The 288,358-nt window shown below is 41.8% G+C and overlaps 2 protein-coding genes and 2 long non-coding RNA genes across 14 annotated transcripts; 2 read left to right on the top strand and 2 right to left on the bottom strand.

The window, feature by feature from the left end:
• Positions 1 to 19,560: 19,560 nt before the first annotated feature.
• SERP2 (stress associated endoplasmic reticulum protein family member 2) lies at positions 19,561 to 42,520 on the top strand. Of its 2 annotated transcripts, XM_025185301.2 has the most exons (3): positions 19,561 to 20,062; positions 33,132 to 33,204; positions 42,076 to 42,520. In XM_025185301.2, exons 1-3 carry the CDS (start codon positions 19,979 to 19,981, stop codon positions 42,114 to 42,116), a joined length of 198 nt encoding a protein of 65 aa, XP_025041086.1. In that variant the 5' UTR covers positions 19,561 to 19,978; the 3' UTR covers positions 42,117 to 42,520. The 2 variants fall into 2 exon arrangements, 1 of the variants encoding a protein (XP_025041086.1); XR_012900647.1 differs by lacking the exon at positions 33,132 to 33,204.
• Positions 42,521 to 50,365: 7,845 nt separating this feature from the next.
• Positions 50,366 to 56,614, bottom strand: LOC142826483 (uncharacterized). Its single transcript, XR_012900648.1, has 2 exons — positions 54,503 to 56,614; positions 50,366 to 54,012 (listed from the first exon to the last, which is right to left on the bottom strand). It is a non-coding gene; the product is annotated as an uncharacterized LOC142826483 (long non-coding RNA).
• An 11,084-nt stretch (positions 56,615 to 67,698) lies between these two features.
• TSC22D1 (TSC22 domain family member 1) lies at positions 67,699 to 199,715 on the bottom strand. Of its 9 annotated transcripts, none has more exons than XM_075918985.1 (4): positions 199,219 to 199,713; positions 195,813 to 198,450; positions 70,619 to 70,670; positions 67,699 to 69,031 (listed from the first exon to the last, which is right to left on the bottom strand). In XM_075918985.1, exons 1-4 carry the CDS (start codon positions 199,268 to 199,270, stop codon positions 68,777 to 68,779), a joined length of 2,997 nt encoding a protein of 998 aa, XP_075775100.1. In that variant the 5' UTR covers positions 199,271 to 199,713; the 3' UTR covers positions 67,699 to 68,776. The 9 variants fall into 9 exon arrangements, with proteins under 9 accessions (XP_075775100.1, XP_075775102.1, XP_006124462.2 ...); XM_075918987.1 differs by lacking the exons at positions 195,813 to 198,450; positions 199,219 to 199,713 and adding exons at positions 167,995 to 168,103; positions 169,682 to 180,737; XM_006124400.4 differs by having other exon boundaries at positions 195,813 to 199,715.
• A 34-nt stretch (positions 199,716 to 199,749) lies between these two features.
• LOC102447927 (uncharacterized) lies at positions 199,750 to 218,035 on the top strand. Of its 2 annotated transcripts, XR_003089621.2 has the most exons (4): positions 199,750 to 201,178; positions 206,289 to 206,390; positions 211,269 to 211,349; positions 215,243 to 218,035. It is a non-coding gene; the product is annotated as an uncharacterized LOC102447927 (long non-coding RNA). The 2 variants fall into 2 exon arrangements; XR_332162.4 differs by lacking the exon at positions 206,289 to 206,390 and having other exon boundaries at positions 215,243 to 218,034.
• The last annotated feature ends 70,323 nt before the right edge of the window (positions 218,036 to 288,358 follow it).

Raw genomic sequence — 288,358 nt, forward strand, 5'->3', positions numbered from 1 at the left:
ATTGTCAGTGTTCTTGCGGAAATACTATGCTGCTCCCGTTCGGGCAAAAGTCCTTTTGAGCAAAACTTTTGTGCAAAAAGGCTAGTGTAGACAGCTCAGATTTGTTTTCCGCAAAAAATCCCTGATCGCGAAAATGGCCATCGGGGCTTTTTTGCAGAAAAGCGTCCGTGCCAATCTAGACGCTCTTTTCCAAAAATGCTTTTAACGGAAAACTTTTCTGTTAAAAGCATTTCTGGAAAATCATGCCAGTCTAGACGTAGCCCTAGGGACTATAACCTCAACAGTTCAGACAACTTCTTAGTACACACACATGAACTGAAATGGGCAAAACTTTCAATTTAAAATTGATGCTGGGGGAGTCAGCAAGGCAATTCCAATAAAATAGTGCAATTGATCCTAAGAAAGAGATCTCCACAGGCCAAATAACATTGTGTATGGGGCTAGTAACACCATATTGGGTATTTGTGGGCAGTTCCTTGATAAATTAGAGAAAGGATGGAATGTTCTTCATCAAATAATATATGTAATTCAAGGGCTGGGAACATACAAAAGTAGGGAAACCGGAATGGCAAAAAGCAAACTACATGAGAGATGTGTCCACATGTCTTCACAGGGATTTGTAAGGGGAGTACGTAAGAGAATTGGTGCCATTGGCAATTCTCTTTGTTCTGACAGCCTCGTGCCACATCCCTGTATGTTTGCTTGGAAAAAAGTCAAAGAACTAAAGGAAATGGAAGATAAACGGTTGTTTCCCATTCAGAAGAAACTGCTGACTAGTGTCCAAGCATGGTTGTAGTCTAAAAGCCAAATGGCAAAATCCAAATGTGTGTGGGCTTTATAAAAGTATGTGCAGAGAAAGACATATACTTCCTGCAATTGACTAGACATCAGCTCACTTATCAGAAGCCAAAGTCTTCTACAGCTAGCTTCTGGCAAGTTCCCCTTGCTAAAATCCATCCCGCTAACTGTGTGTGTTACCTCATTTCGAAAATACGCTTATTGTCTTTTATTCAGTATATTTACCAAAAGAAAATCTCCCCTTGTGACAGGTTTGCCTGAGATTTGTTGCCTCACAGATAATGTATTGGTATATGGCAGAGACAAATATGAACATGGTGAGCCACTACCATGCAGTTTTGAAATGCTTCCAACAAAGTGGTTTCTCTCTGAATGTGAATTTGGAAAGGAGCAGCTAAAATTTGTCAGACACAATTATCAAACAGGGAATTTAGCTGCATTCAGACAAAGTGAAGGCATTACTTGCCTTACTCAAACCCAAAGTTGTTTCTACTGTAAGAAGGTTTCTGGGCATAACAACTCATTTGGGGAAATTCTCACCAAGTTTAGTTCTTCTAACAAAACCCTCAAGAATGCCTCATGATGATTAGTGATAGAAATGTAGCCGTGTTAGTCTGGGGTAGCTGAAGCAAAATGCAGGACAATGTAGCACTTTAAAGACTAACAAGATGGTTTATTAGATGATGAGCTTTCGTGGGCCAGACCCACTTCCTCAGATCAAATAGTGGAAGAAGGTAGTCACAACCATATATACCAAAGGATACAATTAAAAAAATGAACACATATGAAAAGGACAAATCACATTGCAGAACAGGAGGGGGATGAAACTGTAGTTCTGGTACAGCCTACAACAAAATGCATTTAATAAAATAAAAGAACTACTCAGCTCTCCACCAGTTTTGGCACAATACTAGGTAAACTATTCAACAATAGATGCAGTGGCTACATCAGCTAAAGGCAGCTAGAAGGAGACTAGAAACCTGCTGCATTTGTATCAAGATGCCTCAAAGAAACCAAACAGTGTCATGCTCGAGTGGAAAAGGAAGCTCTAGCAGTCACGTAGACCTGTCCATAGTAGGGTTGTCAAACGATTAAAAAATGTAATCGTGATTAATCGCATGATTAATTGTGTGCACCTCCCTTTTGAAATGCTGTGGCCGGAGTAGCACTTCAAAGGGGCTTTGCAACGTGGAGCCAGGGAACAGCTGGGCATGCCAAAGTGCTGGAACGGCACTTCAAAGGGGCAGCACAGCATTAACACCTGTGATTAACGCGTTAAAAAATTAACGCGTTAATCCTGTCCTGCGTTAATGGTTAATCGCAGGTGTTAATGCATGTCAATTGTCAGCCCTAGTCAATAGTTCAGTGTATATCTGTTTGGCTTGGATTTCAACACAGAAACAGATCAAAAGCCCCTACTAGTGCTACTAGGTGCAAAACCACTGGATGACCTTCCTTCTAGTATTGAAAGATTTCTATGAGGGCTAATGTGATTTGCTTTTAACATAGAGCAAATACCGGGGAAAGCCCTCATAATAGCAGACACTCTGATTAAAGCCTAATTGAACAGCCACCAAAAGAAGAAGAAAAGACCTTAGAGACAGATTTCAAAATCCATATTGACCTTGTTCTGGCAGTAATTTCAGCATCTGCCAGATGACTTCTGCACACTCGGACTGAACTAAAGGATAAAACTTGCCACAAACTGAATGAACTGTACCAAATAGGGTGGAGTTGAAGGACACAACTTCTAAGAGACCTACTACCATATTTCTTACAGTATTGTAGCTGTATCGGATCCAGGATATTAGAAACGAGGTGGGTGAGATCATATCGTTTACTAGACCAACTTCTGTAGGGGAAAGACATGATTTGTGAAAACTCAGCTGATAGGAAGAATCCACTTGCATGACTCCCCTTCACAGAGGGAGGGCAAAATAACAAATGTCTTTTGTCCTCTTTATCATCCCACAATAGTTCATCTGGTGTTGATGGACCTTTTCTGTTGTAGATCAGCACTTCACACCAGTTAATGTCTGGGATACAGATGTTAAGAGCAAAATAAATGCATATAACACCTCACAAACATTCAATAAAATCTAAACACTAAATATATTATGATAGTTCTAATATCTATTTTAACACTACTAACTCACAGGTGAGCCAGACTAATTTCAGCTATGTATCTGTTAGGGTTCTCCTGATGCATGGGGACCTTGGCATGATTTGGTACCTGGTCTGCCAGTATCACACAAAGTTTGGCTCAAATGCTTGCAAACACTTCAAACTGTTCTGAACTTGTCAAAAACACCCAGATCCTATCAGTAGCGGTGCCAAAAGGAGTTATCCTGAGGAATTGGGTTCATCTTCAATATTTCTGAGCACAACAAAAAGAGGATCTACAGTACTCTCTATCAGGGAGTGAGTCCCCTCCACAGGGAACTCCATACTCTCACACTCAGCAGATGTGAAAACATGAATGGAAAACTGATCAGAGCTCCTCAAAACCTTGCTTTAGAATATTGCTCAAGATTATTGAAATGTAATTGATAAGGGGACATACCAATGTAAATAATTTTACAGATTCACTCTGCTTGCCAAGCCCCTTCTCTCTGGGGTAGGTGTCTGGCGAGTGGGAGAGTGCAGAAGAAGGCTGAGGGTACAGGGTGTCAGTGGAAGGGGTGAATAAGGGGGCTGGGGTGTGAGGTCTAAGTAGTGTGGTGAGTGAGGGGGCTGGGATGCTGGGTCTTGGCTGAGGGGGGGTGATGGGGTTGGGGGTGCAGGGAGGGGAAGGTTGTATGGCTCCTGCCCCCTCCCCCCAGGCACTGGGAAGGGGGGAGGCCTCATGGCTCTAGCCTCCCTGGGACAGGGGAGGGTGCATAGCTCCTGGCCCCCCTGCGAGGGGGGAGAGCATGCGGCTCCCAGGGCATGCAGCTCTGGCCTCTGGGGGATGCCGTGTGGCTCCCGCCCTGCTAGAGTACTGGGGAGGGAGCAGAGAGGGAGGAAGGAGGTAGGGTAGCTGATGGTGAAGGAAGGGGCCCCGGGACACAGAGTGACATGATGATGTCACTCAATTGTCCCTCAGGAAAAGCTTTTTTTACATATAGAGAGAGATATTCCTAGGCCAACATGAACCACTGAGACCATCTAGTCTGACCTGTATAATCTAGCCCATAGACCATATAGAATCATAGACTACTAGAACTGAAAGACACCTTGAGAGGTCATCAAGTCTAGTCCCCTGCCCTGATGGCAGGACCAAGCACCATCTAGATCATCCCTGATAGATGTTTATCTAACCTGCTCTTAAATAGCTTCAATACTAAAGATTCCACAACCTTGCTAGGCAATTTATTCCAGTGTTTAACCACCCTGACAGTTAGGAAGTTTTTCCTAATGTCCAGCCTAAACCTCCTGGCTACGTCTACACTGGCCCCTTTTCCGGAAGGGGCATGTAAATTTCACTAGTCGTCGTAGGGAAATCCGCGGGGGATTTAAATATCCCCCGCGGCATTTAAATAAAAATGTCCGCCGCTTTTTTCCGGCTTTTAAAAAAGCCGGAAAAGAGCGTCTAGACTGGCCCCGATCCTCCGGAAAAAGTGCCCTTTGAAGTAGGAATAAGAGCCTCCGGAAAAGGGCACTTTTTCCGGAGGATCGGGGCCAGTCTAGACGCTCTTTTCCGGCTTTTTTAAAAGCCGGAAAAAAGCGGCGGACATTTTTATTTAAAAAATAAAACGACGACTAGTGAAATTTACATGCCCCTTCCGGAAAAGGGGCCAGTGTAGACGTAGCCCCTGTGTTGCAATTTAAGCCCATTGATTCTTGTCCTATCATCACAGGTCAAGGAGAAGAATTTTTCTCCCTCCTGTTTGTAACACTCTTTCGGGTACTTAAAAACTGCTATCATTGGTCTTTTCAGTTTTCTCTCTTCTAAACTAAACAACCCCAATTCTTTCAGTCTTCCCTCACAGGTCATGTTTTCCCTAATGTGATTCCTAGATCATGTGTTTTATTTTAAAGAATCTGAAATATATTTTGAATTATTGCATATGCTGGTTTATCATTTAAGTTCTAACCTTTTATTGTAAAGTGAGTGAGTCATGGAGAGGTTACAGAGTTCCTGGTACTCCACATTACCAGATAGGATCAGGATGTGTTGCAGCAGGGAGTTTAAAAAAAGATAGGAATTTCTGGGTTGAGATCTCTAGTGCTGCTAATCACATATGTCCTCCATCCAAAGAAGTCTCAGTGAAATATTGGAGAGAGAGAAAAAAAAACCCTGGTGGCTCTTGAGGCTTCCAGCTAGGGTTCAAGGTAACAACATGTAATATAGTTCTCTTTAAAACAGTTTGTTTCCTTTATTAAAATGCTACATTGTGGCATAAAACAGATGGGTTTAGTATATTTAATTAAATACCATCCTTTCATAGGAAAAGTCTATGGCAGGGGTAGACTTCAGAAGTCTATGGCAGGGGTAGCATTCTCTATTAAATGCTGCAAGATGGGTAAAGAAAATATTAAAATGTGATTATTTTCTATTAAACTCTATGGCTGTGTCTACACTGGCATGAATTTCCGGAAATGCTTAAAACAGAATAGTTTTCATTATAAATATTTCCGGAAAAAGAGCGTCTACATTGGCAGGCTGCTTTTCCGGAAAAGCCCTTTTTCCGGAAAAGCATCTGTGGCCAATGTAGACGCGCTTTTCCAGAAAAGAGCCCCGATCGTCATTTTCGCGATCAGGGCTTTTTTCCGGAAAAAACTACTGGGCTGTCTACACTGGCCCTTTTCCGGAACAGTGTTCCGGAATAAGGACTTATGCCCGAGCAGGAGCAGCATAGCTTTTCCGGAATAGCGGCTGATTTTGTACAGTAGAGCGTCGTTGCTTTTCCAGAAATTTAAGGGCCAGTGTAGACAGCTCGCAGCTTATTCCGGAAAAGCGGCTGATTTTCCGGAATAAGTGGCCCAGTGTAGACACAACCTATGAGATTTTTTTCCAACAGAGGCATTTTAAAATCATTAGTCTTTTAGATTCTGAATTTATTGTGTGTTTCATTATAGCATTTTAAGCAGTGGTTTAGACTCACTTGAACAATGCTTATTGGGAATATTTGTCCACCAGAAATAACACTAGTAACACAGAAGAACTAATATGAATTCTGCACTAACTGGAGAATGGAGCTTTGCATGTACTAGACTAAGTGGCTTGCTTTCAAAGTGCTATTATCACTGTTGTAGATGGCATTTGGTTGCTTAGTAACCATCTTTATCGATGATTCAAGTTTTCTCCAGATAGCACTGTAAATGGATAGCACATTTATTGTTCTCTCAGCGGTGTGTCAGGGGAAATTATTTTGTAAAATCACTCCAAAAGGAAACATCCTTCTGTGTCTAGGAAATAATTTTATTGGAGTGCTAGCCAAGGCAGCAGATGCAAATTCTTTTGAAATAAAAATCTGATGTTACAAAGCCATACTGAGCAGTACAGTATTCACAGCCCTATTGTTTGGCTGGTATTCACTGGAAGAAGAAAAATGAATTTCTATGCAAGTGGGAAAGCATATCTGCTATAGTGTCAATAAGCAACAAATGGTAAAAAGAAGGTCTATGTAATGTTTCATTAAAACCACAGACATTACCATGTGGACAATAGGCTGCAACTCATTAATAAATGAATTCTATCTGTGATAGTCTTCCAATCCCAGACTTTGATGATTCCATTTGGCTTTTAGGCAGTAATCCCAACGGAAAGTGATTTATATCAGTACTCGATGAGTTACTCCATAGATGGTAGTGATGAAGACGTTATGTTGACATCAGTTAATAGTTGCAGACCTTATGGAATAAGTCAGTTTTCAAGGGGGATTTAAATAAAGACAGGAAGGGGAGCCTAAGTACAATGGGATGATGATAGTTAAAGCTTACAAAGCACGTTCCAACCATAATACTAAAGCATTTTACAAAACCGGGTAAGAATTATTAGACACCTTTTACAGATAGGAAAACTGAGGAATATGTAAGTCAGATGACTTCACCAAGGGCACACAGTGAGTCAGTGGTAGAGTTGGAATAGAAACTAGTTGTGTGCCCTATCCACCATGCCATGCGACTTCCCATAGATAGGGAGATCATTCAGGAATAAGGAATGATAGGGAAAAGGACATAATGAGAGTAGGAGAAGGAAATGAAGGTGGGATTTGGGAGTGGGGAGGTGTTGATGGGAATGGGAAGTGATAAGATATAGGAGAAGAGATCATAATGGAGTTGAGGAGATATCTGAATTCCAGGGCTGAGGGAACTAAAGAACAAGAATATTTGCATTTAAAAGTACAAACAAATTCAGATTTAATCAACGTCATCGTCAGGCAATGTTACCATGATGGTCCATACAATTAATTTATTTTTTAACTTCCAGTCCAAAAATACACCACATAAATTTCCTAACAGTAAAAAAGAGACCACACCTATCCTTCAAGATATCCCTGACATCTGTCCCTCAGCCATGGCCCCCTCACTAGGTTGGGGATCTGACTCTGCAGCCTGATCCAGGGATGGATCCTTACATACTGAAATCCATAGGTGCTCACACAGATACAAGGGTCTTCTTCGTGTTAAACTTTCACCTCTGCAGGTGGGCAATCACTTTTACATTCTGACATTAATTCTTCCAGAAATGCATCGTTTCCCTGTCACAGTTCCCTTCAATAACACCAATTAATTGCTTCTTCTGAACACAGTTTCCAGGTAGTCCCTATCTTACAAAGTAAAGCAGATTGCTTTGATCAATACGAACTGAAAGCTTTTTAATGACATCCAAATTAGCTGAGCTAGTGCATGACCATCTATGCATGCTGGGAAGCAGCATCCCAGCTAGGGTGTAGAAACAGGACATCACAACTGAAAAACGCATTTCAGGCTTCCCTTCATGATCCTCCTGCTTCACCATCCTTGGTTCACAAGTATCTAGGCCCCAGTCCAATTCTCACTGAAATCAATTACAGGCAGTCCCCGGGTTACATGGATCCGACTTACATCGGATCCCTACTTACAAACGGGGTGAGGCAAGCCTGCACTAGCTGCTTCCCCCCAGCAGACCAGGGAGACGCGAAGCTAGCGCCCCCCCCCCCAACAGACCAGGGAGACGCGGAGCGGCTTTTCTCAGCAGACACCTCAGCTTGAGAATAAAGGACTGAGGGAAGTGAGGTGTGGGAGAATAAAACTGAGCACTGGAGAAATGTTTGGCTAGAGTTTCCCCTACAATATGTACCAGTTCCGACTTACATACAAATTCAACTTAAGAACAAATCTACAGTCCCTATCTTGTACGTAACCTGGGGACTGCCTGTAATGCCTCTCTATTGACTTCCATAGGAATCAACTCCAATTTAGTATCAAATCTCTGCTCCTTAGGTCTGGTAGCATTTAATAATGAACTTTAATTTCAGAGGTAGAGCCAAGCTTTGCTGGAGCAGGAGTTACAGGGATTTCAGAAAGCTGCCTTGTGAAAACTCCCACAGGAAACTTCCTCCCTAGCCCAGACATTAAAACAGGTTCCAGTGGTGAAGTCTGCTGGCAGTTTCTCCCCATGACATTCCTTTTGTGGAACTGTAAAACTCATGAAACATGATAAATCAACAGACAGAAAAAAACGATCATAAGCCTAAAGCCAACCACAGTGAAACCAAACCCATACTACCTCATCCTCTTCCTCCTCAAAATTCCTGTAGCACTCAATCTTCCAAGAATTCTAAGGTAAGCAATGTAGATTGAGTTGAAGTGGTGGCAACTCACAGCTGGAACTGTGCAGGGGTGGATCTTAAAGAGCTTTTCCACCCAAAAATAATATTGGGGCCACAAGGGGCACATCTGGAGATTACACAGCAGCTGGGAACAGGAGGAGGTGTTGGAAGCGAGCTTTGTCCCCAAAAAAAACATTCTGGGTCGGAAGCAAGGCTGCTGATGGAGCAAGTGTCCAAAATGCCTCTTTTACTATTAATCTTGTTCTTGCTCTGATGAGAAGAGGAGAAATCAAACTGTAGTCCAGTGAGAATAAGTAACCTTCTAACAAGTTTAAATCATGTATAAAACATTTTCACGGCAAGCAAGCAGCTTGGTATTCCCAGCTATCGCATGCATGGGTGTTGCAAAATGTACAGTAAGCCAGCCTGGAAATCTATTGATTTCAGTGGACAAACCATTTAAAATGCCCTGCCAGAGAGGTTAAGTTCACAACTTTTCTACACACATAGAAACAGTAGGCTAGAGATTCTACCTTACAGCTATAAGTTAAATATGGCAAATACTCACTTTGTAGTTGCAGAATCTGCAAACCTCATGCAAACTCAGGAGAGTATTTTATGTCTGTAGAAAATATTGAGTCCATTTTCTTTGAGAATAAGGGCATGTCTATAAAGCAGATAAAAGGGAGCTTCCCATTGTTGGTAGAGAGATATAGGTTGAACCTCTCTAGTCCAGAACTCTCTGGACATCATCATCCAGAATTATTTTACTTAGTCGGATGTTCACTTTTCCTGGGTGTGGCCAAGTTGCCCGCGGTCCCATAAAGTTTATTTATAGCCAACAGTCCTAGCTCTCAGTGTTCTGTGCTGTTATGTAGCTCTAATTTACCCCTAAATGTCCTCTAACAGCCCAGTAAGCAGTGGATGTGTTGGCAATGCTGCTAGACAATATTGGCCTGCCGTGGTCTGGAAAATTCTCTGGTTCAGAACCGGTCAGGTCACAACAGTGCCAGACTAGCGAGGTTAAACCTGCATGTGTTTGCTCTGCCCACGCTAGTGTGCTAAAAATAGCAGTGTGACCATGGCAGCACGGAGGCTGCTCAGGCTAGTGACTGAAGCACAATCCCCCCAGTACCTGAGCATACACTCTGGTGGGCTACCTCAAGCGGCTGCCTATGCTGCTGCATCTGCAAAAACATTTGTTACTGCACCAGCTCAATCAGAGCTTGACCATCTACCCACTCTGGGAAGCTGCATCCCTGCTGGAGTGCAGACATACCCAGAGTCTCTCCAGTCTTACTTAAGGCTCTGGAATATAGCAAATAGTCATGTATGTACAGCACAACAATGAGACAGTCAAAGCAAAAGGGTCTATTTCAGTATCTATAAGATCCATACCTACTTGCAAGTGCTACTAAACCAGAACTAATGTTAGCGTTTACTATTTTCCATTCCAGTCACCTATGCCAAGCAGGAAAGTTCAGCCGCTATGAATCAGAAATGTTATGACTGCACACTATGTTGATAGCTTTTGCTCAGTGATAGTATTTGCCCTTTGATACATGAAGCAGCATTGAATCTGTGGTCTTGGCAATGATGCCTGCCGACCTGAGGACTTTCTGTCACTGAATTACAGATGAGAAGTTACCAGAGCTGGGAGAAAAGTGTCTGCTCCTGATCTCATTTATTCACAGACACAGGAGCAGTGTTATATGATTACATCATCCTTCTGGGAAATGTTAAACAGAATGAGAAGGTTAACTCTTGCAGTGGAACCCAGAGCAGAGAGATAGGCTTCTATTGATTGAATGATTCAAAAAAAAATTTTTTTTTTTTTTTGCAAATCTAAATAAGTACAAAAGTCAGAGTCAAAAGGGAAAAAAGATAAATTCTGGAGAAACCAGGGAAGGAAAATTGACCTCTCTTTTAAGCATCTTGTACTCGCCACTGTCAGACAAGATCTTGAGTAAGATGAACCGCAACTCTGATCTGGCATGTTGCCATGTAACCCCAATGTTCCCACATAAGTTGTCTGGTGAAAGGCTTCTATTTTCCAGCTTTTGATGGGCTCACGAAGTGACTTGAAGCATTGTGTAAACCTAGAATGATAAACGATGATAATGCGTCATAAAATAGAAATATTATACATTTCATCTTCACAGATACTGGTGGATCTGAAAATAAAATAGCACAAAGTTGATAGCAATTTTGTACTTCTGGGTTATTCCAAATACCCAGTCTACATTGGTGATAATTTTTAAAAATATTTAATTGTCATTTTATAGCATTCAGCAATTATCTGTGTGCTTCCTAGAAGACAATGAAAGGCATAGGTCCAGATTCTGAAGCGCCATTAAATGGTTTATTCTCATTGACTTTCATAGAGCTATTTTGACATAAAACAGCAGGGACTCTACTAGGGGTGTCTCCTACTGTCCATCTGCCTCTCCCCAGGATTTCTGTGCCTCCCCCCAGCCAAATAATTCCAAGTTCATAAGCCCAGTCAAAGAGTTCACAGGGCCCAAGGCAGCACAGTGTGTTTGGCTGAGTCACGTGGCTCCCAGTCAGAGCAGAAAGTGAGCGGCCAGGTAGGCAGGGCCAGGAGCTAGCCAAGGCAAGGTCCTGAATGCGCGGGACCCAAGGTAACTACATCACCCGCTTTGCCCAAAGGCTGAGCCTGCAAGTTTGGGCCCCTTCTGTGGTAAGAAGAAGGTCCAGTTGAAAATCCAAGCTAAACATCAAAATAATAATTCTACTGCCTTTGGGCTCTGTGGAAGTGTTTTTACTGACCCCGCTTGAGAGTTTCCCTCACAGAAGCCTAACCTGCTCCTGTAGCATTCGTCCTTTGTTGCTTCTTGTCTTTTCCTTCATTGCTTCCCTTCTGCAAGGACTCAGGCAGCTCTCCTTGCTCTTTATCAGCCTGCTGCTCCCTGTGGGACTGCTTATCTGACATCCTGACAGTTTCAACCCTGTCTCAGGGCTCTCACCCATACAACTCTGACCGAACTTTCTGTGGGTGTTTGGTACCTCCATCCCCAATTGCTCTTTCCACTCCTCTTGTATAGCAGGGGTGAGCAAAAGGGCCCCCGTGGGCCAGATCTGGCCCACCAAGTGAGTTGATCCAGCCCTCAGAGGCCCTGCCGCTCCCTTGCCCCCAGGCCAATCAGGGTTTGGGGATAGGGAGAGCGTGTGAAGTCTCCTTCCGCTGTGCAAGGGGCTCAGCTTTTAAAGTCAAGAGTCAACGGCTGCTCAGTTGGCGGTTGACTCTAAGCATAGTGCTCCCTTGCAGAGCAGAGAGTGAGAGACTTCATGTGCTTCCCCTTCCCAGGCCTTGACTGACCTTTGGGAAGCAGGCAGGAGCACGCAAAGTCTCCTCCCACTGTCAGGGGCATGGGTACCTAGAGGGAACCACCAGCTGTTCAGAACAGCTGGCGGTTCTCTCAGAGGGGGCAAAGACTTTGCACGGTGTCATGACCATGAGGAATGGGCAGCATCCTGGGAATTAAGGGGTTAATTTTACCAAGCCAGGTATCTGCTCAGCCAATAGAAATGCAGATAGGGATTTCAAACTGGGACAGAGGAATTTTTGGGTTCTTCCTTCCTTTGTCTTTGAGCAGTTTCTCTCCAGCTACTCAGAGGGACAGACATCATGTCTGTCTCCAAGAAAAGACTCTTCACTATCTGTAAGTAGGATAAAGTTTAGATAAATCTGTTAGGTTTTATCGTTTTATGGTTTGGGAATGGGAATCTGATGTCTGTGCATTTAAAAATGGGGTTTTCTCTCCTTTGTAACTAAGTTTTGGCCCATGGTGGAATTCCCCACGAGTTGGTGACTTTTCACTATGCTTGTAATGGGAGTATTGTGATGATAATAAAAGTTCTTTCTCTCTTTTTTTTTTATTAACACTGGTATTGGTTAATTTTTGTGTCCTGGGTTTTACTTTAGGGCTGAGATTTCCCAAGTGATCTCTTCCCTGGTTTCTTATTATTACTTGAGTGGTGGCAGCAGATTTTTATCCAAAATCTAGGTTTTTAAGATTTTGGGGGAAGTTTTATACCAAAGCCTGGAAATATAAGGTTTTGGGCTACTTTTGCGGGCCCCCACTTCTGCATTTATTGTGCCAGAGTGGGGAAGGAGACTTGACACACGATCCCCCACTTCCCAGACCAATCAGGGTCTGTGGGTGGGGAAGCGTGGAAGTGTCCTGCCTCTGCCCCTTCTGCCTGAGCCCCCCCCCATTCTGGGGCAGCCCCTGGTCAAAAATTATTGCCCACCACTGTTTTACAGTCTGCATCCCTCTCACAGCTGGAATCACTACTCTATTACCATCAGCTGGGCGTTAGCTGCTAGATTGCAAGCTGACTGGATTTGATGTGCTTCACACAGCCTGCGGCCCAAAGAGGTTACAATCTAAATGTTTTATGACTGAAGGAGTATTGGTATCACAGCAATACAAACACGTGGTTACTCAGGTAAGCCAGATTCTCTCTTGGTTATAACGATGCATTCGCACTGAAGCGGACATAGAAGCACCAATGCAACAAAGAGAATTTTTCCTGTAACAAAATGTGTTGACTTTGCCCTGACTGTTGTCAGGTGATGCGCCGGAGTCTAGAAATCCACTTTTTGCAGAATGATTGAAAAGGCTGTGAACAACCACTACAGCCGGGTTATGTTTTCAGTACCAGCCACTATGGACAGCACAAAGCAAAGCAAACTCAAGCCTTGCAGATGAGTTTCTAGTACCAATGCATCAGCCACGTAAATGCTGGACGTTTGTGCCAAAAAATGGCTTGTTGATACTGTTAGTGATTCTTCCTATTCTTTAGGCATCTGCACCCTCCTATTATTGTTTTAAAAGAAGGATTCAATTTGGGGTGGAGAAAGTTAGTTATACTGCCATCATCAGCTGATATTGGTTCTTAAGTTGATATACCCAAACATGAAAGAATCACTCACACATAGATGAATCTTCCTTATGCCTTCTCCATTGTAGCTACTGTGGTAGGATGACAAACAGATACTTTCTAGACACTTCTGGTTGCCAGCTGAAACACTGATTCCCCTCACAACTCTTGGTAGATGGCATAAGATAGAGCAGATTCTAGGAAATCAGAGCAGTGCTCAGTCAGCCTAGGATGGAAAAAATCTTATGTTCTTAGGTTCACTTTCTATTGTACCTCAGAATCAAATGGCAGCCAGCTCAGATCATGCAGCACTGGTGTGACATGCTGCCCTTGGAAAATGGAGCTCACTAAGGCTATGTCTACATTAAGAAGTTGTTTTGAAATAAATTATTTTGAAATAAGATCTCCTAAAATAATTATTTAGAAATAAGCTATTCCTCTTCACAAGCTGGAGTTATTCTTTCAAAATAACAAGCCCTTTATTTCAAAATAACGGGCTTGGCAGTGTGGACCCTCCCGTTATTTTGAAATAAGGGGAGTTCTTTTGAAATAGCTGCCCAATGGAGACATGCCCTAAGTGAGCCAGAAAGTTCTGCACTAACTCCAATTTGCCATGTGTTTATAAGCAGAATCTTTGAATAGACCATACTATAACAATCCAATCTTGAGGGGAGATTGGCCTGGGTAATGCAGCAAGGTCCCCATCCATAGGACTAGGCTATAATCTTCTTCCCAAGCATAAATGATGTAAAGTGCTCTTGGCAACTGCTTCTCCCCATGGATCCAGAAGCAGTTGGGACTTCAACAAGCCCCTCAGATGTTGAGCCTTAGCAAGCTAGAGATTTCTCCCTCACCCAGCTTTTGCAACTATCCATAGGATAGAACACTTATCCTCCCTCAGAATCAGTTATTCTTAATTCACCCATTGTATGCTCATTGATTACCCTGATACCATGGTGATGGGTATATAAACCTGATTAGAATAGAACAGGAGAGAGAATCCATTGGCATAACCCTGCACAAGTCTGCAGAGGCTGGTGTTGAATTCCTGCCCCTGCTGAAGTCAGGGGAAGTCTGGCCATTGATTCTAAGGGAGAGCTGGAGTTCAGCCCAGATTTTTTTTCTGAATGGTACTTGTGAACTTTGTTAAAATGGGGGGTGGGTTAATCAGAGAAAAAAGCATGGCTGTGTTTATTTATTTGTACTTGTGCACTGAACAGTGAATACACATAAACTCAGGGGGCCACAACAGGTGGCATGTTTGCAAGGCTATAGTACCAAGTTCATGTTGTGACTGATAGGCACTGGACTGACGTGAGTGTGGAACAACTGATTAGCAATGGTGACTTTGCTAATCAGCCAACAGTGCCTGATGACCAATGGCTGATTAGCAAAGTCAGCCCACTCAGCTAATTTTGTAATCCCACCTCAGTGTTTTTATTGACTAACTGATGAGCTCTGTCTTTCTTATTCACACATAAACCAATTCTCTAAAACACATTTAAAATTATGTATAGACTCTCCCTCTCGTGATGCTTAAGTTTGTAGAATCCTGTCTCTTCACATGGAGACCTGCCAATGCATCTCAGTTTCTCTCTGTAAAATAGCTATTAATGTCACAGGACATTCCCTTACATCTGTGAATAGATTACACTACTTCATTAATTTTGTCAATGCGCCTCTGAAGGCTCTAATTCTAAGACTCCATCTTCTTTTCTCCTTAATTCTGTAATAACAATCTGTGAGAAAAAATATCAGACTGGTCAGTGTTTCTTGAAGGCATTGTTAAGAAAAACATTGGTATACCACAGAGCTAGGATTTGTTTATTATTGATGCAGAAATGACAAGACCAGGACTTGAGACATTAGTGCACAATGGCCTAGTTTCTGCCACCAGTTACATCAGTATATATACACAGAATTGAGTCTACTGACCAATGATTTCAGATTTACACCTGTGTAAAAAAACCAGATCTTTGGCTCATTCACTCTTTGTTACTATAGGTCAAACTCTCTACTCTGGCACTCTCGGGTCCAGCAATGTACATGGTCCAGCATGATTTTAGTGAGCTGGATGTTCACGTATCATGGGTGAGGCCAAATTTCCTGTGGCTCCATAAAGTTTATTTACAACCACCAATCCTGACTGGCTCTCAGTGTTCTGTGCTGTTATTTCGCTCTAATTTACCCTTGAATGTCTTCCAAGAGCCCAGTTAGCAGTGGAAATGTTGGTAATGCCGCTAGACAATATTGACTTCCCATGGTCCATCAAATTATCTGGTTTGGCACTGGTCAGGTCCCAGGGGTGCTGGACCAGAGAGGTTCAACCTGTATATACCAGCTGAGGGTCTGGACCTCCAATTTCATTTTCACTCCTCCAACTTTGGTGGTGTTACTCCACATTAATACCAGTTTAACTGATGTCAAAATCTGCCTTATAGTGCTGTCATGGAGTGTGTGAGTGTTACCTGGGCCCTGTACCCCCATCCATAATCACACGTGGCTCTCAGCCAACAGGTAGAACAGAAGGTTTATTGGTTCACAGGGACACAGCATAGCCCAGATTTCTTGTTACAGGAATCAGGAACATTCAGTACAATCCATCTTGGGCCCAGCTGTGGGCCCCTGTCCCAACCCCCAGACAGCTAGGCTCCCTTCTCCCTCAGCCAGCCGAAAACTCCCTCACACACCTCGCAGCTGCTCACGGCCCTCCAGGCTGCCACGCCTCCTCCTTTGTTCAGATTCCCAGGCAAAGTATCACCTGACTGAATCCTCCATCTAGCTCAGGTGACAGGCCAGCCTGGGCCATTCCCTACATGTCTCCCTTTAGGACATTGATTCCCAAACTGGGAGGCGTGAAGAAATTCCAGGAGGGGTCACGAGGTGACCCAGACCCCCCCTCCCCCCTCCAACAAGTTTTGCTGCCCTGCTCAGTTCCTTTTTTTGGGGGGGGGAGGCATGAGGGTTTTTCAAAAATCAGAAAGGGGGGCATGATGCTGAAAAGTCTGGGAATCACTGCTTTAGGAGTTCCACTCCAGAGATCCCATCCCCCGCTGGGCAACTTTCCCCACTCCCCTCCCAGCCCTTACAATATGACCAGTCAAAAGACCACAGGGCAAATCTGCCAGGGTGCAGTGGAGCAACAGGAAGCTCCAAATCCAGCAAAAGCAGTGTGGTCCCACACAGGGGCGGATATAGGGAAGGGCGAACGGGGTGGCCGCCCCAAGCTCCGCGCTTAAAAAAGCCCCGTGCATGCGCCGTGGCGCCACCGCGCATGCACATGGTGTCACGGCGCATGCGCCGTGGCAAAGGGGGGGCTCCGCGGAGTTATGCTGCCCGGGGCCCCGCAAAACAGTCATCTGCCCCTGGTCCCACAGCATGAGAAGGAGCTGGATCCTGAGAGGCAAAGCTATAGAGCCATGAGCAGGATTATTTCATTCCTCTCAGTCTCTGACCTAGTGCTACCCTGTGGACAGGCAATTTACTTGGCCTCTTCATATGGCCCAAATTGTTCAGTCCTTGTGCAACTTGGTCATCACTAGAAATGCCACTCAGTCAATGGGATTCCGAGAAAGCACAGTGTGGCCCAAGAACATACTAACAGCAAGACAACTGTGGACAAACACTGACTGTTGTGTCACTTGACTAACAAACCAGAAAGCCACAAGCAGCAGGTGGCTTAATATATTTGCCTTCCCTCTTTATGATCCCAGCACTGATATGCTTTCCCCATCACACCAATAACCTTTATTTACATGCCTGTCCTTGCAGCATATGCAAATGCTGGATGCAGGCAGAAAACTGTACACATCTGAGTCTGTTTTCCTGTGACACCAAGTACATTTGCTCAAGGCAATTTTCTATTAATAAAAGATCTGCATCAGCCCTTCTCATACCAGCTCAAGAAAATGTTGAAATACACTTCTGAAAAGAAATTCTGATTAAGCTAATCTAAATCAAACAACTGTATCAGCTCCTGATTATCCAAAATGCAAGGGTGAACTCCACATTAATTATTATTAATAATAATAATTAATAATAACCTGAGGCACACATTTACACTTAGCCATATTAAAGCTTGTAATTAAGCATCTCAGAAAAGTTTTTATTTTTTCCACACATGGCATTTGTTTGGCAGCATTTAAGCAGTGATTTTCTCTTGTTTTCTTCTTTTACTGGAAACACAGCATCCTGGATCAGCAGGATATATGGCAGAGCAGGAGCTGGGGAACGGGACAGCAGAGCAAAGACCACAATGTGATTAAGCGAGTGCAGTCAACGATGAAAATAAGTGTTGTGGCAATAATTTTTTCCCCACTCTTTCTGTGCGAGAAAGGCAAATTGTTTGCTGGGAGAGGTCATAAGAGGTAGATTAGATGACAAAGGACAAGGCAGAGAGGACAAGAAGGAAAGCTTTCAAGTCCCTTTTTTAAAGCTATCACATGAAAGCTGAGCCTCCAATAACAACTGGCCAATTAGAATTGGTGCACATTTGCTGGCAAAACTAACAAAACACTCCCCCACCCACCCGTCTCACATACACAACCCACAAAGATATAGAGAGAGGGAAATGAAAGAAATAAATTACAAACAAATGATAAAAGGATTGCTACCACTTTCCTTACCCTTCATGAGCTGTACTCTTGCAGCATGCCTTACTACATCACTGTACCAGTCACCATCAGGACTCCTTCGGGACTGCTCAGTCTTTTCATGGGCCATTTGGTGTGAGTGCGATTTATACTTCTGGAGTGTCTAGTGACAGGCAGTTCAAGGGCTCAGCCTGATAACATCAAAGTCAATGGTAGTTTCAGGTCCAAGTTGACAAAGCACTGACATGTGTGTTTATCTTTAAACATGTGCTCTAACTCCATCCCCAATCAGCCAAGTGGTCAAGCGTGTGCATAAGTCCTGTTCACGTCTATGAGATTTGTGCACATGTTTACAGTTAAAAGTGCTTTGCCAAGGGAAGTCCTCTCTTCTTGCCTTTAATGGGAACTGCATGAGACCCTTTGAAGAGCAATTCAGAGATACTGGTGGTGATAATTGTCATGTTAGGTGGGGAACTGAGTTTGGCAATCCCAAATTTATAGACCAGTCAGAATTAACTGTCTAATCACACTACAGCCAGCTACCAGTGGAAGCTCTCAGAACTGCTATATACCACACAAGCTTGGGTTGCGCTCCTCTCCTCCTCAGCCCTGTGCCATGGGGTCCACGCCTGGTGGAGTCAAGAGGCAGGACCCTGCCACCCAGTGGGGTCCAGAGGCAGGAATGCCCTGTCCTGTTGCCTGGTGGGGTCTGGGTTACCACCTGGAGGGGTCAGGGTTAGGTTAGCACTAAGGCCTTGGCTACATTACAAAATGAAGTTGAACTAAGATTGGGCTACATACAGCCACCATATCCATACTGTCCACCTTCTCCTGGCAAAGCTTGTTCTCACCAAGAGTGCTTATGTGGCCAGTGTATGGGGCTCACAGTGGAAGTCCCACGGCTGGGGGCAGACAGCCTGAGCTCTCAGCCCCATGTTGCCCTTGTAGCAGGAGCTCCAAGCTGTCAGCCCTAAAAAACTGAGTGACTAAGCAACAAAATGGCAGATGGGATTCAATGTTGGTAAATGGAAAGTAATGCACACTGGAAATCATAATCCCCACTATACATGGCTAGTTATACGCTAGGTACACCACAGCCTTGCCTCATGCACACCCATAAGATGAAATAGGAGAGTAAGTGCTTGCGAGTAGAAGCATTTTGCCCGGTTCTCCTCTCCCCATATTTTTGCCCTTTTGACTTTGTTCCCCATCCCTTCCCCCATGATTTTGCTCCTGCTGCCCCATTCTCTCCACCAATGTTTAGTTCCATGTTGGCCAGGTAATACATTATGGTTACAAGGGGGGGGGGGGATGAGGGCACCAATTGCCAGGGTGTTAGCTGAAGGGGAAGAGAGATCTGACCCTATAGTGCGCTCCAACATCCCTCAGACCCCTCCACGCCCCGGGCCGCAGGACACGCCCACGCAAGGCTACAAGCTAGAACGCTTGCTCCACCCCGCCTTCGTAAACCACCAATCAGAGCTCGAGAGATCCTCCCTCTTCCCCCCCCCCCCCCCCACGTTGTCTGTTGCAGCGTTCCATGGATGGAACGCTGAGAGAGAACGCTCGTCCGATTCACTACACGAGCCTTGGCAGCTCCCAGCTCTGCACAATGCAAACGGGATGCGTGCTCGCAGCCAGGCGAAAGCGGAGCCTGCAGGCAGCCTTAGCACTTGCCGCCTGTGCTTAGGCAGCAGGGGGACCGGAAGGGTAGGAGGAAGCTGGAGAGGGTTTCCTGAGATGAGAGATTACTTCCGTCCATCCATCCTGCCAGCAGCCCTCTCCTCGCTTTGCAGCTTGCTGGGGGTACTTGGACTCGGGGCAGTTGCAGCCACACTTGCTCCACTCAGGGGGCTGTTCTTCTGGCGCGCCACAAACCAGCCCCAGAAGCCTTTTGGCCTTCGGAATTTCTGAGCTCTCTACATCTCCATCCCCACAGCCATGGTGGCCAAACAGCGGATTCGGATGGCTAACGAAAAGCACAGCAAAAACATCACACAGAGAGGGAACGTAGCCAAAACCCTGGTAAGGTGACATGGGAGCAGGGGATTGCGAGGAGGCTACGCTACTCTCTGCCCGTTCCTCGGCTCCGCACGTGGGGAGGTGTGGGAATCGTGAGCTATCGGGTTAACAGGTTACAGGAGGCTCAGGGTGGGGAGTAGAGAATGATCCTTCTTGTGTTATTGACTGGAGTAAGCGCTCCTGCCTCGCTAAGGGTGTAGAACAATCCCATGGTAAAATCAGGGGCTCCTGCCCCAAACTGCTGCAGGATGGAGGAAATGTCATACCAGGATGATTGACAGCATCAGTGCCTTATGGAAAATCCACAGCCAAATCGTTCATTGGGAGACGAGGAGACTGACTTTTGCACACCTTCCACCTACACACCCAGAAAGGGGAGAGTCTGTAACACAGAGAAAAGTACACACACACCCCCAGCCACTTGAGAAGAGAAAATGCAGCACATACACCATCCCTTCTCCTCCCCATGAAGGGGGACTACCATCAGGTCTGGCTGCTGCAACATCATAGCTGCTGGAAGTGCACAGGCATAGAGGTGTCCTCGCAAAGGACTCTAGCTCTCTAAGGGCAGTCTACATAGAAGGGCTAAAGCCGAAATAAGCTACGCAACTTGAGCTACATCGATTGCGTAGCTTATGTCAAAATAGTTTATTTTGGCTTTTGGTGCTGTCTACACTGCAGGAAATCCGAGGAAGAGCACTCTTCCTCCAATTTCCCTTACTCCTTGTAAAATGAGGGTTATAGGAATCAGAGTAGGAAGTCCTCCAGCTGGACATTATTTTGACTTTATGTTGAAAACTGCTTGTAGTGTAGATGCGGACTATGTTATTCCGAAATAACACTGCTGTGTAGATGCACTAACAGACAGCACCAGCAGGGATTATTGTGTTTTATTTCCTTTGGCATCTGCTTTTAAGAGATTAAACACAGCAGTTTATTTGACTCTACTCAGTGCAAAAAGTGTGTTTTTGTAGGTGAAAATCTTTTAGGCTTCTGAATCTGTTTTCTTTGCTATTTTATTTGTAGGTGCTGTTTGACTGGTTGGTCTTGATGAGGAAAACTAGTTAACACTAAAGTCAGCTTAATACGGGTTAGCTAAATGCATTGTAAACTTGACCACCCTCCTAGTCAATACAAAGTCTATGTCAATAAGAAAGAGAGAAAACTTGGATGTGAACTCATTTCATCTTTTAAGATCACTTCTGCTCTTAGGTACAGTGGAATAAAATTGAGCCCTTACTGAACTCGCAGTTCAGCTGGGACAGAAGTCCTCTGACTTGATGAGGCAATAACCTTCCAGCCAATGAAACCTTGCTTATTACTTTAAATAAAGGTCACACACATGCTCTGGTTGTGTACTCTGAGACAGAAAATTGAAGAGTTTAACTATGTTCAGATTCTTGCATTTGGTTCTCAGCAGTGCACTGAGCTGATTCACTGACATTTCAGCTGCGTGCATTCAGTGTTCAAAAGTGCTCTTAGAAAGCTGGTTCATGGGAGAGATTTTCCTTTTGGGTTCTAGTTTCCCTTTTCTCTAAGTTGTTTAGAGCTCTTGCTGCTCTAATTCCATCCATAAAACTTTGAGTGTTTATTAACAGCTCACTATTCCCTCAGTGAAACAGTTTACTCATTGTGCGGGGAGCAAAGAGAACCCTGTTCCTGTAATATCAGAGAATGGCTGGGAATTCGTAGTTGGGATTTTTGCATTACTTATTTTAAAAGCTTTTAACACATAGGGCTTATCTACACCTGAAAGTATAAGCTGTAAGGCTGCAACGGCACCACTGTAGTGCTAAGTGAAGATTCTGCCTATGCTGACAGCAGATCTTCTCTCATTGGTGTAGGTACTTCATCTCCCTAGGGGCTGTGTCCAGACTCAGGGTTTTTTTCGAAAAAACTTCACCTGCGTCTAGACTGCAGCCGCGTTCTTTCGAAATTAAATCGAAAGAATGTGGCTTTTCTTTCGACGGTGGTAAACCTCATTTCACGAGGAAGAACGCCTTCTTTCGAAAGTGCTCTTTCGAAAGAAGGCGTTCTTGAATGTAAATAGGGCTTCTTCGAAAGAGAGCATCCAGACTCACTGGGTGCTTTCTTTCTAAAAAGCGGCTTGCTCTTTCGAAAGTTCCGCGTGCAGTCTAGACGCTCTCTTTCGAAAGAGCCTCTTTCGAAAGAGGCTTGCAGTCTAGACATAGCCCCTGAGAAAATAGCTATGCTCATAGGAACGTCTCTTAGGGTATGTCTGCACAGTCATGCGTACCTCGAAATAAGCTATGCAATTTGAGCTACGCAAATAGCATAGCTTATTGAGAAATAGTGTATTTAGAAATTTGGCACTGTCAACATAGGTCTAATTTCTAAATAAATTGCTATTCTGGAGTCTTCCTTACTCCTCATACAACAAGGTTTACAGGAAGCCGGAATAAGATGCTCATTATTTTGAATCTTCACAGAGTAGCTGAGTTAGTCTGTACAGGATAAACTTAAACAACAACAGATAGTCTGGTAGCACTTTAAAGACTAACAAAACATGTAGATGGTATCATGAGCTTTTGTGGGCACAGCCCACATCTTCGTATGACCAGAGTGTTGGATGTCCAGAAAGCTCATGATACCATCTACATCTTTTGTTAGTCTTTAAAGTGCTACCAGACTATTTGTTGTTTTTTAAGTTTATTATTTTGAATGTATTTTGAAATAACGGGTTTGCTGTTAAGATGTGCAGAATGCTATTTCAGAATAACAGACAATTTCCCAAAATAGCGCCGCTGTGTAGACTTACCCTTGGGGATGTTGACTAACTGGTAAGCATATCAGTAAGCATAAGGCTTATTGGAAAACTGGTCTTTGCCAAGTCTCAGGGGGGTGGTTGTGTTAATCTATAATTAAAAAAACTTAAAAAAAAGTGGTCCTGTAGCACCTTAGAGACTAACCAAAAAATATGGATGGTATCATGAGCTTTCGTGGGCAAAACCCCTCTTCTTCTTTCATCTTAAGAAGTGGGTTGTGCCCATGAAAACTCATGATACTATCTATATTTTTTTGTTAGTCTCTAGGGGTATGTCTGCACTTGCACCCTAGTTCGAACTAGGGATGCAAATGTAGGCGACCGAAGTAGTAAATGAAGCGGGGATTTAAATATCCTGCGCTTCATTAGCATAATCTCACCCGTGTGCTGTTTTGGAACTCAGCTGTTTCGAACCAGGAAGTGCGCTCCAGGCCGTGTTAGTTCGAATCAAACCCCTTGGTTCGAACTAATGTTCGAGGAGTAATGTTAGTTCGAACCAAGGGGTTTGAATCGAACTAATGTGGACCAAAGCTATTTCAGTCACCTACATTTGCATCCCTAGTTCGAACGAGGGTGCAAGTGTTGATGTACCCTAAGGTGCTACTTATTGGACAATAAGGACCACTTATTGTTTTTTAAGGTGTTTTGTGGTTTTGTTTTTTTGGTCCTTGCCAGTTAACTCTAGCAGCAACTAGCTGCACACAGCCAGAGCAGCTCTGGTTGTGGTGGGGTCAGGTGGCAGGACCCCTGCCTGGAGCATCAGTTAAAACAGTTAACTGGTTAAGTGCTATTGTTTAACCAGCTAACCATTTTAACATCCCTAGTAACCCTTCCATCAACAAGCAATTGCTGGCTATACCGGGAGCTAGGTTGGCATAACTGTATTGCTTAGGAGTGTGGATTTTCTACACCTTTGAGCAATATAGTACTATTGAAATAACTTTGTGATTTAGGCTTAGTCTATAGTATACCCATGGCCACCAACCCGTCGATCGCGAGGTGTTCCGGGCTCCCCTCTTGCTTCCCATCACCCCTAAGAAGGAGCCCGCGCTACAACCTCCTGGGAAAATGGAGGTATTGCCGGCTTCCTGCAGCGTGGAGGGAAAGTCCTGAGGCTGCATGCTAGATCCCGAGTCTTGGGAAACATGTGCGCTGCTCCTCCCTTCCCCAAAACTGCTGGTGCGCTTCCTGAGAAGCGGGGGCTCTTGTACATTTCAAAGTGGAAGCGCCCTCATGGATCCCGAGGCTAGGGTTGCCAGGTGTCCGGTATTGTACCGGACAGTCCGGTATTTGCCCACTTTGTCTGGTAAAAAAAATCAGAAAATACGGGATATGTGCAATGTCCAGTATTTTCTGATTTTTCCAGCTGCGCACCGGACGGAAGCCTGGCGTGGGTGGGGGAGCGGCTGGGAGTCCCAGCTGGGAGGCGGGGCCATGCTTGCTGCTGGGAGCCCTCAGTTGGTTGAGTGTGAGGAGGGGGGGAAGCCTCCTTCTCACTCGTGTGTCGCCGGGAGCCTGCGTGGGACAGGCAGCAAGTGCCCAGGTCAGTCCTGCTCCCCACTGGCCAATTTGCTCAACACCCCCATTCCCGGCCGGCCAGTTCTCCCGCACTTCCCCTCCAGATCGTCCCCGACCAGCCCCCCTGCACACACACACTCCCCCAGCTCTGCTTCCCGCCGGCCCGTTCCTCTTCCTGATCTCCCCTGGCCAGCAGCGCTGCACCTCTCCCCACCCCCACCAGCTCTGCTTCTCGCCCTCCCTTCCTCCTGGCCATCGCCGCTGCACCCTCCCACCCGCCAGCTGTGCTTCCCGCTCCCCGTTCCTCTTGGCCAGCCCTGCGGCCCCCGACTCCCCCCACCCAGCTCTGCTTCCCAGCTGGCCTGTTCCTCTTCCCGATATCCCCAGCCAGCGTCGCTGCACACACACACCCCGCCAGCTCTGCTTCTCGCCCCCCCCTTCCTCCTGGCCCCCGATTCCCCCCCAGCTGTGCTTCCCATCTCCCCTTACTCCTGGCCAGCCCTGCCCCCCTCCCGGCCGGTCTCCCTCCCCCCCCCCCCGATATCCCGCGGCCAGACCTATTCCGCCCGACACCCCCCCCCCATTACCTGCTTCCCATTGGCCCCCCCATCTTCCCTGGCCAGCCCCATTTCCCCCCCCCCCATTAGCTGTTCCAGGGCCCCCCCCTCCTTTCTGGCCAGCACCGCTCCCTTCCTGACTGCCTCCCCCCACATGAAGCATGTCCGGGTTTTTAGTTTTTTTTAAATGACTACCTGGTAACCCCTAGCAGTGATCCAGGTCCTTGGAATTTTTTTTTTTTTTTTTTTTTTTTTTTTGCTCAACAAGGGTATGTCTACACTACAAAGTTAATTCGAACTAACAGCCGTAAGTTCGAATTAACTTTGATAGGCGCTACACTGGCGCTCTGCTAGTTCAAACTTAATTCAAACTAGCGGAGCGCTTAATTCAAACTAGGTAAACCTCATTCTACGAGGAGTAATGCCTAGTTCGAATTAAGCAGTTCGAATTAAGGGCTGTGTAGCCACTTAATTCGAACTGGTGGGAGGCTTTCCCTAGTGGGAGGCTTTCCCTCCCCAGCTTTCCCTGGTGGCCACTCTGGCCAACACCAGGGAAACTCTTCTGCCCCACTCCCGGCCCCGGAACCCTTAAAGGGGCATGGGCTGGCTACAGTGCCCATGCCAGGTGCAAGCCTGCCAGCACCCAGCCAGCAGACCCTGCACCTGTCACAGCTCGAGCCAGCCACCCGCTGCCACCCAGCCCTCCCCCTCTTCCTGGGACCAGGCTGGTGGCTCCCGGGAGCCCGGATCCGCAAGAGGCGAGCATCCGCCTGGTCTAGTGCGGACATCGTGGACCTCATCCACGACCTCCGCACTAGGCACAGGAAAGTGGCCATCTAGGGCAGGATAGCTGCTAGCCTGGTCACCCAGGAGCAGGTGTGCATGAAAATCAAGGTGGTCCACTGAGACCCCCGACCCTGAGCCCTGAGCTTAGAATGGCCATCCTGGGTCAGACTAAAGGTCCATATAGCCCAGTAGCCTGTCTGTCGACAGCAGCCAACACTAGGTACCCTGGAGGGGATGGACCGAAGACAATGACCAAGCCATTTGTCTCGTGCCATCCATCTCCACCCTTCCACAAACAGAGGCCAGGGACACCATTTCTACCCCCTGGCTGATAGCACTCCATGGACCCAACCTCCATGAATTTATCTAACTTGTCTTTAAACTCTGTTAAAGTTCTAGCCTTCACAGCCTCCTGCAGCAAGGAGTTCCACAGGTTGACTATTTGCTTTGTGAAGAAGAACTTTCTGTTGTTAGTTTGAAGCCTGCTACCCATTCATTTCATTTGGTGCCCTCTAGTCCTTCTATTATGGGAACTAATGAAGAACTTTTCTTTATGCACCCTCTCTACACCACTCATGCTTTTATAGACCTCTATCATATCCCCCCTCCGTCTCCTCTTTTCTAAGCTGAAAAGTCCCAGTCTCTTTAGCCTCTCTTCATATGGGACCTGTTCCAAACCCCTGATCATTTTAGTTGCCCTCCCCTCTCCCACCCTCTCTCTTCCCCTCTCCCACCTCCTTTTCCCAGTCTCCCCGAGTTTTGTTCAATAAAGAGAGTTTCTATTTTTGAACACACATGTCCTTTATTTTGTACATCAGGAAGGGGGCTAGGGAGGGGTAAGTGGAAGGGAGTGAGGGAGGAATGGGGTACGAGCCCCCAATGGGGAGGACTGGGGTGGCTCTGCGGGCTCCTCGGGGTGGAAGCTCTCCTGCAGCCCCCCGATTGACCCCCCCCCCCCCGGATGGCAGCCTGCGGCAATTGCAGCCAGGCTGATGGCCGAGTGCTGTGATGTGCCGAGTGTGGGCACTCAGGGCACTCCAAGCCAGGACTGCTTTGCAAGCGGGGCACCCCTGAGAACTGTCTGTCCAAGGTGGGGGTCGGGTCCCTTTAAAGCACAGCCCTCGGCTAGCCTGAGACAGCAGCTCCACGCTCTAAGTCCTAATCTGATGCCCTCCTGGCACTGCTTCTGGCCATCCTTAACCCCGCTTCAGAGTCCACTCAATGTGGACATGCTAGTTCGAATTAGCAAAATGCTAATTCGAACTAGTTTTTAGGTCTAGATGCACTAATTCGAATTAGCTTAATTCGAATTAACTAATTCGAATTAAGTTAGTTCGAATTTAGTGCTGTAGTGTAGACATACCCCAACTTTGGTCCCCCCCCCCCCCCCCCCCCACACACACACTTTTTTTTTCCTTCAACAAAATTTTTTCCTGGTGTTTTTTTTTGGGCGGGGAGGTGTTCAGTATTTTTGTTTCAGCCATCTGGCAACCCTACCCGGGGCCAGTGGGGGACTCAGAGTCCCCCACTGATCCCAGGCTCCATGTTGAGTTGCCGATTTGAAATGCCACGTGGCGCCTCCTCAGCTGATGCCATGTGGGACTCCCAGTTGATCCCGGATTCTGTGGAAATGCTGCATGGAGCCTGGAATGCCCAGCTGACCCCGGGCTTCACACAGCTCTGCCACTTTGAAACGCCAAGGTGGCGGTTGCTTATAGTCGACTAGTCCTTAACATCCTTGTCCTGTGCTCTATTTTCCACCCAGATTCTTCACTCCCATCCTCATCCCTATCCCACTTAGTGGCAGCCCTGTCCTGCACACTGGGTCTCTCATTTTTGGTCCCACCTGAGAGCGTAGAGGGGCCCACAAATTCTACTAACCCTGGAACTCAGACGAGTTAATCTGGCGTGAGGCCTTGAACCTCAGTCCTACCTACCCTCTTCCTCCTCCCCCCCATGAGGCTGTAATGCTTGGGAAGTGAGGTGTCTCAGTTGGGGCCACATCGTGGGGGAGAAGGGGTTTGGAGAGGGTTTTTTTTGCATCTCACTTGTGTGGTCCCCAACTGATTTTTCTGTGGGTTGGTGACCGCTGACCCAAAACAGGTTCCCCGCCCCTCTCATAAATAAAGATGTTGAAACATTTTGTGTTTGACATATTTTATTTAAAAATGAAGCCTGGCTAACAAGCCCCCAGTTGGGGCCAAGCCCCTATCTAGCCGCAGCATCATAACACTCCTGCACCCCCAAATACCCCAACCCTGAGCCCATCATACACCTGAGCCCCTCACATCCCCAGACTCCTGCATCTCCAGTCTTCTGCCACAACACTCCTGTACCATCCAGACACTGCAAATCTGTGTCCTGAGCCCATCATACTCCCAACCTCTCTGCCCTGAGCCCCTCAAACACTCCAACCCAAACTGCTGCACCCTCACATCCACAAGCGTGTGGCTTGCTCAGCACCCTAATCCTCTACCTGAACCCAACAATCCCCAGCCTGGAGCCCCCTCCCTGAGCCAGCATCCCCTCCTCCACTTCCTCCTGCATCCAAATTCCCTCCAGAGCTTGCACCTCTCACCCCTTCCCACACCCAAATCCCTCACTCCTACCCCAGAACCCACACCTCCTGTCTCAACTCAAACAAAAAACAGGACTATGTAGCACTTTAAAGACTAACAAGATGGTTTATTAGGTGATGAGCTTTCGTGGGCCAGACCCTAATTAGCTCATCACCTAATAAACCATCTTGTTAGTCTTTAAAGTGCTACATAGTCCTGTCTTTTGTTTCAGCTACACCAGACTAACACGGCTACATTTCTATCACTGTCTCAACTCAGTGAGTGTGAGTAAGGGCTGGGGCAACAAATGATGGAGAGAAGGGGAACAGAGAGTGTGGGGCCTCAAGAAAGGGGTGGGGCTATGTCTAGGCTACAGAGTTTTTTCGAAAAAAGTGGCCTTTTTTCAACTTCACCTGCATCGAGACAGCCGTCGTGTTCTTAAATCGAAATTAAATCGAAAGAACGCGACAGTTTTTTTTTATTGTGGTAAACCTGCTTTTACGAGGAAGAACACCTTTTTTTGAAAGAGTTCTTTTGAAAAAAGGCTTTGTTGACTGCAAACAGGGCTTTTCTGAAAGAGAGTGTCCAGATTGCCTGGGTGCGCGCTTTCAAAGAAGCGGATTGTTTTTCGAAAGTTTCATGTCTGTCTAGACGATCTCTTTCGAAAGAGGCTTGTAGTCTAGACGTACCCTATGGCTGCGTCTAGATTGGCATGATTTTCCGCAAATGCTTTTAACAGAAAAGTTTTCCATTAAAAGCATTTTCGGAACAGAGCGTCTAGATTGGCACGGATGCTTTTCCGCGAAAGCACTTTTTGCGGAAAAGCATCCATGCCAATCTAGACACGCTTTTCCGCAAAAAAGACCCAATCACCATTTTCGCGATCGTGGCTTTTTTGCGGAAAACAAATCTGAGCTGTCTACACTGGCCCTTTTGCGCAAAAGCTTTGCGCAAAAGGGACTTTTGCCTGAACGGGAGCAGAATAGTATTTCCGCAGGAAGCACTGATTTCTTACAGTAGGAAGTCAGTGCTTTTGCGGAAATTCAAGCGGCCAGTGTAGACAACTGGCAAGTTTTTCCAGAAAAGCAGCTGATTTTCCGGAAAAACTGGCCAGTCTAGACACAGCCTGTGTGACTGAGCTAGCCTAGACAATGGGATGTCTGTTCAGTTAGATTTGGCTGTAATCTAGCCTGAACCTAGGTGAACTTAAAGGTGACCTGAAATGTTCTTTTAAAAATACATTAAAACTGCTGAAGTTTTCAAATCCTTAACACAATAGGTAGAGCTATTTTTTTAAAAAACCAAATGTGTTTTAAATTAAAATATTTCAAGGTTGTTTTGAAATGCCAGGCTGAAGGACAGTGCCCTGCAAATGGCCAAAAATAAGGGATATGCCTTTTTAAATTTACTATACATCATGTGACTGCTTTTCTCTATTGTTTCTACCACTCACTGATGCATGAAGCAGTTTCTCTGGAGGAAATGTCTGCAGCGAACAGACCTTCTCTCTGGCCAAGTAAATTGTATATGGGTGTCTTGTATTATTTTGATGCCTCTCCTGTTTCTGATAATACTGAGCATTTAGGATTTGCTTCTGCTCTCCATTCAAGTCAATGGCAAAAATCCCATGGCTGAATGATGGAAAACCAAGCCTTTATGTCATACTTTTCATCCAGAGATCTCGGTGTGCTATAAAAGCTGGGCCAGCATTATTAGCCCGGTTTCAGTAGATGGGGGAAGCAGAGACATATAAAGGTGGTACAACACACTCACGGTAAGAGGGCAGGTCAGTGGAAGAACCCAGGTCTCCTGACATTCAGTCTAGTCCCTAACCACTGGACAATGCTGCCTTCCTCTTTTCTGTCATCCACTTGGTTTTTCTTCTCTCAGGCTATGGCTATGCTGCCATTTTTTTTCAGAAGAGGATATGCAAATTGTGCTTGCATTTGCATATCTTCTTCCCATTCTTTTTGCAGAAGAGGTTTTGCCGATAAAAAGCCCCGTGTAGATGGGGTTATTTGTTGGAAAAATCCTCTCTTTTGCAAGATCCTGTACACTTTAATTTTTGAGGAATAAGGGATCTTACGAAAGAGAGTTTTTTCCCCAACAAATGGCCCTGTTTACATGGGGCTTTTTAATCGGCAAAACCACTTCCGCAAGAAGAACTGGAAAAAGATATGCAAATGCGAGTGTGATTTGCATATCCTCTTCTGCAAAAAAACGGAAGGGTAGCCATAGCCTCACTCTTCTTTGTTTCTGATCTTTTTGCTACCTTCCCCCTCCTTCTCTTCTTCTCCCTTCTTCTTCCAGTCTCCTCACCTGCGACTATCCTCTCATCTCCTTCCACTGACCACTTTTCTGCCTGCAGCCTCCATTCATTTTGGCACTTCTTCCATGCAGCACTTTGAGAATTAGATAGTAGCAGCAGCTCTAGCTTTCTGGAAATCAAGTAGGTTTGGATCAGGACTGCAGACCCATAATTATTCATATTTGTAGCATAGTATCTCCCTAGAGCAGTGGTCCCCAATGTGTTGCCCGCGGGTGCCAGGGCATTTATGTGCACCCGCCTAGTGACAAGGGCTGGCCCAAGCCATTCTTGCACCTCGGGCCCCGGGCGCCCAGCGCATGCACAGCCCCCACCCTGGGCGCGTGGCACCTGCACGGCCCCGCCCCCGGGTACCTGGCAGCCCCAAAAGGTTGGGGACCACTGCCCTAGAGCCTCGACCAAGACTAGGGCCCCTTTGAGCTAAGCACTGTAGAAACACAAGGGCTACGTCTACACTGGCCCCTTTTCCGAAAGGGGCATGTTAATTTCACAGGTCGTAATAGGGAAATCCGCGGGGGATTTAAATATCCCCCGCGGCATTTAAATAAAAATGTCCGCCGCTTTTTTCCGGCTTTTAGAAAAGCCGGAAAAGAGCGTCTACACTGGCCCCGATCCTCCGGAAAAAAAGCCCTTTTCCGGAGGATCTTATTCCTACTTCGAAGTACTTATTCGAAGTAGGAATAAGATCCTCCGGAAAAGGGCTTTTTTTCCGGAGGATCGGGGCCAGTGTAGACGCTCTTTTCCGGCTTTTCTAAAAGCCGGAAAAAAGCGGCGGACATTTTTATTTAAATGCCGCGGGGGATATTTAAATCCCCCGTGGATTTCCCTATTACGACCTGTGAAATTAACATGCCCCTTTCGGAAAAGGGGCCAGTGTAGACGTAGCCTTAGGGTACATCTACACAGCAACATTATTTTGAAATAACTAGTGTTATGTTGAAATAACTTAGTCTTCATCTACACAGCAGGCAGTTATTTCAAAATAATGTTGAAATATTGCCAAGCTAGAAGACTTCTTACTCTGACTCTGGTAACCCTCATTGTACGAGGAATAAGGGAAGTCGGAAGAAGAGTGCTCTATTTCAAAGTAAGTGCTGTGTAGATGCTTCCTATTTTGAAATAAGATACACAATTGACATAGCTCAATTTGCGTAGCTTATTTCGAGTTAAGCCCTGCTGTGTAGATGCTCCCATAGTAAGAGACAATCTTTGTGCCAAAATGCTTACATGCTAAACAGGCAAGACAGACAAAGATTGGGAGAAAGCAAGTATTATTATCCCCTTTTTGCAGATAGTGAAATTAAGTGATTTACCCAAAGTCACATGAGACCTCTCTGTCAGAACTTGGAACTGAACCAAATCTTCACAGACCGAGAGCACCACAAAACCATTCTTCCTCTATGCACAATTCCACAAGTTAAACCCAAATATATGATTATCAATTCCTCCTTTCCTTCCCTGCCCAGTCCTGATCTTAGTGCTGTGTGAATCCTCTGCTTCCATTAATTATGTCCCTAGTATCTCATGCCATCATATAAACCTCAGCTTGTGTCTTGGTTGCTAAGAAGCTTCTAAGTTCAATTATCCACTTCTTCATTCTGTGTGGTCTTTGAAATCTTACAGTAAACATGTGTGCATTTATTCTTAGTTACCAAAGCCTCTGCGTAGTGCTGTATTCTCCAAATAATAATCATACATCAAAACAAAGGTCAGTAGTTCAAAATGACCATAAAAGATCATGAACTTCTTCCTCCCTTCCTGTCCCATTCAAAATACCATGTTAGAACATTCAGCCATGCTTCCTTAAACAGTCCGAACTTTAGTCAGTTTATTTTATCAAATTTATATTTAACTTTGGAATATTTTGGCACATGCTGACCAAACTAAAAAAGTGTTCTTTGATTTTGTTTTTAACAATTTCCTCTCCCCGGTGGAAGGGAGTTGGCTGTAGGATATATATTTTGTTCTAACGTGACAACCCAGTCATTAGATTATTTTTCAAGCATCCCACATCTGTTAGTATGTATGAAAATACATAACCTGTTTTCTGTCCCAAAGAACTTAAAATATAGATACAACAACGGAGATTAGTAAACCAACCAACTGTGGGAAGGGAGATTACAGGAATTGATAAACAAACATTGAGGAATAAAACTCACTTTATCTTTCTCTGGAGAAATTCAAGACGACTGATCTGTAGAAAATCTATGAGAGGCATTATTCTATTTAAAGGGGGAAAATGGGAAATTTCAATATTATTAAATTAAGCTGGCTGAGCTACTGTAAATACAATTATCCTTTATTACTCTTCTGTTAGCATACTGTGCTTCAGCTTTTCCTTTAATTTGCTTAGCATTCCTGTGAAGTAGCTATGACAATGGCGTAAACTGTTCGACAATTTTCTGTGTACGTTCACTGTTTGAGGTTTGAAGCTGAAACCATGTCAGTTGTTTATTTTCTGCATCTATTTTTAAATGAGCTACCAAGACAAAATGGCTAAACTGGTAACAAACTGAAATCTTCTTTTCCCCCTACATTTTAGAGGCCCCAAGAGGAGAAATATCCTGTAGGACCCTGGCTACTGGCACTGTTTGTTTTTGTTGTCTGTGGATCAGGTATGAACACACCACTGAGACTAGATAAAGAAGGGTGGGGAGGGAGTTGAGCTGGCAGCAGAAAAGCATTGAAGAGCCTGATCCAGCTCCCACTGAAGTCAGTGGCATGGTTCCCATTTACTTCAGTAGGAGTGAGATCGGATGCTACAAGTTTGTGGACAAAATTCTGACCCAGGTTGCATGCACACAACTGCCACTGGAGCCAATGGCAACAGCTGTGTGTGTATTTATGAGGAAAATTTGATCCTTGGCATTCAGGGTGGCTCCGGGTCTGTTCTGGAGACGCTTGCATGAGCGCTTAGGAAAAGTTTCTGGAGACTGCAAGTGGTTTAATGTATTCTTCCTCTCAGATCTGTATCGTTAATTACTTACCATGTTGTCTTGCTTAGCGCATCCTAAGAGGAAACTTTTTTCCAGGTTCAGTTGAAAACTGGAGTTTCAATTCTATGTAGGACTGGATGGCTCAGGTTCCATGTCCCATTCATTTTCTTCCATGTGGAGGTTGCAGGTTTGAACTTGGGCTGGGATGGTACTAGTGTTACCATGGGAACATGGATGTACTTCGGGGCTGGGAGCATTTCCCCTCCCAAACTGCAAACCTCAGGTAGGAATGGAATTTGTTCTCTTCCCAGCTTGTGACCGCATTGGTCTGACTGGAGCTACTCCCTCCAATATAGAAATCAAACCACGCCGGAGAGAGTTAGCTGACTTCCAAGTGATCCCTCCAGAGCATTGCTAAGGCTCAGTAGTGTGCCTTTTGTGGTTTTCCCCAAGGTGGTCAGTCTAGGGTCTCTTGCAAGAACTGATGTGTGTCTTAGAATCATTTTTTGAGGCGCTGTGTAGAGAGAGTCATTTGTAGACCCACTGTGGAGTAATATTTTTCTATTAAGATTAGGCCATTGGTATTCTGTTCATAGAGCTACCCATGGACCTTGTGTTGCTTTCAGAAATGCAATACAGTGACCTTTGTGTTTATCTGACCCTCATGAATGCCACTTTTGAGAACATTATGTTCCTATTTTTTTATTTTATACCTCATCTTAAAGCATGATTTCTACTCTCCCTCCCCACCAAAAAAATAGTAGCTATGGTAAATCCACTCCCCTCAGCTCAGTGCATCTAGATGTGTTCTCCAACAGGGCTAAAGGAAGGCCTTATGCACTGCATTCCTTATGCACACAAATCTATCCCACGCATCAGTGTGAGTTTTTGGTGTAGGGCTGTTATCCCTGTGGTTTTGTGTGCTAAAGCTAACAAATATGTAGAACACAGCATCAGACTGCTGCCAGATCTCAGGGCTTCAGCTACCCTGCAGTTCCCAACTCCATTACATGTCTTTGGTGTCCTGTGAACTTTCATGTTTACTTATTCCCTTATGTGGCCTCTTAACAAAGAATAAAGACATCAGTGCTCTTTAGACACATCCGATGTGTTGTCAGGGTCTCAAGAGATAATACAGATTGAACCTCTCTAGTCCGACACCCTTTGGTCCGGTAACATCCACGGTCCAGCATGATTTTAGTTAGCCGGATTTCCGCTTATCATGAGTATGACCAAGTTTCCAGAAGTCCCATAAAGTTTATTTATAGCCACCAGTCCTGGCTCTTAGTGTTCTGTGCTGGTTTTTAGCTCTAATTTATCACTAAATGTCTTCTAAGAGCCCAGTAAGGAGTAGAAATGTAGGTAATGCTGCTAGACAATATTGACCTCCTGTCGTTCGGTAAATTTTCTGGTTAGACACCTGTCAGGTCCCAAGGGCTCCGGACTAGAGAGGTTAAGCATGTAGTTTCTTCCCATGGCAAGACATCAAGTAGTTTCAAACATGCTCTGTCAGAAGGAGAAGGGTCAAAGTGCTGCTCCCTATTTAGTTATTATTTTCCAGGGGGGAGGGGCACAGAGGGATCCCAGTCAAGATTTCACTGTATTGGGTCACAATGTCCAAAGAGCAGACAGGCAGCCCCAAAGAGCACATAACAACAACAATTCTAAGAAAAGTAACAAGAAACAATAAGAAATAGAAAATAAGCCCAATAAAACAAACCCAAAATGTTTGTTTTATTTTCTAAAATTAACCAGCTGGACACGGGAGATGCAGAGAAGATAAAATAAATATGCTGGTGATAAATGACAGACATCCAGTTGATTGCCAAGTAAGAACATTCTGTAATATGGAACCCATCCCTGCATTCTTTACTCGCCCTAGCCAGTGACCGAAATGGGAGTTTTCCCTGAGTGAGAACCACTGAATTGGTTTCATTATCTGAAAAGACATCATCATCATGTGGCCTAGGTATTTAGCTGTCATTTTTAAATGCTTAGTCAGACATTCAGACTTCAGTTTTCAGGAACTTATCTGCATTGGTGATGTTTGTTCTTTCAGTAGTGGATCCATTAGAAAAATACCTCCCTTTTCTACATTCTCAGGGCTGTTCTTCTGGGCTATTGCCATCACATACAGCTCTCCCTTTATTTGTATTGTGCAGTGCCTGCCACCTGGGGGATGGGCCGCAACCGTATAACAAAGACATGGTACCTGCCCCCATTGCGCATTGTTTTGCACCATGCAAATTGAAGGCCAGATTGTGCTATTGGATGAAGTACATGCAGTGCTCCCAGTCAATTTGAAATGTGAACCTGAGGGTTGAGATGCTGCCATTTTGGATTTTTTTAAGGGTTATTGCTGCATGAGGGAGGGAATTCCTAACTTATGTAGCTAAGGTTTACAGCAATTAAAGCCAGAGAAGACCACCTGGATCATGTAATGTGATCTTTATATTTTGCACGACTGGTCTCTTAATTCCTGCAAATGTCTTATCCACTTAGCTCTGTTGGTAGCCTCTACCCAGCTGCTCTTATTGTTGAGAACTTTTTCTTAATGTCTAACCTGAACTTTTTTCCTTCCTTAGCTTCAGGCCATTGCTCCTTATCTACCATCTTCTGAGAATGGAATAATTCCCTTTCTTCATTTCTGTTATTACCTTGAAGGTATTTATGAACTGTGATCATGTTTATCCCCAACCCTCCCCAAGTCTTCTCTTTTCTAGAACATGCCCATTTAGTCCTTTCTCTCTCCCTCTTTTTGTAGGTTATATACCAGATCCCTGTGTCCTTTGTGTTGCCCTTCTATGTATTTGCACTAGTGTGTATATATATATAGACTTCCTAAATGTTGAGGTCTGGAAAGAAACATAAGAGTTCAGGTCTGCCATGTAATCTGGCCCTATTGCCTTTCTAGTTTGTACATGTCAAGCCTATTTATATATCTGAGACCAGCAATGGTTTCTGTTCCATTTGCTTGTTTTGCAGTTGAACCTAATATTTCACTTGCTATCTTATTATCACCCGTTGGTCTCTGGCAGACATCCTGTTTCCCAGATCGCTCTCCTCCAGTCTGTATCAGCGCTGCTGCTTACTTCCTCTTCCTACGTGTATGGCTTTAATATTTGCATGCAGTGCATACAGCCCACTCTACAAAATCATTCTTATCCTTCCGTGTAACGGGCTAATCCTGCAAGGTTGAGATAGTTGAATTTACATCTTCCTCTAGATTGCTAATTAAAGTATTAAATAATATGGGTCCTACTACATGCCTGTAATACCCCAAATAGAAAATTTGCCATTTACAAGATCTCTCATCCTCAGATTGTCAGTTAATTTCTAAGCCACTATTTGGTATTTGTATCTTTTTGGTATTAATCACTAACACAGAATTAAAATACATTGGTATAAGAAAAGTCTTATTAAGATGAAGGTCCCAGACGTCCAAAACCTGAAGTACTGTTTTCAGCTCTGCCACTGATTCACTATCTGAACTTCAGCAACTCACTTAACCTTACTATGCCTGTGCTCACCCATCAGTATAAAGGGTATAATGCTCACCACTCCAAGACGATGGGAGGTAACATTAAGTAAGGATTGCAAAATGTTTTGAGGTCCTAGAATGAAAGTAACCTTGTGAGCATGAAGTATTGTGAAAGTTGGTAGGTTTGCAAGAACAGCTGAGATTCTTACCCAGTGATACAGGATCCATACAACACTGGGGGGATGTCAGTGGATTTTCCTGAACTGGAGTTGTTTGGTAAACCCATCCTTTTATTAGTAGGTCTGTAAAGAGAGAAAAGGACAATAACAGTATGTCTACACTTCATTCATCTTGAGAGAGAGGAATGCAAATGCAGACACCCGAAATTGCAAATGAAGTGGGGATTTAAATATCCATTTCATTTGCATAATTGCATTATGGCGCTATTTCGAAGTAGCGCTATTTCGAAATAGCGCCATAATGCAATTATGCAAATGAAGCAAATGAATATTTAAATCTCCGCTTCATTTGCAATTTCAGGTGTCTGCATTTGCATTCCTCTCAAAAGAGAGGAATGAAATGTAGACATACCCTAAATGTGTGGAGTGATCTATTTTAACAAACCCATGTTTGTTTTAGAGATGTCTTTCTCCCAAATGTTTACATTAACTTTTAGTTTTGTATGTTCAGAGAGATTGCCCAGAACAATTGTTGGGCTAATTGGCCAGTGCATATTCTTGTTACTTCCTATTCACTTGGCCCTTTTTACTGATCATTGGGCACCTTGCCTGACCTGCAGCATTTGCTTGAAGAGACTCAGTGCTTGCCAGATTGCCTTTGCATATTCTTTTAGGAACTTCAGGTGCATTGCACCCACAGTTATAGACACTTTGCTCTGTCTGACATTCTCGCACCCACTCTTTGTTATGTTCTGCTTCTGGCATCTCCAGCAATTGTCTCTAATAAGCTCCTTGAATCCTACAGGAGCTTGTCCCGTTATCATTATAGCGAGATGAAAACTGAGTGCCAATAGTTATTTATTCCAATACAAAATAAATGAAGTTTTCAGAGTAGGCTGGGGAGCTGACTTTTCTGCTCATGTTTGTTTGCAGTGATCCTTCTCCTTGCTCTTTTCTGATTGTATTTCTAGAGTCCTTATTCCTTGTGACAAATTCTCTTCTTCCCTAGAGGTAACACGATTTCATTTTGCAGCTTTTCTCCTTTTATGCCTCTCTACAGCTAGCTTGGGCTTACTCAACTTGTCCTTTTCATTTCCTAGACACATCTCCTTCAGTTTCAGGTCTTGCTGTATCCAGCTCTTCAGTTTAGATAGGTTTTTCAATTTGTCTTTACCTTCTTGCCAGTGCAGACTGCAACTCCTTTGCTTCTGCCTGCCTGCTTTATTTCTGTAAGTATGACCATGTAGTCGTGACCTTGTAGTGAAAGGATGCGGCTTTTTAGAGTTGGGGGTGGAATCCAGCAAGGTACTGAGAGTCCTTAATGCCTTTTAAAGGTCCTTCGCTAGTCACACACAGATGCCATCCTTGGTCTCCCAATGCAAAACAGTTGCGCTGTTACAATGTCAGAGCACCCAAGACATCAGACCATTTATAACACCGCTGCTGCATGCTTGCTAAGCTATCCTTTATTTTTAATTCTTGAGATGCTGCGGTACAACTAATCGAACTTCCTCTGCTTATTAATAACCCTTTGGATCTGTTAGTTACTAATAGGCCTCCTTTAGCTCGAGCATCCCTGGTGTATGTTGTCCCCTTCTAGTGCCTGCCTTTCTCCCTGTTTTTTCTCACTCAGCCATACACGCACTGGTGCTGCTTTCTCTCAGCTGTGTTCACCCCCCTCCCATTGAGTTATTCGCGTCTCAGAGTCTAGACTCCCCACTTCCTGTTTCTCTCTCTCTTTGAACTTCCTCAGCAACTCCACCGTCTTCCTGTTCCTTGCTGCACTTTGGAGTCAGCTGTTATGAAACAGATTCACTCGCTGGGTTACACAGGCAGAGCTGGATTCTCCATAGAGTTTGGTCTTACAGAACCTGTTGTACCAATGGTAGCTTTCTACAGTCCAATGGATCAGGCACACTGGGGCTGACAGGGTGACAGAAGCAGATTATTTTCACTAGTTTTACTGCTTCATAGCCTAATCGACTTGTGATTCAATTTAGTATAATACCTGTATTGCAGGAGGCTTAACTGTATGGACTGCAGGGCAAATCCCATGTGATTCGGGAATCCTGTTTATTTAAGAAAGAAAAATAACCTGCAGAGAAGTGAATTATAAAAGCACATACAGAATAAAATATGAAACATACCAACCCAAAACAAAATCCTGTATTAAAAACAGCTACAAAATCAAAACCACATATCCTACCCCAAGCTGTTTCTACACAAAAGAACCACCGGAGACTTCAAGAAATCCATTATCGACTTCCTGATTCTACAGATTTTACATTGAAGGTGACCAGATATTACAATGATGAGTAGCAGTATAAAACTCTGTGATAGACGGTCCAGATGCTCATCAGCTATAATCTGGCACCACTTCATTGAGTTACATACAATAGCAGAACATCTCATCTATCCTCTCTATCACTTTAAAGTATTACCTTAAGAAACATGGTGCAGGAAGGTAGCACTTAGGGCATGTCTAGACTATGTTTTATTGTCAAAAGAGGATATGCAGATTCCTCAGGAATTTGCATCTCTTCTTCTGATCACTTTTTCGAAAGCGGGTCTTTCGAAAATGAAAGTAATCTGGACATGGTTTTTTGGGGGGAAAAAACCCTTTTCCAAAAAACCGCTCTTCCTTTAAAAAGGAGGTGTAGGCGGTTTTTCGAAAAAGGAGTGGGTTTTTTTGAAAAAAATGCATCCAGACTACTTTCCCTTTCAAAAGACCCGCTTTCGAAAATGCAATCGGAAGAAGATATACAAATTCCTGTGGAATTTGCATATTCTCTTTCAAAAATAAAGCGTAGTCTAGACATGCCCTCAGTGTCCGAAATGAAGGCTTGACTCTGCAAACCCTTACAAAGGGAATCCTTAGCCGCACAGTAAGTCTATAAACTGACTGGAAATGTGTCGCTCCGCCCTTCCCAGGTAGATTGACACCTGCTAGATCAGCTCAAGCTAGTGTGCTAAAAATAGCAGCATGATAGCCATGACACAGGTAGCCTTCTATGGGCAGTCAGTCTGGGCCGCTGTGGCCACACTGCTATTTATAGCTGGCTAGCTCAGGCAGAGCTTTGTGCTTTTCTGGCTAGCCATGCTGGGAAGCACCGTCCCACCTACTGTATCAGGCCTATATACAGGGGAAGAGGGAGGACGAAACGTGCAAGCACCTCCCCCCCCCCCCACGGTTCTTCGTGGTCTGCCGTGGGGCCAATTCTGGCCAGCTTGGGAAAGGCAGAGGTGGCACGTTTCCTCAGCCTCCCTCCCCCATGCTCCGGCTAGCTGGGTGAAGACTGAGGTGATTCCGCTCCCTCCCCCAGGAGTGAGACTCGGGGCAGGGCTGGGCCATGGGGGCGGGGCAGCTACCAGCCCCTCCCACAGCTCAGACCCTCCCACAGAAATTCCTGTGTACAGGCCTGTGCATAGGCAGCACCTCCTTGACTTCAGTGGAAGTTCTCGAGTGCCTGCAGAATGAAGGCTCAGAGTTGGCGCAAATTACCACAGCTCAGCAATTAAAGTGATGCTTCCCGATCCGGCACATTTCACCTTCTTGGTTTAAAAGTCAGTGAGTTTCTCTCAAAATTACAGACACCACCATAAAGCTTTGAAAGGGCATCAAGCGAGGGAGGTGTGAAAATACATGTGCAGGGCACATTGCCCAGTGAAAAGAGAGGTTTACACGCTCGGTATTTGCAGCTATGCCAGCTCATCCTGTGGCGCTCACTGGTTCCCACAGGAAGCACCCTAAGGAATGCCACTACAGAACTGGGGCCTTAGGAGGCAGCGATGGTACAGATTAAGAAAACACATGTAATGTTGGTATAATTAAGGACCAAGGCTCAATCCTGCAGCCTTTCAACATATGTAACATCTCTTAAAATCAGTGGGAGTTTTGCTTGCAAGGGGTCTGCAGAATCAAGCCCTTACTAAATTAGTGTATTAGTTATACTAAGGGACTGGAAATACAGCAACTCAATGTGTGAGTCCTTTTCTCTATGGAGGTCTAGCACTAGTTTGTACCATCAGTTTTCATACCAAAAGGGATTTCTGTTTCAAATGTGATGGCACGGTGTGCCTCATTTCTATTTCATCAGCTCTGGTGACCTGTCACATCTGGCAGATTATCTTCTTTTTTAAGAGTTGCATGCCAACTGGCTAGTAAACAGGAATCACCACTGCTCTTATCTGTGGGCTGCAAACATAGGCCACAATCCTGCAAGTGGATTGGCAGGGGCGGACACATGTACACTGAGGCTCTGCATGGGTCCGCTGAAACAGATCTGTTTGCAGGATAGCGCTGTTATTGTCCCAGCCTGCAAAGCCAAACATCATCCCATCAGTTTCCATGTAGCTACTCACATGAGTGCATTTTGGCCGGCTTCAGCCCTCACTATGGAACGATCCATGAGGTTAGATGACCCAACCCACAAATCAGCTTAAGCAATTATTAAAGTAGGCCAGATTTGTCTTACTGGACTATCTACTTATAAGGAGCTGTTTATAAACAGCCCCGTAACAAGAAGTGATTGTTCCCATGAAAGAAACCCACCAACTTTTTAAGTGTACGCAGCTGTGCCTGGCAGCACTGCTGCACGCACACTCGTCTAAGGGGGTCTAATTCCCCATCAGTGCCAAGGGATTTACACTCGGGACTTCCATTAGTGTTCCACCTACATGGTATCTGCATAATCCTTTTTGCATCAATGGAAAGGACTGGTCCCTACTTGAAAGAAGTCCCCTGATCTAAGTACTTGCTAGATAACATCTGATCATGCATGTGAGAACATGAGCCATTCCGCTGTTTAAAGCAGCAGTATCAGAGTACAGGGTTGAATTTCAGGAATGTTAAACAGCATTTGAACAGCCTCTCTCTTTGTCTTGTTTCAGCTATCTTTCAGATCATTCAGAGTATAAGAATGGGCATGTGAGGAGCTGCATAAATTTGACATTGCCTTTATCATCCAACATGGTAGACCAGATACAACTTTAGCCTGACATGAATGCGAAGAGCTCTTATTTGAGAGTATCTGTGTGTTTCCTCTTGAATGGAGCAGGTCAAATTTCCTTTTGACCTGTCATATTGGTGGCGTACGTGTTTTAACTGCCACAGGAGATGAGGACATTTTGCTTTTCTATTGACTTAATGAGTTAACCACATTGGTTAGCTGTCCCAGTGCTGTTCAGTTGATTTATTTTTTTCTTTTACCTAATGTATTTATATGTGATCATGTGAGTGCTTGTTGATCTATTCTGTACTTTGTGTGTATATATTATAATTGTTTTATGCTGGAAATTTGTTTTTATTACAAATAAATATTCATGTTCAACTTGACTACATTTGTTCCATTATTCTATACACTAGTGGCCAAGTCCTTTAGCCCTTGCCTAGGGAAGTTGTGGAATCTCCATCACTGGAGATATTTGAGAGCAGGTTGGATAGACATCTATCAGAGATGAGCTGGATGATGCTTAGTCCTGCCATGAGGGCAGGGGACTGGACTCAATTACCTCTCAAGATCCCTTCCAGTTCTAGTGTTCTATTATTCTACTCAGGTGAATCTCTCAGTACATCTGTTTTTCTTCCACATAGGTGTCTATCAAGTGTTACTAGATTTAAATTCTTTGGAGTTACGCCAGTTAAAAACTGTTGTGAGATGAGAAATCAGGCTGACTGGAAGGTTTGCCTGAGTAAGAACTAATTAAAAACTCAGGACCCAAGGAAAAGTTGTCACGTTGTAGCCATTTAGGAAATATATTTTCACAGCAGGATGGTTCCAGGATTTTCCTTTGATTAGCAATCTTCCGGAAGCTGCTTGAAAAGAAAATTCTTCTCTTCCCAAAGCAATAGGAGTGACTCAAGAGCAGATTTAGATTGGCATCACGAGGTTCTTCACATCCCTTTGTCAGAAAATCCTTTCTGAACCCCCAAACATATTTAATGAAGTGAGGATTGTTCTGTAAGTGCTAAACGTCCACCTTGAAGAACCATAGTCCTAGTGTTGCCCACTAGGACAGCAGAAGATCATTTTCATATGGGGGAAAGAGGGAGGTGGAAGAGGGAGGCTTTGCATATGCACAAATGGCAGTTAGGTGACTAACCACAAGTGACTTGGGCAGTTAACTACCCATTTGTGCCTTTGAAAATCCTCCCCCCTCCAAAAAAATGCTAAGCTGGCATTTCAAAGAGGCCTAAAGCAGGTAGCATCCATCTCCCTTAAACCACTTTCCAAATCTGAGCCCCCTAATTATGGTCTCAAAATGCAGTTTTTAAGAAAGACCATAGGAGAAAAGCCAAGATGTTGATCAAGGGGCTGAACCATCATTTTGTTCTTCTTTTCATTACAGTTTCAAACATGGGCTATGTCTACACTCGCAGCTTCTTGCGCAAGTAATATGCAAATGAGTCTAAGTGTGGAATATTGCCGAGCCTCATTTGCATACCTAATGCGCCACCAATGTTTTCAGAAGAGGCTCTTGCACAAGAAGGAGCATCTACACTGCCCCTTCTTGTGCAAGAAAAACCCTCTTGCGCAATGCCGTTACACCTATTACTTTTCAGGAAGAACGGCATTGCGCAAGAGGGTTTTTCTTGTGCAAGAAGGGGCAGTGTAGACAGCTCCTTCTTGCGCAAGAGCCTCTTCTGCAAAAATGGCGGCTCATTAGATATGCAAATGAGGCTCAGCGATCTTCCCCGCTTAGCCTCATTTGCATAGCTCTGGCACAAGATCTCGCCAGTGTAGACATAGCCATGGTTGGAGACTGCAAGTAAATTATCTTTGCCTGGACATATGGATGGAATAATACTAGGAGTATATTTCTTTTTGCTGTCTTTCCTAGACCCTTTATATTCCTATCCAGAGCAGTGCTGCTACACTCGCTACAGCTATGTCTACACTATGAGATTATTTCAAAATAAGTTATTTGGAAATAATAACTCCCAAAGTAACTATTTCAAAGTAAGCTTATTCCCCAAGGAAAGCAGTTGTTGTTATTTCAAAATAACAAGCGTGGTAGTTGGACGCTCTGCCTGTTATTTCAAAATAACTCCCCAGTGTAGACAAGCCCTACCTGTGCTCTGTCAATGTACAGTGTTATCCAGTAAGCAACAGATTTTCAAAGGCACAAGGGAGAGTGAGGTGTTCAGCTACTACAGAAAGTCAGTGGCCATTTGCATGCCTTTGAAAAATCTGCTATCCAAAAAACCAACAACCCCCAGCTATTTTAATAGGTTAGGGACAATTTTCAGCTCCTACATCTACTATTAGCCACTACATAAAAGTGGCCTGATTTTTCAAAGCTGCTAAGCACATCATGTGACTGTTACTTGTATTACACAGAGTAGCACCTAGAGCTCAGGGCCCCATTGTGCACTGACTATACAAACAAATGTGAAGGGAAAGTACCTGCCAAGAGGAGGTTACACTCCAAACAGGCAAGACAGATAATTAGCAGGAGGAGGAACAGAGGTACAGCAAAGTGAAGGTGACTTGCTTAGCCTCACACAGCTGATAATGCTTGTCTCTACCAATAATAGCACCTCGCTCTTACATAACATGGATGACTTGTAGATTCTAAAACACTTTACAAAGGAGGTCACAGTATCACTGCTCCCATTTTACAGCTGAGGAAACTGAGGCACAGAGCAGCAAAGAGATTTCCCCAAGGTCTCCCAGCAGGACAGTGGCAGAGTCCAGGTCTCCCACATATCAGTCCAGGACCCTCTCCACTAAGTCACACTGTTGCTTGCATTGACTTCCACGAATGTTAAACTATTTGTAATCAGTGGCCTAAAAATGGATAAGGGCCTCTTACCTTAGGAACCCAGCGTTGAAAGTTTTGTCCTATTTTTTTGCCTCACAAAATTTTTCTTCGGGGCATTTTCAAATCAGTTTCCTGTCCTTGATCAGAGACCAAAAGTCCCTTGCCTCTTTCCTCACCTGTCCCATTCCTAAATAAATCGATTCCTGTACGTTATATAAGATGAGCTGGTCAAGATTTGAATTACATGTGCACATATGTTTTTCCCTGTTTGCCTTAATACAAAATTAACACATGTCGTAAAGCTTTCAGCTGCATGAGAGTACACACAGCACAATTATTATATGCAAAGAACAATGTGTGCCTTACCAATCTCCCAATTTGGGGTCAGCGATGCTGTGCAAAAGGAAGCAGGTAGCTTCATGTACGGCAGCTAGAGCTGTCAATTACTGGCACAGGGATGTTTTCAAGGCCCATGCATCTACCTCCTGTTCCAGAATGTTGTGCTGTCTACAAAGGCAGATGGAAAATCATACCCTTTCAAAGTTTCATCTTCTTTTTTTCTAATTGTGAACTATCCCCTTTTTGCCTGATTCAGCCTTGCTGTCTATCCTGCATGTAGCACAGTGCTTTGACTCGACCTGAGCGCTGTAAGTCAGGTGGCTGGGCTCAGTCTCATGGAGCAGAAGAAACAAAAGGCCTGTTCCTTCTCCTAAGCAAAACAAGGTTGGCCTCCTAGCTAAAAGGCAGAATTGCCATTCCTAATCCCAAGGAGGAACAGCTCAAGCAGGAAAGATGGATTATCTACAATGGCCACAGCATCTGGGATGTGGAATGTTTCCACTCCAGGCTGCTCAGGGCTCTTAGGTTCCAGCTTTGTACAGATACTAAATGAAGGTTTTCAGAAAGCATCAGCAAGTTGGAGGAAACGAACAGATTAATGTGTGCGGCTCAATGTTTGATTCTGGTCCTGCAGTCACTTGTCAAGACTTGCTGTCACTGCAGTTGGGATCTAGGAAAAGAGGTACTGAAAAACTGCACATGACTGGACTTCAAATTAGTGACAGTGGAGGAGCAATACTACACCCATCCAAAGAAACTGTGTTATCTGAACACATGACAGACAGTGGTTCTTGGCTCACTGAGTTGCACTGTAATTGGTGTTTGCATAGATCTCAGGACAAGGATTCACATCATACTGGCCAAAGTAACAAAAGAAAGAAAATGGTAGCATAATCTTAAGGCTGGCCTGTGCTGAAAGTTCTGTGTAATCCACACGGTTGCTGGGAGTAGTGTACTGTTCCATGTTGTGGCACTTAAGAGAGAAGGAGAATAAGTTGCCCTATGGTAGAAGAATAGGGTTGCCAGATGGTTTCAGAGAAAATACTGAACAAAAACACTCCCCAAACCCACCACCACCGTGGCTCCTTTAATAATCGTGGGGTGAGGCTTTTTGGCCCTAACAGGCTGCCGGCAGCCACCCGCCATCTTGCCTCCTGCCCCGGGCCCCACAGCTCCCCGGAAAGTACTAAGGTTGCCAGGCTGTCTCCATATTAAGCTGGCCAGTCCAGGATTTTTGCCTCCTGGCTGGGAAAAAATCAGAAAGTACCGGACATATTAGGTGTCCAGTATTTTCTGAATTTTTTACCGGACAGGAGGTGAAAATAACAGACTGTCCAGTTCAATACCTGATCCCTGGCAACCCTGTAGGAGAGCCTCAGGCCCGGGGGCTGGATGCGGCCTCTGGCTCATTTGGATCTGGCACCAGAGGTTCAGGGCTCCCTTTCGGCATTGGGGAGCCCATGCTGGCACTCCAACCAGTGTACCCTCTAAGCTGCGCAGCAGCACAGCTTCACAGCCCCGCCCAGTCAGTCAACTCAGAGCAAGGAACCCTGAGCCTCAGACTTGACAGGGCTGGTTAATCACCTGTGAAGCTGTGCTGCTGCCCAGCTTAGAGGGAACATTGGCTCCAGCCCCCGCCTGCCACCATGGGGCTAGAGCCCACAAAATCAACTAGTCTGAGCCGCCCTATGGGAAAATGGGAAGTGTCTTTTCTCTTTCTCGGTGAAGGTTGTGAGGTTAGGTTTTCTGGGGGGGATTTTTTTGTGGCTTCACTTGTATGCGGTCCCTGACTGACTTTTCTGTGGGTCGGCTGCCCTCAATCCTAAAAAGGTTCCCCGCCCCTGCTCTATGGACTTAGCTGAGAGCTATTTGGCTTTTAGCTCAAGTTGGAGAGGCTTATGCACTAAGCTCCAGAAGTCCCAGGTTTGGTTCTGCCTGTCGGCATTACATTTGTGCCAGTATTGAGACACATCTGCACCCTCTCCCCCCAGTGCAGCTGCACTGCCATGGATTAGCTCAGCCTGATTTCAAACCACATCAGTGCAAGCTCCAGGTACCTCACTTCTAGGATGGAGTGCAATGTCGATTTTGATACTAATTCACCCAGTGAAAACAGGTTCTCAATCTCAGCTATGAAGAGCCGCAAAGCTGGCTGCAGTCACAAGGCATTTTAAACTGGACCCACTAGCCTCCATGTGCAGCAGCATCCTTAGACAATAGACTCACCACACAGAGGGTGAGTCTAGACTATACCTCTCTGTCGACAGAGAGATGTAGATTAGGCACATTGAAATTGCTAATGAAGCAGGGATTTAAAAAACCCGTGCTTCATTAGCATAAACATGGCTGCCACTTTTTTTCGAAATGGACTTTAAAAACAAACAGGCAGTCTAGATGTGGATCTGTCGAAAATAAAGCCTTTTTTGACAGATCCTGTAAACTTGGATCTGGAAAGGCTTTATTTTTGACAGATCCGCGTCTAGACTGCCGGTTTTTGGGGGGGGTTCCGAAAAAAAATCCATTTTGAAAAAAGCGGCGACCATGTTTATGCTAATAAGGCACAGGATATTTAAATCCCTGCTTCATTAGCAATTTCATTGTGCTTGATTTGCATCCCTCTGTCGACAGAGGGATGCAGTCTAAACATAGCCTGAGGTAACCTCATAATTCTAGTTCTCTGTCTTCTGACATTCTTCACTTAACTCCTGCCCACTTCCCAGCTGTTAGGAATGATTGGACCCAGATGCAAGAAAGAGGTCACTTACCTGTTACTGTCTTTTCTATAAACTTTTGTGACAGCTGATCCTTTAGCCCCTACAGGAATGACTTCCCAGTCTCCATGCCATTATGAACCATTGTCTGTTTAAGAGAGGATTCAGTCTGTGGTGAACTTGTGCTGTTTAGATATAACATGAAAAATTTAGGAATTTGAAGGTGCAGCCATATTTATGCCATATAAGTAATTTCAGCCACTGCAGTAAATATTTTAATATATTCTAAGAAGTCATTACTGAGTGGGGAGGTCAAAATGTGCAGTGATTGAAGTAGGATTTTAGCAGGTTCAAAAGTACATTAGTTTTAGGGTGCATCAAAAGTTTTTCATCAAAACTTTTTTAAATGGGAAATTGGGTTTCCAATTAATTTTTTTGAAAAGTGAAATGAACAATGTCAGTTTTCTGCAGAACATTTCAAATATTTATTTAAAAACATGAAAATTTTTCATTTTGGTTATGCTGCTGCACACCTCATGAGAGTTGCAGTTCAGGTGCCTCATTCCCCCCAACATCATGTGTGCCTGGGGATCATGGCCCAGACTGCCTCTTCCTTGATGAACAATGGCCCAGGATTTCTATGACGGATGGTGGGAGACCATGGTGCCCCATGGGAGATGCAGTCCAGTTAGAGAGTCTGGCCTATTGAGGAGAATGGGCGAATTAGATGCCCAAACTATAATTCGATGTAGGGTTGCCAAGTGTCCGGTATTGACCTGGACGGTCTGGTATTTTCACCTCCTGTCTGGTAAAAAAAATTCAGAAAATACCGGACACCTAAAATGTCCGGTATTTTCTAATTTTTTTCCCTTCCAGGAAGTGAAAATACTGGACACCTGGCAACCCTACGACAGACTCAGCAACCGGGCTCAGGCCTCACCCCTCCCGGTCCCCTGCCAGTTCCCCCGGTCGCCCTCCCACCTGCTTACCTGGTTCCGCAGGGGTTTGTCTTATGGCTGGATCAGAAAAACAAAATGGCCACTGGCAAAAAAGCCTATTCTTAAAGGGGCCATGCTGTTTGTTTATTTTTTATTTTATTTATTGCTTAATAACTGCTCTCTGGGTCTCCCCCTTTTTTTCCTCAACAGAATTTTTTTCCCAATGGTTCTTTTTTTTGGGGGGGAGGGGAGGGAGAGAATGTTCGGTATTTTTGGTTAAACCATCTGGCAACTCTATTCCCATGAGGCACTCAGGAGCCTTTCCAAATAAAATATTTTTAGTTTTGACTGAAATATTTAGCTTTTTGAAATGTAATGAAAAGTCAGAATTTTCTGAGGAAACCATCCCCTCCAATCATCTCTCCCCACCCCCACTACTATTTTCTGATCAAGACTACATTATCTCACCAGTGAAATGAGTTTACAGGTGACCTGTAAGAGATTAACATTTCTTTGAACCACAGTAGATATGTCAGAGTCTGGTGAGGAAAAGCCATGGACTGAGATAACTGAGGAAATGCAGGGATGGATGAAGGTGTTGCAGATCTGTGTGGGAAAGACTGCACAGAACAGCACCTTTCTGAAGTATATTGGTATGTACAGCAGGATCAACAGAATATACAAGCAGAGCAAAGGCACTCAGGGAAGTACAGCAATGCATCATGCTGTGAAACATCACTGATGAATAGGATAGAGTACATGAAGTAGGGCATTTTATAGGGACAGTCCTGATATTTAGAACTTTTCCTTATAGAGGCACCTATGATAATCCTATTCTGATTTTTCACACTTTGGTCACCCTAAGGTTATGTTTACACTACAAGCCAGGGATGTGATTCCTCTGCTCATGAACTCATACGAACACTAGTTTGATGTGTGCCAGCATGAGTATAAATAGCCGTCCGCAAAAGTGGCACTGATAGTGCCAGTGCAGGAACCGCTGAGCCGTGTTAAGTAACAACTTGCCTGAAACAAATGGGTACGTCCTCAGTACAGTTCAGTTGTGCCCCCACTGCCACTGCACTGCCCTACAGTGGCTACACTGCTCTTTATACTTGGGCTAGCAGGAGTACGCCCCTCACTTATAGTGTAGCCAAAGACAGAAAATTATCTGAATGTTACAGGTCCCTTGATCAGTTAGCTAGCTGGGTTCGCAGAGTCAGATACTTTAATATTTCCTATTTAGGCACAGGTTAATGCTACTATAAGATACAGTGTATTGCTCTTACATTGGGTGACAGTGTCCCTTTAAGCCAGGGGTGTCCAAACTTTTTTCAAAGAGGGCCAGATTTGATGAAGTGAACATGCGTGAGGGCCGACCATTTTGCCTGACATTCTTTGAACCATTAAAATTAAATGCAAATTAACTATTTTATGCAAAGTTTATTGCAAACGGCATACTTTTCATTTCGTCACATGGATGACAAATTTAAACAGGTGTTAAATCACTGCCTTTCATATCTGAAGGCCAGATGAAAAAAAGATCCAGGAAGCTGAAATATATGTCAGGAACATTGTAAAGTACATTACATATTATTGGTAATAAAGGTTGTCTGTCAACTTTTAAGTTCAAAAAATATGAACAGGAACATAACACCAAGTATACATGTTGTGTCCAAATATATTTATAACTGATTTAGACCAACTGACATTAACTGAGATTTTACAATGTATTCATCTCAATACATATGGATTCGTTGGGGGCCATAAAAGATAGATATTGCCAAATTACCTGTGGGGCCGTATTAAACCGGAACACGGGCCGCAATTGGCCCGCGGGCCGGACTTTGGACATGCCTGCTTTAAGCTCATTGAATGTAAAACATCATGTAAGTGCAAAGCTTTATACACTAGCATTTAACATGAAAAATGGAGCTCTTGGTATCTCTTTCTGTGATACATTTTCAAAAGATGGTCATTCCTTTCTCTCCTCTAAAGACTGTTTTTCAAAAAGAATGATGTAAGACTTCACATTTATATAGCACTTTCCTTCTTCACAGGGCCTTCCTAACTAATTAATGTTGAGTGTTCATCCATCACAGAAAAGCCCTTTGTTTTAGTGCTGCTTCTAGATGGTTTGTTGCATCTACCACAGCACTAACTTATATTCTTTATTTCCTTTTTCTTGGTCAGCAGAAACAGGAGGCTTCCAGGACTCCAGCTGGACTAGTACCATATAAATAAAAACCTTAGCTTAAAGTTATCTAGAAAAATGCCAGCCTGTAAGTGAATTTAAGCCAAATGGCCATTGTCCCACAAATAGACCATTTAGATTTGATCTGTTCGGTCATTTTTCTGATGGCAAAATGTGCTAGTCTGTTGAATAATTCCCTAGCACTTGCTACATTTAAAATCAAGGTGAACACACTAGAAAACACACTGTAGGGAGCAGCCTGATACTGGTGAGGAGAGGGACAGACTGGGTGACCTAATGAATCTTACTAATTTCCAACTTCTATGTTTTCTGTAAAAGACAGTCTTTTCTATTGATTTCACAGACTTATTTAGTTCTGCAACTTAAAACACACTTCAGAGGCAGTTCAAGGATTTTGTGGTCACGTTTTGTTTTGCTGGTTTTCAAGTCTGCTTGATGTAACAGATAGTTTGGAAGAGCAAAATGTGTAATTCTTCTTGGCCCTTTCTTGCACACTACCTGGAAGTTAGAAAGCACATTTCTAGAAATTTCTCACAAGTTGGCTCTGCCCTCAGCTGATGCTCTGACTGTGAGAAAGCAGCAAGGATTGTAAGGATACTATTCCATTAGTCACTGAATAATACCTGGTCTTACAGCTTATTACTTTCCTAGTCAAAGGGCTTTTACAGTACTAGCTATATAATACAGAGCAGAAGCTGCCGTACAATGGTTAGGTTGTAGGCAGTATAATAAAAGCACTGCAGTGAGCCTTTTTCAGTGAAAGAGTAAATGCCACTGCATCCGAAATGAAAGCAAAGTGTATCTTGTTGAGGTTATATTCAGTTACAGCACCATGGGATACCAGTTAGGAAAGCTACAGCCCTTTACCTGTTTGCGAAGTTAATGCAAGTGACCATTTGTCTTTTTGTTACTTCAAAAATCACTGAGGACTCTCTTGGCCCTTAATGAACAGACTATATTATTGACACAGGTAGTCTGTAGAAAATGGAAAAATCAAAAGGATTCTTTAATTGCTTTTTAAAATGTGGAGTTTGAGGTTTTTATTATGATTTAACTTGCCACAGCACAGGAAGAAATTTTACATCTTCCTTATGAACATGGAACCAGTTCCTTGTATTTCTTTTCCATCCAAACTCCTCTTTACTTCAGTGCAGGATCAGGGCATCAAAGCAAGACAGAGCATGCTGCTGCATGAGAATCCATATACACAATACAATCACTGCATTGGAAGTTGGGGTCTGGAAGTGAGCACAGCACTCTGCACCATGGAACTGGAGCTGCCCCTGGGCACTCTGGTGCTTCTTTTGAATGTGTTGCTACAAGCCTGGCAGCACTTTCTGAAGGCTGCCTTTCACCATCTGCTCCAGCCCAACCCCCAGGCCCTCATTTGGACCCTCCTGGGGTACGTGGAGGAGCAGCTGCAGCTCCTGGACGCAAGCATGCCCTGCCACATCTGGCGTCTGGACACGGGACCACATCGTCCTGGAGTGCTCGAGAGATCAACAATGGACCCAAAACTTTAGGATGAAGAAGGACACCTTCCTCGAGCTCTGTGTGGGGCTCGCCCCTGCTCTGCAGCAATGAGACACACACATGAGACCCGCCATTCCCCTCCAGAAGTGTATGGCCACCGCCCTCAGGAAACTCTCCACACCAAATAGCTACCGACCCATGGGTGTACTGCAACTCCTCAATATGCCAATGGCTGCACACTGGGACTTTCTGCCCCAATCGCCACATCAGGGTCGGGGACGTGGACAGATGTGCCTGGTGGGGGATGTGGCCTGTCTCCTACAATCCTGGCTCATGAAGCCCTATACCGGACATCTCAGCCCCTCCCAACAGGCCTTTAATGCCAAGCTTGGCAGGGCCCGCATTGTAGTGGAGAGTGCCTTCGGCCAGCTGAAGGCCCGTTTTAGATGCCTCCTCACCCGCCTGGATCTCTCTGAGCGGAATATTCCACATGTGGTGACGGCATTCTGCGTGCTGCACAATTTGTGTGAGAGGAAGAGGGAGGCTTTCCTGCCAGGCTGGATGACAGAGGCCAACCACTTAGCCAGCCTGTACACTCAGCCCTGCTCAGCTGCCAGCCAGGAGGTCCATCGGGGGGCTGTCCGTATCTGGGAGGCCCTGCGGGAGAGCTTCCACCCAGAGGAGGACTAAGTCTCCCTGGTGTGCCCCACTGGGGGCTTGTGCCTCATTCCTCCCTCAACATCCTTCCACTTACCCCTCCCTAACCCCCCTTCCTGATGTACAATAAAGGACATGTATGATCATGAAAACAAACTCTCTTTATTGAACAAAATTGGGGTGGGGTGGGGAATGAAACTCAGTTGACACTGGGGAAAGAAGGCAGGAGAGGAGAGGTAAGCGGGTAGGAGAGGGGAGGGAGAAACCTTGGAGGAGGAAGCTGGAAGGGGGAGGAAAGAAGAGGGAGAGGGAGGAGAAGCTCAGGGTTGGGGATTTTGCCGGGTCAACTGTCTCCCAGCACAGTGGGTGAGGGGGCCTTGGCATCCTCAGGGGGGTGGGGAGGAAGAGGCAGGAGGGGGAGAAGGAGTGGGAGGAGGAGTGGTAGCTGGGCAGGCAGCAGGGGCTGGAGCAGAAGGAGGCAGCCTGCTCTGCACCAGGGTCTGCAGGTGGTCACAGATGGCACGGCCCTGGGCAAGCAGCTCCCGCCAGCTCTCTCACTGGGGCTGCAGGTCTTCATGCACCCAGTAGTCCCGGGTGTGGTGCAGGGCTCCCAGTGCCCCCAGGTGCTGCTGCTAGTACTCCTCCTGGTTACGGCTCAGGCTGCTGAGTGCCCGGGTGCGGGAGGATGTCCCAGGCGGGGTGGTGCCCCCTGCACTTGCAGCTGCTGCGGCTGTGGAGAAACAAGAGAAGTGGTCAGTTAACCCTAGGGACACAGCCGATGAAGCCCAGCCCCCCTCTGCAAGGTGAGGACAGCAGGTCTCCGCACCATCAGAGCCGATGTGCTTGCACACAGGCCATGTTCGGGATGTACTGCTATCCCCGGGACTGCACCCATGCCCCTGTATTGTATATAGCGTGGGTGTGGGGGGGGGGGATGTGTCCTGCCTCTGTGTAGAGGGGGCTTGTGAAGGGAGGACATCCTGCTGTGTCCCACCCCGGGGTCAGGCGCATGTCATATGTCTTCACACACGCGTGTGGATAACAGGCCAAGGCCCCTGTGTGGCAGCCAGCTGGGGCCATGTGCCCCGGGGTGGAACAGCATGTGCTCATGCGTGCACAGGTTGCTGTGTGATCTGTGGTTAACAAGGCCCACGCACGCACTCCCTGGTCTTCCTCCGCCCTTCCCCTCCCCTGCATAAGTGGACAGTGACGGCACTCACATGTTATTGCCTCCCCGGCCTCAGACAACACCAGCAACAGGCCCACTGGGACGGCTCGGGGGTCCTGGGTGCACGGCACGCTCCCTCCGGTCTCCTGCAGCTTCCAGTCCTCCTCCTCCTTTTCCTCCGTGCCTTGATCAGGGCTTCTGAGCCAGGGTTGATGACCACCTGGGGGGCACGGACCATCCCGCCCCCCCAGGATGCGGTCCAGGGCATCAAAATAGGGGCAGAGGTCTGGGTCTGCCCCTGTTTGGGAGCTGCCCCCTGTGGCCCTGGCATACGCCTGCTGCAGCTCCTTGATTTTCATCTGAACCTGCTCCTGTGCTCAGATGTGGCCTTTGGTGGCCAGGCTGGCAGCCATCCGGCTGTAGACAGCCGCGTTCCTCTGTCTAGTGAGGAGATCCTGGACGTTGGAGGATTCCCCCCAAACCTCAATGAGGTCCATGATCTCCACCCTGGACCAGGAAGGCACCCACCTTTTCCAGCCCCTGGCAGGCTCCTGGGAGCTGGGGGACTGGGCCTGAGGAGCAGTGGAGGGCTGACTGCCAGAGGCTTGCTGGCTCATATTGGGACAAGTCAGGGGCAGCGAAGACTGTCTCTGGGCTGGCAGGCCTGGAGCTGGCACAGAGACTGCGGCCAGAGTCTACCCCTTTAAGAGCTCCAGGGAGGGGATGGAAGAGAGAAGTTTCCTGGTTGGGGCCAGAGTGGCCAGCAGGGCACCCTGAGAAGGGCTGGAGGCCCCCTATTTCGAAATAAGCATCTACATAGTGCTTATTTTGAAATAGCAATTTCAGAATTGGTGTTATTCCTCGTGGAATGAGATTTACCAATTTCGAAATAAACCCTCCGCTATTTCGAATTAATTTTGAAATAGCAGTTAGCTTGTGTAGATGGCTGTTATTTCAAAATAACTTTGCTGTGTAGACATACCCTTAGCCTTTAAGGTGCCACAGGCCTGCTTGTTGTTTTTGCGGATACAGACTAACATGGCTACTCCTCTGAGACTTGTCACCATTCAGTTCACGTTTTCAAGCTTCTTTCCACAATCAAGAGGGCTGTAAATGTATTTCATTTTTTCAACAAGAGCTCATATTCTCATGAAATAACAGGACACCAAGAGAGCTCAGACTTTGAGAAAACCACCGTCATAAAAGGCATGCTGAAATTGTAAGAGTTGGCAATACTGCAACAGCTATAAACACAACTGTAAACAATTTCATTTTATGGTGTAGGCTGAACCTAACCGTACATTAGCAGTATCTTTGCAACACGGATGACAATTGTTTTTCATCTGTATCTAATCGTCAAGTGTCCCAATTTGTGATAGCAGAATGTTTTCAAAAAGTGATACAGTCTGGTAGTTGAGAGCAAAAATATAAATATGGGTTGTTGCTGTTCTTTTATATCTAACCTCATTTTTTAAAATGTAAATATGGGTTGTTTGACTTGAAATAGCCCCATGGTGTCTACAAACCAACAGATCTGTGTTGTTTTACAATAGGAGAATCAGAAAGTGAAACTTAGAAATGAAACTGTCAAGATGATTTGCAGTGTCTACACTGAACTAAAGCAAACAAACAATACAAATGGTGATAAAGCAATTTAGATTGTTTTTCAAAATTCTTGGAGTTTAAATAAATTGTAGGTGTTGTTAGTAACATAGGTAATTTATATATTAAAATAAATATACCCATATAAAGGTGCTTATATCAATTAACATCTGGATATAATCAGCTTTATACTGCTAAAACTGCATTGACATGAGCTATATAAGTTCCTCAAATGATTTTAGTTAAAATGGAATACAGTAATTCCTCATTTAACACGTGCCCGCTTAACACGTTTTTGCGATAGCATGATTTTTTTGGGGGGGGGGAACTTTTTTGAATTACACAACCGCCCCCGGAATAACACAATTTCCCCAGCTGGCCCGTCGCCAGTGGCTGCACGGGGCTTCCCTCGCCTCCCTGCAAAGCGGCGGAGGGTTCGCCGCTTGCTGCGCCATTCCCCAGCGACGCCCCCTCGCCGGACGCAGTGCGGGTCCCAGCAGACCCATCACAGGGGCATACTCCCAACCCAGTCCCAATCCCCCTTCCCTTCCCTTCCCCAGAGCCAAACACCTCCCCTCCCTGCTGTAACCCAGTCCCCTTTCTCCCCCAAGCTTATGTCCCGGTCCCAACAGACACCACTGCTTGAAACGCAACCCCCACCTTTTCCATTATTTTCAATGGGAAAATTGACCCCGCATAACACGTTTTCACTTAACACGATCATTTTCTGAAACATATCTATAGTGTTAAATGAGGAAATACTGTAAAAAAAAATGTGTGCAAACCAACCCGTTGGAATGGTTTACTTGGGATCAGTATTCACATCCCTGGTAACATTTACAAAGGGATACAGGTTCAGAAACAATGCCCCAGCACTGCTGCATCAGTGCCATGATTTATTATTTTATGTCAGGCACTTTATTATGCATTATGTATTCAAGTGGTGGCCCTTTCTGCTCAAGAACACTTTGTATCATGTAGCAGCTGGAATTCTAGCTGGTTTATGTATACTGATGAGCTGTTATATTTGAAGTTGTTTTTTCTTCTCACAGTGCCAAATCTGAGCACGATTTTAATGAGCAGAGCCACCAGCAATGCTTGTGTGGAATTTGTATTCTCACTAAGCCTCTTGGTTCTCCTGCAGATCTTTAACATTCCTCCTTCTAACTACGCCATTTAAGCTTTAATTAAAAAGAAAGTGTCTAACCTTTCTAGTTGTGAGAATAAACTGTGGAATGTAAACAGAAGCACTAATACCTGAAGGCTTTCCTACACTCCAGTTTTTATTTCAAGTTAACCGACAACCTAAGGCTTTTATCATCACTAAAAACAAAAACACAAGATGTGTTTTAACATCAAGCTTGTTATTGGAAGTAAAACAGGTAGTTTTTACTTTGCTGTACTTGATCAAGGTTATCCCCCACCTGGGATTGACCTACCCAACTACACTGAGGGAAACAGCAGCTTCTAGTCTCCACTACAATTTTCTAGTGAGTTAGCTGTAAACACATTTGAATTTTGGCAGAGAAGCCAAAGATAAACACAAAATATCAGCACTTTGAAACAAATTCCAGTTCTGGGGTTTTATTTTTTATTTTATGCTGGGAGGGGCAGGGTGTCGAGACCAGCCTTTAGAAACTTGTTACCACCTGGAGCTCAATGACTAATCAGCTACCTCAAAATAAAGACTCTCTAGTGTAATCAAGCCCCAAGACAATAGCACTGCAGTGTGAACTGCCCCATCCATCTCAATAGGGTGTCAACACAGAAGCCTAATTGTGGCAATTTAAATGTATGAAGTGTGTCATTGAGGCAGAGGAAGGCCTTTTAAAAAAAATCAGAAACAGCCTTAGATAACCTGCTTATCTAGGGAAGAGCTGTTAGAAAAGCCACTCATTTTAAAGGCATTCCACAGCACTACAAGACATAAGACTTCTCCTCAGCCCTAGATGATGATCTCCCACACAACTAACTTTTCAGTGTTACAGGCAGAGGTCAACCATCCAGGCTGGCACTGTTACTCCTCCTGTAGCTCACAAGGTTCACTCATATGCTGGAGTGACTGGGCTGGTGGTGGGGTTTGCTTAGAGCAAGCTGCCTGTGTGGATGATCCCTTTTGGTGCTTTATTCAATTGCATCCCTGACTGGAGGGAAAACTCCCCCTTAAGAGGAGGAAGGAAGGGGGTATCCATAATACTCTGGATAAGCCAGTTAACCCTGTTATGGCCACTTTACTACAACCCCTTTGTATCCTTTTCCCACATCCAATTCTGTACCTGCTTTCATGGGGATCCATGTGCCTAGGATCCCCTTGCTGATAGGGTTGCCAGGTGTTCAGTATTGAACTGGACAGTCCGGTATTTGGACTTTGTGTCCAGTAAACAAATTGAGAAAATACCAGCCATATAAATGTCCAGTATTTTCTAATTCAGGAAGTTTTTCTGCTTTTCCCAGGCCTGGCTTGGCACCCAACAGAAGCCTGCTCGGGACACATGGCAATTAAAGGGGCCACAACTGCATTTCTGTCCCCCCCTCCCCCAGGTCTCCCTGGTTATTCCCCAGTGGGTTTTTTCAGTCAACACATTTTCCCCAGTGTTTTGGGTGTTTTTGCTTGACAAATTTGTATCAATTTTTTGTCCGGTATTCTTTTGAAACCATCTGGCAACCCTACTTGTTTTCATGAAGTAGGGTCAGTCCCTGCAAGAATTCTGTGTCCTCTTTGTCAGTTTTCCCCAATTTCAGCCATTGGTGACCAGCACCGTGCATCAGTTCAATCCTCTAGTATAGGCAATGAAAGATGAAACTTTCACTTCCTTTCCTCCATGTCTGTTTCCCAATCTTACAGGTTCCAGGAGAATTATAGGATACAGCCTTTCACTGTGAAAAAAAAGCAACTAATACATTTTAAACATCCAGTACTCATTTGATACTCTCTCAACATTGCATTTGCCTCCCCAAAGACCACACTGTTGTACTGACCTCTGCTGCATCCTTTCCTCTTCCTATACTTCCCTGCATGGTCAGCTCCTACCCCATTTTCATCTTAACGTAGACTGCTGGCATCTCAGCATCTCTACATACAGTGGAAATACAGGAATTATACCATACCTTGTAATGGCCACGTGCCTCTATAGCCCTAAGTAATTAAATAACAGACAAAGTGGTGCAACAAGCCATATGCCGGCTAGCAGTGTACCGGCACCTTCAGACAGAGCTGAACAATTTCTCCCCTGGAGTACAGGCACTTTTTTTTTAAACACAAAAAAAGACATGCCAGCTAGCATGCATTAGGAATGGAATTAGGGGACCTCCAGAACAGAAAACTTAAGTCTGTTCAGATTAAACTAAAGAGACTGGAACAGACTCATCCGTTGTATGTCAGGCAGAGAGAGGGATGCAAACATGTTGACCAGTGGGTTCCTCTAGCACAGTGGTCTCCAACCTTTTAAAGCACAAAATCACTTTTTGAATTTAAGTCAGTCCAGGATCTACTTCAAACCCAAATACCCCTGCCCCACTCCTTTGCCGAGGTCCCACCCTCCTCACTCTGTGAAGACAGCGTACCGGGGAGGGAGACATCAATACCCCCCTGCCTGTTTCCCTCATTGCACAACAAGCAGGAGGCTCCCAGGGGCAGCTCTGAGCTGCAGCAGCAAGGCAGTGGTGGAGGGGCAGCTGAAGTGCTGGCACTTGATAGCCTCCCAGCCAAACCAGTCAGGATCTCCTGGCAGAGGCTCCAAGATCTACCGGTTGATCTTAATCTACTGGTTGGTGACCACTGCTCTAGCATCACTCTCTTCTCTCAATAGATTTCAGAGAGATTGATGGACAGCTACTTCTCCTTACCAAGAGCTCTCCTGGGGATTCTCTCCCTCGGGACTTACTCCCATCATCTCTCTAATTCAGCATACAGTAGATGTGAGGCCACTGGGGGAGATGTACCACACCACCAACGTGCTGTTGACACTCAGCATGAAGATCCTCCGAAAGGATACATGTGCATGGCGGCTGGGACGCTGCTGCCTCTTTTTAGCAATTTGGAATCTGGCAGCCAGGAGCAGGAGACATCTGACTATGCCACAAACAGTACAGACTTTAATACAGGCTCTTACTCACTTCTCCTTTGCTTTTGTTTATAGATTCTGGCTATTTTTAACCCCTCCCCCACTAGCTGCCGTTTGTGGTCGAGTGAGCTTCCAGAGCCTGCTCTAACCAAATGCTTCAGGCTCCACTTTTAAAATTCTTTATTTAGTCAGTTTAAGAAGCCTATAAAAAAGTCTCTGGTATGGCTTGGCTCTGGGTAGCGCAAGGGGCTGGTAACGGGAAGTCTTTTACTGCTACATCACAAGTCTCTATGTGGTTTAGGGAGGTAGTTGCTGCCCGTTACAACCTGATGCTTATCTGAAATGCGTTCGGTGGGCTCAGACAGCGCTTTGGGTAGCTGCCACATCACAAGATCACCACAATTGAGAATGCAATCTTTGCCAGCAACCCGAGCAAGGCGACACACATTTACATGTGCAGGAAAACGGGACTATCCGTCTCACTTCCAGAAGTTGGTCCTTTAAGTGCCAGTTGAGGCAAATTAGTGGGACAGTGTGGGGAAGGCTTGTGAAGTCACCAATGTGCAATTTGGATAAACAGGCCACTTGAGTCTTTAGCACCATCAGTACATTCTCTTCTGCCACCAGTAAGAAGATTTCAGTAAGTTAATACAAACAAATCTTTGCTGCCACCCCACCAGGATATCAATGTGTCGGAATTACCACATTAATACTGATCTGTAGAAAGGTAAAAAGTCAAATTACTTACTACCATTAATGGTCAAGATGTGTCCTGACTTCTTCTGGAGCATGAGGATGCTGGACAGGATGGGCCAATGGTCTAATGTAGAACAGCAAACCACATTCCTAGCTGGCATTTTTTTGTAGCTCATCCATATCTGCCTCACAAGACAAAAGCCTTGATTTTACACTGGGAGGTGTCTGATTTCACTCACTAGCGGCCAGCTATTGCTGTAACTGCACAAAGATGGACCCATAGCATAGACTAGGAAAGCTGCGACTTACACTGGAGGACTTCACCCGTGTTTCAAGCAGGAATAATCAGCACCAGTCCAAGTTTCACCTTTCATTGCCTATACTAGAGGATTGAACTGATGCATGGTGCTGGTCACCAACGGCTGAAATTGGGGAAAACTGACAAAGAGGACACAGAATTCTTGCAGGGACTGATTTTACTTCATGAAAGCCTTGCCAAAGTTAGAAAATATGTTGTGATCTTAGATATGTACAACACGCCTGATCAAATTGCAACTGTCCTTTCTGATGGAGGTTGAGTGGCTAAGCAGCAATCAAATCAGCAGCTGAAACACAAGCTCCTCCCCCCCCCCCCCCACACACACAGATAAAACAAATGGTGGAAGAGAACAAATATTGTTCACAATGGGATCCTATGCTGAATGAGGTTACATTTAAGAACAGGAGTTTGTGAAGACATTATGTCTACACTGCATTGTAAAACCAGGTATAAATGTATGTCTACACTGAAAAACTCTGAACCAAACCAAAACATGACAGACACACACATCACAGGGCCTGGGTCAACAGACTTGTGCTCATGGAGCTCATGCTATGGCTCTAAATATAGCAGTGTAGGCATTCCCGCTTAGGTATGAGGCCCACGCACCTTGCCAGGTTTCAGAGTCCTAGCGGGACAATGGATTTATGATGAGATGCTCAACGTAGAAAAACTGGAGAATGCAAACTTGCCTGCTTAAGCAAAATGCAGGACAATGTAGCACTTTAAAGACTAACAAGATGGTTTATTAGATGATGAGCTTTCGTGGGCCAGACCCACTTCCTCAGATCAAATAGTGGAAGAAAGTAGTCACAACCATATATACCAAAGGATGCAATTAAAAAAAATGAACAAATATGAAAAGGACAAATCACATTGCAGAACAGGAGGGGGATGCGGGGGGGGGGGAGGAAGGAAGGTAAGTGTCTGACACTTACCTTCCTTCCTCCCCCCCCCCCCCCCACATCTCCCTCCTGTTCTGCAATGTGATTTGTCCTTTTCATATTTGTTCATTTTTTTTAATTGTATCCTTTGGTATATATGGTTGTGACTACTTTCTTCCACTATTTGATCTGAGGAAGTGGGTCTGGCCCACGAAAGCTCATCATCTAATAAACCATCTTGTTAGTCTTTAAAGTGTTACATTGTCTTGCATTTTGCTTCAGCTACCCCAGACTAACACGGCTACATCTCTATCACTTGCCTGCTTACTTATGCGTTTACTTCTTGTTGTCTTTAGCCTCATCTGCATTATTGCCTGAACCATATGCAGAGTTGCTCCTGGAGAGCTCCTACAGATAACCTACTTATACCACCCAGAGTAGACAGCACAAAACCAAATAAATAAAAATCTGAAAAAAAAGTATATCCTCTTCAAAACCAGCCTAGGCTCAAGAATAGTTGTAGACACCTTTAAAAAAAAACTGTTTTGACGTATCTTTAGTGGCCAGGACAAATTCATCACTTGTCAAGATTGGTATGGAAAAGCTGCAGCATAACTAGGGCCTTTCCATATCTCTCACCCTTCCCCACAATACTCAAACAAGGTAATGGGACTGCACCATGCTCTTTGTTGACTTTTGTTTTTTTAATGGTTTCCCTTTATCTGTGTATTTACAATGTAAGGAAATGTGCTCCTTAGCATTGTTTTTACTTTCATTGTTGTTGTTGTTTGCCTCTCCTCTTATGGGAATTAGACCATCCTCCAGCAGACACTGGCCTGCAACTGATACAAAGCCCTCATGGACAGGGAGGATTTTTAAAAGCACCCAGTTCTAACCTCCCTCTTTGCCTAATGAAGTGAAGGGTAAAATATCCCATTGATTTCTAAGGGAGGAGAGTTGGGCTAATGCCTCCAAATTCCCACCTTTAAAACAGAGAAAAGGAAACCAGCCATTTGCTGGATGCAAACAAGGGTAAGGTCCCTCAGTGCATCTCATGACTTTCCTTGTTTATGTTAAGGGGTTTGCATCAGTGCAGCTACACAAGTTACCAGCTGCCAGGGACCCAAACTGGAATAGTTTTCAATATAGAGAAGGCCTTAGATTTAAAAGTTGCTGAGAGTCCACGCTACCAGAATGTATTCAAAGAGAATGTATAAAATATTGAATTCTAATACAATTCTTCCAGTTGTTTTTATACATTATTTGGAAGTCAACTAGTTGCTGCTCAAATATAAATTAAGGAATTAAAGACAATTAAAAAAATACTACCTAGAAATTTTTTGAGAGTGTTGAAAGTAAAATGTATCTTCACCATCCTCAGATACTGTGTGAAGCTATTTTCCCTACATATACATATGGATGTTTACACTGTGGGCATCAATGATTTCCCCAGTGAACTTCCTATGTAACTTTAAAACGTCACTAGCTGTTTTTCACCAGTAAGACTTACAAGGTTGCCTTTCAGGCTATCCAATTACTCTATATAGAATTAAGGAGAGGCACTCATAAGATACTGCACAATGCCTTCCATTGCCGATTAAAAGATACGTTCAGATAAAGACTGTAATCTTTAAATACCCTATTAGGTAGGTGTAACTTCTAGCTGCGTATTTATAATCCATTCAGAATGGTGGCACATAGGCAAATAGATGAATTTGTCCTTGCTTGTGTGTTCCAGTAAGAAAAATTATAAACCACTTACAGAAAGAGGGGACAGGCTATGAAGCTACTTGCCTAGATGGCTCAATTTTTCTATTGTAGCACACCTCATCTCTCTGCATATTTGCTTTATTTAAAAAAAGCAAATGAATTCCAATGAGAAGGTAAAATGATAAACTAAAGGCTTACCTATATGATACCAAAAGCTGGACTGCTGGGGGATAGACTAGAATGCTAGAACTGGAAGGGAGCTGGAGAAGTCCAGTCCAGTCCCCTGCACTCACAGTGGAACCAAGCATCATCTAGATCATCCCAATGGGTGTTCATCTATCCTGCTCTTAAATATCTCCAATGACAGAGATTGGACAACCTCCCAAGGCAATTTATTCCAGCGCTTACCCACCCTGACAATTAGGAAGTTTTTCCTAATGGCTGATCTAAACCTCCCTTGCTACAATTTAAGCTCATTGCTTCTTGTCCTATCAGAGGAGTTTAAAGGAGAATAATTTTTCTTCTTCCTCCTTATAACACCTTTTTTTGGTACTTGAAAGCTGCTATCATATCCTCTCTCAATTATCTTTTTTCCAGACCAAATCAACCTAATTCATTCAATCTTCCCTCATCGGTCATGTTTTCTAGACCTTTAATCATTTTTGTTGCTCTTCCCTGGAGCTTCTCCAATTTCTTCACATCTTTCCTGAAACGTAGTGCCCAAAACTGGACACAATACTCCAATTGAGGCCTAATAAGCACAGAGTAGAGGGGAAGAATTACTTCTTGTGTCTTACAACACTCCTGTTAATGCATCTCAGAATGAGGTTTGTTTTTTCGCAAGTGTCACACTGTCTCATATTTAGCTTGTAGTCCATTATGACCTCTAATACCCCTTTCTACAGTACTACTTCCTAGACAGTCAGTTCCCATTCTGTATGTGTGAAACTGATTGTTCCTTCCTAAGTGGAGTACTTTGCATTTGTCCTTATTGAACCTGAGCCTATTTACCTCCGACCATTTCTCCAGTCTGTCCAGATCATTTTGAATTATGACGCTATCCTCCAAAGCTTAGTAGCATCCTCAGACTTTATAAGTGTACACTCTCTATGCCATTATCTTAATTATTCAAGATATTAAAAAGAACCAGTCCCAAATCTTCTCTGTGGAACCCCACTTGCTCTACCTATCCAGCATGACTGTGAACCATTGCTAACTACTCCCTGAGAACAGTTATCCAACCAGTTATGCACTTACATTACAGTAACCCCATCAAGGTTGTTTTTCCCTAGTTTATCTATAAGGTGGTCATGGAAGACTATAAAATGCTTTATAAAAAAATCTAGGTATACCACGACTACTGCTTCCCCCTTATTGACAAAGCTAGTTATGCTATCAAAGAAAGCTATAAGGTTGGTTTGACATTTGTACTTTACAAATCCATATTGACTGTTACTTGTCACCCTCATCTTCCACATGTTTGCAGATGGATTTCTTAATTATTTTCTCCATTATCTTTCTGGCACAGAAATTAAGCTGACTCATTTGTAGTTTCTTGGTACAGTATGAACTATAGCATGTTGTAATGTGTTACACTACCTTCCTCTCCCATAGATCCTGCTGATGTGAACTAAAAGAACTGTAGAGCCATTTCAAACACAATCCAGCTACCTTTTAGTTTGCCCCAGCAGAATCTATAAAGGACAGTTCAAGCACTATTGTATACAGTTCACACTACAGGTGTGAAAGTGTAACTGTGTACACTGTTAACTGATGAGCTCGAGCTCACCAGTTAACATGCATGGTTACACACAGCCCCATTCCTCCCCTCACCGCCTCCCTATCAGAGGCAGCAATGTGGAGGGCAGGCAGGAGCCAGTGTATGCGGGGAGCAAGACTGCAGCACTGTGTAGACAAGGATTTCATAACAAAGCTATACAGATGATCAAAATTCTATTTCATACATTTTGCGATTTCAACCTGGCTTAGTTCAGAAGTGGAGCAAAAACTGAAAAGTTCAGTTATCCACAAAGGAAATTTAAAAAAAAGTTTTGAATGGTTTGAAAATAATCTTGATTTTTACTCTTATTTTGTAATACATTATCTTAGATAAACAAATTCAAAATCGTTGTTTCAATACAAAAATGGGAAAGCTTCATCACAAAACTATCAAAACACTATTGGAATTTTTTCCTAAATGAAATTCTGGTGAATTTCTGTGACTTCCAGAAGCAGTTTGATTTCAGTGGGACAACATATTTTCATTAAATATAGTTATCAACTTTCTCCAGACAGTTCTAATACCTAGTAAGAAGATTCAGAGAGACAGACTGCAGTGTTGAAAAACAACTCTTCACAGTCAAGCAAGTCCAAATCTTTATTTGTTCTCATTTTTCTATTCATTTTGTCAAGTGAATTCTGGAGTGCTCCCCTTAAATTAAAACAGTCAGCTTTTTTAATGCTAGCCATAATCTCAAATGCTAAAAGAAAGTATATTATTCACTAACATAGGTAAAAAGTGTAAATCTAATGTTTAAACATGGTCACAACATACTCAAGTTTGCACAGAAATGAGCCATCTTTACACCAGTGAAATACACGGAAATTGTGTATTTAAATTACACAAATATTTCAAATTTTGATTTTTTTTTCTCTCAACTTAATCCAATAAAAAAAGCATCTAGTACCTTCAAACTGGCTGTATTTAAAACATACATTGTTCAAATGAGCCCACTTTACTAGATTTTTTAAAAGTATATTTTAAAAGTAATAAAAATTGAGACCCCGAATCATACTAAAATCAAGACCCTGACCCTGCAAAAGGTTTACTGATGTGTTTAATTTACCACAGTGATTAATCTCCTGGAAGACAATGGGAGTACTCAGTGTGTAGTTATACATATACCTCAGTACTTGCACCAATTTAAATATTTTACTATTAAAGAATTGACCACGTCATCTTTAATTCTCGGCTGGAAACTGTAAATATGTAGAACTACCCTCCTTAGTTCATTATGGACCTAGCTAGTAAATTACATTCTGATTATGGCATAGCAAAATCTTCAGCATCTCTCAAGTCCAGGCATCATCATCATCTTCTTCTAATATATGCATTTGATAACAGAGACCTAATTCCAAGTTTACACCAACTTTTTAATTCAAGTGAAAAATAATTTTAGTCAACAATAGTGCTGAATAGCAAGCAAGTAAATTTTGGACCTAGGCTAATCATTTTTCATGACAATTTTACAAGGCTGAATTGTTGCTGTGTTCCAAGTTTGCATCATCCTATTTCACAAGTAGAAATCAGCAAAGTAGGAAGTGAACTGCTGAGAAGAATGAGGAATTTTTAGACTTTACAGCACATTCTAAAAATCACTTAAAGTGCTAGCCAGTATGTAGAGCTAAGAGTGATATATTCCGGAAGCTACATTTGCTACTTCATTTGTAACATGGTCTTGGATGGTTCTGAGCTGTTGCCTTGCATTGGAATGCCTAGTTCCACATGAGGCGGTGCAATTTGTTGCTATGAAACCACTGTTGTCTGAGGTTTATAGGTTCATTGCTATTCTCAAGGCAGAAGTCCATACTATAGCATTAACTAGTATAGAAGGAGCAGAAGGCACCCTGCACTTCCTAAGACATGTCAGCATCTCTCAGGATTGGACCAAAAGAGAGAGACAACATTTCTCTGATACTCAGGCCCCTTTTGTACACAGTATTGTTTACTTTGTTTTAGGATTCCCACCCTCAAAAAACAGTAATATTTTCCCCTCCCTCTTTAAAGTCATTTTATATTACAACTATGTTTATAATAGTATCAGTTTTTAAAAGTGAACATTAAAAGTAAAAAAACCCCACAAACAGAAGTTAGCACAGAAATCTTTGTCTGAAAAACAACTTAATTAAGGTTACACTGGAAGACTGCATGAAGTTTGTAAAAATTATGGTTAACCTTACAATATAGAAGCTGTTATTTATCAACATCTTATGCTTTATTGAAGGTTGACAAGTTAAATACATTGACGTGTTACAACTGTTTAGATAACATGCACAAAAACATATGCATACTACTATACAGACGATATGCAAAAATCCATACTGGGAAACTCATTTTTAACTCTTTTGTTAGCAGGAATTTGTAATTTTCTGAAGTGTTTTTTCTTGTTTTAAACCAAACTACAGTGAACAAAGATTTACTTCAAATATTCAGCCGCCAGAGAAATTCAGAAATTATATAAACTGCATAAATCTGCCAAATTCTGATCCACTGCGTAGGTGTATTCTTATTTATGTAGCATTAAAAAAAAAACTATTCAAACTTCATCAGATCAGCCAATGAAACAACTAAATTTCAATCTGTACAACCTAAATAGTAGTTACAGTTTTCTATTTTACAAAGTAATTACACTAAATACACAAATATACATTAGGCAAATAACCTTCATTGTAATTATCCTACATCCCAACTCTGTCACCTACCTTCTCTCTCTAATACACCTTTATGCACCTGTCCACGGCTTCAAAAAATTGTGCAAATATATTTGCACTTAAGGTGTCAGGTGACAGTTTAGTGTTGAACACTGAATTTACCTTTCCCCTTTTCCTCTTAGATCCTATAAAGTCTTTACTTTGGATCTCAATTTGGTGAGGGGTACTGATCCACTACTTTACTCCAGTCTATTTCTTCATGTTTTCATGCTTGTATCAGTAACGGATGGATGAAAGATTTAAAAACAAAAATCAAGCATGCAACTCCATTTCTTAGTCATTTGCAGAAGCTGCTCAAGTCCCCAGTGCATTTGCGCTAATTCTCTGGGGGGAAAGTGTTTAGTTCACCAACCTAAAAATAAGAACTCCTTTTGTCAAAAAGAAAGGACAGAAGAGTGCTTAATACTGGAAAAAAATGTGTGATGGTGCTTACAGTGCCCAGAGTCCTTCAGTCTGGACTGCCGCATGCAATGAAATGAATGAAGGGGTAGCTGTGGCAGATTTCCACTTGTCCTCTTTTCTCTGGGTAGTCCAGAGCATATTGGCCAGAGCATTGGAAACTATGCTGAAGGTCCTGAGCCCTGTGTTGCTGGCTGGGAAGGTTGTTGTGTTGTCCCTTGTGTCTGGGAAGAAGGCGGGGAACCAGTCTGCAGCTGTGCTTGGAACTGGGCGAGTTGCTCTGGGCTGGCCAGCGTTTTCAGCAGAGTGTTTTCCTGTTCCAGCTGGGAATTCTTCTCAATCAGCTCTTTGATTTGCTCTTTGAGGACCTCCACTTCCTCCCTCACAGCGTACATCAAATGGCTCTTCACCAGATCCTGAAACAAAAACACCACACGGATCAGGCACGAAATCCTGCCTTAGGACTGGGATCCTACTCTGCTCAGAACCAGTCACCCAACCCAACTAAGGCAAGTAGCAGATGTGGATCCAGCTCTGAGAAAAGCATCAGTAGAGGGCACGAGAAATCTGCCCTCCATTTACCAGTGCTTTGAGATTAACATGCAGAGCCTCAATTTCCTCTACACCCAACTGTAATACTGGACGCCCAAACGCTGTATTAGGCCATTACAAACCTAAACAACAGCCTGGTCACTAAGTCTCTCTAGTGCACCTCCCTTCCCTTCCCTTCCCGGCTCACCTAATTAACTGAGCTGAATAAAAAAATACCATCTAATCGATTCTGACGGGAGGGGGGGGGCGGTTGTTTCTACATCAGGCCGGCCTGGGCCGCTAAATTCCCAGCCGCGTGTTGCAGCCTCCCGCTTCAAACGATGCACAATCACCAGCCGGCACTTCAGGAACGTGCCTCCGACGGGCTCTGGGATCGGCGCCGGTCGCGAAGAGGGGTCGGGGGGTAGGGGAGGGTGGTTCACGGAGGCGAGGTGCGGATCTAAGCACCAGCCCTGCTCTGCTCTCGCGGCCCGGCGCCGTGTGTTTGAGGCAGGAGCCTCCTCCCCCTGCAACGCTGTTTGTCGCCACCCCCCCGCGCCCAGCCTCCGCGGAGCTGGCTGCAGCTAGTTCTTACAGTGCAGGTTGCCGCATTTCCCTCCCTGCCTCCCTCCAGCGTTCTGTGACCGGGGGTGACGTCAAGGGGACCTGGGCCGACCACCCCCACGCGCCTCAGCCAATGAGCTGCCGAGTTATTTATAGCCGGGAGTTAAAGGTTCGGAGTTTGCCTAGCAACAGTAGGCAGAGAATCCCGTGAGAACAGCTACAGGCACCGCTCCAACAACAAAGAGCAGCCTGAGCCAAGGCGGAAATAAAAAAAAAAATAAAAAAAAAAAACCCAGGAAAAATTAGGCACAGACACAGGGTTTGTGGGTTTCTCTTTTTTGGAGGGTTTTTTTACCGGCTCTCCCCCCCATGCTGCAACACAGCCCATTATTTCCACTGCACTTCAGCCCCAGTGTGCGAGATCCCAGCTCCAAGGCACTTTAATTCCCGTGCTTGCTGGCAACGGAAGGGAAAGCAGCTTATGATGCCCCTATTGGATCCATCAGCACACTGTGGCTGGTCCCATTTTCTAGGGATAATCCAGCTGTGGTGTTTGGAGGATTTTTTTTTATTTTTTAGAAAAATAAAGTCGAAATATTTCATTGCCCCCCCCCCCTTCCAGGAAATCAGGATCGATATTTTTAAAAGGCAGAGAGCCCAGAATGCGATGCCGTCAGTCATCTAAGGCATTTATAGGGAAACATCGGCATTCCTCGCATATGAAAGCCTTAGATCAGCAGTGTATTTAAAACAAATAACCAAAACAACAAGCAGCTTCGCCCATGCACCCACGCCCATGCAGCGGTTCAGTATTACCCAGAGAACCTCTATACACCGTGCACACTTCTATCCCCATCTCGCGCTTTAAAAATTAATTGCTTTTTTTAAATTTAGCAATCGGTACATACCATCGCCTGCTCGATTTTGTTGTCTATAGCTACCACGCTTGCACCCGAGGAGCTGAAAAAAGGGAAAAATATATATCAGCAGCTGAATTACTGACACGACCAGACGCTGAATGCTGATAACTAGCTGGCTGAGAAATATATCCCGCACTGACTTAACACCGCTGTTTATGTCATCGGGATGCTTCAATGCAGTAAAACCAACCTGGTAAAGCCACCTCGTACCGCACGCTACAGCAGGATCAAAGATCCGGACATTTTCCTTAATAACCCACAAAGATGGAGTTTAATTACATAATGCGGTATAGCGATCCGTGTCCCGGGGATTCAATCCCTCACCAGATAAATGTAAAACACACCGCCCGTGTCACTGCAGCTTCCCAGTGCTGCCCAGTCCGGTGGACAAAGGAATCAGCCCCCTGGCATTCACCTGCATCACTGCAAATATTCCAGCCAGGCAAACAAGCACATTAGATACCATAGTTATTTACCTACTGTCGAGTCTCAAAGAAGAATTGTCGGTGCCCAGCAAGGATGACAAGAAAGAAATTGAAAAATGTCTTAGTTGATAAACTCCTAGATCCATTGCCACTGGTCTACACCATTGGGCATTCATGCAATTCCCAGCCAGAAACACCCACCAAAAAGAAAAAAAAACAATAATGCAGAGCTCCTCTGTTGATTTACATTAATCTTAGTTTAGTCTCCGCCACCGGGAAGTGGTAGAAGGCTGGCTAGATAGATATAATTTTAAGAAGCCACCCGTTTGTGACGGTATGATCCTGGAAGATGCTGATCCCAGAGCTGCGCAAAGAAATCTCCGAGGTCAGCTCTTCTGTACTCAGCAGAAAACCTGAGGTTCCAGTCCTATTGCATAATATATGCAGGAGAGTCAATGCCTATTGGCTGGCCGGTCATTCGGAACCGCCCCTGCCAGAAAAGCTCCTTTGCATCACTTTAGTAGCAATGAGCCATCACCAAAATCCAGTTACCACAAGCAGGACACCCCTGATTTGGAGACAACCCTTCTCTTCTCCCCAGTTAAAATACTACCATTTGCAAGGAACCGCGTGAGCACCTAGCAAATCTCTCAGTGCAATCTTCAGAGTCGGAGAGTTTGGGTGGCAACAGCAACGCAGAAACAAAGTGATCCAGTGCCCAATTTAAGCCTTTCCAAGCCATAAAACGATTCGCTCACAACACACAGGCTGATTTTTGCCTGCAGAAAAACTACACATGCAAAGTTTAGCCTCGGTAGAAACGATCGGATATAGCTGATGGTGGAATTCAATAACAATGTCGCTAGACTTACATTTAGCTAATGCCGCCACCTATTGGTTCAACGCTATACCTTTAGACTGGAATAGATAAACAGAACATGCACGATGGAAGGAGTCTCAGGAAATTTACAGTCTGAGTTAATTAAACCCGAGGACTCAAGTTCCCTTCCTCATAGGATGCCTTATAATTTGCTTAGTGGAACTAATTCCAATAATACAGTGCTTTATTTCTGCATCATCCCTTTGCAGTTGACTGTCACCACACGAGAGGACTAAAAGACTACTGTAGGTGGTTTTTGAAAATGAAAAATCCGTTTTTCATATGAAACAACAACACGAGTTTTATGATGGTGTAGGTTAGGCACAAAATTCACGGATCCTGGGCTACCAAAGGAGTTATACCTTAAAAATACAATTCTTACACAATTTTAAGATGTTCATATGTCTGCCACTAGAGTACTTCAGCATATGTTGGCACAGGAACATTTTAAAAAACCCCTATTTTTATAGACATATCTTCTTGAATACATTTGTGAAAATATGTGCAGCAGCAAGTAAACTATAAATGAAAAATGTTCTGGCAAACTCCTAATACTGGTCTATTCTTCATTCTCATTAAATGACATCTATGCCATTTTTATAGCCCCTAAGCCATTCATTTTAAGATATTCTACCATCAGACAATTCAGAAAACACACACAGCATTAATCTGTAAAATTCTAGACAGATATTTTCAATGTTACTATTTAAGAATGTGAAAGCGTCTATCCACCTTTTTCCAGATAAGGCAATACAACAGTTACTTTTTAAACTATGTTATATACAAAATAAGGGGGGGGTTCTTAAATTATCTCAATTAACCACAACATATTTCAAAATGAGAGTTACATTTCCAGTACTTTCTTACAAAGTGTCACATTAACATCAGAATTATTTTAAATGGAGGCCTTTCTCCACTTAGCTATTTAACAAGCTCAAATTATGAATGAGAAAAAGACAAAGCAAAGCACTTGTCCTTAAAGAAGACTGAGGACACCCTATAATGCACAACTTATGAAGCATCAACACTCATGTGATTTAAACCCACAAAACAGAAAAGCCAAAACCCTTTACAGGCAGTCCCCGACTTACGCGGATCCGACTTATGTCGGATCCGCACTTACAAACAGGGCTTTCTCGCCCCGGAGGTCGAGGTGGCAGATTGCTACCTGCGAGCTCCGGGGCGAGAAAGCCCCGTTCGTAAGCTGCTCCGGTGCCCCTGGTCCGCTGGAGACCGTCCCCAGCAGACCACAGGCACCGGGACTGAAGCTGCAGCCACGGCGGGGTCCCGCGCCTCTGAGACTTTGCCAGAGCAAAGCCTCAGAGGCGCGGCACCCCGCTGCGGCTCTGCTCCCCGTGTTTCTGGTCTGCTGGGGGGGGGGGGCGCAGCTAGTGTGCCCCCCTCCCCCAGCAGACCAGGCTTTTGTTTTGGACTCTGGGGCAGAGCAGCTGGGGCGCTGCCGATTGGTCCTCTGGGCACTACTGGACCAACCCGGCAGCACCCCAGCTGCTCTGCCCCAGGTCCTGATTCAGCCGCTGCTGGTCAGTTTCAGCAGCGGCTGAATCAGGACGCCTGGGGCAGAGCAGATGGGGTGCTGCTGGGTTGGTCCAGTAGCACTGAGGAGCGGCGCTACTGGAGCAACCCAGCAGCACCCCAGCTGCTCTGCCCCAGGCGTCCTCAAGTCAGCTTCTGCTGAAACTGACCAGCGCTGACTACAGGAAGCCCGAGGCAGAGTTACTCTGCCCCGGGCTTCCTGGAATCAGCTGCTGATCAGTTTCAGCAGCAGCTGACTTGGGGACGCCTGGGGTTCTTAAGTTGATTCTGTATGTAAGTCAGAACTGGCGGTCAGTTTCAGCAGTGGCTGAATCTGGACACCAGTTCCGACTTACATACAGATTCAACTTAAGAACAAACCTACAGTCCCTATCTTGTACGTAACCCGGGGACTTCCTGTACTCTTCTGTAGTGTAGAGCAAACATTTTGAATATGTGTGTCACTCTCAAACAGGAAAGCTAGTAAGGCAAGGAATAAGAGTCTTAAATTTAACTTTAGCATTAGCATGTCATCATCATCCTTCTTAAAGAGATTATTTTAGCCTTCTCAGTCTACTGTTCTTTCATTCATTAATGCTGTACCAGCAGAGTGGTGCAAACAAGATAATCCTACTTTGGGGAGGGGGAGGGGATTACATTTAAGAATACTGAACTTGCATATGTGTTTTTCTGCAACATCAATTCATATGCATTTCCTGGAATATAGAATTCCCACTTTACTTGTGTTATTTGAAAAACAGTCACATTTCCCATGACTTTACAATGTTCCCCATCTTAAATTACCTGCACCTGTCGACTATATAATCCATTCCAGTTTACTTAATATTAAACACAACCATTAGGGCATATGTTTGGAGCGCCTTCTGCAGTCCTGGACAAGTAAATTACATCCTTTTCCTTAATTTGCTTTAACACTCTTTGGCTGTTCCAATAGTTACCCCTCATATCAGTTACAGACCAAGCCAAGGTGAACTACATGTTTGTCACCTCTAAACTCAACTAAAGCAACATGCTAAATCTCAGGCTGAAAGTGAAAGCTCTAGCACATACTCCAGGCAGCCCCTCTTTTTACATAATGACTCAGAGACTATACCACCCTGGCCAGCTTTCTGTAATGGGTTACACTTCAATACTTGATCCAACTTAAAACCATGATCGTCAAAGTCCTTAGTTGTTGCACCCCACAACTCTCAGATGGCCTCTCACAATGCCAGTTAAGATTCAAGGATACTAGTGGTGACTGTGTAGAGGGAAACTTACAAGTCCAAGAGATCTGAGTCTCTTGGCAAATTTTTTTTTGAGAGTGGTTAAAATCTTTTCACATGGGGTTTTCCTACAATGACCCACCTCAAAATGGACAGTAATAAAAACAAAATACACACTTGCCATGCTCTCCCTTGGTGTGATAAGGCAAGAGGCAGGCAGCAGTCTCAGGCTGATTGTGCTATTTGTAACTTTGGTTATGCTCCTAGTGTAGATGTGCCCTGATTCAAAGGTCATAAGCACATTTTAGTTATATCCGTGTTTCTATATAATAATCTGTAATGATACCCTAAAATTATGTTTAGGGGTTTGCAAGTCTAGTAGAATCAGCTAGCTGTATCTAGGTTTCAACATTTTGTCAATGTGGATGGAACAACACAAGCATGCTGTCCTAACCACTTTATAGAAAAAAGCAAATGTTAGAATACAGATGTACCTAGGTGTCAGACAACTATGCTCTGATATGATTAGTTTTATAACATCTGATCCACATATAATGTAGAAAAATAGAAAAATAGCCAGCAAGACCTCAGTCCTTAGAATCTGAGTTTTTTCCATTGTTGTCACTTTTTTTGTCCCTGTTTATCAGGTAATTTCAGGAGAGAGCTATAATTCTTTTCACAGTCAGCACATAGCAGCTGTATTAGGTCAGACTAAAAGCTCCATCTAGCCCAGTACCCTGTCTTCTGCATTGGCCAGTGCCAGATACTTCAGAAGGGATGAACAGAAAAGGAAAATTAAGTGATCCATTCCCAGCAGTCCAGTCCCAGCTTTTGGCATTTGAAGGTGTGGGGATACTCAAAGTATGGAATTGCACCATTGACCATATTCGCTAATAGCTATTGATGGCCCTATTCTCCATGAAAATATTTTTTTTAACTCAGTTATACTTTCAGCCTTCACAAGATCCCCAGGTAATGAGTTCCACAGGCTGACTGTGCATTTTGATAAGTACTTAGGTTTGTTAAATTTGCTGTCTATTAATTTAATTAGGTGGCCCTCTTGTTCTTGTGTTAATGTGAAGGGGTAAATAGCACTTCCCTATTTACGATTTTATAGACCTTTATCGTTCTCCTTTAGTTTTCTTTTCCAGGTGTAGTGTCTCAGGCTTTTTAACCTTTCCTTGTACGGAAGCTGTTTCTGTTGCCCTTCTATGTTCCCCACCCTCCCAATTCTAATGTATCTTTTTTCCTCTGATGGAGTGACCATAATCGAATGCTGTATTGAAGTGTGAATTATATAGTGATATATTTTTCTGTCTTAGCTGGTCCTTTCCTAATGATTTCTAAGATACTGTTAGCTTTTTTTACGTCGTCTCTAGAAACTGAGTAGATGTTTTCAGTTTTCAATCCATGATGACTCCAGGATCCTTGTTGTATAAAGACAGTTGGGATTATAATTTTCCAACATACTTTTTTTGCATCTGTCAAACAGAATTTCATCTGTTTTGTTGCCCAGTCACTTAGGGTGTGTCTAGACTACACCTCTCTGCCGACAGAGAGAGATGTAGATTAGGCACTGAAATTGCTAATGAAGCAGGGATTTAAATATCTTGCACCTCATTAGCATAAACATGGCCGCTGCTTTACATGAGGTTTACAGGATCTGTCGAAAAAGGCTTTGACAGATCCGTGTCTAGATTGCCTTTTTTTGAAAAACTCCATTTTGAAAAAAGCAGCAGCCATATGTATGCTAATGAGGGGCGGGATATTTAAATCCCTGCTTCATTAGCAATTTCGATGTGCTTGATTTGCATCCCTTTGTCGACAGAGGGATACAGTCTAGACAGTCTTAGTTTCGTAAGATCCCTTCATTACTCTTCACTATCAGATGTGGTCTCAACTATCTTGAGTAATTTTGTATCACCTGCAAATTTGTTACGTGACTGTGTACACTTTTCCAGGTCATTTATAAATATGCTGAATGTCACTGGTCCCAGTACAGATCCTCAAAGAATCTTCTTGCTAATTACCTCTCCATGTTGAAAACTGACAGCTTACATCTAACACTGGTTTCTTGTCTTTTAACCAGTTCCAGATCAATGAAAGGACTTTCCCTCTTATCCTGGGACTACTTAGAAGTCTTTGATAAGGAAGACTGTCCGAGTAGCTCTGAAACCCCAATACACTGTATCTACTGCAAAAGTGACAAGGAGTCTTATAGCACCCTATAGACTAACAGATGTACTGAAAATAAGCTTTCGTGGGCAAAGACCCACTTCGTCAGATGCATCTGACAAAGTGGGTCTTTGCCCACTAATGCTTATGCTCCAGTACATCTGTTAGTCTATAAGATGCTACAGGATTCCTTGTTGCTTTTACAGATCCAGACTAACATGGCTATCCCTCTGATATATCTACTGCATCACCTTTGTCCACATGCTTGTTGACATCCTCAAAGAATTCTAATTAATTGATGGAGAATGATTTCATTAAATGGCCCATGTTGACTCTTCCTCCAACATATTTGCTATATCTAAACTCACGGCTTCTTGTGTGAGTAATATGCAAATGAGGCTAAAAGTGGAATATCACCGAGCCTCATTTGCATACCTAATGAGCCACCATTTTTTTCAGAAGAGGCTCTTGCGCAAGAAGGAGCATCTACACTGCCCCTTCTTGCACAAGAAAAACCCTCTTGCACAATGCCGTTCTTCCTGAAAAGTAATAGGTGTAACGGCATTGCGCAAGAGGGTTTTTCTTGTGCAAGAAGGGGCAGTGTAGACGCTCCTTCTTGCGCAAGAGCCTCTTCTGAAAAAGATGGTGGCTCATTAGGTATGCAAATGAGGCTCAGCGATATTCCATGCTTAGCCTCATTTGCATATTACTCGCGCAAGCAGCCGCGAGTGTAGACATAGCCATTGTGTTTATCGTGTCTGATGTAGGGAAATTAGACAATGTATATTTAAATAGTCATAACTGCATCAAATTTTAGTACTTCAGGGAGGTCGCAAAGTTAGTTTGTAACAAAAAAAAAATCTTAAAAACAACAAATAGTCTAGTAGCACTTTAAAGACTAACAAAACATGTAGATGGAATCATGAACTTTCATGGGCACAACCCACTTCAAGTTTAAGTGGTTACACAACTATTCAAGAACCTCCAGAACTGGGGTTAGCAGCCAGTGCGCTCTTGCCGGGGAGTCCCCTGCCCCCCCGTGAGGGGAGCTGGGTTAAAAACTAGTTCCTGTGCAGAGTGGCTTCCACCTGCCTCTCCGGGGGATGGCAGCAGCCTCTGTACATGATGGGTCCGAGCCCTGTCTGCAGGGAACTTGGACTCCCCCTGGATGAGGCTGCAGCCATGGAGCAGCCCGTCTACAGGGAGCTTGGACCCCCTGTGGACAGAGGCTGCTCCATGGCAGCCTCCCTAGCCAGGTGGCTCCACAGAGACGGAACTGGGGAAGCACCGACTTCTGCCTCCCCCGCACAACTGCCTCTGTAGGAGGCAGCAAAGGGGGCAGGTAGGTCTGTGGAGCCAGCTCCCCACTCGTATCATCTCCCAGCTTCCCCCCTCACCCTGCACTGCTGGCTCTCTACCAGAGGCAGCAGCGTGGCAGGGGGGCCACCAGCTCCTGCCTCCCACCATCCTTGCTGCCTCTGTATGAATGAATGCGTGTAGTCGACAGGATTAACCAATAAGTCTAAGCTTATTGGTTGACATCCTATGTCTGACAATTCTGTTATTTCCTATGGTTTTAACCAATCTTCCTGCTTCTGAATTTAGGCTTACTAGCCTGTGATTGAGAGGATCGCATCTGGAGCCTTTTTTAAAAGTCAGTGTTATATTAGATATCCTCCAACTATCTGGAACATAGCTGATTTAAGTGACAGAAACATACTGTAGTTACTGGTTTTGCCATTTCATATCCAGTTCTTACAAAACTCTTGGGTGACTTATTACTGTTTAAAAACAATGAGCAACCCTGTGGCACCTTAGATACAAATATATACATAGTATCATGAACTTCTGTGGGGAAAACCCGCTTCTGCAGATGAGCGCATGAGTCAGTGGGTTTTGCCCACAAAAGCTCATCTTACTATACCTATAAACAAGATTTTCCTGTGGGATGACAGAGTGACATCACCACATCACTCTGTGTCCCGCAGCCCCTCCTCCCTCAGCCACCCAGCGTCCTCCCTCTTTCCTCCCTGCTGCTAACCCCATAATGGTGTCGGAAAGCTATGGCTGGCGAGAGATCTAAAAATGGCTCTGACAACAGTAGCACTTACCTTCCTTGTATCTTGAAGGTAACCTGTCGCTAAGCTAGTGGGGGAAGGATGGAGGAGGGCAGGACTGCAAGGCGAGTGGGCAGGCAGTGGTGAGGCCTGTGGGAGGCGGTTGGGACTGGGGTACACCCTGGCCCCGAGCCACTTCACAGCAGTTGGCTGAAGCTCCGACAATCACCACATGGCAGGCGGCTGCCAGTGTTTTAAAAACAGCTGTTCCATTGTGCCGGGACCCATGAGGTCAGGCGTGGAGAGGGAGAGAAGTACCAGACTGGCAGAAGGGGGGAAGGAGGGAGAAGGGGCCCTGGGCTGAAGGAAGGGAGAAAGGGCCCCAGGCTGGCACGGCCGCAGCCCAGACCTCCCCAGTGCCTGCGGGGGAGAGCTGTGGTTCCCTACTCTCTGTGGGGAAGGGGGTTGTGAGCACAGCAAGCAGGGGGCACAGCCCCCTAGTGATACTATACATATAAATGTTAGTCTAAGGTGCCACAGGACTACTAGTTTTTAAAATTACACATTAACACGACTATCTCTCTGAGACTCATTGCTGTTTAGTTTATCAGTTTATTCTAAAACCTCTTCTGTTGACACCTAAATCTGTGGCAATTCCTTAGATTTGTCTCCTAAAAAAATTCTCAGTAGATGCTCACAGGGGCACTCAAACAATTTTTCTAGTGTGGATTCTGAGTCATTGAACCCAACTGTAAACTCTATTTATAATGGAAATAATTTCAAGCCTGGGGATGCAGCAAGCACCCCATATAAATATCTACTAGAAATGAGCTATCCTGTGACACTGCAGAGGTTTAACTTGGTTGCTTTGTTCTCTAAGTTTAATTTTTCTTCTTCCTTTAAGTCTTTTTTTAAAAAAGGAAAGATTCATTTTAGTTCATTTTCCCACTACTCATCTTGATTGGGGTTCTCCCCTTACTACTTCTGTGTCTGGCAGACTGAACAACACAGCATTTTCTATATTAAAAGATATATATTAACATTAGTAAAATCCAGTCAAAGGAGAGCAACAAACATTCTCTCCCAAACTAATTTTTTCCTTTCACTTTGTTTGGTTATCCCATCTGCCTCCAAACATTTATTTTTATTATTTATAGTTTGCAGTGTGGTGATACACAAAGTCCCCAAATACGAGGTTTAATCCCCCTATACTAGGCATTGTGCATTAGACATAACCCTTCCCCACAAAATTTACAATGCTGAGCCCGCATTTCAAGAAATCCACATACAACATTAAAAATTTTACACTCACAAATTGACCAGCACTACTCAAACATGTCATACATTCTTATGTATAAGAATTTGCTGTATCAAGGACTAATTTCTGTCCTGCTTAAACTCTGAACTTTTGAAAAGATTCTCAGATGCAGTGTCCATCCACTTAGAGCGCATTGTTAGAGCATATCATTCAGAAGATGATGTTTGCAAAGCACTATAGACATGATATAAATAAAGCACTGAATAAATGAAGTAACACATAATGCTGAGATGTATTTGATGGGTAAAGAAAGCATACAAGTACAATGCTAACCAAGTACAGGCAGTCCCCGGGTTACGTACAAGATAGGGACTGTAGGTTTGTTCTTAAGTTGAATCTGTATGTAAGTCGGAACTGGCATCCAGATTCAGCCGCTGCTGAAACTGATCAGTTTCAGCAGCGTCTGAATCTCGACGCCAATTCTGACTTACATACAGATTCAACTTAAGAACCCCAGGCATCCCCAAGTCAGCTGCTGCTGAAACTGATCAGCGGCTGATTCCAGGAAGCCCGGGGCAGGGGCTTCCTGTAGTCAGCCACTGATCTGTTTCAGCAGCGGCTGACTTGGGGACGCCTGGGGCAGAGCAGCTGGGGTGCTGCTGGGTTGGTCCAGTAGCGCCGCCGCTCCTCGGCGCTACTGGACCAACCCAGCAGCACCCAAACTGCTCTGCCCTAGGCGCCCTGATTCAGCCGCTGCTGAAACTGACCAGCAGTGGCTGAATCAGGACGCCTGGGACAGAGCAGCTGGGGTGCTGCCGGGTTGGTCCAGTAGCGCCCAGAGCGGCGCTACGGAACCAACCGGCAGCGCCCCAGCTGCTGTACCACAGGCGTCCGGAGCAAAGCCGCAGAGCACGGGGGCAGCGGGATAGCCCAAATGCGCCGTGGCTGTCCTGCTGCCCTCGAGCTCCACGGCTTTGCTCTGCTTTGCTCCCCGTCTCCCTGGTCTGCAGACAGGGAGCAAAGCAGAGCAAAGCCAAGAAGCATGCAGGCAGCGGACAGCCCAGATGCATCTGGGCTGTCCACTGCCCGCATGTTCCGCCGCTTTGCTCCCCGTCCCCTGGTCTGCAGACCAGGGAGACGGGGAGCAAAGCAGAGCAAAGCGGCGGAGCACGCGGGCAGCGGACAGCCCAGACACATCTGGGCTGTCCGCTGCCCGCGTGCTCCGCCGCTTTGCTTCCTCTCCCTGGTCTGCTGGAGACCAGGGAGATGGGCCCCATTCGTAACTGCGGATCCGATGTAAGTCAGATCTGTGTAACTCGGGGACTGCCTGTAGCTGCTTTGCATGTTCTTATCTTTACATACAAAGATCAATTAACTGCCTTAACGGCAAATTGGTCAATAGCGGAAAAGATTATTTGGCAAACTACTTTTTGCAGGGATGCCAATATTTTAGGGTTTTTTATTACAGTTTATCTTGACTCAATAATACTGAATCCTTTAAGAACTTTTCATCTTCAGCATTTCAGATAAATACTTGCACAGACTCATTTAGACCCTGTATGCTCTGCGAGTTTTAGCTGGTTCCTATGTGCTTCTCAAAGAAACTCCTCACAGTTTTCCACTTTGCTTGGGTTTTTTATTTACTTATTTCAAGTATAGACATGTCTTCTGTCTTTAGAAACATATTTAAAATAAAAAACAAGTATTTACCAAAATTGAGACAAATCTTAAGTTGTGTCTACACGATAAAACACTAGAAAAAATGAATCATTCCAGGGCCTTTGTTAAAACTCGGTAGCCCCTGTCATGGTGTAATGGGGTGGTACTCCCCTCCTGCAAGCACCCCCTGTTCTGCTGAGTGTGAGTTCCTGCACTGCTTAGGTTAGCATGAGCCTTTAAAAAGCCTTGCGGGTACTCAGCCTAATTGCCAAGTCACACAGCCTCATGTGCCTTCACAGTCCCCCTTCCAGGGTACAACTCTAATAGAGGCACATCCCAGCATGCTCTGAGTCCAATCCAGTCTCTTTCCCTACTCCAGAAGAGAGTGCTGCCTCCAGGGCTTCTCCTCCTGGATACAATGTGCTGACCAGCTCACACTCTGAGCTGTCCCTGGTTCTGCCAGCTAGCCAGCCCTTTTAACCTTCTTCCTTCAAGTCTGGGCTGCAATTGAGCTGCCTTTGATCGTGCAGTTTCTCTTAGGGTACATCTACGCAGCACCATTATTTCAGACTAACTGATGTTATTTTGAAATAAAGTCTGCATCTGCACGCGAACAGTTATTTCAACATAATGTCAAAATAATGTCCAGCCAGAGGACTTCTTACTCCACCAATTCCTGTAACCTTCATTGTACGAGGAGTAAGGGAAGTCAGAGGAAGAGTGCTCTAACTTGGACTTCCTGCTGTAGACAGCGTCAAAAGCCGAAATAAGCTATTTTGACTTAAGCTACACAATTAACATAGCACAAGTTGCGTAGTCTATTTTGAGTTTAGCCCTGCTGTGCAGACGTTCCCGTATCATCCTCCCCTGCTCCTGACTGGCCGGTTACTCCAGGGCCTCTCCATGGATAACACAATTTTAAACTATATTTTCCAGCTGTTAAATACTGCAATATCATCAAAATTTTGTTCAGTCCCAAGCACATTAAGAACCAACTGCATTTTCACCACATTAGTGGTGAACTGGAAACAAGATTGTGCAGAAATTGGATCCTGCAAAACATTTGCCTTTATTACTTCAAAGGAGTAATAAGAATTTCCCTTAAAAATTCTGAATTTTAAACCATATGTATGGGGGAGGGGGGAGGGAGAGGAGAGAGAAGGAAACAGTGTAATGATTCTGACAGTAATCCACAAAACTCTAGGCTGGGATCTTGGCTCCATATAACTGCCATTGATTTAATGAGGACAGGCTTTCCAGCCAGTTTTACTCAGATTCAATTTGGTCAAATTAAAGGGGTTGTCTTTTGAATAGTTTCTTCTGACTGAACTGTGAATTTCATAGATGTTAAGGACAGAGAAGACTATTATGATCATCTAATCTGACACAGGTCATAAACTTTCAGCAGGCAATTACCATATCTAGCCCAATAGCTTGTGGTTGAACTAAAACATCTTTTAGAAAGCCATGTGATCTTGATTTAAAGACTCCAAGCCACTGAAAATTACCACATCCCTTGGCAATCTGTTCCAAAAGGTTAAACTATCTTATTTAGAGTTTGAACTTGGCTAACTTCAACCTTCAGCCAATGGATCTTGTTATGTCTGTCCATCAAATTAAGAGCCCCCGAGTACCAGATATTTCTATAGTATTCGTGGCTTTTTTTCCCCTCTAGAAACTCAAACCTATGGTTTGATTGCATGTGAATTTTTTTAGCTTTTTTTGTGATTTCCAAAATAAGTGTTAAGGGCAATTAGAATTTAACACCTCAAACTAAAAAAGAGGGACGAAGGTGCTATGTACCATGTTTATAATTTTTACCATCAGCAGAGTATATACAAAGATTAATGAACTATGAAGTGGAAACAACATGCATTCCATCCTACATACAATCTAGTTGGCTGGCAAGAATATAACACCAGTATCTGGAATTACATAAAACACAGAAGGATGCATTTAAAAACAAGGTGACAAAAATCAAAGGACAAAAAAGTCTAACTTCTCTGGGAATACAATACTGATCATAGATATTTCAATTTCTGTAGGAAAACACAATAGCTAATTAAACCCCATTTATTTTAATGAGGATGTCATCACATCACAGATTTTAAATGATGCAATAAACCTTGATTTTTGAAAAAGTCTTTCCTTGCTGAGACTCCTTAATTGGAAAGATATGCAGACACACAGGTTACAACCTGCAAGGAACATCTAGACATCTTCAAAAGACCTCCTGGATACGGATGTTTCAATGAATTTATTTAGGTAAACGTGTAACCACTGAAAATTTCAGCAGTTACACATTTACATGTAGTGGGGGGGAGGGTAGGCAGCTCCCATGGAGCCGCCTGCCTGCGCCTCTCCCCGTGCTGCTGCTGCCTTTATATCAAAGGCTGCAGCATGGTGAGGAGTGGTGCATGTAACTGTGCACCTTAACCTATGAGCCAGTTAACTGTGTACACAGGTACACGTTCACATCCCTACTCCTGGGTGGGAAGAACTAAAATATTCTGAGGTTATCAAAGAATTCTTCCAGAGACAGGCAACTATGCCTAGCAATACAATTTGAATGACAGAACAGAATCTGAGGTGTGTATGGCACCATGGGCTAAATCTCTTAGAGATTTAACATCAATAGTTATTTTCTACCATGGAATTAGCAACCAGGACACTATCTACCCAACTGAAGGGCTGAGTAGATCTGAAGTACCCCAAACTAGGAATGTTAAATATCAGTTAATTAAACAGTCGAGTAACCTCTTGAATTCCTATTGATTAGTTGACTTTTCTATAGTCCTGGGGGCAGGGCCGGCAGCCAGTGCACTCTGGCCCCACTCCCAAGGAGCCCCCTGCCACTGTATCAGAGGCAGCAGTGTGGGGTGCCAGGTGGGAGCTGGTCCACAAGGGGGGGCCAATTTAAAAACCAGCTCCCATCGTGGACCGGCTGCCTGTCGCCCTGTGCTACTGTCTCTGATAAAGAGGCAGCAGCAGCTCCTATCTGGTGAGGGGTCTAAGCTCCTAGACCCAGTGCAAACCAGAACTGAGCCAGGCTGCCTGCCTGACTCCTAATACACTTTAAATGCAGACCTGCAGCGGGGGTAGGTCCTGGACCAGTCGCAAGTGAGAATTGAGTTGGGCTGCTGGCCAGCCTGCTAAAAAAATTTACTGGCTAAGGGAGGGGAGGGAAATGTTTATAGTCTATAGCATTAGCCAATAAGCAAAAGCTTATAGGTTAATCGACTACACTATTATTTCCCTAAACCAAACGCTCTGAAGCTTTATAAGACTGAACTTTAATTTGTCAGAAAACTAAAAAGTTATTCATAAAGTTTTCATTTGATTCCATGTTTTCATCTGGTTTCCTTAACGCCAAAGGAAATACCTCTGAGCAGAAACCACTCATGTTCCTGAGTTTTGAGGGCATCTATAATACATTATGTACTTTCTGAAATGCACTTCAATGTTAAATGAAAGGAAATTACAGGAGTATTTCTAGCTGTACCTGCCGTGACAAAAGAAACAAAAATCAGATGGTCACTTGGCAGCGGTAAGATCACATGCATTTGAAAAGCACAAATTATTTTATATTAGAACGTAGTTCCCCACAGTAGTCTGTTCTGACAGACCTTCTGGGCCTTGGAAGTGGTCACAGCCACAACTAGCTCCCAACAGTGCATGGCTGGCACCTCATCACCCAGCTAAAAACAAGGAATCCCTATGTACTTGAGCAACAGAGGATACATTATATGTTCTCATCAATCATCTTTCACCCATCTCTAGATCTTCTACTGCTTACCCCTTTATTCTCTCTTTCCTTCCCATATGATTTTTCTTTTTACTGCTCCCTATAAAGTTGCATTGGGAGTCTTGAACTGGCTCCTAACTTATAGTAAATTCATTTCAAAGGAGCCATTTTTTTTAAGCAGAGCAGTTGCATTAGGTTTCTAGATGGACAGAGGTTTCTCTTTGATGGTCACTTCCCTCTTCAGACTCACACTTTTAAAGTTAAGCCTATACTTAAGAAACTGCATTACAAGCCAAGTTAAGGCTCCTAGGCATTGACTCAAAACCCATCAAAGTCAATCAGAATCCTCCCACTGAGTTAAGTAAGCTTTGAGGTTCAGGCCATTATTATATTTTTCTTAGGGAACAGTAAAAGTTCATAGGATCCTGAGAAAGGAGATGAAAATATAGGTGAACAAAGTAGGGACAAGGGAAATTGCCATCGTCCCTTGTCCTAATTAAGCCAACTGTCTGTGCACTAACATTTTGTATCATATATCCCTGTACTCTGAAGTGGTTTCATTAGGAAATGCTATGTCACACAAGACCCTCTACTATTTTTTTAACTTAAACCCACACATTGAAATTGAGGATGCCCTCTCTAATAGCATTAAGTCATGCCAGTCTGTGCATCAGCAAATGTGTGCACACTTCTCAACAGTAATGCAATGTTAAGGTTTTCCAGAAGTTAAGAGATGCCAAAGTTCAGACTATAGGTCTGCCTACAATAGAATTAGCAAATTCCAAAGCTTTTTAGCTTTTGGCAGAAACATTTGCTGTGAAAGGTGGGGTTTTTAAAATTTATTTCCATTTTTCATTTGGTTCTAGTGCATGTGCTTTATATATAATACAGTGTTTGACGCAATCACACCATTAACTGAGTGCTTAATCATACAACCTTAATGTTGAATCTTATTTTTACATTTAATGTTCTAGAATGTTTTTAAGAGAACAAATAAAAATTCAGTGCCAAAGATTCAGTCTCCATTCCAGCCGAGTAGCACTGGTGGTGTGATTTTAAATCAAGACAATTAAAAGAATAAGATCATTGATTGGTTGAGACTGAAAATTTGAGCTACTGCAATTTTAGATTAAAATGTAACTACATTATAAGTTCTATTTTTAAAATGTCACTAATGGTACAGTAACTTATTTGTATTTATAGGTAAAAAGTATATTAGGAACAAATACATCCTGACATTTTATTGGTCCACTACTAGATAGAAATGGCAGAACTATCCATGATAAAGACACTTGGCAGAATTAGATTTTTTATTGTTTTCATGAATACTGTTTATTTTTAATATATTTTCATCTGTTTACATTTTAAGTTGTAGGGAATTATGCAGAGAGTCAGGACAATTTTTTAATGACCTTATATGTTGAAATTAAAAACGTTAAAGCTTTATAACCATTTAAACAACAATTGTTAACTTCATATGTCAATTTACAAAATAAATATCCTTAAATCAAACCAAGATCACAAGCAGTATTTTGCTTAGTTTGCCTATCTGTAAAATTGCAATAAACTGTTTTTTAAAAATTTGTGTGTATAGTGAAAAAGTGCTCACTAAATATTTGTTTTTTGGGGGCGAAAACATATGCAGTCTCATATGACAACATTTTCTCCACTAATACTTCAGGACAACATTAAACAGCAGAGTCTACTGCGATGTGTTTTTAAATAAAACAGACCAGATAATTTGCATCTATGAGTTTTAAAAGAATATGCTCACAAATTACTGCATTGTTAATGTTACTTTTCAGTAAGTCTTGGAACTATTCCAGAAAAACACAAGTACTAGAACAATTTTTAGAGAGAGCCAGTGGAATTCCTGCACCAAATGGAAACTAATTTAAGCCGGAGGGAAGGGTGGGAGAGGGGGTGTACTGCAGCATCCCCCACATTCCTAGTTTCAGCAGCTATCGACTGGAAGAAAGCTAACATGCCAGTATTTAAAAAGAATAACCAAGATGACCTGTGTAATAATAGGCCTGTCAGACTGATATGAAACTCATGCAAAGTAATAAAGCATCTTGTATGGCAGTGGTTCTCAAGCATGGGTACACATACTCCTGGAGGTAGGCAGAGGTCTTCTAGAGGATACATCAACTTATTTAAATGTGATTATATTTACAATGGGCAACTTAAAAAGCACTAGCAAAGTCAGTGCAAACTAAAATTTCACACAATTTGTTTCTACTGCGCTATGTAATATACACTGAAATGTAAGTAGAATATTTTGTATTCCAACGCCTTTATTTTAAAATATGATAAAAATGAGAAGGTAACCCATTTGTCAGTAACAGTGTGGGATGCATTAATAGGATTGGCCTGAGAGCAAGACATGAGAAGTAATTCTTCCTCTCTACTCTCCGCTGATAAGGCCTCAAGTGGAATCGTGCATCAAGTTCTGGGTACCACATATCAGGAAAGATGTGGAGAATTTGGAGAAGTTCCAGAGAAGAACAAAATGATTACTGTTCAATATCTTCATCAATGATGTAGATATTGGGATAGAGAGTACGCTTATTAAGTTTATAGATGACACCAAACTGGGTGGGGTTGCAACTTCTTTGGAGGATAGGGACATAATTCAAAATGACCTTAGCAAGTTAGAGAAATGGTCAGAGGTAAACAGGATGAGGTTTAATAAAGAGAAATGCAAAGTGCTCCACTTAGGAAGGAACAATCAGTTCCATACATACAAGATGGGAAGCGACTGTCTAGGAAGGAGCATGGCGGAAAGGGATCTAGGGGTCATAGTGGACCACAAGTTGAATATGAGTCAACAGTGTGATGCTGTTGCAAAAAAAGCAAATATGATTCCAGGTTGTATCAACAGGTGTGTTGTAAGCAAAACTCGTGAAGTCATTCTGCCGCTCTACTCTGTACTAGTTAGGCCTCAGCTGGAGTACTGTGTCCAGTTCTGGGCGCCACATTTCAAGAAAGATGTGGAGAAATTGGAAAGGGTGCAGAGAAGAGCGACAAGAATGATTAAAGGTCTAGAGAACATGACCTATGAAGCCAGGCTTCATGAACTGGGCTTGTTTAGTTTGGAAAAAAGAAGATTAAGGGGGCACATGATAGCGGTTTTCAAATATCTAAAAGGGTGTCACAAGGAGGAAGGCGAAAATTTGTTCCTCTTGGTTTCTGAGGACAGGACAAGGAGTAATGGGCTTAAAGTGCAGCAGGGGAGGTTTAGATTGGACATTAGGGAAAAATTCCTAACTGTCAGGGTGGTCAAATATTGGAATAAATTGCCAAGGGAGGTGGTGGAATCTCCCTCTCTGGAGATATTTAAGAACAGGTTAGATAGACATCTGTCAGGGATGGTGTAGATGGAGCTTGGTCCTGCCTTGAGGGCGGGGGGCTGGACTCGATGACCTCTCGAGGTCCCTTCCAGTCCTATGATTCTATGATTCTATGATTAAAGGTCTAGAAAACATGACCAATGAGGGAAGACTGAAATAATTGAATTTGTTTAGTTTGGAAAAGAGAAGAGTGATATGGGATATGACAGCAGGTTTTAAATACCTAAAAGGGTGTTTACAGGGAGGAGGGAGAAAAAATCTCATTAATCTCTGATAAGAAGCAATGAATTTAAATTGCAGCAAGGGAGGTTTAGGTTGGACAGTAGGAAAAACTTCCCAACTGTTAAGGTGGTTAAGTTCTAGGAAAGTTGTGGAATCTCCATAATTGGAAATATGTAAGAGCAGGTTAGACAGACATCTGTCAAGGATGCTCTAGATGGTGCTTGGTCCTCCTGTAGGGGCAGAAGACTAGACTTGATGACCTCTTGAGGTCCCTTACAGTTGTAGTAGTCTATGATTCTATATTTTTAGGTCTGATTTTGTATGCAACTTATCCCTAAGTGAGGTGAAACTTGGGTTACACAAAACAAATCAGACTCATTTAAGAGGTACAATCATCTGGAAGGTTTAGAACTACTGTTAGATGAGTCTCACAAAAGTAAAAGAGGACAATATAAGTAATGCAAATAACATCAGTTTGTGATGATATTTGTGATGAGATCATATATTTGATTGATCAAGTAATAGTGTTGATATAACAGACTTCTGTAAAGTGTTTGACTTGGTGCCACACAACATTTTCTTTTAAAAACTAGAATATTAAAATGGCGCACATTTAATAGATTAAAAGTTGGCTAACTTATACATGTCAAAATGTAATTATAAACAGGGTATAATCATTGAGTGGCATGTTACTCATGAGATCATACAGTGATTGTTCTTGCCCTATGCTATTTAATATTTTTATTAATAAACCTGGAAGAAACATAAAATCATCACTGAAAGATTGCATAGCACGCAAAAATTGGAGTAATACATGGAGGGGACAGGTCACTGATTTAATTATGCAGTAACCCGGATATAAGCAAACCATACGTATTCTAATACAGCTAAATGTAAATATACAGATCTTAAAACAAAGAATGTCAGCGATACTTACAGGATGGGGGACTCTATGCTGGAAAGCAGAGACTGAAAAAGATTTGGGAGTTGTAGAGGACAATCAGCTGAACTTGTGCTCCCACTTGGTGGAAAGAGCTAATGAAATTCTTGAATGCATATACAGGGGACTTGTGAATAGGAGCAGGAAAGATATTTTACATCAGCATTTGGCACTAGTACAACCACTGCTGGAATACTGTCCAGAGTAGGTGTCCACAATTCAAGAAGGATGTTAAAACATTGAAGAGGATTCAGAGAAGAGCCATGAGAAGGATTAAAAGGGCATTGGCTGGGCAGGAGGAATTTGGGGGGGATTAAGCAAGTCACTGTGAAAATTAAATTTGTTGTGCATACACATGCAGTGCATCATTCCTTCACAGCACATTTAATGAGCTTAACAAAAAAACTACTGCTCTTCATGCTCAATAGGTAATTTGAAAACCACCATTGCAATCAAATCAACACCAATTTGTTTGTTTTTTAATTGTTCCTCAATAATATTATTTCCAAGCCAAATCGCAACATTAAATTAACCACTTCAGCTACAGGGCTGTTCCAAACTATCACAAGACACCAAACATGGAACATTTTAGGCAAAAAGATGGTTGCACTTAGTCATAAGAATTTGAAAACAAGCTTTATAATATAATGTGGAATTTCCATCATTGGAGATATTTAAGAGTGTTTTACAATCTGACCCTTTAATTACAGTGGTCATTACCAGGAGTTCACAGTAATATAAACAGATCTCTTGTATTAAAAAGGCTCAGTGTATAGAAAGACAAGCTTCATGTACATTAGTACTTACACACTACTTATATCTATGCTACATGTGGTCTCCAACAGTCATTGTTTTGCAGAAGTGAAGAAATTGGAGAAGGTCCAGAGAAGAGCAACAAGAACGATTAAAGGGCTAGAAAACATGACCTATAAGAGATGACTGAAAGAACTGGGTTTGTTTAGTTTGGAAAAGTGAAGACTGAGATGGGGCATAACAGCTTTCAAGTACCTAAAAGAGTGTTATAAGGAGGAAGGTTGCCAGATGGTTTCAACAAAAATACCGGACACGCTTGCCATTACATCACAACCTACATTACATCTTATTTAGAAAATACCAAACATTTATATTTTCTCAGTTTGCTTCCTGAACAGAAAGCTCAAATACTGGACTATTCGGCTCAAAACCAGCCACCTGGCAACCCTAGGAGGAAGGAGAAAAATTATTCTCCTTTATTCTCTCATGATAGGACAAGAAGCAATGGGCTTAAATTGCAGCAAGTGAGGTTAAGAATGGACATGAGGAAAAACAACTGTCAGGGTGGTTTAACACTAGAATAAATCACTTAAGGAGGTTGTGGAATTTCCATCATTGGAGATATTTAAGAGCATGTTAGATAAATACCTGTCAGGATGATCTACATCAGTGTTTCTCAACCAGTGGTACAGTGAGAGAAGTCTGGAGGAGTATTTTTCCCAACTGAAATTTGGAGAAAACTGAATTTTTGTTTTAAGATTTACAGTGCTTTATTATTTTTGTACTTTTTACACCCAAAAATATCATTGTCCTCCCAGCTGCAATAAAAGTTGTTTAAACAAATGTGTTGCATTGGTAGAAAAAAAAAGTGTGTGTCTAAAAACTGTAGGTACTGAGGGTACTTTTTTTTTTTTTTTTTTTTTTAAAGGGGGTACTTCATAAAAAAGGTTGAGAAACACTGTTCTACATGGTACTTGGTAATGACAATGTGCTTCTAAGTTATATATGATATTTCAGTGGCATCAAATGCAGAAATAAAACCATCTCTTCCAGCCAGAAAACAACAATGCAGTGGCAGCAACAAATAAAAGCTAAGGAAGACAAACGGTTTTGCAACTGGTGGATAATATGTCTATCATCCAATCCTAGTTACTAGAATAACATCCCACGTGTAAGGATCAACATGCTTTTATGGGACACTAAGCAACATGCTGCCGTTTATTGCCTCAGACAGAAGCATAAGTTGAGTCAGGGCGCATGCACAGACCAACGGATGTGTATTTTCAAATTCTGACTCCTTACACATGGTTTCTGTGCATAACCCTCAGGGGAATACAACAGGGAGCAACACTTTTAAAAGCATTAAAATAATTTAGTAAATAAAGTGGTAGGCTGTTGACACAAGGACCACAAAGTACATTCAAATCCTGCTTATACAATAGCTGCTGACAGTGATTTTAATAAGCTGAGGTACTAGATCTAATAGAACATTATGTAAGACTGAATATCACTTATAACAAAGCTTCATGTTGCAGGGTAGAAAGGTCAGAAAATCCTTTTTCTCCATGATTAGCATACTTGCTGGGGTTTTTTCCTCCAGAGCTATGATTGATTGGGCCAAACAGAAATATTTTCTTAGTTTGGAATTACACAGTAACAAAGGTTGCTGCAATACTCACGTATATTGTTTATGAGTAGAGAAGCTTTTGTAACCTGTTGGCATGAGCTACACTTGACATATGTTATTAATACTGATTGTTGGCCTTAAGTGCTACGATACCAGTTTAGTGTAATAGTTTATTTACTGTTAACATTAAGTCAAACGTTTTTAAACAGTTGCCTGCTGAATGAATCTCAATATTATAGCCACTAATTTTATAGCCACTTTCCAAAATATAAATTGAGGAAAGACGGTGTTTATTTTTTAAAAAGGCTCCATTCACTTTATGAAGAAAAAGTTACTCTCTCCCTAAAGACGTTATTAAAGGCAATGGCATCAAAATACCTTCAAATGGAATGTGTCAAGATATTTTAGTGTTTCTGAATATAAAAAGAACCACAAAGTACATTACACCAGATTTTCTAGGCAAAACAAAACAGTAGCTCAAAGCTTTGAAATTTTCATAGCAAAAAAGCTATTATATCCTCTATTCACACAGCGACTAATACCAAGACTAGGATCCTAAACAAAGGGTAGGAAAACTGCTCTCATATGTTTGGTGGGAGTGCAGAGTAGGGCAGAAATCTATTCTCCAATTTACTCTATCCTGAAAATCCTACATGTCATCATGGGATCTGTTAAAAATAACGCTCTGTGTTGGAAAATGTAAAATGTTATGTTATTGCCTTTCTTCCCACAAAGATAAAGGTATTCATTTGCACTAGAGAAATAGCAATTATGCAACATGATGGAACTAAGACTTTTCTATTTTCATAAACAATATTACATGTACCTTAACTCAGCTCTATGACATTCTCTGACGTAATACCTGATTTTTTTTTATCAGAAATCAGATAAAAATCAAAACTCGTAAAAGAAATTAATACCAAGTACTTCATGTAGTACTGCTCAGGTGCCAAAGGAGGATAATAAACATTATGTGACTTGCTGAAGATGAAACCCCAATTCAAGATCATTTCAATTTGTTATACTGAATGATGAAACTGATGCATTCAGCTTTAATTTGTGCTTCTAAAGATGGCAGAAAACAAGCAGCATGCAACTCTGCATAATGTTTATTAAAAGTAATGTTAAAAGGTACAAAAATTAGTGATGTAAAATCCCAGTTAACTTTTAACTGGTTAACTAAGCAGGATCCAGGCTGCAGACCACTCCAGCCTGGCTAGAGCAGTCCTCAACCTGCAGGGCTCCTATCCCCCAACCCCATATGGCTCTGCCAGCTTTCAGCCCCTGCCTGTGGGGTGCCTGGGCTCCCTGCGGACAGAGACTGCTCCAGATGAAAGAAGCCCCTGTCCCACAGGGGGCCCCCTGTGGGGACAGAGAGCCCCCAGCCTATGGCAAGCGGGAGATGCTCCAGCCCCCTCTGGTTCCCAGTTAACTGGAACTAGTAATCATTACCCATTTAGGGTGATGCTTGCTAGTTAACTGAATAGTCTTTCATACCTCTAACAAGAATATTTTGTGTTTTAAAAAGTTAATCCAGTTAAACAGGATTATTCTATTTAAAATGTTATGCACTTCAGCAGGGAATCTCACTATGTATCTGCAATTAACACACAAAGCACACAGCTTTTTAAAAGAAAATAGCTTCTAAATATCTTGACTGCCAACAATTTTTTGATGAAAGCTCAATGTTAAATTTCAATCTAGCTCGTCTTGAAGAGCGGTTTTGATAAGTAAATCACTTAGCAAAGCATTTCTCTCAATTAGCATCATGCTTAAGTTTGAGACAGCTTTAATAAAAGGACAAATACCTTGATTTAAGAATAGCAATATTTTTAAATATTGATCAATAAGTTTATGAACTGCTTAAAAAAGAACCAAGAATCTTAATGAAAAATTAAAGCTTTACAAATACCTCTTTAGATGCTGTTCCAATTCCAAGAACAATACTTTCATGGCTATTCCGTCACAGTTTTGTCACTTTCATTGATATAACTATTTAGAACCTGTGGATTATTTCTCATAGAATGATACACTGATGAAGCACCTGTCAGTCCTTAGCATCAATAAGATTAGCATTAGCATTCCACTATAAATGCATATCCTGAACTCAACAGCACTTTCAAGAGTTAAAAAGCCTTGCTGTTGAAGATTATTCCCTTGCTTTGATTCAAACTTTACAGTGCTTAACAGTAGTTAGTTATGGTCTTCTTGTTTGTTGGACAAATGATGACATCACAGAGCTTGAGATCACATGGTTTGCTGTTACATAAAGCATCAAGACAGATTAGTATCTTGAGATGTGAAATCCTCAACAACAGCCACAGGCTGTGTATCTTCTTTCAACAGAGCACACTTCTACAGTTCTGAAAGTAACTCACCATGTGCTCACAATTTTTGGAGTAGTGTATGATAATTGTTATATATTCTCATTGTTCTATTTAAAGAAAACCAGTGCCTCATGGTGAGCTCTCATGCTAAACTCTAGTAGTTAAATGACAGCAGTAATTAAGCACAAGGACAAGTGCTAGCATATGATTAGCTAAAAAACGTCAATAAGCATTTTCCCCATACGTTATGTTATAGTGATAACTAGTAACTACAGTCTTAAAAGTAAGCTCTCAATGATGTTCTTGCACTTATTAGAAGTAAAACTACATAATGACTGCAACACTCCCCCAACCAATCTGTTCAAATAACACGTGGCAATTGAAATTTCAAGCTCAAATTCTACATACTTCCTAACACAAATAGATTTCTCTTTGCTATTTCTAATATGCTTATAGTACCACGGTATTGTTTTCAATAAACAGAAAAATCCAAGATCACAAGCGTCATTAAGGATCTTAGTTTTCCCATGACAACACCCAACCCCAAATTCTCTGAAACAAAAAACCCACAACCCATGTTGGTGATTGAAATGAAACACCAACCTGCCCTTTGATATACCCAGCCAGTGCCATCTCTAGGAGAGTGTGGGGCCCAGGCTCCACTCCTTCCCCCTCAAGCTCCAGCCCCACTCCTCCCTCCCTCTTCTCACCTGTCCCCCAAAGCTCTCAGCCCCTCCTCTCCTGAACAATGCTAGGAGCCAGCGAGGTGCAGGTAAACAGAGCTGGTGGTGCTGTCATTGGCCTCCATGCCACCCAGACCCCATGAAGCCAGGGGCAGTGGTGGAGCAGAATGTGGCCAGTTGCAATGCCCCAGCTCCTAAACCACCCAAGCCCCACATTTCCTTGAAGTGCAGGGCCCCCCAAAATGACTGCCCCAAACCATCCAATGGACAGGATGACTCTCCCTGAGCCACAATATATATAGGTTTCAGTTGAACAGAAAATTGTATTGATATACAGTAGACCCCTGTTTATCTGCACTGCTATAATCCAGCTCTTCATACTAATCAAATGACTAGCTGCCCAGTGCTGACAGTGTCTGGGACTCAGGCACTTAGGCAGAGTCTCCCCCGACATGATTTAAAATAAGGAATAGAAGGCTCTTTGCTAATTCTCCTGATTATCCACATTTTTGATAATTCAGTTTGGCTCCAATCCCAGTTAGATTGGATAACAGGGTTCCTGTAAAATTAAAGCACATTCAAAAATCAACCAGAAGACAGGGATGTTGTGTGCATTGAGTAAGAGACATTGATACTTTCAGCAAAGTTTCATTAATATATTTTTCCACAATTTGTAGAAACTAAAAACTCTCCGTAAAAATGCAAATACTGCATTTTTTTATGGCAAATGAATTTCTAGGATCCCTGATCATCATCCTGCAATGGTGGCACATCAGATACATTTTGTGATACTTTGTATGGATATGCATAATACTTGTAGTGGAAACATAGTACAGTATTAGAGTTTGTTACAAAAAAACTGAATGAATGATGGGCTAAATCACTGTTTCAACTTTTTTTTTTTAATAAACTATCCCTTTAAAAAAAACCACAACAATTACGCCCAGTACCTACAGTTTTCAGACCCACAATTTTTTTTCTACCATTCTACCAATCTTCCCCTTCCTTGTTTGGAAACCACTCCTAGGGTGTCTGAGTCTGCTCTGTTGTCCCTACATTAGATTTTGCATCATGCTCCAATTCTGGTGCTGGCCATGCTGGGGGAGGCTTGTTCAACGTGATCAGGGAGAAATGATGGGATTATGGGACTTGCACAACAGATACGCCCCCACAGGTTCCTCTACTGTCACTAAGGGTGTCATTCTTGCTGCTGCCATGGTGCCTCCGCACGAGTCATGCTGGTCTCACGAGGTGAACACCCCTCTAACCTGCAACACGGAACTGCTCTACAATGGTATCTATTCTTTGATCAGAGTCCACACCTGGGAAACGGGCCGTACACAACTTCACATGATGTCAAATTAGCCTTCCTTCCATCCATACCACCTTTATATCTTTCTTTTCCTTTCTCTATGCTATCTGTTCTACTTTTTCCTCTTTATTTCTCCTCTTTCCGCTTCCACTGCTCCAACACTGGATTACACTTTTCTGATTCGTCCCGTGAATCGTCTCTCATACTTCTCAAAATACCATGTATAGGGGACAGAAATTTGCCAGGACACCTGTGGGTAGGGGAGAGTGACTGCAGATGTCTGTGTGAGAACCCAATTTTCTGTTTCCTCTGTCCAGCAGCTTAGTGAGTGCTAGGATTCCTGTCAGCATACAATCCTTGCATCCATTTTAGGGGCTTCATTTTATTTATCAGCCTTCAGGAAATAGGTCTCCAATATATACAAAGCCACTTCCCTCCATCACATCCTCCGTGACTGCCTGGAAGAGAAGAAGTTTCTCTGCTACTTAATTTTCACCTTACACGCTCCAGGTTGCAACAAGGATCCCAGCAGTATGAGCAAGGATGAGTGTTGTCTTTTCTTTTCTACCCCTCCCCTCAGTGTCTTATCTAAGGGTCCTATACTCTAGCTACTAGTGAGCTGGAGGGGGCACTTGTTACATGGGCAGCCTATAACTTTTACAGAGGATTGATGAGAGAATTCTTTGGGCAACACTTTACAAGCTTTCAACTTGCCCTGGTGAACAATTTTTTACAAGTCGTATTTAACATGGATAAGTTGGCAGCCTTTTTATTGCATCCCTTTTGCTTTCCATCCCTTCAGATAGAGATAAATAAGGTGGTCAGTTAGATCTACCATCTCATTTTGCCTGATATGCAGCATTGCACTGGATCAAAACCATTGCTCTTTACAGCCAAGAGGCTAAAACTGTCATAAATGCAAACTTAATTTTTGCTGGAGACACTAAAGACTCTGGAGACATCCTAAATCTGTTCTATAAACATGCAATTTCTGTTCTTGCAGTCTGTCTTGTTAATTTTCACTGCTCATGTCAACCAGATCCACATCAAAGTTAACTTGGGAAAACACATAGGCAATGAGATATAGGGAGATTTATTGCACAGAATGCCTCTTGCACCACCCTTCTTCTTGTCTAGTACGCAACACAAATAGCCACCCTCTACCCCATATTATCTACTCGTCTTCCCCCATCCTCACTTCCAATCACCTCTTCATTGTAATAAAGCCAAACATTTCACATGATGCTAATTCTCAGCTGTTCTTGAGCAATTCATTCTCTACATGTTGTCAGTGCACAATGTGCATTGTTAATTCTGATCCATTACTTTTAAATTTCTGGAATCTTTCTATGCTCCAATGGAGTCCATTTTCTTTCTCCTATATGCCAACTTTGTAAAAGTAAAGAGAAATTAAAAACTGAGGATTCATTAGTTTTCATGTTGAGACAGACTTTAATTTTAAACACTCTTTACTGGGCAAGAGGACTGCTCTGGGAACAGACTATCAAATTTTTCTTCTGAACATTCCCATAACATTCCTAATTTCAGTTGAAGTATAAGTTCAAGAAATAATAGTATTGCTCAGTGCTGGAGTTCCCTATACTCAGTTCCCTATACTCAGTTTTGTATACAATTTAGAAATAATAGAAACCAAGAAGAAATTGTAAATCAGATGGGTTAGCTAAGTGATGGAACATTTTTTACTGCTTTGAAAAATAGTCTTTAGTTATAACTGAAAATGCCTCGAGTAGAAGGATCTTCTTTCTTCCCCTGTCAGATTCAAAAATTCAGCATCAAGCTAGGATTCTCCTCTTTTGTCCTGAGCCATTCTGGCTGTTATATAAAGTGACAGATTGCACACAGATGAATTACCACTGTGGGTACACCAAGATGCCTGATATAGGCAAGATAGCTTTGAATGATACAAAAACAAGATTTATGGTATGGTAACGTCAAAGTACCTATTTCTAATTTATTTTCCTCCCCAGATATCAGATCCCAAGAACAGATATGATGGTTCAAGATGCTACACCCTTGTACACAAGAGTTTTGCTTTTTGCAAAAATTGGCATTCAACTCAAGAAGTTTACTGCTTGCGTCAATCTCAGCAAAATTAACAATTCAAGCATGAATTCCTGAGTGTGTTACACATCACTGAGCTAGCAGCAGAATCCATGTGCAGTAAACACTTTTAGATAGCAATCACTGGCAGGTTTCATTTCTATGTACTACATACAAATACTGATTTTTGTAAAAATTTCTAAAAGAATAAGATTGATGTTTTATTAGACTGCTTCAGTTTTGATGTGTAGCAACCAATTAATTTAAAATTCTGGTGTGAATTTTAGCACTTTAAGAGACAAAGAACATTAAAAACAAACCACTTGAGCCCATTTCATCCATGTTATGTCAACATTTTAGATGTCCTTGATATTTTAGTTTACACTTTATTGCAATGTGAAATCTGCAAGATGGACTTGAAAAGAATGTTTCAGAGTGCTGATATTCAGATACAGCAAGTTTTTTTAAAAAAATGCAGAGACTGGACATGAAAAAGCATCTGACTACCTAAGACATTCATTTCAACCATGCTGTGAAATCATGTATGCTCTGAGGATTGAAGCAAACAAATCAAAGGAGAAAGGAAGGAAGAAACAAAGACAAATAGAAAAATCAAGATGAATCTTGCCCATAACAGTTTTGTACAATACAACCAGGATATTGTAATGAAAACCAACATGGAGATGCCAAATCAAGAAGCATGTGTGAAATACAAACCTCATTCCCAGATATTTGTTAGTACTCTGTAAAAACACAAAACCAAAAAACCCACACACTATCTTTTGCTACGCTCACAATTTCAGTCAATATTAGAGATTCTCCTGTTACAGAAGATGTGTCAATCCAGCATTAGAATGAACAAAATGAAATCTCTAGGTATTCACTTCTGCTCATTTCCTTCACTTCTCCATCCTTCCCCATCTCTAAGAACGTGGATAGCCAAGATAAGAAACTTTCATCTAAATCATTAAAAATGTACATAGCATCCTATTTAATTTTAATGTCTTTCTTGGCTGCTGTTGATTATAGGTACAGGCAGTCCCCGGGTTACATGGATCCGACTTACATCGGATCCCTACTTACAAACGGGGTGAGGCAACCCCGCACTAGCTGCTTCCCCCCAGCAGACCAGGAAGACGCGAAACTAGCGCCCCCCCAGCAGACCAGGGAGACGCGAAGCTAGTGCCCCCCCTCCCCCCAGCAGACCAGGGAGACACAGAGCGGCTTTTCTCAGCAGACACCTCAGCTTGAGAATAAAGGACTGAGGGAAGTGAGGTGCGGGAGAATAAAACTGAGCTCTGGAGAAATGTTTGGCTAGAGTTTCCCCTACAATATGTACCAGTTCCGACTTACATACAAATTCAACTTAACAACAAACCTACAGTCCCTATCTTGTACGTAACCCGGGGACTGCCTGTATCTGCAAAATGTGAAATGAGTCTCGAATCTGAAAGTCAGTACAGGTTGAAGCTCTCTAGTTCAGCATTCTCTGGCCTGGCAAGATCTATGGTCCAGCATTATTTTAACTAGTCAGATATCCACTTATCATGGATGTGGTCAAGTTTCTACCGTCCCATACAGCTTGTTTACAGCCACCAGCTCTGGCTCTCAGTGCTCTGTGCTGTTATTCAGCTCTAATTAGCTTTAATTTACCCCTAAAAATCTTTTAACAGCCCAGTAAGCAGAGGAAGTGTTGGTAATGCCACTAAACAATATTTACTTCCTGTGGTTCGGCAAATACTCTGGTTCAACAGCAGTCAGGTCTTGAGGGTGCCAAACTAGAGAGGTTCAACCCGTGGACCAAATCATACTGAACCTGTCAAAAGTCTGGACAGCTATTTGGAATGAACTGGATACTGTCCATTTCCTTTGTGGTTAAACCACCAAATAATGAATTAAGCAAGCCTTGCCATTAGCAGACATTAATCAGAATTCCTAGGTCAGATCTGAAATAGCCCTCACTTTGCAATCTTGCAAAACAATTAACAAAAACATCTATAAACAACACTAATCAAGAACACTAAATCCCACTGAGAGACCACAGTTCAGATTTCGTGGATGCTTAAATTCCATCAGTGTAACTAGCAGAAACTGTACCACAACTCTGGTGAGTGCAAATTAAGACAGGCAGGCATCAATGAAATTGCAAACAAAAAAAATCTATTCAGCGGTTTGAGGTTAAATAGCATAAACTAAAATTCACTCCCCTATAATCTGCCTCCTCACACCCCCAAAAATTAAGGAAATTTTAAAACAAAAGAAATTAAGATAAATTCCCAACCATTAAACATTCCTGGATGTTTATATCTATACCTATAGATATAAAAGCAACAGTGGGACTATTCTGTCAACCTTCCACCTATCGGTAAGACCTCATTGTCCTACCTGCCTAGTCCAAAAAGTTAGCTCTCTTCCTTGATCACAGAAGCTGTGAAATATGGAGCAATGGAACTAATTAACCCAGACTAACACAGCACAATAATACAGTGAGACTTTTCTTCCTATAAGGGACTGCCAATTTTCTTTCACAAAGTCAGTTGGATTTGAGCCAATTTGAGCATCTGTAATTATATCAGAAAGGGGGAGGGGAGAGATCAATTTTATCCCCTTATTCACAACAGTTGTCCCCAGATTAGGGGGTTAGGACCAATATATGAGATGGACCTCTGTTAGGGTATGTCTAAACTATATCCTTCTTTCGAAAGAGGGATGTAAATTAGACATATTGAAATTGCAAATGAAGCCGGGATTTTAATTTCCTGCGCTTCATTTGCATAATCACCTCGCAGGTTTTTGTTGTTGTTGAAAAACGCTATTTTGAAAGTGAAATCATGATCTAGACGTGGTTCTTTTGAAAAGAAAAGCCTTTTTCAAAAGATCCTGTCAACCTCATTTTTTGAGTACAGGATCTTTCTAAAAAAAGGTTTTCCTTTTTGAAAGAACTGCGTCTAGACTGCGGTTTCAATTTCGAAATAGCGTTTCTCAAAAAACCATTTTGATGAGATTATGCAAATGAAGCATGGGAAATTAAAATTAAAATCCCAGCTTCATTTGCAATTTCAATATGTCTAATTTACATCCCTCTTTCGAAAGAAGGATGTAGTTTAGATGTACCCTAACATAGGTCCATCTCATATACTGGTCCCAACCCCCTAATCTGGGGACAACTGTTGTGAATAAGGGGAGAAAATTGATCTTTTCCCCCCCTTTCTGATATTCAAATCCTGGCTTCATTTGCAATTTCGATACGTCTAATTTATATCCATCTTTCAAAAGAGGGATGGAGTCTAGACATAGCCTTACACGTTGACTAAAGAAAAAAGAAACACACTAAGCTCCATTATGACAAGATTTAAAAATATCTCCCTTTGGAGGAGCTAGCTGCACCACACACACAAACAGTGACTACAGTTCTTATTCAGGAAACTTCCTTTGATGTTAGCCCTCAACCTAAGCCTTGTCAGCTGGCATGGGACAGCCATGCAGTGTTTAAATGTAATGTAGATATACTCATAATACACAGATAAAGTTTTTGTTTTTAATGTAAAGAAATTACCATTTTAACTGTTGAAAAGGGGTAATTGAATATTTTTAAATGTTGTTTAATTCCCCTCAATTGGGTTTGTTTCTTGATTGACTTCCTCCTTTGCTCAACAAGAGACTTGGGAGTGAGATTCAGGCATTGAACTAGCAATGCACTGATGTCAAGCCGAGTGCCTAGCAAGGGCTAACGGTAAGTCAGTGGAGCTAGGGATGTGGTCCAAGGTATTCAGGCTGATAGAACTACAAATGAGGAGCAATTCACCAGAAGATATTTTCTCACTTGAAGGATCATGTGGCATGGATGAAGTGAATGTTACCTAATTTTGGCACCACAGATTCAGAAAAGCAAACCTCCTTTTCTCTCTCTCAGATTAATATATTTCTATTTAGTTAGCTTGCTTTTAGATTTTGATTTTATATACATTTAAGATTTGATTTTTTACATCACAAAAACTCTTACAAGCAATTGCAATGCTGTATGCACGTGTAATATAGCCACATTTAATCAACATGTATATATCCCTAAGCATGCAAGTCAGTTTTTCAGGTCAAGCAGAATTTAGTTTCCTTACCACATCTATAAATTAATTTTTCCTAGTGCAAGTGAGTTTCCTTGCATACAAGGAAAAATGCCAAAATCCCTTCTCCCCTTAAACTGAGGAACTGACAAGATCATTCTGTCTGCATGTTGCATCTCTTTCCTACTCCAACCCTGGTTTCCCCCAATCTTGTTCACTCCATTTGTAAGTTCGTAGGACAGAATCATTCTATATGTTTGGATGACATCAAGCACTTTGGAGCCCCAGTTTGGTATTTTTGATCTGATGCACAAAACACAGATTCAGGACACTGAAGGCACTATTAACAAAATATAACGATTTGTTTAGTCTTTCAGAACATGAATTAAGATTATATGGAACAGCTAGATAAGAAAACAGAAATAATGTGACAGTCATATCAATACTGATAAAATAAAGCATGTGGACATCAAAAGGATTTTAATCATTCACAAACATAGTTTGAGCCTTTTCTACATCAATGTTTCAGCATGAATCTTTCAGCCACATTTTCTGATATGCACTGATTGTAAAGCTCTATTACCCTTTTAAGGGTCATTGCTACATTCAGTACAGGTTGTGCTTACTTAACAACAGGTAGCCAATATAAATGTATAATATGTTACAATTGACTTTCCTATTTCTATTATACCCAGGTGTGAATTCCTACCTCCTTACGGATGCAGAATTTATCTTTCTATTGGCCTACACTGAGTGTGGTCACACACATTTTAAGAAAATGAAACATTCACATTCTTCCATTTTTCTATTTGCTTACCCTAACAACAGGGGGAAAGTTTTTCAAGTAAATATTTCCTGTCAAAGTGTTCTCTGTGAAGGACCTTAACTCTGACATTCACTTTCCCTTTATTTAAAGGAGCTCATATTTGTTTTCCTTCCAGAAAAGGCCTTGCAACCCTTCTTCATGTGGCCAGATCTGTTGAAGCTAATGGAACTATGCATGTAATTAGGGGCTACAGGATCAGGTTTCAGGGCAGAATTGTGGGAAGACTGCAAGCTATTGTTGTATTTTATAGAAGCAATATTCTTTATTTTGTGAGCAGGTGATTATTAAGCATGTTTTGTTGTATTTACCGTGCAAGTTATTATGGAAGAGCATCCACAGCAAACACACCCAGCTACACTTGTTCAAATTGAAAGAGCAGGAAGAAGAGCTGTGTAGCTGGAGATGGGAAAGAAAGGAAGGAAGGAGAAAATGTAAAAAGGGAAGAATGAGGACAAGTGACTCAAGAGTGGCAGAAAGGGGAAGAAATGAGAGGAGGAAACAAGGGGGAATGGGAGGGAGAAGGGGACAGAGGCAGAGAACTAAGGGAGAAAAATGCACAAAGATAGGTAAAAACAGAGAAAGGTGGTAGGGGGAAAAATGAAAAGTGGAAAGCAAATTCTGTGGACACAAAGCAGGGCTGGGGAACAAGAGAGGCTGGGAAGGGATATAGCTATCAAGTAGGGGAAGATTCAGCTGCAGTGCTGTCAGAGGCTAAACGCAGGGGAACTCCTGGCAAGCAGTATGCCCCATTCTTCCCCAGTTAAATGCTCCCCTTCCTGCCTCCATGTATTTCACTCACTGACTGCTGAATGTTGCATGACATGGGGAAGGGATTCAAATACAACCCAAATGGAAACTCCTTCCCATAAGGTTGGAAACTATTTGGACAGGGACTGTGATCAAAGGGACATTAAGCAGCTCTAGAGGAAGCAACATGCATTCACCTGCAGCAACGGAGATTTGCCTATGGAAAGGTCAGATGTTGCTGCTTGAGGAATGTCCTTTGCCAGACTGAAGCTATTGCTGTTTGGGAAAGAGGAAGGAGAAGGAAGAGAAACAAAGTTCTCAGTATGACTGACTGGCCAAGTCCACAAATCCCGTTGGCTGGTCAGACATTTTGACTCAGTTGAGTGCGGTGACAGTGCAAGAGCTCACGTGTACAGGCAGTCCCTGGGTTACGTACAAGATAGGGACTGTAGGTATGTTCTTAAGTTGAATTTGTATGTAAGTCGGAACTGGTACATATTATAGGGGAAACTCTAGCCAAACATTTCTCCAGAGCTCAGTTTTATTCTCCCACACCTCACTTCCCTCAGTCCTTTATTCTCAAGCTGAGGTGTCTGCTGAGGAAAGCCGCTCTGCGTCTCCCTGGTCTGCTGGGGGTGGGGGGCGCTAGCTTCACATCTCCCTGGTCTGCTGGGGGGAAGCAGCTAGTGCGGGGTTGCCGCACCCCGTTTGTAAGTAGGGATCCGATGTAAGTCGGATCCATGTAACCCGGGGACTGCCTGTATATAAGAACTAATCTATACACAAATTCCCTTTTCTGAAAAGTAAAATAGACTGTATATTATAGAATCAAAATTGAATGCTGATTATAAAAATATCCCAGTAGGTAAATTAGTAACTCATACCTTTTTATAGCACTAAAGAAGCAGCTGTTGCAAATAAAACCAATGAAGCCGTACCTACATTAGACTTTTTTCTCAGAACCCTTTCCTACAAGTGCAGCTCCTCCCTTGTAGCAACAATGAGAGCACTGCAGCTGACAGTCACTAGTGGCTGCTGCTGCAGCAGCCATCAGGTGACTTAGCCCAGTTTGGAGCAGCATTAAACCTCCCAGCGGTCAATAAGCAGTCTACGCTACCTTACCACGGTTGCAACTCAATCAGTGGTAGCAATGGTGGGAAATTCTAAGGCAATGAGTATAGTACAGACAGCCTATAAGTACAGCAGTATTTTAAGTCCTCTTTAAAATACATATGGCTCATTTTAGATTAAGCTAGTTTTACTCACGGCTGTTCTTTTGTTAACCAATAGTAGGAACATTTAATAATAACACTGCAGAACAGCTTGCTGCAAAATGCATCATGCTACAGGAAGATTTCAGGTTCTATACGCCTTTAAAAGTCTCTGCATTTTAAGGTTCAATGGATTATGAATATTAGTTTGTAAAAGAATACATTCTCTCTTAAGGTGCCTGAATATCAAAGAGTATTACTTTCTACTTCAGTGTACAGTTCAATATATCCCATTGTAAATGTCATGATCACTACTGGACAGGTACTGATGGAAGCTGAACATTCCATGTTTTATTATCAAGCCATAAACCAACCTGTAATGCAAATTGAATGATCATTTTTTTCTAGGAAGATGGCAAAGGTGTATTCATTTTATGCATATATTGATATTTTTCTGGCTTATTAAATATATGTAGGCTCAGTTAGACATTTGGCAATTGATTTTTATCATTTAGACTATTTGTCTAAATTAGAAGCATGTAAGAAACAGATCAGTCAGTTACAGTAAATATTTTAATGTGGGTTTGTGGTAAAGCTCATACTTGCTCATTGCTAATAACATCAAATTCAAAATTTTATTTAAAGAATGTATTGCAAAAGGGTCTACTTTCCTAATTTAATAACACACCAGCAAAACGAAAGTATAGTACTACTTTGGCCCTCATTACTGTACTATTGTATATGAATTTCACTGAATTAGAGAAGTGCTACAATTCCATTTTCCAGGCAGTGGCTTGAGGTAAGGAGAGAGTAAGTAACTTGCCAAAGGTCACATAGGAAATGTGTGGTAAAAGCCAGGACAGGTGACCTAAACATTGTCTAGTTTTTTTACTGCCTCCAATTAAACACTAAGGGCCCGGTCTATACAAAAAACTAAAGTCAACCCAGCCATGTTACTTCACGCCCCTGAGGGTACGTCTACACTTTTTTTTTCCTAAAAAAGGAATGCAAATTGTGCTTGCATTTGCATATCTTCTTCCGTTTTTTTTCCCCAGAAGAGGATTTTCTGATATTTGGCCCATCTACACAGGGCCTAATGTCAGACAAAAACGCTTTTGGAAGCCCCCTGTACACATCATTTTACGAGAAATGAGGGGGATTCTGAAAGAGGGTTTTCCCCCCCGACAGTTAGCCCCATGTGGATGGGCGAAATATCAGAAGATATTCAAATGCAAGCGCAATTTGCATACCTTCTTTGAACCCCTCCTCCCCCCGCACAACATAGCTGTACCCTGAGTGATGTCATTAAATCAACTTAATTCCCAGTGCAGACAGCAGTAGGTCACTAGAAGAATTCTGAGGACAGATGCACTACAATGACATGGAACCCCTCCTGACACTGTAGAGTGTGTTTACAATAAAGCACTGTAGCTGTGATGCTGTAGCAGTTTAAGTATAGACAGTTTAAGTTTTTAATGAAGATTCATTTTCATGAAATGCAAAAATGAACACCCCAGAATTAGTTTCTCTACATTACTTGCTAAGTCCCAAACCTGAAGTTGGACATTTCTTCTGCAAAAGATACCACAAACCTCTTAAGCAATATACAAATTCAGTCTTTTAAAATGTGTTTGTGATATGTTGCTATGACCGTTATACAAAAACCTTGGGATCAACTGACTTAAGAAGGTGACCTGCAAATTGACTTGGCAAAAATTCATTAACTTTGGAATTATACACTGAATGCCCCAAATAGCAAAGACAAATAGGGACATTTAACATGTAACAAATTTTAAAAGTCCCCCCCCCTTTATATATATTGTCATTAATATTGCTTTCTGTAATGGGCAACAGTGACAATTTAATTTACAGCTGAAGGATTTAAAGGCCATTTACAAATGTGCACTCCCCTTCCTTTCACCCCAAAAATCCCTTTCATAATTATGTTACGAATGCCCCCTTCTGAGAGAAGCAATCTATAGGTTTATAATTTTAAAACCTTTTTTTTGTTTTTCCATAGCCAAAGTCCACATTGCCATGGATCAGTATCTTAAATTCTCTCTCCTGATGCATCCTGCTAATGATGGAACATCTGCCACTGAATGCCATGGGTAAGAGATATTGTCACTAATGACTTAATATTTAGGTCCTTTAGGTTGTCTATTTAGCACTCTGTTGGAAAAATCTGTACAGATATTTAAAGGTTTTCAAAACTAACCCTTTACCTAAACATTTAAGAAAACAGTACCTGTGTCATGGGTGGCCTGTGGGCCCCCATTCCTGTCCACCAGAAATGATGAGAAGCAGTGCAGGACCAAACAGTATAGGAGTTGTATTGAAAAATATTTCCCCCCCAATTAAATCCTGAAAATAGAGATAAACTGTATATTCAATTTTTTTGTGGGGGGGAATGGGAGGGAGAGAGTAATTTCCTTAACAACTCTGCCTTCATTGTAGTCAGCATCCTTGCATATATACAGGCAGTCCCCGAGTTACACGGATCCGACTTATGTCGGGGCCGTTCCTCTCCCTGGTCTCCGCTGCCCACGTGCTCCGAGGCTTGGCTCTGCTTTGCCCCCCCCCCCGTCCCCCTGGTCTGCATAATCATCTGTAAGATATGCAGGATACAAGTAGACAGGTTGTGCAATACAAAACAGTTTTAATGTTGTGGGCAAGAGCCCACAAGAGCCTGGTCTGCAGACCAGGGGGACGGGGGGCAAAGCAGAGCCAAGCCGCGGAGCGTGCGGTCAGCTGACAGCTGTCAGCTGGCCGCGTCCTCCGCGGCTTGGCTCTGCTCTGCTTTGCCCCCCCCCCCATCCCCCTGGTCTGCAGACCAGGGGGACGGGGAGGGGGGGGGCAAAGCAGAGCCAAGCCGCGGAGCACATGGGCAGCGGACAGCCCAGACGCTTTTGCTCCGGACACCTGTGGTACAGCAGCTGGGGCGCTGCCAGTTGGTCCCGTAGCACCGCTCTGGGCGCTACTGGACCAACCGGGCAGCACCCCAGCTGTTCTGCCCCAGGCATCCTGATTCAGCCACTGATGGTCAGATTCAGCAGCGGCTGAATCAGGACGCCTGGGGCAGAGCAGCTTGGGTGCTGCTGGGTTGGTCCAGTAGCGCCGAGGAGCGGCGGCGCTACTGGACCAACCCAGCAGCACCCCAGCTGCTCTGCCCCAGGCGTCCCCAAGTCAGCCGCTGCTGAAACTGACCAGTGGCTGACTACAGGAAGCCCCTGCCCCGGGCTTCCTGGAATCAGCCGCTGATCAGTTTCAGCAGCAGCTGACTTGGGGATGCCTGGGGTTCTTAAGTTGAATCTGTATGTAAGTCAGAACTGGCGTCCAGATTCAGCCGCTGTTGAAACTGATCAGTTTCAGCAGCGGCTGAATCTGGACGCCAGTTCCGACTTACATACAGATTCAACTTAAGAACAAACCTACAGTCCCTATCTTGTACGTAACCTGGGGACTGCCTGTACATACAAAAAAGCCATCAATACTGAAGACAAATTAAGCCTACAAGCATCACAAAATTCCAAAAGTTAATCTCTTGCCCACAACATTAAAACTGTTTTGTATTGCACAACCTGTCTACTTGTATCCTGCATATCTTACAGATGATTATGCATTAAATAAGTAAAGCAGGAGAAGGTACACAAGTGCCCCATGCCTGACCTAATGTATTGAATCCTTAGCTCCTGCTCAAATCCATTTTCCTATGGGGACTATTACAGGACTTCTTCTGCTGTGTAATATTTTCTGATTTGTTTTTGAGGAAAGTGTTCATAGAGAGAATGAAGGAAGAATGTATAGGACTCCTTCCATACCTGCCCTCAAAAAAAGTGGAGAACTGTTTGTCATAACACTAGCTTTCCTTTGGACAGCACAGAAATCCTTGCTAAAACAGAGTAAACTGCTCTCTCAAACTTTTCCCAGCTCATGAAAAATTTGACTCACTACCCACTGACCCTGACACTATTTGCCAGTGTTTATTACTCACTGACTCAGTCTGTCTATAACTGGACTTTCTTTCCTGTCAAAGGGCCATACAAATGTCTTAGGAGACACCGCTCTGTCCTGCCACTTATATGCTGCCTTGGGCTTTTAAAGGAAGGAAGACTTTCAACTAAGCTGTGTCTAGAAGGAATCCTCTGTAGGACAGCTACTTCCAAATAAGGAAGCTGGAATTCAGGTACCCTAATACATTAATAGTGCTTCACGAACACAGGGAGCAACACACAGACTCACATGAATCTCTTCCAAACAAAACTGTCTTTTGTGAAGTCTACTAATAAGTCAAGTATTAGGAGAAAGCTCTTTCAAATCCCCCTTTTTCCCCTGGACGTAGACACTTTCTTAGATTTAAGCACAAAAATCTACTGGTTCTCAAGAGTAAAAAATACAGCCTTGAGTGTTTATCATTTTAGATTCTACACCAACACAGAGAATTGATGATTTAGAGTGGGCCTGTTAGAGAACACAGTGTCCAAGTTATCAAGGTATTAACTTATAAACAAATACTTTTGCCTCTGGGAAGCACGCCCTTCAGAACCAAACAGGACAGATCAAAATGGTGACTTTCATCCTAGATTCTTCTGGTTATCCAGTCAGTTTGGGGGAAGAGCTATTTATACTCTCCTTTATTCTACTCCACTTGGGCGGCCTCTTACCAAACAACCATCCCACTGTCACTTTGTTCAAAACATTTTCCTTTTAACTTAACCACCTCATCACTTCTAGCCAGCATGTGGGCACCCTTTATACCATCCTCCTGTTTCTTTTTCACATTGTCCAATAAGTTAGCAAATGACTGGACTGCATAGCAGTGAGACTTATTTTAAAAATATACACCATGATTCAGAACCATCACATTGGGCATGCAACTCACCTAGGTAACAGAGTGATGTTATTACTGCTCTACATTTTCCAACCCACTAGCCTTCATAGTTACTCACATCTTATTTCAAACTAGACTAGTTTATTTGGGGAAGGGACTGTTTTTCCACACATTCTAAACAGATTAAGAGCAATGTGACCCTGATTACTATTGAGGCAGTTGGACTCCACTGCAGCATAAAATAATAGTCCTCTTTTAAACCCCATAGTCTATTCTAAAAGCTCCATCCATCTATCTACCCTAAAATCTCTATTTCTGGACTTGGCTCTCTTCCCTTCACATCTCTTAACCTAATCTCTTGTCAATATCCTCTTGGGTTCTTCCCCCTCTGTATTATTCATGGTGTTAGTGGTACTTGGTATTTCTCACCTAATTCCATTAAAATCACACCTTTGCTGAAGTTGGATATAAGCTAAAACAAGGGGAGAGGCACAAAGACTGAAATAGACATTCAACAAAAGGGTGAGTATTGCAAGACTGGGTTAAAATGGGAAAAATTACATTGTCATTTCCTGTGATTTACACATTCTGTAGACGGAAAATGCTAGCAGTCCAGAAGTTTAATCTGGAACCTTTCAAATTCTTTTAAGGGGAACAAGTTAAGAAAAATGTACACAAAATATAGGCAATTATAAAAATAATTTTTAGCACCACATTTTTGTGCACACTCAGCATCCATTTAGGCAGCTAGATAAATGCTTAGTAGCTTCTATTGATATCAACAGCAGGTATGATATGCTGAGATCTTTACACCATTAACGTAGTAGCTAGTTTCTTAAATAAAAAGGGTTTTGAAAAATCTGGCCATGAAAGTCTAGTTTGTTTTAAAGTCTCAGAGAGATAGCTGTGTTAGTCTAACTTTAAAAACAAGTATGGGCAACCCCTGACTTACGATCCCCCACATTTATGACCGCCCTGCTCCAGCCCAGGAAGGCCTCTCAAGCCCATCTGCACAGCGAGCCACAGGGTCATCCAGTTGCCTGCAGCCCTGGCCGACTCTGGGTGTAGCTTGTGCTGCACCGCTGGGTCTGGGACACGTGGAGCCACCTCCACCCAGCATAGCCCCCAGCTGGCTCTGGGCTTAGCTCGTGCCGCACCGCTGGCTCCGGGACGTGTGGAACCGCCTTCACCTGGCGTAGCTCCCGGCCGGCTCTGGGCCCAGCGCGCTGGGGACTACAACTCCCAGGAGGTAAAGCGGGCCAGGAACGGAACCCCCATTTATATCATTGTGCCTATGGGAAATAAGAGTTTGACTTACAACAGCTCGACTTACGACGGTTCTCCAGGAACCAGTTAGGTCGTAAGTGCAGGGGGGGCCTGTAGTCTTGTGGCACCTTAGAGACTAACAAATATATAAGATCATGAGTTTTCATTGCTAAAACTCACTTCATCTGATGAGTTGGAGTGGAAATGAAAGAATTTATCTATCAATTGTAGGATCAGTGCTAATGAAGTTAATTAAATAGGATGGAGGTGTCCCAGTCATAGCTTTTGATGTGAAAAAGCGAATATCAAAGGCAGAGGAAATTGGCTTTGTAGTATGCTAGCCAGTTCAGATCTTTATTCAGTGTCAGATTTGCAAGTGAATTCCTGTTCAGCAATCTGTAATTGAGTAGTAAAATTCCTTTGAAGAAGACTGGTTACTTTTAAATCCATTATAGACGGTCCAGGTAGTTTAAAATGTTCCCCTACAGGTTTGTGTGTGTTACCATTTCTAAAATCTAATTTGTGTCCATTTATCCTTTGTCACAGAGACATTCCGGTTTGGCCAATGTAAGTGGCCAAGGGGCATTGCTGGCACTTAATGGCATATCGTGTCAGTGGATCCTCAATGAGTCCCTGATGCTGTGGCTTATAAAGATTAGATCCTGTGATGTTGTCACTTGCAGATATGTGGACAGAGTTGATAATGGGGTTTCTTGTGGGGGAAAGTTCCTGGGTAAGCATCTGAAGTGTGGTGTGTGCCTGCTGGTAAACATTTGCTTCACTTTGTGGGAGTTGTCTGTAGAAGACTGGCCTGTCTCCTGAGGTCTGTGAAAGTGAGGGGTCATTTTCCAGAATAGGTTGTAGATTATCAATGATGTGGTGAAGAGGTTTAAGCTGGGGGCTGCAAGTGATGACCAGTGGTGTTTTGTAATTTTTTTTGTTGATCCAGTCTTGAAATATGTACCCACAGGTCACCTACATCAAGATAGACCTGTTGTTTTCCTTTTTGGGTCTGTCTTGATGTAGGTGACTTGGGGGTACCTACTTCAAGACTGGCTCAACAAAAAAAATAAACAGAACACCACTGGTTGTTTTTATAGTTTGTTTTACCATTTTTGCCTTTCAGTTATTTTATATCCCAGTCCTCTTGGACAAACTGCTTAGTGTCTAGACAATTTTACTTTGGTTCTCTCACAGTGCTGTGTTATGTTCACGGTGCAGCAGGGGAATTAAAAAGGTATGCCATAAAAGTCACTTTTATTTTATTTTGTGTTTTTAAAGCAACTGGCTACTGAGTTATAGCATGTGTTTATACCCAAAACTTCCTTCATTCACCACATCTCTCTTTAGAATATACTTTTTATATTGTATAACAGTTCCGTTGCCAATAAAATATTCACATCTGTTTATATAACATAAAATCCATGCATGCAACTTAGCCATGTTGAAGAAATGAACATTTCTCTACAGATCCAAAAATGAAAACAGTTTTGGAATTTTTATTCCTCCATTCTGCATTAATTTGACTTAACAAGGTAAAACTGCCATTGCTATCAGAGGAACACACACACAAACAGGGAAGGTAAAAGAGCACTGCAGTATTTTAAGACCAATTATGACTATGTGCATATGTCTGAAAGAGAAGCAACTGAGAAGTAACCCACACATTTTAAAAAGCACTCTTTAGAGCATAATGGGGGAAAAAGTGTCCCAGAAGCTGTCACAATGCTCTGTGAGGATTATGTAACACCTGGATAATCAACCAATCAGATTCCCAGGCAGGCTGAACACTTCTGAAGACCCACAATTCTGATTTCTTACTGTGGAACTGATTCTTCAGATTACATTGGGGTAGAAGCCTCTTAATTTAAAATAACTGAAGCTATGAGTTTCACAGTGTATATTTCAGGGCATTACAAGATTACCTGTGTTTGTATCATGGTGTGTCTCATTCACAGTAAGTTCAGGACAGAAATACTCAGCTTTGATTATCTTACTAAAGCAGACCTGCTCACAGTACACGCTGGTACAGATCTTTACCCAATCTTCCTCATAGCAGTCTGTCATTTTGGAATGTAGCTTTAAATAGGTTAATATTCCACAGCAACAATAATTAAGGCAACATTATATTCATTAAAAAAGTACAACTAACCTCTCAGGAGCAAAAAGGTATTAACTGTTGAGTTCTGCTATCCTACATTAGTGATACACTGGGATCAGCCATCAGCCAGAGATCCAAGCACAGATGGTTATTTCAACAACTCCTTCCTTTCCTCTGAAGCAGACCTCTACATTTCCTTCCAGACTCACATAGTTTCTTTCTGCAGCATGCCACAAACATACATGAAAGAGCTACTACTCATGTTTCCGATTTGTCTGGGTCCGATAGGGCCAAATTCGTGGTGACTCACTGATTTAGTACTTGTTTTCCCTAGTTGCTGCTCCTTGTGTTCCAGAATACTAGTTTCAGTTCCTCCTAAGCTCAACCATTATGAAGAAAGTCTTCAAACTAAGGTGAACAAACCAAGGCAAAAACATCTGCCTGAGTCTGCAGAAACTGCTCTTCCATGAATGTCAAATACACAACCCTAGATCTGACAATTTGAATGTCACCATTGCTAGATATTTCACTACTGTGCAAAGGACACAAGTATATAAATTATGTTTGAAGAGCTGCACAAGCTACTGTGTATAGTTCATCTCATTGCGGGGTCACAAATGGGGCACTTGGAAGAGTACCACTGTTTATCCCTCTGGCCCCATCTCCAATGTCTGACTCCCAGTACTCAGGGACCAATTTGAACATAGGTTCACCCTTTAATCCTAGTACAGCTGAAACATCAGTTATTCCAAGTAAGAAAGCTGCATTTGTAGTCTCAGTTCCAAAGCAGTTTTAAGATTTTTCCTAATTAATGGGCACAATCATAGGGCAGAGATCCTGCTCTTATTAAATGCCAATAGCCTGCAGAATCAGGCCCTTGAAGAACCTCTCATAGCTCATGACAAATTATATACAAATAAATGTTGCTTATTTATCATATTTATTTTGAATTTCTCTTGCCTTGCCTTTTATTACTAAGGTCATCACCATAGAAACTGTTTCTTAGGGAATCAGTGGATGCAGTTCATTCCACATCAGCAAGCATACAACTGTCCCCACATTTGGTTGCTGCAAATGAAACCCATGCACTTAATAGGGAGCTCTCTCTTTAAAAGACCCCTGTGAGGAAGATAGGAGTTAGTTGAGTGTTACGGTTGCTGGGCAGATTCAACACTCCACCCAGAAGCTTTTGGAGTTGGGTCCAGTAGTCTGGGGTCAGACTTCATGAGCAACCACACAGGGCAGATGCTTTTCTAAGGCCTGTGTAAGCTGGAAGAAGCTAAGCCAGGAGAAGAGAACTGGCTGCTGTTCCTCACTCTGCAGCCCTTTACAGCAGGTAGTGATGTAGTTAGCCCTCCACTAGGGATCATGGGCAATGCTACTTAAGAACAGCGCTTCTTAAACCATGTTCCGTGGAACACTGGTGTTCCATGAACTTACAGGTGTGCCACGACATCATCTTTGTTTTTGTTACGTCTTTGTTTTTGTCTTTTTTTGTCTGCCGACAATTTTTTTTTTTGGAAGAAAATTGTCATAGGTGTTCCGCATTTAAAAAAAAAACACTATTGTTTGGTGTTCCGTGGTCTCAAAAAGTTTAAGAAACACTGACTCACAGCAAAGAGAACCTGGGAGGGAAAATAACTTGTGTTAATTGTCTGCTTTAAATGCTGTTTTGATTTTAGCCAAACCGTTTTAGTTCACTTTCTCAGTCTGTGTGATTTTTCAGCTCCTCTGTAAATGTAGCCATGGGGAAGAGTCATTTCTGTTTTGTTATTCTCAGCTTTTGTATTTTCTTGTAACAGGGTTTTCTTTAAGTCTGTTCACTTGTGAGCTAACTGGCCTGTTAATCAGTGAGCTGGCTGCCTAACAGTGACCACAGTAGAGGAAGAGTCTGCCTGGACTCTCAACTGAGGATTCTCTACAACCAAGTGGAGAGAGAATTCAGACTCAGCATATGGTGCAAATTTCATGATCAGAGGCACAAACAGATTTCGGTGAACTAAATCTAAGCTTTTGGGTCCTCTCAGTCTTTTGTTACTGTGTTTGTGTGGACTGAACTGTTCACATTTTAGTTTACTTATGTTTACTGTAATTATGGACATTATCTGTGGGTTATAAAATAGCTGTGTTCTGTTGTAAGAACTAGATGATTTGTTTCTTCATAAGATTTTATAAAGTTATTTAATTAAATTCGTTTCTTTAGATTCTTTTGGAACTTGAATATAGGGAGGCTGATACTGGGCAATCCTTGCTGAAATTCCTTACAGACTGAACTTGGTCTCCGGTACTGTTGAGGGAATGGGTCTTTCTAGACACTGGAGAAGGGCTGTAAAGTCTAGCCCACCCAAGGTTACACAGAGACTGAGAGATCAAATAATCAGAAAATCGTGAGAGAGAAAACAGTTGCATCTGATCAACTCTTAATATGTTCTTTTCACGCATAAATCATTTATACTCAAGGATGGAGAAAGAAAATAATAAATATACATCAGTTGTCTGACAGTTTCTTCTTGTAGAAAAAACATTCTAATACTGTAGAAGATTTAGCACTCTTCAAGGACAGGTTAAAATACATTTGGTTTATTAGATATTTATAAGTTCATAGATTCCAAGGACAGAAGAGAATTAGGATTGTCAAGTCTTACTGCATACACAGTCCACATAACTTAGAATTATTAGAGCATACCTTTTAGAAAAACACCCTATCTTCATTTAAAAATTAAACAGTGATGAAGAATTATCCAAACACACCTTTGTAAATTGTTTCAGTGGTTAATTACACTCCTTGTCAAAATTTAATGCCTTATTTCCAGTCTGAAACAGTAATACATGCCTATAAATGAGCTATAAAGATTTATAACTGCAAAAGATTCAGGATGCAGATATATTCATACCATAATACAATTCTGCCACCTTGTGGTGCACTCACAAAAAGACAAAATTATGCTGTGAAATCTTCCTTTATAAATAAGAATTTCTTGTCTAAAAATTGCATATTTGAGACTGCATTTCTCATTCATATATTGGCCAGTTCCCTGTCAACAGTCCAATAAGTTAATCTTCAATATGTATAGTAGTTATAGATACTACTGCTCAGAAAAAAAATCTACTTCAAAGCTCATTTACAATTTCATCTAGTTCAGTCAACTGTCAGAAGCAGATTGTATTTACAATGTAGTACTCTCCTGACCCCTACGAACCCAGACAACTTGCACCAACTTACATTGATTAAACTATTCTTACCTTTTTTGGGTTAAACCTAATTGCAAACATTTCTCTGGCCACTAGGCAGCACTACTTGATAAGTTTAAACAGACATGTCATGGAAAATAACTGCATTATTACATTTCAGTTTAGAGGTGAGTCTTTAAAAATGTTTCTTAACCCTCAAAATCATCACATTCTAACTACATATAACTGGAACATCTCTCTAATCTCAAACTTTACACAGTCCCCTCTGCTCCTTCAAACACTTTTCTTTTTCACATTGTTTCTCTTCAACCACCACTTGTCTAAACTATTTTTTCTATACTAAAAATAAAAACCATATAAAGAATACCAGCATATGTATGGCTTAAGTTTATGTTTGCTATCTGTTTCACTTGCCTGTCCTCTCCGTAGCTTATTGTGGAGTCTGACTGTGAATCCCTGAGAAATTAGTTTTAACTTTGATCTTAGGGGTCAATTCTGCTCGGCCCTTACACAGGCAAGCAAAAAAAGGAAGGCTGCAAAATAAACCTCTTCTCCCCTTCACGTCCCACAGAAGGGACACACAAATTCACATAATTTGACCAGTCGATAGTTTGCACACTTTCAAATGCAAGTAGCAAAAAAAATATACTTGCAATAAAAAAACATTGGAACACAATTGATGGCACTCTGGAGGACAGACTGCAACTCACTACCTTTTTGACTTGGCTATTATCAGCAAGGCAGTCTTGTTTGTCTACCAGGCCTACAGCACTGAACTATGTATTTCCTCTTCCCTACTCTTACCTCTCTGTATTTATTCAGAATTTTAGAGTAATCCAAACAAAAAACTTCCCAAGTAGCAATTCTCCAAATGAAAAGTAACAACAACAAAAGGATAAAAGTGGATTGCGTAGAAAAAGCAAAAAAGGATTTTAGCAGAGCAATGTAAACTTTTAGCAATCTCTCTTCAATAATCAGTCTGAGATAGGTGGTTACTCCAAGTAAGGATACAATAATGTTCCCATAAAATAGAAATTACCTTAGATAACAATTAGCAATAGGTCACTATGCATTAACTCTGGGGTGCAGAGAAACTGCTTTTGAGCCAGAATTCTTAGGTCTCTCGTATGAACAAACATACAAAACCCGTGCGCTCACAACACAGATCTGATTAAATTCCCACTGAGAAGCTGAGGAATCAATTATTGCTTTACTTGTTAGAAGTCTGCTTTGAAAATCTACTTTTGTTTTTGAATGGAGACAGAGAGACTAAGACTCAGAACACACAACTTCTTGCTGTATAGAATTAATCACTCAAACCATTAGTGGGATACGTTAAACTCTAAACAACTAAATCAGTTTAAAAAAGCATTTTATCAGAAGGTAATTAGAGCAACTTACGAGAATAAGAGGAATGTGTCACCCAATGAAACAGGAACCACATTTCAAGCTAGTGGTGTATCTCACCACAATAAAGGGTTACACTGTCACTTCAGAAGACTTAAATGGCAGAAGGACTACGTATCAAAATCATTCTCACTTTTCTTATTTCCATGCATTGAGTAGGCTCTCACTTTAATTGGATTACTAGTTTCGTACCACTACATTCAAGACAAATCATCCACAATGGCTGATAAAGTTTACCTTTTCCAAGACTCAAGCCCCAGGAGACCATTAGCTTATTCTAATGCAAACATGATCACATATACCCATGATTTTGCCGTTTTCTCTAATAAGTGTTTACTAGTTGACAAGATCTTCCCATCCTTCTCTGTTAGGTCTCATGAGGCACCACAAATAGTATGAACCTTTGATCTGTTAGTCTATTTAACAGAATCTCTCCCCCACTGAATTATCCCAATGGCTAATTACAATTTATCTTTGAACACGTTATTAAGGGAGTCAAACACTTCAGATTTGAATCTCAAACAATGGCTGTTTGTGGGACTAGAAATGCTTAAATACAAAGGGAGAGAATGATTCACTGGAGAATAAGGGTAAAAAAACTGTTAGTGCAGTATTTCTAAAGAGCCTATTTTGGTAAATGGAAATTTAATACGGTAAATTTAGCAAAATACTATTTCTGTACAAGTAATTCACAGTATTTAAAAACCACTTTTTTTTTTTTTTTTACTTTTCCAATTTTCATGAAGAAATCACATTAGAAGTATGAAAATGTAATTGCTTTCTCTAATGTTTTAGCAGTTTCACTTTTCCCATTGGGCAGTTTTTCTCCCCTTCTCACATACTTACATGGCACACACAGACTGCTTTCCTGCCCCACTCAGAGCAGCTCTCCTCCTCCTAGAGCACCAGTCAACTTGGCAAAAGAGAACTCCTTGCTTGCCAAAAGCATCACTAATAAAAACGGTACCAGCATACGTTTGTTCATAAATCTGTGCTCCTTCTGCAGAGGCAGGGCAAACATATTGCCAGGTCAAGCATTAATGGAAACTACTGTTTTGCTCAGCCAAGCAATAGGAAAGCTTACAAGACGAACCAATTACATCATGAAGAAACAAAAGAATGATTCCTCACCCCTAGACTTAGTTTCTCTAACTATATTGCCTCTGCAGACTCCATATCCTTAGGAGGCCACAACACACAAATGCCCAAGGAATGGGGCACACAGCAGAAGCAATCTCAGGAAAATACATACTTCAGAGATGGCAGCTGAAAAAAACTAAACTCAGCTCCAGAATGAGACATCTTGATGAAAACTGATGTCATCTGTGACAGAGACTCAAGGGGCAAGACAGTAAACCATACTACAAATCTGATTTAATATTAGTTTAACCATCATAAGATCTAAAACTAGAGAATTTTCATCTTTTGCTATTCATAGTTATAGATTTTTTTTCTGCTAGTGTATTTAATGTAGCACACATGCTGAGAGCTTCCTGATAGGAATGGTTTTATAAATCAAAACAAAGCTATATTTGATTACTTCAGCTAGTGATTACTTCCCTGGTTACTTCCACAATAGTAATCAAGTGCTTGCTAATCACTATTCATTTAGAAAATCCAAGGGAACTAGTCTGATAAAGAACTTTGATTAGGAGGATATGGAATTGTAAGTGTTCCTGAAGGGAAGCAATATTAAAGCACAGATTTTTTATTATTATTATTATTTTGGGGGCAGTGGGGAAATAAAACAGTTCAATCCATTTGAAAGACTGCCTGAGTAGATTAGAAGCCTTTGAAATAATATGCAACATGACGACCAAGCAGCTCAGTGCACAATAACCTCTATTTCCAATCGAACAGTTGCACAGAAAGAGAGCAGATAGCATTTTTATGAACATGGAACATTTCATCTAAGTATGATAAAGCATGTATTACACAAATCAGCAAAAAAGCTACATGCCACAATTTTAAACACACTGGATAGGAGTACATACATAAATGATGTAATGTTTATTTAAAATCTGTAATCCAGAACAGAAGAACAGAAAAATCTTTGTTTAGTGACTCATTACAAACTGTGGAACAGAAAGCTAGCATATCCTTATGCATTACTATACTAATGTGACCGTTTAGAATACATCCATGGTTATTGGTTAGATCATCCTGGAACACAGAAATATGTTCACCTTCTGCGCTTACATTATACAAATACTTCTGTCAACATCAGGCATTAGCCTTAAATTGCCCAGTTTTAAACTGCAATCTCTAAAGAGGGATATCAGTTTGTGACAGTACTATCCAAACATTTAGGAGCTTTTTGAATCAGTTCTAAGTTTATAAAACTTTAAGCAAAAGATGAACAAGAAATCCAGGAAGGAAACAATGTATCATTTCTTACTAAGACCCTGCCTGCAGTATGAAACAGACCAAGTAGATGGAGCTTTGTTTCATGGTTGTCCTGGTCAGTTGCAACACTGTTCCATCTTGCAGTATAAACTGAACTAAATCCCCTCCTCAAATCACCCTAAACACAGCCTGCTCTGAATCTTATTCCAGGCTGCAAAATGATCTGGAGATACAACTACAGTATAATATGACCCCACCCCTATACCATCTGTTTAGAACAGTGTTGGAAACACCTGTGTTATCACTGGGGGCACGTCTAGACTGTTTTACTTTCAAAAGAAGATATGCAAATTTTGCGGGAATTTGCATATCTTCCCATTGCTTTTTCGAAAGTTTTTTTTAGAAAAAGCAAGCAGTCTAGATGCGGTTCTTTTGGAAAAAGCCCTTTTTTCAAAAGAACTTTTATCCTCAAAAATTGAGGTATATGGATTCTTTTGGGAAAGAAAAACCCTTTTTTTTTGAAAGAACCCGTATACCTCAATTTTTGAGGATTAAGGTTCTTTTGAAAAAAAGGGCTTTTTCCAAAAGAACCGCATCTAGACTGCTTGCTTTTTCGAAAAAAAAAATTTTTTTAAGTGATCAGAAGAAGATATGCAAATTCCTGCTGAATTTGCATATCTTCTTTCAAAAGTAAAACAGTCTAGACATGCCCTGGGCCTGTTGAAACTGGATTTTTAAGTTTTTCCTGTCAGTACTAACAAAAAAATAGTCTAACAAAACATGTAGATGGTATCATGAGCTTTCGTGGACACAACCCATTTCTTCAGATGACTGGAGTATTAGAAGTCCAGATCCAAGAATAAATAAGGGGGAGGGAGGAAAAAGAGAGAAAAGGAGGGGAGGAAAAAAAGAGACAGTAAGTAGATAGCTCAAATAGTTACAAGAGGCTGATAAGAACAATTAACACCTCCATTGTTTGGTTGGCTGGTTAAGTCATTAGGCTTTCATGTGGACTGATCCAGGTTGAGGTTGATGGTGGGGTGGAAGTTGTTGAAATCCCTGTGAAATTCTTCAAGGCTCTCTTTCCCATGGGTCCATATGATGAAGATGGCATCAACATAGTATAAGTAGAGTAAGAGTATTAGGGGGCAAGAGTTGAGGAAACGTTCAAGGTCAGCCATAAAGACCTTGGCATATTGTGGTGCCACATGGGTGCTCATGGCTGTGCCGCTGACTTGAATTGTCAGCGAATCGGAAGTAGTTGTGGGTGAGGACAAAGTCAGAGCTCTGTAACCGGATGTGCAGTGCTGCCATCAACCTCAGCCTGGATCAGTTCACATGAGAGATCCATTTCCTTGACACTACAGTACAATTACATGATGGACACATTTCCACCATCCTACACTGGAAACATACCAACTGCTACACTTATCTTCATGCCTCTACCTTCCATCCCAGACACATTTTTCAATCTATTGTATACAGCCAAGCCCTAAAATACAACTGGATTTGCTCCAATACCACAGAGAGACACAAACACCTACGGGATCTACACAGAGCATTCTTAAAACCAAAATACCCACCTGGAGAAGTGAAAAAAAACAGATCGACAGAGACAAAAGAGTACCCAGACATGAACTACTTCAAGACAAGAGAAAACAACATAATTCCACTTATCTACAGTCCACAACTTAAACCCCTCCAATGCATTATCCACAATCTACAGCCTATCTTGAAAAATGATCCCTCACTCGGAGGCCTTGGGGAGAAAAGGCCAATTCTCGCCTACAGACAACCCATAACCCCAAACAAATTCTTTCCAGTAACACGCAACACACCTCCCTCAATCATCCATGAACTCACCCCTGCAATGAGCCCCGGTGCCAACTCTGCCCAAACATCTACACTAGCGATCTCATCACTGGACCCAACCACATCAGCCACCCTATCAGTGGCTCATTTTAGCACATCCACTAATGCCATCAAATTCCAGTAATACCCGACTGCAATGTATATTGGTCAAACTGGACAATCTCTATGGGAAAGAATTAATGGATACAAATCAGATATCTGAAAAGGCAATACACAAAAACCTGTTGGAGAACTTTAATTTACCTGGACACTCATTTATGGATCTCCATGTCACTGTTTTATTTCAACCAAATTCCACAAGCAAATACACAGAGAAGGGTTGGAACAACTTCATTCACAAGTTTAATTCTTATGCAAATGGTATGAACAGGGACATCAACTGCCTTGCACACTACCTTCCACATCCTAATGACGTAACCAACCAAACAATGGACCTCTTGAAACTATTTGAACCATCTACTCAATGTCTCTCTTTTTTCTCCCCTCCTTTTTTCTCTTTACTCTCCCCCCCTTCCCTTATTAATTCTTGCATCTGGACTTCCAACACTCCTGTCATCTGAAGACGTGGGTTATGCCCATGAAAGCTCACGATACCATCTACATGTTTTGTTAGTCTTTAAGGTGCTACTAGACTATTTGTTGTTCAAGTTTTTCCTGTTACAGACTAACTTAGCTACCCCTCTTAAGATAGTGTTGACAGTATATGAAAATATTTGCTCAAACTGGAAGGATTTTATCTACTTCCCAGGGAAACTAAGTGATTCAGAACATTCTTTAAACATTCCTACAACATTGCACATACATTTTCAATACTGTTTTTCAGATTCATGTAGCCCAAACATATATCCATTTTATAAACAGTTTTTTAAAAGTGCTCTGTACTAAGTCTGTGCAACAGATGGCTTTAGAGGATGTTAACAAGAATACTGCTCAAATTCAAATTAGGACCATAATGTTCTAAGCAAAAATCTGCTTGTGTTTTTTGCTATAAACAGAAAAATGCATATCTAAAGGTTCTACATCTTGATGTTTAAGACTGGTCAACTGACCATTTATATTTTGATGTAGTTTAGTCTCTCCAATTGCTTCCTTGAAATTACTGGATAATATTTCATTCAAAAGGCTCAGATTGTGGCTACTTAATCGCAGTTAATAACATAATTCACTATAGAGGAAAATAGTTAAAGAAAATTTTAGGTTTAAAGGATGATTAAATAAATCTAGAACAGGAGACTTAACATCTACAAAAAATATCTAGGGGGAAAAAAAGACTTGGAGCATCACACAAAGAAATTGGATAATAGAATACTGCACAAAGTTTAAAAGAAGGCCACAAATTATTCAGTTTAAGATGGTCTGTGAGGCAGCAATAATGTCCTGAAATTAAGGAAGGAAATATTTATTGCAGGTTATTAGGAAATATTTACATTACCGAAAGCAACTAGGCAGAGAGCCTGAATGTTCAAGTTCAGAGGTACCCACACTGCTGATATGCCACAACAAGCTACGGGTAATGATTCAAACTGGATGACCCAGAGGGTCTTTTCTAGTTTATGATTTATGGGGCACAGTAGCATGATTTATTAGCATGAAGTGAACAAATGGTATGTGGACCAAGAAAACAGCTGTTATTCTCCAATCTTTTGTTAATGTTGTTTTACAGATTTTGCATCATTCGAATTTTGATTAGGTAAAGGTCATGAGCTAATTTTATTGCACCCCTCCCCCAGCCCTTACTCATAAGAACATAGGAATCACCATATGAGATCAGACCATGATCCATCTGATGCAGTAGGACCATGGCCAAAAGCAGGTATTTCAGAGGAAGATGGAAGAACCCTGTATTAGACAGATGTGCAAATGTCGTTAGTGACTGGATTAAATCCTTAAGAACAATGTTTAATATCCATTCCAACATTTTTGTGGTCATTGGCAACTGCTATTGAAATTCTTGATGCAACACAAATATCCAACCCCTTTTTTGAACTGTGCATTCTTGACTTTAACAAGTTTCTTTGGTAAATACTTCCATAATATAATCATCCATTGTGTGAAAAAATGCTTCCTATTATCAGTTTTGAATTTGCCATCTTTTAATTGTATTAAATGACCCCTTGTTCTTATGCCCAAAGACAGGAAGAACAGAAGTTCCCAATCTGCCTTTTTGTTTCCATAACTTAAAAGAAAATAATTCTGACATCTTTTTCTACTCGACAATGAGCTCTGAAGCCTTTGATACCTAAAGCCCTACACAGATACAAAATATGCATCCACATCCGATCTGCAATCCACGAATATGATCCACAGATATAAAGCAGATATCTGCAGATTTGCAAGATTCTATTGATCGCCACTGACAGTAAGGTTGGAGTCCATTAGAAGCATTTAAGGCAGATTGATTCCCAAATGTATCTATAGCTGAAAGATAAGCAGAGTCATCTGAACATGCCAGCTATAAACTCAGACTCCAAACCACATCACACATTCTTCTCAAAGTATCGAGAGATGTGGTCACAGTGAAGAACTCTGGTTTTCTGACAAAAGAAACCAAGAAAAAAAGAGCTGTTGGGGGGAAGGGAGCAAGAGAGATAGTCTGGACTTGAGGCTTCTGTACCATTAACAAAAGAAGAAGAAGAAAAAGAAGATTATTATTGTTAAAACTGGAGTCTTCCATACTATCTTGGTGTGGTAAAAGGAAGTTTCATACATTTATAATTTTCAATCTTGTACCATTTAAAAGAACATTTCCTGAGAAGAGATTCCAGTAAATAGTCATTCAGAAACAACTTTTCCCCCCCAAAAAGACTGATAATTTACATAAAGAGTTCTCCATTATGTTTATCCATTTTAAAAGCAAGTTTGTTTCATAATTTTAATTTCTTCCATTGCCCTTGATGGCACCTAGAAGTCTTTCTAAATCATTAGTTAAGCATTATACAACATGCTAGCATCATTAAAACCCAATTTCTCATCTATTTCCTTGATCAAAATATCAGTTTCATATGTTTAGCAACATTTGATTTATCTCTTGTACACTAACATTTATCACTTCATCTTAACCATTTAGATATTAGAAAACATATGCTCATCTTAATCTACTATATATTTTATAAACTTTGTGTATCCATCCATCAGTCTGTCTGTTCAAGAACTTGCCTAAACCCTAAGAGCTAGGACCACCATATTTGGTATGCAGCTTCCTTTTATCATAACTTAAAGCAAAGTAAGAGTTTAGTTGTGTCAGGACATTAGGATATGCCTGGAATTAGATAGTTTCTCATAAAATGGAAAGGGAGAGGGTCTGGTAGGAGGGACACTTACACTGTTGAATGATCATGTGATCATGGGGGGCAGCGAAGAGCCAGAGATGGGGACTGGGAAAGCTATAACCCCTTTGGGCCAGCAGGTGGGTAGGGGATGGAGAAAGACAGCTATCTACTATACATTTCAGAGAGTTTGTGTGTTTGTCCCTCAGCCAAGAGACATGCACCAGTCCCCCAAATATGCCTGCTATAGTGGTCATGGAGAGGCACTTTTCACCTGGCCCCAAGTGGTGATGGTGGTGAGAGAAGGGTGAGGTTGTCCTCTCTCACGGGGACAGCCTGCATACTGAACACCGCATCTCTAGCCCCACCCCATAGCAATGATTTGAATGAAGAAACACAAAAGTTAATTGAACTAAGGACCGGAGCAATGTCAGGCAAATCTTCTACTTTAAATATAAATTCAAAACTTTATGGAAGATAATAAAAATCTGTAACAAGCATTGCACTTAGTTTACTGTACTAGTCTGAATAATAGAGATTACAATTGCTCTGGGACAAGATACTTAAATATACAAATTTTGGTGAAAATCAATTTGAAAATGTGTAATTCTCAGATCAGAATCTTATTCTACTTTTATTACAAATAAGGCTTTAATATTTTAGTTAGCCTATGCTACAACAGTTTGAAAAAACATCATGATGTGACCTGACACTGCTATGGATGTGCTTTGACTCCTTCCCAAGTCATCTCTCTGTTCCTCAGTTTCCCTTGCAACGCGGTCTTATTTATAGGGGGTAAACTTCTGGACAGAATTTCTTGCTAAGTGTATGTACAGTGCCTCTAGGTGCTACCACAAAATAAATACTAATGATAAGAATTCTATAAGCCATATTTGTAATAAAGATCATTCTATAACCAAACCACAGAAAGCAAATAGAACTGATGGATTAAAAAACAACCACTTAAGCTGAATAATCATTTTCCTATTTGGGACCCTAACGCTAAAAAAGGTACATGATCACTTACAGTCTACTTACATTTAGGCTTTACCTTCTGTAACTTAGAAGGTTAAGCCCTTCTCTAATGTACAAAAGTTCATTATGTTAATTAATTTAAAACTTGATTTAGTTATATTAATGCAGAAATACTTTGATTAAACTATTGCTTATAGCAATTTTGTTAGCAGTTACAGACAATCTAAACTGACTTAAAGGAGGGCTCAATTGGTTTAAGTGCGTCCATGTTAGTAGTTTGCACTGGTTTAACAAGATCCCATTTTCAAACTGACTTAGTCAAACTGGTATGGTCTCCACTATATAGAAACATAAAAAAGCGGCCACACTGGGTAAGACCAATGGTCCAGCTAGCCCAATAGTCTGTCTTTTGACAGGGGCCGAAGTGCTTCAGAGGAAATGAACAGAGCAGGCCATCATCTCCATTCATCCATTCCCAAGGTCTGGCAAACAGAGACTAGGGACACACAAGGCATGGGTTTATATCCATGATTATCTTGACTAATAACTGTTGATGGACCTACTCCAAGAACTTCTCCAGTTCTTTTTTTAATGCTATTTAGTTCTGGCCTTCACAACATCCCTGGCAACCAGTTCCACAGGCAGACTGTGCTTTGTGTAAAGCAGTACTTACTTTTGTTTGTTTTAAACCTGCTGCTTATTCATTTTGGGTGACCTCTGATTCTTGTGTTACGTGATGACATACACAACACTTCATTTTCTCCACATCATTCAGGAGTTTATAGACCTCAATCATACTCCACCCTCCTCTGGTGGTCATCTCTTTTCCAAGCTGAAAAGTCAGTTTTTGTAATCTTTCCTCATGAGAATGTGTTGCATATCCTTAATCATTTTTGTTGCCCTTCCTTCCGTGTATTTTTTCTAATTTCGATATATCTTTTTTTAAATGGGGCAATCAGAATTGCATGAAGTATTCAAGGTGTGGGAATATCACGGATTTATACAGTGACATATTTTCTGTCTTAATTTCAGAGATCCTAATTTTCTATGATAAAGAAAGGAAAAGTCCATGTTTGCTGCTTCAAATAGATTTCTAAGAGCCAAGTTTATTATCTATCTTTTTTCTAATGGCTCCTAACACTTAGCTTTTTACACTATGGCTGCATATTGAGTAAATGTCTTCAAATAATTGTCCACATTCTAAAATCTCTTTCTTGAGTGTTAACAGCTAATTTGAACCCACTCATTTTATATGTATACTTGAAATTGTATTTTCCAATTTGCATTACTTTGCATTTATCAATATTGAATTTTATCTGCCATTTTTCTTGTCCAGTCACCCAGTTTTGTTGGTAAGTCCAAAGCAGACTTATCTTGAGTAATTTTCTATGGTCTTCAATTTTGTAATCTTACTGTTTACCCCTTTCCTCAGATCGTTTACAAATATCTTCAACAGCTTATTTTGCTTAAGAGCCATTAGTGAAGTACCTATCCAAGGCTTTCTGAAAGTCCAAGTGTATCATATCCACGGTACCACCTTTATCAATAATGTGCTTGTTGAGATCCTAAAGACTTCTAGTAGAGTGGTGAGGCATGATTTACAAAAAACAAGTTGATGCTTTTCCAAAAAATCATATTAATATGTCTCTGATAATTGTGTTCTTTACTACTGTTTTAATCAATTTGCCTGCTACTTGCAATTAGGCTCTCTGATCTGCAGCTGACAGTATTGACCCTGGAGCTTTTTTTTTTTTTTTTTAAATGGTGTCACATTAGTCATCCTTCATCTTCTGGTGCAGAAGCTGGTTTAAGTAATAGATTATATCAATGCTTTTTTTGTGATGGTACTGCGGCACCTCCAGACACAGTATCAGTGCCTCCAGTCAGAGCTCAACAACTTTTCCCCTCGCGTACCAGCACACTTTTTTTTTTGTAAACACAAAAAAGCACTGGGTTACATACTACACCCACACTTAGAATCACATTTAAGTTACTTCTGAACACTTGGGCAAATATTATCTGGTGCTGGCGACTTATTAAATTTAGCAATTTGTTCTTAAACCTCCTCTAACTACTCCTCTAACTACTGTGACATCTCCTCAGACTTGTCACCTAAAAAAGAATGGTGAAGGTTTAGGAATCTCCCCCTCATCCTCAGCCATGAAGATGGATGCAAAGAATTCATTTGGTTTCTCTGCAGTTACCTTATCCTTATACCTTTATGCTCTTTTTAGCACCTCGATTGTTCAGTGTTCCCACTAGTTGCTTGGCAGGCTTGTGATTTTTTTTTAATGTTGTTAGTTTGAGTCATTGGCTAGTTACTCTTCACATTCTTTTTTGATCTGCCTAATTACACTTTTAACATGTGACATGCCAGCTCTTTTCTATTTTCCTCAGTAAGATTTAACTTCCAATTTTATCTCTAACCATGTTTTACTCCCTTGTTTAGCCATAGCCACTGTTTTGACCCTATATTTAAAAAAAAAAATAGGTTAGGCCCATCTATGGCAGGGACAGACAAAAGGGCCTTGGCGGCATGTATTCGGCCTGTCAAGCAAGTGGATCCTGCCTGTGGAGGCCCTGCTGCTCCTCTGCCCCCAGGTCAATTAGGGCCTGGGGAGTGAGCAAAGCCTCCTCCACTCTGCCCCCGCCCTGTGAGCAGCACGTGGTGCTTGATAGCGCTGCATGCTCCTGGCAGGGCGGGAGGAAGCTCTGCATGCTTCCCCGCCCTCAGGCCTTAATTGGCATAGGGGCAGGGGAGCAAGGGAAGTCTCCTCCCACATCAGGGGCATGGGCACCTTGGGGGAACTTGGGGTGTGGGCAAAGGCACTTCCTCACCCCCAAACCAATCATTGTCTGGGGTGGAGAACCCAGAAATATCTTGGCCCCGCCTCTTCCTGGTCAGCCCAGGGCTACTTCAAAAATTTTCTTAGTGGCCCCCGGCAAAAAATTATTGCCCACCCCTGATCTATGGCTGTAAGCCAGGATGGGTAGGAGTGGTATCCTTAGCCTCTGTCTGTCAGAGGCTGGAAATGGATGACAGGAGAGGGATCACATGCTTGCTCTGTTCACGTCCTCTGGGGCATCTGGCATTGGCTGCTGTTGGAAGACAAGACGCTAGGCTAGATGGACCTTTCGTCCAGAATGGCTATTTTTATGTTCTAATATGGTGTATACATTTCATTTGAGCCTCCGTGATCATGTTTCTAAAAAAATTTCCATGCAGCTAGCAGCCATTTCACTTTTGGGACTGTATTTTTTAATTTCTGTTTAACTAGCGTACCCATTTTTGTGTAGTTTCCTTTTTAGTGTTACTATGATGCCTATCTTAGGAATACCTATTCCCACATGTTAAATGAAATCATGATCACTAAGCATATGAATGGGTAACCCGTTAACTGGGAGCAGAAGCTGGCGCCCCAGGTGCATGTGAAGGGCGAGGGGGAGAGTGGGATCTCACAATGTTGAGCCCCTGCCTAAGGTTTAACTGGTTAACTGATTAACTGAGATTTTAGATCCCTAATTTTTGCTATTACTGAGCAGTTGAGCTATATTCACTTCTGGTATGAGATCCTGTGCTCCCCTTAGGAGTAAATTAAGAATTGCCTGTCCCTTTGTGATTTCTAGGACTAACCACTCCAAGAAGCAATCATTAATGGCATCTACAAAGTATGATGTCTAGCACAGATAACCAGCCTTAAAGCTATGTGTCTATATATTATAATTAAAGTGCATAGTTTTTAGCTCAAATATATTTAAAATATTTACCCTGTGGCAGAGCAATTTATTTTCCAAGACACTGAGGATGTGAATGAGTTTTCATTGTCCAGCACTAATCTGGAAACAAGTTTTCCAGCTCATTTTATAGCTCAACGACAGTAGAGGGGCTATACTTACCATGAAGTATTATTGCTTGTCATTATGATGGAGAGTACAATGAGGAGTTTGCATCACCTCATCACAAAATCATGCTGCCTGAAAATAGCAATGATTTCTTCTAGTTTTACAGATGAAGTATTTGATGAGAGTCATTAACCAGGAAAAACATTTCTAATCTACTCACAAAATAAAAGCCATTATTTTCGTATTATCTAATGTAAAAGAGCTAAATGTTTTAAGTTTTTGAAGTCAAGGTTTGCTTCAATAAAGCAATATTTTAAATATTTTAAAACTATAGCTGCACACATTTGAAGGAGCTGACTATTAATTCTTTCAGTTGTATTTTTAGCCCTAATTAGGAATTATTTATCACAGATTATTATAAGGATATTCTTGACTGAAAGAGAATCAATATCTATACACTGACTGGAAATCTGAAAGTATATGGTTTTAAAACCATATTTAAAAATTATGTTCTTATTGAGATTGTCTCATACACAATTCAAGTAGTCTCATATATACTTTCAGTAAGATTTATCAATATTTTAGCTTAACAGAAAATGAATAAAAACATAACTAATCACTGGGAATTTAAGTTGAAAAGTGAAAACTCACAAAGCATATATACAAACAAGTAATGCTGTAAAAAAAATGTAATACAGAAGATAAGCTATCCATACCTGAAATGTGGGGGGGGGGGGTTCATTTTTCAAGATAATATCCCATATTCAGGCGCGCTCTCAGCAAATGTGAAAACAGGATGTATTATTGACTAGACAATATACATCTGACACTATTGGGAGAACCTCACCGACGCCAATGGAATTGCTCCATGTACAGATGGATCAGGCCCTATATGAACCAGAAACATTTTGCTCCAAGTGCTCAAGAATACAGATTTAAGAAATACAGGTTAGTTTACCTACTAATATTTGCAATGAGTTAAAACTGAATTTGGTGGATACCAAATTCACCATTTTGAAGTATTAACACCTCTGTCTCAAAATCAGTACAAAATAGGGTTTTTTGGTCTATTTTAGTTAAAAGATTTCTAGGCAGCAGAGAAAGGGTAAAATGGTTAGCTTAGGAAAGCATGTATGTTAACAAGTAAAGGGGCAGCAATTTTTGTGCAATACTTAACGTTCAGTATTGAAAGTGAGTGATCAGTTAAGCATGTAAGGAACCCATTTCTAATTTTAAGGTTAATACTTTCTCCATTTGTGCATTCTCTTGCATTATACAACAGGATTAAAATGCTGCCATACTTGGCCTTTCAAAAAAAAATTTACATCATGCCCTGATAGAAATTGATGGTAAAGCTGAAACCATTTTATTTGGCATGAAAGCAGTCAAAGAGAATCAGGCTAATTATTTGAATTTCAAATCAAATAAGTCTTAAATCTATCATGGAATATGTTCAGTTGCTATGAATAAGCATGTCACGTCATAAGTCACCTGTGACAAATCATGAAAAAAGCACAATATGAGAAAGTACCACAGATCTAAAATCAAGTAAAGACATTGAATAAGTAGTCAAGAGTTTATACCTGATCCTGTAAACATACTAGCAACAAATGTTAAAATTAATCCACCAGCTTGTAACTTCCTATATTTTGAGACCTTCTTGGTGCTCTCAAAAATCTCTATCTATTATTTAAGAGATCTGTGTGTCCATCCATGTGTGACTCCATTTATCCAAGAACTCTTCCTCAATGGTAAGATCTAGGACCACTAAATTCAGTATGCAGCTTCTTCTTGTAACTTAAAGCAAGGTCAGGGATGGGTTATGCCAAGACAATGCAATGTCACGGAATGTGATTCTCTCACATCAAATGATGGTGTGATAACAGGGACAGTTATATGCACGAATGACCACAGGAGGGCAGCAAATATCCACAATCTAGGGAGAAGCCAAGTGGGTAGGCCACATGAACCCCTGAGTGGAAGCCCCCAGACATCCCCACCCCCTATATATCCCTTACTCCCTGCCCTAAGCCCTCCTCCACCTACACCTCCCAACCCCCTGCCCTGACTCCTGCACCATCATTCTCTGCCCTGAGCCCCTCCTAACCTCACAGCCCTGACTCCTGGACCCTGCACAACCCTTGGAGACAAATCTCCTCCTCTCAGGATGTCTCAAAGTTGGGCACTGATCCCAAGGAGGGCTCTCCTGGTGAGTTCTCTTTTTTTCCTTGCTAAAAGTAGGGATGTTAGTTATCGCTCATTTTAGTAATTGCAGAGCCGCAATGATTTTTAGCAGTTACAGTTACTAAAATACTCCCTTGGGGTGAGGCCAGCAGCCAGTGCACTCTCAGCCCCACTCCAGGTAAGCCCCCTATAGCAGAAGCAGCAGTGCAGGGTGGCAGGCAGAGCTGCTCCAAAAGGGAAGAGGTTTAAAAATCGGATCCCTGCACAAAGTAGCTCCTGCCTATCACCCCATGCTGCTAAGGCAGCAGCAATGGGCAGTAGCAGCCCCTGTACGCATGGTGCCTGAACTCCCCACAAACAGAAGCTGCTCCAGCATTCCAAAAACTTCACTTGGACCCAGACCTTTTCAGATTCCAATTTTAAATCTCCCTTCCAGTTTTGACACTATATCATTGAGTTACTTATTCCACAGAAAAACCTACACTTAGACTATCATAGTTTTATGATTAAACTCTAAAAAGAAACATGTAATCTTAATTCTGCCTACATGTATATTCCATGTCTTCAGTTGCAAAGGGGTGAGGAACCTCCGGTGCACAGGCAGTTCCGTCAGGTATAGCCACTGGTGAGTCGCCAGTGTTTACCCGAGTGTCCACAGGCATGGCCTCTTGCAGCTCCCAGTGGCTGTGGTTTGTTATTCCTGGCCAATGGGAGCTCCAGAAAGCAGCTGCCCAGCCTGCGCTCCCATTGGCCAGGAATGGTGAACTGCGGCCACTGGGAGCTGTGAACAGCCAGGCCTGCAGATGCTCAGATAAACCATCTGGTGTGGTGGCCTGCCAGAAGCGAACATTGATCAACAACTTGCCACCCATGGACTGGAGGTTCCCCATCACTAAGCTACAAGATAGTTACATTGTTATTTCTTAAATTATGTTATACTGTTTCCCTACATTGCCTACACATGGTAAGCAATTTGTCATTTTTCCCCATTGTTTTCAGTCATTGACTTCAGGATCTATACACATTACAACACCCATCATTTCTCGAATTTCATTATTTTGGATGATGAGACAATTGTAGAATACTTACTGAAGCAATCCACTAACAAAATGTTAATCTTTTCTCCTGACGTAACTGGCATAGTACAATTGAGCAGCAAGGCCAGTATTTTCAAGAGTGACTAGTGATTTAAGACTTCTCAAAATTGTGCGATACTCAACTTGCGACATCTTAAAGGGGTCTGATTTTGTACATGCTGCTCACACATGGAAATTCATACTCCTTTAATGTATCAGGAAGAGCATCCAAAAACAGTGGCACCCAAAAGTCACATTCTATCAGTAATTTGTCTGCATTCTCCCGCCGCGACTTTTCTGATAGCTCTGTATACACATGGTTCTCCATTGTAAAGGAGTGAACTACAAGAAGACACCTTTATCTTTCAAAACACTAATTAGAATAAAGCAGCACTTAGAATTGTTTTCTTAATGGAAAGTCATTTTAAAAATGCTCATTACTCTTAAATCTGACACTTGCCCTTGTCTAACTCCACTGATTGTTTTGGAACAGTTAACTGGAAATGTAAGTACCAAAAAATGACCACTCACTGTTGACATGCACATTACACTTGCTTCATAAAGCACTCATGACTTTTAATGAAATTGCTAAGCAACCAACTACTTACAGTGTAGTATCTGCACTGTACAGTATATCTAAGTCAAATTACTTCATTATATTAAATGTGAATTTACAATAAATTCCAGAGAATACTTTGAATATTAAAATTGGTGTCCTATTCTTAAAAGAACCCTTGACAATACATCGGCAAAAAGTTTAGCCCATTCACCAGTTGTTTTCAATGAATGATGACTATGGGACTTCTAGGCTGGGAGGATTATTGGAACTCTGGGAAGATTCAGCTATCACATAACTCAGAGGAATGCAAGGAAATTACTCATCTTGCGCACTAACAATGGTTCTTCAAGATGTCTCTCCTTATAGATTCTCCACTATAGGTGTATCTGCAACCCTGAGCCTCTAATTTGAGTCTGTAGGTTGCAACTTCCATTGAACCCACACATGTGCTCTCCTTCACTAATGGTCTGCCTTGAGGCTATTCACACTGGGTGAGTACCTCCCCACCATTTTCTTCTCCATCTCACAACCCTTTGTAGAGAACTCAAAAGTAGAGGGGAGATGGGAGGGTGGTAGAACGCTTACAGGAACATACATCTCAAAAAACTATCAGCACTGAGCAAGATAAGTCACTCTCTTTGACTAGTATTTCTTTGGATGTTACCCTGTGGGTGACTTCACAGCAGCATCCCCCCCACGGGGTTGGAGCTTGGGAGTTGAGTTTATGACTACAGTACTGTGAAGCCAAAGATGGAATCGGAGGCTGAAACTCCAGTGACCATCATAGCATGCTGCAAAATTCGGTAGAGGCCAACATCACTGAACTGAAGATATCTGAGACAGGGGCATCTTTAAGGAATGCAAGTGAGGTAGAAATTGACCCTGTGAAGTGTGTAGGGATTCCAAGAGGTAACAGGTTGCTCCTTTAAAAACAGTGACCAATTTGGATAGTCCTTGAGCCAATACTGTGGAGCCTTTACAACTTTCCACAAACGAAAGGAAGAGTTTAGGGGACTTCATTAAGTCTTTAGTTCTCTCCAAACGGAATGTCCGTGCTCTTCTAACATGTGTAATCACCTCCCTGGTGTCATGCTATGGTTTTGGGAAAACAGGAAGATGGATCTGTTGATTCAAATGGAAAAGAGAGGCAACTTTAGAGAGAAATTTGGTGTGTGCCTGGGTTACTTGGCCTTTAAGAGACTATAAATAGTGGTTTACCATTAGGGTTGCTATTTCTCCCATGCAACAAGCTAAGATGATGGCAATTAGAAATGCTATCTTCATGGACAAGTGCATCATAGAAGATTAGGGTTGGAAGAAACCTCAGGAGGACTTCTAGTCCAATCCCTTGCTCAAAGCAGGACCATCTCCAGCTAAATATTTCCAGAAAGGGCTTTGTCAAGCTGGGCCTTATAAACTTCTAAAGATAGAAATTCCATAGTCTCCCTAGGCAACTCATTCCAGTGCTTCACCACTCTCCTAATGAAATAGTTTTTCCTAAAATCCAACCTAGACCACCCTAACTGCAACTTGAGACCATTGCTCTTTTTCCTCTCAAATACCACCACTGAGAATAGCTTGGCTCCATCCTCTTTGGAACCCTCCACCGCCTTCAGGTAGATGAAGGCTGCTATCAAATCCCCCATCCCTCTTCTCTCCAGACTAAATAAGATTAATTCCCTCAGCCTTTCCTCAAAAGTCATGTGCACCAGACCCTTAATCATTTTCATTGCCCTCCTCTGGATTCTCTCCAACTTTTCCCACATCCTTTTTGTAGTGTGGGCCCCAAAACTGGTTGCAATATTCCAAATGTGGCCTCACCAGTACTTAAGAGAGGTAAATAATCACTTCCCCATATCTGCTGGCAGTGCGCCTACTAATGAAAGCCAATATGTTGTTAGTCTTCTTGGCAACAAGGGCACACTTGACTCATATCCAGCTTCTCATGTACTGTAATCCCCAGGTCCTTTTCTGCAGAACTGCCACTTACCCCTGCCTGTAGCAGTACATGGGATTCTTCTGTTTTGAGTGCAAGACTTGACACTTTTCCTTGCTGAATCTAATGAGATCTCTTTTGGCCCAATCCTACAGTATTTCAAAGTCACTCTGGCCTCTATCCCTACTCTCCAGCATATCTACATCTTCCCAAAGCTTAGTGTCATCAGTGAAGTTGCAATCCATCCTATCATCCTATTAATCAAGATGTTGAAGAAAACCAGCCCCAGGACCAACTCCTGGGGCACTCATATCAGCTGCCATCTAGACAGAGCCACTGATTATTACCCTTTGTGCCTGATGATCTAGTCAGCTTTCTATCCACTTTTGCAGTCCATTCATCCAAGCCATACTATTTTAGCTTGCTAGCAAGAATAGTTGGGGAGACCATATCAAAAGCTTTGCTAAAGTCAAGTACATCATGTCCACCACTGTTAAAATGGCTTTGTGGTTATCAGGTTCTCACAACATAAAAGGCAATTAAGTTGGCCAGGTATAACTTGCCCTCAGTGAATCCATGTTGACTGTTCCTGATCACCTTCCTCTCCTCCAAGTGTTTCAAAATGGATTCTTCCATGACTTTTTCCAGAGACTGAGGGGAGGCTAACAGTTCTGTAGTTCCTCAGATTCTCCTTACCCCCCATGATGTGATTATGCAAATGAAGCATGGGATATTCAAATCTCTGCTTCATTTGCGCTTTCGAAGTGTCTAATTTACATCCCTCTGTCGAAAGAGGGATGTAGTCTAGACACAGCTTAAGAGAGGGAAGCACGCATGTGCAGGTGCAATGGACAGTGATCTCTGATTAGAGGTACAGAGAAACAGATGCGCCTACAGGGGATCATGACAAGAACACTACTTAAACAAGGCTAATCTAACAAAAGCCAGTAGTGTCCCACAATAGCCCTTTCTTCCCACTTTTCATGTGTGAAATTGTGAAACTTTTCTGCAGACTAGCTGCTATAACAGCCCCTAGAGGCACAGAACCAGGCATGCACTGGAAATGGGGTCAGTCAGGAAATGGAGTAAGAATATGAACACACAGAAGGGACTGAGGCAAATTTTCCTGATGTGTTTAGAACCAAAGAGCTAATTTCTCCTCCATATTCCCTCTGCATACAACCCCTTTATCCAACTTTGGCCAGCAGTCCGGATGACAAGGGTGTGCTTGTTCATCTATGATTTTGAACTTGCAAAGGCGGAGTCATTAAGTGAATTTGAGGAAGAACTTTGAAACAAATCCCACTGATGATCCCAAATTATGTTAGTTCCTATCCTAGAATCAGTCTTGCCTGGTAATTGTACCACTGTTATGCTCTTAACCTATATTCCCCAACTTCTATTTGCATTAAAATGACCTCATTCCCTTATGATGCAACAATTTATCTTCTGAGGAGAAGCAAACTGGCCAGGCCTCCTGAATAAGAGAGCCTATCACACTGCAAGTAAGACAACTGGTTGTGACAGGGGCCAAAACCTTAGCCGCTGAGCTGGGTCATCAAGGGTTTTGCACAACAGCATCTGACAAAATGTACAAGTTGCATACTCATCATGCCGGTGGTTAAATGAAACCCTGTCACTCACAGACATGGAGAGGTCAAATGAGCAGGAAGGAGACAGCATAGCTTTTCAGATGCAACACATCTCTGGGCAACAGTATCATCGCTGATGAATGATGTGAGCAAGGATATGCTTGCTGCACAGCAGCAGGAGGAGGACTTTACAGATCATTGTTAAGCACATCAGGGCAGAACAGAGGTGGATATTTTAGCATCTCCTAGCAAGTGGCATGTTTAAACACACTGTAGATGAACGCCTGAAATGTGCAGTAGTATGTGGGACTACACAAATTCTGAATACTAAGTATATGAGCTCACTAGGGATGAACCCAAAAGTTAGTTATGAAAACTATGGCAGCCCACATCACAGTATATGTGGTTTATATAACACATCCATAGTAATGATTTATTTGATCTTTCTCCTTTAAGTCAGTCAGCTTTTCCTTTTTGATCTATATTTATTACTATGAAGCTGGGACATCAGTAGTATGGCCAGGAGCTTAACAAAGCCCACAGGGACACTATCAAAATCAATTGATGGAAACTACACACAAAATATTGAAACAATTGAAGTATATCACCATTTGAGCATTACTGGAGCAACACTAACCAGCTAAAGATGACTAAGTTGGGGAAAAAATGTTGTTTCTGTACTGAAGACAACGGAAAACAATCATTAGTTTGCAAAATTAATATTACAAACAATTGTGAAGAACTGGATAAGAACCCTGCATGGAAAAGGGGTTATTTCAAAGATGGTACACAGTTATCAATGATTTAAAGAGAAAAGGGTTAACACAAACATTTAGGTTTGTTTATTTTGCATTTAATGTATGTACTTTACTTTTATTTTGAATGAAAGGATGCGAGAGTAAACAAGTGGTCAGGCCAGATATAGTAAAGGTAAAGTGCAGAGGTCAGGGATAAAGCAGAGTGTGTTCTGGTTTTCAATTCTTAAAAAAAAAAAAATATGGTCACTTAACACTGAAATTAATTGGAATATAAAGTTCATGCTTAAAAACGGAAAGAACTATTACTCAGTCAGTGACTTTAACCAAGAACCTGTTCAATTCCATGAGACCCAAATCTGGATTGAAGCCTGACCATGCTAAGTACTGTATAGACACACATGAAGATACAGCCCCCACCATTGTAGCCACAGCCCCCATATTGGGCTACTATACACACACACACACACACACACACACACACACACACAGCTCGCCGAACTGCGGTGAGCCCCGCTCGCCAGCCGCACTGTCCGGCAATCTACGCATGCGCAGATCACTGGAACCCGGCTCTTCCGGGTTGCAATCTACTCGCCACGGGCGAGTAGACTGCATTATTTGTCGAGCTGTGTGTGAGAGTGAAATATAGCAATTTAGTCTGCATGGATGGGCCATGTACTAAGTGGGTTCTGATTTATTTATTTAGCCAGGAGGAAACCAAACATTACTTACATTACTTGTAAGTAATGTTTGGTTTCCTCCTGGCTAAATAAATAAATCACAACCCACTTAGTACATGGCCCATCCATGCAGACTACATTGCTATATCATATATATAGTAGCCCAATGTCTATGACTCCGTAATGCTGAAACACTGGTTGTTCCCTCTGGGTGGCGCTGTTGCCTCCCGCCATGGTGCTCTGCGCCGCTCAGCCGGGCCGCTGCGCAGGAGCAAGCAGCTGTTTGGGGTCCGCGCTTCCCATGAAGCACCTCCGTGGTGCTTGACTGAGCAGCGCAGAAGTCTGCCAAGCACCACGGCGGGAGGCAACAGCGCCACCCAGAGGGAACAGCCAGGGGGCGGGGCCTGGACGAGAATGCGTCTCTGACATTAGGAAAGGGCACCGGATTCAAAAGGAGGAAAGTGGAGCAGAGACAGAGGACACAAAGGATAACGGAGGACAGTGAGAGAGACTCAGCAGGAGGAGAAGAGGAGAAACACAAGAGTGAGAGGCGGGAGGGGGAGAAGAGAAAGAGAGGGGCAGGAGGCAGACAAGAGCTGCGAGAGAGGGCAAGGCAGTAGGAGGAGAAAAGAGAGAGACCGTTTGCGCCGCTTGCTCCCGCGTGGCGGCCTGGCTGAGCGGCGCAGAAGTCGGCCGAGCGCCACAGCAGGAGGCGAAAGGGGGCGGGGTGGTGACGTACACGCATCCCCAGCGGAGACAGAGGAAAGCAGAGAGGCAGGAGGTGGAGAAGAGTAAGAGAGAGATGGAGAGAGAGGCAGAAGGTGGAGGAGAACAGAGAGAGCTGAGAGAGAGCTGAGAGAGAGCTGAGAGAGAGCTGAGAGAGAGAGAGAGAGGAGGAGGAAGAAAGAGACATGGAGCGAGAGACGGGAGACTCAGGAGAGAAGACTGACATGGAGGAGAGACCTGAAAATCCCATCTTCTGACGGGCTAATTTGCTAGTTTTAATATAAAAGACAACATAAAAAAATGCAACAGAATACTTTTCCAATACAGGCACAAGAAAATAAGACAGGAAACAGTATTTATTAATGTATTATTAGTATCTAAATTAAAATTAATAGAAAATGCTTAAGCTGTTCTAATCCACTACAAAACGTATTACATGCAAATTCTTACCCTGAACAGCTGTTCTTATTTCAGATATAAGCTTCAAATCAGAACTGATCTTTTACTCTGACTTGGGCCTACAGCTTTCTTCAAAAAGGAGTAGTCATGTGGCACCTAAGAGACTAACAGAGATACATATAGTATCATGAGCTTTTGTGGGCAAAATCTACTTCTTCAGATGAGCTTGAGTTTTTTTGTATCCTCTTAGGGTACAACAGAGTTTCAAAAGCCAGCTGAAGACAAAAGGCTGATTTGCTTCCCATTGATTAAATAGACTCTCTCCCCTCAGAGCAGAAATCCTTTATTTTCTATCTCCCGCTCCCCAGGGAAAATTACCAGGTTCAGGATGTCTTTCTAGGACCAATCATTTGTTTGGTCTTAAAGAACAAACAAGACCATTCACAAGTCATTGATTTGAGTACTGAATCATTAAATACCTAAAGTACCACTAATGGCCTTCATTAACAATGTTAGAACTATGAACAGATTCACTCTTGATATTTCTAACTTCACATAGAACGATACTGGACAAAAATATGATATACAGATCCAGTGGATTGTAACTAACACTGATATGGACATATTTTTGGTCTTAAAACTGTAGAAGTGCTGTACAACTGTTTCTACTGTATAGTTGAACATATATTGGCAGAATTCAAATGGAGTCACAAACTTACTGGTAACTAACTTTTCAGGTAAAGATCACAGAGACAGAAGGGGCATGGAAAGAGCAGAACTACATTAATCTATTTCTACAAAAGCTAGCAAGTCCTCTTGAAGATTTAATGGTAAAAAGAGACCAAACCCCTCACATTACAGATTTCTACAGTAAAAAAAACTACAAGATAAACCTTTAGTACATACTAGTATACAGTACTATAAATTAGTGGTAAAGTTAAAATTTAATTTTAGTTCAGAAAATGATTTAAATATGCTTTAGGATGCATTAGTCTTGTCTTGTATTCTGTGTATTACTCACTTATTCATTAACAATATGCAGTAATGGGACTTCCCTCAGTGTAAATTAGCAAGGTTTATCAAAATATGAATTCAGGCTAAAAATGAACAAGAAACCACACAGTCATACAGATATGAAGGCATAAAAAGAACACACCTAGCCTGTCCAGGTGTTTTCACCTTATTTGGTTTGATTCCTCCTGTTTCTCCCTCTTCCTGCCCATTGAAGCCAATGCAGTCCCCTTTACAGCAAGGGGAATGTCTCTACATAATAACTTAAGTTTCAATTTACCTTGCTGTCTCAGCTCAACTGAGCAAATGCAATTCATTACAAAAAGAAAAATTGTTTCCCTTTAACAGGCATTATGTGATAAATGCTAGAGATATAAGGCACTGTGAAATTCCATATTGATCATTTTACTCCATTACCCTCATTAGATTAGATCTAAGCATTAGATACTGATACGGAATAAATTGGAGAACATGCCCTTTGTACGTTGCTTTCTTTTTATATTTTACATTTTTTGGCACAGACACTATCTTCCTTTATAGGTACACAGCACTTTGCATCCTGGGGACATTACAAGAACACAAAATAAAAATATAAAAAGTAAGCAAAGGACCACTATATACATTCTCTTTAAAACAATGAAATATTTCATTTTCTCTCCAAAACAGCATACCTAATTTACATTGCAGTACTGCAAAATTAAATGCATTTCCACTAAGAAAACATAAAAATAGCAGTTTGCTACCTTAAGAGAAACTTTTAGTAAAACTGAACAGGGAGGATGTTAACATCTTGAAAACATCAAGCATGAAAAATCAAGAAGATGGTACTACGGAGGGTCATAATAGCTGTTTTACAAAATTTGAGCAAATTAATATACCCACATTCAGACTTCCAAATTCATGGTCTAAGTGAAATCTGAGGTCTCATGTAATCTTCAAAAATGAATACACAAAGGCAGATCAAATTGGCATTGTTTTTATAAATTCATGAAACCTGATGCATGTCTTAAAAGGTAAGGCTATTGTAAAACTGAAGATGAAGATTCCCTAGAAGAGGCCTCCTGATTTGACAGTGACATGGAACTGTGGGTGGGACTAAGCATCCTGGCAATCCCAGAAAGCTAAGTAACACTCTGGGCTGAGTGCAACAATTGCCATTGTTATTGATGTCACTTTTGACCACATCAAAACTGCTTCATCATTTCAAGTGCAGCAGTGGCCTGTAACTCCCTCAGTTTATTCACAGCTATGAAACAGACAATCAGTTCCAACATGTACATGAGAGTACATAAAACCTTTTCGTATTATATTGTTCCAAACTCCTGTCATCTGCCCGGTGTTACTCTCTTGCTGCAGCTTGCCAATGAGGCAATTTATCATTGACTGTCCATCAGGGCATATTGACTTCATTTGGACTACTCTTACGCAAAGCTAAAAACCTAAGACTAAGCTCTTTGGGACAGGAAACATGTGACTGCACAATGGGAACCAAGCTTGTCTGGAGCTTCTAGCACTACTGTAATACCAATATACAATCTAATGTCTCTATGTAGAATATACACATTGTAAACTTCCATTTAATCTAATCTTAAAAGCTAAGGCACAGTACAAGACATGATACTAATGTATTTAATACTATATGGATAGAATAGCTGGTACCCATTAGTAAAGTCCATTTAACCATAGTGATTTACTCTCAGAAATTCAAGAGTCGGAGATGTGACTAGAAAGAATCTCAGAAGTTTTTGCTTAGTAACATATCCATCTCCTACTGACACATAAAAGCTTTGATATATTACTTTGTACAAAGACAGAGACCCACAAGAACAATGACAAGCTTGTGAAACTTCTGAATTTCATCAAATCAGTGGTCCCCAACCTTTTTGAGAATACAGACCCCTTTTCAATAAATCAAAACTTCAGATCCCCCTCCCTGGGGGAGAAAAAAAGGAAAAGGAAAAAGTATGAATCAGGCCCACCACGTCACCTTTTAAAAGCTTTCCACGGACCCCCCACAGTACCATCACAGACCACCAGGGGGCTGCAGACCATAGCTTGGGAACCATTGCATTAAATAATGGATAGATCCCTTATGGAAATTCTTCAGCATGTAGTCTCAGGAATCACCACCCACTAAGACAGGAATATTAAATTGATGCTTAGCCAGTCAGTTGCCAGCCTGTAACAATGCTTGGGATTCTTCCATCCCAAGTTCTGTCTGCACTTGTCCTTGGTTGAACCTCATCAGATGTCTTTTGGCCCAATCCTCCATTTTGTCTAGGTCACTCTGGACTATCCACTGTGGACCCTCTAACTCCCACTAGCTTAGTGTCATCTGCAAATTTGCTGAGGGTGCAATCCATCCCCTCATCCCGATCACTAAAAGATATTGAACAAAATCAGCCCTAGAACTGATCCTTGGGGCACTCTGCTTGAAACCATCCATCAACCAGATATTGAGCCATTGATCACTACCCACTGAACTCGACAGTCTAGCCAGCTTTCTATCCACCTTAAAGTCATTTATCCAATTCATACTTCCTTAACTTGCTGGCAAGAATATTGTAGGAGAATCAAAAGCTTTGCTAAAGTCAAGGTATATCACATCACTGACTTCCCCGGGGTCCACAGATCCAATTAACACATCATAGAAGGTAATCAGGTTGGTCAGGCATGACTTGCCCTTGGTGAATCCATGTTGAGAATTTGTTATCACTTTTCTCTCTTTCAAGTGCTTCAAAATGGATTTCTTGAGGATCCCCTCCATGATTTTTCCGGAAACTGAGATGAAGCTGACTGGGCTGTAATTCTCTGGATTGTCATCCTTCCCTTTTTAAAAAATGGGCAGTACATTTGGCTTTTTCCAATCATCCAGGACCTCTCCCAATCGCCACGAGTTTTCAAAGATAATGGCCAAAAGTTCTGCAACGACATCTGCCAACTCCGTCAGCACTCTGATGCGTTAAATCCAGTCCCATGGATTTGTGTATATCCAGTTTTTCTAAATAGTCATTAACCTGTTCTTTCTCCACCGATGGCTGCCCATCTCCTTCCCAAACTGTGTTGCCTAGTGCAGTAGTCTGGGAGCTCACCTTGTCCGTGAATACCGAGGCAAAAAAAGCATTGAGAACAGGCAGTCCCCGGGTTACGTACAAGATAGGGACGGTAGGTTTGTTCTTAAGTTGAATCTGTATGTAAGTCGGAACTGGCATCCAGATTCAGCCGCTGCTGAAACTGATCAGCAGCTGATTCCAGGAAGCCCGGGGCAGAGCAACTCTGCCTCGGGCTTCCTGTAGTCAGCCGCTGGTCAGTTTCAGCAGCGGCTGACTTGGGGACGCCTGGGGCAGAGCAGCTCGGGTGCTGCTGGGTTGGTCCAGTAGCACCGAGGAGCGGTGCTGCAGGACCAACCGGCAGCGCCCCACCTGCTCTACCACAGGCCCCGGGCTTTACTCCACGTCTCCCTGGTCTGCTGGGAAGGGGGGGGGAACTAGCTGCGTCCCCCCCAGCAGACCAGGGAGACGCTGAGCAAAGCGGCGGAGGACCCGGGGCCGGACCCGCAGCGCTTCCAGATCAGCGCCGCGGGTCCGGCCCGGGTCCTCCGCCGCTTTGCTCCCCGTCTCCCTGGTCTGCTGGCTCCCCCAGCAGAGCAGGGAGACGGGGAGCAGCTTTTCTCACCCCGGAGGAGGCGAGCGGCGGGACCAGGCGTCCCGCCACTCCAGTCCTCCGGGGCGAGAAAGAGCGGCGGGACCAGGCGTCCCGCCGCTCCAGTCCTCCGGGGCGAGAAAATCCCCGTTCGTAACTGCGGAGCCAACGTAAGTCGGATCCGTGTAACTCGGGGACTGCCTGTACTTTAGCTTTTCCCACATCACCTGTCAGAATATTACCTCCCTCATCTAGTAAGGGTCCCACACCCTCCTTGATCACCCTCTTATTGCTAACATGCCTATAGAAACCTCTCGTTACCCTTCCCATCTCTTACTGGCTGCAATTCCAATTGTGCTTTGGCCTTCCTGATTACACCCCTGCAGGCTCCAGCAATATATTTATACTCCTCCCTAGTCATTTGTCCAAGTTTCTACTTCTTGTAAGCTTCCTTTGTGTGTTTAAACTCACCAACAATTTCACTAAGCTAAGCCAATCTGGTTGCCTACCATGTTTGCTTTTCTTACTGTGCACTGGGACGATTTATTCTTGTGCCTTCAATAAGGCTTCTTTAAAATACTGCCAGCTCTCCTGGACTCCTTTCCCCTTCATGTTAGCATCCCAGGGAATCCTGCCCATCAGTTCTCTGAGGGAGTCAAAGTCTGCTTTTCTGAAGTCCAAGGAGTGTATTTTGTGACTCTTCTTCCTTTGGACAGGATCCTGAAATCGACCATCTTATGATCACTGCTTCCCAGACTGCCACCCACATCTACTTCTACTAGTTCCTCCCTGTTTGTGAGCAACAAGTCAAACTGCACATGGCCACTGGTTGGTTCCTTCAGATCTTGAACCAGGAAGTTATCCCCAACATTCTCCAAAAACTTCCTGGATGTCTGTGTATTGCTGTATTAGTCTCCAAACAGATGTCAGGGTGATTGAAGTCCCCCATGAGAACCAGGGTCAGCGATAATGGAAGCTTCTGTTAGTCCCCCATGAGAACCAGGGTCTGCGATAATGGAAGCTTCTGTTAGTTATCTGAAGAAAGCCTTGTGTACCTTATCCACCTAATCTGGTGGTCTATAGCAGACACCAACCACATCACCTCTGTTGCTCCTGACGCTAAGCTTATCCCAAAGACTCTCAACAGGCTTGTCGTCTTCTATACACTGGAGCTCTGCACAATCGTACTGCTCTTTTACATACAGTGCAACTCATCCACTTTTTCTCCCCTGCCTGTTCTTCCTGAACAGTTTATACCCTTCCATGACGTGCTCCAGTCATGTGAGTCATCCCATCAACTCTCCATTATTTGACTGTACCAGGACTTCTAATTCTTCCTGCTTGTTTCTTGCATTCATGTACAGACACCTTAGACAACTGGCTGATTACCTTACACTCGCCATACGATCAAGGATTGTCCTCTGTTGCACCTTCCTTCTTGTGTTTCTTCCCAGTATCCCACTTCCCCACTTACCTCAGGGCTTAGGGTCACTGTCCCCCAAGAAACCTAGTTTAAAGCTCTCCTCACTAGGTTTAAAAAGCCTGCCTGTGAAGATGTTCTTCCCTCTCTTCATTAGGTAGATCCCATCTCTTCCTAGCAATCCTTGTGCCCAGAACAGCATCCCATGGTCAAAGAAACCAAAGCCCTCTCTCTGATACCACCTGCACAACTTCATATTTACTTCCAAAATTAGATGATCTGTACCTGGACCTTTTCCTTCAACAGAGGAATGGATGAGAACACCACTTCTGCCTTAAACTCCTTGATCCCTCTTCCCAGCGCTACATAATGTGCAGTGACCCGCTCAGGGTCATTCTTGGCAGTATCGTTAGTTCCTACATGGAGAAGTAGGAAGGTGTAGCGATCTGAAGGTTTGATCAGTCTTGGAAGACTCTCGGTCATCTCCTGAATTCTAGCTCCAGGAAAGCAGCATACTTCAAGATTCCTGGTTTTTATGACAGATTGTGGATTATAGTAGCAAGACCTCCTTTAGGGATGTGAATGGTTAACAGAGTACTGCTTACCTGCTATGATTAATTAGTAAGGGCTGGAGCAGCCCCCTGGCCAAGTCAGGAAGTGGGCTATATCACCCTGGCAGGTTAAACATTGCCCCTGTTTAACTAGTTAAATGATTAAGCAGGATTTTACATTCCTAATTTTCACAGTTTTAGAGGACTGATTTTGTCACCTTTACATCACGCTAAACTAGATCTTTACTCCAAAAATGTCAACAAGCCCTTACTGACTGAAGTATTGCACAGCACAAGGTGGCAGCAACTCAGCTCCTTCATGAAGAAAACCCAGCTTTTAAGGCATATGCTAGAACATTAAAGACTGATTAAGTGCTATAAAAGGTTTTGAAAGGTTGGAAATTGATTTTAAAGCACTTCATTTTGATGGAAACTACAATGAGCAGCAACATTGTTAGAGCGCTGATATTCAGCTCTGACTGATGGCTAAGCCTTGTAAATGTCATCTTTCAAACACCTACAAAAAAAAATCAAAGCTCCAATATGGGTATAGGAGTTAAATTTAAGAAGTTACTCAAAATCAATTTTATATAGCAAAACAATTTAAACCATTCTGAACATCCCTAGCCTGAACTTTTTTTAAAGTTGTAGAAAACAATATTCCCTTGCACAAAATGTCCTTTAACTGAATTTTATTTTGTTTAAAAAAAAAAGCCCACTGTCATACCCTAATCCTGCAAACACTTCAAATGTGTAACTCCATTCATGACTTCATCAAGGCTACTCATGGAGAAAGATAAGTTTTCAGGATCAGTGCCTCAGTTACCAGCAACACAACTCAAGTGATGTGCGTATAATGGATATTAAGAACATTTGGGGTGATCCATGACAACTGTGGTGTGAAGATACCAGCTACAACTACATGCCTGTGTCAGAGGTTGTTCAGTTTTAAGGAGGAAAGTTTGGCAAGATGTGGGCAGGAAGTAATGATTATTCTGGACCAGTACTTATGGTATGAGCTTTGTAGACAATGTATTTATTTTTATTTACTTTAAATATAAAAAAGCACCCAATACTAAAAAAATATGCACTTTCCAAGAGTCTAACATTATATCTTCAATTTACTACCTGATGCACACACATTCCCTTCAAATATATGTATATATCCATGCACAAGTTACCCCCAAGCCCATCTTTTAAAGTAAAACAGCACCATGATAAGAAAACTAAAACAGTTCAGCTAGTACGTCTCTTAAGTGCTATTAAATTATACAGATTATACCACTATATCCCCATTAGCATGCCCTCACTGGTTAAAAATGCTATCTTGGCAGATCTTACTTTTTACTTTAAAGTCAAGCTACAACAGTGAAAATTCATATAAAAATTCTAGCATCAGCTCCTCCCCCTTGATAACATTTTCATTCACTGACAGTTTAGTGCATGTATACTAAGTAGAAGTTGCCATTAACATTGTATATGGTAAAAAGTACTTGATAGACTTTAGACAATTAACTAAAATCTTGCTGTGTATAAACCCAAGCGTAGTAATACAAGCACAAAAAATAGGATGTGTCAAGACAGAGATGGAGAACTATGCTACAGGTGGGAAAAAGATTGTTGTAAGAGAAAAATATCTTCACCAGCAGCAAAAGAAAGAAAAATTACTGACTTAAGTGTTCCTTTTTATTAACTTTTTCAAAATGTGTTCTAGTGTGATAATCCTAGGTTTTTCATAAATGGGGGGGGTTTAATGTAAACTATACTTTTTTTCCTCCATCTGGCTGGTGTTTATCTGTTTACGTCTTTGGAGTTCTATTTTTCTGATAAGTAAAGAAACAGAGCAATGAAATGAATCTGAGAATATAAAGTGTGCTTTGGCAACTAATGCCATAGACTCATGCCTCATTTTAGACAGGTCATTATGTGTTTGAGTGTTTTTGCTTTTGTTTTGCTTTTAAATATAAAATCCTTGTGTAATCCTATGTCAGATACTGGCATCAGGATTTGGAAGAACATAGTCCATCTTTGAAAACTAGGAGTGACAAGTCAGTAGGGAGTGGAGGGCAATAAAAATATTTTGCCTTGTTATATTTTATAAACCTGCTTATTGTTATTTATAAATTTGTAATGCAGCAACAAGCAGCATTGCAGCTCAATCAGGGATTAATGCCTCCATTAGGTTATGCACCATAACCCCCCCCCCCCCCATCCTCCAAATGAAAGGACTGTCTGTCCTGAACTTGAGGACTGGCTCAAAATGGTTGTGCACTCTACATGTGTAGATCCATCCACAACGCAAATAGTGAAATCTGATACCTTCCTCATTGAGGTAATTACCCTTCTTGTAATTTATTGTAAGCAGCCTGGGAACATTGATTTTTGATGGCCAGGGCAAAGTATACTACACCAATTAAGTCACTGATCACATGGGAACAGGTGATTTTTTTCTAAGTCATCTAAGTTAGGAGACTTTAAGGGCACTTTGTAAGGGAGAGAGACATGTTTACCATCCAGGAATTAATTTAAGAGGAAGAACAGGAGCTTTGTCGACCTTTTAGTTTTCTTGAATTTGGACATATCTAGAGCAGGGAATGAGTATTACAAAAATCAGCAATAAGGCTGTTCTGGCAGAAGGCTTCTGTCAAGTGGACTAGTCCAGACCATCCCATAGCACATGTTTCAGGTCAGAAAGGTGACTGAATGCCCACAAAAACAATTAGACCGTTTACTGAGTAAGATGCTACCCAGCATTAGCAAGAGTATCATAATCTGACCCTTAGCTATTTGAGGTATGGGTTTCCAGTTATAGCATTTCTGTATAGATACTTACACCCATGTTTTGATAAGTAAGAGCTAGGCAATACGGTAGCAGCTGCCAGCAGGTACAAGCCCTTTATATTGCTTATTTGAAGGGCTGTATATATTTATACCTGCCTCTGGAATTTCCACTACATGCATCTGACAAAGTGGGTCTTTGCCCACGAAAGCTCATGCTCCAATAAATCTGTTAGCCTATAAGGTGCATCGGGACTTCTCGTTGTTTATCCTAATGAAGATGTTGAATGAAACTGGACCCAGGACAGATCCCTGGGGCACTTCAGTTCTTACTGGCTGTCAACTGGACACTGAGCCATTGATCACTATCATTCCTATAACGATGCATGGCCATGCTACTTTGGTATCAATCAAAACATCTCCTTATTTAGCTGAGGGGTAATTTAAGTACTTTTGCAACCTACCACCCAGCGCTAAGTTAACTGCACAGTAATAGTGTATTTGTTCAGAGAATCAACATATGCTCTGCCAGGTGAACCACTGTACTTCATGAGATGTTTGTCTTTTTTGGGGCGTAGGGGGGTGTCTTTACTACCTGAACACCAAAGTATTACCCAAAAATGATGTTGTTTTGCAAACTAATAATATTTTATGAGACACAGCTAGACCAGGGGTGGGTAACAATTTTTGAAGGGGAGGCCACTTCAAAAAATTCACAAGTGGCAGGGTTGGGAGCTAGCCTCCCCTGAACTTTGTTTGGCCTAGGGTTCCTGCTCCCAGAGTTCTGGCCAATGGAAGGGGTGTGATCTGAAGCAGATGAGATGGTGGTGGGGCTAGCCTCCTCCCAGAGTTGTTGAGGTGGAACTGAAGACACAGCAAAAGGCTCACAGCTCCTGGCCTTGCTGATAACCCATTATACCTGCCTGTATATTTATACCTGTCTCCGGAATTTCTAGTACATGCATCTGACGAAGTGGGTCTTTGCCCATGAAAGCTTATGCTCCAATAAATCTGTTACTCTATAAAGTGCAATGGGACTTCTTGTTGTTTATGCAGATTCAGACTTAACACAGCTACCCTTCTGATACTTGGTCATCAGGATAAGGTCCAGAGTGACCTAGACAAAAAAATCTGAGGAGGCTCAACAAGGACAAGTGCCAAGTCTTGAACTTAGGACAGAAGAATCCCATGCACTGCAATAGGCTGGACACTGGGTAAGAAGTGACAGTTCTGAAGAAAAGGAGCACTGCAGGCAAATCAAGAGAAGCAATTATTTCCCCCCTAGTCAGCACTGATGAGGCCACATCTAGAGTACAAGTCCAGTTTTGGGCCCCTACTACAGAGAGAATATGGACATATTAGAGAGTCCCAAGGGGGGCAAAAATAGTTAGGGGGCTGGGGCATACAATTAGGAAATGCTAAGGGAACTGTGCTTATTTAGTCTGCAGAAGAGAAAAGGGGTCTCCAAAGAGGATTCAGCTAGATTCCTCTCAGTGGTGACAGATAATAAGCAACAATGTTTTCCATTTGCAGTTGGGGAGATCTAGGTTGGAAAAACTATTTCTGGGGGGGGGGGGGGGGGGGGGAAGAGGGTGAAGAACTGGAATGTGTTACCAAGGAAGGTGGTGGAATCTTAGTTTTTAGAGGTTTTTAAGGCTTAGCCTGATAAATACTTGGCTGGGGATGTTTTGTTTGTTTCTGTTCTGAGCAGGGGGTTGGACTGGACAGCCTCCTTAGGTCTTTTCCAACCCTAATCTTCTATGTGATTTCTCTACCAACAGCCAAAGAAACACTTAGCTATTATGAGATGTCTGCAGTTAATATTTAAAGAGTGCTATGTATCTTCACTGAAAATTATGCCTACAAGTCAAAGCATGAAATAGCTTTTGAATGTTTAACATATCTGACACATACCAGTAAATACCTTGGGACGCCAGCTAAAACAATGCCATGCAAACGCCTGTTCTCACTGTCAGGTAACACTGTAAATAAAAATTGGACCGGACACTATTTGTCAGGGTTAGTTGCAGTCGGCTGCCAGAAGCTTTGCCTGAGCATTCACCGGCATGGAGCCTTGCAGCTCCCAGTGGCCGCACTTTACCATTCCTGGCCAATCGGAGCTGTGGGAACAGTGTGGGCCAGGAACTGAAGTTGTACATTGTTTGGATTTTCAGAGCAGTTATGCAGGGAAAAAAAAAACACTTCTACATTTATAAGTTGCACTTTCATGATGAAGATTGCACTACAGTATGTGTATGAGGTGAACTGAAAAATATTATTTCGTCTTTCACAGTGCAAGTATTTGCAAAAGTAATATAAAATGAGCACTGTATACTTTGCATTGTGTTGTAGTTGAAATTAATATATTTGAAAATGTAAAAAAAATACCTAGAATTTAAATTGGTATTCTATTATTGTTTAACAGTGCAATTAACAATGATTAATGAGTTTAATATAATTAATTTGTTTTGCATTAACTGCATACATTAACTGTGATTAACTGACAGGCCTACTATAAACAAAACTAAAGTGCTTGTGAATTGAGTGAAGCAGCGATCTTGAGATAATGTAGTAAGCCATGTACTATTGCTTTGGGAGTAACAGATCTATGAATGTCAGGCAGAACATGGGGTGAAGGAGGTCAGAGCACTCAGGGGTTGGAGTGTTCCTGTTCCTTACCTGCAGAGGAACAGAAGAACCTGCATAGATTGAGAGGGATGTGCTTGTGTTGCCGGTTTGATGCCGTCAAAGAGCTGACCCTCAGAAGGTAAGACAAGGTTTATTCCTGCCAAAGGCAGATGGTAGTGAGATGCCACTCAGTTCTGAGCACCACTGGGAACCACCACCACAATCATCCTTAGTAATTCTCAGTCTACACAGATACTGGATTTCAGGTATGCCTCCCAGATTGCATCCTGTCACTTCTCTCACATTATAAATACTTACATAACATTATAAAGATCACCCCTACTTGGGAAAGTTCGAAGCATATACTAGAACATGACTAAGTACTGAAATAGAGGAAGACTCAGAGGGGTAGCAGAGTTATTCTGTAACTTAAAAAAAAAAAAACACCCTTAAACAATGGTCCTGTAGCAGCACCTTAGAGACTATTTATATATTTGTTAGTCTCTAAGGGTGTGTCTAGACTACAGGGTTTTGTCGACAAAAGTGGACTTTTGTAGACAAAACTATACCTGCGTCTACACTGTCACTGAGTTCTGTCGACATAACGTCGACAGAACTCAGTTTTGTCGACGGCTGTAAACCTCATTCTACGAGGAATAACGCCTTTTGTCAACAGAGTTCTGTCGACAGAAGGCATTATTGCATTTACACTGTCCTTTGCATCTACACTGTCATGTCGACAAAGCAGCTTGCTTTGTCGACAGAACTGGATGTAGTCTAGACGCTCTTTGTTGACAGAAGCTTTGTCGACAGTATCTGTCGACAAAACTTCTGTCGACAAAAGCCTGTAGTCTAGACGTACCCTAAGGTGCTACAGGACCATTATTGTTTTTTGAAGGTTTTTTTCAATAGAGGAAGTGCTTTCCTGATCTAGGGCCACAAGAACTCCTAAAAACAATTTCACGGTCTGCTTTCTGAATTTCTTAATGCTAATATTACTTACTATTTATTTAGTTCCCAACCTACCTTTGTTTACGCATTATCCTGTACTTTGTGTATACAGTATATATAAATTAGAGAATGACTGTAAATGTAGGAACAAATATAAGCTCTGAACACAAAGACCTAGGATTCTGACACTAAGCTTTGCATCCTATTTCTCTCCTCATTTCAAGCACAATGCTGGCAAATTTGTTGCTTATCAAATAAGAAGTACTGTAAGGAGCCATCCTAGTGTGGGTGTGGAATAGGCTAATTTTTTCCAGATCCTATTATGATTCTATGAGGAAAATGATGGACTTTTAAAAATATGCCATTTAAACTACAGTCTTGAATTATGTTCCCTGCCACTAAGCAGCATGTGCTCAATAGAGTTTTTCCACTCCAAGAATCAGCTATTTAATACACATATTATATATTTTTTGTTTACCATGATAACGTGCTATTGAAAAATCAGAGCAAATAGAAGAGCCCTTCAATTTATGTTTAATCAAAGGGACATTTAAATTTAATCAGTCAAAATCTAATTTGGTAACTGACTACTTGCTATTTATTTTGACAAAGTCTCTTCTAATTTTCAACAATTAAATTAAAAAACTGACCCAAAGCACACACCACAGTTAACAAGGAACATTCACTTACATTTTCTTATAACCGTTTCCAACAATACAGAAGAAAAATTTAACTAGACTTAGTCTCAGGAAAGAATTCACTGGATGCTACTTTTTATTGGCAGATTGTCATGTTCATTTAAACTCTTGTTTAGACTTGGGGGATCTATCAATTGTGTCCTCTTTTAAAGCCTACACTGCAGCTTGTGGACTACATGAATCAAATTGCATTTTCTTACCTTTCCAACATTCTGGATCCTAAAATAAGATGACAAAATCACCAGCACATTTGTTCCAATATTACTCACATTAATTCTATACAAGGGTACGTGATTTCTTCCCTGCTCTCTCCTTCCCTGGGCTGGGAGGGAGAGCAACCAGTTGTGAACCAAGAAAGTTACACAAGATACTCACCCTAAAACATAGCCCACCTTACACATCTGTGTTGTTTGGTGGGGCATGTCCTCTGGAGTCTAAATATTCATTAATTTCCTTCTAAGAAAGCTATAATTTGTGAGATGCTATAAGTAAGAGCTTCCCTTATTCCTTGGCCACCAGCACCTAACCACTTACTGTTCCCAGAAACGTCCACATGGTTTTCATGATATCCATTTGCTTGGTGCACACACAAAAGATAGCAATGTTGGCTTCGACAATAAAAAAGGGGAGTAATAGAAGTACGGTATGAAACAAAAAATGAAAAATTTAGCATAGAAGAATCTCCCCCCCCCCCCCCCCCATTCTAAAAATAGGGGGAAATAACCATGAAGCGTTAAAGGGTCACTGTCTCCACCAACAAGCCCAAAGTTTAAAAAAAATAATGTTCTCTTCTTTTCATATCATTTTCATACTCCATACCCTTAAAAAAAATGCTCTCCCAAACAGTCAAACCTAATGATTTCAGAACCATTCCATCAGAACCACATGCACATATACTCCTGCAGCAGTCTTCCCTTCAATATATGGCTGATCACACAATCAACTCCCAGTTCTTCATAGTGAATTTGCAAGAAAAGGCAATGTGTGACTGTGTGCGCATGACCATTTTCATATCAAATTTACTCAGCTTACATTGAATGTAAATTGTCCCCCCGAAATGTCATCCCTCCAATCTTACCCTCAAAGACAAGCTGTGTTCTCTCTCATATCTCTCAATGATCTCTCATATATCTAATGATCAAATTTCTATAGCCTAATTTATGTTCTCAATGCCCTCTGTGCCAACCTACTTCCCTAAGAATTATGCTATCGGCTACATTCAGGCATCACAATGTTATATCTCAACAAATCCTGAGAACCAAATTTGGCCTTCAGCATATTACTTATGATTACACATGAAAAGGAAAGAGCCCAGCTTGACTTTCAGAAGTCAGAATAAGTCTGTATAGAAGACAGATAAGCAACACCATCTATTTCATTGTAAACTGAGGAAATCTGAGATGGCGTAGAGTGTTAAGAACATGAAACCTTGGAGGTGTTTTTCCACCCACTAAGTAGTTACTTCTCAGAGTATAGCAACATTCTAATGAAGGGAGACATCTCCAGACGACCCTACCAAGAGATCTTAACAGGACTAAACGACAATGCATTTCTGAGTGCAAGTGAAGAGGAATAGCTCTAGTTGGGGGCAGGATTTTGAAGAAAAAAATAAAAAGACTTCATATTCTCAAGACGCTGTATTACAGAATCAGGATAGACTGAAGAGAATGGATAGGAAGAATGGAGGAATAGATCAGGATTTGATGGTGTACTGGGACAGCTTGAGGGAGCTGGTTATGACTTTTACAGGAAGGGAGAAGAAAGTGACAATAGTCAGGATTTTTTTTAATGGGGTGAGCGGGGGAAGTCTGAACTTGCACTTGCCAGAGAAGTCAGGGTCACAAATTACTAAAAACAGGCACTTGAAGAAGGTAGAGATCACAAAGGAGAAATAATTAGGTTTGAGTGGTTTTAAGATGTAAGGAAGTTGAGCCCAAAAAAAAAAAAAAAAAAAAAAAAAAAAAAAAAAAAAAAATCAGACACAGAGATGAGTCAAGTCCCAAGACAATCTGCTAGGGTTTGGGCAAGCATCACAGGATAGGATTTCTTGTTATAATCCAGATATTTTGGAGATAGGACAAGGACAGGTGAATGATCACCTGCTCTGAATCTGTGTGAAAAATCTGAAAAGAATATAAACATAAGGAAACATTTTTTTATTCCTTTATTAATATCTGATAATACATCATTAACAGGCACTTTTCAAAAACACACCATCAGGTTTCAAGATGTAGGTTTCAGAGCACCGCAAGATTACATTATACAATGCTAGTACACCCATCAGAATTATCAAAAAGCCAACAATTTTTTTGTGCAAGGATTAACAAAACAGGACTTTAACAGAAATAAATTTGATTTGGATAGTTGTTTTGCATTTCAAGAGGTTGTAGGAATGCCATGTACTTTTTTTGAAAGCTTAAAAATGTTTTGGTTTTTTTAGGTTTGACAATGTGTCTTTCGAGACTTTCCTTTTAAAACAATTCTCACTCAGTTTGCAATGGAATTTAGATTATCATTCACCAAATAAAGTTATTTAGTACCTTAGTTCAAGGAAGGATGCTTATTTGGCAAGGGCACTTAAATATGTGCTTAATGTCAAATCAATGGGACTTAATAACATTTTTAGATTCTTATCCACAAGAGAACTTATACCAGCAGTGCTTCAGTACGTATGTGACCTTTTCTTCTTTGATTTAAAGATGCTGAGTTCTGAAGTTCTTAAATAACTTCTACATTTGGATTTTAAGTCTCTGCATACACATTTTTAAAAAGCCAAAATAAATTTGTATAATAAATAAACTAGTCAACTAAGAGACACTGATCTTAAAGGAAGTCTGCTTTCTTTAAAAAGCTGAATACATCTATGCTTTGATGTACCATACTGAATTTAGTACAGCATCACCTCAGAAATGTATGTTTTAAATTGATTTCTTTTAATCCACAGTTACTGTAGTTCCATATCTTAAAATTTTCAATCAATTTTCTAAAAAATAGTAAATTATAAATTGTGTTTTACAGACTACATGACTGGAGCAGAAATCAGGGTGTAGGCAATAAATAGTTTAGTAGTTATTTTTGGCAAAGGAAAAACCACATTAAAAAAATCTTTCATGTGAATGGGCCCAATTTAACAAAAATCCAATTTGAATGGCTCAGTAAACAAGTATGTGTTTAAGCAGAACCATCTACAGTTATTTCCAGACAATATACTATAGCGGAAATGGATTCCATCATCATAATAATAAATCACAACTGCCATGAAACTGTAGCATGTAGGCTGTATTAAGATTGTTAGGCAATTTAGATATATGGTGAATTTAATCAAAGATCTAAGCAGTATTTAATCAGTTCACCATGAAACGTTTTTAAGAAACTAAGTGGAAAAGGCACAAACATCTGATTAGTTTGTTCCACCTGCTAGAAGCAAGTCTCAGGGGAAAAAAAGATGCTCTTCTATTGGTGAAGGGAAATACTGCACCCCTTCCTATATGAAATTCCAAAATTAGTTTTGGGTGATTTTTAGAAATCTGAAGCTTAAAAAATAAATCTTTTCTTCAGAAGCAATTTCTTAAACTGAAAAGTTTGCATATGATGTTCAGTAATACTCTTCAAGTAATGCCAGAAACATTACTTCTCATTTCATCTGACACCACATTGAAATGAATCTGGATTCAGAACTTCTTATAAACAATTGCTACATAGTGATTTTAATTATGCTTATAAGAGGCTTTCCCCATAAACCTTAAAAGGCTAACACGCACAATGAATTATATCTGCCTCCACATTTCTCTCCTGAGTCCTCCAAAACACTTATTATCTAAGTTAACAATTTGATTCAATTTGTAGAAATTTCAAAACATCTAATATTACACATCTTGGTATTCTGAGAGGTTGGGCTCAACTCTTTCCTAAAAACCCAGGGAAAGAGAAACTGTTAAATTAATCTATTACTTGTCATGCTTTATAATTACAGAAATTGAATCAGAAGTGCAAGAGAAGTGGGGGTCTTATAAGAGCAGCAGTGTCTGGAGCACAAGAGAAGCAGGTTTCACAAATTCTTCTGATGTCTTTGATGCGGCCCAACTTCACTTAATCTGAGATTTGAAAATCTGCTCATGGTAGTACAGCTGAAGACTTGCAAGCTTAATCCATGTGTTTACTTGAACCCTGGGACAGCAAGGTAAGAGGAACCAGATCAAACAAACATTCTGCATAACACTTCAATGAAGGACAAGAGACCAGAAGATCTCCTGAATGAACATATATATTTTAGGAGCAGTGCTCTGCCTGGGCTTCCACTCAAAAAACATCCAATATTCTTGCTCCAAGGATCCTGCCTGATTGGGAAAAGGGATTCATCTCTTCTCCCAGAACCAGATTTGTGTCAGGAAATCCTACTTGTGAAAAGCCAAGATTCATCAATAGTCTCATCATCTGGAATCTTAAAAGGCCCTCTGTCTTTCCACTAAAAGCTCATGACACTGTAAGGGTGAAAAAGTCATTCAGTAGTTTCTGGGGAGTGAGGAGGGAAAGAAGAGCCACTGGATCCACCCGAATAGTTCAGTGCAACCTAGTTCTACCTGAATTTTCTTGGCATGAAAGGACAGGGGAAAAAGGAGCCTGTACCTTGAACTGAGGCTGCAAAAGCCCTCCTAGAATCCCATTGCTGATTATAGGACTGACTTCTCTTGCTTCAGACAGGGGACACCTAGAACAGCCTGTTTGCCTCCGCTGTGATGGGGAGTCTGGTAGTGGATAATCTGAGGGAGAGGCTGCTGCTGCTGCATGTGGTGTGAAGTGAGAAGGGAGAGCTTATATTTAAACTAATAAAAATATTTCCACTAAAATCATTCTTTGGGCCACTGGCCTTGCTGCATGGATGGGTCACAACATCCCCTTTGAACAATGAGAGTTCTTACCCTAGCACTCTGCTCCACTGTAGACCCACGGGCAAATCAAGCATCAAGAATTGTGAAAACTGGTAAATCTGATTTTCCTGGCTTAGTGTCTGAGTCCACCTACACAGTTTCCAGTGTCATATCAGTTCTTTTGTGTAGGAAGGGGACAGAGGAAAAGCAGTACGAGAGCTTATAGCACAAAGCCCCTTAAGTTCAGTTGGGCTTGAAGACAATGAGGTACACATACAAACCCCTTAACAGGAAGCTTTCCAAACTATAGCCAAGTGGGTAGGGAAGAGAAATATAATCCCTATTTCTCACAAAAATCTGTTGAGCCAGAAGTTCTTCCCCCTCACCCTAGAAAGGTGGGTAACGAAGAAAGGACAAAAGGACCAGCCAAGTCAGTCCTCCAGGCTTGAGGAGATGGCAATACAAGCAGCTATCCCCAAGTGGGCTCTACCTACCTGCAACACTGATGGAGGGTTCAAGAATTCAGTGTCTGCCCAGAGAACAAGGAGCAAATCCTGGAAGCAGATCCTTCCCCCAAAGGAAATCTCATTTTGACTCTGCACCTTGGAAGCTTCTGCCTGAAACTGACTCACTCAGATACTTCTTCGATTCTGTCTTCTTCCTTTCTTCAATCATCTTTCCTGTTGGTTTCTTCCCTTTGCTTTAGGGGTCAACTGGAAAAAGAATGAAGCAGAAGGCTAAGGTATGACTCCATACTTCCAGGACAAGGTGGTAAGACTGAAGGGGAAGGAGAAGAGTATTGGATACCTTCTGAATAGCAGCTTCTTTACAGGTTTTTCATTGCTCTGATTTGCCAAAAAAAAAAAAAAAAAAGACAAACTTTCTTTTTTTTAATTGCCAATAGGCTACAACCAAGCACAAGAGGGTTTTAGTACAGAAAAAGGTTTTCATGCAATTTTTAAATGTAGTCAAGTAGAGCTGGTCAGAAAATTTTGAATTTGTCCAATTTTTGTAGAAAAACTGAACTTCCACTGTTTCTCTTCTTTCTTCCATTTTCTGACAAGCTCTAATCATAATAAAGAGTATCTGTTATTTTAACTATTGCAATATATCAACCAGCTCCCCACAAGGTTATACAGAAAGAAGCTGTGAGACGAAAAGGTGTTTGTACATACCTGGAGGTTTCCTTTAAATTGTCCCCCTTTCCTCAGCAGTAGTCCACAGAAGCAATAGTGAAGTCTTCCTCTCTACTTACAGAGCCAGACCTGTCAATCCCCAGTAGCAGGATAAAATTCCCTTCCTCTCTAGAAAGTTCACCAGTCAGGAAACTTCCACACTTAATATTGTACGATGTACTTATTACAATACATATTGCCTATTGTTGAACCTGTGATCCTTGTGTTATTGTTTTGTATCCCTAAACCATTTTCTCTTTTACTGGGGAGCTGGATCTGTGGAACTTTACCACCTGAAGAAAGCATTCAGATTGTGAATCTTCCTGTGCTGAACAATAAGAAGTTCCTTAGATCTTTGAAATTTTACCAGCACTATAGAGCTGGAGTGATTGGCATGGAAGCGGAGATGGAACCAAATATATGCCTTATTTACTTTAGTCTGCTTTTGTTCCCTAAGGTACACAAGTACCTGAAGTAAATGAATTAGTAAGGTGGTTCTAAAGAAATTGCTCTATTTATAGATGAAGAAAGATCCTACCTTTCAGAGACAGAATATGATGAAGTCTTTGTTTAACGTGGGAGCTATTTACTAAAAGGAAGATCTTAGACAACTGAAGATTCACCGTTTTGTTTAATGTCATGGTCTCTACCTGAATATTTGAATTGTAATATGTTGGTGCACTTCTTTCCAGAAACTAACATGGTAGACAGGAATCTGTCTGAGCATCACCTCTTTTTAATTATGGTTTGCCTCTCAAAAGCCATATGTAACCTAGTCAAGCCTGCTTGGCCACTTATACTTATGACTAGTACTTGTGGAGAAAAAACATGTGGTATCTTGCTTTGGAGGAATAGCTGACTTAACAACATACTGATCAGGTCCAGTCAGTGGGGTCTTCTTGGCCAATATATCATATTTGCTTTCTCTTCAAACAGTCTATATCATTATGGATAGGAGCGGAAAAGGAAAAAAGACAAATGATAATACATACAGTACTCTCTGGGACAGAACTTCTGTTGCTATGTATATGATAGCTGAACACTAAAAGGAATAAAAAATAATACAAATCCAAGTAATACATCATGTATTCCACTGTGAATAAAAGGGTTGTATGAGATAACTGCCACTACTTTGCTCCTCAAAGAATTTTGATGTTGCTAGAAGATGTTGTTACAGGCACATCCACATTCCACAAGTGTAACAATGTCTTCAGTACTGCATTGCAGCCACTTGTGCTAGATGGCAATTTTGGATGTCTAAAGAGGCATCCAAAACACAAATAATAAAAACATCCACAGTATTGAAAACAGCCCAAACTCTCTTTTCATTAAGCAATAGTGTACCCAATAATTAAATCAATATTTTCATCTATGCATTGCCCAGTAAAGCAAGTGGACACACGCAATAGCCTAGCCCATCCACTTGTAGTACTCTCTCAGGCAGGAATCTACCTTCAGATCCCTGAAATCTCTCAGGAAAGACTTGCTGGCCCTTCGACATACATAGCCTTTACCAGACAGGAAAGGACATCACCTCCTGTTCATTAGGAGAAGAGACTAGAATCAACATTCCTTTGATGAGCAGTGTGAAACTTCCTGGCCAGTCAGATTTCACAGAAGTTTGTCACTATGCTCTGTTAATTTCCTCTGGAACTGAATGGAGAGTTAACATAAGGATTCCACTCAGGAGCTAAATTGGAAGAAGTACTTCCTTGCTGCTTCTTGAAGAACTTTTTCTTCTACATTTCTTTGTTTTCTCTCTTTAATAGTTCATATATAGTAATAGATCCAGAATAGATAAATTTTCAAGGATTGTTTCTACCACAGTAAAACCCAATTTACTTGTGCATCTTCCTCTTGTTTTCTCTGGCTCAGACAATGATAGCTATCATTTCTCCCAAAAAAACCCTCTTTAATTAGCTTTTTATCCTTTCCAAAGGGAGTACATACGTTTTGCAAACCTTATCTTGGGGACTCAGGAATAGAAAAATGGAGTGGAGGTTTGTGTGTTCTGGCAAGCATAAGCTCTGATGAGACTTTCCAACTCCTTCTGTCACACTGGTTGGATAACGCTATCTAGATAGTGTCTAATCTTTTTGGAAACTTGAGGGATCGTGCTTTTTACTTAGCCTTCCCCTTTCAGATTTGGAAGGGCAGAGGAAAAAGATCTAGCTTTGATGCATCTGAATTCTTCTTGGGTGCGTCACATGGTTCCTTCTTCCTCTGAGATACAGGCGTATCATGGGAAGTTTATGTTCTTGCCCTCTATTTGGGTTATTTTCACAAGGGCCGTTGTAAGAGGCTCAAGATGCTGGACTGTGCCTGGGCCAGCAGAGTAGGTCCCCTATATTTACTGGGAGAATAACTGGCAGATTCCTTGGGTGTGGAGGGATGCATTCGATTCTTCCTCACTGGTGAAGAGAACACATCCTGGTTACAAAACCATAAGGGAAGCAGACTGACAGTTTCTGGTAGATGGATATACTAGATGGATTTAGAAAACGGACTGATGGTCTATGGTGCTATTATGCCTTCTGTCTCAACCACTGGCTGTGCCACATGTTGGTCATCTTCCTTTTGCAACCTTTTCCGGAGAAGTAAGAGGCAATTCTGTTGCTCCACAAGATGAGCTCCTTTTGTTGTTGATGGAGGCTTTGGGAGTGCAGCAACTTCCTCTGATGCCTTGTCTGGGCTGGCCTCATTCTCTTCCTCTCAGCAGGAGAGGGTGAACTGCCATTTAGTGCTTCTTGAGGTTAGAGCTGCAGAAAATCAGTTGACATTATGTCTTTCATGGCTTTGCTCAGAACCCCTCGGGTAGGCCTACACAAGTCTGTGTAAGCTCATTATGGAAGTCCTGCCTAGAGAACGGGTGGCGGAGGGACACCCCATAGATGCATTTGGTAAGTGGAGAGGAGCATTTTCCATTCTTCATCTACTTGTCTGCCATGGTGAGAGCAGCATTTGTCAGAGTGCACTCTGCTGCAGAACTTTCCTCCGCAAAGGAACGCAGAATCGAAGTCTAATTCCAGACACCCAGTTGCTAAACCAGATGTATTTAAGCCCTCTCAGGCCACAGAAGTCTTGTTTAAAAATGTAGTTGATTATCTGCAGTAGTGAGATATGAGACTTATCTATACCTATAGATGCAGAATTAAAAAGGACAGGTTATACAAAGGAAGTGATTTTTATCCTGCTGCCAGTTATTGACAGGTCGGTTCCACTTCTGTGACTGCAAGTAGGCTGAAACCCTACTACAAGATTTGTTGACCGGTCTTTGTTGAAGAAAGCTATTGTTCAAAAACCACACACACAACATCAACAGAGTAAATCCTGGTAAAGTAAATGTCTTCTATATATTTTGTTTAGGCACCAATATGAAATATACATGACTTGTTAAAGCATCAACAATGGATGTGTCACAATGATTACTTATCACTGAGTTCTGTTGACTAATTATGGACACGATATTTCTTTAAAAAGGTAGTGGGAAATGTTTTTGGAACAATCCAGTAGCTACATTTTAGCATTTTCTTTAGAAACCTACTTTGAGGGGTTTTATTCAACTGAGTTATAAAACATGTTTAAGGCCGGAACTTGGCTTAAGTATTGTGGAAAAAATTTTAGTCTCTTTTAAAAGTAAGTCAGGTTTAATTATTTAAGACAGATCCTTCAATAGTGATATGCAATCCTGACTCTCCCTTGGGATGGTCACCAGGACCAGTGAAGTTATCTTATTCTACATATTCTGTAACAACCTGGAAGTTAAGGTGAACCAAATGTTAATGAAATAGATAGAGATCAAATGAGAAGGCATTGCAAATACCAGTGAGAAGTGAAAAAAGGATAGAGCTCTAGAGGTAGAAAATACAAACAGGAAATAAAATCAGATTCAAATCAGAAAATGTACAAACCTAAGGGTTCATCTATACTGGAACAACTGACATATCGAAAAAGTTACAAAAACTAAATAACTGCACCTTAACTAAGCAGCAACTAAAAAGAACATGGTAACATCTGAGAAGTGTAAATATCAAGGAGAGAGGGGAACTTAAGGTGATGGAAGAGGCTATAACTAGGAGCAACAGAATGAAATTCAGACTATTGAGGGAAATAACCTGACAATGAAATCTTGTAGACTATGCAAGAGTCATATCCAAGAATAGGTGAATGCCCCATTTTCTTTAACAAAAAACAGAACTATGTAGCACTTTAAAGACTAACAAGATGGTTTATTAGGTGATGAGCTTTCGTGGCCACACCCACTTCCTCAGATCAACATACTGATCTGAGGAAGTGGGTCTGGCCCACGAAAGCTCATCACCTAATAAACCATCTTGTTAGTCTTTAAAGTGCTACATAGTTCTGTCTTTTGTTTCAGCTACACCAGACTAACACTGCTGCATCTCTATCACCATTTTCTTTAGATATTTAAAATTACACTGAATGAGGTACTAGAAACGTACTGTGGGTGCAAGCACACACTGACAACAGGTGAGACTAGAGGACCACAAGGAATTAATTTTCTTCCTTTCTGATCACTAGAGTAGTGGTAATGTTAGTATCCTGGCCTTTAAAACTTTTGATGGCATAAAACTGGTCTCTAGCATCAATAATTCTTGAGCTAAATAATTACAGTGGAGGAAGAAGGAAGCAAAATTATAACCTTAATAGTTGATTTTAAGGTCAAATATCACAGCCTACCATGAAAAGAAACTCATGCTGTATACCATCAAAATGCATGAAACTACAAGTTTGTGTAAAGCTTTGGTTTCTAACTATTTTATTTTAGCAGGGCATTTGTACCACCAGTCTGGGAGCTCTGCTACCAATAATGCTGACCATATCGGATTAGAATATATTTGATTAAATTAGTGTTGAATAAAGTACATTCTGGACCAATGAAGTTCTCAGTCCTTAGAAGCAGGGGCAGCCTGTGCGAGTAGACTGCCGGCCCGGGGCGCCCAATGATGATGTCACAGCCATTTATGGCCATGCAGGCAAGGGTGCTGATGGCGCCTTACGCCTGGGGTGCCAGCTGCTGCAGCTGGCCTCGGACCGCTCCTGCTTGGATGACCTTTTCCATCTCTAATCAGAGTTGTACAACAGATTTTCTGGATCTACCATACTAACCAACTTTTCACAAGTTTCAAGTATATTTCACTTGCCTCTTTTCAAGTCAAGAGAACATGCACAATAGTGTTAAATGCATGGGAGTAATGATGTTGAATCATGTACTCATTAGAACAATAGATTTCACAGACTATAATTTTGTTTTGTTTAAATATCAAATCACTGATACAGTGGCCCAAACTCTCACTTTTATAAGTCATTAAGTTAGAGTTAGCCTATTTTAAACCCCTTTGTACTAGCACAGGGGTGTCCAAACTTTTTTCAAAGAGGGCCAGATTTGAAGAAGTGAACATGCGTGAGGGCCGTCCCCGCACCCTCAGCCCCAAGGCGGAGGGCCCGCGGGGTCGGAGGCGGGCGGAGAGCGCAGGACACGCCGGCCTCACAGCGGCCCAGGGGCAGGGCGAACCCGCAGCCGAGCGGGGCTGCAGACGTGCCCTACAGGGCAGGCTCTAGGACCGCGGAGGCCATGGGCGGCGGCGGCGCAGCCAGAAGCGGCGCGCTGAGTACGCCAGTTCAAAAGAGCGCCGGAGAGCCAGGAGAGGGGGAGGAAGCGGGGGCCGTATAAAACCGGAACACGGGCCGCAATTGGCCCGCGGGCCGGACTTTGGACATGCCTGTACTAGCAGCTCTCCAGGATGTATATTGTTATTGTTTTTAATTGTTTCCTTTCAGTGTTTGTATGCCAAGTGTAGCAGATTAATTTTTTTTAACTAGGCTGCTGAGTTTAACTGGACTTCACAGTCATATCTCATTGGCACTAAAATAATTCCACTGTAAAGAAACAAGCAAAAAAAACCTTTCAATTTTTAAGGCAATTCTAAGCCTCAAAGTTGTCCGGGGGGTGGGGGAGTTTCCAGATTTATATAAAACTAAAAATTTGTTTTTCTAAACAGGAATAATGGTGTTTTTTAGAGGAGCTAATTTTTGGAAGAAAAACATAAAACCAAGATTACCAACTTCTTGGTATTTTACACACACACACACACACACACACACACACACACACACACACACACACTATGCCAATCATTGTACAAAACTTGCCATTTCTTTATGCTAATAGGAACTTTCATTTTACTTCTCAGAAGTCAGTGCTCTGTTTACCTGATTGGGTTATACCTACAATTATCTTATGTATTTCTTCCAAAAACATTTTATTTTGTATCTTGCTGTTCTCCCCTCCTCCCCCTACTCTGAATCCTTACATTTCTCTTAAACTTTTCTAGTCTTTCAACCAGTTTTCCATTTGTGTCAAATTCCAACTTTTTGCGCTACAATTAAGCAGTGTGAAGGATAACCACTCCAATAAGGCTACCTGCATTTTTCAATCTGAAGTTTGCAGATGACATTTTGCTAGTCTTTTCTCCTTCAGGGTTTACACTTGCTCTTCTCCATGAATTTCCTCTGGTGTTTGTAATCTCTGGAGAACTCAAATACAGCAAAAAGTGAAGAAACTTTGCATCCCTTATGTATAACCATCCTGCTCTCAAATATATATCACTGCCATTAATGCTAGTGGAGAACTATACATTATGCACTGAAAATAAAGAATCCTCCCTTTTTGTAGCATTCATTCCAAAAAGTGCAATCCTATTTTGTAAAGTGACTCAAAAATGGCATTGTGGAATTCCAGGTTTATTGTGTTCCATGTGAAATGTGCTCAAGTTTCAGGGGAAAAGATTGGTTCCTATTGGCGTCACAATCCAAGCAATCTGAGACTCAAACCATGTTATTTTCTTGTCTTTAGCAGCAATCAACGATGAGGCCCTCAGTTACATCAGTTGACTAACTGGAACTTAATCTTATTGCTCAGGCACAAGTAGATGCTTTCGTAGTTGTATTGGCTCTGCAATGCTAATAAGAAGTACAAAACGGTAAAATCGTATTCTTATCTAATGTGTGCACATATGACTGAATACTTATGAAGAACAATTTAAAGCCCTGACCCAGGCACTATGCATTTCAGGATCAGGTCCCAAAGATCTGGTAAGATGGTTCAATATTTATACTTAACTTTCAAAAGAAAGCCACACTATCAACGTTGTTAACTTCACTCAGATTATGAACTATTCACATCTTACATGTGTAGTAAAGTGAAACTGATGATCTTTCCACAAAACTTATTCATTTGTACTTTTGATTATCTTAAAGTAGTTGCGCAAAAGTTTAACCATTTAACATTTTCAGACTGTTCTTTAATTTTGTTTCTTTGGGACTAAATCCCAAAATTTACCTATATTTGAATTATTTTAGTATTAGAAATTAAGTGTGCCTGTGAAAAATTACAATTGTTTTAGTCTTGTTTGTAAGGAAAGTCTCACCAACTCAATTCAGGTAGAGTTTTCTATTTCTTTTAAATAAAACTGTTTCATACACTTGCTTCCCTCCATCTCATCTCTTCTCCATGCAAGCATCTTTCACCTACCTGCTTTGCTCAGTCAGACCTCCCAGCATTTGCACTAGACATAATTAACTTTGGTAATGCCTCTTCACAGGCATACCAGTGTGCAATGTTAGACTCAGTCATTCTGTATCTGTTGAAATATTAGCACTTGTTTTAGGTCACTTACAAAGAACAAGGTTAAACCATATAAAAATAAAACAAAAAACATACAAACACACACATACAGAGTTTTATTTCTACTCTAGGCTCATTACTCTCGTAGAATTATAAAAATATCAAAAAAAAATAACATATGCACCAAAAACCACACTTACCCCTCTTAAAGATGTGGATTTCAAAGTCTGATTAACCATAGTTTAGATTTTATGCATCTCATAGGACCCTCTTTCATTTGAATCAAGCCTTGATTTACAAAAATGAACAGTCTAAAGGAAGATAAAGAGAACTTCCCTCTTGATGAAACAATGTTTCCCTCAAACACCCAATCAAACATGCAACAGACTGCTAGCCCTTTTGATCACAAACAACTATTTTGTTTAATTAATGAACATTTCTCGGCACCATTACTACATACTGCCCGCACAGATTCTTTTGAACTGAATTCTTTACAATTATGTTTGCCAAATATTTTTCTTTGGAGCTTTATATTAGCTTTGTAATGCATTTTATTTCGATTATTTTTTCCCTAAGAATATAATTTAAGTTACAGGCTGAAGTTGCCTCAAAATATGCATTTACATTATTTAATGAAAAATCTTCCACCAGAAGATTCCCAAGGAAATCTGGTTCTCATCAGAAGCGAAAGGCTACTAGTTAATAGAGATGTTTAAACCTCTCTAAGACTAGAAAGAGTTATTTGATGCCATGTTTTAATTTTAGTAAAATTTTAGAAGTAAATTACAACCTGCACTATGATGGAGAGCTCTGCATTAAAATTAACGTTTTGGGACACTTCAAAAGATATACCTAAAGTAGGAGCTTAAGTGTACGTTACATGTAAATTATAGATCTACTTTAGATTTTCCTCATAATTTTAATGGTATTGGTTTCCTACCTAGCACCAAATAAAATGAAAGAAACAAGAACAATGTAGAGTAAGAAACATCAAAATCCCATCTTCGGACTTCTGAGCTATTCCCCTCTATCCTACTTCTATAGGTAGAGGATTTTAATCCATGAATGTAATTTTCCCTTCCAAATTTAAAAAACAACACAACAAAAACAAAAACAACCTACAACCTAGGCTTAGGGTATGAAAGTGCTGTCAAAAAAGCAGGATACATGTGACAACTCAGGCTCGAGCTATTCAGTTCACTAAGGGAAATTGCATTGCAGGCACTTAATGAAGCAAAACCAATCACCAGAACATGACCAACGTTATGTTTTGAGCCTATACAATTAAACCATGTTTTATGTGGTGTAAGATTTAATTTAGAATTATTCTAATTTTTAACTTGATCTAGTCTAACAAAGCTGTTTGTCCAGATAAAGTTTAATAATTCTTAGTTATAGTAAAATAAAGAATATTCCTTAAGAATTTTGCCAATTAAACCACAGTTTGTGTCACTGCCTTTTTGGTAGACAAAAACATTAGCAATAACCATCTCACATCAACTCTTGCAACCCAAGAGCATGTTTTCTTGTACCTCAAATTCCTTTACTGCTTTAAATCAGATGGTCAACATCATAGTTCCAAAAAGTGACTTACTGTAAGGCCAGCTGTTAGGATCAAGAATCCCTCAATGTTTTTTTCAAGTGGCCAGTTCAGCCGGGAAATACTTGGGGAAAAAAAGCAATGACCACTTATTTGTGCATTTCACATAAAATAAAGCAGAACACATAATCCACACAAGACAAGCATACAACTTGTTTATGTATATGATGCCAAATAACGTTACAGTCCACCAATGGGGTATGATTGGGCAAACTCTTACATTCCTAGGGAATTCTATTGAAATCAATGAAAGTCTGCATATCTGCAAGCATCTGCATGCATTAATACAGCTGCAGAATCAGGGACTGCTTTAAAAAAAAAACAAAAAAAACCACTACAATAGTTATAAGATGGTTGGGAAAAAAAACCACAGGGTGGATGAAAAGTATTTGGAAAGTTCTATCCGACCTGACTTCTCCGGAAACATTATTGTAGCAATTACTTTTAGTAGGAAACTAATGAAAGTGACAATACTTCATTAAACTTCAGCCAATTCAAACACATTACAGAGAAGGTAAAATGTAAATTCTATATAGCTTTCAGAAGCATCAAACATTCAGCTAACTGTAACCAAGACTTTGCTTTTCTTTTGGTATCAAGATACCACATGATTTTTAACAACTGCCATTAGTTAAATATAAAGATTTTTCTTAAATACTTCCACTCCTTTCTGAAAGTGGTATAACCATATTTAATTTGTTGCTGCTTTGTTTTCCCATTATTTTAAAGAATAAAACACTAATTGCTTGCCTTTCATTACCAACAGCAAGTATGTGTTTGCTCTCAAACCTTTGAACAGTCTGTTCCACAGTCTTGTAGGGTGAGGGGCGTGTTCCACATGGAATTAAAAGTAACTGCCATGAAGGATGCTTTCAGTCTCTAGGGGAAGGGGTGCCAGAAATGTCCTTGAAAAGTGTTCGCTGGTGCCTCTGAAGAAGTCATTTCTCCATTCATCCAAGTCACATGTTAAGAGAGTTTAGCAAATTAGGATAAAATGAGAAAAATGCAGTAGAAATATATACTTATAAAATGTTTGATTTGAAATGTTTTCTGCTGTGAAAGCATCTCAAACCCAAAAAAAGTATAAAAATACAAAAAGATCATATTGCTTACACACTTTTATATGTAAAAATATATAGCATATCAGTTATCAAGGAAGGAAAATGTTTAACTCCAACCACCTTGACATGTAAAGTTTTACCAATGCAAAGTATTAATTTGAATATATACATTTTTAATCCCTGGTTATTTACTTTAAAAAAATTGAGGCAAATAATCTTGATCTCAGGTTGAAAGTTTGTGAAACAGGTAGTGAATACTAATACTAACTGCAACTGAAAAAAGATGGTTCTTTCTACTAAGACAGAAACAGCTGCCAGAAAGGTGTTTTTTTTTTTTTTTTTTTTTTTTAAAGGTAAGCATAGATATATTTTCTGGTGTCTTAGGTTTTTGGCATGTCAATAAGCATATGTTTTACTAAGACATTTTAAAACTTTGCTCACAGTAACAGAATTGGTTTCATAAATCACCTTCCCCTGCCTTTCACAATATCATGGAGCACAACCTCGTCCCATTTATAATTTCTCAAAACCCAGTTGGCCAATAAAGAAGCTATTGCTTACTTTAAGTAGTCCTATAAGGAAAATATTAACATATTTTAACTAGCTTTAAAAATAGCTAACAGCTGGATATGACAGCTAACTCGCCATACAGCACAGATAACGGTTTGAGAAACACTGTTCTACTATACAGGTTAATCTGGAACCTGACTGGAGTAACACACAAGTATTTTGGGTCTAGAAAAATATTATGACAAGTTTTGCTGTAACAAACAGGGGAGTGCATTCATCCCTTTCCTACTGAACAAGTCACAATGCAAGAGGTCCCTTAGAATTACTCTTCAGAATAGCATGTTAAGCCAAACTGAGCTTATAAAAGTTTACGCAACCTAACAGACAACCAACACCACATACTTTTTTTGGTAAGTGAAATATTTTGCCATAATATTAAGTTAAGAACATCCCTGTATATCTATGAACTTCTTGGAGGAGTTTAGATTCTCTAACATTAATCATTAAATGACAAAAAGTGTTGTAGCTAAAGAAGTTGGTTGTGCCCACAAAAGCTCATGATACCAGCTACATTTGTTGTTAGTCTCTAAGGTACTACAGAACTAGTCACTGTATTTAAAGTTTTTTCCAATTACAGACTAACCCAGCTACCCCTCAAACTGTTGTAACTAAAGTTGTTTAATTTCATTTGAGGAAAGTTTTCCATAATTTAAGTTGTTACTTAACTTAGGTTAAGCATTAGAAATAACATTATTTTAAGACTGAGGCACCACTTCAATTAATATTACAAGAATTTAAAATGGGATCTGGGTTTAAAAGTTTATATTAATATGCTCTGTCCTCGCAGAACCCAATAACCACCTAGAGCCTCACTGACTTTGATAACATCCTGTGCAGGAGTAAGGTGCTGTCTATATGGAGCTTCTTGTATGATCAGGGCCTTCACAATGGGTGTACTACTTTGTGTAAAGATAAATCAAAATTAGTTCAATAGACCTTCCTATTTGTCAAATATTTAAAAACTACTCTAGTTTCAAACTACAGCGCATATATGAGCAAATATTTATTTTAAGCAAAGACTGTGCTGAACAATTTTTTTGCCAAAAGGACCCTAAATCTCAAAATGGAGCTTCTCTGGGTAATAACTGTAGTGTATGTTCTTCTAACACTACCATCAAGAATCAATTACCCTATGTATGAGTTTAAACGTTTAAAATGTATGCCCGCTTAAAGGGACTGGACTAGTAAGATTTAAGTAGTCAAATCAGAAACATCTTTAAAGCTATAACCAAAGCATTATATTCTGAACACAAGTCATAATTTGACTTGTGCCACAGTTCAAAGAGTTTAATCAACTCAATTTACAAAAACTTTAGCTTTTAAATCAATGCACTTTTTAAGCCTTACTTCAGTGATTTGCAAATCTAAAATACTTCATCAGTATTTCACAAACAGAGATAGGAATAAAGTACTTAGAGGGAATTAAATCCTTCCATGGGCATTTTAGTTCAAATCTAAGTCTCCGTCTCCTTGCTTGCTTTTTGTTCAAAGTTGTAGCCTGTAATTTCTTTGAGGCAAGAGAGGAATGTCACTGTAGAGTTTTCAAATACAAACGTTTAAAACCTCTCTCTCGTTTAACCTGCAAAATGCCTCTAAGTAGTTAAGGTTGATTATTTCAAAAGTAGAAACTGATTTTGAGTGCCTCTAATTTTGAGTGCCCATCCTGAGACATATTGAACTTGATTTTTCAGAGGCATCCTCCCACTTAAGCCAGGACAAAATACCAGCCAAAAGAAACCATAAAATATGAACTGGAAATGATAGAATTACAGGTTGAACGTCTGTAGTCCAGCACCCTCGGGACCTGACTGGTACCAAACCAAAGTATTTGCCAGACAACGGGAGGTCAATATTGTCTAGCAGCATTATCAACATGTCCACTGCTTCCTGGGCTCTTAGAAGTCAGTTAGGGGATAATTAGAGCTAAACAACAGCACAGACACTGAACCGTGGTCTACAGTAGGTTATTTCAAAATACCCTCCCCCTTAGATTAAATTTATAAACGGAGTGTCCACACTACCAAGCCCATTAATTTTGAAATAGACCACTTATTTCAAAACTTGTACTCCTGCTTTCCTTGGGGAATAACGCTAATTTTGAAATAGCAGCACTGGAGTGTCCACATTAATGCTGTTTAGAAATAACTACTTCCCAGGTAGTTAAAACTAATTACACCCCAGTGCTTCCTGGGGCTCTAAGTCGAGGTAGCGTGTCCACATTAACAGAGCCTGCCTTGGACTAATTTCAAGGCTTCCCCATAGTGTGGGCACACTATTTTGATTTTGTTAAAGCAGGTATTAAGTCCATTTTAGTAATTTCAAAATTTCCTAGTATAGACATGCCCTGAGAGTCAGGACTGGTGGCTGTAAACAAACTTTATGGGACCGTGGGAAACTTGGTCATACCCTCATAAGTGGACATCCGGCTAATTAAAATCATGCCAGATCACAGATGATGTTGGACCAAAGAGTTCCAGACTAGAGAGGTTCAACTTGTACTTTAAAAAATTACAACGAAACTTGAAGTTAAGAAATTGATATACTACTGGTAAGGGCAATCACAAAAATAGGTAAAAGTCTCAATGGCATTCTAAAATGAATCTTTGAAGGTAAGTGCTCGCAGCACAATAGTTGGAAGGAGAAGAGACTCTAGAATACCTGAAGGGAGACAATCCTTTGTTATATGGCTCTACCTACTACCAACCTAAGTTCAAAGGGTTCTTTGAAGTCAAAGGTATGTTTGACTAACATACATTTATATCCAGTATTGTATGAAAGTCAAAGAAAAAACAACCTAAAAAAAAGCATACCCAAAGGGAACTGAAATAGATAGGTTATGTTCGCTGTCTTGCCAATAAGCACATTTCTCCTAGAAGCCAGCAAAATTCCCACTTCTAATAATAATTTTGCACTTTAAGTCCTCCCAAGTTCTTATACGATTTTAAACTATTTTAAACAGGATTTTGTTGACACATTACCGCAGAAATCAAAAGTATCAGGCTGATCCATTAAAAAGGGACTGCAATCTTCAGCTTCTGACCTAAGCTTCTGGTATAATTGTTGTCCATGACGGTGTTGCCCATAAAATTTATTTCACTAGAGGAGGACATCTTTACTAAATGAATGTAATGAGGATTAATGTAATTTCCAATAATTCATTCTCATGGTACCATTGTAAGAGAAGGAATCTCAAGTGACAATCTAAGGTACCAACCAAACCAAATAGGATGTACAAATAGAGAGCATGGATCTTTTACACTTTATTATTATTAAATAATAAATGGGAAAATTAGATAAGATACTGTTTCAAGCAACTTGCATAGAAAAATGTAGAGTGGGGGTGTTTCAGAATATTAAGGTTAAAGTAGGATTTTAAGGAGGAAGATGTGTAATGCCAAGTTGTATTGAGGTTTGCCTCTGATATCCGCCAAAAGAATTTGTATGTACTTAAGTGAGGATATTACAATCCTCCCAACACTTTCTTGGCTGCAATACACCCTCCTTGATCTGCTCCTCAGCTGAACAAAGCGAACAAAAATAACAAGCTCTGAATTCTTATGTATGTTACTACTACAGAGATTGGAACATTAACATACATCCAAGTTACTGGCTTCACTACATCAACTTCTCCTACTGCACTCTTCTACTTCCTTACAAGGAACAGAAGAGGAACTGAATGCCATGTAGGCAGACAGCAAAAGTAAACTAAACAGGTTATTATGTGCAATTCTTCTGAGTCAGAATTATCAGGCTACTGCTCTACTCTGACTCCTCATTTCTATTCTCTTCCATTACTACTCAGAGGGTAGAAAAAAATATGTTGAACAAAAAAATTAAATAAAATCTAATGACAAATAGAAGTTAACTAAAAGCAGCGATAGTGATGACAGTAGGGGTCCTGAAGTAGGAAGAACAAGGAGGCTGTGAGCACTAGGATAACAGACTAAGTTTTAATAACACAAGAAATATTATAGCTGTGTTTTAGTTCTTACAATTAATTTGATTTGGTTAATTGAAGTAGTCAAATTATAAATTTCAAGCTATAAAGGAGATATAAATTTAATGCACTACAAAAAGCAATACTAAACAATGGCACGACTGCTTATGATGCAGAAGCTTACATGAATTCAATATTTTGTCATATATAAAAAAACTGTAGTAGCACTTGGACAAAGAAGGAGAAAATGTGTAATGACTGAATATAGGATATAGTGAGAGGGGTGGGGTGGAATGGCTCTATTTGAACTCCTGTTTTCAGAGGAAGAAGTGATTTTAAAAAGGGACTGAATAAGAAGATATGTACAGTGACACAAGGAAGGAAAAGAAAATACTGAATGAGGAAAAGTAATAGATGTTGAAAGTGGAGTAGCTATTGCAAGTGAGACATTTTGCGCCTGATCTCACAATATTCTTAGACTGGATAGTGAGGTGGGTGAATAGAGAAGGAAGTTCATCACCTCTGAAGTGGAAACAAAGACTGAAACTTGAAAAAGGAGAGAAATAACATTGAAATTTTGTAGTCTGGGGCTCACTCATTTAGGATACTTAATGAGATTCCAACTGTTGTACTGAAATGAAGATAGCACATTTATCTCTGTTTTTCCAAAGCACCAGTTTCAGAGGGTCTGTTTTAATCTGAGATGGATTTTAATTTTGGGAGATGGATCAAGTTTAAATATTTCTTGTTTTCATCATTTAGTTGTTAAGTAAGGAATATCTGATGAAGTGTGTTTTTGCCCACAAAAGCCTATGCCCAAATAAACCTGTTAGTCTTTAAGTTGCCTAACTTCCCTTTTCCTGAACTTAATTCCATCTGTAGTGATTTGATGTATCTAACAGTTACAGGGAGGGGGGAAAAAAATAATGGATGGGTCCCAGTTCCTTCCTGACATGCCAGATCTGAATGGGCCCATGCTAACTTTATGATTTTAAAATGCTGAACTGTTTGAAAAATTTGGCTTGCCTGTGTGTATAAAGTTTTCAATTACTTCAACAAATTATATAAACTTTTCATTGTTTAAACTGAAACAATATTGTTTAAGTGACAAAAATGTTATGCCACTAAGATTTATAAAATTACAGTTTTAGTGGCATCCTTGAATATTCTTAAACATACTGTATCCCAGAGATCTGAACCTTTCTTTCTAAGGCTCCCCAAACAATGTAAAAACTCAGCCTACCTGTGCCACAATATCTCACCAATATCAAGGTAAAACTTTATACTCAAACTCATCTATTAGGTAAGGCTGCACTATCCCATTTCTAAAATGAACTCATACACCTACAGTGGCCCACCCACACGGACGCTACTTGAAGAAGTAGAGTTTAACCAATAAGCTAATGCTCACTGGTTAATGGCAGGGCAGCGAAGACTCCTCCTCAGGAGCTGGGCAGGCAAGGACTGCCCGCTCTGCTCCCGGGGAAGCTTTGCAGTGAGCTTTATACTGCAGAGCCTGCAGCATGCATAACTGCTACGATTTTTAGTATAGTTACCATACTAAGTGCTTTTAAACATCCCTAGTATCAATTACTAAGTATACCAGTAGATTTAAAATATATTTGATAACAATATGGAGCCTAAAGCAGTCAATCCTGGAACCTATAAACAACTTTTATGAAGTCACTGTGTTCAGGGAAAAAAAAACCAAAGGGTATTCAATATATCCAGTACTTTTAAGCCACTCTGTTCCATTTACGTTTCCTGAATTGAGTGAATTTCTTTTCCTATAAGTAAATTAGCCATATAGACAATACAGAAGATTCTGAACAATGAATTTAAATTCAGAAAAAAAATGTTAAGAAACACTACAGTATGTTTCAGTGGATGCTTGTTTTTTAATATGCCTTTTTACATAAATCTGATACCACGGTTTTTCAAAACTATTTTCCTTAACTTTCTTATAGCAAAGTTAGAAAATCTGTGTATTTCTCTTTCAACCATAACAAAATATAAATTATAGACTAAATGCTATCACATGAATTTGCTTTCTCCCTTATCCCCCAATTTGCAGTTCTTACTCTACTTCACCCATAAACATTAAGTATTTTGTAAATTCATGTAAAGTAGTATTTTAAACTATTCACATTTTACATCCCTTATGAAGAATTTCCTTTTCAATATTTTATCTCAAGGATTCTTCCTGAGATTTGTCTGACACCCACATTTCCTTTGTGTGTACACAAAGCATTGGATTCAAGCATTCAATGAAAACTGAAGAATATCTACTAGCAGTAGGTGAAAGAACTACCACTTTTGGGAAGCAAAATTAAGATCTCTATAAAATGCTCATTTGATCATGACACCGAGGCAAACCATACACATTCTGTTTTATGCTATAAACATTCTTCTGCCAAAATGACCAAAGGTCATTCTGACTGACCATTCTGACCACACACCATTGTGACTGACTCTTGATGGTAAAGATCTTATCAAGACAATGTCATTTAAATTAAAATTAACAAAGTTATTAAACTCTGCACACTTTTTCAAAAATTCTTCAACATCTTTCTAGAGTTAGAGTGATGCACACAACTGATGAGCCGTTGAAGGTCATTTAAAAAAAAAAGAGACATGGAGTCTTTTGACTCTGACCATCTGTATGCTGCTGTGGATCCCATCAGTAGTCATACAAGCATCTAGCAGGATATAGGATAGAGAAAAAGCAGAGAAGCCCAGTCCCTAACGTTTTGTCCTTGCACCCTGCTGATGGAGCTTCTTCCCTTGTCTTTTGTATTTACTTATGCCTAATTGCCCTGAATAAATTTATGAAAACAGAAAATTAAGTATTTGCAATTATAATGTAATTAACCCCTATTTATTTTTAATCGAAGTATTGCTTTTAAAGAGGAAGTTATAGTCTATGGTTTATAAACAACAATTTAATTTTGAGCAAGTGTAACAAGATTCAGAAGTTTAAAATATTTCTTAAAACACTGAAAAAAGCTTATTATATACTGTCCACAATATTTTTTCTTTTACAGGCCACTTTGATGTTTTCCAGTGGAACTTCAAAGTTATAGCTTTAGTGTCTAAAGCAGGACTATTCAACACGCAGCCCATTGGCCAAAAGGCCCACGGCCTGTTTGTTTGTGGCCCGCAGTGCAGTTTTGCATTTACACAAGGCTCAACATGTGGCCCATGGGTAGGATCCTTTGAACATGGCTTTCACTGGGAACATGCTCCACAACAGTGAGGCCTCTCCCAGGTGGAGCGAGCACTGAAAGATGCAAGCAGACAGGCTGGCTGAAAAGATGGGAACAGGGTATCTGCGTTTCTAGCCCCCGAGAGGTGGTGATGGGAGCACTGAGGCATTGTGGGAAGTGCTGGCTGCTTAGTCTTGTGGGTAGAGCCTCAGAGGTTCCAACTGGCTCACACTGGCCATGTTGGGGTCTGACGCTGCAGCTTAAGGCTTAATCTCTGTATTCATGCCAGTCAGTGTGAAAGAAGCTATTTGCATATATATGCAATCACACTTAAGCTGTGGCCCTTGGCATGTACTGAGTGTGCCACTGTGACCCCCCAGGGCTTCCAAAGTTGAGTGGCCCTGGTCTAAAGTACTATTTTAAGCAACTGACGGGCTGACAATGACATTTTTCAAGCACAAGAATGGCTTCCTGAGCAAAAAAGTGTAAATAAATGATAATATTTTAGTTCAGCCATATTGTTTAACACAAGAGCACTAATTTTGACATTTCTGTAGCGACACATTAGTACAAAGCTGTCTGGGGTACCACTTTTCTGTTCATGTAAGATCCAACAAAGTTTCAACCTTATTATTACATAAAACCAGCATATTGTGTCACTGAGTGACTGTTGATTTTTAATTACTAAATGTCCAGTTTTGATTGTTTTAAAAATCTATAAACAACTGAATAGGAAAAAAAATCATGATTTATGAATTTGCCTTTTCATCCCATTACATTATTTCCCCCTCCTTCTCACCTACCTTGAGCCTGTGTTCTCAACTTGGCAAAACTGAGATTTTGAGTTATGACTCCACTGGTTTCTAATTGTAGTTTGAAGCCTAAGAGTTATCATACCAGATCACTGCATTGCACTGTCTCCAATAACTACAAATAGAAGCAGCTTTAGATTCAAGTGCAAGAACAAGAAAACTATTAAAAGTGGGTATGAGCAACCTGTCCTAGGGAAAGTTTCCTCTTAACCCTTCATGAAAGCATGAAGATTTATCTTGCCAAAACTCATTTATGTTTATTGTATTTATTTATTTTGAAGTATCAGTTAAAACCACTTTGTTCAAGAACAAGATTAGGAAAAAACAGTTTTCCTCTAGGTTAAAAAGTACTGACAGCTGTTTCATTCAGAAGTTGTAGTACCATCATGCTTTAGAGAAGAGGCTAAAAATCTGGCAGGGGAAAAGAAGAGACCTGATGTTAGAAATACACATTTTGCCATTTCCAGGAAAATCCAACAAAAAACTTGGCTGAATTATAGGTGTCTGGAAAAGAAAAAAGTTTTCAAACACCTAGGGGCTTGTTAGAATTTTTGGAGAATATAGATGCCAACTCTAACTCCAGCCCCACACAGCTCTAGCTTACCTAAGACTATGCATGCTCCATCTTGAGGCTGAGCAAGACTTCTTTCCTATAATGCTGAGCTCAGGATCTGAGAGCAGGGATACTATCTTCTCCTGTGCCCTCAATAGTCCCCTGGCTGCCACTGATGGAGCATGGAAGAAAAGAACTGACTTGAATGCATAGAGGTAGTGAGCCAAGGAGGTGAAGGAGAAGTGACAGACACAGGGATACAAGCGATGGAAGGAGGGAAAGAATAGGTACAGGAACAGAACAATTTATAGCTGATCAAAACATATATCCCTCTACGGTCCGGTAGTGAATCCAACATTCTCAAGTCTCAGCATTCTACTGCTATCTAGCAAACAGATGCAAAAATCCACTAGCAAGTTGTACTTGTTGCCACCATAGAGGCTGTTTCAGACAGAGGATAATAGCCTATACGATAACTGCTACCAGTTATTCCATTGATTCAAATGGTAAAGGTCTGTGCTTCAACAGGAGCGTGAGAATGTCAATATGGTTGCACATGGTCCATTTTTCCCTGGAACAATTCTTTTTATACAAGCTTTTATGAACAAATGTAACTACTTCAACAGAATTATGATAATCTGTATAACATTCATCCATCCTGTCACACACACACACACACACACACACACACAGTTTAGTTAACCAAAAAAGCTACCTGTGCAGCCATTTTAACATACGGTGTTTAAGACTGACTTCCTTACCAGCTTGAACCTACAAATAACCTGTATTTTTCACCTCTATTCAGTTACACAGAATTTCATGTGATATCACACAAACAGTATTTTAAATTGACTAGCAAACAATAGAGTACTGATATGGTGAAAGTCCATATTTAAACAATAATCAGGAAGGTTTACATCTGTCTTACATGAATACAAAAAGGAGAGAATAAAAATATCCATTGCTCAAGAAATGAATCTTCAGTAAAAAAAAAAAAAAAAAAAAAAAATCAAATAAAGTTCAGGTACCACTTACAGCTGTAGCAGAGAAATCAAGCTACTTCATGCCACTCATGGTGAGACACAGAGGATTCATCTTACTTCTTTCTCCATAGACTGCATGGACTTAATGTTCATCAGTAACAAAATATTTTTCTGAGAGATACTAAACTATATTTATTCTCTGTGGCCACTAGCCTGAAGAAAGAACATACGAAGGAAAGGGGAAAAGATACTTTATGGTGTTTGCTGTTGTAATTCAGAAAAAAAAACACATCAAGAAAATGTATACAAGAGTATGTCAAACACAGGAAAGTTAACCATGGTAACAATAAAAGAATTATTAGTTTTTAAATTTAGTTTAATTAAGAAATAATTGTTACTACTTTTCCTCTCTATTTGCTAACTAATGGGCCTTATCTGCTTCTTTTAACTATCCAGGTTTTAGGTGCTTATTGACTATCAGTTTTTCCTATTACATACCAGCTCCATTTTCCCTTTGATATTTATATACCCACTGCCTCTTTTGTTCCGCACCCCCCCCCCCCTTTATCTCCCCTATTTATTTTTGTTCTGGGCATACAACACTCCAGTCATCTGACAAAGTGAGCTGTACCTACAAAAGCTCATGATATCATCTACATGTTTTGTTAGTCTTTGAAGTGCTACCAGACTATTTGTTGTTTTTTAAATAAAAGAATTACAATTCCACTATAGATATGCCAGTCAATTTTCCCGCAGAGACAAGAGAAATGCATTGGGATACTAAAGTGAGTAATATTTCCAAGTTCCACCTAGTTAAAAAAATAAATCCTTAAACACACTGCATTAGTCCTTCACTTCAAGGCTGCTAAATTTGCTGAAATAAAAAGGCACTCAAACACTTTTGCCAGTGACAGGCCTAAACATTAGAATTTCTTAACATAAGAAATATCTAATGAAGCAACTGAACTATTGCATTACAAATGTTTCATAAGAGTCCCAATCTCTGTAATTTTTATATTTTTCACACAATTGTAAATTCTTAACTTGTGCTAAGACTTCAGACAATCTTATCTGCTGTATAGAGATACACTTGCATAACACCACCATACAAACTGAAGTTCTAGAAAAATCTCTGAAAGTTCTGCATGTACACATTTTACTATGAAAAATATAACAAATTGCCTAACATTCATAGAAGCTCTACGGTTTAAAAAAAATGCATCAGCAATAATATACTTGGTTTCAACTGCCTTCAGTAGTTGTTTTCCCCATAAGAACTATATAGGACTGAAACCTTTGATCATGCAGCTATTTATTTTTTTCCTGAATCACAGGTAACATTCCATCATTTCTTTCCATCTTCTTTCAGAATATAAATATAAACCAGTCACAAATTTACTGAGAAGAATTTTGATAATTGAAAAGAGCAAAATTTGACTGATTTGTTCACTGGGCAAGTTCATTAAGACAGAATTCTAACAAGTTTATTTAAGGAACATGCAATATAAATTAATCTACAATATGACTGTCTGCTACTAATACCCCATATCATTTTAAATGCAATAACTTTTAAAATTCAATGTATTTGTTATTGTTTATGCCCTCCTTTCTTTTCTGCATTTCTCTCTTCTGCGGAAATGAAAATTAACTTCATGTTAAAGTTCTATTTCAAACATTACAAGGGAAAGTGTTTAAAATTTTTCATGTTAATTAAATGTGTAGCAATATATATATTGGTATTTGTTTTTATAAAAGTTGTTTATACAGAACTAACATTATGTCCTTTATAAGTTAAGATCTTCCTTTTCACTTTGAGAGAAACCTCATTTATTAATATATGGAGTTTTAAAAAACAATCTACTCTTCCAGTCTGTTTCTTGGGGGTGTCTTGGCCACGTATCTTGTCTTTTTCCACATTTTCCTCTAGGATTAATATTTGAGTCAGCATTTATTCTTGAAGAAGAAACTAAAATAGAGAGTACTTTTCTTGTATCACTACAGCATTTTTTAAAATGAGTTTAAATAGGCATCAGTACTTAAGAATAAAAACAGAACATCAATTTTTAATGTTCAAGTGTCCTTTTCTTACATGGTGGTGAATTAGGGTTGTTGGTAGATAAGGTGGCCAAGCAGTTAACATCCTAAGCGTTGCCTTCCGCCCTCCCACCATGGATGGGATTTGCATTCCAGTACCTCACTTAATGATAGGTAGATTGGAAGTCTACATCCCTCCTGTGATAGGAGCAATTGGCAGGGGAACCCAGACCCTCCCATTCCACAAGGCTCCAACTCAAGACCCTAGAAAGGTCAACTCTGTCTGGCCCCCATAGGTGTCTTCCAAGTTGCACTCCTTGAGTCATGACCTACTTGCTGCCTTTCTCCTTTGGCCTCCAGACTGATACAAGGCAAAAGAAAAAAGGCACACCAAAACCATCAGCCCCAACCAAGCTCAAAAGGCAAACTCCCTCCATTGAGTAGGCTTCTCCAGGGTCTTGTCTGAAAAGCTCCTGACAAGACCTGTCCTCCCCCCTAGAGACATTCCCCTCCTGAGCTAGGCTGCTCCCTTTTCATCCCCTTCCCCAGTTAAAGGTCTGCAGGTCTAGACAGGTCAGGCTATCTGGGCCCAGTACTGTCTTTTAGCCCCTTCACGTCCCGTGTGATGTCTAGATGCCATCAAAGGAGGATAATCTACGCCCTTTTACAAATGTGCTTAAAAGATTAACAGAATACATGTAGACAGCAAGCAGAGGGAAGGGGGAAAACATGAGTAGTCAATTTGACTAGGGTAGTTGACTAATCGACTACTCTTTTACATCCCTAGAAAAAAATGGTCTTCAAGTATGTGATTTAAAATACAGTTTATTCTTTTCGTCTACATGTTCTGTTAAACTTTTAAGCACATTTGTAAAGGGATTTAGTTTATCCACCCCAGCTCTTACTACATTTAAAAGGCAGAGGTGGAGTGTGGGACCCAACACAGGCCAGGACTGCTTCAACTTTTTCTTCTATTCATGTATTATTTTTAGCTCCCCTTAAAGGCAACTAAGATGCTGAGTAACAACCCCCTCTGTATTCCAGCAAAAGTTAGCAGCAGCAGGGAGATACATAGCCCTAAAAGTAAAGTAACTCTCATACAGATCACAAAAAAGTAGGCAAAAAAACCTTAACATTTAAATTTATGCCACTCGTCTACAGATAGTACCACTTGTTACAGAATTTCAAAACCATTCAGAAATATACAACAGAAGCAGAAAAGAAATGTATACACTTTTCATGAAATATATAAAATTTTTCAAACAGAAGACACTGTCAGGTTTCTAAAAGACATTACAAATATGTAAAGATTAACACTGCAGGTTTTGTGTTTGCAACCCAAAACACACATACCATTAAGTTAGCTAATATTTTCTCCATGAAGGACACTATCAATAATTGTATATACCTAGAACACTTAAGCATGATGTAATATCATAACAGTTTTAGAAAGGTTTTTGAAATATTTCAATACACTCCTCCTTTAGAATTTAATTACTCTCTCTTACAGCCTATATAAAATTGTAAACATTTTCTATAAATTTGGTACATAAAAATGCAGAGGACTTCCACAAACACACTTTGAACCATTTAAAAAAATTTACAACTCATAATTTCACACCTACGAAATCAACACCTGGCAGTATACTATGCTGTCCCATTTTTCATATAATGAATTCCTTCTACAGATTAAAGTTCTGTGCACTCACACCTCAGACTCAATTTGTACCAACTTTTATGCTCTTACCAGATGAGATTAAGACTAAGCGGAAATAAATGAAAAAAAAAAATCAACCCCTGTTTCTCTAACCAACAAGTTTATTTAAAAGATGATATTCTGATATACATTTTACATGTACATGGACCCCTATTAATTTTTAAACCTGAAAACTCCCCAAAGATGAAGTCAGCTATGGGCAACGTATAGCAATCTCAAGATAGAACCAATATTTTTAGTTAAGTAGTTTATAAACATTAAAGCTGTTTTAAAATATCTTTAATGTTACTAGACTAACTTATACAACTATGAGTAATACTTTTCTTGCCAGACTTTAAACATATTCAGAGGCTATGAATTGATGAGCAGCCTCACATACAACTGACATCAAGGGAAGATAAAAACATTCAGTACCTCTAAAAAAGCCTTCAGACCGGGCTATTAAACAATAAGTTCTTCCATAACCTCCATGCCTTTCCATAACACTGCCATTAAAGGCATGATGAAGCATTATGGAGAATTAATAAATATATAGTTAGCCAGTGTGAAGAAATAAATAAATGTCTAAATGTTAACCATCTTTTTTTTTAAAAAAGAGAAGTTATCCATACCAGCCAAAACATCCAAAGTTAGCCTGCACCACCTTGTGCTTTATGCATGATCCTACTAGAGAGAATCTACTTCAAAATAATCTCAGAAAATGTCTTAAGATTTACTAAATGGGCTTTTACATCCTATAAAAAATTCTGCTTCTTCCATTCACTCCATGGATGATTTGGCCTTCCAATTAAGCAGCCCTTGGAACATTTATAAAAGGCCTGCTATGCACTATAACTAATAATAATAATAATAATAATCATCATCATCATCATCATCATCCCAGGACTCAATGTTTGATTCAGAATACAAGAACTATGACAATTAGCAGCTGTGTCTATTAGGTACAGGATTGAGATATTAGAAAAGTAAACCGACTTCTTATAAAGGCTATTAGGATTATTGAAGAAACTTTTCTGGATTTCAGTTCAGTGAGAAGAGTCTGCCCAAGAGTTAGTATCATTGCGTTTACAATATTAGAATTAGCATACACAAACAAGTAATTAACAGATTTGGATTCTGATTCAGTTATTTTAACTTGCTCTTTAAAAGGACTAGAAGTTTTCAAGTTTTCTGAACAAGCAGAAAAGGCATTCAGATGCTATCTACTGACTATTTGACCTTAATCATACCACATTTTTGTTTATAGTAGTTGCTCAAAGAAAATGCCAAGGACTGGAATTTAGAATAAGCACTGGTTTATACAGTGAAGTTGCGTATACTGTTGGTAAGATATTTTCATCACTCTTAAAGGCTTCCTTAAATCCAAGGAGTATGAAGGCAGGTCATGAGTAAAGGAATTAAAATGAAAAATTTTCATTTCAAACACTAGTTTAAAATTAAAATTGTTTTAAATAACATACTAAAAATCTTAAGTTACTCCAAGTGTTTGAACCCAAGTTTAATGTGGTTAATTTTGTTCCCTTGTGATTTCTGCAATTGCTCTTATGTAAATGATGAGTGTCAGTTGTCACCTCATTCATATATATTAGGTATGTCTGTCTAAATTCTACTTACTCTTAAAATGATTTAATCCTTTACTTAGCATTTCACAGCTAAGGGTTCACAGACATAGGAAAAGCAATGATTAAAAAGGTATTTCCATTACGTACTGCTGCTTTTCATTTGAGTGCCTGAAGATATTCATTTCTGTGCAAAGATAGACTACTCAACACAGATGTAATTCTTTTTGTTTTTCTTACATTGCATGCAATTTGAAATATTTGAATGTGCAGGAAATATTTTCAGCAGTTAAACTGGTCATGTGTCTTGTGCTCAGTTAACTATTTTAAATAAAGTGACAGTCACTGAGAACAGCTAGCTGGACAACACAATATATTACGTTCATAAAAGAGTGATGTAAATGTTGTAGGCCAGGAGTAAATAATTTTTGCCTGGGGCTACTTAAAAAATATTTGAAGTAGCCCTGGGCCATCCCGGAAGGGGCCAGGCTACCCCACCTCCAGACCATGATTGGAGCCCCTTTACCCCCCCTTCCCACTAGGCACCCATGCCCCAGAAGAGGCTTGGCCTGGGGACAGGGGAGCGCAGGAAGCCTCCCCCCATCTTGTGAGGTGCCGTGGGCTTCTCACAGGGCCAGGGCAGGGCAAAGGAAACTTCACACAACTCCCCCACCCCCAGGCTCCGCTCTCCCCCCGCCACATGCTGCTGGCAGGGCGGGAGGAGGCTTCGCGTGCTCCCCTGTCCCCAGGCCAATTAAGGCCTAGGGACGGGGGAAACGCGCGAAGCCTTGGCTGCTCTGCCCCCACCTCGCGAGTAGCGCTCAGTGCTCTGAAGTGCCGAGCACTGCTTGCAGGGCGGGGACAGAGCAGAGAAGGCTTTGGGTGCTCCCCTGCCTCCAGGCCTTAATTGGCCTTGGGTTGGGGGAGCAGCAGGGCCTCCACAGGCCAGATCCTTTTGCCCACTCTTGTTGTAGGGAGTCCCACAACAGAATTTTCTGTCACATTTGATATCTCATCCCTAAAATTCCACTAACACTGTTTTAATTTGGAATTTTTTGGCTAGTGCTCTGTATTTTCTTCACATAAGCAACAAAGTCTGAATTTTACAATTCTAGGTTATATATGAAAGAAAATCAGGGATTTAGGATACAGCCTTCCTAGATATCCTGCAAATTTCTTCTCACTGGCCATCCAAAACAATGAGGAAATATTAATACATACAGAACAACTTTGCCAGTCAGTCATTTAATGACTTCATATATGGTTAAAGTGCTTTGCTAGATCTGGGCCCAATATTCCATAGGATGAAGTACCAGGCTGGGCCAAAGAACACTAGCTATATACAATCTCTAGTTGCAATCCAAAGTCCGTACCTAAACAGACACATTTAGTTTACCTCTTTTGAACAGGTGTCAGGATTTTGTTTCCCTCTAGTTACACACAAATGTGTGGTAGGCTTTCACTTCCTGCAGCACATATTCAGTTACTGTAAAAATGGTGCTATTGGCTTTTATGTTTTTATTTAAATGATTCCAAAATTGACTTTTTTAAAAAACTGGCAGTGTTGCTAGCCAAGAAAGCAAGCCATGTTGTTTCCTGGCCTATTCGAACCCATTACCTTCCAACACTCTGCCTTACTAAGCCCTGTACAATACCCACTGTTGCCTTCACTGGGGCTGTGCAGGTGATACCAAGGGCAGAATTTGTCCCAGTAATGAACAACAATTCTGTACAAGGCAATAACATTCACCCCACTTTTCCAGAGTTTTGCTGAATTCACACAACTAAGAAAATATGAATTCAGGCCAAGAATTGTAAGTCTACATACCTAAAGTTTAGCACCTACATAAGTCACCTGATTTTCAAAATTATCCTATACCTGGAGCTCAACTTCAATAGGATCTGTAGGTTCTTAACATTTCAAAAAGTTATGCCACTTATTTATATACAGCTTTACACACCTATTTTTGTCTATCTGGGTACAAAGGTACAAAGCAATAAATGAACACCATTAGTAAGTGAACTGAATTACTGTATAATCAACAGCCAATAAATGTGTATTAATGGTGCAGGAGGAAAAAAGTCAGGAGTCACTTCTCAATAAAATTTGTTCCTCTTCAGGAGATCATAAGACCTATTTTAATGGAGTGCTATGATGATCTGGGATATGAACATTCTGACTGCAATGGGATGACTAGGTCACTAAAAAATAATTGACAGCAATTGTATAATGGAAAATCATTATTCTGTTCCAGTATAACTGTAATCATTCATGATTATACAGGGCAAAATTATGAACACTTTAATTTTATTAAAACATGATCCCAAAGAACAGATATTTTACTCATACATACAAAATGTGGTTCCTAACTCCTACATAATGCCAGAGTCATGTAAATCCCTGTTCAATAGACTTTAGCATGCCAACAAGTCATAAATTAAAAACAAAGAATAATAAAAATACCAATTTTACAACATGTACTAGCTTTCTTCAAGCACATATACCAGAATCCCCCCCTCCCCCCCCCCCAAGAGGCAAGGTACATCATGCTTTCATGCTCTGTTCATTCTCTTCCCTGAAAACTTCCCTCCTAACTTATTGGGAGAGTAAGTCTTTCACATATAGTTGCTACCATAACCTAAACCATATTAAAAACTGATATTTACTATCTGATTGATGATTTTTCATGAAAGGAGTTGATGGCACTTCAATGTTCACACCACAACAGTTTCAGTATTAACATGTGTCAACATTTTGCAATGGTAGGCCAAAAACCAAAAGTGTACAAATCAGGTAACAGGACCAGAAAAGACAAGTTTGGTCATCGAGTCTGATGCCACATATTTTGTAAAGCTTGTCGCCAGATGATTGAAATAAATGTCTTCTAGACTTTTTTTTTAAGTCCACAACAGTGCTTTAATCATATATCATAGTAGTCTATTCTGCCTTCTAATTATGCTTGAACTCTTATTTCTGCTTTCCTTAGCTTTGGGCTATTGTTTCTTATATCATCAGGTTTTGAGATTGTGAATAGTTTTCTTACTTCATTTGTATTAGTTATTCCAGGTTGTACCTCCCTTAAATGGGACTCCCTGGTCTGGCAACAGCCGTGGTGCAGCATGGATCATGGATGTTCCTGGACCACAGAGCTCAGAAAGAGGGAGGTCTGGCAGTGGGGCAGGCGCACCATAAGGGGCACCAGCAACTCAGCCAGGAACCCAGAGTGTGTGTATGGAGGACAGATGGCATGCTGGGGAGTTTTGGCCCCAGCAGAGCTCTCTGGCCCTAACGGTCGAGGAGCTCTAGCCTGGTCACAGCTGTCAATCTCTCCAATCCCAGCAGTAGCCAGGGAGCTCTGTCCCTGTCCCCAGCTGCAGAGCTCCAGCCACATTCTGGCTCCAGAGGCTGGGGAACTCCAGCCCTAACAGCAGCCAGGGAGCTCCAGCCCTGTCCTTCCAACCCTGACCCCGGAGCTCTGACAGTGGTGTTCCGGCCCCAGCAGCAGTGGGGCTGAGGAGAGTCTCAGGGGTCTGAGGTAGCAGCAGGGACAGGCTGGAACCCTAGTTCAGTCTAACAAATCCCCTTGTTCAGGGCTAGTCAGGGGCAGAGGGTGCCAGACCAGCAAGGTCCAACCTGTATCACGAAACTCTCTCAATTGATTATCGTCCCTCCCATTGCCTCTCTCCCAGTGTATGAGAAAGCATGAAGTTTATATTTCTGCTTAATGCTATACTGTCTCTAGTGTTCTTGTAAACATTTGCTATTTGCTCTATCTTCCTTCCCTCCCCTCCCCCCAAACTTGTTCCCTTCCTGCTAGAACTCTTCCATTCGTGCATTTTCTCTCCAGGGTAGATGACTTTACTATTACTTATACTCTGTCTGGGCTAGCCAATATAGTTAACACTTATGAAAACAATCTCATATTGGTTCAAGTAGCCCACTATTTTACTGATTCCAGGTAATTTTGCAATTCCACCAAAGGAATACTATGTTATTAGCTAGGAGCTAATCATTCAAGTTTGTGGTACATTATAAGTATAGGATGTTTTGTACTGCCAATTGACAAGTTGTACTTATTTGGTGAATAGGACTTCACATTCTAATTTCACCAAACTAGAAATTTTCACAAGAATTAAATTTAAGAAAAAAATTCTGAGAAAATTCAGTGGCTGCTTTTCAATGTTAAATAACTTCAAATTCTTACTTCTTATATATTCAAAGGATTTAACCAAACTAGGAATGATTCAGTTTAATAATAAGGAAGATGACAAAAAGGCACACAAAACTAAAGCTCCTAACATGTAAGAAAATTCCCCGCAGAGATCAAGTTACTGGCTAGGAAAGTATAGTACTCAGCATCTATGACAAGCAGCCCTAACTAACAGCATTAGAGGACCCATAACATGTTCTGCTAGCTGCTGGTTCTTCTTGCCCTTTGTCAGAGCCAATGGAGTACCAACTGCAGCAGTTCTTGATGTGTCAGTATCATGGAATGAGAATCAATGCATCTATGAAAGGTGACAGAGCATCTTCCCCATTGGTATCCCAAGTCTTCTCACCGAGAAGACCAGGGATTGCTCCCTCACCGGACCACTTCTCCTAATGCATAACAAAAGAAAGAGGTGTGAGATACTGTCGCACACTCTGCTTTTATTGTGCATTTGAAAGAGCAGAGTCTTATCTCTGAGATCAGATCATGCACAAGGGGAACAATGACTCTTGGAGGAAGTAATTGGGACACAGACTTGGAACTTCTTTCAAAAAGCAGTTGCTGTATGGAATGGAGTTGAGTCCCCTGATGCCTCCTCACACAAATATCCTTCCAGCAAAGCAGGGATAACAGGGAAAGTCACTCCTGTCTATTCTTGCCATTCTACGTCAATGGGCAGAGCGGAGCTAGTCAATATAACATGGCAAAGGAGTGCCCTTTGCATCATTAGACAAAACTACCTTCTCTATTTGCCAGTCTGACTCTATTGGTGAGCAGGAAAGTATATTTTTCCTGTTATATTAGTAACAAAACTGAATTATGAAAAATCTATTAAAATAAGACTCAAACATGCTCTTCTGGGATGCAAATACATGACAAATTTCTACAGATAAATTTAGCTTCTGAAATGGGAGGATTGTAACAAAGGTAGTGCTGAAAGCCTAGTGTTACAACTTACTCAAATTCAGAAGCTCAGCACAAACTGTTTAATACTATGCTACAGGCAGTTCCCCCACAACTTTAATTAACGAAGTATAAAATATTATTAAAATCTCAGTTTGAAAACAAGCTCCATATAAATTCACTAAGTTGTAACACAAAGCATTAAGAATGTGCCTCAAAAGAGAAAGGTTCATACTATGCTCACAGTTCTGTGAGCTCACCTGCTTACCACAGGTGCGTTAGCAACATCTGTAAACTCTCATTTGTTCAGTTGTCCCTGGGAGTCTACATTATATACACTTTAATCTTTCTTGTAAAATGTCCCCTATCTCCTGACTGTATTCACTTGCAGCTAGTATTTTTTCTACACATGCTTAATTCACTTGAATTGGCTTTAACCATCCACCCTTTCCATAATTTCAAGAACCCTCGGGCCAATACACAGGCCAACTTCTCACTGACAGCCACCAGTCCAATTTTAAAGACATATCAGCAATCTGAAATCTACTCCAAAAAATAATAATTTCAGGCACTACACATGTCTAAGTCTACATACCAGTTTTTGGAGAAAATCATTTTTCTACTTCTCAAAATAGTTTCCCTTGTGCTGTTGCTATGTGAAAGAGACATGCACACAAACACCTGAAAACACAGACTGACAACAGAGAAAGCAGTGAAAGTGATTTATACATAAAGCACTCTCAAGTGTATGAAGAAAACAAGTATAGAAAAAGGTTTACTTGTTTGATCTTTACCATCAATACAAGCAACATTTATGAAGAAACAACTCAAACAAAAAAGGGTGAGTTAAGCTAGCTCTCTACCTATAAAAATTCGTACAAATACTGCAATATATTTAAATTTTGTATTTTCGTGTAAACTGAATACTCAGAGCTATGTTGTTTATTGCATCCATAGATTTCCATTATGAACTTTTTATCTGAATAGTGTGTTCAAAACATACTGCCTAGGAAGATGTTAGCTTGACTCACTTTGCAATGCAAAGTCTATATGCATGAAAATGTAACTGAAAAATATTAAGATCAGTTTACCTATTTGAAAGATGTCAAGGGCATTAAAAGCAAAAGAATGAAGAAAAAAATTTTAGGCTAAAATCTCCATAATTAAAACATCTGAAGATTGTTTGAAATTGACTTATTTAATAAGCAATCTCTCTCTCTAAACTTGACACACGTACCAACTATATAAACTAAAAAATATGAAGAAGATGTACCATGATAAGAAAAAAAACTACCTAAACACAAAACAAAGGAGATTGCCTATATTTTAGAAAATTGAGCTATTAGGACAAATGTCAAACTCTAGAGTTTGACATGTCAAAAATCAAACTGTATCTGACAGGCTGAAAGAATAGCAACTAAAGAAAACACCTTATTAACATGGCAGCTATAACATCATTTCTTTTATCCTCGCTCATTAATAATTGAAGTTTATAGAGTAATTGTCAACAGGATATCCTGCCAGAGAGTTCATCTTTAAGTTCTTTTTTATGTTTTCTCTGCTACATTTTCATATATATAGTCTGACTTATATTGGGGAAATACCAGCTACGATTTCAGAGAGAGAAAATTCTCTCTTCTCTTAAAAGAATGTAGATAACCCAGCAGAGTATTTAACAGCCTTTATACTAATAAAGGGCACGGGAATGAGTGAAGTCACTTCTCTAAATAAGTAACTAGGTTAACAATTTTAAGATAAGACACTGACACAAGTTTACACGCAATTATAAAATGGCTCCAGTGAAAGCTGGGATACAATTTACACAAGATATTACATAGGTTGGACATTTCTTCAGATGCATGCTCACAATGGAATTTTACAACTTCTTCACCATTCCAATTATGTTGTGTCACAGCATTATTCTATTACTTTTTTTTCTTCTGCATTTTCCCTTGTCAGATTTGGAACCAGTTGGAACGTATACATATCCACAACATTTTCTGATTTAAGATGAATATCTGAAGTCTAGAATCACCTGGTTTTAGTTTACTTATTTACACATATTTTAGGGTACTTATTTCTTAAGTACATAGAGTAAATTTATGCAACGATATTGTTTCCCAAAATAGAAGGCATCTAATTTAATGCATATACCCCACACCAGCAGCTGTGAAGATAAGAAAAAGTCCAGACCAAAGAGTTGCAGCTTGCATTATTTCCTGAAAGTGACAAGACATAGGGTCTGATAGATTGTAAGTGAAAAGGCATTCCAGAGGCAAGGATCTGGTACTGAAGATACCTCAGCAGTAAATCAAGAATTCATCTGCAAATGGAAAGCAAAAGCATTCCCACTAATGGAATATTCTGAAAACGGATACATGAGGAGAGACAATCTCAGATAGCCAGGTGCTAGAACATCTGTATATAATCAGTATCTTTGAACAAGAAGTTCACTGGCAATCAGTGAGTGCACACTGATAGTAGTCTCATCTGTCTGCAGGTCTTTAAAAGCTTGCAGTAATATTCTACTCTACATGAAGAGCACATTTCAGTAGTTTATTTGGAGATGACAAAGACATAGATAACCAGTACATGGCTCACATGGGAGAGAAAAGGACGCACTCTTTGACCAGCCAAGTATAAGGTGCCACCATTTCCAGCTATTGCTACTACAAGAACTACGAACAAATCTACCAACTGTGAAAGACCGTGTATTTCTACTCTCAAAATTAGCATGCAGTCACATGCCCGTATTGTGTCTCAAAAAAACCACTAATATCAACAGGCATACTCCTAAATTAACTGGTTTATTACTTCTTTCATCTCTGGAGCAATGTTCAGGTTCTTTAAGGGAAAATATAAAACAAAAAAAATCCCACAAAAGTGAGCATCATCAGCATAATGGGGACACAGTAGGCCCATAACATCTCAATACCCCCTCTTCCAGTTTCACATACTGTTGAAAAGAAAGGATGCCAACAATGGAATATTGTGAGACCTCTCCTGTGAGAGCCTCATAGAAAATGAGAAGCTACCCCTTTTAACCCTCTGATATTTTAGAGTGGCTAAAAGTACCTTAAGCATGTCAGCATCTCATGATCAACAGTATCAAAGACTGCTGCTATAATATTAACATTAATATCTAACCTTTTATGATCCTGGTATCTACCACAAATGCGACAAATGTGTTCTCTGCTATTTTTCATGCCTTAAATGATTGTATGAACTTAAATTTAAAAACAAAACAAGAACCCCTCACCTCTCCTTGTGGCATCCAAGAAGGAGCTAGAGACGACCAAGAGACTGTATTCTCTACTGTATTTTTCACTTCCTAAGCCTGATTCTTTCCTTCTATTATGTCCTCTTCTTCCTACATTTTCAAGCATATTTAAACTTCATCCTAAGGTACCCACCTCTCCCATGAATTGAATTTCTTCTGCTAAGACTGTAAATTCTTTGGTAAAAGTATCATGCTTTCATATGCATTTGTACAGAGCTAATTACAGTAGGGCCCAAATCCCAGCTGGATTTACCAGACACAACTGTGACACTAAATATTAAATAATAATGGTTATAGATGGCTGTTGCCAAAGCTCCTACATTCTGTACAGGGAGCAGAAACCTTTGAAAGTGACCTAAATACACTGCATACGTTGCCAAAGAAACCAGCACACACAAACTAAGACATCCATTTCTCACCTTTAAAAACAAAACAAAACAAACCTTTCATGTTTAAAATGTGGTTTAACGACGTTAAACAACGTTTAACGATGGTTCATCTGACAGACTGTAGTACAAGTACATCAATTTCAAAGGCCTATGCTCCCTGTTCAGAGCTCAACAACTTGGGCAACAGAAAGAATTTACACTGGAAATTCCAGGAACAAAACATGCAAGTGCCTCCGGTTGGGCTCAAAGAACAGAAAAAGGGAGGAGCAGTCACAGAGAACATTCAGAGGAAATGTTCAGGGTCAAACAAGTCTTAACAATTCGTTTCAAAATAACCTCCTCTCCTGACCAACACCATCCCCATTCCATCCCCAAACTGCCAGAAGTGGTGGACAGTTGTTGGAAGCCCAAACCTTTCATAAGGCATTCATTCACAGCAGACCAAGCCATGATGTAGTCAAGATTTAGAGAACACTGGGGCTTGTAAAGTTACCTAAAAATAAATCTGATAGTTAATTGGATTTAAGAATTGCTCCCCAAAAAACTTAAAATATTTATAAAGTATATCACCACACTCCAAAGTATACATTTCCAGTCAGCTATAGATACTATGTTTAGTAAAATATAATGAAGTACACACCATGCTAGGTCTTGTTACACATGTACAGTGTACTCATGTAACAGTTTCGGAGGGTAATCAATACAATTCACTCCCTTAGAAGAGAAGCAATATACGAATTTTAACACAGTATAAACATGATTTGATAAACTGTGTTTTTAACAAACCAGGTATCACAACTGTATCTGCAATATTATGCAGTCATCTTATTAAATCAAGGCAATGGTAACTGCAAACTAATGTACATAAAAGTGATATGATTTCTTTGGAAAATTAGTGGCATGATCTTACCTCTCATCCTCACCATCAACAAGATGTGTTGTCAATGGCAGTACCTTCAGTGGAAAAAGGGAAGCAGAGGATGTTATGTTGCTGCCACTCCCATCTGAAACAGCTGATGCTCCAACACCACTTTCACCACTAGCAGCTTGAGGTAAACCAACTAAGGAAGGTTCTGTAGGGCGCCTGCCATCTTCAATTTGGCTTACAATTGCCTGAGTTAGCGATTGTGCAGAGAACTGAGTGGAGCCTAGTGCTATCTGTTGTGACACATTCTGTGCCGCTGGCATACTTATACTAGTTGATATCAAGGGAGGCTGATTAACACTTTGAACCATATTCCCATTTTGTACAGCTGAAGCTTGTGCTATGTTCTGTGATGGACCCAAACTTACAGGAGCAGAAGGTATTCCAGGAGGTACATTTGAACTAGCTTGACTTGGAGCGGGAACAGTACTAGCAGAAGGTATAGGGCTAACTGCAGGCAATGTTTGGCTGGTCATTCCTTGAACCACAGTTTCTACTTGTGCCTGGGGTTGCACAGGTAAAGTATTCTGAGAAGCGATGACCATTTGCTGAGGAAGGCTGGAAGTACCAGCTTGTAGTCCCTGCTGAATTATCCCAGTCTGAACAGGTTGCACCACTTGTGAAGATGGAGGAGCACCACTCTGCTGCATAACTGAAGGCGTCATTTGGTTTGCAACAGGTGGCTGGTGCACCACAGCAGGTACATTTCCTTGATGTCCAATGTTGATAATTTGACCACCAGTACCTACTGGTGGCATTGCTGTCTGAGTATGTGCAACAGGCTGAGCTGGTGCCACAGCAGGATGCACTTGTACAGAAGGTTGGATGCTTGGTGCCTGAGCAACAGGAACCGGTGGTCCTGCTCCTACTCCTGTAGAGCTGGATTGCACAGCAGGCACTAGAGGCTGAAGTATCTGCTGATGTTGTACATAGTCTGTCATGGTCCCTGTAACAGAACTCTGATTCACTGGTTTAACCCGCGCTGGGGCCATCTGCGTAGGAAGTGGCTGTTGTTGTCCATACTGTAACTGCTGTGGCGGTACAACAGGCAATGTTTGCACAGGCTGTGTTGACTGAGAATAGGGTAGCTGCTGTTGAGCAACACTTGAAATAGCAGGTTGTTGGTGACCTAAAGATGATACGCCTACTACATTAACCGGGGTTGGCTGAACACCAGTAACAGCTGTTAGACCAGGCTGCACTGAAGGCAGAACTCCTTGCTTTTGCTGAGGATAGTTTACTTCTTGAGAAGGCAACTGAATCTGTGCAAGCTGTGATTGAGAAATACTCTGTGGCATGTTGGATGCTGGAATAGTCTGAGGTCCAGCACTACTAAAATCCATCTGCTGTGGACCCACACCTTGAAATGTCTGCTGTTGTACCACAGTTGGTACTCCCATTTCCCCGCTTCCCACACTTTCTGTGTAGTGACTCAGTGTGCTTACATTGCTGCTAACAGAACTCCCACTGGTGCTCTCCCTTTCAGAAGTCACTTCAAGTGGATTTTGTTTTATAGTCTCTACTGCTTTGTTTACTGCTACTCCTTCTGTAACTGCTACAGTGTTTTCCTTATCATAGAATTCAGTGCATACCCATCTACCTTTTTTAAAAGGTTCAGAACTGGAATCTAATTTTACAACTCTAAACCTTGATGTGCCAGCTGCAGGCTGCTGCTGACTTGATCCCACTGCCATTCCTGCAGTTGGATTAGTAACATTATTAATGACATTAGAGGAAGCACTCGTACCATTGCCAACACCACTCAAGATATTCAAATTAACATTGCTGCTGGGTCCAGACAAAGCATGTACACTAGCAGTACTTGTGATGTTGCTTAAGTTTATATTAACATTACCAAGCATGCTGCTCGTCATACTAGGACCGCCACCGGCCATATTACTTAATGTACTAGTTCCAGTAACAGGACTTACGCCTATATTGCCAGGAGTACTTGTAGTGCGAATATTGGACAACGCAGATGCCGGTGTACCAGTGGATGATGCAGCAGAACTTGGTGCAGTTGTGATAACATTGTCAATGCTTCCAGTTGTGGACAGTTTTCTAAATGATGGACTTGGGGGTGGCCCTCCAGAGGCTGGTGTACTTCCCACCCCAGGATGTGATGGATGATGATGCCCATGATGGTGATGATGAAGGTGGTGGTGGTGATGACCATGATGTGGATGAACACTTCCATTGATCACAACACTCTGCTGTGGATGATGAGGCAAAGGGGGATGCTGCTGAGGAAGGGGAGGCTGGTTTGGAGAGACAGCCCCAGGAGTCTCAGCCTCTTGGAAGTTATTTAAAGTCTCTTCGGAGGAGCTCCGCTCAGGTTCACCCAAGTCTGTGGCTCTAGATAAAGAAACATCCAAGATTTCTGAAGAAGACAGGTCTTCGGTGTGGGACTCATCCAGGTCATCATAGCTTTCCGTGTCCTCTGCTATGCTGTTGTTAGAGCTCATACTGGCAGAGATCTGAGCAGGGGTCACGCTGGTAATTTGAAAGCCACTTTTCTTTTTTATTTGGGCACCAGCCTGTGCAAGAGGCTGTGGCTGGAGCTGAGACTGTGCGAGGAGGTTCAGGCTTTGTGGAGGAGGCTGTGGACCCGCCGAGGAAGATGCTGCAAGAGACGGAGGCGGCGGCTGGATGAGCAGAGGCGGTGAATAATCCTCGGTGGAGAGGGCACCGCTACCGGCGCCGGTACCTGGTGCACTGAGCGCAGTAACGCAGCTGCCGCTGCCCCTTCTAGGAAACATTGCCGGGTGCGCCATCTTCCTAGCACTAATGTCTGCGGCTGAGTCAGGCTGGTGCATTGTACCGGGTTTATTTTAAGAGTGCAATTCCCCGGCTCGGAGAGAGGCAGCCACACAGTTCGCTTTGCATGCAACCCAGGGGAGAGGCACCGCACACACAACCCCCACCCCACGCCGCTGGCGCGCACAGCACAGGCTGAGACGCCTCGGCACAGCCACTGAACCACCCCTTTTCCTCTTCTCTGGGGCGGGGGGTGAGAGGCCGGGTCGCTCCGCCGCGCTCAGCTCAGCGCCTGTGAATGTGACACTTTCAGTCCTTCGCCATTCACTTTCCCCTCCGCTCTCCACTCCCCGCTAACCCTCTCCTGGGGGGGGGGGCGGGGTACTAGGGGGTGGGGAAGAAAATGCCCACGTTATCCGGCCAACTTGCAGAGCAACCGCCCCCCCCTCCGGCTCCAAACCTAGACGCGTGCAGCTACCGGGGGGTGAACACCGGCAGCGCAGCCCTCCCCGCCGAGGGGCCCTGCGGGAGCGGCGGCCGCCGCCTCTGGCGGCTGGGCGCAGGGGCGAGGCTAGGGGCGCTGGAGCGGCCGGCCGGGGCTCCTAGCAGCGGCAAGGCGCAGGCGGATACGTACAGGGCTGGCACGCAGCAGGGCGGCAGCCGGCGCCGGGCAGGGACATTCCCATCAGTGGCAGCCATGGAGCTGAATCATGTTGGGGTGGGTAAAGAGACAGACGGAGGCCGGAACCAGCAGCCCCCGGAGAGCCCCGCACAGAGAGGGGGGAGCCGGCCCGGCCTTTCCCTCCCCCCCGCCTCGCTGCAGCCGCGCCGCCCCGGCTCCCTCGGGCTCCGGCTCCCAGGAGGCACCAGGCTGCTCCGCGGCACCAGGCAGGGCTGTGTCTGTGTCCGCCTCCCCCTGGCTGGCTCTGCTGCCCCCCGGCTGCCCCGCTACCGCGGCCCGTCCTCCCCCGCCCCCCGGGGCTGCTCGCACGGCATTGGAGGACGGCGGCGGAGCTGGGCAAGGGATGGGATTGGCCGGAGGGGAGGGAGAAGAAGGGAAAGAAGATGGCGGCGGCGCAGGCGCGCTGGGCCCCCAGACATAAAGCCCGTCTGGAGCCGGCGGAAGGAACCAGGCTCGGCTCCGGCCGGCGGAAAGTGCCGAGCGGTGACGGGGAACTCGGGCTTTGACCAGCGAATCCGGGTGGGCGGGGCCAGCCGCGGGGCGGGGACTGGGCGCCTCCCATTGGCGGAGCGGCTCCGGAGTTATTAATAGGCTCCCGCAGTGCTGGGGAGGGGGATGGAATCGCTGGACCGGCTGGACTGCGGAGTTGGGGGACGCCTTTGCCTGCCCCGGCTCTGTCTCAGACACGCAGCCCGGCTCCCTATGGGGCTGCGGGCAGCGTGACTCCGCCCCCAGCCCATCCCGTTGCAGAGGTAGCCACAGTGTTCAGCTCTGGGGCTGGTTCTCATTTCGATCCGGGATATTCTCCCCCCCTCCCCCTTGATGAATGAGAAACCTGAGGCTTTCTCATCCGCGCTGCCTTTTCCAGCATCACGTGCGTCTTTTGTGCAACTAACTGCAGTTGCCATGTGGTCTGTCCTTCCCCCTCCATGCAGGACGAGACTGGGTGGGGGAAGGGGAGAGGGGGGTGGGGTGCAAATAGCGCCCTTATTGGCTAGTGCACAGATGGTCACTGCAGCGAGTGGAGATGTTTCTGGAGTGACTCATCGTTTCATTGGATTGGGTGAAATTCAGGAGGTGGACTTCTGCTTTTCAACTCTAGCGTAGTCCCCTCATTCTCCAGCTTTCCACTCACCTGAAGCCTAGGAACTACAAAGATGTGAATTATTTAAAGAAATGTTTTCAGTTCAGTTGTTCTCACAGACATGTCGGTGCTGTCTATACCTGAGTGGATTACACACTAATTCAGATCATATAAATATTTAGTCTGCAAAGATTTGTACTACAGTAGTACAGGAAACATAGATGATATATTAAGGACAGTATGTCATTAGCTGTGTTAAACATTCACAGCTACATATAAAAAGGATGCCATTTCTGAATGTAGCCTTTTAAAATTGCTATGTATAGCTACATAAAATAGATACGTGATTTTTATAAATGCAGCTAAACTGTAGCTAAAGGAAACACACCAGTGCAACATTTCACACCTCGGAAATGAAACAATTAAAATATGTCTTGGTGGTAGCTAAATTATGGTGAAGTAATTTTAAATTCATCAGACAGATGAGGCTTAATGTACCCAACTATCCACTTCAGTCCACAATGGTTGTGTCTATAGGTACACAAATCATTGTGTTAGAAAACACCATTAAACAAGATTTTGTCTTTAGGATCAACAAGAATTTTAAAAGTGTTAGTAAATATGTTTTCTAGCACAATCCACTTTCAAGTATAGATCAAACCAATATATGGAAAGAGCTATCCCTTGATCCAGCAATGCCACACAGATTTCTGCATGGAACCACATTAACCTCCACTAGGCTCCAGTGAAGGTGCAGGGACAGGAGTTCATTGCAACATTGGAACCTTATACCTATGTTTAATGTGATGGGACTACTCATTCTGAAAGGTAAGATATATGTAAATATTTGCAAAAATCAAGCTTAAGGTGGCAAGTCTCCTTCCATTATTATAAATACATTCCTATAATTTTTTTCAAAAAAATCTTGGAACTGAAATTTTCCATGATCATACTCAGCCCAGAGGTGATTTTTTCCTGAGTATTTTAGCAAAACCCAATGAATTTTAAAATACATGATCAGTGAGAACAGGTAGAACATATCTCTATCTCATTTTCAATAGCATTATCATCATTTAGCTGAACATGAATAACTAAAAAGGGACTGAACATTGAAGTTTGTTTGTAACTACTTCCCAATGAGAAATAGACATCAAAGACGTCTGAAAAAATAGTAAAATTGTAACTGGTTAAAACATTTAATTTTGCAAGTGCACACTGAAAGATTTCTATTTATTTGATATTTTAATAGATGTAAGCAAGCAGCTCTACTGGGCTGTAATACTCCGTTTAACAGCAGCTAAGTCACAATCCTGCATTTGTTTCCTCACAATACTGTTAGCACAAATCAGGAACAGATTAATAAAAAATGAAGTGTTTTGCTATGGGGCTGCAATAGAGAGAGTGGTTTAGCACTCTGTGGATTGGTTGGGTTTTTTTTTAATGTTTTTTAACCTATAAAGGTGATCTAGAAAGACTTGCAACTTTTTTCTTCTTTAAATAAGTCCTAAAAAGAATTATCTCATCCTTCATTTCTCCAAAAGTTTGATCCTGCTTTTTTTTTTTCTTATGAAAAAAACCTGGAATGTCAAGTCTTGATTTATTTATTTATTTAATTTATTTTTTTTGGTTAGATGACTTATTGCAAGATTCAAAAATACATACTGGGAGATTTCTCAACCTGCAAGTGAAGGCAACGAGTGTTCAGTTTTTAGCAAAAACCATTTCTTCCAAAGTTAAGTGTTGACAAAAACTAACCATTGCCTCTCCATTAATCAGGTTTAACACACTTGCTTTGGTACTAGTGAATTGTAATCATAAGAGATCAGACTAAAGTAATTTTTAAAATTGTTACTGCATGATTTCTCTAGCCCTGCCATGTGGATGGGTTGCATAGTAGTTAGCCCCTTTCATGAACATTTCATTCAAATGCAAATTTGGTTAAGGAGGTCTACAAGCTATATTTTATCATTCAATTATGGCATGTAAACATTGAACACAGAGCTCTAGCCTCTAGTACAACCTTAAATATTAAAAGAAAGTATACAGGCCTTCTGGTGCTCATACATTATCAGTCAAAGCAACTGCCTGATCTTATTACTGTTACCCATCATCCTCTCTTCTGCTCCCCCACCTTCGCCTCCATTTGTATTCATCACTCATTAGATTACATACTAAATATTAGCTCGATTCGGCAAGGCCTTTGATAAATATTCCTTATTCATAGGTGTAAAGTAAATAATTTAAATTAGAGTTTACAGGATAGAGGCCTTAGCTTTCAAACTCATTGGGTGTTTTATTAGTCTTGTTATGTATCATACCATATTTATGATGCATCATAAATACAATCAATGACCAAATAATTTACAAAAAATAGTTTGCTTGCCAAATAAAGCCTCCTTTTGTACTTGCAGAGTGTCCATAATCAGGCAATGATTTCCTCAGATTTACTCAACTGGGTTTTGTGGTTTCTTTTACTCTTTATAAATTAATCATGCACAGTTAGATTGGGGTATTTATTACTCGGTGCTAGAAAGCTGAGCTGTTTTGATTAGTTGCAAGTGGGCACATAATTCACATAATATTGTTTCTTTTCACTGACTTGGACCCTATTGAGGAAAGCACGTAAGCACATGTACAAATTCATCTGTATACAGCAGGGGTGGGTAAATGGGCCTCTGCAGGCTGGATTCAGGCCACCCAGCAGGTTGATCCAGTCTATGGAGGTCCTGCTTCTCCCCTACCCTCAGGCAATCAGGGCCTAGGAATGAGGGAGCCTACCATGCTTAGAGTCAACCTTTGGCCACGTGCCAAAGAGCAGGGAATGAGGGTATGTCTACACTCGTGGAATGAGGAGTACAGCTAGTTCGGATTAGGAAGCCTAATCCGAACTAGCTACTCCATGCCGCGTGTAGCCGCACGGCACGGGGTTCGAACTAGCCGGGATTTAAAAATGGCTGCTCCCAGTTTATGCAAATGAAGCCCGGGAAATTCAAATCCGGGCTTCATTTGCAAGTGCGGTATGCCTACATTACCCTCCTACTTCGAAATAGGAGGGTAGTGTAGACATACCCTGAGAGACTTCAAGCTCCCCCAGCTCCCAGGCCAATAAAAGCCTGGGGACAGGGGGAAGCACGAGAAGTCTCCTCCCACCCTGCCCCTGCCCTGCAAGGAATGTGCAGCATTCCCCTCAGCCCAAGCCCCAATGGGGGGCGGGGGGAGGAGGTGAAGTCTCCTTCCGCCCTTCAAGAAGTTTGGCACTTACAGTCAACCACCAGCTGCTGCTCAGCTGGCAGGTGACTAAGCAGGGTGCTCCCTTGCAGTGCAGGGGCAGTCTCTGCATGCTCCACCTTCCCCCAGGCCCTGATTGACTTGGGGGTGGGAGTGTGCAAAGTCTCCTCCCACTTCCAGGGATGTGGGCAACTAGGGGGAACTGCCAGTTCAGAACAGGTGGTGGGTCTCTCTTGGAGAGGTGGGGGCAAAGACTTCACACACTCCCCCTCTCACAGACCAATCTGGGTCTGCGGGCTGGGAAACATGGAAGTGTCCAGCCCCCTTCCTCCTGAGGCCCCACTCCTTCTGGGACAGCCCAGGGCCAATTCCAAAATTTCTGAAGTGGCTCCCGTCAAAAATTATTCCCCACACCTGATGTAGACTCACAACCTAGTCAAAGAAAAAAAGGCGAATAGATAGAATTGGGTTCCAAATCAGGAGGCAAGTAAGAACAATTGGATGATATTGTTGATTTTAGTAAAGCAAAAAAAAAAAAAAAAAAAAATCTGGCAAACATTTATATGCATAGGCTTAATTTTAGTTATGTGATTAGTTTCATTGACTAGTTTCATTTTCAGTTACTAGACTCTAGGTAGGTTCTTGTGCTAGGGTTGCCAGGTGTCCAGTATTGACCCAAACAGTCCGGTATTTTTGCCTCCTGTCCGATGAAAAAAATCAGAAAATACTGTATTTCCCTGCTAGGAGGTGAAAATACCAGACACCTGGCAACCCTACACACACTCAACCGGGCCCAGCCTCTCCAGCCCTCTCCAACCTCCCCCCCGCCCCTCCCCCAATACACACATATTGTTCTAGCATATCCCACTAAAATAAAGATTTTCTATGACTTTTTAAAATATATTAGCACCTCTTTGTGATTATCGTTTTGGCAATAACAATGTGCCCAGCAGTTTTTTAATTTTAGAGTCTGGTGAAATTACATTTTTACTCCACGTGAAGGAAAAAGAGACAAAAATAAAAATATGCTGTTATTGATCAAAGTCCACTTTCTTTCAAAATTGGAGCACACCAAGAGTGACTGAGACTGCTGAATGTGGCAGTATTGCTAGCCCCATCTTTTTGCAAAGTGGACTCCAACTAATATAGACTAATATAGCTCTGCCCCGGGCTTCCTGTAGTCAGCCGCTGGTCAGTTTCAGCAGCGGCTGAATCTGGACGCCAGTTCCGACTTACATACAGATTCAACTTAAGAACAAACCTACAGTCCCTATCTTGTACGTAACCCGGGGACTGCCTGTACTCCAATTGAGGCCTAATCAGCATAGAGCAGAGCAGCAGAATGACTTCTCAAGTCTTGCTCACAATACTCCTGTTAATGCATCCCAGAATTGTGTTTGCTTTTTTTGCAACAGCATCGCACTGTTGGCTCATATTTAGCTTGTGGTCCACTATGACCCCTAGATCCCTTTCCGCATACTCCTTCCTAGACAGTCGCTTCCCATTCTGTATGTGTGAAACTGATTGTTCCTTCCTAAGTGGAGTACTTGGCATTCGTCCTTATTAAACTTCATCCTTTTTACCTCAGACCATTTCTCTAGTTTGACCAAATCATTTTGAATTATGACCCTATCCTCCAAAGCACTTGCAACCCCTCCCAGCTTGGTATCATCCGCAAACTTAATAAGCGTTCTTTGTATGCCAATAGCTAAATCATTGGTGAGGATATTGAAGAGAACCGGTCCCTACTCAGGTCTGTTTCTGAGAATGTGTTCAGCAGATTGCTATGGCCATAGGTGCTGACTCCAGGGCTGGAGCACCCACAGAAAAAAAATTTGGGGGTGCTTAGCACCCACTGGCAGCTGGCTCCTCTCTTCCCCCATCCCTGGGACTTCTACCTGCTGGCCCCACTGATGAACTCTTCTTCTCCTCAATGCCTACTGCCCACACAATCAGCTGTTTTGCAGCATGCAGGAAGCTCTGGGAGGGAGGAGGAGGAGCAGGGATGGGGCACACTTGAGGGAGGCAGTGAAGAGACAGAGAAGAGGTGGAGCAGGTGTAAGGACTTGGGGGAAGGAATGAGGGGGACAGAGCCTGGGATGGAGCAGGGCAGGAAGAGGTGGGGCAAGAGTGATGGTTTGGGGGGAAAGGGGCAGGTAGGGGCAGGGCCCAGGACAAAGTGGGGGAGCTGAGCACCCTTTGGGCCCAGAGCAGGGGCGGCCCGTGACTATAGGCCGACTTGGCCATAACCTAGGGCGCTGCCTTCAAAGGTGCCCGATGATGCTGTTACCCCATTGATGGCCCATTGACAGCCATGGAGGTGGGGGCCAAGCAGGGAGCTTTTCTGGCAGATCCTGTACTCCTCATTTTTTGGAGGAGTACAGGATCTGCAGAAAAAGCTCCCCGCTGTCGGCAGAACCGCGGCTACATTTTACTTTCACTTTCGACAGTGAGCCTGATCAGCACAGCGTCGGAACGTGAGTATGCAAATGAAGCCCGGGATATTTAAAGCCCAGGATCATTTGTACTTCCAAAGTGCTTGATTTGCATCCCTCCGTTGGCAGAGGGATGCAGTCTAGATATAGCCCTGGTGTGACAACAAGGGTATGTACCAGCAATATGTTGTCCTAGAATCAGCTCAGTAATCTCTGCCAGTACTTGGGAGCATTTGTCCTCAGACTGACATGTGTCTCCTTCATTGCCTTATCAGATACGTGGGATGAGCCATGGGGAGAAGCTGCAGTTGAAGAGGGGAACAACTCCCCATGTGCCCATTTACATTGAGCAAATGGTGAAATATCAGCCATAGAAAGTAAGCATTAATCTTTCTGCCTCTAGAAGAAAGAATAAACAGAATGCAATATAAATGTATAGATTATACTAAAATGGAAAGTGTTGTGAAAACCGGCTGGGACAAATGAATAATACAGAGAGACCTACAGTTTAATAATAAAATGAGATTGAGCATAGAAAAAGATGCAAACCAGAACTGTTAGTGAAAAACATCTGAAACACACATACTCAGTGGGAGGGAGAAATCTGGCAAACAAAATACTGCAATGAAATTTGAAATGATAGTAAACAGAACATTAGACATGAGTTTGCAATTTGATATATCTGCAAGAAGACTTTTGTAATCTTTGGCAGAAAAACACAAGGAGCCTGGGGAATAAACAGGAAGAACTAGAAGTTTTAGTACATAAGCTAAATTATTACTTAATTGGTATCATAGAGACTCGATGGGATAAATCTCATGACTGGAATATTGGTGTAGAGCTCTGTAGCTTGGTCAGAAAGGACAGGCATGGAGGGGGGGGCAGGAGAAAATGTTGCATTCTACATAAAGAGCATATACAGTTGTACTGTGGTCCAAAAGGCGGTAACAGGTGGTGAGAGGCAATTAAAGATAAAAGAGGTAAAGATCGAAGGTAAAGGTAAAAGAGGGGGAAATAGGGACTATGTCATGCTAGGAGTCTACTGTGGACCATCAAATGAGGAGGTGAGTGAGGACTTTCTAGAACGAACAGCAACAATATCCAAAACTCATGATCTATTAGTAAATAGTGAGGAATTCTTTAGTCATTTGAATGTCAAAAAGTGGGTTGCTTAGGAGTGGTATTGTGACGGAGCCAGCAGGCTCCTCACCCCCAACTCACCAGCGCCCCACAGTGGGGTGCGCCCAGGAATGCCGACTCCCCCGGGGAACGCCAGCAGCAGCCGTGCTGGGGCCACGCACTCGGGAGACACGGCCCGGGATGCGTCACTAGAGGGAGAATCCAGTAGGGAAATGGCGCCATAGCCAGATGCCGGCACAGGCGCTTCGGCGTCTGGGGGAGAAGCCGGCAGGGGAATGGTGCCGTGGCCAGACACCAGTGCAGGCGCACCAGCACCCGCCGGTACCTGCGAGGGGAACCTGCCTATCGCGGCAAGAGGCGGGGGTGGAGGAGCAGGCGGGGATGCATGCTGGGGGAGGGGCAACCCCATGGGTGCCGAATTTAAAAGGGGTCAACCCCCAGGTAGGGGGAGGATGGAGCCCGGAGAGTGTCCAGGTTCCAGTGGGCTGAACGCATCCGGGTGGAAGGGTCCGGAGCGAGACGCATTCGGGTTGTGACGCATTAGCCCAGGAGTGTGACGGGGTGAGTAGGAAGAAGCCCAGGGTAGGGTTTTTATGCCTGTGGGTCAGTGCGTTTCGGGCGGTGTCCCCACTAACCACAGGAGGTGGAGAAAAAGCGATCTCCCCTTCCTTAGGGCCCTGGGCTGGGACCCGGAGGTAAGGGTGGGCCCAGGTCCCCCTACTCCTCTCCCCGCGTTGGTAAGGCGAGGAGTGCTCAGAGAGGAGCGAGGGCCTCAGTAAGTCCGAGTGAGACTGGGGGTGTGAACAATAAAGACGCTGGACTCAGCCCAAGCATGGGTGTAATGGACTAAAGCAAGGGAAAGGGGCAGTGAGCCCCATGGCGGGGACAGGACCCTCTCACAGGTATAAAAGAATAGCACCAGCATATAGGGACATAAATCAGACAAGCTAAGGCACAATATAAGTTACACTTAACAAGAGACACAAAAAGACGATAAAGAGAGTCGTTTAATATATTGGGAGCAAAAGAAAGATGAAATAAAGTACAGATCCTCTACTTGATTGGGAAGGAGAGCTAATAACTGATGACATCAAGAATGCTGAGGTGTTTATTACTGGTTTTGTTTCAGTCTTCACTAAAAAGGTTAATGGTAACCAGATACTCAGAGTTAGGAGAGGGAATGCAAGACAAAAATAGGGAAAGAACAGGTTACAGAATACTTAGATAAATTAGATGTTAAGCTGGCAGAGCTGATTCAGTTTATTTTAGGATACTTAAGAAATTAGTTGACAAAATCTGAAAACCATTAGCAATTATCTTTCAGACTATATGGATGACTTCTGAGGCTCCAATAGGCTGGAGAAGAGAAACAAAATACCTGTCTTTAAACAGGAACAAAGAGGACCCAGGGAATTATGGACCAGTCAATATAACTTCAGTACCTGGAATGATGATGGAACAAATTATTAAAGAATAAATTTGTAAGCATCTAGAGGACAATAGACTTATAAGAATTATCTGACATGGATTTCTCAAGAACAAGACATGCCAAACCAACATAATTTCCTTCTTTGATAGAGTTATTAGCCTAATAGGAAGGAAGGAATAGACATGACATATTTTGATTTTAGGAGGGCTTTAGACACAACCCCATGTGGCATTCAGATTAAATGACTGTAAGGTGGCTGCACAATTAGTTGAAAGACTTTACTCAAAGAGTAGTTATGAAAGAGTCACTGTCAAACTGAGGGCACATTTAGTGAGGACCTTTAAGGATCAGTTCTGAATCCAGTACTAATCAATATTTTTACTAATGAGTTGGATAATAAAAGTGGAGAGTATGATTATAACATTTTCAGATGACACTGAGGTGGGAGGGTTTGTAAGTACTTTGGAGGACAGGATTGGAATTCAAAATGACCTTATCAAATTTGGGAATTCATTTGAAATCAACAAAATGAAATTCACCTAGGACAAGTGCAAAGTGCTACTCTTAGGCCAGGTCTTCACTAGAAGATTGGGGTAAGGTATACAACATAAAATACGAAGCGGGAGTAGGCATATCTTAAGCCAAGCTTGGCACTGTCTTCACAGAGGGTGTCCAACGGGAGCAAATGCTCCCACCAGCTTCCCTTACTCCTTGCAACTGCTAGGAATACTGGTGCTGACCAGGGCTACCCTCAGTGTTCAATTTAACAGGTCTCAACTAGACTCACTAAATCAAACACCAGAAGATTGATTCCTGGCACAGCAAGTGAAGATGTGGCCATAGGAAGAAACCATTAAATGCACCACTACTAATTGCAGAAATAGGTCTGTGCAGCATAGTGGATTATAAATTTAACATTAGTCAGCAATATGATGCAATTGCTAAAAGAGCTGATATAATTCTGGGGAGTTTCAACAGTAGCGTTATATTTATTTATTTAAATATTTTTACCCCGCCTTTCTATTTAAAATATTCAAGGCAACTTACAAGAGCAAACAAAAAAAACTACAAATATATATTAAAATTTAAAATATGAGAATTTAAAATATGAGACCTCAGAGGGACATAACCAGCTAAAAACATATAGACAGGAGGAACACATACATACAGACTCCAACATTAATAAAAGCACAAGTAAAAAGGTGGCTTTAGCCTGACGCAGGTTCAACTCTAGAGTTGGCGCCATGCAAAAATCCTGAGGAAGAGATTTCCACAGCCTGGGAGCAAAAGCTGAGAATGCCCTGTTCCGCATAGATGTTAATCTTATCTCCACAAGTGGGGGAACAAGAAGCAAAGCCTCCCCAGCTGACCTCAATCCCCGGGCAGGTTCATATGGGAGAAGATGGTCCTTCAGATACCCTGGACCCAACTCATTTAAGGCTTTATAGGTCATAACTAAAACCTTAAATTGTGCCCGGAAACATACCGGAAGCCAGTGCAGCTGCCAAAGCACTGTCATAATTGTGCTCCATATAACTAGTGTTGGTTAAAACTCGAGCAGCCGCATCCTGGACCAGTAAAACATGGGAGATATTCTCTATTTGCCACTGGCAAGTCTCAGCTGGAATACTTTGTCCAATTCTGGTTGCCACACATTAGCAAAGATGTGTATAAATTGGTGAGTCCCCAGGAGAGCAACAAATCTTATACAAGATTTAGCAAACCTGATTTATAAGATGACGTTTTAAAACAAACAAAAAGAAACCAAGTCATGTTTAGTCTTGAGAAAAGAAGTCTGAGGGGGACCTGACAACAGTCTTTAAATGTGTTAAGGGCTGTTACAAAGAGGAAAGTGATCAGTTGTTCTCCATTTCCACTGAAGGTAGGATTAGAAGTAACAGGCTCAATCTGCAGCAAGTGAGACTTGGGTTAGATGTTGGGGTAGAAAAAACACTGTAACTATAAGAGTATCTAAGCTCTGGAATAGGCTTCCAAATGAGGTCACGCAATTCCCATCACCAAAATCTTTTTTAAAAAGAAGTGAGATACCCATCACCAAAATCTTTTTTAAAAAGAAGTGAGATAATCACCTGTCAGGGTTGGTGTAGGTTTGCTTGATCCTGCCTCAACTCAGAGGGCTGTAATACATGACCTCTCAAGGTTCTAACTACATTTCTATGATAGACAAAGGCATCATGTTCAAAGCTGTGGTAAGACTATGTGTGACCCAGGAACCTCTTGATGCTAACTTGGGATCCCCTGGTTCAATTGTATGCATAATCATTCACTAAAGGGGGACATGTGAGGTCTCTACTGAGAGCCAGATGCTGGTCATCATAACAATAGGGATAACATTTAAGGAATTAGGTACTTGTATTGTGAATTATGTTCTTAATGTCTCTGAGTTAAAGCACACAGCAGGTGACAAACATATTAATATTTTCCAGCTATGCAGGAAACACTTGCTTATCTGTCTGGTTACATGCAAACTGAGGATTGTATTCATCACAATGGATATTTATTAGCATACTAAGCTACAAGCTAATGAAGATTAAGTTAAGAAATCACAAAATATACCGAAAGGAACACACACAGTAGGAGGGTGTCCAGTTTGCAAATTAAAAATAAAATAATTGTTTTGTTATATCTGAGCTTGTAAAGGGACATTCTGGTATCTTTCACCTAGGAAATAAATCGACAGTGGGGAATGCTTCACAAATGGAAGACAATAGCCAAGCCCAGCGGTAACAATCTGGAAGGACTATGGGTAAGCTTTTGCTCTTATATGACATTATTGTGTCATGTAAGTTAAATTTAGGTTATAGTAAGCACATTGTGGTTTTATTTTATACTTAACTCCTTGTTTCCAGTATTTCTCCTGCTATCACTTGATTCTCTGTTCTGTTAAATATACTTAGATTTGTTTATTGGGAAAACAAGTACAAGTGCTGTGATATACGCAGAACTGAATTCTACAGAGTAACTGGTAAGCAACAGTGGATTTAGGAATTCTGAGTGTCCAGTGGATCAGGGGTTGGGCACTCCAGGGAAATTTTGGGGAGATTCAGGAGTTGAAATGTCCCTATCATTAATCTGTCAAGAAAGAATGGGACCTGCAAAGGCCTAACAGGCTATGCTTTTGTTGTCCAGTTAAAGGTGACAGGGCACTAACCCACAATATGGCATCAGGAGGAAGAATACAGGGCAGCCTCCAATGAGCAACCCCAAGGATGGGCTTAGTAGTCAACTTTTGTTTCAAAGTACTCTTGGCAGGCTGCAGTCCACCTACTGTCAAATGGCTTTTTTCTAGTCTATTTACTATCTTTAGGGCCAGCATCGAGGATTCAAAGATTTCACAGTAATAGAATCTCACTCTGCAAATCTTCAATATAACCAGCAAATCCTAAGAATCTATGAAGTTCTCTGAGAGTAGGTGGAACTGGCTAAGGGAGAATAGTGTCAGTTTTCTATTTTTTGGGACAAATCTTATCTTTCGATATTATATAATCAAGGTATTTCACTGAAGACTGAAGTAATTTACATTTTCAGAGTGACTGAAAAGATGATTAAATCATCCAACAATTTCTATGAGATTCATACCAGACATAACACTTTCCATCATTTGTTACACTTTGAGGCATCATTTTGAATTGTCAGTTACCAAATGGTGTAGTGAAAGATGTCTTCATACAGTCAATGGGTTTTAATGGAACTTGATAGCATCCACTCTTTAGATCCAGTACAGAACATCATTTATATCCTGCCAAAAAGGCAAAAAAAGTTTATTTTAACCTGGGTAATGGATAGGAATCCTCTCGGGTATTGCTGTTCAGTTTTCTATAATCCACCGGCATCCAAAGAGCTGTGATCATCTTACTCACAAGTACCACAGGGGATACATATGAACTGTTTCCTCTGTCACTCCAGCCACCACCAAGTCACATACAGGAGTACATACATCTTCAAAATCTAAGGGAGGGACCCTTTCAGATCTTTCTTTAAAAGACATGTTATTTGTGAAATACATTTAATGTGTCTCTCCTGCAACTGTTCTAAAGAATTATGAACAGCAAAAACTTACAACTTTCCTTACTGGAGGTTTCAGTAATCTCTTTCCTCCCAGCACTAGTGAGAAAGGACCCTTCAAAGTCAAGTGGTAATATAACACTATGTCTTTCTTTAGTCACAGCTGCTGAAACCCCGGTTAGCACTGGTTTTATCCACTCAGCTGTCTGCCCCTTTGCAATAACAGTATGAGGTTTCAATACGACATTCTTCCTTGTTAGGTTTTTGGATCCATAGGCACAAACTTTCTTATTTCCCAGAGGGTGCTCCACACCCGTCCCTGCTCCTTCTCTGCTCGCTATGTTCTGCCCTTCCCCTGACATAGAGAACTGTTGCCTCCCCATTCTGGACATGATGAAAAGGGGAGATCACATGTTCCCCCAGCACAGCCCCCGTTATGCTCTCCCTACCACACATTACCTACAAGAGGGCGCTCTCTCCTCCCACTGCTCCTACCCTCCCTGCAGATTCTGCTGCTCTCCTTGGTGGGGGGGAGCTGGGGCAGGGAACAGGAGCGAGCTTCTAGCCCCAACTCCTCCCAGTCATTGCTCTGCAGCCTGGCAGTGGCCTGAGACAGCCTGGTTGGGGAGGTGGCTTCTGCTCCCTGCCTGGTCTTGGCTGCTAGGAACCAGGGCTAAGCAACCTGAAAACATGTTAGGGGACAGGGTGGGGGCCTCAGTCCTGCTCACCCTTGGTCCCTGGTGTCCGAGCCCAAGGATCAAGCGTGAGTCTTTTGACTTTGTCAGAAATCTGTCTTCCCTCAGCTCTTTGACTTGTGCTCACCGGATAGGAATCTACTTCTCCACTCGGTGTTGATGAACTACCTGAAAAACATTTCTGTTTGTATTTCACATCAGTGACAGTTGCACTGATGGAGTTGAGCACATGCTCTAACAAAAGATGTTGCCCTTTGGGAGGGAGTCTCACAGCAGGAGTAGAAGCTCCTAGTAGACCTTTGTTGAAACAGAGTGTAGCACCTGTTAACACCTACTGGCTGTGTCTACACTGGGCCACTTATTCCGGAAAAGCAGCCGCTTTTCCGGAATAAGATGCGAGCTGTCTACACTGGCCCCTTGAATTTCCGGAAAAGCAGTAACGATTTACTGTAAGAAATCAGCTGCTTTTCCGTAAAAACTATGCTGCTTCCGCTCGGGCAAAAGTCCTTTTTCCGGAAAACTGTTCCGGAAAAGGGCCAGTGTAGACAGCACAGTAGTCTTTTCCGCAAAAAAGCCCCGATCGCGAAAATGACGATCAGGGCTTTTTTCCGGAAAAGCGCGTCTACATTGGCCATGGATGCTTTTCCGGAAAAAGGGCTTTTCCGGAAAAGCATCCTGCCAATGTAGACGCTCTTTTTCCGGAAATACTTATAACAGAAAACTGTTCCGTTTTAAGCATTTCCGGAAAAAGGTGCCAGTGTAGACACAGCCACTCTGTCCATCACTCACAGGTGTGACCACAGCCTGTGTCTCAGTCTCATATCATCTATAAGACTACACAAAATACCTCTGATGCCTATACTGAAGTATTCTAGCACAAGAACTAGTGCATATAAACAGAAACATTTCATAATAAATAGGAGTCACTCCCCATTTCTGAAACTTGCAGTTCCTCCCTATGTGTATTGACAGAGAAAGGGTCTTCATATTCACAAAGAATCATTGCTGTTTGTTCTCCCTTTACTCTCCTCATATTGGTCACATGATCAAAGGATTTAAGAGCCCTCTCAGTTTTAGTCTAACTAGAGGGAACCTTGAGCATATCCAAAACTATCACACCCAAGTCTAGAAAGTTCTGAGACTGGAGGACTAATTGTGCAACAAGGACCCAGACCCAGCTCACTGTTCCCTGCTCCTCCATTTAAAGAGATATCTCCCTATTAAGCCTATGGATACAGGTTCCCAGGTAAGTGGTGATAATCAGGTAAGGAGTGAAAGCTCAGTCACAAAGAACATTTAACTCAAGATTGGACAAAATACTAGAAAATTGACTGTATAGAAGAATTCTGGCTTGGGCAGGAAATGAATGGACTAATCGAATGGATCCTTTCCACCTCTTGTTTATAGACTTTCGGTGTACTGAAGAAGGGGACCATGAGCTTGTTGACTCAGAGGCTTAAGGCCCTGACCTGACACCAAGGTTTACAATAACTGGTGATCATCCAGTAGGGAAAATGATGTGGCATTATTCTGTGAGGTATTTGTAAAACTGAAATTCTATGGTTAATTCACTGTCTGCTAAATGACAGTTCTAGATCCTGCTGCTGCTGTCATGTACCATAAGCCCAGAGCATTCTGAATCAGGTGCAGTTTGGCTTGGATGCTGAGAAGGTCTTTCTATGCTTGTCATTGTCACTCACACAGAACAGCTCCCAGCAGTCCATATAAATCAGTCTTCCTATACAAAACTCTGGACAGGTAAATGAAAATAGATTTGGCACTTATCCTGGCTATAATGATGCTGGCAGCTGTTCTTGCTGTCGGTGTCTGCTGTATTTTCAGGCTATGGTGGATGACGGATTTAAAATCTCTTATTAAAGAAAACAAAATCAGCATCAAATATACAACTTTCTCGTTTCTTATTTTTTCTCCTTTTCAGCCCAAATGGATTGTCGAAATTCGGGGCCCCTTGGGCATTTCAGTTTGGAAACAGAAATTGAGAACAATCAGGTATTTCTTTGGGGCAGTTTTGTTTATTCAGAAAGAATGTGCAAAGTCCTGTGTCTTTAAACCCAGAAGGAACCATGGACAGAAAACAGCTTCTTTTGCTCAAAGCATCAAGAGTGCTCTGTGCTTTTGTAACCTACATGCCTACTAAGGATACCTAGCAAGAAGGGGGGTGAGAATTGACTAAGTTGTGTCAGGGTTATTGTTACTAATGCTGAGGGAAAATCTTGATTGCTATGGTTGTCCCCTAGTCTCCATCTTGGTTTTTCAAAACAACAAGAAGGACTCCATGTTGGACACCCTCCTTCATGGAGAGCTTCCCACCTCCTCTCCATGCCTTTCTCAGATTAGAATGGGAAAAGGCATCAGGTGGTTAGAATCATGACTGTACAGTCTGCCTAGCAACTGCAAACTGTTGAGGTGGCAGCCTCCCAGCTTCTTGGTGCTGTCCATCCAAGTGGCAGGCTCTGTCTCCCATACTACTAGCCTGTGAAATGTGTCCTAGCTAGGCCAGGATTGTAGCATATGTAAGCAGGGTCAGGGTAAGCTCTACCCTGACATCTGGTGGTGAACTGTGGCAAGTGGTGCAAAGAGACTTCAGGGGGCTGGTCTCATTTGCATAGATACACCCAGTTTGCATAGACACACCCACCACGTCTAGTCTGTGCTCACAGCAGACCAAATGGTCACTTTGGCCACTGTGGGATCCTCAGTCTCTCTGTTATTGAGGCAGAGGGGATAAAAGTGTTGTTACCCTGATTATGTGAATCAAGGACAATGGAATGGTGGAACTGTTTATGACAGAGGGATTCACCATAAACTAAATAGCACTCGCTAGACAAGGGACATGGGTTCCAAACACAGTCAAGTTGAGAGAGGCTGGAGACAGGTCTTTGTTCCTGGTGGTGGGGCTCTGTCTGAGGGCCTAAACAACACTGAAGCAACCCTTCCTCTCTCCACTGTGGAATTTCAGAACTAATTTGGATTCTATTAGGAGTCTAGTTGTAAGCTGCTGACTTGACTTCACTGTGGGCCAGTGGAGTACTAGTGCTGAGGCTCCTCTATTATGAGCTGAAGAGATGAAAGCACTGTGTGCTGTGGGGAGCCTGGCGCTATACTGCGGAAGAGCTGAAATCACTATTGCTGTGGGGAGCCTGGCGCTATGTTGCTGAGCTACTAGCAGGGCAGCTTGCAGGGACAACCAGCAAGCGCAGGTGGCCAGCTGAGTGGTTTGCGGGGGCAACCGGCGGGTGCAGGCGGCCAGCAAAATGGCTGGCAGGGACGACCTATGGCCAGTAGGAGCGGCAGCAGACAGCCAGTGGAGCAGCTGCAGGAGCAACCAGCTGGCGGCCAGGGGCATGGACCAAGATGGCTGGCGGAGCCAGACAGTTCGTGGGACAGTTGAACAACAGGTGGAGTGTGGTGGAGTGACTCGCATTGATGGCGGCAGCAGAACCCTATGGAGAGGCGGAGCCATTGGCGGACCACGTAAAGTGTATCAATCCCCGCCCCCTCCAGGTTGGGATGGCAAAAACCCTGCCGGGTGGACTTTTGAACCCTGAGGCGGCACTGACCCGGGGCAGAGACTTTTGGGGTGTTGGACTTTGGGTCTTTGGGTGATTTTTGGGTTGCTGGACTCAAGAGACACTTGGGGTGTTGGACTTTTGGGACTTTAGGTGATTCGTGGCTGGGGGGTGGGTCTTTGCTCATGTTTGGTCTATGAATCCAAGTTGTGGTGTTTTCCCAAGTTAATGCTGATGTCGGTTGCCTCATGTTATTAAAGGTTTGCTGCTATACTGAGGCTCTGTGCTTGCAAGAGGGGAAGAATTGCCTCTTTGAGGCGCCCAGAGGTGTATGTAACATTTCCCAGGTCACTGGGTGGGGGCTCAAGCCGGTGTTGTATTACCTCGTTGGGAGGAGACCCCTAGATACTGAACCCGGCCCTTGCTACTATTAACTCGGCCTGGCAGAAGGGTTACACATAGGATACCAGATTCCATCTGTGTACTACACAGCATGCACCTGTTCCCATTTCCATCAGTGAGTCTGTGCACTACTACTCATGGCAATGCACAGGAGACAGAAGACTGAAGAAAGAAGCCTCTAACCTGGGAATCATTGTGTCCTGTTTCTAGCATTGCAGTGTTCCTGTGTCCAATGTTTCCAATCTTCATTGGGTCTGTCCAGGATTCCAGAACCACCCTCATTGCATGATGGGGTTTATTGCATGGGACAGCTGGGGTTCATGTCTAGGACAGTGGGAGAGAGGGTACTGTAGTTTCCTTTTTTGGTTATCTCAGTGTGTCAGGTTAGCAGATTCCAGACTTCAAGTCCATTCCATCTGCTGTTAACAACTGAGCCATTTGTTATTACTTGTGCTTGTGTTATTTGGATTTTGTAGCAAGGATTCTGCTTTTAAGACCTCTTTGATCTAATAAATCTTGTTGTATTTGCACCTTACCCTGTTGGCTTAATTCTTAATTACCTTGAGAGATACAGAAGGGAGACAGGCCTGTAGAGCAGCCCATCTTCTCAGAGACCTCAGAAGATAAACAACTTAAAATCGGTTCCAGGCTTACATTAGGTAGATGTACAGTCATCACCATACCACTTCAAATAGTTTCTGGAATTGGAAGTGGAAGTTTTGGGTATGCCCAATAGGCTCTCTGTAGCTGAACTTAATCAACTCTATTGAGAGCCAGGCAATCAGGGCAGCTGCTTTACTAAAGACTATTGGAATTCACCTTTTGAGTTGGAGGGAAAAAACAGCTAGAGGAACAAAAAGCAGGAGGTTTTCCCCTTTCTGACAGAGAAGTGTTAGTAAATCAGGCTATAGAAAGGGGAAATTGGGAAGGAAAGTTAATTTCTTCCATTTTAAATGTGTACTTTAAGGGTACGTCTAGATTACACGCGTCTTTCAAAAGAAGCTTTTTCGAAATAATCTTTTGAAAAAGCTTCTTTCAAAAGAGATTGTCTAGACAGACACCACTTTTTGCAAAAAAGTGATCCGATTTTTCGAAAAAGAGCACTCAGGCAATCTGGATGCTCTCTTTCGAAAAAGCCCTGTTTGTGTTCAAGAACACCTTTTTTCAAAAGAGCACTTTCAAAAAAAGGCATTCTTCCTCGTAAAATGAGGTTTACTGCTGTCAAAAAAATCCACCACATTCTTTCGATTTAATTTCAAAAGTACGCGGCGGCAGTCTAGACGCAAGTGAAGTTTTTTCGAAAAAAGGCCACTTTTTTAAAAAAAAAACCCCTGTAGTCTAGACATAGCTTCAATGTTGTTTTATTTTAGCCAAATTGTTTTAGTTAAGTTATTTTAACTAGTATGGTTCACCAACTCTTTTCTTATTTGAATGTAATGGCAAGGAAAAAGTCATTTATATTTTGTTATTTGCACTTTTGTGTTTTCCTTGTTAACAGGATGATTCATTTACACAATTAATACTTATTGGTTGGTTGTTTAATGAGTTATTTGCCTGGCTGAATGATTGCATAGTATGGAAGAAGAGGAGAGTCCATGTGGGTTCCAATTAGAGATCTCTGCAAGCAAAAGGAGAGAAGATATTATTGCAGGGTTTTTGACTCAGCAGACTGAACAGAGTTGATGAACAAAGATTTTATCTAGCACCATGGTGAACATGCTCTGTTTTTGGAACTCTGAGTTACTTCTCACTGCATTTCTGTGGGAATGAACCTGTCTAGATTTAATTTGGTTAACATATAATTTATGTTAATTGAAGATAATGTGGCTTATGAAATCAGGCTATTATCTTTATCATTATTAAATTTTATCTAGTTGGTACTTAAGAATTACGTTTTTTTTTCTTTTTTGGTCTTGTCTGTTGGAAGATTGGCTCTACATGATTGTGATAGGATGCCATCTAGGATTTAATAGAGCCCTAGGGAGGCTGCACTGCAGATAGCCAATTAGAAAGGGGCCATAAAGAACAGCAATTCATGGCTGGTTTCACTCATGTAAGAAGGACTGCAGAGTAGAGCAGTTTCAGTTGCTCCTTGGAGCTCAAGGAAGGAGAACTGGCTGCCTTGCAAGAGGAAGAAAGCTAGCACCTTGGACAGAGCAGTGCTGGGAAGAATCAGGGGAGTGAGAGAGAACCCTGAGCAGACTGCTAGCATGCTAAGGACCTGAGATAAGGACAGAGATGATGCTGGGGCTTCAAGGACATGGTCCAGGAAAGTAGACAGAGATATTGGATAGTGTAGCATGTGGCTTCTATCCATAGAATCCTTGGGCCAAGACCAGGACTAGTGAGCAGGCCCAGGCCTCCTCTACTCCCATTCACCACTGAGGAAGTAGCTGAAATATTAAACCAGCTGTTCTCAAACTGTGGGTCAGGACCCCAAGGTGGGTCATAGCCCTGTTTTAATGGAGTTGTCAAAGCTGGTCTTTGACTTAGTGGACCCTGGGGCAGAGGCTGAAGCATGAGCCCCACCACCCGAGGCCAAAGACTGAGGACTTCAGCCCTGGATGTCAGGGTTCAGAACTGAGCCCTCCCATCTGTGGTTGAAGCCTTTGGTTTTGGCTTTGGGCCTCTCCCCCGCTCCCCACCCATGGGTGGTGAGGCTTGGGCTCTGACCCCTCCCTTCTGAGGTGAGGTCCTCAGAAGGAGGTTGCGGTGCAATGAGGTTTAAGAACCCCTTTATAAAGCTAACATATAAAGAAGTATCTAATTTCTGTGGCATTGTAGCCAATGCTTCTGTTTATTTTTGAGAAAATTAAGTGATCTTCCTTTTTGTGATCCTTCCTCTTACTTCAAAATAGGTTTTCTATCTCCTATTTGAAAAAGAGTGTGTGCATGTGCACGCAATTTATAAATTCATTTTTCATTGCTTCTCTACAATGTCTTGCACATTGTTGTCCTGACTGCGGTTGCTTCATGTTCCTGTAACATATGGTGTAGTCATGTATCATAAGATATAGTATCCCTGCACTAGGAATGTTAGAGGAAGACATTCTGGTGACTGTGTACCAGGAGAAGGATTCTAGCAGTCTTCAGACATCTCCATGGCATTTTGATCTCCTGTTGAGCATGGCCTCACTCACCTGCTGTTCATATCCACAGTAGCTCAGTCTCCAACCAACCTGCTCAGTGTGTGTAGTGTTCCTCTCCATGCCATAGAAAATATGGTTCTATTACAGCTGCTAGCTAACAGCTTAATATTCTCAAAAGGTTCATGCTTTAGTTCAGCAATCCAAGGTTGAGTTTCCAGTGATGACAGCCATTATAAACAACATCATGCATTTATTACTGTGATAAATAACCCAAACTATGCCTTGAATTATGAGATGCACATTATTGTTTTTATAAGATCTGTAGCCCCAACATGGTGACAGCTACTACAAACAAAATATCAAAACAAACTGATGCAGTGACTCTTCCTGAATCTGTATACAATCTGAAACAACAGTTCTGAGAGCATCTGAGTGAGTCTGAAAGCTGAAGATGAGGAGGTACTCGTCAACATGTAACTATTTTACAAGTGGAAACATATAGCTTGTATCCACAATCATAACCTGTTTCCCAAGTTAGTATAAAAAGCTCACCGCGCAAGCAGGATCAGGAAACTGTTGACATGCTGTCATTTGGACAGGTGATTAATCACAGATGAGAAGAATGCATCAGGGCCCCCACTGGCTGCCACTGCTACTGCGGTAGCAGATGGAGTCCCAGGCAGGGGCATAGCAAGGAGGGACGGGAGGAGCAGTTGCCCCGGGCGCCATACTAGGGGGTGCTAATTTAGTCCCCCTCCACTCGCCCTGTCATCCCTCAGCTCGCCTGCTCCTCCTCTGCCCGCTGCCACTGGCTGGAGCCTCCTCCCTGCCTCTCTGCCCTCAGCCTGCCCCTCCTCCATCCCCACTGGTGGGTTAGTGCATGCTGGGGCCCAGTCCCAAAGGCTACATCTAGACTACATGCCTCTGGCAACAGAGGCATGTAGATGAGGCTACCAGGCATAGGAAAATGAAGTGGCGATTTAAATAATCGCCTCTTCATTTAAATTTACATGGCTGCCACGCTGAGCTGATCAGCTGTTTGTCGGCTCACCACGGTAGTCTGGACACACGGGTGTCGACATCAAAGGCATTTGTCGACCACCCAGGTATGCCTCCTGGAATGAGGTTTACCTGGGTGGTCGACAAATGTCTTTGATGTCGACACCCGCGCGTCCAGACTACCGCGCTGAGCTGACAAACAACTGATCGGCTCAGCGCGGCAGCCATGTAAATTTAAATGAAGAGGCGATTATTTAAATCGCCGCTTCATTTTCCTATGCCTGGTAGCCTCATCTACATGCCTCTGTCACCAGAGACATGTAGTCTAGACGTAGCCAAACAGGAGAGGGTAGGGGAAGATGCAGTACAGGCTCCCCTCCCTCCTTCCAGGGTTGGGCTCAGCCATGTGCCAGGTTCGGGGCCCCGCTGCATGGCTGCGGGGAGTGTGTGCAAATTTTGCTCTTGCCCCTGGGCGCATAACACCTTTGCTACACCAGTGGTCCCAGGCCCTTTGAATTGCTGCTGGAGTGCAGCCAGTGATTCTGGACAGCTCAGAGGGCTGGCAGACGGAGAGAGGGCAGAGCTGAGGGCTGAGTGCCCGAGGCTCACTCCTTCTGCCCAAGTCCTTCCAGGAGCATGGAATGATTCTCCCCACTTTTCTGAATGGCCTAGCAAGTCTGTCAGCCCCTCTGAAGACAAGCCAGTGAACTAACATGAGTGTTAGTAATATCCAAGCCACTGAAGGCAACAATTCCCATATCCAGGCATCCTAAAAATAAGAGACAAGTCCTCAGAAATACCAAATAACTGAGAAGAACAGTTTTTGCTGCTGTGTTTCTATCTCATTGACTGAATCCTTATACATTGCAGGAATTTCAGGAGTATGCTTTGTGGACAGTATTAAGTAGAATCAGGTTTGATTTGGAAAGAGACAAGAGAATTGTGACACTTTGCTAGAATCAAAGCTAAAGTGATTTTAGACGCTTTCCCTTACTGAGGACTAACTCGGCTTCTGTATGGACTTTAGAGTAGTGTCAGTTGCCGAGATGCCAACAAAACAATCCATCAAAATGCTGGCAGGAAAAAGCACAGGTGCTTTCCTGCTCCAGCTATTTATAGGAAAGGCATGTGATCACATGTGATGCAAACTCAGTGGTTTGGTTGTTACATTCCAGAAGCCACAAAAAAAATATTCTTCTTTGGTTGAAAACACAGTTCAGGAATTACAATTGGAAACCCAAATGTAACTGTCTAGCAAATAGACCATGACTCAAGCTAAATTTAAAATATCCAAAAAGAGAGAGGCATATTTGGAAACCTTCACATTAAATGACTATATTGTGATTTAATGACAAATTAGCATAGTAAATAATAGTTTAAAGAAAAGTATATGATCATTCTTATTAGACTAGCCAATTAGCCCGTCATAAGACGGGATTTTCAGGTCTCTCCTCCACGTCGGTCTTCTCTCCTGAGCCTTCTGTCTCTCTCTCTCTCTCTCTCTCTCTCCTCCTTCTACTGCCTCCCCTCTCTCTCTCAGCTCTCCTCCACCTTCTGCCTCTCTCTGTCTTTCTCTTTCTCTTCTCCTCCTCTGTCTCTCTCTTTCTCTTCTCCCCCTCCTGCCTCTCACTCTCCCTTTCTCTTCTCCCTTTCCTGCCTCTCTCTGCTCTCCTCTGTCTTTCTCTCTGCTCTCCTCTGTCTCCGTCAGGAATACACGCTCGTCCAGGCCCCACCCTCTGGGCGTGTACATCACTGCCTCGCCCCCCTTCGCCTCCTGCTGTGGCACTCAGCTGACTTCTGTGCTGCTCGGCCGGGCCGCCATGCAGGAGCAAGCAGTGCAAATGGCCTCTCTCTCTCTTTTCCTCCTACTGCCTCGCCCTCTCTCAACTCTCGTCTGCCTCCTGCCTCTCTCTCCTTCTCTCTTTCTCTTCTCCCCTTCCCGCCTCTCACTCTGTGTTTCTCTTCTTCTCCTTCCGCTGAGTCTCTTTCACTCTCTCTCTCACTGTTCTCTGCCTCTTCCGTTCTCCTCTCCACCTCCTCCATTCTCCTCTCTATCTCCTCTGTGTCCACTCTGCTTTCCTCCTTTTAATCCGGCGCCCTTTCCTGACATCAGAGACGCACATTTGTTCAGGCTCCACCCCCGGGCTGTTCCCTCTGTGCGGTGCTGTTGCCTCCCGTCGTGGCACTTGGCTGACTTCTGCACCATTCAGCTGGGCCGCCGCATGGAAGCAAGTGGCGCAAGCAGCCGTTTGGGCTTCCCCGCAGCGGCCCGGCTGAGCGGTGCAGAAGTCAGCGGAGCGCCACGGTGGGAGGCGAAGGGGGGCAGGGTGGTGATGTACATGGTCAGGCCCCGCCCCCTGGCTGTGTACATCCCCTCCCCACCCTTTCCCCTCCCACCGTGGCGCTGGGCTGACTTCTGCACCACTCAGCCGGGCCACCGCGGGGGAGCAAGCGGCGTCTGGGCCCTGCACTCCCCATGCAGCAGAGGAGTGCTGCATGGGGACCGCGGCGCCCAAACGGCCGCTTGCTCCCCCGCGGCGGCCTGGCTGAGCGGCGCAGAAGTCAGCCAAGAGCCACGGTGTGAGGCAAAGGACGTGACTCAGGCAACAGCGCTGCCCAGAGGGAACAGCCAGGGAGGCAACAGCGCCACCCAAAGGGAACAGCCAGCGTTTCAGCATTACAGAGTCACAGACATTGGGCTACTTTCTTAATAGATGCGTATGATGGCTACAAAAACATTTGATGTTCCTCAGTATAGACTAGAATTTAGACTAGCACATCTTTCACTCTACATTGTTGACAATTTGTATCGTCTCTTTGAGAGCACAGCTTAAATCAATTTTCTTTCCATTGACCAGTATTGCCATTTTAAGATTCCGATAATTTGTTTCTCCTTCCTGTTAGAAACTGATTACAACAGGGGGCTCTAAATGGCATGTCTACACTAGGAAATTATTTCAAAATAACTAAATTAAAAATAATGAACTCCCGAAATAACTTTCAGAATAAGCATTATTCCCTGAGGAAAGCAGGAGCACATATTTCAAAATAACCAGTCCATTATTTCAAAATAACAGGCTTGGTCATGTGGACACTGCTTATTATTTCAAAATAAGGGGGTTTATTTTGAAATAACTCCCTAGTGTAGACCAGGGCTAAATGTGAGAAAGTTCTGTGCCAAGAATCTGAAACATTTCCTATCCACAACAAGTTCATTTTAGACCCTGGCATAAATATAGTAGTTTGCTGCTTCATGTTTGCTATTGTTCATATTTCTGCTACTATTGGGGTTCCCCCATATTGTTACAACTACTTACTTAAGTACATCAGAACTGATTGTAAAGCCAAAAATGAATAAAGTAATTTCTGAGAATTACCTTTACCAGTCTTTAGTGAGTCTCTGCCAAAATTGACAGGCCTAACCATTAACCGACCTTGATTGCAGACCCCCTTTTTGAGGCTCTTTCTCTACCAGAAGGAGCTTCATGTTATTTTTGTATATGTTTCTTCTCCCAGTGACATTTATAAAGCCACACGATCTGTTGAAAAACTCACAATGGACTTGAACGTGTTTGTGAATAATATAGGGCCATAGTCTTCCACCATGTATGTGAGGGATTCTGTCGTATTAAACTCAGTGAATTCTATGCTCATTCTCTTATGGGGAAGGAGAAGCGGAAGGGGAAAGGGCACCGATGTAAATCCCATCTCTGCAAAAACGCCACAAATCATGGGGCCTCTACTCGATAGTTCTGCCCACCCCTTCTCTGGCCACATGGCTCTCCTGGAAATCACGGTCCTTTTCTTCCTAAGAAAAACTCCATATTTGTGGTTTGTAGAAATGGAGCATAAGCTAAGGACGCAAGGAAAACTGTTAATTTGGATAGCCACAAGTTTCACAGGGAGCATACAACAGATAGCATCATGTCCTCTGCCTCCTGCTTCCAGAATGCCCATGAATTAGAGCCCTGCAAAACCGTAGATATCCATTTTAAGTCCACGTATATCTGCAGCTCATTTTTGCAGATACAGATGCGGATCCAAAATTTTGTATCCACACAGGGTTCTACCCATGAAATCTTGCAGTGCCTCCACTGCATGTTCCTAATGCCCCAGCACTATAATGCCTGAACACTTCCCTAAGATGTTAAGCATGCTGCATTAGTGCTGTGACCTCTTCCATAAATAGGAGATCCTCTGCACCCTGAGTCTTATTCCTTTGTTCAGCAATGTGGTGAGCAATAAATACCCAGGAATACTATACTTCTTTTTTGCCTTTTATCTTTGAAGTTCTGTACAACTCTTAACTTAGCTAACACACAGCTGTTACTAAGTTCTATTACATGTGCATGCCAGGTGCTTACTATGAGTTATTTTTATTTATCTCAAGAAATGTTTGTATTATTTTTTCAAAAATAAATATTGGTTCTCAAGGTGCTCTCATTGACCTCCACAGAGAGATCGTAATAGATAGTAGGCAAAATCTTTAAAATGAATCTATGTCAAGGCACAAACTCTTGACATATTCCCACACTGGAACCCATTTTCTTTATGCCACAATCTACTACAAAAATGAAATCCCATGACCAACTATATACAAGAAACCCACAGATTACCCCACTTATCTTCACAGACCCAGTAACCACCCCAAACATGCCAAGGAATCTGTTCTAGAAATCATGGATTCAAAGATGCTGAATTTGTGTCTCATTGCAGCAATCTGTAAACCACTAACCTTCCTTTTACCATGACTGAAAGGGATTAACTGTCCACTTTCTCCTGAATAGTCTCTTGCAACATGTCTGAACTCCCTGGTTTAACAATCTGTTCCAAGTGATACTCAGCTTTGATTCTTTGTAACTTTCCCAGACCTGAAGAAGAGCTCAGTGTAAACCAGTCTGGGTGATAAGTGGCCCAGACACAGTTTGCCAGGGTTAGCCTTTGGTGGAATACTAGATGCTTTATTTACCTATACATCCGCAGGTATGGCTGCTTATAGCATTCAGCCACAGATCACCTTTCCCAGCCAGTGGCAGCTGCAGTAAGTGGTGTCTTGGTCCACGCCACTTCCCACAGCTCCCACTGGCCAGGAACGATGATCTGCAGCCCACAGGAGCTGCAAAAGGCCATATTTATGGACACACATGTAAATAAAGCATCCAGCAGCTAGCCCTGGTGAACTATGTCTGGCCCACGGGCCAGTTACTCTCCACCCCGGTGTAAACAAATAAGTTTTTCTCTTTTGCAGTAGAGTAGTGATCCCCAGACTGTGGGGCACACCCCCTATGCGGGGCACAGAGGGAGAATGGCTGGGCTCAGGCCAGCAGTTACAGCCCCCTGCTAGCCCTCACTGCTGGCCTTTGGCCCGGGGGACTCAGACACATTCCTTTACTGGCAAGAGGAGGGGCACAAGAAGAAAAGTTTGGGCACCACTGCTATAGAGATAGGTACAATAAAAGATATTTTCTCACCCCCCCCCCCCCATCTCTAATATCCTGGGACCAACATGGCTGCAGAAACACTGTAATCAGATGTACATAATACTTGATACTGGCTTGTGGGGAGGACTTGCAGAAGGCTTGCTCATTAACTTTCCTTTAAATCCACAAATTAATTCTTCTTAATCAAATAGCTTCTCACTAATACATCAAATACTGGACTTGGAATGGGGCCATACTGATTGATAATCTCAGCTTGAGTTTGCAGATAGCTTGGTTGGTCTATGTTTAATCTTTTTTTGTTTGGTTGATTTTTGTCCTAATGTTTGCCTGATTGTTTCTGTGTTTTTAAGATCCATCAACTACCCAGGATATGAAGAAAAACAGCATGTAAACAAAAAGCAATTTCAGATTCAGAATTTCTGAGATTATATCAGATATTATCACTTTTTATAATCTCTCTATGAAATTCATATTCTGCTCACAGATCTAGGCAGAGAAAAAAGGAAATTAAAGAAACATTTCAGCAAAAGACTAAGACGGCCTACTGTTGGACACCCAACGTTATGTCCCACTGACATTTTATGCACTAATGGCCAAATCCTGGCTTGACTGAAGTCAACGAGACTTTAATGAGGACCAGAATTTGGCTCCAGTGTAAAGGCTGACATTGGTTTTGACTCTGCATCTACTTTCTGCTAGTGATGTTTTAAAAACTCTGATATTTTCATTGGAATTGGGTGCCAAATTTATACAGTGTTGCAGAACAGATATTTTTGAAGATACAAACCTACATAAAAGTTTAGAAGTAGTCTGATTTAGCCCCCAAAGGAGGACATTTTCAAAGACAGTGACGTTTTACCTAGACAACTCCTATCAACATTATTAGCCAGGTCCTGTTTTCATAAGAATTAATGACAAAACTCCCATTGACAGGTATAGGAGTGGTACTGGGCCATAAAGTCAAGCAGCTAAAGCACCATGTAGTGTTCCGCATATTAAGGAAACATTAAGGACATAACAATAACTTGCATGAAGTCTAACAAAGATAATGCATTTTGCCCTGTCCAACTGTTCATGTCATTGTGCGTGCAGAGTAACAGAAACTTTGTAATTATGCTTGGTAATGCTGCACTGGCATTGACTGAAAAGGTTCTTCACAACACATACAGCCTGGGGCACAAGTCTCCATAAAATCAATATTTTTACTGGTTATATTATTTATACAACAAACCTATTTTACTGAAACTTTTTTAAAGATGAAAAAAATAGGGCCATGCAGGACGGCTTAACTCAACAAATGCTGAATGTCACTGCCGAAACTTAGGGCATTAAGCAGAGTTTTGCCCGAACCCCAGGAAAAGTTATTATAGGTTGAACCTCTCTAGTTCAGCACCTTTGGGAACTGATGGGTGCCAAACCAGAATATTTGCCGAACCGCAGGAGGTCAATATTGTCTAGCAGCGTTACCAACACTTCCTCTGCTTACTGGGTTCTTAGAAGACATTTAGGGGTAAATTAAAGCTAAATAACCACACAGAACACTGAGAGCCAGGAATGGTTTCTGCAAACAAACTTTATGGGACCACAGGAAACTTGGCTACACTAATGATAAGTGCACATCCGACTAACTAAAATCATGCTGGACCATGGATGTTGCTGGACCAGAGTGCCGGAGTAGAGAGGGTCAACAGGTACTTCACTATTATACAAATTGTAGCAACATAAAACAGAATACAAAGGTATGCAATAATTTAGATTATTATAGATTGGATTAATTGATGATGGCTTCACTGGCATCGTCTATTAACATAGATTGGAACAAATCCTAAATAAAAGCTTCAGGATTTTGTCTGCTGAAAGACAACAGATAGCACATGTAACTTTAACTCAGCTCCCGTGTGCGTATGGGTAGCAGGACCACATCTTCCCTTAAGTGGATTTACACCCACTGAGGATCTGGTTCCAGCTTTATTGACATGATCATGTGTGATTTCTCAAATTATATCTTAGTATATTCCTACAGTCTTAAACATTATATAATACACAATACTATGCCATTCATACATGAATCCATTTTTATATAGTTATCTAACATACTACATCTTAAGCATGCAAGAGTACCAGTGAATTTGTGTAGCCTGTGTATGTTCACAGGTAATGAAGTTTTGTGGTTAACTGCTTCAGTCCCTGAAGACTATTTTGTCTGTTCTGGCTTATGCCCTGAATTGTACTTTAAGAAGGTGGTGCTAACTAACTGTAAAGAAAAATGCATAGTAAATTATTGACAGTTACAGGTTGGACCTCCCTAGTCTGGCCACCCTCAGGACCTGAGGACCTGACAAACAAAGCAAACGAAAAAAACCACCTACCGCATCAAACCGGTTGATCTAGTACAACCAGTGCTTCTCAGGCAACTTTTCAATTACTGGATAATATAACTGCAGTGACCGAGTGACCTGTAAACTACTGTAATAATGGTAATTCTTGTTGCAGGGTAGAGTTACAGTCAGATATGACACTTCAACATTATTTCATTTTATTTTGTGGGTGATTCCAATTTTCCTATAGATTTCTACATTGTCATTTTCAGTGACTTCATACTAAATCCTGATAATCCTAATTTTAAATGGAGGGAAGCCCCACCATAGTTATGGTGAAATATAGCTATAGTAAAATAAAAGAAAATAATAGTGGATAAATTCATTAATGTTTCTTAAGTTCTTAGATATTATGGTGGTATGTAACACAGAAAAGCCTGAACCCTAATTAAACATTTCACCGAGACTTAGAATTGGCCCAAATTCAAAGGTGTTTAAATTACATGTCCTTGCAGTGAATATGGGTTAATTGTTATTAACATATTCTGATCGAAGGAGAGTGGAAATGGTGCTACTAGAAAACCAACATGAGACTGTAAAAAGTGTAAGTTAAAGCTGATCATCTCGGTGCATAAATTACACCAAATTTCTACATTCTTTACACCACTTTACCAACATGTAATTTATATTCACTATTTACATCACCTCTGAATCCTGCTCTGTGACTTCAAAAGAAATTCATGTTAGTGTTTACATTAGTTCTTAAATAATGTTTAAAGGGTGCTTAGGGCCATATCCCGGTTTCCATTTTTAAGCAGAACTCCATCTCGTTTTAAAAAACAAAATCTGACATCATATAAACTGTGTGATACAGCCTATTGTCCATAAGACTCAAATCCTTGGCACAGCACTTTACATTTTTAAGCAGAAAACTACCGTAAGACTAACATCAGGGCAGGATAATGACTTAAACATGGTTTTTGTTCTTCACAAGTTGTAACCTGGCCCTGATGGAAATAGTCACGGTTTGTGGGCTGACCCAGTCACAATGGAAAAGGAGGAATGGCCTTGTCACCTTTATCTTCATATCTTGTTACCCAATTCTCCCTCTCAGAAAAAACTTGCCATTTTGTTGATTAACATTTAACAGAGAAGGGACCTGATCCTGCATGCACTGATGATAGGCAAGTGCCTCACAGTTTATTAGCTTGGGCATACCAAGGACTTTATTAATGGACTTCAGGGGATCTCTGGCTTTTCAAAGCTCTGCTCTGGATTTTATTGTGTTTATTTGGGGAAGGTTTGAGGGAGGACTTGCTTCACTCCCTCCCTCCCCCGCTACACCTTATTCAATATACTAGTTTTGGTTTCATTGCAGTTTCAGTGATATCTCCTCCTTAGTATTGGCCTCCAAAGTTTTATTTTGCTCTTATTTTTTTTTACTTCTCAAAACAAGCTGCTACCTAGAGGAAATTTAGTGAGATTTAGTGTGGTTGGAGATCCTGAGCTGCTAAGGATTCTGGTCTGGTCCTGAATGTAGAACTTTAACTGCCCTTTCTTACAATTGTGAAACACTTTACTGTATATATTGGAAAATTCCAAAGTAGCCTGCATGCAATTAAGTGTCAGTTCAGACCCTGCCTCTAGGTCTAAGAGAGAGCTTGCAAAGCAAGGTGAACAGGCCTGTAGCTGAGGAGAAGGTCTCATGATAGTGATCCAGGATTCCAGCGGAATCCCCCATCAGGAACTGGTTGTGTAATTTTATCTAGTTTATTGGTTTTTTTCACCCTGATGCACACTTTGGGCCTAGATAAGTAATTAAAGACCTGGCTCAATGTACAAAGTCATGGACATTAGAGACTGAAAGGCCTTTTATTGGGCCATCTCATCAATACTGACTGTTGTTTTTACAGGTGTATGATCCACCCTCACTCTGCCCCAAAGCCTCTCTCTTGCTCAGCCTCTTCCCCCAAGGCCCTGCTCCATTCTGCTGCTTCCCTGCTCCACTCTGCCACCTTCCCTGAAGCCCCACCGACCCACCCATCTGCTACTTGCTCCTCTCTGCCCCCTCCCCTGAGGGTTCCTGTGGCTGAGTCCCCACTCAGGTCCCTTGGCCTGGGACACCTTCTGGTCCACGAATCAGCCAGAGATGCTTCTGGTACAGTCACCCATGCTTTTATTGTTAGTGCCCACCTCCTTCTATGTACAAAGCTTACAGTCAATTCAGCTGTCTGCCTGGGAGCACATTCAGCCACACCCTGGCTCCAGCTCCTCCTTGCACCCCGCCCCCCCGCCTTACTTCCTCTGCCATTTTTAGCCCTCGCCCAGTGAAGCCCACAGCTTCTTCTAATAGCCCTTCAGGCCTGGGCTTGCCCAGCTGTTTCCTGTCAGCCTTTGGGAAAAGAGGAAGAGTAGGGAAGGTGCCTCAGGGTTGAGCATGGATGGGGCCACGGTCCTTGAGTGCTGAGCACCTCCTATTCTTTTGTGAGTGCTTAGGTCCCAAAGCATCAGCGTCTATGCATTTCTTCCCCTATTCGGGATGGTTTTCTACAGTATATTTTCAAGTACACCATTTAGCCTAGTTTCAAGTGTCCTTCTGAACGTAACAGATTGCACTATTCAGTATATGCTTAAATTATCAGCAGTTTGGAGTAGGGGTATCTTTTATGATGCATTTGTACAGCGGTTAGCACAAAGAGGCTTTGATTCCTGATGGGGTCCTCTACACACTACTGCAATAAAAATAAATAGCCATATGCTATACAAAACAGCATAGCAATTTCTCCAGCACAGGGCTCCCCCAAGAGGTGCTGCCGCCTTAAAAAAGTGCCACAATTTTCTTTGAATTCAATGGGGAATCTTCGTTTTACATTCTGTGCTAGTTTTCACTAATTCACTTCCATCCAACTATCCAAGGGGATTTCAATTTAACAAAAGGATATTGGAACATTTCTGCATTCCAGACATACAAGGAATAAAAGGGAATGGACATCTCAAGCATGTACTTGGATTTTCAGACAGCCTTTGACAAGGTCCCTCACCAATGGCTTTTAAACAAACTATATAGACACTGAATAAGCGAGAAGGTTCTCTCATAGATCTGTAACTGGTTAAAAGACAAGAAACAAAGGGTAGGAATAAATGGTCAGTTTTCATGGTGAAGAGGGGTAAACAGTGAGGACCCCCAAGACTCTATGTTGGGATCTATACTGTTCAATATCTTCATAAATGATCAGGAAAAGGGGGTAAGAAGTGCAGTGGAAATTTTACCTGTGATACAAAATTACTGAAGGCAGTTCAGTCCAAAGTCAATTATGAGAGTTACAAAGGGATCTCAGAAAACTGGGTGACTGAATATCATCTGACAGCTTGTTGCCCAAAGTCAGTAAGTATAAAGTAATGCACATTGGAAAAAGTAATCTTAACTATGCATTCAAAATGATTGGATCTATATGAGCTGTTACTACCCAAGAAAGAGATCTTGGAGTCACTGTGGATAGTTCTCTGAAAAGATCTGCTCAATATGCAGCAAAAGTTAAAAAGGCTAACAGAATATTAGGAAAAATTAAGAAAGGCATAGATAAGACAGCAAATATGCCATTGTATAAATCCACAGTATCATCTGCACCATGAATACTGTATGCAGTTCTGGCTGCCTGAGCTCAAAAAAGATATATTAAGAGTGGAACAGATGCAGGGAAGTGCAACACAAAAGATTAGGCTGCTGGAACAGCTTTCATACAAGGAGAAAAGAAAAAGGCTGGGACTGCTTATCTTAGAAAAGAGAGGACTAAGGGAACTTGTGATAGAGGTCTATAAATTCATGAATGATATGGAGAAAGTGACTAAGGAAATTTAATGTACCCTTCACAGAACATAAGAACTTGAAGACATCTGATGAAATTAATGGTCTGCAGGTATAAAAACAAACAAAAGGAAGTACTTCTTCACACAACACGGTTAACCTGTGGAACTCCTTGCCATAAGATGTTATGAAGTACAAAAGAGTTAAAAAAAGAATTAGAGAAGTGTAATGGCATCCCCGATGTTCAGCCTGGGATTGTGAAACCACTCTGCCAGCTTTAATTCTCTAGCTGTGGAGCCAGGTTGCTGTGGAGCTCTGCCCCACCTGCGGAGCTCTGGCTGTGGAGCACCAGCAGTAGTGGGGCTGGCGAGAACCCCAGGGGCTGAGGCAGTAGCAGGGGCAGGCTGTAGCCCTATCTTGGTGGCAGCCTGGCCACAAGGGGAGAGACCTTCCCTAGTCCGGCAAATCTCCTCTTTTGGGACTAGTCAGTTCCCATGGTCCTGGACCAGCAAGGTCCAACCTGTACAATTTTAGGGGAAGAGAAGGTTGTAAAAATGCTTCATCTTCCATTTTCTACAATGGCAGTTTGACTAAGAATGGTGATTAAAACTTTATCCCTAAAACTAATTCACAAAATAATCACAGATAGTTAGAGTCCGCACAGCAGAGCTCCTTTGAGAGATTTGACAGGATATTTCTCTCCTGTCTCATTAGTTCTGTGCAAGGTCAAATTCCTAATATCCAAGGCCTTCCCTTTAATAATTTTCATATTACTTTATTGAGAGTCACAGATGAAAATATTGCAGACACCAGTGAGGACAGAGAGAGGGTAGGAAAATAAAGTGAAATCCTCTTGGAAAATGAAGTCTAAAATATCTGGGGAAAATAATATGAAACACAGATGTTTAATGAGAGGAAAAATCTGGCCAAACCACTGAAAAAAGATGAAGGCATGCACTCGTCACACAATCGGACAATAAAAAGGCCAATATAACTTTTGGCAAAGCATCATGTAACAGCATAGGGAGACACATTTTCTACATAGCTCTGGTGCATCTATGCACAGAATATTGTATTCAGTTCTGGGCACCACATCACAAAAAAAGATACATGCCAAAGGGAGATCTATAGTGAGGATGGGCTCACCACTGTATACAGAACAATATGCTTTACACCAGTGGTGGGCAACCTGCAGTCCTTAGGCAGCCCATCAAGGTTCTATGTGCGGCCTGTGCAATACCCTTTTTTCCCCTCCCCTCGCACCTCTTTCATGCTGGAGGCTTTGCACTTAACTTCCTCCTCCCTCCCAGAGCATCTGGAGCACTGTGAATCAGTTGATTGGCACTTCATCCCCATTCCTCCCCCTTTCTCCCCAAGCTTGAACACTGTGAATCAGGTGGGAGCAGGGAGGAGGAGTGGGGATGGGAGGGAGGGGGGAAATCAGATGTTTCACAGTGCTCTGGAAACAGGGAGAGGGGAAGAGAAAAGATGGAGTGTACTTCAGGGAGGAGGCAGGGAAGAGTCTGGGTGGGAGTTTAAGGGAAGGAGTGGATAGGAGGTGGAGCCTGGAGCAGAGGGAAGAATCGAACAGTAAAATGAGAAGTAACACACATTTGAAGCAAGGACAGGTGTGAGGTGCATGCTGATTGCACACAACCTTGTGAGAGCTGTGTTCTTTCGCTGCTTCTTTATGTTATTTTGCCAGACATTTACAGGGCATCCCAGCTATAAGTCGCCCTGATATACCTCCGTTCTGCAAAAAAGTTGTTGACGCTTGTAGGAACTGATGTAAGTCCTCCCATTCCCCGCTCTTAAGTTGCGCAAAAAAACCCACCCCAAAACCTCAATTTGTGCAAATGGAAGTCAGCCGTGGGAAAAAAAATTTAAATTGTTTTGCTATAAGTCCACGTTTTTTGGAACTTATAGCAAGGATGGCCTGTAATGGATCACTGTGTTGAAAAGGCACAATAAAGAAAGAAAATCAAGTGCAATGTATTTAAACTTAGTCTGGGATCATGGTGAGTGCACATGCCTGCACTCAATCTTGCGGCCCACTCACGTGGCCCACTCACCAGCCTTGGCTGCTCTGGAATATACAGATACATTCTAAGTGATGTAAAACAGCAGATTTAGTTAAACAATTATTTCAGAAGCACTTTATAATTACTGCTATGCTGGGATGTACATAATCCCTTTTCAATACAGGCAGCTAAATCGATCTGAAATGACAAGACTTCAGACCCAAAAATCTGAGTTTATACTTCATAATCCATTAACTGGGGCTGGCCTTGGGAGAGGCCTTCTCATGTTTTTCTTGGAAGTGGAGGGAAGTAAATCCCTTAATTTTAGTGGGACACACTTAACTTTGCTGAACCAGGGCCTCCTCCATGACTGCTAGTACTGGGCTGATATAGTTCGGACACATATTTATTCCACTGAGTATATACACACTTCACAGTCTTTGAGCCAGAAACCCCCATCCCACTTGGTGCAAAATGGCCTTCAGCCAGCCAGCCAGCAATGTTCAGCAAAGAAACCCCCCTTTTCGGGGTGGTTCCTACATCAGCTACCACTGCCATAAAGACAAAAAGTAGAAGGGGGATGGAACCGAGGATGGGGAGTTGGAGCTCTGCTGTGCTGCATCCTACACTGACACAGCGTCATTGAGGGACCTTACCTCAGTGGCATAAGTTAGAGCTGTTTCCTAGCAACTCTAATTTACCCGGGGGTCAGATGGCAGAGTATCAAGACACTCTTTTACACCTGAGCTCCAATTAGGTGAGCTAGAGAATCCAGCCCCTTAGGTGTAATGGCTCTCCTTATGTTTACCCTGGCTCCCAATTTCTGACACCTTAAATAACACAATTTAAGTGAGTAAAAATAAAGCAAAAACCATAATGTGTAAGTAATGTGAACAAAGCTCGTCTAAACTATGTGACAAGCCCAGGTGGCTGGCTTTACTCTGAAATGAAAAATAGGGCTTAAGATAAATGAGAATTTTTACATCACAGAAAGACCTGTGGGTTAGCTATATTTTCAGTCACACTTCCACCCTGTCATGGGAAGTCTGTCTGCTTCTCTTTTTGAGAGTCAGAGCTCAGTTATCTGTTTTTTTCTTATCCAGCCTCTGACAATTTCCTTTTCTTACAGCTAATGTGTCTTATGTACCTGGAGTGGTGGGCTGAGGCCCTGCTATGAAAGTCTTGGTTAGGGCCTTGGTTAGGCACTTGCAACTTTATTGCAATAATCTTTAGCCAAGTCTATTTTTCTTTTGAAGCAAAATGCAGGACAATGTAGCACTTTAAAGACTAACAAGATGGTTTATTAGATGATGAGCTTTCGTGGGCCAGACCCACTTCCTCAGATCAAATAGGAAGTGGGTCTGGCCCACGAAAGCTCATCATCTAATAAACCATCTTGTTAGTCTTTAAAGTGCTACATTGTCCTGCATTTTGCTTCAACTACCCCAGACTAACACGGCTACATTTCTATCACTATTTTTCTTTTGTTTCTTAACATGCTTTGAAATGGTCCACTTGATTTTCATGCTTGCTTTTCTGTGCATTCATTCAAAAGATTTGTGCTCATTTGAAATAATGTTTTGATTCGGTAATGAATCCAGTCTTCTTAAAAAAAATGGAATAAACCAACATTTTTTTTAACATCACTGCAAATGTCTCTAGTCATCTTGGCCTTTTTCTGAGGGCTTTCCTGCCTTCTTTGCTGAGGCTCAATAAACATCCCTCATTGGGGAGTGTTTTGGCGTTGTAATTATTTTGTCACCTACGTGAATTTGGGGTTAAGGGACTGATTGTGTCTTCTGAGATCTAAGCACTGATCAGTATTGGCACAAGTTCAAGATTTGGCCCAATGTGCATAAATAAATAATTGCATCTTTCCTGTCTCAACCACTGTGAGCTAGTTGAACTCACATTGGAGTCAGGAGATTTGAGGGCCTTGTGACCCCCATCCTATTCGTAACTGAAATCATTTTGCAATGTGGCATATCTTAGTTATCCCCTTGGGTTTTCTATTGCACCCATTGCTGCAGTCCCAAAGTGCTGGGCAAGTCATTTATCCCCTGTGTGATTCAGCTTTGACATCCATAAAAGAAGTGTTTTGAGAGCCTCCCAGAAGAAGCACCACATAAGTGGGAAGGGTGGTTATTTTATTCACTATTATGAGCTAAACAGGAGTTAAAATGTTGAACCAAAAATAAAAGACAAAAATGATCGTGTGCACCCCTTCTGCTGTATGAACTGTGTATGGAAAACAGCCATGAGATTCACCTGGCTGCAAGACTATTGTATTATTCTTCATGTTAGTATTTTAATCTTTTTAAATGAGCCTATTACAATGTAGTAATAAGAGGGCTTGACAGTGGAGGCCTGGTGTGAGGCCTGAGGCCTGAGCAACAGTTAATGCTTTGCTACCATAAAGCAAAGCTAAGCTGTGAGCAAAAGGCAGGTCCTGCTCACAGAAACTTGGCAAGGACAGGGCTGCTGATATTACAGAAACACACATACCTAGGAAGTACTAGGCACAGGCCATGTGCAAAAACATTCCAGGAGGATGGTAACAGAACATCTCACTGCAGAAACAGCTTGGTACCAGTACACTCCCCATAGATAACAGGGACATACTGACCCAGGTTCAGCACAAGGTTGTGATGACAGCATGATGGATAGTGATGTTTTGATTGAATCACCATAAACAAGGTAATGGGAGGTATTTAGGTACTTAAAGGGGTGTCAACCAAATACGTTTAAGGGTGGCACCTTGATATGTAAGAAGTGATGTGTAATTTGTTTGTATCTGTATCTCTTCAGGGCTGTCTTGTCCAGCTTAGGGGATAGCGGAAACGCCTGGTCGCTAACTGAGCTGAGTCCATTGCCAGGGCTTGCATATGTACTAGTGTAAACTGTTGACGTCTGGTCTAGACGCCCAGGATGCTAGAGACCGTAAGTCATTTGACAATAAACCTGGTTCCAGTGCCTTTGCACCTTGTCTGATTTGTGGTCCTTGGGGACTCTTAGAAGTCTGCGGTGTTGGCTACCTGCGTACAGCCTGCACAGCATTCAGTAGGAGCACAAATATCAGAGAGAGCACACGCACCGCATGCAGCTGAACGGTTATCAACACTGAAGGGAGCAGAACAGATGCCAGTGCACCACACCAGTGGCGGCGTCTGACAACATACACTATACTATAACTCCCTAATGACCTTGGGTTGTCTGGCTTCCAAGCAAAGGAAAACTGGTCAAAAGTTATTTAGCCCATTTTCAGTGTGTTTTCTACTACCTTGATGTTGGTGGAAAAAATACCAAAGAATTTAATATTCTTTCAATACTCAGTCTTTTTCTTCAGTACTTCTAAAATATAGCACCGTTGAAGAGCTCGAGTGGATCCTCTGATCATTTGAAATTAAATATTAATTGCCCGATTTTAAAAATGATTAATTTGGAGTCCATTCCAATTATTTACTAAAAGCTGCATTGTCTTCTGTCTGAATCAACAGAGCTTTGAGCACCATTCAGTCACCATGTATGTATATAAAGGACAGTAACATGTTACACAGGTTTCCTATTAAATTGTCAACTCTTTCCTTTTCCTCCTGTCTCAAGTAACCTTTTACTGTCTTTTTGCACTCTACTCTACTTCATAGAGAAATGGGAGGACTGTGGTATTGTATTCAGTGCCTTTCTCCACCTAATTAATAATACTAATTCTCTCCATTGATCAGATAAAATGTAAGTAGAAATTACCTAAAATCCCTTTCTATCAATGTTCTCAATGCCTGCCTTTTATTGCATTACATAATGTGCTGTCTTATTTCTTAGTCTCCAAGATTAGAATCAATTATTTGCCAGTGAGAGGAGTCTAAAGAGTTCTTGTGCTGGGAAGTTTCAGCTATTCAGTAGATTTTAAAACCAGGTTTAAACATTTTTATCATTCACATCTTACTCCTCATGTGCAGGCTATTATTATTTGTTCATTGTATGGGAAGAATTTCATAACTTGAGTACATGCCGATGAAACAGAACATCTCAGTGGAATCAGTCATTACAGTATATTAACTATATAATCCCCTATTAAAATGCTAATGTTTTACTTACCTAGATTAATAATTTGGGTCAGTTATGATGTAATTAAGACCTTCATTTCCTTTCAAATCATTCCTCATGGAAAAAGATGGTGATTGTGGTATGTTTTCTTGACATCTGAAACCTGTTAAAGAAAATAATTTAGATATACTTATTTCTTTTGTGTGCATCCATTCAAGCCAGCCCATAACATTATAGAAAACAAACACTGCTAACTCCACTTCCATAGCTAAAAATCAGTTTGAAAAAGACATCACTAAGCTTCAGAGAATGTAAAAAAAATCCCATTTCTACTGCACAAGGAACTTTTTTTATGATGATCATTTAAAGTGTCTGCAAATGTGGGGATACAGGGAAATCTCAAGATGAGAAACAGTTTTCTTTGACCATAACAATGACAGTAGGATCATTTAATCATCACTTCCACAATAGTCCAAATCAAGTTTCGTGACCTTTCAATTTCTGTTGACTTCCTCCTGCTGTCACCCACTTTGCTATAGAGATTTACGTAGAAAAGAGAACCACTTTCTTAGAAGAGTTATAATAATGTATTAGAAAACTGATACCCAAGGGGAAACAAAACTGGTAGAAAATCCATTTTGAGAAGAAAAACCCTATAATGAATTGATTTTCCTTTCCTTTTGGAATACAAAAACACAGGGGCTTGTATCTATATGCACCCCACCCTGAAGAGATGGGCCCACAAAGCCATAATGACGAACAACTCCAGAGGTCAGTTGCATTGTAGATGGAAGACATGTAGCCATAAATTGAATAAGCAATCAGACTCTGGTGTGTGGCCTTTTCTCAGTAGTCTGTTTTTAAAGATTTTTTTGTCTTTTTAGCTTTAAAGAAGAAAAATTATATTTTAGGAAGGGAATAGTATGAAATATTTCAGGTAACAAATAACAAGAGGCTTGGAAAAACTTACAGGGGCTGAAATTGAAATCAATGGACTTATGCTAGGAATTAATTTGGTTTAACGTGTACCTTCTTTTCAACCCTCAGTAAAGAACAAAGTATGCGGTATAATTAGTGTTATTTGCATTGTGGTAGCACCTATAGGCTCTGCATATGCAAAAGCACATCCTGGCTTGAAGAGTTTTTCATCAAAAACAGGGCTTACCATTTGGTTCAATGGCTCTCAGCACCCCCACTATACAAATTGTTCCAGCATCTCTGGGCTCCACTGCTGGCCAACCTTGTAATATAATGGAGAAATCTAGTTCATGTGCCAGGATCTCATCTAGGATATGGGATGGGAATGTCCTTACAGCCCAATCCATTCCCTCCTGACTTATAGAATGAGTTCAGACTCTATGGTGTACCCCTGTATATATGTTGAGAAGTGAACTGTTGTCCTGGCAGTGCACAAGTCACTGGGACACGTGGCCAATTGTGTGTTGGTACTATTGTAGGCTATGCTGTTCATGTCAGCTCTCTCTCAAAATGTGCATGTGGTTTCGCTGCAAGTTCTGTGACAGTGTCAGCCTTATAAATCATCTGGTAAGAGACTCATAAAAGCAAAACAAACACTCAAGGGATCTGATCGTGAAGTTTTATTCAGGCTACTAATTCCTTTTGAACTGATTCTGGCCGAGTCTGGAATTCTGGATGAGGGTTTTGAACTTCTCATTGCTTTTTGGGATCAGATTATGGAAGATGTTGAAAATAGTTGCCAATGCCCTCTAGATGTAGTGGGTGTTTAGCACCCACAGCTTATAGGACTGGGTTCTTCAGAGTCATGGGTCTCAAGCAAAGGATATATCTGCTTTCAGCTGACTTGTGAATTCATGCCTACTACTAAAGTGTGAAGCAGAGGAAAAAAACCTATTCATATCTATGGCTTACAGAATGTCACAAAAAGATGCCACACTAATGAGGTTCTCTATAGCAAAACTCAACCAAGACTTTTGTGATAGTTATTGCAGCCTGAATTTTCACTATTCTCTAGGCCAGGGGTCTCCAAACTACGGCCCGCGGGCCGGATGCGGCCCGCGAGGCCCTCTCATCCGGCCCGTGGAGACCTTTTTGTCTACGGAAAAAAAATTACGGAAATTTACGTGTATCCTGCCAAGATCAGCCGCCGCTTACGTGGACGTTATGTTTTTACCGAATTAAAATAGAGGCACGCAGTAGTGCGTTATGTTTTCCAACCGATCATTACATTGCAAAACCTTATTCGCTGCTTTCGCGTCTGATTTCGAAACATGTTGCACTCTATTTTATTTAGTGATAATTTCCTTCGCGTAACAAATCTAAAGCCAGAAATGTCTGCTATTTTGGCATCCAGGAAACAATTTCACCATTCACACTAATACAGGTGTTCATGTGTAGTGTATCAATGTGTTATTAAATAATAACTGAATAAAATAATAAATAAATAATTAAAAACAACATCCATGTTTTGATTGTTTTTTATTTGGACCTCAAGTGTGTAGTCGGCCCCCGAACTGCTGTTTGATAGTTAATGTGGCCCTCGGGCTGAAAAGTTTGGAGACCCCTGCTCTAGGCTAACATGCTCATGATTATCTAGGGATGAGTGTGCCCAGTGATTCTAAACAATTTGGTTTATTTAACTATCTCTACACTGGAGGTATTCAAACATAAAACTTGGATCTGCTGAGATACTGAAAATATAATAGTAGCTTCTCTCATGGGAAATCAGGGAAGTGGAAAGAATTCAAAACAACTTGGGTATGCTTGCATAACCCCTTTGTAGAAATTGCTGCACTAACGGTTTGCAATTAAAGTGAAAGTGTGTAAAAATAGAATGACCCCTGCATCCAACAATGGCAGTATTTTGCAGGCTCCAGAGCTATTTTACAACTGACCTGCAAACATTGGTAAGGAAACTGTGTAAACACTGTATATATGTAATAGCATTGTCATTAAGTGCAGCTCCACGATGCCACATTACGGGAAGGTTTTATCAGCATTACGCCATTCGCAGCACTATTGAGTGTAAAGTTAACAGAACAAGATAAGATTAGAACCGGAAATTTTCTGAACTGAAACTATTGTCTGTCAGGTGATCCTGGGGGACTGTTCTGCTAGTCTGGAGCCCAATGCTGAAAACCCTTAGTTGCATGAGTAGCTCTACCTCATGTGAGTCACTAGTGCTATCCCCCTGTAAGGGGATTATTCCTATGAGTAAGGGTTTGAAGGACTGGAGCCCTCATTATGGAGAGATTCTTTTATGAATAACAGCTCCTTATAGCATTCCCCTGAGGTTAACACTGTGGTTAAGTTTGCAAAAGTACATTCCATAGATACCTCTGTTTTCACAAGTTCATAACTTTCCAAAAGAGTTATCTTTTCAGAGGAAACTTTTCATGGTTAACCACAATCCAAAGATTATATATTTTTTAAAATCTGAGCAAAATCTCTTTAGTCAGTTGTGAAATGCCTCACCATAATCTACAAGGTCATGTCTCTTCTGAGGCAAGCAGCATGGATGACAATTAATGATAGTTTTGGTGGCAGCAGTGGTTTTGTGAGGTGGCCTCTGTTCTTTAAGGACAGGACTGAGGTCACCAATTCACAGTTCTTCATTTTAAAGGACACATTCGGCCAATCTCATTGCTAGTATAATTCCATTAACCTGGGTGGAGTTACATCAAGAATTAATTGATCTATTGCAGAGGTTCTCACACTGTGGTCTATGGTTGGGTAGTTTCCTCTAAGTTACGCACCTGGGTGGCTATGCACAAGAGAATGAAGGACCACCCACCTAACTAGGGGAGCCGCATAATTCTGGGCTCCATTAATTACGTGCCAGGACTCATGAGAAAATGCATTTGTCAGATCATGGTGGCCTTGGGGGGAACTGAAGGTAGGTGGTAGGGGACGGTGGAGTGAGATGGGAGAAATAGGAGGTAGGTGAGGGGACAGTGGGAGGAGAAGAGAGGTGAGGAGAAAATTTGGGAAGTGCAGATCTGCAACAGTCAGAGAAGGAGATGACTTTTCTCAGCTCCAGGATTATGGCTGTTGAGAAGTGATGGCCTTTCTTCCCAGCCCCAGCTCTGTGGCTGCCTTGGCGGAGGAGACTCTCCCCCACTGCCCAGCTCCAACTTACTAGTTTCCAGAACAGGGGAGAGAGATACCCCTCCTTCCCTGCACAGCCCAACAGCTGCTGCAGAGGGGGAGAGACAGCTCTCCCCAAATGACTGCAAAATCTTAATGGAAATCACTTGTCCAGAAAATTTATTTCCATTATGTTTGGGACTAGGTATGGAAACCATCTTTGTTACCTGGTGTAGTTTTGGCTTTTTAGTATACTCTTACTGACATGTTAGAAGCAAGCAGCACTAGTTTTGGTGGAGATCCTGCTCAGATTCTTTCAGGATAAACTCCTTTTTTGTAAGCTACCTACTACACTACATACATAGTTTTAATTGCTTGTATTTTTCAGCCGTGTATGTGTGGTTTTCATTGGATGCAATTCAGCTAACCCATATAGTTTGGATTTATTGGTCATTATTGTCAAATGGAAAGTACTAAACGGAAAAAGTTCATTATTATTCAGTTTGCTGAGACCCTCAGCAATTTTCAAGTGGTGTGATGGGGCGCCCGCACCCCGCACTAGGACCTGGGGGAACGCTGTGTTATGGGGCAAGAGGGCTCCGTCACAGTGGTTCTGCCATGCATGCACCCAGCTGGCCGGGGCTATATGAAACTCCAAGCTGGCACAGAAGGGGGAGGTGCCCAGAAGGGGAGGAGCACGTCTGCCAGCAGGAGGATTACCCCGACCGGCCTCGGAGGGATGGGGGCTACCACGCCAACCTGACCAGCTGCAGCAGGGGCTGCTGCCCGGTAACTCCACCACTGCCGCCGGCAGTGAGGCTGTATCCCGCAGCTGAACAGGCGCCGGGAGGAACCCTGCAGTCTCCTGGGACTGGGGTTGCCCCAGGGAGAGGATCGCTTCCCCTGAGCTTGCAGCACCCGAGAAATGCCTGCACAGCCAGCCGGCTTACTGCTGCCATGTCCCCTGCCCTGGACCGAATCTTGCTACCGATGGAGCCATCGTTGCCCGGGCACCTGGCCCCAACCCCAGTGCATCCAGCTGCAGCCTCAACACTCATCTTGACCACTGTGCCTCGCAAGACACAGTGTACATAGACGGAGGGCATCAAAGGGTAGGCAGCTGTGGGTCAATAGGAAGTGGCCCAGGACGGAAGCTCTTAAACCGATGGGGTTGGTGTGTTACAGCTGACGACCCCACCAACCCAGGCAGTGGACCATTTCCCTGCCCTTACGGCCCTGAGGCAAGACCCGGAGGAGCGGGAGGGCCTAGGTCCCCCTATCTCTGACCCTACCCCTACCTTTCCTCCTGCTTGTATCCAAGTAGATGGACGATGGCTGAGTGCCCACAAATAGAGGACCCTTGTCTGTGGCCTTTGGCTGAGAGGGCTGCATTTCTGTTAATAGGGGACCCTTGTCTATGGACCTTAGCCGGAAGGGCTGTACTTTCTCAGGGGCCCGCCCTGTGTACCCCATGGGCGCCGTGACAAGTGGTCAAAAAAAGTATGAGACCTCCCGGCCTATGTGTACACGCCAAAGATTTGGGTATGATGGTCACACTCTTCAAACATGCTTATTGGAAAGTAAGGAAAACTGGTATGTCCAATCTAGATGTGCCCTATGACCCTGGTAAGGTCCCACCAATGACGGAACTGGAGAAGTCTGCCACTGATGTAGCCACTCTCTCTGAAATCAGACGAGCTGACACAGGCTCTCTACAAAAGATGTATTAAAACAAGACCAGTTCACACACACAGGGTGGGTTTTTCAATGAAAAATGCATTAACATGCATGGTCAAATGTCCGGTTGCAACATCACGATTTAGCATATCACTAAGAATACCTACTACATGTGGCTTTGCCAACATCATCACATATGCTTCAACATTTTCCTTCTAGCCTGCTTGGAGGACTTCTCCTTTGCTCTTTTCAGGGGCACAGTAAGTCAGGGCTGCAAGGCTTCCAGTAGGGGCCTCCAGACGTAGTCCATCCCAACACATCCACATGTAGTATATCAGTAGCACAAGTATGGTGTCCAGTGTACTAATCTAAGGGAAATTATGTCACTGCAGGAGCTCTGCATCCACTGCGGGCTGTGTATTACCAACACCTACTTCTAAGGCATCAGGAGCTAGGGCCAGTTTCCCATAGGCCTTATTAAAGCACCACCTCTTTTACGCAATGCTTCTTCACCAGCTACGTAATCAATGGCACCTCCCCGAATGGAGCATGGGGCACTCAGAATACAAATTTCTATAACCTCAACCTTGGCTTTTGGGCGGGGGGGGGGGGGGGGGGGATAAAGACTGTACAAGATAAAGACTAGCTTGCAGCATTCTCTAAAGCAGTGTTTCTCAACCAGTGATACAAGTACCCTTAGGGGCACTTGAAAGAAGTCTGGAGGTACATCAACACAACTGAAACTTGGAGAAAACTAAATTTTTGTTTCAAGTTTTACAGTGCTTTGTTATTTTTGTACTTTTTACACCCAAAAATTTCATTGCCCGCCCGGCTACGATTAAGTTGTTTAAACAAATGTGTTGCAATAGTAGAAAAAAAATTGTGTGTGTCTGAAAACTGTAGATACTGGGGATACTTACAATTTTATTTTATTTTTTGAAAAGGGGGGTACTTTATAAAAAAAAGGTTGAGAAACACTGCTCTAAAGCATTGCTTTCAATTATTGCAGCAAAATATACAGCATCTCCACAAACATAAACCTCTCTCCCGAGATGCGTGCTAATCCCAGAATGGCCAAGAGTACCCTGCAATGAATGAATGAGTGAAACAATGCATCATACAGGCTCAACTGCGCAAGAAGATTCAAATATCCTTTGAGAATGAAGATCTGAAAGATGTGGTTGATAGACTCACTTCATCCTCTGACTGCATTTAATGCTGATTTCTGGCAAGAATTGTCACTCAGGAATTGGGCTGTTTTTTATCCACTTGTGATGCTGCAACAGGACATAGTACCTGAACTGCTTTGCTGCTTACACTATCTTTTGAAATGAACAATTGCCATGTGGTTTTATAAATAAAAATTTGTATGTACTGTGGACAACTAATAATCAATCTATATAATATCTCACTAAATGCAAGGCCATTATATGTAATATTACTGCAGACTGTTGGATAGAATAATCAGTAAGAGATGTAGTTTTATCGCTTATATTTTACTTCACTTAAGTCCTTCATGCCACTCTGGGGGAGCTAGTCTTTTGTCCCCTCACTTTTGGCTATGGATAAGGGAGAGGTTCTGTGAATTGGAGTGGCTATATTTTTGGTTTGTCAGTTTGTGTTTTAACTTAGGAGGTAAGAACCCAGAGCATAGGGCAGGCACCTACAGATATTTTATAAATTGAGTTAGAAATAAATGGGGAAGAGGAATGTAGACGATCTAGCCGAGTTCAGTAAGCATGTTACAGGGATTTGAAGTTCTTAGTCTTCCAGAAAGGCTAGAGAAACTAGTTTTGTATTCCTTAGAAATAGCAGATGAGTTGGAGCTTATTAAAGTTTACAACTGGAGACAGGAACAAAGTACCCTGCATAATTGTATGTTGTCTGTAAATTTGGGACTAGGCTATGTGAATTACAATACAAGTTCATTGTGTAAAGCATTCATGTATATTAAAACTCAGTGTGCTTCAAGGGGCTTAGTAATGCTGCTCCAGACAATCATAGAGGAAGAGAGAAATTAAGAGATATAGATGCAAGTATGCTTTCAGCTAATATCTGAAGTAAGATGGGAGAGTCAATGAAGCAGATAACTAATGTATTTACTACAAGAGGCCAAGAATTCAAAATGAGTTTAGGCTGGGTGGGCCCAGAAGGAATGTGTATGGAATTTTTTAAATAGCACATTTAGCTAATGTACAGAATAAACTGCCATGGAGAGAAATACAAGAAGCCAGTAAAACAAGTTTTTTTTTTTTAAATAGTTAAGAGTGCATGAAAAGAAAGATACCGTGAGGTAAAACTGATTGGGAATAGACATTTTAGCTTTTTCCTCCCACTGTAAAATTTCCTGTTGTCACATTAAAATTACAAAATAATTATTTCTTTCCTGAACTAATTCAAAGGCCGGTCCGTCCACTGATTTGTGCCCAGAAATTTCACTGACACCCATGGGAGCTCCATGCATGCAGAGCTTGCAGATCAGGCCTGGTGAATGATTGCAGATAAACAGGAAGAGTTTTCATGGTGTTGAGAGTCTGGTGAAAGAGTTACAAGCATTCAACTGGAAAAATGCATTGCAAATGTTTGCATGACATTGCTGGACAACAGATTTACAAGAAGGCCAGCTGGGAATACCTGGGATTGTTGGAATACCCACAAATCACTTGTTTTTGCACTGGATTGAAAGAATATGTAGTCACTTTGGAGGGTTTTCTGCCCATATCCATGTTTTTCAAGTTTATTTTATCCCCTGGGTTAACAGAGGAATCTTGGATTGTTGAGTGTAGCAATATGGCATGCCATAGCAAGTTTGGTTATAAAGTTCATTTACTTGTTTTAGGGAGGTGGTTTGGGCAGTATTCCCCCTTGAATTTTCATACAGAACTACTACTAGTGCCATACTGAAAGGTATGCCATAGTTAGATTGTGCCCTGTGACCTGTCCCTCAAGATTGATGTTCAGCTGGGACATCTGTGGCAGCAGTTTTGTGTGCACTAAAAGGATTAAGCAGCAATGGGCCTTTGCAAATGGTGGTCACATAGGCTGCATCTCCACAGCACCCTAAACTCAAAAAAGGATACGCAAATTGTGCAACTTATTTCAAATCTATTTCGAAATAGCTTATTTTGAAATTTGGCATGTCTACATAGCATCAAATTTTAAAATAGCACGCTATTTCGAGCCATCCTTTATCCCTCATGAAACTAGGTTTATCAGGATGGCAAAATAGTGTGCCTTATTTTGAAAAATATTTCAAAATAATGGGTGGCTTGCATAGTTACAGGGTAGCTATTTCAGGATATATCTTCCCACCAAATGAGCCACTTCTACCCTAACTTGATTAGCCTCATTAACAGAATATATATATATATATATATCTCCCTACCTCTGGAACTTCCACTCCAATTCATCTGATGAAGGGGGTTTTACCCACAAAAACTTATGCCCTAATAAATCTGTTAGTCTCTAAAGTGCCACTTTAAACTTTAAAATGCTTGTTTTTGCAGATACAGACTATCCTCTATGAGACTTTCCATCTAGATAGTATTTCCCTAGTTTGTTTATGAGAAGGTCATGTAAGACTATCAAGAGACTTTCTGATGTTCACAAGAGCTTCTACTTTCCATAGCTAAAGAAATGCATGTTTCGTACTGTCAATGAGGGTAGGTGCTAGTGCCCCATTATGTGAATTGCAGCAGTGATGTTTGACTGTATTACTAGCTGGTGATCAAGTTCTCCAATTCATTTGGACTGATCAGCACTAGAAAAGTCAAGATGTCATTATCTTTGCTTAATCAGAATGGGTCTTCAATCCATCCATTATAAGAGATTTGATTTCTATGCACAGCTTTAAGGATAAGGGAAAACAAAAATGCTGAACAAAGCACTCAGCTCTCATTTCTCCGTGGGGGCTTGCCATGGGTCAGACACTCACTGCCACAGTGCCCCATGTAACAAGTCGCCTCCCCACCACGGCCCCTCCTGCTTGTCATGCTAGTAATTAGCACTCCTGCCTCAGAGTGCTCTCTGTGGTTCGGTGTCCTAGCCTCTCTTGCAGGTCTTCTGCTGGGCTAGCACCATGTTTCTTCCTGCCCATGATGCCCTTATTGCCCTATGGTGGTGACCCTGTACTCTGGGTTTCTCCCCCCCACAGGGAATCCCTAGTCCCCAATACACACCTTGTCTCAGTGACCCACTTCTAGTCATCATCTAGTCCCTGTCCCGGGGCAAACTGCAATCTGAAATGGCCACTCATCATTGGCAAGGGAGAGAGTGTGGACCTGCTGCCTTCTTCTATTCTAGCTGGCTGTGTCTACAATGGCATGTTCTTGCGTGAAAACAGCCACTGTTGCGCAAAAACATGCCACCAGTCAACACTGGCTGCACATTCTTGTGCAAGTAAACTGACGGGCTATGTCTAGACTGGCAAGTTTTTCCTCAAAATCATCTGCTTTTGCGGAAAAACTTGCCAGCTGTCTACACTGGCCGCTTGAATTTCCGGAAAAGCACTGACGATATCATGTAAGATCGTCAGTGCTTTTCTGGAAATACTATGCTGCTCCCGTTCGGGCAAAAGTCTTTTTCCAAAAGACTTTTGTGCAAAAGGGCCAGTGTAGACAGCACAGTATTGTTTTCCGCAAAAAAGCCCCGATTGCAAAAATGGCGATCGGGGCTTTTTTGTGGAAAACCACATCTAGATTGGCAGGATGCTTTTCCGCAAAAGCACTTTTTGTGGAAAAGCGTCCGTGGCCAATCTAGACGCGCTTTTCCGAAAATGCTTTTCATAGAATCATAGAATAATAGGACTGGAAGGGACCTCGAGAGGTCATCGAGTCCAGCCCCCCGCCCTCAAGGCAGGACCAAGCTCCGTCTACACCATCCCTGACAGATGTCTATCTAACCTGTTCTTAAATATCTCCAGAGAGGGAGATTCCACCACCTCCCTTGGCAATTTATTCCAATATTTGACCACCCTGATAGTTAGGAATTGTTTCCTAATGTCCAATCTAAACCTCCCCTGCTGCACTTTAAGCCCATTACTCCTTGTCCTGTCCTCAGAAACCAAGAGGAACAAATTTTCTCCTTCCTCCTTGTGACACCCTTTTAGATATTTGAAAACCGCTATCATGTCCCCCCTTAATCTTCTTTTTTCCAAACTAAACAAGCCCAGTTCATGAAGCCTGGCTTCATAGGTCATGTTCTCTAAACCTTTAATCATTCTTGTCGCTCTTCTCTGTACCCTTTCCAATTTCTCCACATCTTTCTTGAAATATGGCGCCCAGAACTGGACACAGTACTCCAGCTGAGGCCTAACTAGTGCAGAGTAGAGCGGCAGAATGACTTCACGAGTTTTGCTTACAACACACCTGTTGATACAACCTAGAATCATATTTGCTTTTTTTGCAACAGCATCACACTGTTGACTCATATTCAACTTGTGGTCCACTGTGACCCCTAAATCCCTTTCCGCCATGCTCCTTCCTAGACAGTCGCTTCCCATCTTGTATGTATGGAACTGATTGTTCCTTCCTAAGTGGAGCACTTTGCATTTCTCTTTATTAAACCTCATCCTGTTTACCTCTGACCATTTCTCTAACTTGCTAAGGTCATTTTGAATTATGTCCCTATCCTCCAAAGAAGTTGCAACCCCACCCAGTTTGGTATCATCTGCAAACTTAATAAGCGTACTCTCTATCCCAATATCTACATCATTGATGAAGATATTGAACAGTACGGGTCCCAAAACAGACCCTTGCAGAACTCCACTTGTTATCCCTTTCCAGCAGGATTTAGAACCGTTAACAACAACTCTCTGACTACGGTTATCCAGCCAATTATGCACCCACTTTATCGTGGCCCTATCTAAGTTATATTTGTCTAGTTTATCAATAAGAATATCATGCGAGACTGTATCAAATGCCTTACTAAAGTCTAGGTATATGACATCCACCACTTCTCCCTTATCCACAAGGCTCATTATCCTATCAAAGAAAGCTATCAGATTAGTTTGGCATGACTTGTTCTTCACAAACCCATTCTGGCTATTCCCTATCACTTTATTTTAACAGAAAACTTTTCCGTTAAAAGCATTTCTGGAAAATTATGCCAGTGTAGACGTAGCCATGTTGTATTGTAGAAAATCAGGGCTTCTTGCGCGAGAACTCTGACGCTTCCTCTCAGGAAGAAGCCCTCTTGCACAAGAGCTCTTCCAGAGGAGGCCAGTGTAGACAGGCAACATGAATTGCTTGCGCAAGAAGCCCCAATGGATAAAATGGCCATCAGAGCTTTCTTGCGCAAGAGAGCATCTACACTAGCATGGATGCTCTGGCACAAAAGCACATCTCTTGCGCAAAAGCACATGCCAGTGTAGACACTCTCTTGTGGAAGAGTTTTTGCACAAGAACTCTTCCGCAAAAGAGTTCTTGCTGAAGAAGCTGCCAGTGTAGATGTAGTCGCTGTCTCTCTGCAGCCCTAGTATCCTCAGTCCTTGCCTCAGGCCCTGAACCCTAGAGATGAGGTCAATCCAGAATTCCCCTGCACTACTCTGTCTCAGGATGCCGCTAACTGCACTGGCAACCAAGTCCCTCCTGCTCCCCAGCTAGAGCAAGAGTGAGTTCTCCTGTATTCCAGGAGCCCTTATTTATACAGCCCCAGCTGGGCCCTAATTAGCTGTATCTGCCTCAGCTGTGGGCTCCACACTCTCAGCCTTCTGTCAGGGCTGGGTTTTAACCCTTACAGGCCCAATGTGGTGCAGATTCCCCACCACAGGGCTATATGACTGGATTAGAATTCATTAGGAATTGGTTTAACAAAAGCAACTGCTGCCTTCCAGCGGAGTATGGAAGAGTACTTTCCAGACCTCAGATTAAATATTTTCATATCAGTATCTACATCCAAATATTGGACTTGTGAATATAGCCTGGGTTATCCTTGTGTTTTTCATATGCCATATTAAGTGCCTATTCTTGCACCTTTTCCTGCATTCTATTCAAGACTGATGGAACATTGGTAAATTGTTTTACTGTCCCTGGTTTGGGAGTGTAACATTAGCACTATTATGAGTCATGTCTGTTTATTTAGTGAGAAACAGTTCCCAAAGGAATGTAATGGATTTGTCACTTCAACAGAATCTCACACAAGACTAACCTTTTAAACCATTATGGCCTGTTACATCTGCTCAGGAAGCTGAATTCTGTCCCTAAATGCATGCACAAATTTCTCAGTGAAGTGAACAACAGCCATTTTCATCTGTGGGTAGAATTTGGCCTATAAAGATATTTAGATATGTATTAATTTGCTACTTATATTAGATCCATATACTGTATAAACATAGGATTAGACAATTTTAGGAACATAGGATTTGCCATTCCAGAACAGACTAGATGAATTAGTCAAATAATTTGTCTTTAACAGCTTCAGATACCAGAACAAATGGCAAGAATCCCAGAAATAGACAAGTATAGGTACACCTCCAGTCCTCTATAGCTGATTTTTAGCAACTTAGAAAAAATAATCTAAATTCATTTAGCGCTTTTGATTATAAAGCATCTGATCCTGGTGGCTGCCTGCTACTTACACCTTGTCTACGCTACACAGGTTGACATAAGGCGGCTTACATCAACCTAATTATGTCAGTGCAAACACTAGAGCCTTCATTTATTGCTTCTTCCAACATATCAGCAACAGCTCTGCCTTATCTAGATGAAGCCTTACCCAGTCAGCCTTTCAGGCATGGTAGTTATTGGGTCATCTATTCCATTTCATCAGGCATGCTCAGTTGAGATGGAGACACTGAAAGAATTTCATGTGCAAACTAAACACCACTCACCCCATGTCTTCTTGCTAACCTGCATAACAGGCTCCTCTAAATGTTGAACAGGATGAGAGTACAATGCAATTTTGCAGTGCCCCATAGGAGAGAGCCCTCCTTTTGAATACACAACCACCCACAATCACTACTAAATGATGACAAATCAGAAGATAAATTAACTCAAAGGAAGGAAAGGAATTGTTTAGTGGTCCATAATTATATACATTAGAATAATGGAAGCAACAAAGATGTTTGAATATCAAACATTTCCCAACTGGGAAAGCTTGTAAGCCCCTTGCTTATTCATACAGAACTAGATTGAAACTTTCTACAGAACACGCTTACATTTCCAGGAAGATGCAGCAGATAATTTAGTATTTAGCATCTCTAACCCAGGGCACCCGGAGGGACAGCGGCTGTGAGTACCGGATAGAGTTGCCAGATGTTTTCAATAAAAATACTGGACACACTTGACATTACATCACAATCTACATTACATCTTATTTAGAAAATACCGGACATTTATATTTTCTCAATTTGTTTCCCCAACAGAAAGCTCAAATACTGAACTGTCTGGTTCAAAACCGGACACCTAGCAACCTTAGTAGCGGGACACTGCTTGCTTTTCTTCCTGTGGCTCCCCTTGGCTGCAAATGGCAAACTGGAGCCAATGGGATCTGTGAGGCTCCATGGCTGCGGAACCAGTAAATAAACAAACCGGAGCAGCCAGTTAGTAGGTTTCTCAGAGTGGATCTGCAGACCACTTTGAGAAACACAGTTCTAGAGCAATGGAAGAGTCATTATTTATTTTGGCAGTAAATGTAAGCAAATAATGTAAAATAGAACGTAAAATGCGACTGAATGTAAAAATAACAATTTAGACATGCAACAAGTCCATTTGGGTGTGCAGCCAACATGATTGGCCTTTCATTTGCAGTGACTGCATATGCATATTATGCAGGCACTTGCACACACAGCTCTGAAAATTATGAAAATGTAGTCTTATGTGTACAGCCTTAACCTTATATTTACAGCTTGATTACATGATACTTTTATTACAATATTTACAGTTTTATACACAGATAGCGAATACCTATAGAGGATTGTTTTCTGGTCTATATGGAAGTCAGAATATGGTCAGTCTCTCTGGTTTGAACAACAAATTCAAACTACTCCTTTTATAGCATTCACCTGCTTTCTCTTGTAGCTCAATAAATAAATAAATAAACAACTTGCCATAACTTCTGTGTCTGAATAGTGTATGACCAAGTTATTAAATATTCCTTGCTGTTCAATGAGAAACAGAGTCATTTTCAATACAGAGAGTGTTAAATCAAGTGCCTGTTCCTATTGAGTGCTAGTTCTGCACTGTGTTTGATATTCTGTGACAAGTGATTGTGTGAGGATTTCACTGGATGCGAATGCTGAAAAAAAGCGTGTTTACTCTGCCATTTTTGCTTACTCATCCCAGTGGAGATTTTTCCATTCTCTCCCTTTGTGGACCTTAAAGAACGAAAGTAATCAGTTTAGCCCTCAGGCTTTAAGGGCTCTCCCTAGTTAAACACGTATCTCCTGCTGAGTAAATAAAAAGTTGCCTTTTGTTATGTCCATTTAATTAAACTTGGATTCATTTGCATTTTATTGCCATCCTTCTCCCATCTTTTTCAGGATTGGGAGGTTAAATTTTTAACCACGGCTTATGTACTAGTAAGATTATGCTCCTTGAATTCTTAATCAGGGGGAAAAAATATAAGGCCAGATCATGGCCCATTTTTACAATTCCAGTACACATAAAATTACCATTACTAGAGAGCTGATAATTTCTCACAGGGGAATCACTGAGTGATGTGAAGGCACCATAGCCAGGTCTTTGTTGCACTCTTACCCAACATATTGGGTCCATTGAGTGAACTGTGTTGAAGATCAAAAAGACAATGAAGTCTAATCAAATAGTAATAGTGGCTGACTTGTATGATTGCTTCTGAGAACAAACAGGCCTGGAGTATAGAAAAAAAAGAGAAATAAAAGTCTGTTTTTGACTTTGTGGAGTCAGTAGAAAGGAACATAGATGGCAGCATGTAAAAGAGATATTAGGAAGGGATTTGAATGGCAAAGAGTGATAGAGCAAGAAAAATGTAAACACATCAGAAACAGGAAGCTTATGAGAAATTTTTTGAACTATCAGAGAATTAAGGGTGTAATTGTGGAAGATAAGGACATTGCAGGGGAAAGAACTAAGTTATTTGAATTGAGTTTAATTGCTAGAGTGATACCAACCCCAGCCCTACTCTCTTTTTAGACAAGAACATTGAGGTACTAAGTGACAAAAGAGGACATGCTGGAGCAAGATGATAACTTAAACACCAATAATGTACCAAGGCCAGATGGTATATTTCTAAGTAATGGAATTTATGAATAAAGTGGCTGAGCTATTACCAATAAATATTCAATATTATTACATTTATCTGGAAAACAAGAGGGTAGCAAACAGCATACATTTTTTTAAAAAGGCGTTGGGGGTAATCCTGAGAATTACCAGTGAGTTTTATTTAAGTACAAAGAAAATGGGTTGAACCAATAGAATGATTAAATGCCTTCCAGTGGACACACATGATATGAGAGGGACAGACAGTCATGGCTTCTGTAAAGAAAAACATGCTTCTCTAATCTATTATAATTATTTGGGGGGAAATAGTGAATAAAAGAAAATTCCCTAGTAAGGGGCTTTTAAGGAAACTAAGTTGTCATGGCATGAAAGTTTAAATACCGCCACATGGATTAGAAAGTGACTAAAAAGAAAAAAAAAACAGAGTAGGAATAGATTAATTTTCAACATGGTAAAAGGTTAATAGTTCTGATTATGGTTCTGTGTTGTGGCCACTGTATTATATATTTTAATGGTTTTAAAAAGTTGCACAGTGATATGTCAAAATCTGCAAATTACACACACTACAAATTATTCCCTCCAAGATTAATCAAGACAACAGAAGACTGTGAGGTGCTTCAACAACATTGGTTTGATGGGCAACAATATGATAGAAGAAAGCCGGGGCTGACACATACAAGATTATACACATTGGAGGAATAATACGAATTACTCATACACCAAGCTGGGTTCTGAAGTAATTGTAATCAGTAAACAACCGAAAAACAATGTATCAAGTGAGAGAAGGATTTTTTTGTTTTTAATTCAACACACAGCTTTGTGAACCCCATTGTCACTAGATATCATTGAGGTTGATGGCTTTGTAGGATTTGTGCAAAGACTGGACATTTATATGGATAATGAGAAATCCAGTTAACTTTAAAAAAGGGTGTGTCGGGGCACACAGCAAATCATGGATAAATTTGAAAGAAGCTTCATCTAACAGCAAATTATTCCAGCGTTGTCCACTATGACATTCTTTGCACCTTTCTTTGACACGTCTAGTACTAGCTAACATCAGAATATTAGACAAGGTGGTCAAATGGTCTGATCAGTATACTCTCTTCCCAGTATAAATCTTTCTGGCTGCAATCTCTCATTCAGTAGTAATCCAAAAAAAATTATGGTACAAATACATTCCACATTATTTAAGATACTGGCCTGACTTTTGGGTCTATCAATACAGAATGATTCAATACACTGACAATGACAGTATGAAATTTGCTCCCAATTTCAATTTCCTCCTCCATGTAACATTAAAAAGGAAAAAAAAAACCCTTTAAAAAATTCCCTCTAGAACCAATGAAACCTATCATCTGAGATGTAAAACTAATTGGCTGAATGACAATAGTAATCTGTTGTACATCATGAACCCAGGGTGAAAATAACATGTGACCCAAAACAGTCTAAGCAACTCATGCCAGCTGGTTCTATGGGCAAAAGTGAGAATGTTAATAAACACTCAAATGAAAGGAAGTTGTTGGATTGTAATTAACATATGCCATTAGTATCTGTCACTTTGGCCAGACACAGCAGACAGGCTGAATTCATACATACAAATGAGTGTCTGCCTGAACTCTACAGAGAAGAAAGAGAGATGATTTCATTGTAAGCGTCTGGTGCTGTCAGCAGCTTTAAATCACAGTGGGACTTAGTAACAAAAACAGTAAAGGCCATTGTGTTCTAGAACAATAATATGGCTTTTTAAAACCTCGTTGGATTTAATAAACATTTCTGCCTGTTTGTTCGCTCCCCTCTTGCCGTCAGAAATATTCTCTGTCATTTAAATATATGTATAAATGATAAATACTGACCAGCAGGAAATATTTTTCATATGATGGCTTTTTCCAGGACCCTGCATCTGCTGTTCTTTTACAACAGTTTCCAAATCCTTTGCCAAATAGAAAGGTGATGACAGCAGTCTCCTCGGTATCATTATCAATGTGCTTCCTAAGAATGCGATTAACAGCTTCTTGAAGACCTAAAATGGACCATGAAACTATATAAACCACCCACTAGCAGAGACGTTGTTCTGCTTTATAATGGGCCTGATGAACCCCTCTATTCTGCAGTGTGGAGGGGAGCAAAAGCATGTTAATCACGCAGCAATAGCCATGGGGAGACCACACAGAGTGGTAAGACAGCTATGCACTATATTGTTCCCTACCACAGCTACCACATTAACATTGTGCATATCAAAGAGCATGAAAAAGGGGCCGTGGTCTGCCAGACATGGGAGGGGGGACAGAGATTGGAAACTACCTTACTTGGTTAACGGCTCTGCAAGTTGATGTTGCTGCAAGAAAAGTTAACTCTTCTCTTATACTCTGTATCCTACAACATAGGGTACTGCAAGAAGGCAGAACTTGTGTCAGATATGCTTCCAGTATGGAGAAAAGGAGGGCTACAAATAGCCTTGAGCAGCTCCTGCCTATATGCCCTGTGAACTATCAGGTTTGGTGGTTAGTCCATGGATCTGAAGTCTACACATGGTTGCTCTGGCTATATCCCTCCTTTACTGGGAATCCATGGGATCTGAGGATGCAATGCACAGGGGTGGTGACTGCTCTAAAACTATAGGCATTTTAAGGGAAGTCTTCATAACCCATTTTATCTGCAGAATTCTGTGTTATTTGCTTTATTAAACTAATGCTGCTTTGTCCAAAGAGTCACAGTCACTGCGTACAGGAGGAGAGTACAGTATATAGTGCAGAAAGTGAGTGCCAGTTCATCCCCTTTTTCTGAAGGAAAGGGTTCAACATTTTGTATACGAAAGATAAATTCCAATTTTATGAAGAGGGAACAACCAAAACTTTCAATGAGCTTTGAATCAGAATTTTATTGAAGTCAATGGTAATCTTTCCATTGCCATGACTGGGATTTGGATGAAGACTAAACTTAGTATCTTATGAAAACAAAAGTTGGTTCTGATAAAACATTTTAGGTGTTGGACAAGTTACAAATATCAGAAAACAGAGTCGGAGACTGAGGGTTAGGGAAATTAGAGTTTCCTGGGTTCTCATCTCTCTGGACAACTTGTACAGAAAGATGAAGTATAATTTTCTGATTATAAGCTCCAGTTTTCGTGGTCTATACACTAGCAGTAAATTCAATAAAATTAAGTATGTGGTTTTTTTACTGCTACCCTATGCACAATTCCTTGTAATTTGCTGGAGCGGAACCAGTAAAGATTCTGCTATATTTTTGCTAGCAATCATGTTCTTTATAGTGCTTTATATTCCTTAACTAAAGCTTTCCTCACTTCCAGGGGTTGAAAAATTGATACATGAAGACGAGCACATCATCTTATTGGCACAGCTTGAAAACTCCCTGTTAATTGCTAGGGTTCTGTTCTGATTCTAAAGAGCAATGCCGACAATTGAAGGCTTAGCAATTTTAGTATCTCTCACAAAAAAAATCTCCATAAATTAGAAAACTAATTATTTTTAAAACCCAGCCAGAATGTATTTTCTGAGCCTAATTTTAAGTGATGTTCTCAAGTCTTTCTGCAACTTTTAAAATATTTATTTACACAAGCAATTGATTCAAGTAACATCATCACCAAACACACTTATCTACATAGGATTTTAACATTACAATGTTCAATCTTTAAACTGCAGTGAAAAACAACAAAGTCAGAAAGGTCTGGGCCATGCTCCAAGAAACTGGATTTATAGATCAGATTCTGCATTTCAGTGCATTTGGATAATACTTTGTCATATTTTATGAATTAAAATATGAGGTATGTGCAGCATTTTGTGTCGGAGGGTTATAGAGGACAGATGGTATGTAAGAAATTCTGTGGCATGGGGATTTTTTTACTTGCATTTTGCAGTCTGCCAGGCTAACAGCTCAACTAATCTGCTGAACTGAAGTTTGTCATGTAGGATGATGAGAGGGCAAATATGAAAAATCTGGACACTTTTTGAGGCCTGAAGGGTAATATTGCATTTATAAACAAAGCCCTTAATATTGGGATGGTCCCAATTATATTCTGTTCATCCCATTAACATCTAATCTTCTTCCAAACTTTTCTAATTCTCTTGCTTGTTGACAATTTAAAAAACTGTTTTTACTAACTAGAAGACAAATCCTACAATCCTTTCTTCAGAGTTACTCTGACTAACCTTCTATTATTAATGGACATTTTGCCTGAACAAAAGTTGTATTACTGTGCAATACTTCCACCATTGAGCCTGCTTCTTCTTCCATTATAGTCATCAGTTTTGTACTGATGTAATTCCACTGACTTCTCTGGGCTTAGTTCCAATTTATACCAAAGTAAGAATCAGGCCAATGGGTTCAAAGTACATAGTGATAGGTTACATTTGTCTTTCTGACCTCCCTCAATTTACCACATCTACTAGTGACCTCTGCTGGGTAAAATAGGACACTAACTCAAGTGGTTCCATTCTGGAGAGAGGAAGAATTCACAACATTAAACTACTCAATAAATAAAGCTTAGTGTTCTAGCTGAGACATTATATCAGTATCTATCACATCAGTACCTCAACATGCAACACCTGCTTTAGCTGAATTGTAAGAACATACTTGCCAGAACTCTGTAACTGGCATAACCAAAGGGCACACTGCAAGATGATGCTACAAGGACTTTCATAAAGAGCAGGAATTTTATAAAGGCTAAAAATGCTGTCAGATTGCCAGGAGGAAATAATATCCTGGTAAGATTGTTTTTTGATGAATGTTCACCTTTTCTTTCAGACAGATTGCAACAGCATGAATTTTTTCATGACAGATTAGCGAGTCAAGCAGGAAACTACTTTTGCAAGCAGAGCAGGCACTTTCTGGCAGAACACTAAAGAAACCTCTTCCATGCTGTTTAACTCTTACCCAGTGATTGGACTCCAATGGCTTCGTTCTGCTCTCAGTTATATCAGCATAAGACGCTGACCCTAAAATGGATCCTTACTCCTGCACAGAATAGCATTGACTGAAATGAGAGCCCAATGGCAGAAAAGTCCAGTTTTAGAACACATTGCGGGACAGGAACTGACATTAGAGTAATTCCACCAAAATCAGTGAAGTTCATTGGTATCAAACTGGTTTAAGTGAGATCAGAACAGGCTCAGTGTGTCTACTGGCAAAAATATATATATACATTTTCTCTGTATTGTGCTCTTTCTTGAGCTTTCTACAGTCTTTTTTCTTGTTTGTTTTGATGCATGAATGCCGTTTTCACAAGAGTACAATTCTTCAGAAGTGCAGCTGTCAAAAGCATGAGAAAGAGAAGGAATCAGGTGAAAAGTTCCCTTGCCAGTAGATTTAACCTTGAAATGCTCATATTGATTATTGTTTAACACTGATCATACAGTAGTGTCCAGATGGCCCATTGTACTGGGTGCAGTACAAACATACCAGAAGGCAGGATTCCAGCTCTATACAGTTCACAGTCTAAGGCTCTAATCCTGCAAACACAGTGTGTTTAACTTTAAACTCATGAGTAATCCCACTGGCTTCAATAGAACTACTCACATGCTTAGCATTAAATAAACATGTGTGTAAGTGTTTGAAATGACAAATCACCTCGGGCCCTTCTTCTGCCATGTAATGGATTTAATACACTGTGATTTTATATGGCTATTTAATTCTGAAGTGCAAATTTACTGTGGTAAGCACTGTACCAGGTACTATGCAATGCAGGTAGGCTCCAAAGGATTTCATTTTTATTTGTCATGTACTTTGACAGATATTAACTGCAGGATACAACTAACAACAAAAAGTGCAACAGTTTTCTACAAATGCAACTACTATGTATCTAATTTACTCTCACCATGCACTTTGATTAATAACCTAGTATTTGACTATTAACTGAGCTTTTTCTATTAATTTGGGGTCAAGGGCAAGCCAGACAATTTATTGTTGACACATGGGGCCAGGCTTTCAGACATGCTCAGAAGGCCTAGTTAGGCAAGTAATGGTCAGATTTTCAAAGTGTTCGGCACCAGACGTACGGATATATTTGGAAACTTCTGCCACTTATTTTGATGCCCATGTGGAAGCTGAGGTCTCTGGGAAAATCTGTCCCTGACTGGTAAATTTGTAATCTTTCTAAGTCTATATATGCTGTCCACTTGCCATGGATTTGCATTTAAGTCTTTTAAAGCAAAAGTTGTGGTGACTAGTTTATTATATAACAGTTTATTATGTTACAGTTATGAACACTGAGAATGAAATCCTCATGCACCTATTTCCTCCCTGTCAAGGGAGAGCCACATCACCTGATGCAGGGGGACTTATAAGTTTAACCCCACAGACAGAAGGCTTGCTTTAGAACAGGGCTACTCAACATGTGGCCCACGGGCCACACGTGGCCCACAGCCTGTTTGTTTGTGGCCCACTGCGTGGTTTGGGTTTACGCAGGGCTCAACACGCGGCCCGCGGGTGGGAGCCAAAACAAAAAAGTAGTCAATATAATGGTCTTTTGTTGATATGTGTTTAAGTAGTTACATTCCTGGACTGTCATTGCTCATTAAAAGTGCTGTCATATGGGTGGAAATTGGGTAAATATTGCATTTTATTAATATCATCAGAACTGACTTAAATGGGGCCTGCATGTTGTGTAGTCTCGCCTTACTCTTCGTATTCGTGCCCATCAGTGTGAAAAAGCTATTTGCATATATTTGCATATTTATTTATATTTGCACGTATATGAAACCATACGTAAGTTGCAGTCCTCGGCATGTGCTGTGAGTATTGTCGTGGCCCCCAGGGCTTCCAAAGCTGAGTAGCCCTGATTTAGAAGGATAAAATAGGGAGCTCCCTCTAGAGTGGAAAAAAGTAAAAGTCAGTTCAAGGCAGCCTCACTTACCCTGGCAAGGAGAGGGCTAAGGAGGATCTATGGAGCATCTTTATCAAGTGTTAGGAGTAGAGAATGGAGTGAATAGAGGAGACCCCATTCAGTTTGGGGCTGAGCGGACAGGAGAACAGAGCTCTACTTCTCCCTTGGTGAGGAAAACCTGGCCTCAGCCAAGAGCCTGCAGGAACATCTAGACTCTGTTGCTCTTTCAGGATACTGGAAGTATCCCAAAATAGTAACGCTGCATCTTTAAAAGTGCCCGCTATGTCCCGAAATAGAAAGCGTGCTATTCTAGCATCCCTATCACCCTCATTCCATGAGAGATAAGGGATTTGTTGGAATAGTGCCTTATTTTGAAATGTGGTGCTGTGTGGACAGTGCCAAATTTCAAAATAAGCTCCTTTGATTTAGACTCAAAATAAGCTACATAGCGCAAATCGCATACCTTATTCTGACAGAAGGGTACTGTCTAGATGCACCCTGAGACAGCATGCTGCCTGGACTTGCCTCCCGATGGATGGGATGACAAGCCCGAAAGAGAAAGGTGGGGTCTTGCCAAAGGCTCGATGCATGACCCTAGTTTTGAGTTTTTTCAACTTCAATACTCCAAAAAGGATGGGACTCAAATGTGTCTAAACTGGATGGCCTAAGCACCACTGTACCAGAGCTATGGCAGCAAAAAACAGGTCATTGGATCCCCCTAGACAGACACATGAGAAGCATCATCAGAGAGACTCCATGACAGCATGAGTCTCTGTGCCCATCCCCTTGGAGCAACACAGAGGTGGGCATTGTTACGTTGACACATAGTTCCACACAGTGTATAATTGCTTTAGCTGGAATGTATCTGTGTGCTGACTGTATATATGATAGTAGAAAAAGAATACAGAAACTGTGTGAGACATGGCCTGGAACAAGCCGGTCACCCTGAGTTTACAGGCAATGGACGCTGGTTTAGGTATAAGACCACAGGACAACAATGGAGTATAAGGGTGCATCTACATTACACCATAGCTTGAAATAAGATTTGCAATTTGAGCTACGCAAATTGCATATCTTATTTTGATCTTATTTCGAAATAGCTTATTTTGTAATTCGGTGTTGTCTACATAGTGCCCAATTTCAAAATAATCCACTATTCTGAAACATCCCTTATTCCTTGTGGAAGGAGGTTTACAGAGATGTTGAAACAGCGAGCCTGTTATATTTTGAAATAACGGATTTGCTGTGAAGATATGGGATAGCTATTTTGGGATACACGAGGGCTGTGTCTAGACTGCATCCCTTTTCCGTAAAAGGGATGCAAATTAGACACATCGCAATTGCAAATGAAGCGGGGATTTAAATCCTCCCCACTTCATTAGCATAAAAATGGCTGCCGCTTTTTTCTGGCTCGGAGCTTTGCTGGAAAAAAGCGCCAGTCTAGAAGCGGATCTTTCAGAAAATAAAGCCTTTTCCGAAATAAAGGGGGATAAGGGATCTTTCGGAAAAGGCTTTATTTTCCGAAAGATCCGCGTCTAGACTGGCGCTTTTTTCCGGCAGAGCTCCGAGCCGGAAAAAAGCGGCAGCCATTTTTATGCTAATGAAGCGGGGGGGATTTATATCCCCGCTTCATTTGCAATTGCGATATGTCTAATTTGCATCCCTTTTATGGAAAAGGGATGCAGTCTAGACACAGCCGAGTACCCTGAAATAGCACTGCAGTGTAGACATAGCCTAAAGGATTCCATCCAAGTGTCCTGTTTTGCTTTATTCTATAGACTATCCAAAATTCCTGTTTTTCTTTGGCTGCTCCACCTGTGATTCTGAACCCTGTGTAGTGTGATTTTGTGAGACTAGAGCCACAGTGGTGGCACAACTGCCGACTTAGCAGCAAGGAACTGATGTCAGTGAACTGCACCAGGTGACTTCACATAGGAATAGGACCTGGTGGTGCCAAGTTCTTTGGAGCAGGCAGACACCCTTTGAAGCCCTACTACAGGATCTAATTGGACCTGTGAATGGGCAAGTGTGGGGACTGGTCTTGTCACTAAGAATTCTGCACCTCAGTAAATGAGACAGGTAATAATAGCATAACCCAGGTAAGAAGTTAAATCTACTACACCTTTGAGATTTGCTGATTCAAATGAGTCAACTGGATATAACAATCCTTGAGGTCAGAAGATAACTGGATGTGTTGGAATATTGAAGCTGGAGATTCTGCTTCATCTATAATTTCTAGTTAATCCTTATAAAAAGGTAGAAAGAAAGTGTTCTGTTTTTATCTCTGTCACAGGAAGCCAGGCAGGTGTGGTCTGGGGAAGATTCTAGGCCTTAGCTCTACCATGAAGCAGAGAGAGAGTAGTGTTAGTGATAGTGTAACCCACCCGCCTAGTGTGGTTCACTGTCCCATGCAGTGGCACCTAGACCACAGCAACAGCTAAGACCAAGGGACCTCTACAGCACAGGTTGACAATCAGCTGTCTTTTAGCTCAAAGGGTAGAGGCTCTACACTAAACTATAGAGGTCTTAGGTTCAAATCCATCTGGTGGTGGTTAAAACAACACTTTTCATTTCATTCCTTTTCATTATTAAAAGTTCCTTGTTCAACATTAAAAGAAATTGGGGTTGTTGGTTTTATTTGTGAGTCTTTCCCATTGTCACATGACAGTAGGGTATTCTCATTATGATCGTTGCCTCCTCTCATGACTTTTAATGCAATTCTCACATTTGGACTTCTCAGGAATTCCCAACTACTGGAGCCAGGTGAAAACTTGATAAGCTTAGATTTCACTATGTATTTTTTTAATTAAGTTTCTAATTATCATGGTTTCAGAAAAAAAGCTTGAAAACATGACCTCTAAATTTCCAGAAACTCAGAAGGCAAATAAAAAGACCCAAATTCTACTATTATTTTTAAGTCACATGGCAGTTTAGTCAATCACATGGTTATAGGAGACATGACTTCTGATTTGTGAGTTAACAATACTGGCTGATATAGCATTATCCCACAGAGAAAGTACCCACCATTAAATCTTGGCAGAAACAAGTTCATCTTAACAGACTTTTCAATTCTATGTTGTAGCCCTTGCCGTGCTATACTACTCCCACTTTGTCATGTACCCAAAACATTCCACCATCAAGATATGTTGGAATGCGTTTACATTTTTAAAGAATGTAGATTTTTTTATTTCAAGGATGCATTATTCAACATCATCCCTTAACTATAATTTGCTTGTCATTAATGTGCCTTTGAATACAAGATATAGAAATGACTATATTATTTTATCACTGCTACTTTGCTCTTGGTTCAAAGAATATATTATAACAGCTTCCAATGAGGAAAGTGAGTTATGAATGCTGGCTGAGATTTTTTCAAGTAATTTTGGGGTGCCAACTTGAGACACATCACAGGGCCTGGTTTTTTTAAAGCACTTTCTAAAACTCATATCCCTTTAAGATATCTCAAATTGGGAACCTAGAAAACACTAGTGACTTCAGAAAATCTTGCCTCCTGATCCTAATTTCACTTGCGGGAAATAAGCAGGGAGAATAAGATGGGTGTTATTGGAGGTTGCAAGTAGAACAGAGGGATATTGGAGATGTATACAGAGATGTAATAATCCTACCACTTCTGGAATTATCCACAATGTCTTCCTGAAAAAATGAAGTAGTCAGTATCTGAATTTCTATTGTTAAAAAAAAAAAGTAGAAAAGGGGACTTTCCTGTCCTTTTTTTGTTTTTAATAAGGTTCCCCTGTATAGCTGCTGCTGGCCCAGCCAGGACTTAGCAGAACTTGCTCTCCCAGGGCTCTTTAGTCCAGCAACATTCGTGGCCTTGTCGGACCACGGATGTTCCTGGACCAGAGAGTCCCAGATTTGGGAGGTTCTATCTGTGCTCAGTCTTTCCAATCTTTGTAACTTTTCTTAAGATTGTGCTTCCCCCACTCCTTTTATTCTTTTGTGATAGTGATAAATTCTAGCACACACAAGACTATATTGTTTCAAGTTAACTGTAAACTCTCCTGGGCAAGGGCTGAGTTGGCATCTGTTTCAGTGGAGCTCAGTGTTACCATAAGAAAAAAACAAACATTGCTTTTCAAAATAATTCTAGATGGGACTGTCAATTAATCACTATTAACTTACATGGTAGTTCTCAAAAATTAATTGCGATTAAAAAAATTGACCATAATTTTAATCACATAGTTGAACAACAGAATGACAATTGAAATGTATTAAATATTTTTAAATAAATTGATTCCAGTTACACAGAATATAAAGTGCATATTATTTTATTACAAATATTTATAGTCAAAATGATAAAAAAAGAAACAGTAGTTTTCAATTAACCTCATACACATGCTGTAATGCACTTTATTGTGAAAGTGCAACTTCTATGTATAGAATGTTGTGTTACATAATTGCACTCAAAACAAAACAATATAAAACTTTAGCGCTTAAAAGCCCATTCTATCCTACTTCTTTTCAGCCAATTGCTAAGACAAACAAGTTTGGTTACATTCAGGCTACGTCTAGACTGGCATGATTTTCCGGAAATGCTTTTAACGGAAAAGTTTTCTGTTAACAGCATTTTCGGAAAAGCGCATCTAGATTTTGCGGAAAAGCGTCCGTGCCAAAGTGCTTTTGCGGAAAAGCGTCCGTGGCCAATCTAGACGCGCTTTTGCGCAAAAAAGCCCTGATCGCCATTTTTGCAAATCTCCGCTGTCTACACTGGCCCTTTTGCGCAAAAGTTTTGCGCAAAAGGGACTTTTGCCCAAACAGGAGCAGCATAGTATTTCCGCAAAAAGCATTGATTTCTTACAGTAGGCCAGTGATTTTCCGGAAAAACTGTCCAGTCTAGACACAGCCTCATAGTATATAATGCTGCTTGCTTCTTATATACAATATCACCAGAAAGTGAGAACAGGCATTCACATGTCACTTTTGTAGTTGCCATTGCAAGCCATTTACATGCCAGATATGCTAAACATTTGTATGTCCCTTCAGGCTTTGGACACTATTCCAGAGCACATGCTTCCGGGCTAATGACACTTGTTAAAAAAATGTGCTAATTAAATTTGTGATTGCACTTCTTGGAGGTGAATTGTATGTCTCCTGCTCTGTTTTACCTCAATTCTGTCATGTATTTCATGTTATAGTAGTCATAGATGATTTACAAGCACGTGTTGTTTATTTTAAGACCACTTTCACTGCAGATCTGACAAAACTCAAATAAGGTACCAATTTGAGAAGTCTAAAGATAGCTTCAACACTCAACACCAGGTTTAAGTGCCTTCCAAAATCAGAAAGGGATGAGGTGTGAAGCATGCTTTCAGAGGTCTTAAAAGAGTAAAACTCCAATGCAGAAACTATAGAATCAAAACCAAAAAAGGAAATAAGCCTTCTTCTGGTGGCATCTGACTCAGTTGATTAAAATGAACATGCATTGGCCCACACTGATTTGGACTGTATTGAGCAGAACCAATTATCAACATGGATACATATCCTCTGGAATGGTCAGTGAAGCATGAAGGGAATATGAATGTTTAATACACCTGGTGTATAAATATCTGGATATGCTGGCTAAAATAATGGCTGTTCTTATTTTCAGGTGATACTATAAGCCAGAAATGGCCAGCATTATCTCCTGTGAATAAATAAACTTGTTTGTTTGAATGATTGGTTGAACAAGAAGTAGGACTGAGGGAACTTGTAGGCTCTAAAATCTTTCAGAGTTTTATTTTTGAATGAAGTTATTTTTTGTACATTTGTAAGTTCAACTTTCATGATTAAGAACTTGCACTACAGTACCTATATTAGGTGAACTGAAAAAATACTACTGCCTTTCTTTTTACAGCATTTTGTATTCTGTATTGTAACTGAAACCAATATAGTTGAAAATGTAAAAAAAAATCCAAAAATATGTAAATAAATGATATTCTATTATTGTTTGACAGCACAACTAATCACGATAATTTTTAATTGCTTGACAGCGCTACTCATAAAGTATCATTTTATTTAAAAAATAGATTAGGGACATATCTGCTGATTAACACATCTGTCCAGTTACCTAACAGGAATAACTATGTTTTGTGAGCTGGATGTGTGGGTGTGGGTAGGAGGGCAATATTCCTCTGGGTATTTGATCTCTAGCCTATTGTGCTTGCATTTTAAAATGCTAAGGATACCATGCTTGAATTTAATATTTTTTTCTGTGTAACATTTTGACATTATGTCGCCAAATGACAGATTTGCAAATAGCAGCATTTAATTGAAATGGAAAAGGATGCAATTCTCACCAAGAAAAACTAACCGTAAATGTGAAAAATTGGACAAAATAATATCCAAGGGTATGTCTACACTACCCTCCTAATTCGAACTAGGAGGGTAATGTAGGCATACCGCACTTGCAGATGAAGCCCGGGATTTGAATTTCCCGGGCTTCATTTGCATAAGCCGGGCGCCGCCATTTTTAAATCCCGGCTGGTTTGAAACCCGTGCCGTGCAGCTACACGCGGCACGAACTAGGTAGTTCGGACTAGGCTTCCTAGTTCGAACTACCGTTACTCCTCATTCCACGAGGAGTAACGGTAGTTCGGACTAGGAAGACTAGTCCGAACTACCTAGTTCGTGCCGCGTGTGGTCACGCGGCACAGGGTTCGAACCAGCCGGGATTTAAAAATGGCGGCGCCCGGTTTATGCAAATGAAGCCCGGGAAATTCAAATCCCGGGCTTCATTTGCAAGTGCGGTATGCCTACATTACCCCACTAGTTCGAACTAGCGGGGTAGTGTAGACATACCCTATGGCACACGTTTCTTTCCTCTCCTCTCTCCCCCTTCTGAACATAATTCAAAAGTCACTTTGATCTTTCTGATTCACTTTTACTTATATTCAAACTTGGTAGTAGCTTTTTCCTTATACAATAATTCCTCATTTAACACTATAGATATGTTTCAGAAAATGATCGTGTTAAGTGAAAACATGTTATGCGGGGTCAGTTTTCCCATTGAAAATAATGGAGGGGGGGGTTGCGTTTCAAGTGGTGATGTCTGTTGGGACCAGGACATAAGATTGGGGGAGAAAGGGGACTGGGTTACAGCAGGGAGGGGAGGTGTTTGGCTCTGCGGAAAGGAAGGGGAGGCGAGGGGAGGGGGATTGGGTTGGGAGTATGCCCCTGTGATGAATCTGATAAAATACATCAGCTCACCCATGTTCTCTCTCTAATATCCTGGGACAAACATGGCTATAACAACTCTCCAGTTAAGTGTTGTTCCTATCCAAGATCAAGGGGAACAGAATGTGTTCTCTAATAACAATTACACAGCACAGAGTAATAAACCTATTGTTTAGTCAAATAAACAAGGCTAGTAATTTATCTTAGTAGTCTTACTAATGTTTTGTTTGACTTTTTTATATCTTCAAAGGCAGCATTCTTTTCAACAATACAAACAGAGCTGGGGCCTTCATGTCTGCAGTAGTTTTCTAATCCATCAGTAAACTGTCTGTCAAAATAATTTACATTTACTGAATTAAAGTTTTCCCAACGCGAATTTCCATAAGATGTAAATAGATGTAAATTGCACCTCCCAGATTGCCTTGCACAAGAACAGATTCAAAGAGACAAATTAATGAAGAAATGTCATGGAACAGAATGCTGACCTGTGGAATGGGCAAATTAAAGTTCTGAGTCACAATGGCTAGGTAAATGGAGTCTTCATTCAGTGGGTTAGCAGGAACTGTGTTAGTCTTCTCTTGGAACAATGAATTCTTGATTGGTCCCCACTAACCATGATGATTTTTCTCTCTGAACTGGTCCTTGATCTTGTGTCTTTTTGTAGGGTTCTCATCCCAAATGACTTTGCTATATCCACAATCAATGCCACACCCATCACACTATCCAGCACATCTCATGGCTGACACATCAGTCAGGCTGGTCATGTGTGTATGTTCTGGGATGCTGAATGCTTCTGAAAATGTTCCTGTTTTCCCAAGCACTTCTCTCAGAATGCAGATTCCATTGGCCCATGATAATGAGTGATTTCCATATGCTAATGAAATACTGGTAGGTGGCAATACTAAGGGCTGTATGGACAGATCATTCCTCATATCCTCTTTTGACCATTCACCTACAACATAAGTACTCTGACCTGCATTAGCCAATCATAGCCTTCCTCTGCTGACAGCCTGCACTGTGGCTTTCTCTGGATGAACGCTTACTTCCTTTGCCTTTAGAGAGTGCTCGTCAGTTAGCAAATAGCAGTTGGTGTTCTTGTTGGCTACCCATGAATATTTATTGTCTTCATGCTTTGGGTACCATCTGCATTGTTTCATCTTGTGACCCTTCCCCAAAATAGGCCACAGATATCAGTGACCTTGCACTAGGCCCAAGCAGCCTGTTCAGGCAAATGCTAACATGTATTTCCAGGCATATATGCTGCCCATTATGTGTTTTTAAAAATCCCACAGAAAACCAGTCCAGGTAATTTCTTAGCTGTATCCATATTTCTACCTTTGAAAATCCAGGTCTAAATGCATAGCAAACTATGATATGGAACTGAGAGAAAATGACCATTTAGAGGGGATACCAAGTCATGTGAAATTTACATCTCAAAAAAGTTTGACAAATCATCTCAGGTATCAGTCACCAGCATGTAATTCTAAGTCTCGCTGTCCTCTGTTAACAGAATGACAACTTAGCTTCATTTCAGAGCACTCCTCTTTGGCTTGCGTTAAAGATACATGCATAGTGTCTTCATTTCAGTTCAAAAACCACTTGAGATGGAAAAAAAATCATTGATTTACTACCTTTCCCCCAAAGACAGTCACACTAACCTTAATTACACAATTTATAGGTGTGACCCAAGTATCTTAATGCCAACTGGACAGGGGGTTTATAAGAATGTCCTGGTTCTGGTGTTCACATTCCAATTGACCAAAGAATGTGAGGTCTTAAATGAAAGCCAGGATCACACTGGTCATTAATATTGTTACAGAATATACGTACGCATACTGGTAAGGGATTATTTCTGTGTAGAGCTGAAGGACCCTGGTCGTTGGCAGATGGGGTTGAACCTTCAACCTTAGGAGCTAAAGCCACATGCCTCTACCACATGAACTAAAAGCCAACTAGCCTTTAGCTAACACAGTGGTCCCCAACCTTTCGGGGCTGCCAGGCGTCCAGGGTCGGGGCCATACATGTGCTACATGCCCGAGGCAGGGGCCGCCCATGCGCCATGTGCCCGGGGCTGGCACTGTACATGTGTTGCGTGCCCAGGGCAGGGGCCGCCCATGTGCTACACACCCGGGGCCAGCACCGTGCATGTACCGTGCGCCCAGAGATGGGGCCACCCATGCGCTGTGTGCCTAGGGCTGGCACTGTGCATGTGCCACACATCCGGGGGCGGGGCCGGCCCAGATCATTCTGCGGGTGCACATAAATGCCCCAGCAGGTGCCATGGTGCCTGCGGGCACCACATTGGGGACCACTGAGCTAACATAATAGAGGAGATTTCACTCTCCCTTTCTCATCTGTCTCAGTGCCTGTGGGTTACCTCTATATACTCTGAAAATATGTTTGAGAGGCAGAGCAAATAAACAATTTTCTGTCAGACAAGGGATGTTTATACATCTGCCTTTGATGAAACATACATTAAGTCCCCCATCACCTTTTTAACCTGAATGCAGATGGAGTGTAGGAATTTCACAGCAGTATAGAAACACAGCAGGAAAAAAGAACTTTATCTTAAAATACAGTTCAAAAGGTTTCTGGGTTATAGGTGAAGAACAAAGATGTCATCCTGTTCTTAGGACGTAAATGGGCTGTGCATTTATATTCCTGAAAATGGAACTACAACCAGCCTTGGTTGGAAATGTTACAGCAGACTTTGGATGAAATAAGACTTCTTTAGACAGGAGATTAGGCTGCTACGCTTAGTATCTAGTAGATATGTTTTTGTTTCCATTCTCCTTGCTCACTAGCTCTGGAATCTTTGATAATAAACTTACCCTCATGTTCTCTATAAATATACTTCAGTGCTGTGGTGTTAAGCAAAGTGCTGGTTCTGAGTTGACAATTACAAGCTGGTGTGTGGTCTGTTCTTCTGAGGACAGCATACTTGATATTTCTATGGGTGTTCAGTAGCAAAAGTTCTGGACATTACAGGGGAATGCTTCAAAGGTATGCTGGGATTGGGGTTCACCAATGCTTAACCTGCAAGGCAAAGTACGGGTGACCTTCTCTGGAAGAGAGTGATTGAGTGGCAGATAGACTGGTGGGTTGCTCTCTCACACTGGCGGCAGGAGGGTAACAAGGTGACTCTTGGTCCTGGGGGCCCTGAGTCCCACCACATTAGGAACAAAGTGTGGCTCAATAGAATTCACCCTGTATGGTAGGGAAAACAAAACAAAGCTGAAATTCTGCAGTTCAGGATCACCTGTTTTGCTCTCCTGGTGCTCCAGTTGTCATGTTCTGAGAGAGAACTGTTCTCTGTACTCTTTGGCTACGTCTACATTGCACATTCTTGCACAAGAAGATATGCAAATGAGGTGCAGTGATGAATATGGCAACACCTCATTTGCATACCTAATAAGCCAGCATTTTGTGCAAGGGGCTTTTGTGCAAGAGCCATTCTGCCTGAAAATAAGCAGCAGAACAGCTCTTGTGCAAGAGGGGGGTTTTGGTCAAGAAAGAGCAGTGTAGACTGCTCCTTCTTGCTCAAAAGCCCCTTGTGCAAAAATGGCAGCTCATTAGGTATGCAAATGAGGCATGGCAATATTCATCTCTGCACCTCATTTGCATATCTTCTTGCACAAGAATGCACAATGTAGACATAGCCTTTGATTCCCTTCCTTCCTTCCTCTCAGAGGCCCATTCCCAGAAAGCAGAGATGCCACAGGCTTGGTAACCCTGAGGGCACCGACACACATAGACTTCCAAGTTCTTTTTCTTAGCACACAAACACATTTAGGAAAACATGCTGTGGCATTACTAGTGTTGGTTATGAAAGTCTGTGGCTATGTCTACACTGCAGAGTTTTTGCACAAAACCAGCCGTTTTTGTGCAAAAATTCACAGAGAGTCCACACTTCAAGAGTGTTTTTGCACAAGAAAATTTACAGTGAATCAACAGAACAGAGGGGTTTTGTGGTATAGGTATTCCTCTTTCTACGAGGAATAACTCCTTTCTGCGCAAGAGCTCTTGCACCAATAGGTATGTGTGTGGATGGGAAACAGGTGTTTTTTGCTCAAAACCAGCCTATTGAAAGCAGCACAGGTGCCCTGGTGGCCATTCTGTTAATGGCAATCACAGCTTTCTTGCGAGAGAGTGTCCATGCAGCCTGGACGCTCTCTTGCACAAAAGCACATCGCTTTTCCGATGAGCTTTTGCAGTGTGGACACGCTCTTGTGCAAGAAGTTTTTGTGGAAGATCCCTTTCACAAAATGCTTCTTGTGCAAGAAGCCTGCAGTGTCGATGGAGCCCCAGTGTAGAGACAGCAGCAGGAGAGACACAGCTGTGCAAGCAGCTGGAGAGTTTGTTTTCTGCCTTGGTCTCTAATTACAGTCAGTCCTTGAGGCAGAGTTGCTGTGTGGGAACTGGTCATTGGTATTAAACTGGGGTGCCAAAAAAGAAGAGATTGTTCTGCAGGCTGTTGAGCCATCTCCTATCAGGACTATTGTATCCCCAGACTCTACATCACTGATTTTTCCTCCACCAGGAAGTGACTTGCAAGGTACTATCATCTACTACTGCTTGGCAGAAGGGCAACTCTGGTGCCAGGAAAAGTGGTAAATAGTATTTTTCCTTAAAAACTCATCCTAATGTCAAGATCAAATCTGCATCTAGACAGACACAAACACCATTATTCATGACAATGCAGTGTAGTGTATTGGCAGCTAGACTTCAAGATGTAAACAATTAATTTCCAGGACCATTTAGGGTGTGTCTACTAATAATAATTTTGAAATAACGGACAGCTTATTCTGATTTCTGTAAACCTCATTCTATGAAGAATAACGCTTATTTAAGCTATTTCAACTTCACCTACGCAATTGACACACTTTGAGTTTTGCCCTGCTGTGTAGATTGTTACTAGCAAAGACACACTAGCAAACTAAATTTAGCGTGGGGCCAAATAGATGGAAAATGCCTTTGTCCCAGAAGGTAGTCCGACCTGGAAACCACTGTATCTATCACCGGCGGATTTCTCCAGTCCGAAATAAATACAGACAAGGTGGTCAAATTTAAAAGGTATATTGAATGCAACAGGTAACACCACAAAGAATAACCCCAGAATACAACACTGCATAAACCAACCCCTCATCCCAGAAATAATAGAAGATAGCACAGTATAACTAAACAAGGAAGCACTATACTCAGTCTGTTCTAGAGTCAGGTGACAGCCAAGGCTCAGGACCTTCAACCCATTGGTATAGGCAGCCTCAAGGGAGGAACACAGAGGAGTTCACTTGGTGATTTGTCGCTGGTATGATGTTACACAAGCACCCAATGGTAATCAGTTCTCAGCTCCAAAATAGGGCCTTTGCCACAATGGTTGGAGTGAAACTGAGTGATAGGCAGCTGCTCTTGGTCTGGAGCTACAGGTAGCTATAACCCACGACACTGGGCAATTGCCACACTAGTGAGCTAATGCACCCTATAGGTAGCGGTGGAATAGAGTCTGGTCTGGTCTGTTGGAAGCAGGTCCCGGCCTTCGCCACGGCTCTTCTTCAACAGAAGCAGGAACCAGGAGCAGGAAGAGAGCGAGAGCGGAGCAGCAGAGCAGAACAGCAGAACCTGATCCCTTCAGGGGAGGAGCTTATAAAGATCCCAAGGCAGGAAAACAGCAGGAGTGTCTCTAGTGCACAAGGTGTAGTGTTGGGTGCAGATTAGCGTTCCTGGGGCAGACTTTAGTGCCGTGTGCAGAGCAACAGTGCTGTGTGCACAACCATGTGCTGTGTGCAAATGATGGATTTTTGGTGGCAAAAGTCTTTTAGTCCTTTGGGTTCCATTTTTATTTCTGTGTAAAACTCAAGACTCCATTTTGATAATAGTGTCCTTTTGATTGCAATGTCCTTGATCTTAATATTTTAACTTATAGTCAACAAGATGTACCCCTATAGACATGCATCTGACGAAGTGGGTCTTTGCCCATGAAAGCTTATGCTCCAATACATCTGTTAGTCTATAAGGTGCCACAAGACTCCTCGTCCCCTATAGACTGTGATGTGCGCAGATAGAGGCCCTATAAGTACTTTAGCTAATACAATTGTCTCAGTGCATAATGCACCATGCCATATGAAATAGGCCATTTACTAGAGCTGGCTGATCAGGTGTGACCTTAAACCACCAACCCAATGATTATGAGATAGGAATGATTCCTAATTTTGTTTCACATTTTGTTCCTGCCACATGACCTGGTTCACACTGACCTTTCCATCAGCAGACCAGAAATAGTTGGAAAATGATTTCATACATACATACATATAATACTTTTTACTCATTGCAGCAACATGTAGAAAATGCAAGATCACCATCTCCATTCCCACAGTGGAGGCAATTTCTTAAAGAGCCCTAGTTTATTAGAAAAAGTTAAGCTATTCTTTGCATGAAAATATTTACTGTGTAAAAGTCAGTTTAGTGGTGATTCACCTAGAAATCAGAATTAACTTGAATAATCAATGGAGCTGGAGTAATTTAAAATGGCTGGAACTGAGTAGAGAATCAGGCCCTGTGTTTACAAGCTCGAATAGAGGACAGCTTGAGTAAAAGGCTTGGTTAACAGGAAACATTGGTTCCATTTAGAATCAGCAGCATTAAACATAGCACATAACCCATCAGCTTTGACTGCTGCTCAAAACTGAGTGTCCTTACAACGTACTGTGTTCCAGCCTACATCTAAACCACAGTAGAGATGTAGGCTGAAAACCCCAACACTGGCTGTACAATAAATATTGCTACAGCTCATGTGAACTAAGCAAATTGCTGGAACTTTGCTAATAAAGTGGTATTGAAATAGGTCTTGTTGAGTGGGTACAGGTAAGGGTAACTGCTATCAAACAGCACCACTGACGAGGAAGCGAAAGAAGCCTGATAGAAAATAAAACAGCAAAAAACAAACCAAAACAAAAACCAGCAACAACACAGCAATAGAAAAAAAATGCAGTTAAGAGAGACACTATGACTCTCCAGTCAAACAACACCTCCACAGAGAGAACAAGGTGCCCAAGTCAGCAAAAAGCAAATCACACAAGAGAATTTATTTTCATATACTTACTGAGCAAAGGTAGAATTGCATACTTGCAGCTCCTACACTTAAATACACTACACAGTTTTTTTTTCTTTAAGGGCAAAAGGCGACAATATGAAATTAGTGGGATTGAGAGTCATCTTTGTGATGGGCAAAATAAGCAGACAATTGCAACAGTAAGAGCTGATGGTAGCAGTTAGATTGTGACACTCAACAAAGCTGGCAGTAGCAAAGCTGCGGGGAACTGAACAGAAAGAACAGCCAGCACAAAACAAGCTAATTAAACACCTGAAAAAAAATCAGCAGCAAAGTTTTCCTTTGCTCCCAGCAGTCAGTATGTATTAGGGAGGCTTTGCTCAGTGACAGCAAATATGGATAAACAGTGCAATACAGTGGCTAGGCTAACAAAGCAGGTTCTGTTGGAAGAGCTGAGTACTACTGCCATCTCCGCCAGCGAAGCATTGTGCTCCCTTTCAGAGGTAACTTCTCCTCTGGAATTGCATCTCTCGACCTGGTAAATGCTTTGAGATCTTGTGCATGAAAGTTCCTATTTCTCTTATAGTTGTGCTAAAAGGCTGTGGGAGAGGCAGGGTGCTGTGGTGCTGGGAGCCAAACAAATGCAGACTCCAAGGGGACTCCTCACCCAGGTAAAATCACTAGGAATGTGTGTACATATCAGGGCCTATGAAGTCCAACAATGTATGAAAGGTAAGAGAGAAGGAGCCAATCCAAACTGGACAATATATTTAACCCTTTGCTATTTGGGTCTTTTTTTATTCGTTTGGGTAATTACATAAATATCTACTTTTCTGTAAATGCTTTGGGCAGCTGCAGTGCTGAGTCTACACAGAGCAGATGGGGTGTGTCTAAACTACGCCCCTCTGCCGACGGAGGGATGTAGATTAGGGACATCAGTATTGCAAATGAAGCATGGATTTAAATATCCCACGCTTCATTTGAATAAAAATGGCCACCGCGGCACTTTGCCAGCAAAAAGCGGCAGTCTAGATGGGGATCGGTCAACAAGGAAAGCCTTTTCCGACCAATTCTGTCAACCTCGTTGCACGAGGCGTAAGGGGTCAGTCGGAAAAGGCTTTCCTTGTTGACCGATCCCCGTCTATACTGCTGCTTTTTGCCGGCAAAGTGTGGAGGCGGCCATTTTTATTCAAATGAAGCACGGGATATTTAAATCCCTGCTTTATTTGCAATAGCGATGTCCTCTGTCAGCAGAAGGGTGTAGTTTAGACACATCCATGCAGAATTCATGACTCTAGAGACAGTCACGTCTCCTCTGCAATGTAAGCATTCAGCTGTTTCCCAGAAGTAGAGACTAACAAGCAGATGTGACACCATCCTAGGACCTAATCACATCAGCCATACAATCATCATCTGCACATCTACTAATGTGATTTATGCCATCATGTGCCAGCAGTAACCCTCTGCCAGGTACAACAGACAAGTGGACTGTCTCAATGTAACAGAATAAATGGGCACAAATCAGACTTCAAGAATGGTAACATACAAAAACCAGTGGGAGAACATTTTAACCTCCCTGGGAATACAGTTACAGAGATGAAAGTTGCCATCCACAAGCAAATAAACCTTCAAAAGCAGGCTGCAGCGTGAAGCTGCTGGCCTGGAATTCATATGCAAATTTGACACCATCAGAATGGGTCTGAAAGAGAACTGGGAGTAGCTCTCTCATTACAACAGGTAATTTTCCACTTCAGGTATTTTCACCTTCTTGTCCACATCTACTGGAATTGAATGAGTTCTGACGTCACACTCCCATGCATCTGATGAAGAGAATTGCAACTCATCAAAGCTTATGCCATAATAAAGCTGTTAGTCTTTAAGGTGCCACCGGACTTCTTGTTTTTGCTGAAACAGACTAAAACGGCTCCCTCTGAAATCAAAACAGACGTGGGATATAGGATATGTTGGGAGGGCAGGCTGAACTAGAGCATTTGTAATGCCTACAGCTTTCTATCCCTGGTAAAGGAGAAACCAGTGTTGACAGTATCATTTTCAATCAGACCGAAGGTAAGGTATTTGCCCTAAATGTCTTACTGAAGTCTGTAAAATACCAATCACAGCTGTTGTACATGGGTTAAGATACTGCACAGATGTTGTTTCAGCCAATCGTTTGCTGCAGTGCTTCCATTTGGTATAGAAAGGGCATCAGTGGGATTAGAATTTACATTGGTTGATAGTTCTGCCCTCAGACTTCTAGAAGACCATGTTTCTCTCGACTAATTTTTTGTGATTTAATTGTGATTGGTTTTTGTGATAATTCAACGTTCAGCCTCCAGTTCCATACGGCGTCCTAAGGGAGCTGAATCCAAAGCATTAGACTCTAGCTAGGCCAGTGGTTCCCAACCACTGGTCCGCAGACCAGTGCCAGGCCATGAACCGTTGGCTGCCGGGCCGTGACACAATGCCAGGCCATGCCCCAGCCTTGATGATTGGCTCAACAGAATTGTCCTCACTTAGCCAATGACTGTGCTATTAGCTCTCTAAATTGGACAGCGGTAACTGTGTCTAGGCACTTCTGTCGAATACAATGACTAAAAGATGATCAGGCAAACTTCCACGGATTTCTTCTTTGGAAAAAGTGCTTCTGCTGCAGTGCTTCATATATGGTATGATTTTCAACAGTGGTGGAAATAAAATTGGGTAGCTAGTGATATCTTATGTATGATCAGGGCTCAACGATCACAGCAAAAAACACTTGCCAGCCCCGCACTGCGCATGTGCGAGACCCGCACTGCACATGTGCGAACCACCAGTGAACAAGGTGACTGGCTGAAATCTACTCGCCATAGGCGAGTAGATAAGCGGTTTTGGTGAGCCCTGTGTATGATTGTGCAAGGTGGAAAGTGAATAATTTGAGGGGGAATAATAATAAAAAAATTAGTTAGTGACATTTATTGTGTGTATACACATGCAATGTAAAATAACACACAATCTCTTAATTACCATAATTAATATGCAAATAGAATGTTTCTATACCAGTCCACCAGAACTTTTTGAATGAGTTTGCTGATCCGTGGTGTAAAAAAAATGTTGGGAACCACTAAGGTAGGTCCTTTCCCAACTTTAAATAGGTGTGAAATTTCGCAGCATTACAACATAAGGAAAAAGAGGTTAATTTACGGTGTATGGCAAGACAATACATTAAAAGGGGAGGGTGCCAAAATGTAGTACTGCCAGAACAAGACACGCCACATGTTAAACACATCCAGCATGCTGACTTCAAAATCCACATGTAAGCAAATGCTGCTCTGAATTTTAATGAACCTGAAAGCAGTATTCACTAGCATTTCACTGTCAGCAGGAGACAAAAGAGGGTGTGTGTCTGTGTGTGGGTCTTGGCAATCAGAACTAGTTTATTGTTACTGAAAGTCAAAGAATGAGTCCCCTGTGAAAGGGAATAAACCAGAAGGAAGTTCTGTGAGTTTATAGAAGGTGACAACATCAGGGGAATAACTGATGACTAAGCCACTGGAGGAGCCTACACACACACACACACACACACACACACACACACACACACAAGGTGCTAGATGAAAATATAAATACAAGGCAAACAATTAATTTTGAGCAGCACTTTGCAGACGAAAGCTCCCCAAAGAGTTTGCAGGCCAAATAAAAGATAAATACAATGAAAAGCATAGTCCAGTCAAAAGTAAAAACATATTTAAGTGAAGGCCATGGTATGGGTTGGGCTTAAGCTCCTTTGTGAAACAATAGCAGCCTCCAGAGAGAGAAAGAGAGAGCGCGTGCGCGAGAGAGCGCACTATGGAGCTGTTCTTTTATTCCTCCTGTGTTCAGGAACAGAGGACTTTGCACATTCTTTGTAAATGAATAGGATTGCATCAAAGGTACCTGAACTTGATCATTGAGACAACCCACAAACCCCTGAACTTTGACTATTTGCTCTTCTCAAGGGCTGGGTCAGATGCAGCCTGCTTAGCACTTTGATCCGGCCCACGGACTGCATCTGGCCACTTTCTATTTATATCCTGCTGCCTGTGCCACTGAATTTCCAGGAGGTGGCTCAGGAAGCAGGATCCTATTTAAATGGCTCCTTGCTCCCAGTCACGGCATTACCCCAGCAGGGGCTGGAGCCATGAGCCCTTTAAATAGCCACAGCAACCCCAGGTGACTGCCAGACAACTTGGTAGTGGTAGGATTAGAAGCTGCATACACTTAGCTGTGTTTTTACTTCAAAGCCTCCAGCCCCAGACCACTTGAGGGGTAGAGAGGAAGAGCTAGTTGCCAGCCCTGCCCCTACCACTCAAGACCCATCCCTTCCAGGAAGAAACTGACTTGTGACCATGTACCAAAATTAATTAATTTGCCCTCCTGCAAAAACTATTGACCATCCCTGCTCTGCTCCAAAGGGGTAACAGGAATAGCAAGCAAACCTCTTCAAAAAGGATTTCAAATCTGGCAAATAGTCAACTATGGGCCCTAATAGCCAAAAGGCATAAAGGTTTTTTGTTTAGTGAATGAAATTCACATTACATAGTAGCTGAGAAAAACATGTGGTGTACATGTAATTCACAGACCTAATGTGGTTACTGAGCAATGCAGGTGGTACCTAGACCACACCAACAGTGAAGACCAAGAGACCTCCACAGCATAGGCTGAGAGCCAGCTGGGTTTTAGCTCAGAGGGTAGAGGCTCTTACACTCTGCTTCAGAGGTCCCAGGTTCAAATTTGCCTGGTGGTGGTTACATATAAGCCTTAGAACAAAGTCAAGATCTACTTACAGATAACTCACAAGGTGAAGACTCAGAAGACAAGAGATCTGCTCTGCCCTGGCTTCTTCTGTGACTTGAGCAAGTCATGTAATCTCCTGTGCCTCAATTTCCACGTGTAAAATAAGTCTAGCAATTTACTTTCCAGAGACCTTTTGGAGACTATATTCATTATTGTTTGGAAATAAGTGTCTAGAAATGGAAGTTACCATATTTGAAGTGGAAGAAAAACTTAAGGCACTCAAATCAGATAGACTGGATAATTTACATTTCAACCATACCAAAAAAAGTGGCACATGAGATTGCTAGTCCAGTAGCAAGGTTTTTAATACATCTGTCCACTCAGGGGCAGTGCTACTTGACTGGAGAATAGCTAACATTGTACCCATGTTTAAGAAAGGGGGAAGTAGTGGTCCAGGCAATCAGGACATGTCTACACCAGGGAGTTACTTTGAAATAACTCCCCTTATTTTGAAATAACAAGGCTAGCATCCACACAGCAAGTCCGTTATTTAGACATCATTTCAAAATAACGGGCTTATTATTTCAAAATAATAATCCCTGCTTCTATTTTGAAATTGTTACTTTGGGAGTTATTTTGAAATAAGTTATTTCCAAATAATTTCCTACTGTAGACATGCCCTTACAGACCTACTAGTCTGACCTCAGTAGCATGCAAGGCTTTAGAACAAATTGTGAAGGAAAGAATAATTAAATTCATGATGGTAAACAGTAACGGTGATGTAAATCAACTTGGTTTTACCAAAGGTAGATCATACTAGATTAACCTGATTTCCTTCTTTGAGAAAATAACTGATTTTTTTAGATAAGGAAAGTACAATATGTCAATATACTTGGAGTTCAGTAAAGCACTTGACATGCTACCACATGGAAAATTATAAGTTACACTGCAGAAGATGGAGATAAGGAAGGTGGATACGATGGATATTATTGTAAGGTGGATAAGGAATTGGCTAAAGGACAGATGACGCTGTGTTGTTCTGAAAGGTGGATTATCAGACTGGAAGGAGGTTACTAGTGGAGTTCCTTGAGGATCAGTCTTGGATCCGTTTTTATTCAATATTTTTCTTAATGAGTTTGACACAAAAATAGGAGTGTGCTAGTGATACAACAAATTTGGGAGACATTGTCAATACATAGGAAGGTCAGAATATTAGAGGAAGATATGAATGACCTTGAACATCTGAATGACAGAAATGAGATGAAATTCAATGGTACAAAATGCAGGTCATGCACTAAGGATCTAGTAATACTAGGTTTCTACTACAAGCTGGAGGGTTTATCAGGGAAGAAGGGAACTGGGTCAGTCACAGGATGCCTGAGCACCAGTTTAATGCAGTTGTGAAAGAGACGAACATGAACCTAAGATGTATCAGGTGAAGAATTATCAGTAGGACTAGGAAAGTATTAATACCAATCTACAAAACACTGGTAAGACATGTCTGGTCACCCTTGCAAAAGAAAGTTCAATTCAAACTGGAGCAGGTGCAGAGATGAGCTACAAGGATGACCAGGGGAATGGAGGGCCTGTGTTATGTGAGGAGGCAGAAATAAAGAGCTTGGCTTGTTTTAGCTTCAAAAAAGAATGCTGAGAGGGGATATATTTGCACTTTATAAAGGTGTTACAATTAGGGAAATAGAACTAGCAGAATCTTCTTTGGGGAATAAGGCAGTGTGCTGCATTTATTATGAGGGCAGAATTCATTTACTGTCCCTAGCTTCTGTAATTAACCATCAAACATACACACCGTTCTATGTCAGTGTCAGTTGCTCATGCTGGTCCTCTGGCCAAATGGTCGAGAGATACGGAGGGGAGCTAGGTAATGTCGGTGTGCACCAATGCTCCTGGAGGATGATTGTAGAACCAGAAGACCTAACCCTCTGGTTTTGCACACATCTTTTTAATGTCTTTTAGTCCATAGAACCTGCCCTGTCCCAGGGCACTGTATGACCATGAGTCATCAGTTAATGGCAGTCGTGACTGATCTTTTCTTGACAAGACTTTTGCCTCTTTCTTGAGTGGGCTCTTTTGCAGGGTTCACTCTCATTGTGCATCAAGGTGGTGTTGGCAGCTGGTCACCTAGGAGGTCTAGCTTCAGGGACTGATCCCTTCACATACTCCCACTTTCACACTTTTAAGTGAGATTACACACACACCTAACGTTAAATAGAGTTAAGGCAGTACAAAGTTTAAAATGAGATTTCAGTTACAATATGGAATCACTTTAGTTCCCATGTATTAAAAAGGAGTTACAATAACAGATTCTTCAAAGGCAAATCTTAACACACTACTCACAAATTAATTCAAAATTGGTAGATAGAATTGGTAGATAGAATTCATTAAAAGGGTGATTTCATCCTTCGACTCTCCAAAGGTAGCTGTGGGATGTGGGGGAGTTAGGGGAATACAAGGCACAGAGAAAAGCTATTTTTAAGGTAATGTTGACATGAGAACAAAATGGGAGTAAAGTGGCCATGAATAAAATTCAGGTTGGAAATTGGAAGAAGGTTTCTAACCATCAGGGTGAACTTCTGCAACAGCTTCCCAGTAGGAGTTATGGGGGTAAACAACTTAGTTCTGTGAGAAAGATGGACAAATTTCTCTGTGTGTATGTGTGTGTGTGTGCGCGTGCATGATGGGGTTCCTTGTGATGGTAGGGGGCAGAGCTTGGCAGCCCTTGGCTCATTACGTGTCAGTTCTGTATCCCTAAAAACTACTTACAGGAGTCAGGAGGGGGTTCCCCCTCCCATATATACTGTTTTTTTCTTGTTGTTTTGTTTGGTCTTTTTCCTCTGAAGCATCAGGAATGGTCATGACTGGAGGTGAGGCATTGGATGGGGTAGGCCAGAGCTATGAGGAAGCATTAAGAGTTCTCTCTGTCTCTCTGTGTGTCTAAGTGCTTGGTTGGCTGGTTCTTGCTTATATGTTCAGGATCTTACTGAGGTCAGACCCCCAGGTCAGATTAGAGGTGATCTTGCCGGCATTTTCACTTTCCTCTTCTGTGTATGGTTGAAGGGCGCTTGCCCATATGATCTGAGCATTTCTCACTCAACCACTTCCCTGCCATTGCAAGTGCCTCAGGTCCCTTGTATTCTTTGCCTATGGCACATGGTAATTTAGTCTTCTGTGGGCTATCCTGCTTTGATCTAATTTCAGTTGATGGTTTAGTGGGCGGGTGCTGTTGGGGGCCTGTGATATTCAAGAGATCATAAATATGTTCTGTTGATTCATAGATGGTATGTGTATGCTGCAGCACGTTTCTGGGAAAACGACCATTTTTCTGGAAAAACTAAACTTACATCCACATTGCTATTGTATTCTTTTGACAGAAAGGTTTTTCCGACAGCGGTAAACCTCTTTCTATGGGGAAGAACCTTTTTTCCGAAAAAGCTTTTTCGGAAAAAAAGCATGTGTGGACGCAGAAGAGAGAGTTCTTTTGAAAGAAGAGGCCACCAGGAAATAACACAGGTGCCCTGGTGGCCACTCCATCCATACTAATCACAACTTAAATGCAAGATAGCATCCAATCAATGTGGACACTATCTTTCGAAAAAGCACATCAGTTTTCTGTTGTGCTTTTGCTGTGTGGACACTTTCAAAATAAGTGTTTCTGAAAGATCTCTTCTGGAAAAGCTTCTTCCAAAAGAAGCTTGCAGTCTAGACACAGCTGAGATAGGTAGCAGATCTAGGTAGCAGGTCTAGGTATAGGGGAGACAGCAGTGGCTTTCTAGAAAGAGCGAGATGACACCTACGTGAGGGCAAGAAAGACTTGCTGCGAAGACTGTAGAAGCAGCCAAACCTAGGGAGAATGCTTGAGATAGTTTAAACTGATTTTGTTGTTGTTTTGACCCTACATGGTAAGTAGACTTGATCCTAGAGCGGTTTAGGAAAGACACCTGCTTGCATTCTTACAATTTTTTTTTATAAATGATCTTGACTCTAGCTTTATTGGTCAAGTAAAATATCTTAGCATTTATAATTTTTTTAACTCTATAGTTAACCAGTGTATACATAATGGGTACATCTAGACTACAGGCTTTTGTCGACAGAGGCTTTGTTGACAGATACTGTCGACAAAGCTTCTGTTGACAAAGAGCGTCTAGACTGCATCCAGTTCTGTCGACAAAGCAAGCTGCTTTGTCGACATGAGAGCGTAGGTGCAAAGGACAGTGTAGATGCATGAGAGTGTAGGTGCAAAGGACAGTGTAGATGCAATAACGCCTTCTGTCGAAAGAACTCTGTCGACAAAAGGCGTTATTCCTCATAGAATGAGGTTTACCGCTGTCGACAAAACTGCTGAGTTCTGTCGACGTTATATCGACAGAACGCGGCAGTAGTGTAGACGCAGGTATAGTTTTGTCGACAAAAGTAGACTTGTCGACAAAAGTAGACTTTTGTCGACAAAACCCTGTAGTCAAGACACACCCAATGTGATTAAAAGGAAACATGCCGTCTTTCCTTCTCTACAATGCTCTATCACACCGGTGGAATTTTGTATCAATTGAAGCTAAACATACAGGCGGTTTGGCAAGCTAGACATCAGGGCATTACAGTAATCTGATCGGAAGGAGATAAGAGGCTGGATGAGCTTTTCCGTATCTGATACGGATAAACACCAGACAAAAGCCTATTCATGTTCTTAAGACGATAATGAGAGGCCTTAACATAGCAGAGAAAACGATCAGAGAGACGAGGTCAATGTTTAAACTGGATACAATATGCACCTGTCATAATCTGAGCTCATTCCATCCATATTTCTACATTTAGCAGATCCTTTTGGCAGCACACAATGCATGATTTTGATTAGCTGATTTAGCTAACACACAGTCACTAGGGCAGAACTAAAATTAGAACTGAATGAGTAATTCACACTGAATAATTTATTCCACAAACATAGCACTTCCTTCTGCTCCTGGAATTCCTGAGAGCACTTTGCGATGGCCTTGGACTTCTGTTCTTTGAATTTACTTGGCACATTTTTATGCACTGTTTGCAAGTTCACTTTTCACAATGATATTTGAGCAAATCCCTCAGTGGTTGAACATATCTGTAGTGGGGCCTGATCCACTGCTGTCAATTTGTGTTTAACTGTACAGGCCCTTGGAATGCCACCCTGGTCAGGAAGTGAACTTGACGAAGCCAGTGGGAGAAGTAAGATGGGATAAGAAACAGAAATCATTTACCTTTTTCCTTTGAGCCACAAACGAACATTCCTAAGGGGAAAAAAAGCTACAGTAAAAAGTACTGGACCTATAACATCAGTGCAAAGTAGCTGTAAAATGGTATCATGCTAGTTTTGTGGTTTTACCCTCACTTGGTGCTACTGCAAATGACTAGATAAGTTGCAGAGCGGCAGAAACTCAGGCCTAAAACAGTGTTTTAATTTAGCTTTCTTTTGTCAGGTTCCTGTTGAATAACTGAAAAGTCTAGGAGTGGCCCTAGCTGGGCGCAATGAGTCAGATCTTTGTGTCTTATCTAACAACCTGCAAGTTAGCTATATCATCCCATATCACCCCATCTTATATCAGTTATGTAGCCTGCAGTGGGAGTATGTGCAAGGGCTACAGTCTGCACTGGATCTTCTCACATGCCTGATGATTTGGAATGGGTCCCCCTTATTGGGATGACTACATGGGGTAGTCATGCAACATAGAAAAGATTAAATTACAAGACCCTAGTTGGTTGTTTTTATCCCTATTAATTATGATATTTACATTCAACAGGTATATCAGGAACTGCCTTGGGACTAATATTGAGAACCTTCTCTCCCCTTCCTTCTGAGCACCTCAAAGTTTTCTGCTCGTTTAACTTTGTAAGTGTTTGCTTGTAAAATACAAACCTTCTTCTAAGTCTGGCTAAAAAGAAATAGCCCCATTTAGTGATCACATAAATAAGTAATAATTGGGAATGCAATAATAGATGTATTATCCCACCACAGAAATACACATGATTGGAATGTTTCTATAGAAGGGTACAGCTTGCTCAGGAAGAATAGACAGGGGAAAAAAGGGAGGAGGTGTTGCCTTATATATTAAAAATGAACATACTTGTAGTGAGGTGGAGATGAACATAGGAGACGGAAGTGTTGAGAGTCTCTGGGTTAGGCTAAAAGGGAAAAAAAACAAAGGTGATGTCATGCTAGGAGTCTACTATAGGCCACCTACCCAGGTGGAAGAAGTGGATGAGATTTTTTTTAAACAACTAACAATATCATCCAAAGCCCAAGATTTGGTGGTGATGGGAAAATTCAACTATCCAGATATATGTTGGGAAAATAATACAACGGGGCACAGACTATCCAATAAGTTCTTGGACTGCATTGGAGACAACTTTTTATTTAAGAAGGTTGAAAAAGCTACCAAGGGGAAAGCTCTTCTAGATTTGATCCTAACAAATAGGGAGGAAGTAGTTGAGAATTTGAAAGTGGAAGGCAGCTTGGGTGAAAGTGATCATGAAATCATAGAGTTTACAATTCTAAGGAAGGGTAGAAGGGAGAACAGCAAAATAGAGACAATGGATGTCAGGAAGGCAGATTTTGGTAAGCTCAGAGAGCTGATAGGTAAGGTCCTATGGGAATTGAGACTGAGGAGAGTTGGCAGTTTTTCAAAGGGACATGGTTAAGGGCCCAAAAGCAAGCTATTCCGATGCATCAGAAAGATAGAAAATATGGCAAAAGACCACCTTGGCTTAACCACGAGATTTTGCATGATCTAAAAATAAAAAAGGAGTCATATAAAAATGGAAAGTAGGACAAATTACAAAGAATGAATATAGGGAAACAGCACAGGAATGCAGGGGCAAGATTAGAAAGGCAAAGGCACAGAATGAGCTCAAACTAGCTACGGGAATAAAGGGAAACAAGAAGACTTTTTATAAATGCATTAGAAGCAAGAGGAAGACCAAGGAGAGGGTAGGCCCACTGGTCAGTGAGGAGGAGGGAGAAACAGTAACAGGAAACTTGGAAATGGCAGAGATGCTCAATGACTTCTTTGTTTTGGTCTTCACCGAGAACTCTGAAGGAATGCCTAACATAGTGAATGCTAGTGGGAAGGGGGTAGTTTTAGAAGGTAGATTTTTAAAAAAAAAGAACAAGTTAAAACTCACCTAGAAAAGTTAGATGCCTGCAAGTCACCAGAGCCTGATGAAATGCATCCTAGAATACTCAAGGAGCTGATAGAGGAGGTATCTGAGCCTCTAGCTATCATCTTTGGAAAATCATGGGAGACAGGAGAGATTCCAGAGGACTGGAAAAAGGCAAATATAGTGCCCATCTATAAAAAGGGAAATAAGAACAACCCAGGAAACTACAGACCAGTTAGTTTAACTTGTGCGCCAGGGAAGATAATGGAGCAAGTAATTAAAGAAATCATCTGTAAACACTTGGAAGGTGGCAAGGTTATAGGGAACAGCCAGCATGGGTTTGTAAAGAACAAATCGTGTCAAACCAATCTGATAGCTTTCTTTAATAGGATAACGAGTCTTGTAGATAAGGGAGAAGCAGTGGATGTGGTATACCTAGACTTTAGTAAGGCGTTTGATACGGTCTCACATGATATTATCAATAAACTAGGTAAATACAACTTAGATGGGGCTGCTA

The sequence above is a fragment of the Pelodiscus sinensis genome, chromosome 1 (genome assembly GCF_049634645.1).
Source record: "Pelodiscus sinensis isolate JC-2024 chromosome 1, ASM4963464v1, whole genome shotgun sequence".
Classification (NCBI taxonomy): Eukaryota; Metazoa; Chordata; order Testudines; family Trionychidae; genus Pelodiscus; species Pelodiscus sinensis.

Bases quoted from the DNA above. Each gene is read 5' to 3' on its own strand.
- SERP2 (XM_025185301.2), top strand. From the start codon at position 19,979: ATGGTGGCCAAACAGCGGATTCGGATGGCTAACGAAAAGCACAGCAAA. The intron at 20,063-33,131 runs GTAAGGTGACAT...CCTACATTTTAG, and splicing joins GGAACGTAGCCAAAACCCTG to AGGCCCCAAGAGGAGAAATA. The intron at 33,205-42,075 runs GTATGAACACAC...GTCTTGTTTCAG, and splicing joins TTTTGTTGTCTGTGGATCAG to CTATCTTTCAGATCATTCAG.
- TSC22D1 (XM_006124400.4), bottom strand. From the start codon at position 198,643: ATGCACCAGCCTGACTCAGCCGCAGACATTAGTGCTAGGAAGATGGCG. The intron at 70,671-195,812 runs GTAAGATCATGC...CCCTTTTTTCAG, and splicing joins GTTGATGGTGAGGATGAGAG to CTCCTCGGGTGCAAGCGTGG. The intron at 69,032-70,618 runs GTATGTACCGAT...TTTTTGTTTCAG, and splicing joins ACAAAATCGAGCAGGCGATG to GATCTGGTGAAGAGCCATTT.